The sequence below is a fragment of the Scatophagus argus genome, chromosome 19 (genome assembly GCF_020382885.2).
Source record: "Scatophagus argus isolate fScaArg1 chromosome 19, fScaArg1.pri, whole genome shotgun sequence".
NCBI lineage: Eukaryota > Metazoa > Chordata > Actinopteri > Scatophagidae > Scatophagus > Scatophagus argus.
The window spans coordinates 16637572-16925929 of record NC_058511.1 but is presented as its reverse complement, the minus strand read 5'-3'; the positions used below and the strand labels follow the sequence as shown (position 1 = coordinate 16925929).

General features: G+C 40.2%; 11 protein-coding genes, 1 long non-coding RNA gene and 1 other non-coding gene across 29 annotated transcripts; 4 read left to right on the top strand and 9 right to left on the bottom strand.

The window, feature by feature from the left end:
* Window positions 1-179830: 179830 nt before the first annotated feature.
* Window positions 179831-182599, bottom strand: LOC124050554. Of its 2 annotated transcripts, none has more exons than XR_006841651.1 (3): window positions 182348-182599; window positions 181700-181821; window positions 179831-181527 (listed from the first exon to the last, which is right to left on the bottom strand). It is a non-coding gene; the product is annotated as an uncharacterized LOC124050554 (long non-coding RNA). The 2 variants fall into 2 exon arrangements; XR_006841652.1 differs by having other exon boundaries at window positions 182435-182599.
* A 3054-nt stretch (window positions 182600-185653) lies between these two features.
* On the bottom strand, window positions 185654-188482 carry LOC124050962 (alpha-1-antitrypsin homolog). Its single transcript, XM_046373960.1, has 5 exons — window positions 188334-188482; window positions 187408-188038; window positions 186853-187123; window positions 186487-186634; window positions 185654-186277 (listed from the first exon to the last, which is right to left on the bottom strand). The coding sequence occupies exons 2-5, from the start codon at window positions 188027-188029 to the stop codon at window positions 186092-186094; spliced, it is 1227 nt and encodes a 408-aa protein (XP_046229916.1). The 5' UTR covers window positions 188030-188038; window positions 188334-188482; the 3' UTR covers window positions 185654-186091.
* Window positions 188483-191384: 2902 nt separating this feature from the next.
* Window positions 191385-195813, bottom strand: LOC124050966 (alpha-1-antiproteinase F-like). Its single transcript, XM_046373967.1, has 5 exons — window positions 195711-195813; window positions 194879-195613; window positions 193375-193642; window positions 192142-192289; window positions 191385-191889 (listed from the first exon to the last, which is right to left on the bottom strand). The coding sequence occupies exons 1-5, from the start codon at window positions 195811-195813 to the stop codon at window positions 191701-191703; spliced, it is 1443 nt and encodes a 480-aa protein (XP_046229923.1). The 3' UTR covers window positions 191385-191700.
* Window positions 195814-196101: 288 nt separating this feature from the next.
* Window positions 196102-202559, bottom strand: clmnb (calmin b). Its single transcript, XM_046373544.1, has 10 exons — window positions 202038-202559; window positions 201468-201529; window positions 201274-201369; window positions 200764-200847; window positions 200575-200667; window positions 200237-200463; window positions 199912-200105; window positions 199656-199741; window positions 197875-199427; window positions 196102-196909 (listed from the first exon to the last, which is right to left on the bottom strand). Exons 1-10 carry the CDS (start codon window positions 202120-202122, stop codon window positions 196783-196785), a joined length of 2607 nt encoding a protein of 868 aa, XP_046229500.1. The 5' UTR covers window positions 202123-202559; the 3' UTR covers window positions 196102-196782.
* A 1672-nt stretch (window positions 202560-204231) lies between these two features.
* Window positions 204232-205883, bottom strand: prkrip1 (PRKR interacting protein 1). Its single transcript, XM_046373780.1, has one exon. The coding sequence runs from the start codon at window positions 205844-205846 to the stop codon at window positions 205283-205285; it is 564 nt and encodes a 187-aa protein (XP_046229736.1). The 5' UTR covers window positions 205847-205883; the 3' UTR covers window positions 204232-205282.
* Window positions 204484-204760, bottom strand: LOC124051115. The gene has a single exon (XR_006841762.1). It is a non-coding gene; the product is annotated as a small Cajal body-specific RNA 13 (non-coding RNA).
* Window positions 205884-206123: 240 nt separating the features above from the next.
* Window positions 206124-209495, top strand: glrx5 (glutaredoxin 5 homolog (S. cerevisiae)). The gene is made up of 2 exons (XM_046373781.1): window positions 206124-206558; window positions 207511-209495. The coding sequence occupies exons 1-2, from the start codon at window positions 206261-206263 to the stop codon at window positions 207681-207683; spliced, it is 471 nt and encodes a 156-aa protein (XP_046229737.1). The 5' UTR covers window positions 206124-206260; the 3' UTR covers window positions 207684-209495.
* An 851-nt stretch (window positions 209496-210346) lies between these two features.
* Window positions 210347-218336, bottom strand: ints9 (integrator complex subunit 9). The gene is made up of 17 exons (XM_046373771.1): window positions 218126-218336; window positions 217524-217651; window positions 217357-217417; window positions 217106-217168; window positions 216784-216923; window positions 216469-216555; window positions 216036-216156; window positions 215710-215844; window positions 215169-215280; window positions 214783-214963; window positions 214150-214210; window positions 213331-213502; window positions 213081-213205; window positions 211583-211750; window positions 211181-211279; window positions 210947-211084; window positions 210347-210681 (listed from the first exon to the last, which is right to left on the bottom strand). Exons 1-17 carry the CDS (start codon window positions 218132-218134, stop codon window positions 210505-210507), a joined length of 1977 nt encoding a protein of 658 aa, XP_046229727.1. The 5' UTR covers window positions 218135-218336; the 3' UTR covers window positions 210347-210504.
* Window positions 218337-218490: 154 nt separating this feature from the next.
* Window positions 218491-224943, top strand: pla2g7 (phospholipase A2, group VII (platelet-activating factor acetylhydrolase, plasma)). Of its 7 annotated transcripts, XM_046373773.1 has the most exons (12): window positions 218491-218835; window positions 218949-219068; window positions 219633-219760; window positions 219985-220135; window positions 220626-220719; window positions 220835-220903; window positions 221847-222018; window positions 222410-222523; window positions 223214-223305; window positions 223567-223737; window positions 223834-223982; window positions 224072-224943. In XM_046373773.1, exons 2-12 carry the CDS (start codon window positions 219005-219007, stop codon window positions 224170-224172), a joined length of 1305 nt encoding a protein of 434 aa, XP_046229729.1. In that variant the 5' UTR covers window positions 218491-218835; window positions 218949-219004; the 3' UTR covers window positions 224173-224943. The 7 variants fall into 7 exon arrangements, with proteins under 7 accessions (XP_046229729.1, XP_046229734.1, XP_046229735.1 ...); XM_046373778.1 differs by lacking the exon at window positions 218949-219068 and having other exon boundaries at window positions 218491-218827; XM_046373779.1 differs by lacking the exon at window positions 218949-219068.
* Window positions 224944-225536: 593 nt separating this feature from the next.
* tdrd6 (tudor domain containing 6) lies at window positions 225537-238127 on the bottom strand. 9 transcript variants are annotated; one of them, XM_046373765.1, is made up of 13 exons: window positions 238109-238127; window positions 235843-235916; window positions 229402-234870; window positions 229047-229126; window positions 228883-228939; window positions 228736-228790; window positions 228426-228493; window positions 228226-228337; window positions 228033-228112; window positions 227567-227621; window positions 227157-227281; window positions 226374-226431; window positions 225537-226121 (listed from the first exon to the last, which is right to left on the bottom strand). In XM_046373765.1, exons 3-13 carry the CDS (start codon window positions 234791-234793, stop codon window positions 226033-226035), a joined length of 6171 nt encoding a protein of 2056 aa, XP_046229721.1. In that variant the 5' UTR covers window positions 234794-234870; window positions 235843-235916; window positions 238109-238127; the 3' UTR covers window positions 225537-226032. The 9 variants fall into 9 exon arrangements, with proteins under 9 accessions (XP_046229721.1, XP_046229722.1, XP_046229724.1 ...); XM_046373766.1 differs by lacking the exon at window positions 238109-238127 and adding an exon at window positions 236931-236961; XM_046373768.1 differs by lacking the exon at window positions 238109-238127 and adding an exon at window positions 236497-236769 and having other exon boundaries at window positions 227157-227209.
* Window positions 238128-238695: 568 nt separating this feature from the next.
* Window positions 238696-241318, top strand: sf3b6 (splicing factor 3b, subunit 6). The gene is made up of 4 exons (XM_046373782.1): window positions 238696-239063; window positions 239733-239851; window positions 240373-240511; window positions 240711-241318. Exons 1-4 carry the CDS (start codon window positions 239034-239036, stop codon window positions 240798-240800), a joined length of 378 nt encoding a protein of 125 aa, XP_046229738.1. The 5' UTR covers window positions 238696-239033; the 3' UTR covers window positions 240801-241318.
* Window positions 241319-243482: 2164 nt separating this feature from the next.
* vsnl1a (visinin-like 1a) lies at window positions 243483-275477 on the bottom strand. The gene is made up of 4 exons (XM_046373553.1): window positions 275259-275477; window positions 267091-267257; window positions 246684-246899; window positions 243483-245420 (listed from the first exon to the last, which is right to left on the bottom strand). Exons 2-4 carry the CDS (start codon window positions 267250-267252, stop codon window positions 245223-245225), a joined length of 576 nt encoding a protein of 191 aa, XP_046229509.1. The 5' UTR covers window positions 267253-267257; window positions 275259-275477; the 3' UTR covers window positions 243483-245222.
* A 447-nt stretch (window positions 275478-275924) lies between these two features.
* On the top strand, window positions 275925-283292 carry LOC124050745. Of its 2 annotated transcripts, none has more exons than XM_046373551.1 (6): window positions 275925-275987; window positions 277204-277254; window positions 277404-280531; window positions 281396-281530; window positions 282034-282114; window positions 282632-283292. In XM_046373551.1, exons 3-6 carry the CDS (start codon window positions 277423-277425, stop codon window positions 282748-282750), a joined length of 3444 nt encoding a protein of 1147 aa, XP_046229507.1. In that variant the 5' UTR covers window positions 275925-275987; window positions 277204-277254; window positions 277404-277422; the 3' UTR covers window positions 282751-283292. The 2 variants fall into 2 exon arrangements, with proteins under 2 accessions (XP_046229507.1, XP_046229508.1); XM_046373552.1 differs by lacking the exon at window positions 275925-275987 and adding an exon at window positions 275998-276138.
* The last annotated feature ends 5066 nt before the right edge of the window (window positions 283293-288358 follow it).

The window sequence follows — 288358 nt, the reverse complement described above, 5'->3', positions numbered from 1 at the left end:
ACAACAAAAGATACAAACCAACTACAAATAGATGAAGATGACGACAAAGAGATTATACTAAGAGAATTCTCTACCTAATAAAGGATGCAATTGATGAGAAAATTTAATCAGGGATTCACTAGAAAAGAAGTAGGATCAAGCATCACTCATAATCACAGTGATCGTTAATTAAAGCTTCAAAGGCGAAAAAAAGTTTTAATATCCAACTGCAATGTAGTAGGAAAAAAGATCTTCATATTCACATCCTTCATATTGTTATACACTTCAACGCACTGCTGTTGTCCAGCAATGTTACTGCTCTCTCCAATGCACATGGCGCAAATAATACATGTCTGAATAAAACTGTATGTAAAAGTGTAAAAAAATCCCCCGTGTCTGCAGGACAAAATGCCTCCTCTTTAACAGCCTGATGAAACCTGCAATTTCATGTATTTCATGTCTACAAAGAGCTTTTAACACAGTACTCTCAGCCCTTCACAGCAGAACAATTAAATACCACCCATGCAGACATGTTCACTCATCAAAAACCTGTGCATGTAGGAGAAGTATTCCGAGAAAATTAAATTGGTGAAAAAAAAAAAAAGAGTGACATGCTTCTTACAGTGCTCAAACAGATTTTAAAAAATGCAAATTTTTTTTTTTGCAACTGGAGCAGAGAGTCAGTCCCAAAAGCATGGCGGAGGCAGCTAACAGAGTGGCTGGATTGTAATTGCAGCTCTACACTGCAGCTGTGCAGTCAGGAGCAGAGTCTTAATTCCACAAAGCACTGGCCTTGCAGCAGTTTCCTCCCTGATTGATACTGCTATTGGACCGGTCTGGTTAGCCAGTGGAAACCACCATAAATTCCAGGCCCACTTTATCGTTAAGCTTAGTAGCCCGGGAAATAAAATTAGCTGTGTCCAATTTTGGAAGGGGCTGCACAACGCCATAAATAACAATTTACAGTAGGTGATAAACTAACAAAAATTGAATTTAAAAAAAAGAAATACAACTTACTCTGTTTAGTTTATGCGTGTTTTTTGTATATTTATTGAACAGCTTTTACTTATACAATACAATAATAATTAAACTGTTACTGCCTGTGCATTATTCAGGCAATTTGCTTTTGTGTCAGCACATAAAGCCAGCATGTAAGCAGCGTCTTAACTCTGTTACACATGCCATCACAGGGAAATGACTGATGACCAGGCCTTTTTTGCAGTGTTTCTCCTCCTTGCATATATAGCACAGGCCCCGCGGTTCATTGAGGACGGCTGTAGCTGCGGCTACTCTGAGGGAGAAACAGCTACTATTCTTAATGTCAAATGAACATGCATCCGTACTTTATCATTTTTGACTGCTCCTTATTGCTAAATCCTGAGCAGGCCGGCTATGCTCCCCTTTCTCCTTTCACATTGTGTTCAGTTTGAACTGAAATCCTGCTGAGGAGGGAGCAGGACTGAGGCAAAATAAATGACATGTCCTACATCTTCCTCTTTAGGTATGTTTTCACAAAGCCCTTTGTGTGTTTCTGAGTATGTGTGTCAAGCTATGTTTGTCTCTCGGTATCCTCCCTCAACAGACAGGGCCCTCTCACTCACCAACATGTGTTACTGATTACAATCCTGCATTCCTCTCTCTCCCCAACTGGCTGCTAGAGTGTCACGTCTCTCTGTAACTGTTGGCAGTGGTGTGGTATCCCATGAAGCCACAATGCACAGTGTATGATGATGCTTCCCACGCCCATCCAGCCGTATGTCTATTTGTCTGTCAGGGGAAGCTACATTGCTAAAATATGGTAATGTAATAAGCTGACCTTTTGACCCTGAGGTAGCTGCCATGCAACCTCCTTTTCAAGCTGAATGATATGTTAAGTGTGTCCCGGACAGCTTGTCAACAAACACGTAAGGCAAGCCAATAAACGGCGTGCGCTGTGGTTGTCTTAACCCAGGCAGGGCAAAGCACATTAATCACAGTTAAGCCAGCGACGATGATGAGGTGTTTGGTGGTTGGCTCCAAATAGCTGGTAATGGAGCTGCTGTGTGTGGAGTTGTCTTGCTGTTGGTTCCATCTTGAACGCAAATAGTTGGCTGGCAGATGCAGTAAGGCCAAATAGCAACCAGGCTTCGAGTCTACTGCCATGCTAGCAGCTCTGTGAGAATGCATTAAACCTCAGAGATGCTTTGAGTTGTCAGCATGACAACATGCTCACAATGACAATGCCGATATGATGATATTAAAGGGGCACTCCAGCATTTTTGTTTTTACATCAAGCTAAATTTACTTGTGACAAGGAGTTTTATCCAGCCTGTGAAACCAGTAGAATCATGTCTACTGTGGCTCTGGAGGAGCTTTAGTATAAAAATGTATTTAAAAACCATGGCTATTATGCCTGCATAACAAACTGGGAATGTAGAGTTTGAGAAAAGTGGCCATTTAAGACAGTGGTTCCCAACCCTTTTTTTGTACCCCCCATAGCCCAGTCCAATGAACTCATCAACACTCTTCATCAACACCACCACATGCTTCAAATGAGGTCTTCTGACTTTATTTCAAACTAGGTGTTTTTTAACTAGGTCAGTCAATCATATAATCAATCCAACTGAACTGTCAATGTTCAGCTTGGTTTGGTTTTTCATTCATGCTGCAACCACATGGATTTGGCAAAAATTTGGCATTCCAACCATTTCTGCGCTACTTACAAACTCATGTAGCCCCTCAGAGCTTGCAAATTTACAATTTGCACAACACAATTCTGTGCTGCTTCATGGAAGAACAGTGTCCATAAACAATATGTCCCGCAATGTCTTCTGATTTTGTTGTTTGCACACCGAAGGCAGCTATCTGCTAAAGGCAGTATACCTCAGATAACTTCTCAATAACATATAGAAGTTGCCAGAAGTGCCTTCTAGCTGAGTGGTTGTAGCTAATAACATTAACTAGCAACATGTCCAAGAAAAGAAATGTTGATGCAGTGGGAAGGCAAATAATGAGATATTGGAAAGCAAATACATATTTGTCCTGAAAGGAGACAAGCCCCTATTTCATTACTAACAAGGTAGTGCCAGTGCCAAAGGAATAAAATTTACAGTCACACTTTAACATCAAAAACAGCGCTGAGTATGATTTAGGCACCGAGAAAAGTAATAAAAATTCAAGAATTCAAAGGCAGTCCGTGTCCTCAGCTGAATATCTTTGCGAAAGTTACGGCAAAAAATTATGCAGCAGTGAAAGAAAATTAGGTTATCACTAAAACTAATGATCAGCAGTTATGTAATATGATAACAAGTGGATACATTTATATAGTTTTACATTTTAAACTGGCCCTTTGAGGGCAGCCATAACGCTGCTGTGGCTGGGGATGAAACTAAGTCTAATGTAAAGTCTTTAATGTAAAACACAGTCTTTTCCTAACCCTAACTTCATTGCCAAGCAAGAGACCGCAGTTTGGGACCACTTTAACAGACAAAACCTGGTAATTTAGGAAAAGTTTGAATAAATGCATAATTGAAGGTAAAACATTATCTTTTTCTAACCATACCGTGAACAAAACATCGCATAAAAGTATGTCAAGGTGTAACATAAACAAATGTGTGTACATTTTTTTCTGCAGCCAACCAAAATGGTCATTCATTTGCAAGCAGTAATTTCTTGTGTACACAGAAAAGAAACAGTGCTGTATTCATTGGTCTGAGAGAATCCTTGGAGTGTTATTCACCCAATACATCACTCGCACTGTGTAACACCATGGTGGTGCATATTTTCACACAGCAGAATTTAATATACGATTATTTATATTGAATTGAGGAATAGGTTACCTAGTTCATTCAATTCTGATACTACAACTGCAGTGACATTTAGAAGAGCAATTATTTTCAGATCTGCAGTTACCGACTGCAGCTGAGATGCAAATAAGCTGATCGAAATCCCAGCACTCTCCAATATTTAATATTTAAGTCATGCCAAAAAGATGAACCTTGGCACAGAGTTCAGTGGCAGGGGCACTTGGGGGAAACACACAGACACATACATGTAGATTATATTTTGCTTTTCTCCTAAACGACACCTCCCAGGGTCACACGTTGCCTGCAGCGTTTGGCATTCCAGGCAAGGCCACACTGCGTTACCAGGCAGAGCAGGTCCGCTGCAAGGTCGGGACACGTGGGCGATCAGTTTCACTGTGAATACCAAATGTAAAAGTGCATCCTGACTCTGAGAGAAGAGAAAGGACATTAAAGCTACATTCCCTGGAGGATGGAGGAGGATGAGGATAACAGTGAGGGAAGAGCAACAGGGAAAAAAAAATAAAAAAAAACAGGTGGCAGCACTTCAAAGCAGTTGGAGAGTTTTATGAATTATGGGAGATAATGTGACAGCTGACTTCTGCAGGGGGTCCCAGTGGTGCTGGGTATCATTCTTTATGAACAGTATAACACACCTTTTTTTCTTTTCTTCTTCTCCTTCTTTTTTAACACAGCAATAAATAATATTTCCATGCTTTCTGAAGAGTAAAAATAACAGTGCTGTCTTCCTGGAATTATTCCTGCAATGATCTCAGTTAATGTGCCATCATTTTAGATAATGAAATCATTTCCTCTTTCTGCATACTGAATTAAGTGACCAGCAGCCAAATAGAATTAAGTGACTCATCTCTCTCAAAAGAAATATAATGCTGTTCTTATCCATGCAAGTCAATAAAATCTATCTATTAATGTTACAATAGAATTAGGTTAGGATAGGGTCTAATAATAATAATAATATTATTATTAGACCCTATCCTAGTTTATTTAAGGCTATTTTAGCTAATAAAAGGCTAGTATCATATTTGAAAGGTTGAAATAGAAGATAGAATTCATAATGTGCTCAAACATAATGACTGTGTGTGTGTGTGTGTGTGTGTATGTGGATGCATATTCCTGCAGTTGTGGGGGCAAAAATCTGTTTACAGAGTCACAGTGTGGCTTACTTACTGATGGGGACTAAATGCAAGTCCCCACAATGTAAATCGTTAAATATTAGGGTGAATACTCGCTTTAAGGTTAGATTGAGGTTAGAGTAAGGTAAGGGTTAGGATTAGGCAAGTAACATTTAGATGATGATAGTTAAGCCACCAGGAAATATGAATCTAAGTCTATATAATGTCCCCAAAAGTGTTGGAAGCACGACTCTGTGTGTGTGTGTGTGTGTGTGTGTGTGTTAAAAACTTCCAAAGTGAAGAGGACTTTTGATGTGAATATACCAAGTGGAAGTCACAGTATATATAGGTGCTGTGCAATTCCATGTGACTCCACTTTCATGTTTACACCATATAAAGCTGACACAGTCTCTGGGTTGGCAATGACTGCTCACTGTAAGCACTGCAACGGCTCCAACAGAAGCTGTTTCATCACTGAATAAAGTATATGTATTTTGAACACCACAGGGAGTAGGAAAACTGAATAATGATAAATAATCAGTTCAGCATATAGGTTTGTTATGAGAAATAATTTTTATGACATTTTGATAAGATCAGTACAGAGGTACAACACATAGCTACCATATATATGTTTATTCCACAGGAGGACAAAGAGTGTGCAGCCACACTAGTAGCTCTGAGAGGCTGGACTGTGGCACAGAAGTGCTTTGAGCTAAATGCTTTTGTCAGCATGCTAACATGCTCAGAATGACAATACTGACATCCTATTGTTTAGCAACTCTTGTGCTTTTACGTTCATTGGACATTAGATATCTTGACACCACTGCAAAGAGTAAGTTATACTGATATTTACAGTGTGGTTTCTTATTTCAGTTTTACTGATGTACGACCTCCAAAAGAAATGGTCTGTTGTTTTTATGTGACAGAATTATAAAAAAAACTAATTGAATTCTGATCTGGTTTGTTCTGAGCACATTATACATTTGTGCCTGAATAATAGATTAATGTATTTATATCCCCTATGTTTAATCAAGTTACCAATTATAATGCTTAAATGCTAAGGGAATTATTAATACATCTCTGAACTGCACTCCTGTTTTGTAATACATTGATTTGTTGGTGTGTTTGTTTAATGTGTCTTGTGCAGTTGTCAATGATTGCTTGACCTCTGCGCTACAGTGGAAACTATCTTTTATGTACCAACATCCATTATGCTTTTCTAAACCAGCTTTGAGCTTGAACTATGAAGAATATTTCTAATCTCCTGTGAAAGTGCTGTAAATGTATTCATAAATCATCTGCTCATATTTGAAACCTTACTCAAATGTTGCAACAAATAACAGTCTTTAAATATTTATTGAGGTTAGTAAACCATTTGTTGCAATTAGTATGAAGAGGAGATATATGTGAGGACCCATTGGGTGCAATTGGTTTTATTATCCCTTCTTGGATAGTAGGCCGTAATTTGTATTTCTTCCTCTGCTCATCTTTTTACAATACCAAGGAGAATCAAATGAAGAAAATAGATAATTAATTAAAACAATAGATATATACAACATGTGCAGTGGTGCAGTGGTTAGCGCTGTCGCCTCGTAGCAAGAGGGTTCCAGGTTCGAATCCCGGTCTGGGCCCTTCTATGTGGAGTTTGCATGTTCTCCCTGTGCCTGCGTGGGTTTTCTCCAGGTACTCCGGCTTCCTCCCACAATACCAAAAACATGCACATTAGGTTAATTGGCTCTACATTGCCCCTCGGTGTGAATGTGAGAGTGTGTGGTTGTCTGTCTTTGTGTGTTGGCCCTGCGATTGACTGGCGACCAGTCCAGGGTGTACCCCGCCTCTCGCCCGTAGTCAGCTGGGATAGGCTCCAGCTCCCCCGTGACCCTGATGGATAAGCGCTATAGAAAATGGATGGATGATTTTTCCACACTGGTCAGCTGAGTTTGTTTCTTTTCTTCTTTTTTTTCTTGAACAGTATTGGATTTAAAATAAACATGGCCATCATTTAGTGAAACAGATAGCTGCAGGTGCAACATCTTCCCTTCTTTCTAATGACAGTATAGGGGTTGACACATGGTGAATTAATATGTTTGCTTACAGATGGCTACTGAATTTGTCATATAAATGCATATATGTGTATCTGTGTGAGTGCATGTATTTGTACATTAATGGTCGTGCACGCACAATATAGTGCCGACATCTTCGTTTTCAGTCTGATTGGATCTTAGATCGGATAGAAGACATGGAGCTTATCCCATGTTGTTTTGCTTCTGGTTCTACAGATGGATTAACGTTCAACCTCCTGGACTTTGTGTGCACTTTGTGGTAGTGGAGTCTTAATTCAGAAAGGACTAAACTGTAGAGAGCGTTCCAACAAGAAAATGACAACCTTATGATAAATGATCCAAAGTCAGTAAGCTTTAATCTCTGAGGTCTATGAAAATCATACAAAATTTCACATAATTCTATCCAATATTCGCATGTGGTGGGCCGACCAACCGACAGACCAACTGGAACAAAGACATTTACTTTACGTGAGCGTTGAGTTCTAATTAAATGCTCGGCACAAGGACCATCAGCGTTTTGGATTTCTCTTGATTCACAGTAGGAAATCTGAGCTCAATCTCATTGTCAAGTCATTATATTTTATTATATATATGTATATATGCTTTATTAATCCCAAACAGGGAAATTCTTTTTCTGCATTTAACCGATCACTGATTGAAACACACAACATGCAACATGTAAACACACAGGAGGGTGCAAATTGGAGGTTAAGTGGCACATCAGCCAAATAATGGGGTGCGGGGGAGGGTGTATTATTAATCATTCCACCACACCCAAATTTTTCCTGCCAATCCGGGGTGGAATCGAACCAGCAACCCTCCTGTCACAAGCTGCTTCTCTAGGCCACAGCTGCCCCATGTAGATATGTAGAATGTGAATTTTGAATTTTAATTCAGTCCTTTACTGGGTTGCTACAGGACTTTGCCATCCCTGTCCCAGTTTGGCTGTCAGAACATTATGGGCACTCTTCAAGCGAAGTTCTCTGCACAAATGAGTTCATTTGGTTCCATTCGTTGTTCCCTCCATCCTTACAAGTCTCCCAGTCCCTTCTGCTCAAAAGCCCCTCCGCAGCATGATGCTGTCACCACCATGCTTCGCAGTGGGAGTGCTATTAGACGGGTAATGAGCTGTGCCGAGTTTCCGCCTGACAAAGAGCTTTGTTTTATGGCTGAGAGTTCAGTTTCCATTTCATCCGAACAGACTCTTCTGCTTCTTGCTGCCCTCAAGAGTCTCTCAAGTGCCTTTTGCCATGTCCAGGCTGCAGCCCTTGCATCTGCACCTGGAAGAGTTTCCTCCTGGCTTCTCTGCAGAGCAACCCAGATTCATAGATTCATAAAGTGTTGTGGTCACTGTGGTTCTTCCAGCAACATCTCCCATGGCAGTCATGCAGATTTGCAGTTCTGTCAGACAGCTCCTTGGGTTAGCTCCATGTCTGAGGTCTTTCTTGGCTGGATGTCCAGGTTGGATGGACAACCAGGAGAAGTCTGAGTATTTCCTTGTTTGTCTTTTCCATTTCCAACTGTCTAATGCTGTTCTTCTGAAATACTGACACAGAAACTGATGGAGGGCTTTCCCTATGTGTTCATACCTCTCACCCTGGTCAAGGTGGTTGCTGAACATTTTCCTGGCAAGGATTAGATCCTCTACACCTTGAAGGGGAAGGTCAGCACAAGCTCTATTCTGAGTCATCAAATGAATCCAATGCCTTCATTTACAGAGCAGGAGTAGCCACTGAGGAATTTTGTTGGCACAGACCATAGTAACCACAGCTTTTCAAGTAGAGAAATGGCCATGGTAGCAAATGGTGACTTAGCACCCAATTAACACACCTCATAACTGTGTTTCATTTACATTTTAAACCCAGTCTCAACACAATCAAGGTCCTTTTAAACCTTAGAATGCAGATATCCTTTGGTCACTAATTGCAGCATAATAACTGAACTCTTTGAACATGCTACCATGGCCACTAGAGTTGGTAAATTGGTTGGGCTGATTTTGATGGTAATGACACGTATTGTGTGAATGTTACAGCAAAAAGCTACAGTATGTTAACAGTTGTTAAAACATGAAAAAGGCTTAACAATTCAAATTGTCTCCAGTAACAAATGATGTAAATCTCCATTATAATTGTTTTAACTGTAGCTTACAAGTGTTGTGTTACTAAGAGGTATTGTTAATGAATATGTTTGCAGTGATTAAATATTTTAGATATATGTGTGTATGTTCATGTTAATCATGTTAATGGTTTTGTAATACAGAGAGCAGATGAGGTTGTGTAAGAGGCCCATGCTGCACTTTTCTCACACTTGTTTCCTTTCCTATTTTATCTGTCCTTAGAGACCTCAAACATCCTCTTCCTTTCTCCCGTGCAAGCGATGAGAATTCAAATTAATTACAAAAGCTAGAACACCATGAAGACCAAGACCACCAGTAGACAGGTGTGCATATGGTGTCTAATGCGTGTAGTGAATGCAAGATGTAAGGTCAGCAAGTGCGGTGAAAGTGTACTTTGACTACCCAAGTGTACTTTTCAGTTCTCTAAAAAAAAGAATGCGTGTGACCAGTTAGCAGTCTTCACCAGGTGTGATTTCATACTTGCAGCGGTCATGGATCTGTGAGATCACTTTAGACACAGCTTCTTCCAAAGTGTGTTGATGTCAGTGTACAGTATATCATCTTTGTGTCTATGTGTCATTGTCACCTTGTTACTGTGTTATTTAGGTTTGTATTTCATCCTGTGGGCAGTCGTTTGTGTGTGCTCAAACGTAGACAAAGACTCATGTTTGCAGCTGCCTGTATCAGTTGTACAAGGACAAAAGTGTGTGTCTGTCCATTAGTGGTGGGGGGAACCAGAGGGAGGCCCTGTGGCTTTTTATGAGGTCAGCTTCCTGCAGAGTGGAACGGTTAGAGGGAGATAATAATAGCCAGGTCAAGATTCAATTATTTGCCTGGGGATTAACCTTATGGGGTCTTTCAGGAAGGCCAGTGGGTGGTGAGGGGTTTTAGGCCTCTGAAACAGAAGTCACTTACAAAGTGCTGTTATTATTGTTAAGTTCTCTCATCACAAAAATACAGAAGTTGTCACTGCAGGACAGAGCCCATGGTAAGCCAGATTGGTCATATGTTTGAATTAAAAATGGTAATTGTGGAGCAGCCCCCATTCCAAACAGAGTGAAAGTAAAATCAAGTTCTGTTTTAATGTGAGGTTCCAAGGCCAATGAGATATCATATCTATATTGTCATGTAGGAACACCAGGCCTGTGAGTCATTTGTATTGATGGTTCATTATTAAAAACATGGCACCCTGTAGCATAAGCTGTCAACAGAAGACAAATTTAACCTTACACTGACATTCAGATAAGCTGAGCAAATGAATAAGTTGGAAATGCTGCATGTTTGCTATTGATATTTAGTAGCGTTAGGCAATATAACAATGTACAAAGGTACATTTTCCCTGCTGTGCTATTGTATTGATTATGTTATTGCTAGTATGTTGGAAATTATTGTAATGGACTGAATAAACTGTTCAGAGTTACTGTTGTGCAATGCGAGTCACTGTACACAGATTTCAAGTGACGGAGCTAAGGATAAAGAACTGTCAGTCATGCACCCTCTTGTTACAGTGATATGTGCGAGATAGCATTCCTGTGATTGGTAAAGAGGAAATGGGCTTTGTAGTTCCTGCTTGTTTTTTAAGTGGGAATTAAGCTGTGTTCAGACTGACTTTTGCACTGTGTGAAGAAATGTGACCCCTTTATTCATCTGAATAAGTCTGGTCCATTATATGACAAGGTTCCAAACACAAGGGCCTCCAGGAAAAGATCATAAGATCTAAGCAGCACAATATTGCTACTATTTAAGCTGCGATTGTCATGACAAAGACAAAATGTTTGTTGCGATTAGAACTTGCCAAATTGATAAAATCTCCCCTAGTTATAGCATCTGATAAACTTTCAAACCCATGGATTTATTAATGAAACACAAATTCCTGTATTTCATTGTCACCTTGCATGGTTTCATGAAAAGGCTGGTTTTGGTCTGAATGCCCACTTCAATTATTTGCAGAAGCTCCTATTTCAGTGCCAACAGCAAAATTAACTATTTTCTTGTTTGCTGTAGGCTACATCCCACACTAGCCAGTGTACTGTTTGCTAATAAAACAGCAGAGACACCAGGTAATGGCTTATGTCTTCCTCCTTAAGAACGCTACATTAGGGTGGCACAGTGGTGCAGCGATTAGCACCCGGAACGCTGTTGCTTCACAGCAGGTTTGGGGGTTCAAGTCCTGGTCTGGGGCCCTCTGTGCTGAGTTTACATGGTCTCCCTGTGCCTGCATGGGTTTTCTCCAGGTACTCCAGCTTGCACATTAGGTTAATTGGCTACTCTACATTGGCCGTAGGTGTAAGCGTGAGCATGTGAGATTGTCTGTCTGTGTGTCATGCAACTGACCGGCAACCAGTCCAGGGTGTACCCTGCCTCTCGCCCGTCAGCTGGGATAGGATCCAGACCCTGCATGGATAAGCAGCATAGAAAATGGATGGTTGGATGGATGGTTTAATTAATGTTTGGATTAATGACAATTGATCTTAGATTTGATTTCCAGAAAATTGCCTAATCCATGTTGCCTATACATGTTTGTAATATTAAGTCCATCTTCCATAACAGAAAATGTGGAAGTTCTGTAAAACCAAAAGTGTGCATAAGTAACCTTAGATAACACCTAACAATCTGTTTTTTCAATAAAATGTGGGTGTGCACAGCAGGTCAAAGTTTAGCCAGGAAGTCAGATGGTAAATTTCTTTTCTTTACTAGCTGGCCAGCTGACCTTGGGGCTGGAATAAAAGTTCATCTGAATCATCTGAATTCTTGTGTTTCTCCCCCATTTAGGCTTTTTAGTTGCCACATTGCTACATCTCAAACATTGGTAATTATGTTATTATCATGCTGGGGGTAATACATATATTCACATACACCTTGTATCCATCACAGTACAGTGTTGTGAGATGTAAGCTGAGACTGTGTACTTCAAGAGAAGAACATTCATTCCATCAGAGCCAGCCAATTGATGTGTGTGAATTAATCATCTGCAGCTCACTATCCAAAATACCTCTGTATGAGCTAATGGAAGAACTCTTCCAGCATGAGGAGAGAAATTAATGTGTTGATGAGTAATGTTCCAGTTATTTACAGGCCAAATCCAGGACTGCAGACTGTTCCACTACCTGCCTGCCTGTCAGCCAGCCCATCATCTGGTCTGTTTTTCTGTCTATTTCTGTCTTCCTCTGTCTGTCTCGCTCTCTTTCTTGCTCGCTCAATGGAGTCTTGGCTGAGAGTATGAGAGATGAAAAGAAAACAAAATGCCTTTTGATCCAGCAGCCTTGTGTTACAGCTCTGTCAAAGAGTATTACCCTGATAACCCGACCAAAAAATCAGCCATGGGGTATTAAAGCAAAATATCCAGACCTTTAATGTACAGACTATTAATGGACAGACACAAAGTAAGGACAAGCTGACTGAACCGGAAAGCAGCAGAATACACAGCACCCCTGCCAAGTGCATTTTTCATTTTGTTTTCTGTCTCTTGGTCATTTTGCTTTCTTCATGTTTCCTATAGCAGGCAGTACAAAGTCCTCTGAATTCATCCAACAGCATTTTCAGTCAAGATTGCTCTGATCAAATAACTGTGAACTGCACGCAATGTTGCATTGTTGGCAGTTATACTGTTTCATGTTTGACATACTGACTGCAAGGGGAGAGAGATATTACCCTCCTGTTATGCGGAGAACAGAAGAAAATAAGGTAAAGACCTGTGAAACTGCCAGGAAGGTGAATTTACTTAACTCCAGTAAGAAACGCACCTTCTGTGTAACTTTTTATCAAACCCCGGGATATTTAAATTTCTTCTCTGAGCTATCCTGCTGATCTTTTTTGACTTTGGGCAAAAAAAGGTGAGTTCACCTCAGATTTAAGTTAGAAACAACCAACTAACAGTAGCAGACTGTGTGTGATGCTAACACTGGAGGGTGAAGTGTTCAGGTATGCTTGTTTTATGCAGAGTGTGTTCAGACTATTTGTATAAAAAGTCCTTCACAGGGCCAAATGATTTTGAAAACAGCAACTATTCAGTGATGTCTATCCTTCACAGGGATTTGGACCATTTTGTTTTGGTGCTTCAAAAACTAGAGATGAATGCATGGTGCAAATATAAATGGACATCGTTTATTTTCAAATACACTTTATGAGTCTACACTTTAGCCATACCTGAATGAATGAACTGCTAGGGATTTTTGCAGAGAAGGAAATAATGAGAGAGAGGAGTCAAGCAGCCGGGGGTGGAACGAGGTGGTGGAGAGGCACAGGCTAGAGCTACTGAGCAAACTGAGCATTAAGTTTGAGTAGAAAATAACACTGTGTACTGTTTTTTAAATCCATTGCTGACATTTTTGTGCCTGGGCAATTCTTTGCTTTTCAAGTCTATAAAGGCACAATGGAAAATGTGATATTTCCAGCTCGTTTTTGCTCACAGCGCGTCAGGTGCCATAGCCTGGTCAATGGATATACACTGCATAGGATCCAGGAGACAAGGTTTGAGTTTAGTGTCTGACCAATTGTTGACTTCTTTTTAACTTGCATTACATAAATGAAGTGACAAAGCACAATCCTAAACCTAACCGAGTGGGTTTTGTGCTTCAACCTAACCAAATTGTGAGCATTTCATAACATTAACAACACTCCAAAACTCATATGTCATAATATATGAAATGGCTGTCAGCAAACTTTATTTTGAAACTCTACCCATATGTTGCATGTTTATTATTACTTGAATTAACTTGAAGGGAGGGATAAGTATAGCAGCATAGTTTGAAGCTTTTCTACGGCCACTGACCAAGCTGCTGTATTTGACGAGTCAGGAATGAGAACATATTTGGATATTTCACATTTTTACATAATTTTAAAAGACTACAAACCATACACCTTTATTAGATAATTGACTAGAAATTAGTAGAGTGAAGGAAGTGGAAGAGTGGAACAAAGTTCCATGGCCAGAAATTAAACACGGTTTTGTTTTGGTATGTTTTCGTCCATATTTAGTCTGTTTCTATGGGATGTATTTTCTCTAAGCCCTACCAGCTGTTATCACGAACAAAAAATGAACAGCCCTTTCATGTTGCCACATGACTTTAAGGTCACTTTCATACCATTTTGTTTTGCCCTATGATTTGGCCGTGATCAAGGTCGCTAAATAACTTAAAGAAATTATTGCCTTTTACTTCTGATCTGTCCTGTAACCAAGAGGAATATAAATTATGCCATATGGAGTGACAGGTTAATTTGACAGTTTTGGTGATATCATACTGCATCATCAGTGCAACATTACCCCATGTGGGTAGGGGGGCTGGAGCCCATACCACACACACACTTAGGGGCAATATAGAGTAACCACTTAAGCTAATGTGCATGTTTTTAGGACTGTGGGAAGAAGCCAGAGTACCTGGAGAAAACTCATTCTGGCACAGGAAGAACACTCAAACTCAGCAGAGAAGGGCTCAGGTTCAGGTTATTTAGTCTGCCATTGAAGTTTAAATGACAGCTTTTATATTAGCACTAACAAACCAGGCAAACACACAGTAAACCATACAAAACAGGCTAGGTGTGAACGCATCTGGATTATTATGAATTTTGTTAAGAATAATTATTTCTCTCTCTGACTAATAGTAACAATAACCTAATGAATCTTAACAAACAAACCTAGTCGAGTCTGCTTTCTCAGCTGCTTACTACTGATCTGGCTCCGCTATGTAAAAGCAGACCTACGAAAATGTAATTTATGTGGTCATATATAATCATATATTATTCTAAAGCTGCTGTGGGTTATTTAGTGACTGTCCAGTGATTCCTCCCAACTCCCATATGCTCAAGGGACTTGTTTTCCTGCTTGTCACTTGACCTGACAACATCGTGTAATAATTCTTTACTATCCCACAGCAACCGTGCAGAAGTCATACCTTCTTCCCGCTCAAGAATGTAAAATAGTGTTCAGGGACTGCAACATTAAACTTGAGAGCACAATGTAATTTAAATGACCACAGACAGTATTAGTTATTGGTGAAATAAATACACAATTTCCCACATCAAGATGTCGGACAAATCAATGATGTTTGTCAAACATGGCCAATTAAAGATATAATTTAAAGAATCACTTATATGAATGTTAATGGTTTTGTTTGAGCACTGTGGCCACTGGGAGGAATGTTTGCATTTTACAAGCTACTAGTTTATTTCCCACACTGATGTCCAAAGCAATTAGGTATCATTGTTATCAGGCTTCAGGCAGGTTTTCATCAATACTTACTTTAAGTTTGGACTCTATTACTCTCAGTGATGTGAGGCAAGTTCAAACACATCTTTGTAGTGTATGAAAAAATTAACCCTCTAACGCCATTACATCATCTGCCCTAATCCATCACTTTATGGGTAGCCATGCTGCTGCTGCTGCTCCTGAAGCAGCAGGCCATTAGAAGTGAATTACTTTTTTTTATTGCACCAATTCCACAACAAAAAACTCACAAATGAAAAAGTCACTGTGTACAGGTTTTGAAAATATTTTATTTTAATAGTATAAAAAATGAATACAAAATGAAAATATTTTCATTTAGTTTTGATCAGTGAAAACAGAGCAGCTGTATTCTTTCATTTGTTTGCTAGCTTGAGATGAGTAGTTGAAATATTGATTAGTAATGATGATATGTCTTTAGGAAACACGGAGGTGAAAATTTAGATAGTTGACTTCTCACATTAATTCTGCACTTATTCCCACAGCTAACCGATAAACACAAAATATCGCTGCACTGAAGGAAATGTTAATCTTACATTCGAAGACTGTTACATTAAGGTTTGCAGACATTGTATAAACGTTATCTGGCTGAATAGTTTGTTCCAGCTGTTTTGTTACCACATTACCACATTTCCTTGCAAGAACATAAGCTAACATTAGACTTAACATTACTGACATGCAAGATGCTCCTTAAGCCCAACAGATAAAGAAGATAAAATCAAAATCAAGTAGGATGTGGGGGTTGTTGGATCATTTGCCATTTTTTTCTTTTTCCTTTCCTTTCATTTTCTCTTCCTTTTTTTGAAAAAAATTGTGTGGGCCCAATACATTTCGCCAAAGTTCTTGATTTCAAGGCTACTTTCTAATATAGTTTTAATCTGCTTTCCTCCTTTTTTTCATTTAAAACATTTGTCAATAGTTACTTTTTGCCTTTTCACTGTTGATGAACCTGTTATGTTATATACAGTAGACACAGTACATAGAATCACATAAAAACTCAAAGTAAACATATAGGGTTAGCAGTGGTTCCCTTATGTACACAGAACCCATTATGACCCATGATCATGTTCTCGTCTTCTGAATCTTTCGTCTTACTAAATATACAGCTGGCAAGGTTGTCACATTCAATAAATGTCAATCAGACCTCAATAGAATCCCTTACTGCGTCTTTTATTGGCAGTGTATAATTCAATCTTTAAACATTTTTTCCAAAATCAGCCAGAGTTTTCTCATTGACTCTGGGGTCATGCTATGGGAAGCGTTGGAATAGTGTTGTGAGCTGAGATGTCATTACAGACTCTTTGCTGCTGTTCCCATTATAAAAGATCAAGTGAAATAGCAGCTGCTTTGCTGCCTCTGGAAAGCTGTGATAATAATTGTGTGTGGTTTGAATTTGTGTGTGTGTGTGTGGTTGGTATAACACTGCATGAGTCTGAGGAAGAGAAGAAAGAACCATAAAAACAAAGTTTTACTGCTTATGTCAGTAGTACAGTTTCATTTCACCTAAATGCTTTACTCCTTAAAAGGAAAGAAATGTTTTCCAATATAAGCAAAAGCAGTAAAAGTTCAGACACACTATCCCATCCACTGACAGATGCATACCTATGAACATATAACAGATCATCTCAAGGTTAAAGGGATTTTTCAGAGTAAGGCAATACACTCCTCCAAGCTGTTTAATATGGCGGTCATATCATGCTGAGTTAGCCTTTAAAGCCAACCGCCATTACTTTCTCAGAGTGAGTGATGAGAGACCACAGTCAAAAGAATATGTAACGGCAGAGTCAGCTGAAGTCAGTCTTTCCTGTTATTGCTTCATACACTATATAATATAAATCTCACATAAACAATAATTATCTATGCCCAGTTAGATTTCCCTGGTAACACGTGAGCCCTAAAAGATCAAATCTCACCGCTGCTTTCTCTCCATTTTGTACTTCACACTGTTCTTTAGTTTATTGGACACCTCCTCCACCCCCCCAAAAAAACACAACTGTGAATCTGCATCTGTTAAATCTATTTTTGAACTGCATCAAAACCAATATATTATTGTGTTAACTCGCAGTTTCCGAAGAAAACCACATATTTTTCAAATACAAAAAAGTGATAGCTCTATGAATCAATATTCAGTCAGTACAAAAATGCAGAAAGAATTGTTCCCCTTTGGAGGAGTTTAACATGTGGGAAATACGGAGTCGCTTTCTACATAGAGTCAGATAAGAAGATTAATACATTAATACCACCCTCAGATCTTAATGTTAAGTAAGAAGCTGGAGCCATCAGCAGGTCATCGTAGCTTTGGATGGAGACTAGAAATGAGAGATAACGTCTGTATCCTGGGTCTTTTCCTTTTCTGAAGAAGACAAAATTAGACTTTATGCACCTAAAGGTTAAGATAGGTTTGTGCTTGATGCAGCGTCATCTGCACCAAGATGCACGCCCCAAAAGTGACATCAGATCTCTTGAATTAATAACGGATGCTTGGCTAGTTGCTGCGGCGTTTAGCTGTGCACTTCCTTTTTTAATGAACAACTATTACGCTTTTCATTTTAAGATGGAAGTATTGAATCAAATGTTTTCTCTTTTAGCCCTTTGTTATTTCAGAGAATTACTGCAGCATTGCACACATCAAGCATGAACACCACTGTGCACGCTTACAGCTTGTGCACCATCTGTGGAGGCCAGCACCACAGTGTTTGCATGGGTATGAAGAAAGATTAAGTGAGGGTTATATGTGGGACTGTTTCTGTTGGCCAAGTATAGTGACTAAGGACTCAAGAAAGGCACTGCACCTGGGCAAGAAGTAGTCCTGCACAAAAGTCTCTGCAAAACAACAAACTGTTGTTTTTAGACTTTGTTTTTGATCCAGTTAATTTAGTGGGATGTAGTGTATTTATCCTGATTTAACTCTTTTCAGCTGGAGTTCAGTCTTTGAATGGGACACCTCAAAAGTACATTTAGTAATCTTATTAATTGAAGGCAACAGGGAGAGGCAAGTTGGAGAGTTTTGACATGAGTTTGGCGCTATACACCAGCACACTGGATCTGAAATGCAGTTACTGTGACTGTGAGATTTATGTGCCAGAATTTAGCTTTAATTTAAGGGTGTGCCTCCCTCAAGGTTATGATCTAGTTAACCTGCGTTATAGATTACTGACTTGGTGAATTCAAAATATGACCCTTAAAACCTTTAAATTGACCTTCCTATGTTCAGCTGAACATTCCATCCAATAATGATGTACACATCATCAGCACATGCTTAGATTCAAGGGGAAAAAATTATGATTTAAGGTTAAAATATGTTGGATATGAACAATCTCCTGAGTGAAAGCGCTGTGCTTGACCCAGACATCCACCAGCCCTTCTCCTTACGCAGATTGTGTCGTTCTTTATACAACATCACTTGACTTCCTGCAGGCTCCCTGACAGCAAGAAGGTGTTGAATAAAAAGGCCTGAAGGCAAACTTCTCCCATCTACCAGACACCCTGAAAGTCAGTAAGTAATTTAGTCAGCTTTTGAACATTCTTTAATTTTTTTCAATTTAAAGTCAGCGTGTGGGAGTAGATTAAAACCATAGTCTCTGAAATAACCGTTAGTTTTAATAACATTTTTGCAATTTTATTTAGTTTTAGTGAACAACACCCCATAGGATCTAGCCCAGAAGATCCCCTTGCTAAAACACACTAAGTCTTGGGTAGGAGTGATATAGTGACCAGTAACTTTTTGTCTCTCTGATGGGCGGAGAACATCTGCATGGCAAATACCCAGTGCTTAAATCTCCTCATCATCAGCAAGGCACCACTGGAATAATGGAGCCATGGACTGCAGTTCCCATGATACATTGTGCTGTCTGCCTCTGTTTGTGATATGACTGTGTCCTCTATCTATGGGTGGACATTTTTGAGAGACCCAAAAACATATGTCTGGGTGAGAGGCAATTTCCTTGCTTGCTTTTTTACTTGCCTCCCTTGACTTGCGGAATTCTGACTGTAAGAATTGTGTAAAACAGCCCTTTTGAGCCCAACCTCCTCTCACCCAATTTCCTTGTCAGAGAAGCCTCCACAAGCAATGATAAATAGCTCAATGTCAGACAAATATCCATTAGCCCAGCTAAAAGGCAGGGAGGGCAGATAGTTAGCAACACGCGCAACTCAGAAACAAAATTCATAGCGATGTCCTGGGTGGAGTGGTAGCTCTGTTATATTGTAAGAAAGCTGCTGTCAGGTTAAACAAGGCATGATGCAAACAGATTGAGAATAGACAGTACAGAGTCTTTTGTTTGTGTGTTGGGGGCGTATCTTGAAAGGTGTTCTGAAAGACCTTGTTAAGGTTGGTTTCCCAAGGACACAGTCCCTGTACTGATGTGTTGTACGAGTGTACATACCAAGAGAAAACCATTAATTGTCATGCCTGGTGTTTTTTGGTTATGCTTTGTCTTTTGATTTCTGTCCATGTGCCATGTTTCATGTTTGTCTTGTGCTTCCATGTATTATGTTCAAGGTTTTTGTCATGTCCTGTTTTATTTTGAAAGCGTCACTTCCCCTGTGTGTCCCGTTTTCATGTAGCTTTGCTTTGGTTTTCCTGATTGCTTTCTCCCTCCTGATGTGTGTCACCTGTGTCTCGTTGTCTTGTCTATTTAGTCCTTGTCTTCCCAGTCACCATTGTCAGAGCGTCTGTGTTTTTTCCCCCACGTCATGTCAGGATCTTTTTGCCTTGCCATGCCATGCCATGCCATGCCTTGCCATGTTTTTTGTAGATCTTCTGCCACAGTAAGAGTGAGCCTTTTGTTGGTTTTTGTTCTAATTAATTAAAAGACATTTGTTTTTGGGATCTGCCTGCCTGCCTGCCTGCTTTTTTTGACTCTGCATCGGGGTTCAGCTAATTTCTGCGTCAGCGACGCCGCCAATCCTGACAGAACGCTCTGACCACGATGAACCCCGTAGAGTCTCCTTATTGGGGCACCAGACTGGCAATCAGGCCCCCTCCCAGTCTGGGCCACCTCTGGACAAAGCATATGTTCCGCTTGAGGTCCAGGGGAGGCCTGCACCCAGCGACAGGCTCCCCACAGCCGGTGCAGACTCTGCGGACCAGGCCGCCTGCCGCCGCGGAGGTCAAAGTTCCTGTTCCTGCTCCGCGGACCAAGCCGCCTGTCGCCGCGGAGGTCACAGTTCCTGTCCCTGCTCCGCGGACCAGGCCGCCTGCCGCCGCGGAGGTCTCCGTTCCTGTTCCTGCTCCGCGGACTAAGCCGCCGGCCGCCGCGGAGGTCAAAGTCCCTGTCCCTGCTCCACGGACCAAGCCGCCTGTCGCCGCGGAGGTCACAGTTCCTGTCCCTGCTCCGCGGACCAGGCCGCCTGCCGCCGCGGAGGTCTCCGTTCCTGTACCTGCTCCGCGGACCAGGCCGCCTGCCGCCGCAGAGGTCACAGTTCCTGTCCCTGCTCCGCGGACCAGGCCGCCTGCCGCCGCGGAGGTCTCCGTTCCTGTACCTGCTCCGCGGACCAGGCCGCCTGCCGCCGCGGAGGTCTCCGTTCCTGTACCTGCTCCGCGGACCAGGCCGCCTGCCGCCGCGGAGATCTTCGTTCCTGTCCCTGTTCCTGCTCCGCGGACCAGGCCGCCTGCCGCCGCGGAGGTCACAGTTCCTGTCCCTGCTCCGCGGACCAGGCCGCCTGCCGCCGCGGAGGTCTTCGTTCCTGTCCCGGCCCCACGGACCAAGACACCCGCCGTCTCAGGACGCCATGTTTCAGCTGGTGGACCGCAGCCCACTGTTCCAGGTCTGGGTCCACCGGCACCCCAAGCTACGTCAGGACTCCATGCTTCAGCTGATGGACCGCAGCCCACTGTTCCAGGTCTGGGTCCATCGGCACTCCAAGCTATGCCAGGGCCCCATGCTTCAGCTGATGGACCGCAGCCCACTGTTCCAGGTCTGGGTCCACCGGCACTCCAAGCTACGCCAGGGCCCCATGCTTCAGCTGATGGAGCGCAGCCCACTGTTCCAGGTCTGGGTCTGTCTGCTTTCACGCCTCGTCTCGCCAAGTCTCCACGTCTCGTCAGGTCACCACGTCTTGCCGCCAAGTCTCCATGTCTCGCCAAGTCTCCACGTCTCGTCAGGTCTCCACGTCAGGTCACCAAGTCTCCACGTCTCGTCAGGTCACCACGTCTTGCCGCCAAGTCTCCACGTCTCGTCAGGTCACCACGTCTTGCCGCCAAGTCTCCATGTCTCGCCAAGTCTCCACGTCTCGTCAGGTCTCCACGTCAGGTCACCAAGTCTCCACGTCTCGTCAGGTCACCACGTCTTGCCGCCAAGTCTCCACGTCTCGTCAGGTCACCACGTCTTGCCGCCAAGTCTCCACGTCTCGTCAGGTCTCCACGTCAGGTCACCGGATCTCCTCGTCTCGTCAGGTCTCCATGCCTCGTCGGGCCGCCACAGAGGCGGTTCTTTGTTCGGCCGTTGGCCCTGACCCAGCATTCAGGCAGACCGCCTGAGGCCTCGTGTTATGTCCTGGCCCAGCATTTGGGCAGGCCCCCTGACTCATCAAGCCCCACCTGGGTGTTGAACTGGGGCCGCCCGCCCGAGATTGCAGGTTGGGCCACTGCCCTACACCAGGGCTGAATCCCTGACTTTGTTTTTTACTTGTTTCATGCCTCTTTGGTTTTCCCCCCCTCCAGCCACCCAGCCTGTGTTAGACCTGTGTTTCTTTTTTGAAGGGACATCTGGGATCTGTCCCTTAAGGGGGGGGTTCTGTCATGCCTGGTGTTTTTTGGTTATGCTTTGTCTTTTGATTTCTGTCCATGTGCCATGTTTCATGTTTGTCTTGTGCTTCCATGTATTATGTTCAAGGTTTTTGTCATGTCCTGTTTTATTTTGAAAGCGTCACTTCCCCTGTGTGTCCCGTTTTCATGTAGCTTTGCTTTGGTTTTCCTGATTGCTTTCTCCCTCCTGATGTGTGTCACCTGTGTCTCGTTGTCTTGTCTATTTAGTCCTTGTCTTCCCAGTCACCATTGTCAGAGCGTCTGTGTTTTTTCCCCCACGTCATGTCAGGATCTTTTTGCCTTGCCATGCCATGCCATGCCATGCCTTGCCATGTTTTTTGTAGATCTTCTGCCACAGTAAGAGTGAGCCTTTTGTTGGTTTTTGTTCTAATTAATTAAAAGACATTTGTTTTTGGGATCTGCCTGCCTGCCTGCCTGCTTTTTTTGACTCTGCATCGGGGTTCAGCTAATTTCTGCGTCAGCGACGCCGCCAATCCTGACATTAATACTGCTTTGAAATTAAAAAAATAAAGAAATATAAATAACCACTATCTTTTAACCCTAACATATTATTAACAGCAAAAACCTTGTTGAACAAAGTTTGAGCCTGGTATGGGTTTAAAGGGATACAAGATTTAAGATTTGAACAGGTATAAGGAGCTAATTCAGGCATTCTGGTTTGTGCCTATAGGTGACCCCAGCTTGCTAATTAATCTAAACAAACCTGTTTGTTGGTGCTGTGTTTCAAGGAAGTTAACAAGATTAAGCAATCTGTTACTTCTCTCTTCACTCATAAACAACAGCCAGGATGTTTTTTATTTACTTGCCTGAGTTGGAAGATGAATAATCCCATTAATACTCTGGAAGTTGATGTGTTTAGCTTGCAAGTGCAGACTTTTCTCTGCTTGGGTCAATTCCAAGCGAAGGGACTGAACAGATGGCGAAGTGTCATTAACCTTTAGATGTAATGTCTTACGGAGTGAGGAATATTTCTGCAATTTCTTCTGGAACTTTAAAGATCACATTGTGCAATAAACAATAGACAACAGATTCCTAAAAATAGAAAAAAAAAAACAATCCACCCTCGCTCTGTTATAATGCATGTGATTTTATCATCATTGATGTTAAAGTGATATATTTTCACTGTGTCCCTCAATCTGTCTGACATACTTCATCTAATAACTTTCAGCCGAGGAGGTGTAAGCTTTTGTAGCTGAAAAGAGCAGCTCAGCAGAGCAAAATCACTTCAGTGAGAGGAAATGTTTTCACTGTTTACTCAAAATGCAAAGGAGGTAATGTAAGTGAATGTGTCATGGAAAAAGTTGTGAAGCCGCAGTGAAGTAAATAATATTAAGTTGTTTCAGCATGTTACTGACCAAGATTGCTTTACAGTTTTGAGTTAACTGGGCTGTGGGGTTGTGGTGAGAAGTTTGTTCTTTGGCAATTAGTTGTTAAATCCAAAGCATTTCAAAATCATAACATTCTGTTTCATTATTTTCATTATTACATTCATTATTTGTTTTTCAAAACATGAAGATGTAAAACTAAGTTTGACATAATTTCAGAAAATAATAATGCTGTGCAGAAGAATTGGGGTGTTATTATTTTCTTATTTTCTGTAAATTATATGACCTCTCAGAAATATCTTGCGATCCCTTTAGGGATCCAACCCCCCAGGTTGAAAACCACAGATACAGACGCCCTATAGTGTTCATTTGGAACATTCAGCAATACTGGGCAGATCAGTAAGAATATAAAAACATCATATTCCTTGCATTTGAAACCACATATTCTTACTAGCAAAATATAAAATTCAGAAAATGTCTTTCCCAAACCAAAATCATAAATATATAGAATATAAGAATGATGTGGATAAAAACTGACATAACTTAGATTTCTTAGATAGATACTGTCTTGTTAAAATGTATATTTATTATCTTCTATGTGCAGATCATGTCTTGATGTGTTGGGAGCACAAGGATGTCACATACCTCTCTGTCTCTGTCTGGTTCAGTGGGGCCAGATCTGTAAGTTGGACTTGAGAAGCCTACACCGATGAAGGGCCTTGCACAGAATGATGCAGAAATAAATAGGCGAGACCAATGTAGGGCTGTCTGCCGATTGATTTTCAGAGGCGATCCTTGTATCATCCTTGGCTCTGATATCCTATCTGTCTCTGTGTCGGCCCCCAGATACCCATCTGAGATGAAAAACCCAGACACAGTGCCATGTAATAGTGCTTTGAACCTGGGGCACTGGGGCTTTTCAATCATACCCCAGATGGAATGAATGCCCTTGCGAACAGCAAAGAAGCGTCACCATTATTTATCCTCTCACCAATGTTTCATGCCTTTAGAATTCAAAAATAAAATGGGCACGTTTTTGTAATAATTCTTTAATAAGAACATCACATCAGCGCAGGATGTGTCAAGATGGGAGCTTTTGAAGAGGCAAGTTGAATGCTGTTGTTTTTTTTTGTTTGTTTTTTTAAAAAAAACCCTCAGAAGTTCACCTTCATGGCTGTCTTTGTAGTTTCGTACGAGATTTTCAGTCATTGTTCACTGTTATTATCACATTCAGCTCAGCTCTGAAAACATATCATTCACTGCAGCACTATTTGTGACAACTGCAAATAGGCCAATGTTCCCTAAATGTCTCTAAAGAGCCAGCCGTGTATGGGCAAACCTTATTTCTTCCTGCTCAAAATGCACCCAAGACACAATGTAACCGCTTACATTAAAGTGGATAACAGCTTAAATCAAAGTTTGAGGGAGCGCCAACAAATCAAATGAACTTACATTAGGTGTGCATTCATAGCCAAGAAAATTACTTCTGGGTTATTCAGCAGAGGCCACTATAGAAATATTGAATCATGGAAAGAGCAAATCATTAAAAGTCCTTCCTTTCAGTGAATCCGTGTATGAGTCTCTTTATTGGCCTAGATTGCAGTGTAGTCAGGGCGTGACGGTTAGGGCTTGCCTCACTCCCCACTGCAACTTTGAAGTCGGGTCAGGCATACTTGCCCTCGTGTTTGGCTGGATAGCAACAAAATATTGCTTTACCTCCCAGTGTCTTAACTTTCAGAGACATTTGGAATCGAAGAGTGCTCTGCCCCCTGCCACCAGTCTAATGCGGGGCCATGTGGACTGATTTTGTGGGAAATCTTTGAAATGGTAATAAGGTCGAGGGAAGCATCATCTTTCTCTTCAAGAGAGCAACGGAAGGAGGAAGGAGGGTGGAAAAGGGGGGTTTCGGAAGCGGCGCTCTAGGTCACTGAGATGTAATGATGGGCTGGGATGAGCTGGGGTTTGCCGGAGGATTACCGTCTGTCTTGGTAGCTAGCACAGCTCTCCAAGGCCAATGTTTCAATCCCCACTGAGCAGATTTGCTCCCACTGTCAATATGAAAATAGAGGGGCAGCGTGTGTGCTAAAAAAAAAATAAGCACTCGCTGAGATGGGCTGTATGTGTGCACCAAAATCCACTGACTGCAAGAAAAGCAAAAAAATGCACTATTTTTATTTTACCTGTGCAGTGCTACAAAAGCTATTGTACAAACAGTGATTCCCTTCATGTTGAAATAAATGTGATATTAACATTTGACACATTTTGATAAAGGCTCTATGATTTAATCAAATTCAAATCATATTCATATGCTAGGAGTTGCTATTTTCTGTCTATTTTTCTGTTTGTATTACAACTGAAAACTTTAGTGTAGTATGAACAAATAGAAATTACTGGAATTAATGGTCTGACTTTTTCATTGTTCCCCTTTCACCAATTTGGAGTTTAAATATAATGCCAAAATCAGTGAAAAGACAAAATAAACACCATAAAAATTAATTCCATCAAATGTAATGCAAAATTAGTATTCCATCCATCCATTTTCTATACTGCTTATCTGTCAGGGTCCTGAGGGGGGGCTGGAGCCTATTCCAGCTGACTACAGGTGGGATACATCGTTCACTGGTCGCCAGTGAATTGCAGGGCTGACACACTCACACTTGGGGCAATGTAGAGTAGCCAATTAACCTAGTGTGCATGTACTTGGGATTGTGGGAGGAAGCCGGGGTATCCGGAGAAAACCCACGGATGCACAGAAAAAACATGCAAACGCTGCATGGAAGGGCTCAGACCGGGATCCACATGTGGAACCCTCTTGGTGTGAGGCGAAAGTGCTAATCACTGCACCACCGTGCTGCCCCACAAAATTTATACATAATAACATCAGTACACATACAAATGTATCATTCATCTACTCATGGTAAGTAGTATTCTCCAGGTTGAAACAAGTGATTTACAAGAAGTTTGTGTTGTTAAAAGATTCTGATTGATTCAACATGACACACGAGCAAAGCTCATGGAATATAAATATTAAAAGCCTTAGTATAAGAATACAAAAATGTTCTTTGATGAGGCACATTGTCATGAAGGCAAGTTGATATTTAGTCTATTATATGTTGTTTTTCAATGTTTCCAGCACCACAAACTGAATCCCATTTGCATCTCATTGTTGAGCTAGAAACCCTGCAGCCAAGCTTGAAGCGTGAATAACGTCCAACCTGTCTTGGATGGCCAGAGACAATTGGGAAAGAAACTGAACTGACTCGTTAAGCTAAGATGAACATGGACTGAGCTGAAACCTGAAATCAACAGCTCTGCCCTACAGCAACAGACTCCCTGTTTATTACTATGTGTGGAGAGTCTCAGAGGTAGCTGAACCCTTGACCACCACATGGCCTGTGCCGGATAACAAAGACAAGATGAAGAGGTTCTCAGTGAACTTAAAGAAACTATATTCTTCTTCACCTTTTCCCCCACGCTCTGCTTAAAAATCTGGAAGCCATCAGCGCTCCTTCGTATCTCCCTCTGGCTAGATATGAAGTGAGCTCACATTATAAATACCTCCATTCTGTTTGATTGCCCTCCAAATAAGTCACACTGTTCAAACAAGCAGAGAACGCTGCTCCACTGCCTCCCATTGTCTGGCTTTGAGCTATTGACGCTGCAGTTGGCGATTTATTATAGGCACCTTTCCCAAGTGACCGATAAGCATTGTGATGGATGCATGATTTGACTGTGCCAAAATGGCTTTATCTCTCCCCTCCAAGCTACTATCGCAAGCCAGCTGATGAGCTGTGCTTATTCTTTCTCCTCTGACTTTCTTCCTCTCCCTTTTTTTTTCATCCCTAAGATGGCAACCACTGTGAGTCTTACCCTGCAAAGAGCCCATTTCTCCAGAAGCAAAAGTATTCTATTATTTACTGATTTAGTTATCTATGCACTTTGTGGCTTTTCACATTCTTCAGAGCTTATTTACTAGTGTTTACGTGTTTTTGTCTGCATTCGCACATACGTATGTGTGGATGACTTTACGAGCCTATGCATTTGTGCATGTGTCCGTACAGCGTTCATTGCATCTGAGCAGGGCAGAAAACCGATTGCAATTTCTGCCTGATGCTGTTTCACATTGTTATTCTACACTCTAGATGCAATATCCTGCTATTTAGAAACTCAACTATCAATCATCTCAATTGTTGCTGGCAAACCTCAAAGCGCTTTAGACTTGCTGCTCATTTTCTTTCTATTAGTAACACTCAAGTGGCTAGAAATACAAAGGAGCCAAAATTACAGAATGACATGTTTGTGTGTGTGTGTGTGTGTGTGTGTGAGTGAGTGAGTGAGTGAGTGTATGTGTAGATGTTTTTTGCAGTGTGATTGTGGAGATGAAAATTAGCAGGAAAGTGACAAGGAACATCTTCACTTTAAGCTAAGAGGTAAAACGTGGCATCATTACCGCTCCACGTGATGTTTATTTAATTCTGTATAGTTCTGCATTTAAGAGTTGATATATTTCTGTTTAGATACAAATTGGTGGGTTTATCGTCCATCAGACAGATGTCGCCGTCCATGAAGCTGCAGCATGGATAATAAGCCAGACTAAGTGTGGTCTAATGCAAAATTGGTAGACAGGTGCACAGCGAAATGAGGTCAGAGGTCAGGTCATTCCTGCATACTGTCAGCACATCCCTGCAATGTTGCATTTTCTGTTTGCATGTGTGAACCCTTCACTCTGTGGAGCCTTTGCTCAGTAGGCCCTACCTATCAATGTGTATAGTACGTGTGTCTGTGTGTTTGTGTGTTTACGACATGTGCACAATGCATTCAGCTTTGTGTTTATTGTATTTGGCAGAGATGCCTCCCAGCAAGAAGCCATAAACAGTTCAGATATGCAGCATCACTCACCTCGTCTTCTGTCCTCTTCTGTCCTCTCCTTCCTCTCTGTGGTATTAAGTATCACTCACCGTTACTCCAACACTGTCAAACTCAATTTCAAAGTTTTTCATCTGCCAAATCCAGCTGCATTTTCCGGCTCAGATTCATGATCATGCTGCGGTCTGGAAACAGAGCCAGGAAGAAGTCAGTGTGATTGGCGAATCTCAGCAAGCCAGTGTAGCATTTCAAAGTCTGCTGTCATTCCCGAAAATGCCAGCTTTGGCCGCTGCTGTGCATAGAGACGTCACTAAGTTTCTTAATTAAAGGAGTGCATCTCAAATACACATAACGATCTTAGCTAGTGACGTATTTACTGAGATTAAAGTTGTGGATTTGAGTTTGTTTTCATGCGTTCTAATTTCCTGTCATCATGTATTAGTCACAAAGGGAAATATAGCTTAACAAAGTGTTTTCCTAACACACTGGGAGTGAGATCGTGTCAGTGCTCTAACTGGTCTTCCATTTTGCCACTGGTGGAAAATATGACATAATTGCCAAGGCCACTAATCAAAACAAGCTGAGTGAAGTATATGTGTGTAATTTACGGCATGTTAAATTTGTCTGGTTTACTTCCCCTAACTGCATTTCTCTGCATCTCCACCCTGAAATAAATTTCATTTAAGCAGAACAACACAGCCTGGGCCACGGATTTCTAACCATGGGAAACATCGTTATTGTAATGATAAGAATGCTTAAGGCAAGTTAGTCCATACATTTTCCCTGATTTTTTCCACTGGGTGTTTGTTTACCTTGGACATGAATGCAGCGAATCTCCTGCCGGCCCAGAGCTGAGCTGTCCCCTCCTTATTTGAGGTTGCAGAGGAGATGTACTTTGAACATATAGGGGGAGAGAGCCAGACAGAGTCAGTCCACCTTTAATAAATCTGTTGCATTGTGGGTACCCACGCTTCCATTACACAACAGTTCTCCCATATTCAGTGAGCCTTTGGCTTGTTAGTTCATACTTTTGAATCTTTCTTTGCCAACGATAATTAAAGTAATATGTGCTCAAATGGATGCGCATGCCTCATTGAAACCATCGAAATCAATATTTTAAATATGCTGTTTTTCCATTTGATGAAACATCTCATTAAATTATAAAGCACTGCAATTACACTGCACTCAATGGCACTTAAACAGAGAGTCTTACATTTTACTTTGCTTAACTAAATAAGAAGAATTCCAGTGAAATGCATAATTGCATTTGTTTTCATCAATCTGCCAATTTTCAATGTTTCCACATATCTTGTTATCAACAGTCTTCAAGCGGAATATTTTTGGTAAAAAAATAGTTCCAACAAAAACCATTCACAGTGAGGTCTGTGGATTATCTTGAGTTTCAATATGTTACCACTGTGTGTGTGTGCGCACACATACGTGTTGGACCTTATGCATGTGCATGATACAAACAAAACTGGGACCCACTCACTGTTCTACAGCACCACTAGTGGTTCAAAACTCAACAAGGCCCCTTAAAGTAAAAGCAGGCACATAACAATGGGGGAAAAAAAACAATTACAAGCAAATCTCTTTAAAATCTTCTACTGAAGTATTACCAGAAAATGTGTTTAAAGTAAAGTAAAAGTACAGATAATGCAAAATGGTTCCTGTCAGTTAGTTGTTATGTTATTATGAAAATGTAAGAAGCATTCTGTCATCACATTTGCTGCACAAAAAAATTAATCTCTAAAACATATGTAGGGCTACTAGGAGTGTCACCACAGACAGATTTTGATGATAACCTTCCACCTGAGTGCCACCTGCCATAAAATAGAAACAACAACAAGAAGATGCTCTAACCAGCAAGCCAGCTACTACCATGGTGTGTAGCTGTTATTGCCATGCAAAATCATGTTAGAGGAGATGACAGACATGAGCAAAATACTTACAGAAATAGGTTAACTTGCCAATGTGGAAGTTTTCTGGATTCTCAGTCTACAGGAGACAATTTATTTTTAATTTTATTTTTTATTGTGATGACTGTCATTATAGTGAACTGTTTTGGCCACAATAATCACATAGTGAAAATCTGCTCTGATACACCCATGTTTGAGAGACTTCATTTTATGTGTATACCCTTTAAAGTGTGTCTGCACCATACAGTATTCATGTGCAACTCGTGTGTTAAAGTGCGGGTGTGATTGCTGTTCGAACTGTGTGAGATAAACAGGACATGCTCCAAGGAGTGGGCCAATGGCCAGTGGACACAGCTGAGGAGGCAGCTGTGAGGAGGAGGAGAGGTGGAAGGAAGAGGGAGGGGAGAAAGAAGAGAGAGGAGGGAGGGATGGGAGGAGAGCAGCACACTGTGGAGGGCAAAGTGCCCTGACAGCCACAGGAGTCGCAGAGTGGGACCTCTCCAGGCTTGACAGATGGACAGACAGGGCTACGCCCCGCTGGCAGACTTTGGCTCTGGATGCCAGCGTGAGTGCACAGACACATAAATGTACACTTTCTAACACACACATAGGCAGGCATTGGGAAACTGACACATACTGATGCACAAAAAAAAACCCGGCTGACAAACAGAGATACAAGGATACAAGTTCAGGGCAAAGACTAATCCTTACTGTTTCAGAAAACGCATAAACCTTGCAAGCATACACCTTTCTCCTTTGTTTTACTTTAGTGCTGAGTTGTGCCAAAGAAAGAACGAAGGCTGTCTGAGGCCATTTGTCAGGGGGAACAAGGTGAATCAAGCCCAGAGATTTTATTTCTTCAATTCAGGACAGTGCCCAAAACCGCAGGGAGTTGTTGGGCATTGACTTGTGTGTAGATCAGCTATCCTTTGCTTTTCCACCCACGTGGGGCACAAAGGACAGTATTGGCCAAGAAGTGAGATCTGCAGTGAAGCCTGTAGGGGCAGGAGAGAGATAGGGGGAGAATTCAATCAGAGTTGACCATCTGCCAGATCACTTGTAAAGCCAAAGGTGTTATTCCTATGCGCAATATCTCGAGGCTGGGAGAGTGTGGCACGCATGGCAAGACTCTGCCAAAGTTCATCTCTCGTGCCATGACATGCAGTTTCAGCAATTATAGAATTCATTGTTTACAAAAGTTGTAGTATACTGTGCCGGTACTTCTGTGTCCCAGGTGTAATTTTTTGACTTCATTGTTGTGTCTGAACCTTTGTGGGTGGTTCTAATAGTTCTCGGGATATATTTTGTTAAATACAGAGTCATATCTGTACAACAAGAGAAGAGAAGAAGACTGCAGCCACACCAGCAGCTCTGTCAGAGAGCTCATTAGACATTAAATGACACAGTAATTAGCTTTGTAGCATACGAACAAGTTAGCATATGAGCCAAACAGGTAGTTAAACTAAAGTCTGACAGGTCAACATTTGACATGTTTGCTTAATGCAATCTAATATTATTACCATGTCAGTATCTGAGTTAATTCTGAAGCTGTACTTTGAGACAAACAGGGAAATGTTTGACAGTTACCTTCAGTCTCTAAGTTCAACTGAAGTTTACAAGAATTCGGTCAGTTGTTTAGAAGTATGGCAAATTAATGATGAAAGGTGGTCAAAGACCAGTGGTCCCCAAGACAGTAATTCAGAGAGAGTGCAAGCCACAATTATCAATTGGGGATCAGTTATACTTCTTATACAGTAGCCCTGTGGGTAACATTAAGTTGCAATACAAATGGTGGGTGATGTGACTGCAGCCATCGCAGTTCATTGGACTTGGTGATGAAGCTATCAAGTCAGAGCAGGGATGTCCTGATATTTCATTTTCACTGTTTACACTAAGTTAACTGTAAATATCAGGTGATAAAAACAAACATAAAAGATTTATCCCACTCATTAAATGAAACTTCAGTTTGGCATCAGTATACACCACTGCTTGAAATATCACTATTTACCTCAATATTCTACTGCCTAGCACAAAAAGGGCAGAAAATCTGCGAAGCCAGAGAGCGAGAAACGCCAACAACATACTTTACCAGTGTGTGTTGCTATCCCTGATGTCTCTTAAAAATGTAACTGATGCAGAAAAAGAACACTTAGACGTGTAAAGAGAAGTGAATTCACCATTCAAAGTACTCCTTGCTGCCATGGAGTGTTCTCTCCTTCTCCTGCAGTGCTTTACAAAACAGTGGAACAAGTGAAGGAGAGAGGGAAAGGAAGAGAAAGGCTGTAAGGCTGAAAGAGTGGAAGATGAAAAAAGGAGGTGGAGTAGGAGGAGAAGTAGAAGAAGGAGGAGCGGAGTGATACCGTTTAAATTGATTCCACGACCTGCGGGCCTGCATCCTGTCACGCTCTCTTGCAGCTCTGGTTCTCTGCCATTCCCATACAGGGTGCACATCTGAGGAGATCAATTTTTTTCCCCCTCCCATTTTCTCTGCAAGGGTAGGTGTTTTCATCCCAGGGTATTTCACAGATCTTCCGTGGCCATCCCGTCCTCATTCTCTTATCTTCCACACTGTCACCATTCAGCTGCTGTAGACTCCAGCAAGCACCCTGAACTGTTTTTGTAAAAAGAAAAACTGGGATTCTTCCCTCCTTTCCCTCCAGTTGTTCCTGTTTCTTGCCTTTTCCTAGACCCATATCTGGACAAGCATCCCCCTTCACATGTGCCATTTCTACTTTGACTTTTTCCTCTCTTTCACTTTCTGTTAATTACTTCTTTTCCCCATCTCGCATATCCTCGTCTCTTCAGCCTCTTTTCTCCGTTCTTCACTATCTTTGTTCTTCCTCCTCGCCATATGTTCTCTTTCTCTCTCTGCCTCTGACTTGAGTGCCATTTGATGAGACCTGGATTGAGAGCAGTGGAGTATCAGCGCTGTGCAGCAGTGTACCCAGGAGAGGATGTCATGGAAGGAGACAGACCCTCTTCACATTAAATATCATCTGACACCTAATCTGCTGCACCTTCTGCCGCTGTGATGAGAGGAGGACGGAGCTGCTCCTCATACTCCAAGAAAGAGCCGCCATCTTTCCCCCTTTGGTTCGCGTTGGGTGAGGAGGAAGAGCCACATAATTAATACAGCAAGACAAAGGCTGTCCTGAGCCTGTCTTTCCTTGAGACCAAGAAAGGGGAGGGGGAAATAGGGACAGACTTTTAAACAGCATCCATATTCACCAAGGAATGAAATCAACAAATTATGTCAGAAGCAACAATTGAGGGCCCCCCACCTCCCCTCTGTCTTTTCGGACAACCTGCTATCTATTGCTAAGTTGTCACAATTCTGCATTGTATCAATATATCACATGGTTTATTTGGCAGTCAGATCATAGGTTTGCAGTTGGCATGCAGGGCAGTGGCCAAGAAAACAGCCTTTTTATGATTCAACAAAGGCTGTGGGCCTGCGCCGATGCAGTTGCAAATTGAAAAATGAATGAGAACTGACAAGTCTCCCAGGGAAATCAATCTGATAGAATAGGTTTCCAATATGGAAATGCTGGAGAGATGATCACCTGGAAATACTTGCATTGCATTTCTGATTTTTCATTTTTTGGGATAATGAATTGGTTTGTCCTATGGGGTTAACAACCTGCACCATTTGGGAAGGGAAATTCAACTAAAAGCAAAATTAAATTCAAATTCCATTGATTTTTATTAATGTGGTTGTTAAAGGCCCTGAAAAAGTATTCTCCTCCAAGATTTTCTTGCAACAGTCAAAATTTGAACAGTTTGAGTTATTTTATTTAGAAATATTTTTATTTTCTCTGAGCTCTTCTCACTGGTTTGAAATGTTGCTGTGCCTCTGATCAAACTACATCCAAACCGTCCTGATTTTGTTTTTTTAAAAATATTTTTTAATGAATAAAGTTTTAATAATTATGTATTTTTTTCATTTAATGTTACAGAGAAATACTAAAGCTTCAGTCTCTGAAATGTAAGGGCTTATACTATTTATTCAACTATAGCCATAGTATTCATTATTTATCCCTATATATATATATATATATATGCCAGTGGGGGAGTCGACCACAGTCCTTCAGGTGTCACGTAAGTCACATCATGCCAGAGGAAACATGTTTGCGTTGATTAGGCAGTTTATTATAATGCAACATCGTCTTGCATTTCTGACATAGGTCTTTTGGTCAGAATGCATGGGGCAGGGATGCAGCATGATGCACTGACCTCATTCTCATAGCAGAGTGACATCGTTACAATCAACCAAAGATACTGATCAGGGAAGCTGATATATAATGATATAATGATAAAAGCTATTTTGTAGGATATTCAGGGACCTGTATTATTAACTCACTTTGTGTCTTTACCACGAATAGCCACATATGTCACCAAACCAGGACTGAAAGCTTTGGGACTGAACATTCAGAGGAAGAATGAATAAATCTACCATGAGCCCAAACAACCAAAAATTTCACATTGCAGGTTGATGATTAAAATTTTACTTTGAGGATTAATTTTAGCTTTTACACTAGACAGAGTTTGTTCCTATAGTAACAGTCCTGAACTCGAGAGAGATCTCCTATTCAACCAGTAACCACCCATGGGTGCTGTCACTGTGGCCACAAAATCAGTCTCACTTAATTTTCAAACAAGCATTGTCATTTAATGCCGTAGAGACTACATTTTGCTTGTCTTGTTTCTAGTTTTGTGGGAAGCTTGCTCTTGTGTTTAAAAGCGGCTCAGCTTCCAAAGATCATTGCACAAAAACATGTGGACAATATTTTAATTTAAGATTTTAAGAAAGACTTTAAGAAAATGAAAATAATAAAACATTTCCCCACAGCCACTGCCAGGAAATGGTTCTGATTATGAAGTCATTCCTTGTATTTAATATGGGCTGAGTCTGGACTTCTTCTTCTTGTCTGGGAGGGTTTGATCCGTCTCGAGTTGTAAGCATCAGCCAGCGCTCAGTGAGGTTGCCAACCAGACACCTAACCAGTCAGCCAGGTCTCCCAAAACCCCCAGAGAGGCCAGACGACCTGAAAGGCATCAGTGTCTGGGAGTTCATAGCAATGCGACCCAATCTCTATCTCACCCATTTGTTTCTGCCACTTTGGCACTAAGAGAATTGCTTTCAATCTCTTGAAGGGAGTCTGGCATTCCTGCACCCCATCCATCACGACTCCTCTCTCCAGCGGATGGACCACTTCCACGCCTGTTCCCTCGCCTCCCTGTTCGCTTGTCTGCTGCTTTCATCGGCTGGATGCTGCCTCTGTGCACCACAGTTGTCTCCCCGAGCCTGTTGCAATTACCCTCTGAACAGGCATATATCACCCTGGACACTGGTGGACAGTTTTTTCCCTTTGTTTTGGCACATCAGGAATAGATTGTGATAGCCAGTGGGCAGTAAATGCTCCCTTCATACATTGTTCCTCCAAAAAGCACCATGTTTGACCTCCTGAGAATGAAGTGTAAAGTGAGCTAAGACTTGTTGAGCAAACTCCAGAAAATCATTTGACTTTGAAGGAGATCTAGTTTTGAGGAAAATATTTTAGTTCAATTCAAACAGCTTAACTGACTAGAAATGTTTAAAGCCCCAGATGCAAAGCTTGAGAATAGAAAAAAAATGATTCTTCCTCCAAGTGCCTAGATTTCCTGTTTTAGCTTCAATTTATCAAGGAGAGACTCGCAGGCATTCTAAGATGTAAATAACAGCAATTGCAAATGTAGTGTATGACAAATGGCAGAGTATAACATTTCAAATGGCACATGAATTCATCTGAAAAGGAAATATCACACTGCTTGGATTCTTAATGACGAAGCAAGCTGTTTGTATAGATGTCATGCACATATGGTTGTGTGGGATATTGATTGCTTGCATGGGTGGAATGAGCTCTATTTTGGAGGTAATGACATGCTGGAGCAGTGGTGGCCTCACATAAGCTTTACGGTAAGTAGGAAGACGGTGCTTTCATTGGTAATCCAAGGAGTGACAATAATGTCCAACAACCGTAATCAGCCTTGGCAGCCACCTCTGGCCTCCCTGTGAAGCAAAGAAAGAACTTCTCCTAGGAGAAAAGAAAATCATCTGTTCTCTCTTCACAGACACATCCAGCTAAAGGTTAACCTTCCGCCTACAGTCACTCATTATATTTCATGAGTGGATTGACCAATACATATGTGTATGTGGGTGTGAGACCGAGTGTAGGGGGAGGGGCTGGTTCTTGGCCCGTGTCAGAAATGGTTAAATCATCACATAAAGGCCCAATGTGGCACTTATAGCACTTAAACATCAACTGGGATGAGTTGGTCCTTAGTAGCCAGTGTAATATGCATGCCAGTACATACATATATGTGTTTGTGTGTGCGTGTGTAAAACAGAAAGAAAGACAGTTCATTCAAGCATCTGCTTAAATCAACTTTGTGAAAATATCCAAGAAAGTCTTTGCTCAGAATTGCTTTGTTTTTTTTTCCTCACACTCCCTACAATAACAAAGCAGGTGTCTTTCAAGCCACTGAAATGACAGAAATTATAATCTTTCATTGCAGCTCGAGTAAATTTATTTATTTAATTTTTTTAACCACCCCAACAAGCCTCATTTTGCAGCAGAATGAAGCTTTTCAGCAAGCATTTGGATCAACAAGGGCAGTTGCTCATGCTGCACAAGCAGGTGATGATTAAAGGCTGACCTTACGCTTAATTAGTGGCAATGGGGAGATTTCAGCACTTGGCTATGAATCATGGGAGGAAAAAGCAGCCACCAGGGAAATGTTACCTAAGTGATTAGGTGAGGGGTGTAAATCAATAGTGCAGTTGACCTGCGAATGGAGTGGCAGAGGGAAGAGAGGTGCAAAATGAAGATGGAAAAAAAGAATTAAAGGACATGATTAACATGAGTGACCTGCCCCTGTCTCATGCACATAAACAGCAAATGTACTCTTACTCAGGGTGAGTTAAGAATCCAGAGGCATTAATTTTCCTTATTTTTTAATTTAATATGAAAAGAGCTGAGATTCATAAATATTCTTTTATGAGTATGTCTCCTGCCAGGTAATTTCATAAAGTAGAAAAATCCAAGTAAATGGGAATTTGAAACTGTTTCTAACCATGTAACGTAAAAGTACAGGAGACCATAATAATGATACAACTTAGCTAGAGTCACAATGAGTGACACATATGTATGTTGATATTGCAATCAAAGATTTCTCACTGTCAAGGTGATCATCTTTAGTAACCAGATTTATTAAAAATAAATAAATAAAAGAATTACTCCCCCCTGCTGCAGAGTAAGAAAGAAGACAGTTGTAGCCATCTCGGACACCCTGGCTGCAATAAAGCAATTAATCTTCCACTGAACACTCACACAGAAAGCTAAGGAAGGGGCTAAATGGCTCATTGAAATCTGGAGCTTTAATCGCTTCTGTGAGGCAGTTTGTGCCAAATCAGTTGTTGATGCTTCATTCCCCTTCTCCACTCTAAATGGGTGAAACTCCTCTTAATATGTAGCCAAGGTTAGGAGACACATTAGTTATTGAAGAGTGGAAATCAATAGCCAAAGCAGTCCTTGACAACGAACGGCCTGAGAATGGCTAACTGCAACTTATCTGTGTGCTGGTGAGGGTGTGTGTGTGTTTGTGTGTGTGAGACTGCATGTTGAAATCAGTAATCACTACAGTATGTCTCTTACTGGGGAAAGAAGAACAAAAAAAAAAAGAAAATTGAATTTTTGCAAGACAACATAAAATATTCTTAGAACAATCAATACTCTGAACACGTAAAGTTCAATTAGAGCTAAACTGCTTGAGCTGCTATGTTTTCTTAAAATAACCACTCACGAACACCAAGGAATGACTTTAAGCTATAGTCATCTTCAGGTAAAGCCTTTGGATAGTTTATCATGGTGATTGTTTTGCCCCAGTTCAGTTTTGACATTTTTACTGACCACAACCTTTTCCAGATTTTAAAGCAGCACTGATTTTACATGTAAAAATAAATATGCAAACGTGAACATGGTCATCGGCAGTGCCAGCTCTATGAAGTATTTTAGCATCTTTCAATTTATTTTATTGATTTTAGTCCACAAGTTATTGTTAAAGCTAGCTGCCAGCTAAACTGGCAGCCGTTTGCGTACAGTTCCACAGTGATTAACCGTGTTCCTAGCAACAGCAAGCGTTTTTCTGATGAAGCCACTGTATGTTACCTGTTCTGCACAAAAAAGGCAGTTAGTTAACAAGTAGCTAATGAACACAGTGAAACTTTCAGCAGTTCATGAGCCTCTGGCGTTGGTTTGGACCAAAATAAAAGGAGAGAGGACTTAAATTTGTCTGGTGGAAAGAAACACAACTTTATATGATTCATTCTGTGCCTGCTGGGGGTGTAAAAGGCCGCTGACAAGTTCTTCATATTAACCTTTTAATGTGATACTTATTCAAGGTTGTTTTTAGTTGTGCTACCCCCAAAAGGCCAAAAATGATTATTAATGCAGTTTTATACCAACTGGGTCTTATTTTTTTTTTTAATCACTTAAGATAACTTATTCTCACCAAAGTAAGATTTGGTGATTTGTTACAGTGGAAACTGGAACTCCACCAGTTCAAGACATGTAGCTGGTCACAGTTTAGCTTTATTAGGAGATAAAAGTGTGTATACCTGAAAGGTCAGTTGTAATTCCTTGTTGCACAAGAATGTGCACTCAGTGTACAGTAAGTGTGGTTGGTCAAGGATGCAGGAAGTTGGTCTGTAAACAGTACTGGATGTTTGGGACAATCTGTAATCTTATCTTTCACTTGAGCGTTCTCTTCCAAATAGATTTGACTAACCAAGCTATACAAATAAGACAAGATTTAAAATAACCAAACAAATCTTTTATCAAGTGTGTCCTTATAGTGACCCTAAGTCAAAAGTCTACTAAACTGTTAAAGCAAAGGACAGGGTTGTTTAGTATAACATAAACGTAAAAGCAAAATGAATTACAGCTGGATGATTTTAAAAGCAGAATGCAGGTTTGAAAAGCTCTTTTATGCTCATCTCTTGTACTAAATGCCACATTTGCAGGTCAGTTTAAAATCCAAATCAATTTACTGGATCTGCTTGCAATTAAGTACCAGTTCCTAATGCCCCATGAAAATATAGCACGGGTACTGGCTGTGTGATTCTGTCAGTTCAGGTGGAGATGAGTCCCACATGGCTCATTTCACTTTTACACACACACACACACACACCCCTCCACGTCCAGTTATAATTGACTCTATTGAGCAGGAACAGCATGCTTTCTCATTGCTCCAGCGCTAATTGGGTTCTGCGCCCTTACTTTTTACATGAAACACATTTTATGGAGTAATTTAAAACACGTAGCACTGCATAATTAGAAAGAGATGAGGGAATGAGTGGGATCCGTGCCAAGATGAAATGTCTTTTATACACCTTGCGTGCACGCTACTGCAGAAAATCATTTGTTTGAAAAGAGAGACAAGGTGGGGTCGGACAAAATTGTCAGATCACCTGCCATTACAAGGTGAATATCAGGCGACTGCAATGAGCCCAGCTGCAAAATCTGTTTGAAGAGGAGGATACAAATGGGGTCATCCATAAGTGATTTCTGGGGAAGATAGAGGAAGGAAAAACATTAAGATAAATAATGATTATCTCTCGAGAACATATGCTGTTACTTTCCTAAACTCCTAATGACTTATTTGGCAGTTGTTGTTTTGACCTGTGTGTACCGTGTAAATGTTCGAACATTGAGGTGAGGCCAGATGTTCGGCAGACACACATGCACATTAATAAAAAACACGCACACGCATGTTTGTGCACGCAAATAGAGATGCTTGCACAAACCAGCGCACCCACAATAACATTGACACTGACACACACACACACACGCATAGGCTCTCACTCAACATCCTCAGGGAGTTGGTGAGGCGCTGCCAGTTTTTCCCCCTTCCCTGCTTGTTGATATTTGTCCTGTCAGCTTTCTAAACCAACTGCTGGCTCCTGTACAGGCCTGACCAAAGTACTTCAAACATTATTGAAAATATTTAACATTTTGAAATGGGATTTACTTCCCGCTTATCATAGACACAAAACCAGTGTGACGAAATACATCAATCAGAGATAAATAGCTGTAGTTCTTTCTTGTTATTTCGCTCACATGATCAATTTCCTTCTATTTTCTCCTGTCTGGTGGTTATACTATAATACAGCTTGGTCTCACCAAATGAAGAAAATGTCAGTGTCTTAAGTCATTTAATGTGCTATCAGAAAACCTGTTTTGCTTATCGTGTGTCATTTAACGCCATCTGCATTAAGTTTTTCTAGTTATTTTAGGCATGAATGTCATAGAGAACAAAATGTCAGGTGAGGTAGAACAAAGAGGAGGCTGGGAGTGGTGGATGGGTCAAATGAACACAGGAGTTTCACCCAGATACTGGTGTTTGAATCCCATGTCAAGTAGTTGACCTACTTTAACTTGTGTCCAAAAATTACCTTACAGAATGTTAAATGACACACAAAAAGCTTAGAATGTGAGAAATAGCATGTAAGATGTCCTCAGAAGTGGCATGCTATTTATATGCCATCCCACATCCCATGAGATTGCATTGTGTTTCCCAGTCATACTCGTAATATTGTTGGGGCTTGTTTTCCCATAATACTAATTAACAGCTTTAGCTTGGGGATTTTTTGCTTTGTGAGCAGCTAATCAGCAAGAGACATACAGTACCTTAAGTTTCACTCGCCAAAGAAGCACATATAGGGAGGCTATTTGCGCCGAAGGGCCAGTGTGTGCATGGTGTGGATTAGCCACCTTAACAGTGGCTAGAAGAAATACCTGTATGTGAGGACTTGTCTCCTCCTTAGGCCTGTTGTGTTAGCACTGTCAGTATTTAGGTTGTGACTGAGCTACTAACTCCACTGTGTGTTCTCTGCCCTGGTAGTCCCTTGCTTAATGTCCACCATGGGCAATAGAAAATACTCTAAGGCACAGTTGTGCTCATCCCACAGACAACACTATACGTGGTCCATCAGCCATCTGCAGTTGGACTGCTTCTTTCTCTGTACAGTCAACTTGAGGTGTTTGCCGAGATTTAAAAAAACAAAAAAACATCAACACGTCTGAGTCTCTGTAACCAAGGCAATGACGTTGAGTGACGGACAACTTGCCTGCCATTCAAGTCAGATTTAATGCTCCTTGGTCACTTGAAACTGCTTTGGTTTCATTACTTCTCATGTCATTCCGAGCATGAGAAATTATAATATCTATCCATTTCAATCAGGAGAGACTTCACTCTGAGTCAGCTTTTTTCTGAGTCTTTGGCAATTAGGCCCATGGTGATGTCACCCTATTTTAAGTGGGTGGTGAAGTAGTACAGGAAACCCTAGATGCAGTCTAGACACTTGAGGTGGTAGTGATGGGATAAAGAGAACGACTGAAAATCTGGATGTGATGAGTGGACTCTGACAAGCTCCACCTGGCGACTGGATATGATAAACTGGAGGTGATTGGGGTGGAGGAGGGTCGATTTCACACTGATGGCTGGCATTTAGAGAGGGGAGAACTTGTTTAAATTTGATAACAACAACATGATTGGCTAATTGAAAATATGGCAAAATAGTTTCAATGCGTAAAACCCCATAGCAAAGAGACACAGAAAGTGAATTACAAATGAATAACCATTAAGATTGGCTGAACTTCGTTAGATTATGCATGAAATTATGGGGGCAAATGACATCCAGTATTGATTGACAAGTGGCAAACCTGCTAGGTGCATTAGTTACAGTAATTCTATCCTATTCATTTCACAGAGACGTGTTAAACACTTTGTTGTTATCAGATTAAAAATTTGTCTAAATTTAAGTAGCAAATATGCCTGCTTGGTTAGATCGGCAACATCTCTTCATAAGGATCGCTATGTGTGATAGTCGTAAAGGATTGTGTCTGTATTTATTCTGAAAGATGCTGTTCTGCGTTCTGTGTCTATGTTTTGATGATGATACTTATACTGTACTTTTACTGAAGTCAAATTAAAGATCGGGATACTTCTTCAACTCTGATTTGTCTACCTGAAAAAGCTTAAAAAAAAAATAACATTCATTTTCTTGTAGAAACCTTGCAATTGAACAGCGAGAGAAAGGAAGAAGGAAAGGAGCCTCATACCCATCAAAGATATATTTCAAATTAATACTCATCTACAACATCAAACATTACTAAAATATTCCTTGCCACACTGTCTGAAGTGTATGTTCTGTCTGTTCTGCGTTGTATAAACCATGGCTACCCAAGCCATGTCCATTAGCACTGATAACCTTGAACATATTGTGTTTATATAAATAACATGTCAGTGTTACAGCCCTCATGAAGCACTTTCATATAGAGAGTACTGATGATTATGGCAGTTATTGAAGCCGTATGGAGAGAAAACTGGGCCCACTAATACTCCCAGTTATTCATAACTGCTGTGGTTGCATCTGGTTTCTTTCAGGGTTAAATCAGTCCATGTCATGATTCACCCTAAGAAGCAGTGGAGGCTCAGAGGTCCTAAAAGGGCTTGTGTATCAGAATCTCGCCCTCTGCTCAGCCAGAAGATCACACGAACAGTGTTGCTAAAGCTTGTGAGCTCGGAAAGTTTTGTTTAATTGTATCCAGAATGATCCTCTTGATGAGAAGATATTTTACATCAGACATTCACTTACAGTGCAACAGCAGAGTGGGAGATGTCAGAGAAGGAAGTTGGCTTTGTTTAATGATGGCAGGAGCAGAGTGATAAACCCAAAATAACAGGGATTCTTGTCAAGCCATTAAAAATGTCAGTGAAGAAAACACTATAAGAAACCAGATGATGCTCATTTATGTTTTTTAAACCATCTTTTAACCATTTACTACAATTGGCCAAAGAAATGCAAATCTACATTTGAAATATGTGCATTTTAAACTGTCCTTATCAACAGCAAATGAATTGCTGTGCATTTATTGCTGCTTGGATACTTATTATTAACATGCTGAACACAATTAGTAATCAGTTTTATTGCAATGTACAAATGAAATACTAATTTATAAGCATGTTTCATCAATTCACATTCCACCAGCAATTTCTACAATGTGTTAAGTCATGTAGTATTCACTTTGTTAACTACTGTTTGCAGTGAAGTTAGATGCATGAACAGTAATGAATAAAGTTGGTATTTGTTAGTCCCATTAAAACCATGGCCTGATACATGGGCACTATAGTTCATTTTCCACATACACTGCTGCTGTAAAATGTTACAAACTACCTAATGCACAAATGTGTATTAATTCACAACTGAAAATAGTCCTAAACAAATGCAGCACGTACACTCGTGTGAGCAACCCAGCTCTTATAGGAAATTACTGAACCTTTTTTTAAAATTATTTTAATTAAAATTATACTTTTTTTGACCAATTTTATGTCTTAATTAGTAACAAATTGTTGTTATTTTGCTGCCAGAAGAACAATTAGCTAGCTTGTTTAGGTGCTAACAGACAGTCATTAGTATTTCAATATTGGTTTCAGCTTTTTCCACAATAGCAGAGTTCAGAGCACACAGCTATATTGTGGATATAAAACAAAGAAACTTCAGTCATTCTCTTGAAGCTGTGAATATGGATACAATATTAGCCTTGAAATTTGTTTTGAATGCCTGTCTGGCACTTACAGTGAGAGAAAGAACATGCACGGCTCTGAGAGGCAATAACAGGTCAGATTTCCCCAAAGGTTCTGACACTGGCACCAAAATTAATTGCACTGTTCTGAAGATGAATAAAGGCATTTGTGCTGTGATTAAGGAAGCCCAAGCGCTACCTCCCTGCAGGCCTGAACCAACATTCAATAAGCCCACAGCAGTGCCTGCCTGCCTGCCTGATGGACTTTGCTTCCATGGAGCCGCAGAGCCTGACAGGAAGCAGAATGCCATACACACACATTTGTATTCCTTGTACTGCAGAGAAACTCTCCCCCCTCCCCTCATCATAACACTTTGTGGGAATGCCAGTGTACATATACATAGATTATAGTGCATTAAAGAAACAAATGCAGACCAGTCATTTGTTAAAAAAGGGAGCAGCAACAGAATACATGTTATGTATGAAAATGTGCCCGTGCAACAGTGATCTATCTGCAATAGTGAAAGAGGCTGCCAATGACAAGTCCTGATAAGAACTAATGTTGATGATAGTGTGAGAGAGATCTGACTGTCTGTCACAGCGCATGGAGCCATCGTGTGATTGTAATCATCACCTTGGGTGGCAACAGGGCTGCAGAGTTTTATAGCATCTGGGAGTAATAAACTGTAGAAAAAATAGCAGAGCAATGATCGAAGTTGTGGGAAGTGTTGGAAGATATAGGGGTCGTCAGGCTTTTATGAACATGGGCTTCAAATTTATGATGGAAGTATGTTAGGAAATAACATTTACAATAGATTTTTAGATTTTTTTTTTTTACTGTCAGTAAAAAAGAATACTTCAGGAGCTCCCATGGCTGTTTGAAAATAGAAAATAAAAGCATGTAATTTGAAAAAAGAGCTGATAAATAACCCAGTGAAGTGAGTCATCTCTTCCATGAGCTGTCAGGAAGTTTGAGATTTAACAGTGGTTTTCTTCTCATGTTTTAAGGCTGTTTGGATTGCTGTGTTTTGAAAGTTTGGCATCTTCTTACCTGGATCAGTGTCAAATCCTATGAGTCTGAGAGATTTACTTTCTCTGGCCAGCCTTCTCCATTGAATGCAATGCATTTGATCGGTCTGGTCAACTTTATTTTTCAGCTGGCAGCCACATGACTTGCGAACAGCCGCCTACTGTCACAGTTTTCTCTGTTTATGTTAAACTAATCTCTCTGACAAACACTGTTCCACTTTTCCACTTCTCTCACGGTGTGTTCCTAACATTTTTCACTGCTTTAGAAGTCTTAAACAACTGTATCAAAATCAGTTAGGAACTACACAATCATCAAACAGGAAAGTTTTTTAAAGCTTTTCTAATATTATATCATTTCTACCATAATAGAAAACAGTTAAGAGATGTGTAATATTAAAGCATGCAAAAAAGGAGTTTATGTCCCCTCTTTGTCTTGGCTGAAGGAAAGTCGAAAAGCATAGCCTTCAGCTTGAACTGCACTCAAACAACAGACATTTTCTGACATTCGATATAATGTCATCTATTTCCTGCTTTGAATCGTTCTCTCATTTTTCTACTCTCTAATTTCTAAAATAAAAAGAAAAGAAATGCCCTTGAATTATCCAATTGATATCCTCCCTTGGGTCCCTCTATATATTTGGCTTTAATAGATGCACTGTGATCATCTAAAACAGTGTTTTATTTTCAGAGGCTGTGCTGGGACACAGTTGTAGTGCCAGGGACAAAATAGATTCCCAAATTATTCTTGGGAGATTGGTCTCTTAACCTATTAAAATTCAAAAACTTTCCTGACATTAAAAGCAGTCCAATTCATTACCACTATGAATATTATTAAATTTTATATATACTATACTTAAATTTGCTTGCGCTGTGCAATCTGATTGCGCTGTTGTTGATTGTACTGTTGCATATTTAGCCATGGCAGTGTCAACCTGTCCGTCGATGAGAAATATCAAACAACCAGTTAATGCATCGTCACTGAATTTGTTAAAGACATTCATTCTCCCCAGAGGATGTAGCCTATTGAGTTTGGAGAACCCACGACTTGACTTTTGCTCTTACATCACAATGAAGTTCTCATTAAATCCCAAAACTACTGATATGGCCAAGAACAAGGAACTAAGGTGTTAACGTAGTAAACATTTTGCTAAACAACAACCTGGAACCTGCCCATCATTAGCATTTTACTTCATGCTAATTATATTACTATAGTATACTTTATATACTGTATACAGAAACATGAACATATTGTATTATTTTATACTAACAGGAAATGATACAACAGTCTACTGTGACTTTAAACTGTCACTGCAAATCAAACCTCACAAATAGACAGTAAAAAGATTTTCTGAGGATTTAATGCAGATTTACCAGACTTTTATGCATGTGGATGTATTTATGCATATCGGACCACTGAGAAGAAAGGGACTTGCTTACATGAGAACAGTTTCTGAATGTTTACATTTACTGCACATTTTTTACACATATGTGACTGGTAAATTTAATAAATACCATCATTGCACTGCATACGTACCACAAAGAAGACAGGAGTCTATTTATCTGTGCGTCCATCCCTCAACAGTTGCTATCTCTTATAGTATCTCTAAGTATAACATCTATCTATCTATCATTGTGTCTGGTGTGTTCTCTTGGCTCCGAGTCCGCATTTCAGGAGGAGGTACACTTCAGCTCAGCCATGACTACAGCCTCAGAGAAGGCTTACAGGCATTTCTCATCTGTTCCTGATGTCATTCTTTGACATGAGGAGAAAAAAAAATGAAAGAAAAATAAATAGTCAGTGCCATTTCTGTGTAACCAGACACTCAAGCAGTGTTGAGAAAACAACGGAGAAGGGAAAAAGAGAAGTGATAACATGTACATAAAGTCCTGGAAACCAAACTAGGCTATTTGAAATGATCTGCTCCAGCACAACAACTCCCCCCCCACCACCCCCACCAAACCTCCTACTCAGTGACACATGGTGACATTTCACAGGGCCAGATCAGTAAGTTATGATGTGTAGCTTTCTCTTTCAAGCTGTGATGAAACATAGCGCTAACCACTGACATTATTCTGAAGTTGACTGCATTATGATTGGAACCATAAAGGTGGTCTTCACAAGCTGTGGTATCTGAGAATATGAAGGCAGAGGTGAGGCAGGAGTGGAGACACTTCATCCGTCTGCAACCTGTCGGTCTGTCAGGGTGATTCATGGCAGCCATTTTGTGTCAAAATCTCACCACAAATCAGTTTGCCATGAAAAGAAGACTGACACTCACTCTGTCTAGAGACAGTCAACACAGACATCCTCAGATGTGTGTCGGAGATATGGAGAAGGCCAAGGGAAAGTGAGTTCAAAAGCTGTCTCACAAAACTCACATTGAATGCTTTTCATTTGCTTGATTTGCCAGCTGCTGTTTCCCTGCCGTTCTTTAATAATTCAGAGTTAGAAGACAGGAGGTAACAATATTTATCTCTGTGTTTGTTACCTTAGCACCTTGCAGTATAATTGTCATACACATAGCTGACACCTTTAAACACAATTTATTCGATCTCTATCAACAGAAAGGAAAAAAATCAAACTCACTTTGGTTCTGAGTCATAATGCCTCCCCTGTGCCATGACCAAACTAGTACAAGAATTATTTCCATTGGAAGTTTTTCCTCCCTGTTTCCCATTTGTTTTTATCACTTCTCAAGTTTTTAAGTGTGCGCCATCACCACAGTTTCCACCATCCTCTCCCCTCTCGTTTGAAATGTAACATTGGCAGAATAATGGAGAATTACCCTGTCTATAAAAAGCCCCTGAAGTCAGGAGGTGCATGGCTGCCAAACGACACTGAAAGCAATTACCGTATGTTTCAACACCCTTTTCATAGGAAGGGATCTGTCTCGAGGGCCACTCACCATGCGTATGAGACTCATTTGGTTCACATTACCATATCCTGCTGCAGCACAGTCAAGCCCCGGCTGTCACTGCCTCATCTATTCAATGTCTTCTTTGTGTGATGGCCATGCCCTTATATCAACAGAGGATAAAGGAACAGAAAAAATCTCACATGCATACATGTTTTTGTTTTCATTTCCCTGGCATCGAGTGAGGAGTGATTCCCGGCTACTCTGGTGACCATACGTGAGTGAAAAATGTGATTAAATGAAAGAAAGGGGATCCTTTTTCTTGCCATCTCGGTACCGTCAGGGAATTGAGCAGATAAAGGTGAGCGTTGCCGCCTTCCCCTTCTCAGAGAACAAAGCTTTTGTTGAATGTCACAAAAGGGGCAAGAAAATTCTCAATACAACATAGGAAAGATGGCGCGATTTGTTTCTCTCCTGCTGTTTCATCTCCCCTCACACACGCATGCACACACTCCATCCCCCTTCTCTGTCCCTTTCTAGCATTTGAACTTTGTGTGGGTTTGCTGTTAATTGGATTCAGATTGCAGAGATAATACAGCCTTATGTGGAGCAGTATTTGGCTGGGTTGCGTCGGGTTTTCCCAAGCCGGGCCTCGAGTTAGTGCTGTTGATAAAGTAAGTACAGTAGTCACACAGAGGAGGCCGTGTGAGGAAACAGTCTGCTATGCATCTGCGCTGCAGGCGGCATAGCCAGCGGGAGGAGGTCACCCAATCATTAGAGCCTTGGGGATGATGTCATCCTGCTGCGCGCTGCATGCCAGTCAGCTTCCAGCACACATGTGCCCCTAACTCTGAAAACGCATCATTGCTGTCCTGCAGAGTCAGCTGGATGTAGATTCTGAATGTGCACGTGTGTGCGTACTTGTGTGTTTGCATAAGGAACAGTAACAATGTGTTAACAATGTCTGTACTGACATAGAGGCAAAAACATGCACAAATTGGAAAGAGCACTGGAGGAAGCATTTGAGGCTCTTTTTCTGCCACTTGAGCTCCTTTCGTCAATTGGCTATCACCTTCAATAAAACTCAAACTACCTGCCTAGACTGCCACCGTGACAGCTCAAGAATGTTAACAGTAAAATGATGGAGTAATTCCACCCCTCACGCACTTCATTCTCAAGCCCAGATAACAAGGAGAAAGACTTTGTTTCCAGGGTTATTCTGTTTGTTTGCACAGTCCCCCTGACTTTTACCGAGATGAGAGAAAGTCTTTGTGTTCTTATTTATGGGAAGTTGTGTATTGTTTTCGAGTTGCCTTGTTGCTTCTGATGGAATGAGGAAGGCAAGTTTCCATTTTCAAGAGCAGCCAGGGAAAATTTCAAGCAAAAAACAGCAAGACGAGCTGAGAAAAGCAGAATGAGAGAAAGATCCGTGAGGGATGGCGCAGCAAAACTGCACATTTGTTTTCACTTTCCTGCAACGATCCCTGAAACCAAATCAGAGCAATCGCACTGAAGGACAAAATTGGCACGCAACTCGCACTTCACCTCCTACATCACCCTGTTCTGCTGTTCCTTGGAATAATATTTTCTTTCACAGGCAAAGAACATGTTTGATCACCCCTTTTATTAGAGACGAGGCTCGCCTCAAAAGTGCCTTCCTCCCGCCCTTTCTCACCGCTGTCACTGTCTGTGTGTTTCTGCAGCCCCACGTTCTGTGGCATGGCACAGGGAAAGCAAAAAAGGGGGGAAAGGGCCTTTACTAGAGGGCTCAGATGTGGGACACGGTGCCAAAACGGGCCTTCCATCAGAGGGTTTTATTATTATGCTCAGAGATTGGCTTTCCGCAGCTAGGCTACTCTCCTCCTTGATCAATAAGACAGGTCACTCATTTGCATTAATACCACAAGCTGCCCGCATGTAGCGATGTGCAGCACGGGGAAAATCTTACAAGAGGTAATTTCATGTCGGCAGTGAAGAGGCTTTGAAAAAAATTCCATAACTTCTATTGTTTTTATGTTTCTCCTTTCATGGGTGCAGGGCCTTGGCAAGAAAATTTGGCTTTCCTACCCCAACTGCAAAGAAGAAAATACCACTTAAGGTCTCCCCCTCTTTGTTCTCCACATCAAGTCAGAGCCTCAGATGATTTACACCAGGGGTTAGGTCAGAGGTATTGTTTGAGCACAAGCTCAGAATTCCAACAGCATTGTGTGTTTCCTCTATTTTTGAGCATGACATGCACATCTTGACCATGAAGTGTAGAAAGTACTTGTGCCACCATGTCCCTGATGAACTCCTCAGGGACAAGTGGACAAGAGTCTGCTTCCTGGCTGCATTGTCCGAGGAGAGTATCCTGTTTATTACAGCTGGATGAGCTGCAGAAGAATGGCTATCAACGCCCACACTGATGGCACTGGCCAATGCATTGAATTTGGGACTTCTAAAGTAGATAAGGGGAAGTTCTAAAATAATAAATAGATGTCCAACTAAAACAATTCTTCTCCTTTTAACAAGCAGACCATTTTTTCTTTTTTGTTTGTTTGTTGTCTTCACAGATTTGCTGCCATTCCTGTGTTTTTGCTGGATGTTTGTTGAATTCTGAATATATGTCTTAATCTTATTTGTGTATATAAATACCAATCCTGTGTATTCACTTACAGGCTCTTGAGGATTATCATAGAGCTCTCTATTTTGCATTGATGGATTACCTTGTTGAATTTACAGGAGAACGTATTATAAATCACTGCTGTGCTGACCTTTCCAAATAAAATGGGAATCAAAAGCAAAAAGCTGATTTGCACAGGAGGCCAGGTATAAATGATAAAACCGCTTTGGCCATGAAAGACTATCAAGGAACTTGTCAGACAAGGGTATTACAGTAGAGTACTGATATAAAGCAGCGGACAATAAAGAAAGTTGTGAGTTATTGCCATGGACATAACATATCCTGTTCCCTTCCATATACAGGATTACTGTTATTGACAAGCACCACAGAATGTGCTCTCACAATGCTTTATGTGGTTTAGTTCTGACCAAATCAATGGTGCGACTAAGTGCATCTCAAAATCAACCCATCACTGGACGTTAAAGAGCAAAATATTTTTATTATTTTTTATTTCTTTGCCTTTACACATAATAACAAAGATTGTGATTTCTAACAATATGAAGGATAAGTAAAAGGAAAGATAAGACATTTTGAGGCTTATTTGCTTTCTTGCTCAAAAAACTGATACCACTCTTATGTCTGTGCAGTGAACATGAGACTAAAGTCAGCAACCAGTTAGCTTAACTTAGCACAAAGACTTGAAGGAGAGGGGAAACAGGTAAATTGCCTGTGTTCAAAAGGAACAATACCCATACCAGCACTTCTGAAGATCAGTAATTATCATATTACACTTTGTTTGTTTAACTGGAGAAAAACAGTCATGTTTTTTCTGGTCTTTATTCTAAGCTAAGTTAAGATAACCAAGGTTATGTTTCCACTTAAACATTCAGTGTACATTAGAATGGTATCAAACCTCTAACATAACTCTGCGAGAAAGCAAATAAATGTTTTTCCCAAATACTCAAACATTTCCTTGCCTTCAGTTGACCAAATTCCTTCTCAACCACAATGACAAAGCCAACACTATGAAGAAATTGTGGTTGCAGTTGCTGCAGCAAAGACAATAAGTGGGACACCTGCTGACTCATTCATCTAGGTCAGCAGTGAATATACTGAAAGTTGTCACAGTAGCTATAATATCAAATCATTCTTGGCAATGAAATTACAAAATGGCCCTAAATCACTACTGACTCTATGATCACCTAAGATAAGAAGAACCAACTAGCTAATATTTTGTACCCTTTCTTAACACCTCTTGTATTGTCTTGGACCTCTGTACAATTGGCACCTATGAGGCCAGTTGCAGCCTTTGATTCAGAATGTACAGACCCTGCCAGAGGTTCAAACAGGCAAGGCTGAGGACTTTGATCTTATTATGATTGGGCTCCAGTAGAAATAGGCCTTTTACCTTGCACCATCCTTCTGTGGTGAGAGTGCCCTAAGAGTCGGCATCCATCCTAGTTCAAAGTAGTTGACACAAAAATAACCATTGTATCAGTCTATCACTGTCTCTCGTCCCCCTTTAACAGCCCCAAGCCAGTATTGTCATATATTACATTACATTTTTGGGCTTCCTACATTACACTCTTTAAAAGTCCTGAGAGCAGACAGGCAGAAATTGAGGTTATACATTCTATGCTATAGTTCCAACCATGGGGATATTATGCTAATACTGCAGTTTATAATGAAAATGAAAACAACAAAATTGATATTTTGGTCTTTACAGCTCAATAAAACCTTTTATCCTTAGGTAAGTACATTGTTGAGCACTGTGCTCCAAACGAGGTAAACTATTTGACAGGGATTATCTTTGGGAGAGGCTGCCAAGTTAGAGTATTAACAAAGGGCAACTTTCCCGCCATGCATTTTTCACGCCAGCAGCACAAAGTAAAATTGCTTGCTGAGGTCCTAATGCACTGGTCTCTCCTGTCAATGGGTGATTAGCTGAAAGGGCTTTCATATTATGGCCAAAGTTGCAAGGCTCTTTTCAGATGAGAGTCTCGTAAAAGTTCGGGAGGTTCACTTTTCTCATTAGGTTGGAGTCAGCTTCGATTTCCTGTGCAAGTGTAGAGTGGCAGGCCTTGGGTGACTGTTCTAAATGTAAATCATGGCTGAATGGAATTACACCGACAGTCAGACATCTGTATTTTAATTGGCCCCCAGCCACCGTCCCCCTTTCTTTCCCTCCCTACTCCAGCCCCTAGCAACAGGCTCCCACAAAAACATTAATTTATAGCCCTGGCGCAAAGAATACACCCCATTTGTGTGTGCAGGACAAGAGGAAAAAGAGCCTGTAGCCTAAATGGCAAAAACAATATTTAGCAGATGAGATCACGGCTACCATCTCCATTGTAGCATCAGCATGACAAGGCGGCCCAAAAATATTTCACTTGGCGGTTTGCTGAGGGCTTCTGAACCCTTCGCCTGCATGTGTTTGTTTTGTCTTGAGGCCGCTTATTTTCACTATAGGCTATCTGGCTGCACACTGCTAATTGCGAAGCGATCTTGACAGAATGGTGTGTTTTGAGGAAAGGGATTACTTCACTCTGAGAATTCTTCCAGAGAAAAGTATGGCGTGGGCCCACTATTTGACCAGGGTGGCCACTGGGCGGTGAGAAGCAAAGAAGAAACAGAGGAGGAAATTAGAATAATAGACTAATTGATTCATATGCAGATGTAAGAACTGTGGGCAGATAGAGGCATGACGAGACAATATGAGTGCAGTCATTAGGATGTGTGGTTATCCAGATGCAAACCACGATGTGTTGTTTGTTAATGGTGACAGAAAACCACAAGAAAGTACAGATTGCCTGTGCTGTGTCGAAGGCAAGACTTGTTAGGGATAGAGCTGAGACCACTGATGGATTTATGGATAATGGGTTTATTGTACAGGCTAATTGTTAGAGGATCTAGACTGCCTGGTGCGTTGGGAGAAAAGGGATTAGTCCGATCAGTGTATCCCACTGGTGGAATGCATGGCGGGAGTCCAGTGTTCAGTCTGGGTGTATGGAGGACACTGTCTGGACAGTGGGACAAACAAGAGGTGGTGGGTGTGGGAGACTGAAACAAATGTGAAGGCAGAGAAAGAACAGTGAATGTAAACCTAGTGGTCTTGCTGCTGCAGTACCATCAGACGACCCCAAAAGCCAGAGAGAACAGTGGACGTCTCAGATTTAAGCAGAAGGCTGATGAAAGGGGCTCAAGCTGAGACCTCAGTTGAATTTACTGTGTGGGAATAATTGGACTATGGATTTTCTTTTGTTCTTGTACTTTGTTTTTTTGCTTTTATTTATTTCCCATAAGTTTTTTTTCTCCTCTAATCTGCCATTTGCCACAGGATTTACATCCCAGTATTGAGTACACCCAGAGAACCACTCAGCGGAATAAGTCCATTACTCACTCAATTACTGGAACAGCATGGCCTGCTGGGTCGGGTTTTGGGGAGAAAGCAGGAAGGAAGGTCTTGTGGCTACTGGAGGTTTTTAGTGTGTCAACGCTCCTGGCTAAATTCAGCTTCGTGTCTTTCTACGGCTCTCCACTCCTAACTTGGAAGTGGTACACACCATGTATTTAGCCTGCTTTGATTGTAGGCTCATATAGGTTATTTGTCATTTAATTTTGTGCTATGTAGCTATGTGGTGATGAATATTAACATAATATGCCCTTCCCTAGGCGTTCTGTTGTTTTTAGCTATATGTACTTAGATACTTTAATTACAGAATAGAAAATGTGATTTATTATAGAGTGCTGTGCTCGCTCTTTTCCCCAGGGCAATGGTGAACAGCTTGGCATTGTTGCAGTCTGTGTATGCTGAGCGGCTAACACACTGAGGTCCCTTCTGTACAGTATGTAACCATATAAGGAACCCTCACTGGTGAAATTATTTTCTTTGTGTGGGAATCCTCTGAGAAAAGACACACACACTTTTATAGTTCAGCTGCTTGTCCTATTGTTTATTTCAGCAGCACAGCACGAAGGCTATCGAACGCCATCTGAGCTTTCATCTTCGTATCATGTAGCCAGGACTTCCTCTCGTTTAGTTTGTATAGACATCTGGTATTGTGGACTTTAGGTCAAGGGCTTCACTCAGAAGAAAAGATGAGATATTAGCATGTGGAGAAAGACAGAGCGAGAGGTACAGACAGACAGGAAGGAAAGGCAAGAAGAGAAAGTGTGTGAGAGAGAATGAGGGACGAGCACATGTGCATTCGCACACATGCGGCATAAATCATCACTGACCCAAAGATAATAGAAAATGGCAGTCCCCACAGTCTGCTAAATCAAACCACTGCTTCCTCAGTCTATTCAGTAATTGCAGAGAGTGCTGATCATGTTGTTTTGTGGCAGCTACACAGAGATAAACGAAAACAGGCAGGATCGAACAGACAAAGCCTCGTGTTGTCTGTGGCTGAACTTCAAAAGAAAAGTCAGAGATTCAGTGGCAGCTGTGGTCGTCAGAGGGTGGAGCAGGCTGGGGGAGATTGCTTTGGGATGGGTTTGGAGCTGATGGGGATGGTGTTTGATGGGTGCTAGAAGCAGACATTTGTAGAATCAGCAGAGGTGTCAAGATCAGGTCAGACACTGGCCTGCTCGCCATCAGATTCAGGAAATAGAAGCTGTCTTCTAAACTTTGAAATGTCTATAATCATTAGTGTCCATTCAATATTAGGAGGGCTGTGAAGGGCTATTCATACCATCACATGCGTACATCACTCCACGGCCTTCCTAATTAGGTAATATTAGCATGACTAATATAAACTTATATGGTGAACATGCAAATTACCTGCATGTAGCAGCAAACATTGTCATTATGAACATGTTCGCATGTTGGCAATAACATTTAGCTCAGATTGTAGCCTTGGAATTCAAGTGTTCAGAAAACAGAAAACATTGCTTTTTGAACAGTTACGACAAAAACAATATCTATTTGTAGTTGTAGTTTATTGGGGTAAATGGTATATGCTTTCTAGCACCATGATTTAAATTTTTGATATTTTGTGATGTGAGAGAATTTAAAAAAATGTCAACATTGAATTTCTTATATAAATGTAAACTTTGCCACTCATCTTGGGTTGTCCAGTTGTATTTTTATCATTTACGAATAATAATAAGACTTGTCATTTGCTGTTATGTTGTAATAGTTTGTTAAGGTTGCACATAGTAATCCGTTTAATTTTTTTATTATTTTTTAGCGTGGGTGACTTTGTTTCCTCTTACATCCAGAGGCAAAGAACAAGGGAGCACATCACCACTAGAATAGCTTTTTTCAGTGATCTGGTATCATTATATACAGCATGCACTATCCTGTGTACTGAAGAAAATTATATTTTTAAAAATAAGGAGCAAACAAACTGTTTCAAACCTGTTTCAATTTTGTTTTGGGGATTTTTTTTTTCTTTTTCAAATATTGTTTATTTGGGAGGTTTTAGCTACAAGTATGAAGTTGACAACATTTACATTGCTTGGCTGTTTTTCCTCTAGGATTCAATACTGAAGCAGGCAGCACATTTTACACGTCCATAAATTCTTAACATTAGAGAGCAAACAATGCAATTTGAGTCTAGAAAAAAAACGGTCCAACATTTTCAGAGTTTGAATGTAGACTGATTGTTGCTAATTTTTACAAGGACTTTCTTGATAGACGTGAGGGACATCCCTCTTTCTCAGATTTTTCCCATGATACCAGAAAGCAGCATGAGATAAAGAGTCTTGTGAGAGACAATGCATTAGATTGTTGCAGAAAAGAATATAATGGATGTAATACAACTGCTAGATCATTTTGGGATAGAAACATGTTATTTTGTGATTACAAAAAACTATTTTATTTGATTCTAATTATTAATATGAGTATTATTCATAATAATCGGGAGACTGTTTTGGCTATGCTGCACATGAAGTAGTGGGACTTTAGATTACACGTTGACAGAATGAGAAACAACATGCTGGCACTCAGTAGTCTGTTTCATCTGTTAAGCCACCAGGGCTTCAATCACCCTCTCTTAAGCCCAAAGATTGAGGCTGCTTAGAACATTATTCCTTCATCCGATTGAAAGTTGGGACAAATAGAGCAATGGGTTGGAGAGGGGTTTGCTCCCATTTCCCTTAAGAGCCTGGATGCAAAGACAATTACAGAGTTGTGGGCACCATGATGGGGAAGAAAACCACTCTAAGTCCATGTGGGATGTTCTGTCTTTTACTAATCCTCCCTTCCTCAAGTAGGCCAGAGTCTTTCTGGAGAAAGTCAGAAGAATTGCAAAGAACTTTGCCATTTGCTCAACTCCATGGGAATCTTTCTTTTTTTGTGTGGCCTGTTTTCCACCAACAGTCACAAAAACTGAGGGGGGCATAAGGCCATTGTAATCAGGGGATTGAATACAGCTATTGTGCATTTGCGCCCATATACTGTATGACATATCTATCCTCTCTTGATTATACTAAAGGATTTCACAAACAGAACATGAGCCTTTAAAAACAAATCATCTGTGCTTATTTGCGTATACATTTGGCCTGCTTATCGGAGAAATTCATTCATACAACATTCATCTATTTAATCACAAACTGATTCAAAAAAGGGCTTCCAAAGCCATGCGGATAAAGAGCATTAATTTCTATGTCAGTGGATCTTTCATCTTTTGTTTATTATAAAGTACATGTTGATTAATGTGAAATGACAAGCGAAGAGGCACTAAACGTGGGCTTCGATTCGAGCAATAATCAAGTGGGTTGAGAATGACCTGATGTCCCTGGCACCGAGGCAGACATGCTTACAACTGCCAATGAAGTATGTCTTTTTTCCATTTTTAATTACAGACTTGCCTTAATTAAAAGTTTCTGTCATTTCTTAGTGATGGGTGATCACATCAATTAAAACATGATTCCTGAGCCACAATCCAAAGTTAAGATTACTTTTCTTACAGTTATTGGAGAGAAAATATGTCAGTTCCATTTATTAACACGACATTATTTTTACAACCATGTAAGGTAATTTGCCACACATATGCAGTTTGTGGAGAGAAAAGAAATCTGCTGGGATTGTTTGTTCAGAGACAGAGTTCAGCTTTCATGGCTTTAATGAAAATTTGATAGTGATGAGCTACTTTTAGTTTCATATTAATCACGGTTTTATTTTCACTTCATAAAAAGTATTTTAACATTTTACGGTATCTTTAGTGGGCTTTCACATACTTAAGGGAGGAAAGGAAAGTCACAGCCTCCATTACTGAGTCATTTTAAGATCTCAACTTCAAATACCTCATACTGAGATCCACAAAATGGGCCTCTTCTTATTCTCACACTCCTTATTCTGAATCCTGGAATAAATTTCTCATCTTAAGAAGTCAGAGCTATTGGGACAAGGCACTCAGTGTATCACGTATCCGAAATGTGAGCCATCAAGTCCCGCATGGCTTTTTCTGATTTTAGACCTATGGGAGGCCTTTTAAATGTAGTCAGCCTGAACATGTGCTTGTTAATGTCTGTCCATCACCACCATCAATGTCCAGCAGAAGTTTTGAAATTGATTTCTAATTTAGTTAGTTTATTGATATTCCATATATGTAAAAAATTAAAATCTCATAATATCCTTTTCTCTGCTTTTTCCATGTCCAAGGACACATAGGGACAGCCTTTTAGAGCTTCTAGCTCAAAAACATGAAAATAAGTACAGAGCTGGTGCTTTCAAGGGTTTCTTTTTCCTTCTGTGCTGCTTGGCTGAGTTTAATTTCAGTTTAGCGAATTTATTAGACATTTGGTGCAGTAAGTGGTAGGCTTATCATTAACAGTCTACAACCATGCTAGCAGCTCTGTGAGTCTCCACTTGAGCAAAACAGGGCTTTGAGTTATCAGTGATAATTATAATTGTGTATGTGTCAGTGTGTGTATCTATACACAGCTAATGTCACATACTACTGGAGCTGTCAGTCTGTTGCAGTGATTGCCATTGACATGACTCACTCCTCTAAACCTGCCAGCTGAGGCCACAAGTGATCAGTAACTGCTTCAGTTTGGATTCTTATTTCTGATAGGAATAATGTGGTCACATTGCGTTGATTATTTACTTATTTCACTTTAATATTTACATTTTACATCACTGTTATGTTTGAACCTGCATACTGTGTCTAGTTCTCTTTTACTACTGTCATGCATACACTGTGGACACACAGCCTGCCCTGCACCACCCACAAGCCTCTACACACACACATGGCAGAGATCTGCTCTCTCATAGCTGATAATGTTGACATGCTGATCTTTCACAAAATGCTGTCATGTTTGTTCCTTATGTTAGCATGTTAACATTTGCTAATTATTACCAAAAACACAAAAGTGTATATGACAAATGAAAATATTGAGATGAGGTTGGCACTAAAAAGTAAGGGGTGCAATAATTGTAAAGATATTTTTGCTCAAAACTAAAACATGATCAAAGTCAGTAGGATTCATCTTCTGGGAATCATGAATATCTACACAAAATTTGGAGCCAGTCCATCTCTATAGAGCTAGTGGATATTTTACTGGATAAATAAAAACTTTGACCTGCTGGAGCACTAGGTAAAAGGTAATAAGTTCACCACAGTCATTAGCATACATTGTCTCTGAGCTATGGCTGTATAAAATTCCTAGATAATCCTAAAACATGAATGCGTAGAAGTCAAATCTTGAGTAGCAAACCAGGTGGTCGCACAGAGGAGGTCAGTCCAGCAGAAGCAAACAAATCCAGGCAGAGACTAGGCAAAAACCAAGTAACAAAGCTAAGAGACTAACCCTAGGAAAAAATCTTGAAAGGACGAAGCACAAAAGATGAACAAACACAATACAGTGGGGAAACAGTAAATAGAGAGTAAACAAATGGAGGTGGGCTGATAGCAAGACCAGGAGCAAGTGAATAATTGATAGCAGGTATGATTGACCAAGTGGGCGAGAGCCTGGAACAGAAACAACAGGAGATGTTAGTCTTTCAGAACATAATTTTTTTAAATGCAAAAAATACTTTACACACAGAATTATGTAGTGCTACTTCCTCTTTTGCACTGGTAGTTTAGCTGGAGTTTAATTTCAGCAACATCACTGAATTAACTGACATGCGCTGCAGTATGTGGAATCAAAATTACAACTCTTGTGGGTTCAACCAGTTTTTTCTACAAATCACATAAGACTATGACACCGGTATCTCTAAATGACATTTAGAGAGTGATCGACAGAGAAAAGGAGATTTATTTTCAATGCATTATTTTATTTAACATGCATTTTTACAGGCAATATATAGTATCACAGCACTCTGGCTATTGTAATATTGGTTACACAGTTCACAGTATCTAATTAGCAGTAAAACGTTACTGGCTAAAAAGAATTCATGGATGAAAGCGAGTGTGTCCTCAGAAGTGTGTAAAGGACTCTAGGGAAAGAAGAAGCGCAAGGCTTGTGATAAGTTTGGCCAATTGTATAAACAATTTCAAACCTCAAGGACAGCAGCCTTTCGTAATGGATGCTTAACCCAAACTGAAGTAATGTACTCCCCGCCCAGAAACACTAGAACGAGCTGAATTAGCACCAGGACCTCTGACACACTAATGTAAATAAGAGAGGAACAGAATTTACAGAGCACATGTTTTTTTTTTTGCAACCCCTGAAACCACTCAGAGATCAAGAGAGGAAATTTATGTCCTTTCCCCTGCATGGGGCGGGGAGGAAGAGAAATGATGCAGAAAGTAAGTGAGTGTGCATTATGAGCAGGACACCTTCAAATACAACAAAGAGGAAGGAAGAATGGCTTTTATATGATCTGAGTCACCGACAGTAATGAAGCAAACCAGAAGCTTCAAAAGGGAAGAATAAGGAGCTCTGATGTTGAATAATACATGCTGTGTAGAACATATCCTACTTCTCATATAATATTTAGGATTCCACTCATTTTACACATGAAGACCAGTTTTCTTGATGTGAGAAGCAGTACACAGCCTGTGTTTTCTTCTGTGGCACTGAATGATGAACATTTCAGTTGTTTTTTTTTTTTTTGTTTGTTTGGTTGTTCGGTTTGTTTGTTTTCTGAAGTAAGTAAGTAAGGCGCTTCAGTGGGGCCAAAGATCTTTACCAAAATGACCTTTAAAGACGTAGCATTAATAGGCATTTCAGGCTCAGCTGGTTTTTTCTCAAACATAGATAACAAACGAGCTACCAAGGTAGCTGGCATTTGCTCATGATACATGTCAGCGACTTTTAAAGTCTCATAAATAACTTAATAACTTTCTGTACAATATGCAGTTTTCCTTTGACATGCACAAAAAATTCTGATCTATTTTTCCAGCGCTGATGTATATGATTGACATTAAACCACTCAAAACTACAATAACATATTACAAATATACTGAACCTGACAACTAAATAGGCTCTTTTTCTATTTAAGCCTACATTACACAGCTTAAGCTTTCCGCAAGCTTGGTGGAAAAGAGGTGAGTCTGTGAGGGGAGAGCTTTCTCTTGAGCCCTAGCATGAAGGCCTTAATTATTTTGACCACTAGATGTTTTCTGTCAAGGTCCTATAGGCTCTGATAAAGTCTGAGAGAGGAGTGAAGATAAGAGGAATCAAAAGGAACCACGAGGACCAACAAATGGGCTCCTGTCTATAGCAAAAAAACCAAAACAAAACAGATGCAACAGGTGCAGTTGCAGCCCACTCTGCTGCCCAGCCAGGGTTGCAAACTGTAAATAGGCATCAACTTTGTATTTACAAGTGTGCAATATATTATTGTATATATGTTATTGCAATATATCAAATTCAACAAATTCATAACAGTAAAGCACTGTGAACAGTTTCTCACCTCTAAAATGTTATTCCCTGTTGGCAAGTTTTGCCATTTCTTTTGTTAGAACATCCAAAAGCACCACAGACCACCTGTAAAACACCTGTAAAAGACAGCAAGCAAAGATGCATCACAAAAGCCCAAAGGCGGCTCATACTGTGTGTATCTATGCTCTGCCTGTAGGTAACCCTGTGCTTCTTAATCTAGTGGAATTCAATCCAGACTACAATTGACTACACTGACTTTTATATAAAAGTGACTTATTCAGATATGTTAAACTGTCATTGGACAATGTGTGAAACGGGCTTGATAAAATAACCTTAGTGATGCCATCAGGGTTACCTCGGGTTGAGGCTTCAAATGCTCAGCCTTTGTCACAGGTGGCGTTTAATTCGAAATACATGAGCAAGAAATCAAGCGTGAAGGGTAATAAATATCATATCAGGAGTGTATAATTAAATAACTGCTGCATTCATCTTGGCCATAATTTTCTCTGCCTCTGATATGTTGCTCAGCTTTGTGGAATGGAAATGCTCAAAGACAGCAGGGTTTAATCAATAATCTAAGGGGAATCTGGCTTCCCTTCCTGTCAGCTCATGTTGACAACAGATCAGCTGAAGAGAAGAGGCAGAAATACACAGGTTTTCAGGACGAGTTGAACATATCCGGAGCAAAGACAGTAGTGAATGATTAGTGTGTGTGGATCTGGTACAGTATGTATGGGTCTGTGCAAATGTGTGTGTGTGGGTGCGTGTGCATGTGGCAGAGTGAATTTAGGAAGCTGCACAGGCAGAATGAGAGAAGAAATAAATCAGAGTGCCATACAGTAATGGTGCGTGGGCTTCAGCGAGCATGTTAAAGTCAAGAGGAGTGTATGTGTGTTTCTTTTATCACTTGCTCTTGGCTCCCTGTATTTTAAGCTATGATGACAGGTAGGGAGGATAGGAACAGAGGTGGTGACTCACAGTAAAGATGGAAAAGATGTGAGAGGGTGGCTGGTGCTCAGGTGTCTCATTCATTACTCAAGGATGTGACGGGAGCACATGTACATTCAGTTCAAATGAAAATGTGCTGCACATGCGTGGAAGTTGAAAGTTGGTATTCCCAAATAGACTGAAGAATTAAAGAGGAAATTAATGGAACATGGTGGACAGCTCCAGCTTTCAGGAAAATTACTTTAATTTCGTCCGTTTAGTGCCTGAATATACAATATTACTCTTTAGCAAAAACTTAAACTAGTTTGGTTTGCATAAACCAAACCACCATTGTTCCACTTTGCCAGATATTAAATAATTCTGGTTCATTATGATTTTATCTTAGTTTTTTGGCCATTAATATCGTCAGTTATGACAACACTTTCTTCAGCCAATTAATTGCTGAGATCTGGTAAGCTGTGACATCACTGCTGGAACATCAAGTTGGACCAGAATCATGAGCAGTCAGATGATTAGGCAGGCTGTAAACATACTGAGTTGAATCAGATTTGAACTTACAAAAGAGAATTGAGAATGTATCTAAATTGTTGGTAGTAAACCTTGATTGAACAAGAAAAACTTTACAGATACACTCAGTGAAGGGTGATCAAAAGAAGTTGGTCTGGCAGTCTGACAGTTTGGTTATTTTACCATTTTTTCACCACTTTACCACCGTCATCGTTTCTCATATATACTTTACCAACATGAAGACATGGTTAACTCAAATTACCATTTAATCATAAGCTAATCCTTTTGGGTATCAATAAAGGTTAAACCTGTATCAATGTAGTGAGATGGTTCTACAGTAGCCAAGTCATCTCAAGTAGACTTTAATTTTGCAATTTGTGCTGTTGCAGCTTAAAGAAATAAGCCTATTCCTCACTGCTTCACCAACATTTTCAGCCGTGCCAGTTGTCTAATGCTGGTGTATCGTTTGGTTGGTCCATACTGATACATGTGGCACATTTAGTAGAGTATGTACATGCCAGGGAGTTATGCAGACACGATGAGGCAAGTCAAGCAATATTGTGAAACAGAGAAGAAAAAAATTAGCAATGTGCTTCATAGACATATGGTCATAACAATATGGTCATACCCACCTTTGAGATACTGTTGGATAATCTAATATCAGTACACAATGGAAAGTCCATAAAATATAATATTTCAGCTCTTGTACTTGTTTACCACAATGCACCTGTGGCATTGACAAAAAAAAAGCTTTGACTAGAACTGAAGCTGATACTCGCCTTTGAAATGAAAATGCTGCGTATTCCTTCACAGATATGACCTGTGGCACACAGAATATAAATGCACTGAAGAGGTGTTTTTGATGTTGAAAATATCAGACGCACTCTTCAGTTCGATGGCAGCAGATGTCTACTCAACCATCTGCTTGAGACAGATATTTCAACAGTGTCCGGTTCTTAACATGAAAAAGATTCCTGAGTATCTCGCACTTGCCTACTGAATACTCTCAAACAGTTTTACTTACCAAGAATATCTTATTTGATTTGTTTTCTAATCCATGCAGTGCAGTAAATGGGATATTGATTTAGTCTTGATGCAGCTACAGTGTCAATAAGGGCCAATACTAATATGGCTCAGAAAACAGACAGCCCGGATGAAGCTGCAGAGTTATTAATATCATTGCTATTGAGTTCTCCAGGTTCTCAGATATGCTTGTTAGCATTTTGACTGGTAATAACCCTGACAACTGCTGCTGTCTCGACACCAGCGGGAGTTCTGACACAGGGCCTGCTGCCATAGCCATCTAACCCAATCAACATCACTTCATATTCCCTAAAACACTGCTTCACAGAGATGGTGTTATTGTGTATGAACCGGTTGTGTGAACCAAGAAACCAGTGGAAAAAGAAACACTAAGAAGAAGACAGTCTATTAAAAAGTGTAATGCAATCAGCAAGGGAGGAAAACAGACTGTGTAGGGATAAAGTGAGGGGAGAGTTTGCTCTGATAGCAATGACACCTAGCCGTCCTTTTCTGAGTTATGGCTGGATAAGAGCAGCTCTTTGGGTTGCAACACGATTCCCAGGCCCCAGTCCTCCTCCCCACAGGATGCAAGGGTTAACAACGAGTTCACAACATGACCTTTGGAACGGCTTAGTCAGCACACACTCCCCCACTCTGACCTCTGCTTCCCTCCCGTCTCCTTCCCTCTTTTCTTTTGCTCAGACGGGAGGTTTTCAGGGGCCATCTCTGATCCAACATGAAACAATGTTACCACATCCTCAGCCACCACTTCCTCTCTGTACTCTTCTTGAAACTTTGACCATCCTGGCCTGCTTGACAAATCTCTCCCTGCTCTACTGAGGAGCAGGGAGCAGGGATAAAGAATTTCCTTCACCTTCACCTCTTTTTCTTCTTCAAAACCTTAAAAACCAACAGCACCCTGAACTGACTTTTTCTCTGTCTCTGTCATACACTGTGGCTGTCTCTGTAAAACTTGTACTCTTCAGTGACCTGTGGCCACGTGGACCAGCCCTGCCAGGTCCAGCTGGGCCAGCAGAGCTTCCTGTGGAGTACATAAAAGAAACACAGAGGTCAGCTTTCTTGAACTCTGACCGTAGTGAACCACAATATCTGTTTCTAGTTACTTTGAACTTGCACATATGAAAGTATCATCGCTGATTATTTTCATTTTCTTGTGAGATTATGAGTTTTGAACCTGCTGTTTGCTTTGATTTCAGACCACGGGGTTGAAACATATATGTTCTGGTTGCTCATGACTACTGAACAATGTCCTTTCATGTGTCATTTAGTAGTTTCTACCAACACACTTTGTTCTTTCATGTTCTGTTGATATTAACACAATACCAGCAACATCACTTTTTTAAAAAAGAAGATTAACATTGACTGCAGCTCATCACATCTGGCCCCAAGCTGGCCCCGTGAGAGTCGTCAGGGGTTATCGCCCCTGAAAAGCTACCCACCACATGTGCGCGTATGATGGCCACACTGTAAAGATCTCTCTATTTCCAAGTCTATAGAGGAAAGAGACAGCATTGTTCCAGCCTTCGCCTCAGGGGAGGCAGGGGGATCTTTTACACGGTTGTGGTTTTACTGTAAAACATCTCTCTTTCTGCTCCGACTGTGTGTCAGACAGCAGGAAAAGCTTGTCTGGGATTTATTGGCATTTGTGGATCTGCAAATGATGGACAAATGCCTCTCAGAAGCAAGGGTCTTGTAAAAGACAAAGGGTTGAGTGCCTTGTTAAAATGGTGTTTATTTCTTTTGTATGTCTTGCAGCATCTCACTCTTTTTCTTTCTCTATTCACTTTGTCTTTTTCCACTTCTGTCAAGGCCTTTGTGCTCTTTAGTTGCTTTCAGTCTCTTTCAACCCCTTTCCTTTGCCTTTTCTGCAGCAAGGGGATATAAACAAGCACTGCAGGATCCTCGAACTTGGTTAAACATGTATGTATACCTTCAGCTGTAGTGCATACTGGCGTACTGAATGTGTGTCTTGTGAAAATAATAATGACTCTCTTTGTCAAAGCCTCATCTTACACTACTACAACAAGTTTTTTTTCTGAAGGAAATGTCCTTTGCAGAGAATCTACAAGTTTCTGAAATCAATTTTTTCCAAAAAATAGTCCCTCATTCTGTGTTTTGATTAAGGTGTTCGGGGGACTGTCACTCCAAAAATGTGTTTGTTGTAGTATTATTTAATAAGACTGATGCATTTATGTGTAAGCAGCATTTTTCCTAGATTGACCTAACCTAAACAATGTGTCATATAACTAACTAACTACTGTCCTAAATTTCTTGGGGTAAAAGAAAGAATGTTTGATTTCTGACATGTGGTGTGGGAGAAGAACTAAGTGCTGTAAAATAGTAAGAACCTAAGACCTTTTCTTATGTACACTTCTTTAATACACTGACCTCTTTACATTCCTCTTTTACTAGGAGCAGTTATCTCTCCCAGTGAGGGAAGACAAGAGCGGAACAAAACAAGAACATTGAAAGACTATAGGAAAGAAAAGGGGCAAGGCAGGAAGGAAAGACACAGAAACAAAGGGCAATAAAGAATTACAACAGCACTGTGGCATATGTTAAAATAGCTAAGAATGTGTACAAAAGTGTATTTGAATTAGTAGTTGTACTGTGTGCATGATTTATTCAGACACACAGATGGCATATCTATAGGCCACACCTCAACGGAAACCTGCTTTAATGAAGCACATGAGGCGGCAGGTATGATCTCTGTCATCTGATGGTTAACCTGAACCACCAGATAACATGTTGCTATAACTGTTCCTGTTGAGTCTGAGTTGAAATAACTTGTGTCTTCATCAGCATCAAAACGGACAAAGACATGAAGCAAATACATATGTAGCCAACCTAGAACAGATGCACAACTGTCACTGGATAACTGATTGAACAGGATTTTTATTGGATCATAAATCCAAGGAAGGGATTTGCTGCAGTCATTGTCAAAGTGCCAGGCCCCAAGCACTATCATCATATCAGAAACAAAGGAACACGGATTTATCTTAAGTTTACAAAGAACAAATAAAGAGAGTAGTGTACCTCTCAGGTGTATTAAATTTGAGAAAACATGACAACTTTAGTTTCTGAGAAGCACCTGATTTAGCTGCATATTGTTGGAACGTGCAGAGAGCTCTGTTTCAACTACAAATATGTAAATGTGCATGAGATAGGGCAATAAGTTGAACAGGCATCCGGGCTTATGAACCCTGCTTTCAAAAGAAAAAAATAATAATTACATTTTCATATGTCAGTCTCTCAGATTTCTACCTCTACCCAATACAGTGGAACAGTGTGGAAAGGAATTTCATTTGTGGTCTCCACAGGCATAAGAAAAAACTTCTCTTAATGTGATGCAAACAGTGTTCACTTTGAAGCAGGAAAAGTTAAACAGCACTCTATCGCCCTTTCACGCCTCGCTGTTTCTTTCTAATCATTGTTGACTGATGCTATTAATAACTTAAGTTGGGAATATTATCTGTTTTTGGTATATTTGTGTTTAAAAGGTGATGACAGACTTAAACTTTGATCATCTGAAGTTTATTTCACTGAATGTAAGAGAGCTGTGAGGCAGAACAAAAAGTCAGTCCCTTTTTTTATTTAGCAGACACACTAATGCATAATTTTCTCTCCCTCGAGAAACACTCCTGCAACAATGACACAAATCTGTAGAACTCTCAGTGGGGTCACTCAGCAGTTTTCAGCCGTGGGACTAATCACTCAGCAGGGGTGACAATTCTGCTAAATAAATTCAAAGCTGACACACTTGAACTTTTTGAAGATGGATTATGACTGTAGGTGAAATGCAACAATGCCACATTCATGACTTATTTCATTTTTAAAATCATGATCATGGTTTGACTTTGTTTCAGAGGATTGTCTAATTCTCTTAAGCTCTCCAAACTGAAGGAAAATATGGATACTACAAACTGAAAAGGAAATTCTGAATAAGTGCTTAGTGAGCTAAAATAGATAAATACCTACATTCTTTTTCAGTCTCTGAAATTTATGATGCAAGAAAATAAACATTAGTGTTCTACATTATTCTCGTGTCTATAGCCTTGAAGCTCAGGAAGGCTAATGGTGTCAATGACAAACACTATAAATTCTCTAATAGTTATCCTCTGTTTATTGAATTAAACTATACAGTGTCCTTGGATGACAAAAAATACTATATGTAAGATGATTATGGACATCCTTAGTTCTTCATTCAATGTTCAAATGAAGGAAAAGATGTACAGTGCAGTACAAGTGTGCTTTTTCCACTGTAGGGAATTTGCAGCTAATTCTGTACCAATTCCACAGTGAACTGACAGATGAGAGAAGCACATTTCCCCTTTGTCAAACAAGGCACAGACACTGGCAACAGGTATAACTAGTGATAGAATGTAGCTAACCTGTGAACAGTTTAGTCACAGAGCCCTAAATCTCGACACAGTGCTGCAGTGAAAAGACAGAGCAGACAGATGTTTGCTGTGTTTGTTCTGTGACTGTTTTAACTGGAAAACTGTGCATGTCTGTCATCATAGAAGTTGAATATGAAATTGTGATGTTTATGGGAACTTAGGAAATACCTGCTGCCTCACACTGACACGCAGCTCCACTCTTGTCTTTCTTTGCCTGTCAAGCACATTCACCTTCAATGTAGATAGGCTGTTACTTGTGACGTGTAACCAATCAGATTGACACTGAGACACTGGGACATTGAATGAGACTACAGAGTGATGACCAAAAATGTCTTGTCAGACCTTCTAATACAATACTTACATAATAAAATATATACATAAAAATGAATTGGACCTTGAAAGTCAGTGGAAAAACACTGGCTGCATTTCAAAGGGCTTTGGTTCTATAAATATCACATTTAATATTTGTTTTTAACATTTGAAGCAGTGGAGCATAGCAAGACAATGTCAGTGCAACTTTAAAGAAAACGATGGTGTTTTGATTCTGATCAGACAGCACTACATCATGTTTACTTCTGTTTCAAAGAGACGAAACATTTTTTTAGTGTAGTTTTGATTGATCGGAACAGTTTACTGAAATTTTGCCTCGTCTACTTTTGAATGTTATAACTCTGAATAATTAAAATTACAGTTAATCATTTTAGGGTTTCAGCACAGATGGTTCATTTTCAATATTAAAAAAAATTCAATATATTTCAATATAATCAAATAAAGATTAAAAGTTCATTCTGGGCCTTGAAAACAGGTGCTGCTACAACAATCTCTCCACATTTAAAATGAAACAAATTTACATTTTCCAGAGCATTTCAATCATATCTAATGTAATTTAAATTACTGCAATAACCCTAATATTTACTTAAGGTTTTGTGGTAGCTTTGACTGTCACCTGCCTCTTTAGTACAAATTAATGTGTTCAATGTATTGTTATGTCTATAGAGAGGAATGAAACATAATAATGTCTAAAGAATTCTGACACTCTAAAAATCAGAAATGAATTCAGAGAAGGTTATTGCTGTTCACCATCAAGATGTCAAACATTTTGTGAAATTGAGTATGATTTACTGGATGTTTTTCTTCAGGCAGATTCCATTCTGTTAGTTGGTTCATTTGATGCCGTGACTAAAGTGTTTTCTCACATGTAATTTTAGCCGATGGTGTCACAGGAATTAGCTGTAACAAAGCCTCTGATACACAATATCATTTATCTTGCATTGTGTCTTTGACCCAGAACACCTTTAACAGCAGAAAGATTGTGTTACTGCCTCAGTGGCAATAATGTGCTGGCCTCCTCTGACGGGGATTATGCTTACAGTCCCATCTATAACCCCACTGTCGATGGATTGAAACCATCCTCCATGGAAGAATGCACCCTCCCCAGCGTCACGGTTCTTTCATGTCCACCACTCAGACATCCCTGCCTTCATTCTACAGTAATCCCATGAGTTATCACCCTTGTCAGAGGTGAGCTTTTCTCACCTTGGTGCTGCAGCGGGCAGCATGTTTCCTAATCCATCAAGAAGGTTCCCCTGGCTGACCAAGACAGGACTCTTACTGTGATTCAAAGTTACATGCCAGAAAAGAGTGAAAACCAGAAGGTGAAAAGGTCGGTTGTTTCTGAATTGCAGTCTCGTGGTACAATCTACTATTCAGTTGTCTGAAACCATAAAAATAATTTACCTAACTAACCTTATCTAATTTACCTGAATGTAAGACAACGCTGATTATCAGGCAACCTAATATGTATTGTTTTAAACTTTTCTCTTACAAAAGTGAATCATGAAATTGTTTCCTTATAAGCAGAATGCATATCCTACATTTGTGTAGGTTGTCCAAGTATGTTTTTAAGTATAGTTGATGTCAACTCGTCTTGTTCATCAGTCATGCAGCCCACTCATACTTTCCTGTCAGACTGGAAGTGGCCAGAGTGATTTTCTGTGGCAGACGGTCTTTTTGAGCTCATTATGAAATTGTGTGACAGAGGCAATTTTTGGCTGCTGAACACCAGTCTACTTCTGCAGTAGACATCAGGAGGCGGATTTCAGCTCATTTTTTACTTGTCAGGGATTTATTTCCTTCATGGCTGTAAAAACACATATTAGGCTTCATAAATACTTAGGGCTGACTTATTCCAAAAGACACACTATGAGCAGACTTGAAGAAACTTGCTAGCCTAGCATCATGGAGGGGTTAACCTTAAAACTGGGGCTGGTAATATTAGACAAACGTGCAAGAATAGCTTGATTTTGAAAATATCCAGAAAAAAATCCCTTGGCCCCTCTGACTGAGCCCACTTCCTCAAAAGCCAATCCCAAACACATGAACTGACTGCGTTATAGTTCCAGTGTGAGCAAGTGAGTTCAAGACATTCAACAAGTTCTCTTAGCTTTTAGAGGCTAATAAATACAAAAATAAATAACTCTGTTAAATTCTACAAGCATATAAATACAAGCAAAGCAGCCATCATCAATGTACCTTGTTCCGAAAAGTCCACGTGGCCCAGCAATTACTGTTCACCGCTGTGGGTGTGTGCTTGGTGCCCACTGGATTAGCTGTTGAATATGTTGTCAGTGCTGAAGGAAAACTCGTTCTTCAGCTCAGAGTTGAAATTAGTCTTATGTCAGATAGGTTGGATACTTGACATACAGTGGATGTCTTGAATGATGACCTGACAAGAAAGATTTCTGTGTTTTTTCTACCCTAACAACCCTTGTACAACCCATCTCTGTTTCCTAAAGGCAAGGCAGACATCAGATCAGAACAGCTAGCTCTATCTGTATCTGTTTCCATGGTATCACAGTGTCCTTAGTTCAGTATTTGCCAAGATCTCATCAAGGCACTTGTGACCCTGAAAAAAAATTAAAAAGGTAGAGAAAATTAATGAATAATTTGGCAAGCCTGTAAGGTCATTGCTACTGGGGGCATGCATATAACAAGACAAAGGTTTGCTGCTGCTCACTGCCAAGCTGTGAAAAAATGTATATTTCACCACTTTCTCTGTGTTTCACAGCATAACCTCACAAATTCAGATAGACATTCGGTCATTATCCATTAAATTCGGAGAATAAGCAGCATGTGGTGTGGTCTAACTGAAGGGAATGTGGAGTTCGGACTGTTTTGTTAATTGACCGCCTTATCCTCAGAGTGGAGACTTCTGTGCCTTGCCCTCACTGTGGAAGCTGGAAAGCTTTGGCAGGGAGGTAGGTCTGAGCCTTTCTATGTTAATGGGCTACCTTTAATCCTAGTCCAAGTCTCATATACTGTACGTCATGACTGGGCAAGTGCCAGTACTGACTTCAGAATACACTCCAGTTTAATCCTATTTCATTAAGTATATTTTTCCATTTAAGTAAACAGCTTCTTCCTGCAGACGGTGAGTCAAAATGTAGTGACTTTGGATAGAAAGAATGCAGATGAGTTTGAAAGGTCCAGTCAGTGATCAACTCATGATTAGACTGAACAAAACCTGTGACCAAAGTGTCTCTGTGCATATTATGATTACTGGTGTCAGACAGGACAGCACATTCAGCATCTCAGTCCCATTGATAAAAAATGGCTCCTTGATAAGAGAGGTCAGAGAGGAGCAGCATACAATAGAACATAATGGATAAATAGGGCCATTCAATAGTTTCATACCAAACTTGTCTAATTATCCTCACAACGCCTCCTCCTCCTCCTCGCTGACAAACAGAGTCATCGTGACTCAAATGTTTGTCAGAGGTGTGCAATATTTATTTATTTTTTTGTTGTTTTTTTTGTTTCAGGTTATCTCATTTCTTTCCTTCTATTTGTGATGAATAATTTAATGTGTAATCGCGGTGCTTCGTTTCCTAATGTCAACACCCACACAAACTGTCATAACAGTTGCTTGGCCGAGACAATACCATGACTCAGTGACACAGCTGAGAGAGACACGGTTTCCCAGTAGTTTCAACAGTTTCACTTCTGCAGAACACATTTATATGTCACGTACAGAAAACCATTAACGTGTGTTTTTCTTTGTTACGTTTTGAGAAATTACAAGCCCACAAGCCTGGAAATATGTGTGTGTGTGTGTTTGTCTGTGTGTGTTTAAAGGGACAAAACTGCATCCCAAACAAGAACTGGACTTTGACTGTGTGATGAATCAACTCACTTTTAAATTCTGCGTCAGTTTTGGATGAATTCAGCAGCAGTGGTGAAGTGAACCACTCGTTCACAAGTACAACCATGAAGAGTTTTGAATTCACTACAGCTCAACACACAGCATACACAACCCTGAAGAAGTTTAGATGTGTTGTAAAAGATAGGAAAATTTTGTAAATATTTGATTATTCTGAATTTGGTGCAAGAAACACATTAGAAATAGGTTGGGACAAGAGCAACAAAAACCTGTAACACTCCACAGGTGAACAGGTTCATCGGTAACAGGTAAGAGTATCACGATCGTGTATGAAAGATGCATCCTCAGAAGGCTCAGTTGTTTACAGAAAAGGATGAGGAGAGGTTTCGCCACTTTGTCAAATACGTGATTGCATAAAAGATATGCAATCTGGAACACTCGTGTAGGTAAACACATTTTGTTTAAAAATTATTGGTATTTGTTTTTATTTACATTTTACACAGCATCCCACCTTTTTTTTATTATATGCTGTTCTGAGCAAAAATCTGTTTGAAATGAATTGTAATTTCAGACCCACCAGTGAAGTTGATGACAAAACTTTTTTATAAGTCTTTATGTTATGTCGATGCAAACCTCACAGCTAATTTTAGTTAGAATACAAGGAGTTTCCAACATATGCTGTTAATAGACTATTATTTTTTGCACATCTGCAGAAGCAGTTCAGCTGGTCATAAGCTTGCACAGGCTAAAAATTGTGGTTTAGACAAATGAGCTTTTGCTGTATTCCCCAAAATCTGGATTTGTGTTCTTTACCTAATTGATACTGAAATATGTGGAGCCTGAACACATGGCTGTCTGCTGTTGACCAGCACTGGGGAGAGGTAACAACTCAGACCTCTACTTAGCTTTCACCTTGTGTATGTGTGTGTGTGTGTGAAAGTGTGTAAGAAACTCAGTACCAGTCTGACGCCAGCACCACAGGGTGTCTGGTCTCTGCTCAAACCCCAATCCCCACCCTCTGTACTCCCTTCCACCTACAACACAAGCAACACACACACACTCTCACGCACATGTTTCTGCTGCGATGTTAATCCCATTGCTATGTAAGAGGCAGTACCACGGGGACTCTCATCAACCTACCTGTCAGCCCCCTCCAGATCAACTCTCAAGCGGCTAAATGCAAACACGTAGGAGGCCCAGCGGGGAGCCAATACATCCAAAGGGCCGACGACTCAGGCCCCGTCTCTGCTCTGTGGCGTCATTTTGTATCCAAAACAACTGTCGACATTCCACACATATGTAAGTTTAGAGCATTGGGTTCACATGCTTTAGATACATTCCACTGGAGATAAGTTTAAAAGCCACTGACATGCATCATTTCTGTGTTTGTTCAACATCTCATACATTATGTGAGCAATAAGAAATGTCTCCCTAATCTAGAGGGGCAAAAATGTAATCAATTGTGTTATCAGGAAGGGGAGAAACAATCTGTAGTCACTCAATTTATAATGAATTGGAATCCGACTCTGGCAAGTCAATTCTGATACAGTAGATTGTTTTAAATAAAATTTATATACAACAGCAGGGTATTAGAAAGTGTTCCCATATCCCGGTGAAAGAAAGCAAATACAAGATCTGTCATTCAATATCAGTGAGACTGCCACAGGATTTTGTTTATCTTGTCCAAGCTTCCATTCCAATGAAGAAAAGTGAAGGCAGCCAATGCATGAGCGCAAAACAAATACAGTGTTTTCCCTCCCATTGCAACTAGCAAATGGGAGAACAAATGGCAGGGATTTCTAAATGCTCCCTCTCTCTGTCTCTCTCTCTCTCCCTCTGTCTTCCACTCTCCGACCTCCTTCCTCGTTCACTTTTTTCCCCCCTTTCCCCACACGCCTGCAGATGGTGAATGCCATATTCGATGTTTTCTTTTTGCACATCAAACCAGAGGTCACAGCTGCACTGTTCCTAAACCAGCCGCAGATGTGTCGGCACAGTTACCTGACAACCAGTGCAGATGGAACATTTTCTGAGGCTGGAAGTGAAAAGCACAAAAAACAAGTGTTGTTTAGCCAGAAACTACTCTGACTCCCTTGGGAGAGCCACTGAGATCAGAGAAGCAGAATACCGACACATTTGCTAAGTTTTTGAACAGAAATTTGCCACCGATAGCAGCTGAAGCACCGACAGAATTGAAATGAGACAGAAAAGGGGAGGGGGTATAACGCAGATTTGTAGCTGTTTAGACAATGTTGTGTAAAACAGACAAGGTCTGGCTTGAATATTAATGAATTAAATGGTTTATTTATGTTCAGTCTTTGACAGAGCAAAGCGCACATGCTATCAGGCTTGGCCCTACGGTGCACCGAGGGGAGAAGGCCTTGTCAGCATTACGTTTGGTCTGTCAGATGGATTAACATGTTAAAATATGTACATACTAAAAACACTCAGCGATTTACATGATCAGGCTGTCCCAGGGTGCTGCTGCGAGCATGATTTCTGCAGCAGGAAAGGAAGACTGATACGAATAGTCTTGGAATACACAATAATTAGATTTAGATCCCAATTTTAGCAACTACCTATTATAATCTCTGCGATGTGACTGAGACTCCATAATGAACACATTTGAATATGGACTGGACTTTTAATCAAATATGTGTGTTCCCACTTACTTCTCACTTTGCGAATGGCATTTTTTGCTTGTTTTTTATGTGATTTCTTGAAGAGAATTCCAATGCAGTCTGCCTTTAATCACTGAAATATTTACATATCATAGTCAATTTCTGAATGTGTGATGACACATGCGATCTTGTGGGATTTACAGTGACATTAGTATTCCTGGTTGAGCCATTAAAAATGCATAGATATGCAGTGTGTTAGTCATGATGGAAAACAGTCATTTTTACGGGGCTCTTCTCAAGGCTCCATCAGCTCACTTTGGAGCAGTAAATCAGCAACATCACCGGAACGTCAGTAAATCTTTACGCACTGGATTCATTAGATATAGCTGTGCATTTCAACAGGATTGAAAAAATGAGCATCATACAACAGCTTCATAGTTCATTGACAATTCAATAATCAGCTAACATTCTGCTAAAAAAAATAAGAAGGCAAATGCAACATGCCTGAAGAAGTTGGAGAAAGATTAAAATAATAAAAAATGATTTCTTAACATATAATGAACCCTTCTCCCACATATGCTGCTCATAAAGTATCATATGTGTGCCATAAGAAAGCCGTGACTACTCCACCAGTTATTACCGTCCTGCCACTGTTACATGTCATGCTGTTTATGATGAATTCTAATGAGTACTGCCCTGCCATGAGATTGTCCAGCTGTCATGTGTCCATTATGCAGTGAGTATTTAAGGACTTCTTCATCCAAAGATGATACTGAATGTTCATTTCTGACCATTGAAACTGTAACAGTCTCACTGCAAGGTAAATTTATCAGTTTCTCTTTAGATGTCAGCTGTATCACACAAGCAGATGTTTTGGTTCGTGCTTTATTTTTTGAAGTCATAAATCATTTTGCTATTGCAGTTAAAAGCTATGAGACAGTCACTGTTGTGGTTAGGTTGGGTTGATGTGTAGTTGCTGATACGCAGAGAAATTTCCTTGAAATAATTTCTCCATTTTAATTGCTGTAGCTAAGTTTGTTTTGAACCCAATAACTAATTTATTGTTGTAAACATAATTTTTAATGTAGGTTGGATGATGTAGAGTTGGAGAGTTTTGCTCATTTAATAGACCCACTGTGCACTGACTAAAAGACTCAGTTAAATGTATGTAATTAAAAGTAATGAAAATACCAAAGTGATAATGTCTCTACATTAGTCTGAAAACACATGATTATTTCCAGAAATTCCTTATGAATTGGAAAAAATGGGGCACAACAGGACCTGCAAAATGAATAAATATGTCTAATAGCACGTACAACCTGCTAGTCTAGGCTGAAAACAAGATTAATATTTATCTATAAAAAGAAAAAAATAAGCAAATGTGTAATGTGTCTTTCAGTTTACACAATACAGTAGGTTGACTTACATAGAGATGCACTATACAGAATCACTTATCTATTGTACTTCACAATGTCAGAGGAAAAGCACCTAAATGATTTGGACATCAGCATGGTTTCAGCAGTTTAGTGTCCGCAGCCCTCCAGTGGGCACAGGCATATATGGCTAAAGACCAGCAAAAAATTATGAATCTGTGTATGAAATGAATGTACAGTTAAAAAGTACATTAATGTTCACACAGTGGAGCCGAGAGTGACTTGATTCAAATGAACTGTACACAACTGTACATGTTCGTTTTTAACATGTAGAAGAAGAGAAAGACAGGTGGCAGGTTCCCTACAGTCAGTGAATGAGTGGATGCCTTTTCATTCCAGTCTATCAAACGCGAGAGGTTGAGGTAAAAAAAAAAAAGAGAGAAAGAAAAAAACTTTGACAGATGTGTGAAGAGAGAGAAGTGCATCTATAAATGTGACAATCAATTGACACCTTATCAAAGGTACGGTGGACTTTTTTCTTTTCTTCCTATTTTACTTTGTGTGTGTGTTTGTGTTTCTGGACAATTTACTTAAATGAGTCATATAGAAATATCAAAGCAAGCACGTTGATTTCACTAATGTATTGGTTTGTGACTCTGTGGCAGCAGAGTTAATGATTTCACAGTTGAAATTGTAAGGTATTCTACGCTACCTCAACACATTGTATTAAGAGATGTTCCTATGGTGACAATAAATAAGTAAAAGGTGTTTTGATGCCTTGTTATGCACTTCAAGTAATTTCTCTTCAAAAGGTGACACAGAAAAATAAAAAGGAGCTCAGACACACCATGCAGACAATGTGCATTCATCGATGTCCAATGGAGCCAGACTGGATGTAGTCCTTGACCCCAACAATCCCTGTGGGGGTGAAGGTTGGAGCCTGGGCTCTTGGTGTTTCCTCCCTGCCATTCAACACTGCCTCAGCTGCCCGGAATACAGCTCGGACTTCAACTCTGACCCCTGATGCAGCTCTGCGGCCAGCCAACTGGTCGGTCAGAGCAGCCTGGGGCCAGGCCTCCAGAGGATCAAGGTCTGTGTGGTCTGGGTGGAGGCATTTGTAGAAGAGAGGCTCTTTGATTTGTGTGCGTGTGTGAGAATAATAAAACAAGCATGCATGTATTTGTGTCTTTATGTGCGTATGCAGTCACATGCAAACTGCAGCCAGGATCAGATCTTTTTTTCTTCTCCAGTCCATGCTCTGTTCTCTTTATCCTCAGGCAGACATCTTAATTATAAACAGTTTGGTTAAATGGAAATGTGAACCCAGGAAGCAAGACATTGCCAAGAAGGTTTGTCCTTTGATCGACTCATTGGCTGAGTGGCTGGTGGTCTGCAGCATAGCAGGTTTGGGGGCCACAGTACCCTTGACTGTGATGGTTTTAGCCCAGAAATTAGTTCAGTAAGGAGATAATAAGTGGAAATGAATTACACTGGCAGTAAGACTCCATCAAGATATAGCATGTTCATTCAATATAAGTCCATGAAGGGCAGGGTCAGCCCATAGTCTAGACAGTGGTGAAACAATCATGGTGGTGATGAAGAGGAGGTAGTTTGATCACATTTAAAGAACGACATTTAACAACTGACTCGTTCAAGAAACACAGACAGAATTCTTAGTTGGCCATATAGGATGAGGTAAAAATTTGTGAACAAGAGGAACACTAACTCTGTGGGAAAGCAGAAGTGATGGAAAAGATTAGAGTGGGAGGCAAAAGCAGAAATTCAACAAGAGGAACAAGGCAACATGTGAGAAAATCAATTTTCCTTGGATGTTCCTGTGACTGACCAGCACCTGATCACATATACTAGCTGTCCAAGAGAGTTCTGTTTGCAATCAGTTGTCCTTATTTAACTTCTGCCTAAGTTACTGTAAACTACAATTGCAGATACAAGTGGATGCTTTTGAGCTTGTTATGTGTCTGTAGCCAACATGTTATAGGAACAGTAGTTATCTATCTTTGCACTGCATGCTTACATTGTGATAGAAAAAGGTAGGCTAGGTTTATAGGTTTGTCTGTTTTCTTATGTCCCATGTTATCCCATGTTACCTGATAACATGGGATTAAAATGATACTGTACTATTTTGAAAAAAGAAAAACATATTCTTCATGTTACAAATCAAAACAAAGCCCAAAATAATCTTTCACTTCTCTTTCACACATCAGTTTTGCTAATGCAGCCTTATATGGTCTGATATGAACAACAGCTTGTGGTGGTTAAGTAGACTCAGTATTATCTATTACTCTTCTCTTAATTGCACTATTGTTACACTACTTTGTTAGTATTTAGGATTATCCTGTTATTACCACTTGTGGCCACACTGTTTAGCAAAAGTCACCAGTCTTTGATATAAAACTGGATATAGTAAGGACCTAAAGCACTTATTGAAATAACATGTATAAGTTTTCCTGATCTTCAGCAGAATTAAACTGACTTCATATTTGATGTAAACATCTACAGAAAGATTCTGAAATTACAAAGCTCTCACTCCCACCTTCACATATTCTACGAATGGCAGACAGGGCTGAACCGAGGTCTCGGGTCTAATCATCAAGCAGCCAGCTTAAAGTGTGGTGCCTTCAGGATGCACATATATTCATCCATGAACGTACATCCATTCAGTCATTTGTTTATAGACACATATTCTCGTTTTATAAACGTCTGTGCATATATGAATTATACAATTGTGTGTTTATATAGATATAAGCATGTATATGGTCATAAGCATGAGAGCATGCGTGCACTGTATGTGCAAGTGAAACATTCAGTTTTGGCCTTCTCCTAATTGTGTATCGTTTTACTCACTGCAATAATGTTTTTAATTTGCTACATCTTTTGAGTTCACACTGATGTAGAACGAAACTCACGGAAAACATCATCCTTTAGAAAGAAAGTTGAAATAGATGTGACATAACCTTCAGATGTGAATTTGGAGGAGTTTCCAGAACCAGAAACCCCTCCAAATTCACAGCATCTACAGTGACAAGGAGATGTAATCCCACTTGTTTAGTCATGGCTTGGTTTTTATGCATATGTATCACCTTTTCCACAGAATACAGCCTACAAGATATCTGTTGTAAAAAGGTGATAATACCCAATATAGTGCTCCTTACTGTGATGCAAGCAGTTCAGTGCTGCTAATGGCAGCTATTGCCTCACTGGTTTATTCATAAAAAAAAGGTAATGACAGAGTGTATTAGCATTAAAAATGTCACTGTATTCATCAGATCCAGCATGTGAAGCGAGAGAGATTCATATCTCCTCAAAGTGACAGTGATGTAAGGTCTCTACAAATTTACCATCTGTATTAGTCAAAACTGAATGGTGTTAGTGCTCAGTCTACACCACATGTGTAATGATGGCTGCTGGAAACCTTTCAGGCTGCTGAGAGTAGAGCAAATGTCTCCATCCAGCTAACTTCCAACTGACAAGCCTTCCTACAACCCCCTCCTCCTTCCACCAATTAGCTCCAATATTAGCATATGCACTCTATTTGCATGAGCAACGACTAATTCCTGATGTCACCGCACAGCTGTCGAAGTAGATTAGCCAGGCTAGCAGTCTGAGAGATCCCTGTCTTATCTTCTGTCTCAATGTTCAATCAGGCTTCATCAGAGAATAAGATGAAATACATGTACATCATCAACGTCTTGTTGTAATCATCTACAAGGAGCTTACCTGAAACTCAATCTGATTTCGAGCTTCTGTAGATGGCAGGATTAAGCTCTGTCAAGTATCTGGACTTGAGTGTGGATCACTGCAAAATGAAAAAGAATGTGCTGATGTTGAGATAAAGTTTGAGCATGCCAGAGGTATTTCCTGTTTGTGTGATGAATTACACTGTCCTGGACCTTTGCCAGGGTAAATATGAATGATAAAATATTTGTGATAATGTTTCAAGTTTGTGCAGGGAGGATGCACAAGCATGCTTGTTTGGGTCTACTGACTAAGAAGGTTGATAATTTCAGAGTGTGTTGTGACATCTTGTGGCTTCTTTACCTGAAAATGATGAAGATCTTTGTGAGATGAATTTTCTCTAAATGTCATTCCAACACACGCGTAATGTGAAATTCCTTCCTACTTATCAGTCATATCACCTCTGGAGGCAGCCTACATCATCAACCACCCCATACAGATTATGTGGATTTAATATTGTGACTGACTTGTTTCATTGTACTGTTAGCATAGATATTTTGGTATTAATTTTGTAGTTAGTTATGTGTTTATAGTTTTCTGCAGGTTAGTTAGCAATTTTTGGAAGCTGTTATAGCTGCAAAGTTGTCTATGAATTTAGAATGCAATGTCATTAAAGTTGCCGTTGTCGTAATATCAGGTCTCCCAATACCTTTGTTAATTTAGTGTAGCTCTATATTGAGCTTTGCAGCTACTAGGTCTTTTTCCCATGCCACTTTGCCAGAAATTATTCATTTCTTCTTTTTATATGATTAAAATGCCAAAAACTCAGATTCCAGTCTATTCAGTTTCAAGTAAATATGGAGTATAGTAACTGTAACTAATTGGTGCACACATATCCCTGAAAAGCCTCAGAACCATGACTTGTCTACAGCAGAAACAAAGGTTGAAATAGTTGTGCCAAAGCTTGGTGAACGTTTTGGCAGATGTCGGTAATATTACAGGAATAAGTCATCTCTCATTACTGTTACTAGAGAAGGAATGACACAATGCTCAGTGCTTGTTGGTTTTATTTTAACTTGGATCTCAGTGTCAGCACCATGAAGGATTATTACAAGGCACAGTGGTGTCTCTGCCTGTCTCTCTGGTTGCCATCACACTGTAATGTCTGACAATTAAGATCTAATCTTCTCAACTGGCTCTCACAGCTCACATGCCAGCCTACCGCTGATCAAGATAAGCAACAATCCCTTTGATTCCTGAATTAGAGCATAGACACTGCCATCCCCCTTCTACTCACATTACCACGTGCACTGCAACAATCTTTTATCTAACTAATATTATACTTGGCACGAGTTTCAGGTTGACGTGCAAAATAACGACGAAAAGAAGAAAGAGGTCCTTCTCTTTGCTTTTGGAATATTTCAGTGATTTTTACCCCAACTTCGGCTTTTGTTCTGGCCTTGGCTCTTTCAATAATAAATAATGCATCTGTTTCATTAGTTTGTTCATTCTGAGGTGGACAGGGGAATTCTGTTTCACCTCAAGGTCATAAATCAAGCAGAAAAAGCTGTCAGGAATGGGAACTCATAGTCACAACATGCCTTCACTGGCTCGGGATTGCCAAATGTCAAATCCTATAGCATTTTTGGTCCCCGCGTGTCCTCAAAGGCACGCCGCTTTCCTCTAATGATCAAACCCGTGACAAATGTGTGTGTGAGATATTTGGCAGAAGGACTTGTGTTTGATTTAGTTGGCTTTGAAAGCTATATTTCAACCTCCAAAACGCTGGCTAGGAAAAGTAAAAGTTTTCCATGAAGTGTTCACTAATGATGACGGGAAACAAGCGGCAGCTGGAGACGATAGTTCCTCCTTTTATTAGCTGTTTATTCCACTAATTATTAAAGGCACATTGCACTCTATGTTGTACAATCCCAAATGTAGGATTTGGAGACACATGCCTCCTTTGGGTAAGCAGATTTGCCCAGTGTCATTTTGGAATATTTTGTGTTTTTGTCTCCATCCTTCCATCTGGTCTCTGCAGCCACTCAGCCACATCGCTGTGCTGTCTCTACTTTATATTAGGGTAAATGAGATGATGCCACTTTTTCCATGGACAAACCAAAGCTGTGCTCTCTTTCTCTCTGCTGTAGGCCAGCTTTCTCAGTGTATAGAGTCAGAGTGTATATGGCACGCCTCTGTTTGTGTGTATGTGAAGTTTTAATTTGGAAAGTTAGCTTTTTCATAATCATTCTGTCAAAGGTATTTTAATTTAAGATATCTAATTTTTTTTATTTGACTAACTTGCCCAATGCATGCGCAATGCAGGGCAGACATCCAGCATCCAATGTATTATACAGCATGCATTCCATTTAATAAAGTCTTGTATGTACTCCATTCATTCAAAGAGAGTGACTCTGGGTCCAAGTTGGTTCAGCGTGTGCACGGGGTGATGATCAACTGATGCAGTCTGGTCACATTGCTCTCTATGATTGGATCTTACCATTATGAATCACCTCTGAGAAAACCAGAACAGCAAAAGCCACACGATTGTCAGGACAAACTAAATATATGTGTGTGCAGTCCTGTGTGTGAGCTGCCTGCTGCTTTTCTGGGTCCGTTGGGGTGGCTGCAGCCCCGGGAGTTTTGCTCTCATTAGGAGCACCACGGGCCAGCTCTGCATTACTCCATCCGTGACAAAAAATTCTTCATGAGAAATGGCGAGTGTGCTCGAGAGAAAGAGCCAACTGGTGGGAACTGCACATTCCTTGCACAACAGTGTAGGGTTAAAAGCATGAAATAAGAGCTTCGTGCTTGACCAAGACAGTATTTCCCAAACTACTTTTCACAATTTACCATGAAGTATTATCCTTGTACATAGCTCCTGTATTCCTGTAACAGAAGGAGAATTAGTTTTACTAGTCAGGTGAATTATAAAAATTAAATACAGTGTATGATAAATGTCTTTCCATTGTCATATTGTTATTGACTTTACTTGCACAGCTAGAGGCAGTCAGAAGGTTTTGGAATGCTTGAAAACAGTATGTACATACACTTTGTTGACTAAAGGCAAAACACCTGCTTCCAAATTGTCCCATTCGAAGGCTGGGCAGCAAGGTTGCCATCACAGTTTCCTCCTGGCTGCATTATGCTGCCTCCCTGATCTCTCACCATGAACTCTTTGTGTATTCCATGTCTTTGTAGTCTCCATGCAATGAATCTTGCATAGGGATAAGCCTATAAAGCATATGGGCGCACATTTTCATGGTGCTGTACACACAGAAAGTGATGGACAGAAAAAAATACAGCTTGAGAGAGACGTAAGACCTGAGGGTAAAGCTATAGGTTCCAATTCAGAAGTTAGAAAGGGGTGGGAAGAAAGGGTTTCAGAAACAAGCCTTGTAGCTTCTAACAGAAAACAATGTTGCATAGCATTATGGGAAGAGCAGAATTCAGTGCTTTTGGATCTTGAGCAATTCTAAGATCGAAAAATCAGGATGTCCTCTGCTATACAGATTATAACCATTCTCATCTTTTCTGTCATTTATAAGACCTTAAAACCTCATGGAAGTGCAATACTGAACTGCTGGAAGACCCTTTAATAGGATACCAATACATGTAGGTAGTTAATTTATGGCATAATTTTGGAGAATAAAAAAACAAATTCAACCAACTCTGTTGTTAGGCAGAATCAGAGGGTGGGGGAAAGGCACAAAGACAGACACAGAGTTATTGTGGGATTAGTGCGGGACTCTTCAGAGCCAAAGAGTAGCTGGTAAACATTTTGTACAAAGTTGATCAATGGAACTATGAATAATTCTTTCCCCTCGCATGGCCTGTTTAGAAAATACATTAATAATTTGTGTTAACATTGTCAGGGGCATTTGCTCTTCATAATCTCACAAACACACCAGAGCATGTCTGGATGGGAAAAAAAGGAGTGGAGGTCAAGACACCTGTTGTAGACCGGTTTGATGCTCAGTACCTGAGTTACCTGAAAAAAGACCCAGTGTGTCTGACATGAAGAGCTTGAGAGAATTTGATCTGAGCCAATGCCATCTGTTAGATCCATGAATTATGGAGCAAACAAGTGGAGAAGGAGATGTGAGCAATGGCTAATCAGCCTGCTGATTTGATAAAGTGATGAGAGTGTGTACAGTATGCACATGTGACTTGTGAGTTTGTATGCATGTACACGCCAGTCGCTGTACAAATGTCTGGAAACACTACGACTACTGTGCAAACACACGTGCGCTGGCAGGGAGCGTCGTACGAGTGGCTCGCCTGTGCAGCTGCCTCCCATCGCCGCCGTGACCTCTTGCGCCTGTCGACAGCAGGGAAAACAGAATTTGTCAAATCAGAGCCGCTGCTGATGAAGAAAAACACAGACCCATATCCCACACATAAAGCCAGCCAATCAGAAAACAGACCTGCCCTGGGAACAAAGATGGCAACAGAGCAGCAAGGCAGCGCTGAACACGCGTGTGCACACACAAGCTGCAGAGAACAGAGCAGTCTAGGGGTGAACTCACACCCACGCTCACTCAGGCGGGGTGTTGGGTTGCGTCTGGCTGGCGTGTGTGCACATATGCGTGCGTGTGTGCTTTCCTCTCAGCTTTCAGCCTGCTTGGCCTGCTCGCCATGTGTGCATTTGTGCATGTGTGTGTGTGAGCCCCGCCAGGTCAGGTTCCCTTCTCACCATAAGACACAGAATGCAACGACAAATAAGAGTCTGATTAGTTCCTTCCTTCCTCAACAGCACAAAGCCCGGCTTAATCTCTGAGCAAACATACCGTCTGCGGGGAGAGGGAGGAGGAGATGGAGGGTGGAGAGGGTCCAACCTGTGGAGTGTTTGTCTTTAGGAGAGAGGGAAGAAGAAGAAGAAGAAGAGTTAGGGGTGAATGGACTGATGGAGCAAGAGGGAGGGACACTGGGAGAGGATTGAGAGGAATTGATCGATGGAGTGAAGAGGCAGGAAGGAGGAGGAGGTTTGTAGAGAGGTGGGAGGGATAGACAAACAATGGAAGAAAGAGTAGAGAGACAGAGGTGTGAAAGAAGAGATAGAGGGATGGAAACCGGGGGATTAAACTTGCAGGAGCTCAGGTGAAATGGTATCACTACTCCTGACCTATGCTGGGGCTCAAAATTTGACAGAAAAATGAAACAGGAGTGTAGCTTGATGAATGCACACTTCTGTTTGCCAAAGCTAATACTCTCTGTTCAAACACCCAGGGCTATGCGGGGTGTGTGTTTTTATGTGTGTGTAAGTGCTTAAGGTGTCCATGCATGTCTGTAGGCAAACAAAAAAAAGGAAAAAACTGGCCTTGTGACATCTGTTTCCGACCCCCAAAATCCATCTCTGTCTTACAGAAGTCTATCCCAATAATCTGGGTGTTGTATTATGAATGAATCCGCAGTCCATATGTTCTGTATGTATTCACAGCAGTGAACATGCACTGATATCGGATTTGTCAGCGTTGAGTTAAGTGACTGCAAAGGTCAACAGATGGTTTGAAAATGGATCTTTGAAATCTTAAGCACTCTTAAGCCAGTGGACATGAAAGTCCCTGGAAATTAAAGAAAAAAAAAAGCAGTTAAAGCAGTCAATATCAAAGTTGGACATTCTCAAATACTACATAAAATACTACATATACCTTTCTGGTTTCTACCTTTCCATGTATACATGCAGTGTAGTTTATTTTGACTTGGTCTAAAATAGATCTGCTTGTTCCTGTAAATCTTACCAGACCACCAAATGTGTATCAGCTGACATATTCATGACCATTTTTTAAAAATATATTCTCATCTTCAGTGGTAACCAATGAACTTTCACAGGCAGGGAAGGGAAGCGTTTATTGAAAGTCAAATTAATGTACTGTTGATTTTGGCCTTTATAGAGCATTTTCTAACAGGAACAAAAATATAAAGGTATTTAATGATGAGATTAAGTGCATAATAATAATAATAATAACAATAAAGACTGAGACCTATTCACCATTTACATATTCCGAAAGACCAAGTATCCATTACCAAATGACTTGTTTTGTCAGACAAGCAGTTCACCCTGTTTTTACCAGCAACGTAAAATAGAGTAGAACAGAAAATGCTAAGGTTTGAGTTTGAATCTTTTAATTTTAATTAATTTGAATAATTGATATTTTTACTTTTTAAAGACTTGACTCAATTTTCAAAAGACTAAATGTGAACTGATTGTCATCAACTCATTGATTAATCAAGCAAATGTTTCAGCAGTAACTGGAAATGCAGGATCCAGTGTTTTGGGACTTGCACAGATTTTGACCATTATACAGTTACATACATATATATACATACAATTAATTTTGTTTTTTGGCACACTTTCACTATCCAGTAACACAGAACTTTATTTTGCAATTAAATAAAAAACTTTATGTTTATTTTAAAAATTGAAAATTAATTGAGAATATTTTCATTCTCTCTATGAAAACCATGTCATTAATTTAAGATGTTAAGTTTACGACATGGTGGGGCCCCCAGGCGGCTGTTATGTTCTTAATTGAGCCCTCTCTCTGTCTCTTTCTTCCTTTGCTCACCAATAAAAAAAGAATTATTATCTCTAACAGCGTCACACTGTGCTTGAATGTGTCCTCAGAGTTTTGGCATGCTTGTATGTGTCTGCTAGCTCATGCTATGTAAGTGTGTCTGTATTTATGTGCTCATATGAGTGTGTGTGTGTGTGTGTGTGTGTGTGTGTGTGTGGCGGACAGCAGTCGTTAGCAGAGAAAATGAATAGTTGCCACCATCGTTAATAGTTCCCTAATGAGGTGGCTGGGCCCTTTCTACCCCTCATGTCTCCATGTTTTATACATTCTGTGTGGCCAGGTCTCCTTCTCATCTCATGTCTTCAGAGCACCCAGGAGCCTCATTACCCTACCGCCATTGTTTATTTGAAGGGAAGAAGAAAAGAGGAGGGGAAACATGAAAGAAAGGTTTGTGATCGACTGTTTCCTGTGCCACAACATTTTACAAGGCCTGGTTTGCTTTTGGGGTCTGCATTTAGAAACATACCTCAAGGTTCTGAGTGGTGTGTGTGTGTGTGTGTGAGGTGATCATTGCAAACTTTCACTTCACTTGATCAATGCCATATTGCTTCCTGTCATCTAATCCTTTCTGAGGGTTATTGTTTTGCTATTTTGGGGAGACTTGGCTCCCCTCTGTGAAATCTTCAGAACACACTTTGAAGAAAACTTATGCTCAAACCAGAACCCTCATAAGTTGTAATTAAAAATGAACTGCCTCTGATCACATTACAGGATTATACAGGTTACACAGGAACACAGCTAAAAACATGACAGAGAAGATGAAACGCAGGAAGAAGGAAGCAAAGAGGAGGAATTAGATGCCTGGGCAAGTCAGATTTTTTTTCAATAAAATTTTAAAAGTAAAAACTGTGTTGTTTCCAGTTAAGACAATGTATGGAAACTTTGTCAGTGTCTAACAGCAGGAGGTTTTTAAATTACCAAAAATATTGGTGGTGAAACAACTGACTGGGAAGCCCTGAGACTCTGTAAGCATTCTGTTTTTTTATAGGCTAGACAATATCACTAAAACTCAACAATTACACAGAAAGTAAAGCATTTTAGAAGAGATATACAATGAATTTCTCCTATGACATAAGCTTAAAAAGAATATAAATCAACACAACATTCATTTTCCAACAAGGTCTGAGCCGAGGCCATGGTTCTCACATGGAAAAAGGTGGTTTGCTCCCTCCAGGTTGGAGGAGAGCTCCTGCCTCATGTGGAGAAGTTCAAGTATCTCGGTGTCTTGTTCACAAGTGAGGGAAGATGGGAGCGTGAGATTGACAGACGGATTGGCGCAGCAACAGCAGTAATGCGGTTGATGTGTCGGTTCATCATAGTGAAGAAAGAGCTGAGCCGAAAGGCGAGGATCTCGATTTACTGCTCAATCTACATTCCTACCCTCATCTATGGTTATGAACTTTGGGTTATGACCGAAAGAACAAGATTCCGGATACAAGAAGCTGAAAGGAACTTCCTCTGCAGGGTGGCGAGGCGATCCCGAGGTGTTTCGGACAGGTTGCACCCGGAGGAGGTCCCGAGAAAGACCCAGGACACACTGGAGGAACTATGTCACTTGGCTGGCCTGGGAACGCCTTGGGGTTCACCCAGAAGAGCTGTACAAAGTGTCCAGGGAGAGGGAAGTCTGGGTATCCCTGCTCAAGCTACTGCAGATAAAATGGAAGAAAATGGATGGATGGATGGATGGATGGTCTGATCTTGTTTCTACCAAACTGAAGAGGGAAATAGTTGGGCCTTTAGCTTGTTCACCTATTAGAAGCTAATTTTGTTGTCTGCTCAATATGCTCAAAACGACAAAGAGATCTGACAGTAAATACGCACGTGTCCAAGGCTGTGAGTCATTCAGTTGATGTAGGATGAACACTAATACACACTCCTCTTTTAAGCTTCTTTTAGTGATAAGAGCTGATTACCGCAGATTCAGTGACTAGCATCATTTTCAGTTTAGGACAAACAAGTGTTCATTAAAAATCTGTACAGCAACAGCATACAGTAGCAGCCAATGAGGCATCTATGTTTCTTCATGTGTCAGTAGCTAGCACTCTCTTTCTCTCCTAGCAGTCCATAGAACAAGGAAATGCAGCATCCAAACAAACATTTGTTTGCAGTGCATTAACTATACACATGACCTAAATCATATTGCATTTGAGTATGTTGAAAATGTTGCTCAAATGCTTTACAGGACATGTTTGTTCTCACAGACCTCAGGGTACAGCAGTTGGGGAAAGACTGGTCATTGTATAGGCTGTAATCATGGCAGGTCTGCTCTTTCACAGTATCATACAAATTGAACAGCCTCCATTGGTTTATACATGCACAGCCGAATAATTGATGTGGCTTTTCATTTTACCATAGCCTCCAGTCACTTGCTTGTAGAACCAGGTGCTTTCAATGGGATTTAAGGTATCTGCAGATCCATTAAAGGGCCATTCTAGAGTGTCACCAATGATGTATTGTCATCACAGCATTAAGCACTACGCTAGTCTGGGTATAATATAAATGAGGTGAAGGTAAGGCATTATGGGTTGATAATTTTATTATAGATTGTTTTAAAATATTTCTGAAAGTGTTTCTGAATATGATGTAATATATTAATTTACTGTTTTGATATTAAAAGATTTGTCGAGATATGTACCTTTTGTTTTGAATGTGTTTTTCCTTCTCGTTTTCTTTCCTTTTAAGGCATTTGACAAGGTGAAATATTAGTAATAATAGCTCAATCATCTGGGAGTTCTCCCCTCTTGTCTGCTTATAGAATAACACGGTTGCGGTGTTATTCCACCGATTATTTGTTTGCATGTGTATAAGATTCTTAACTTGGTGTATTTTGCCCTATGGGAGCTTATTTGCTTGCTTCACCATGTGTCTTGGGTCCTATATATCAGTGGCTGAATTTATCCCTATGCATCTGTGCTATTTATACCAAGCAATTGTTTGTGTAGCTTATTGCTCACTTTTAAAATGTCCACTTTGTAATTTTAGTCAGTTGTTTGTTCGATCCACCAGCCTGTTGTCGTGTACCTGCATAGGTGATGAATCAGATTTAACAGAATTAATAGTTACATCAGCTCTTTACACAGTTTCCATAATCACAAACATATTGTTATTCATGGCTCTGCTGACAAGTCGTGACAAAGGTTGAAAAGGTGTTGTCAGATGAGAAGGGGGTGTGATGTAAATTAACAGCATTGTCAGATGACACCGATACATATTGTCCACCGTCAGTGTTCAGGGGTCACCTTGGAAAAACAGCGGGACTGATTATAATGATCACCTTGAGCAAGCCACTGAAAAGACTGACAGAATAGCTTGTAATGTGTTGTTGTGTTTGCACAGAGACAAGAAATCAACTAAACTTATTCAGTGAGTTGTGCTGTGGTGTGATCTATTGTGTCAAGTTTATTAAATGCACAAACCTGCAGGACACTCATTATGGGGAATGTTCACAAGTTAGAATTGACAAGACCGACCAAAGCAACATTATCAGAGAGTCAGATATTGATTTTCATGAATCTTTTCTCTCTTTCTTCTCAGATAAAAGCCTCACATGTCTCTAGGAATGCAGTAACCTACTCTAAGAGTCAACTGGATTTAATAGGAGGATTAGCATTTCAATAGCTATTCAGCACACAAACACAAACACATCTTAAACATTTCAATGAATAATGAACCATTTCCGTAATTAGGACTGTGGTGATTGAAAATATCGCACTGCCTCAATCACTTCAGGTATTAATTTGGTCGATTTCAGGAGCTGAAAGTGTTTTTGAAACACTAAACTGTTTGTGTTTGCTATGACACTGTAAGAATATTGAAAATGCTTGTCAAAACAATAATCAAAAAACTAATTCAAAATGTGTGGTTACTTTGTACTGCTGATTGGCATTTTTTGGATGACTTTATAATCATATGACAACATAACAGTCTTCGTATATCAGAGGCACTGAGCTGCAATGCACTGTGGGTTGTGTATCTATGATGAGCTCAGTCACAGTTGTCAGAATACTGTAATGAAAAAAAATATATAATTAATTATCAAGAAGAACAGTCTTAGCATGATTTGATATGGATTATGTTGGCATTAAAACAATGGGAGCAGACAGAGTTCTTAAAAAAAAAGAATAGTTCAATAAATGTATTCCATTGTATAAAAACACAGTAAAGCACATAAAAAATATGTCCTTTTCAGTATATGTGAGCAGTATATGCAGCATAGGCTGAGTTTCAGTTGTGCAGAAAAAATCAGAGGAATAGCAAGCAGCATTCAAGACAATAAGCATGTGATTGCTGTTGTACGGCAATCACAGCCCTGCCTCCCGAGGTCAGAGGTCACCAGCAGGGAACAGTTTTACAGAGTGAACAGCAAACTTTAAACATTTGTGTGTGTGTTATCATGTTATCAAGGGAAAGCCTGAGGGGGAAAAAAAGACTCATGGAATCAGGTGTCCACTTTACAACGATCCTTCCATGCCCTCCTGGCCTTTTATCAAAACATGTGAAGCAGAGAGAAGCATGTTGTGTGTTGTTACCACCATCTACTCCTTCCTCCTCCGCACTCTCTTTGTCCACTCCCCTGCCTGATATTCTGTGTATGCTTCCCCCGTTTTGCTGTGTTCGATAGGGGAGCCTTGTGGAGCTCTGTGTGCGTGTGTGTGTGTGTGTTTAGGTATCGTGGAAATGCTTCTGCTCCCACGCCTGTATAATGACAGCGAGTGCTGGGCAGTAAAACAGTCATCTGTAAATCAAGTGGAGTGCCAGGTGACTGTTGGTGCCACACTCCTGATTTAAAGCTGCTGCATGATTCAAACGACGTGTTGTTTGGAACATTGCGCAGTGTTAGGAAGCTGCTTTCCAGCGGTCAGACTGGAGGTGGTGTGTCTGAGCAGTTTTGTAAAATTCCAAAATCAACTATCTGAGCGTGTACACCGACCAGGGGGCATGGTTTCAGCTTGTCTGCAAAGTATGTTTAAATGTTTATGGCGTTCAGTACTGTGCTCACCAGGAAAGGATTTCAGGAGAGTGTTTGCATTCGTCAACATTTGATATCTCCTCCAGAGCACAAGGACTCACTGTCATTTGCAGTTTTGTTCCACTGCTACATGCCTCATCATTCTACTGTTTAGAAGGTTTCCAGCCCAGTCCTCCTGCTCCATATTGTGCTTAAGCCACGAACGCACCCTCATGACTTCATGCAGCTGCCTCATAGTAAAAGCAATTTTCAAAATTCAGTGTCAAATGTAAAACCATTCAAGTAAAAATACTACTTGAGTAAAGGAATTGTACGATAAATATACTTAATTAGTTGCTTAATTTGTTATATTAATTTGTAATATAATCATTATTATTTATAATGAAACATATATGTAGAATTTTAATGTGGCAGAGCAAGTTAGATATATATTTAACTTCTTCAAACTGTGCAGTGTGTTAATGTTATAAATTTATCAAAAATTTTACATACAACCTTAATCTGAAAATTACCGTAACTAAGTAAGTGAGAAGTAACTTGTAAGTAAGAAGCTCCTATGAAAAGTAGTGTATTTGAATTATGACATTATATAAAGCAACAACACTCAAGTACACATACTTCTGAATCCTCTATCTGTTAGGTGAGCAGTAAAACTCCATTATTACACACTGTGTGTGACTCCAGTTTATACCAGTACCATCTCTGTAATAGACAGCCTCTATCCCTCATTTTGTTTGGAAAAGCCATGGAGGGATTGGCTTTCTGCTGCAGTTGGACAAAGTGACTTGTGAACATGTTCTCACCTCAATTCCTGTCCCAGTCAGGCTCGACAAGACACATGAACACACATATTTCCTTGCTTTTTTCAGACAAATTAAAGCCCTGTCATTGGCCTGGAAATTCATCCTCAGTGAGACCAACACATATCTGTTCAAATCCTCTCTACACCTGATACCTGCAGGTCCTGCACCAAACCCAGGCAAGAAAAGTGGGAAGTTTATCCCAGCCGGACTCTGCTCATCAGTTGCCATCACGTGCTGTCAGATTTGGGAGTAAATGTCAGACTCCAGTGGATGGCCGCTGCTGAATATTTTTCAGAGTGTTTCTGGAGGGATTCAGAGAAGTGTGCTGTCCTGCTGGAAGGGCTGAGTATGGAAGCATGTTCTCTTTCTCTCTCTGTGCTACTTCGTATTGGAAGGAGGATGGAGGCAATTACCAGCACCAGCAGCTGAGAGAGCGCCAAGTCTCTGCACATCAATCAGCATTACTCCACCACCGCTGTGTATGTGTGCATGAGGAAGAGTATGTGAAAGAGCACCTCTCAGTGGTGACTTTCGTCACAACATCCAGCCGAACTGACTACCATCACAACCGCAATCTGCTCAAGGGTCTTAAATCTGAATGGAGGCCCTTTTTCCACTCTAAATTAATTTTCACCACCTAATTGCTGCGTTCATTACCAGGGTACAATAATGTCAAAAAAACCACTGTCCTGATTTAATTTCCATGGCTGAATGTGAAATGAGTCGGAAAAAGAGGCAAAGCGCTGCGTGTGCTGCTTGTCATTTGGTTCATGTTGAACTGCAAAGCAGAGGCAATTTAGGTTAATGTGGAATGAGGAGGAAGGGAGAGGTTGCAAAAAAAAAAAAAAGCAGGGGTAATTTGGTGTGGCAAATTGATGAGTCATCTCTTGTTCGGAGTCCTTGATTGACAAAAGAGACTGCAAGCTTTTGAGTTCGAGGAGCCGGAAACAGACCAGACATAAATTTGTCATTCTGTCACTCTTTCATTTCACATCTCAACACACTTCTTCTCTCTGAAGCTTTGCGTCTGTCCTCTGTTGGGTAGTCCTGCCGTGTTTAGGCTAATTACAGTTCTACTAAGCCCTAGTGTGTCAACTGTGACATTTCCACTGTTGGCGTAGCAACATTAACGCTGCTCTCCCATTATGTCCTCATTAGGGACATCACACATTAGCCAAACTCTCCTCTGGCTGCACTTAACAAAAAGGAAAGGGGGGTTTGGGTGCAAAATAAAATTGCCAAACGCTTTCAAAATTTCATATTATCTTCTCTGAATTCTGCATTGGCACTTCATTTAATATCCCTAAAATTGCACTGCCGAAAGGTGAGTGGGAACAATCATCCCCTCCTGATTTGTTCTCTGCTCTTGGAGCGTGGTTACCCGAGCTCCATCACCTCATGCATACTAAACCGCTGAAAAGCACAACAGCCAAATGTTTATGCTTTGTGTCTCTAAGGTAGAATGAGTTAAAATAAAAGCCTGTTTGTTGTGCGTTCTGTCTACAGAGGATTGGAGTGGGGCGAGGGTGTGTGTGCATCATATTCAGGTTGTACTTCAAGGCCAAACTGGAGCGAGATGAAAGGGAGAGACGGGGCACTCTGTCCTGTGACGAATGATTGTTAGATATAACTCAGCCCTGGAGGTAAACAAACGAGGCTGATTTTCCATGGGGTAAAAGGATTTGAGGGTCTGGATGTGTTATCCATGATGAGAGACAGCAAAGTGTCGCAACATCAAGGCCAGTGCTCCCAGAACTGTGTGGGAACATGGACATTTACGTAATGCCTGATGGAGCATTGATTGTACTTTATTATACTATTAACTGATGCTGAAAGCTGATATGACGCTGCAAAATTACACCTTTCAACTGTGCACCTCCTGGACGGGGACATCCATTTCTCCTTGCTGTGGCACAGTCAGGCTCCTCATCCATAACACAACTGTCAGTGCCTTGTAGAGAGTACACACTGCTTTATAAAGGAATAAGATGTCCTGATGTGATTGGCCATGTCTCGCAGCAGCCCACACCACACCAACTGAAAATGAATCCCCTTTATTCAACCTATATTACAGCTGCATGTGCGCAACATCATGACTGGTGTGACGCAAAGAATCAAACATTCAACAAAAAATATAGAACATCCTGTATGTGGCTGCAGCATGTATAAGGACACACACTATTTATGGGTTAGGGTTAGAGTTACGTTTCACACCGTCTTTCATCACATCTGGAAAGCTAAATAAGCTCAAAAAAGCTTAGAATTCAGTAGTTACTACCAATTAATCGTACATATTTAGTGAGATTACAAAGATAGATTTAGTGCCAAGTGTTCAGTTTTTTGGCAGACTGTGCTTTATGTGAAATGTACAATGAGAGTGTGACTAATTCATTTGTGAGTAGCGTTTTGGGAATAGTGTAATTCTTTGACATGATACTATCTCTGTTCTCTGAGAAATCATATTCCATGGAGGCAACACCTTTCCCCATGACCCTGCCGCTGCCTTTCAAATCCTGTCCCTCTCATTTCACACCTCCTGTCGACTGCTGTTAGTCACAGTGGCATTGACTTTTTCAACTTACGCCAAATGTAATACATTATACGACATTATACAACCCTCTTGCTATGAGGCAACAGTGCTAACCAGTGCACCACCATGCCGCCTGCCAAAAGTTTAACTGTTTTGTTTTTTTTTTTAACTAGCATCCTGTTGCCTTACTTTCTACTTTTAATGGCTGCCTCACATTGTTGACATTTTAACTGCCCCCTTCTGCCTTTGTCTCATCTCTCACTTTTATTCAGTTGCTTTTATCAATTCATTCATATCTCTGTCTATTTTAGAATGATCTTGAAAAATATGTCAAATTGGAAAGGCGGGATGCTGGCAGGATTATGTTTCATTATGAATGTAAGGTTAATGCAGCTAATAAAACTAGTCTTGGTGATCCTCTGATCTGTTTCTTTTCACCGTCTCAACAAATCTCATTTTTTATTCTCAACTACTAACAATTTATTTCCAGCAACAGCAACTTCTACAAAAAAACACCTGCATACCACCTTTGGTGAATAATGCTTACTAAATATTTCCTGGCCACCTTGTCTGATCACAGATCTATTTTGCTGCTTCTTTAAAGGCAAATTCTAAAGTAAAGAGACTTTGAGAAGGAGGAAAAATGTGGGAGAGAAAGGAACATATCGCTGACTCAGAGACTGGGAAATGACCCATGTCAGCTTGGCAAGTTGTTCTCACTTAGCATACACGCATCTGACATTGGACGGCGCTCTGGGAAATGTCCCTGGTCAGTCTCTTTCTCACAGACACCCAGAGGAGGAGACTATAAATGTGCAACAGCTTCAAAGAGATGTTTATTCCCCAGTGACACAGTTGATGCAGAACCAGAGATGTCATCTATTTTTATTCAACATATTCCCCTTTCGTCTCAAAAACTTGCACTAAGATTACCCACAATGCAACTTGACCCCTGACACCATTAGGTGTTTCTGGTGTGTTTTTTTGAGCAGCTTCTGCTAACCTTGCAGCTTTATTCCACATATGTATTATTACTTCCTAACACCTATAAACACACTTTGATAGGCCTAAGAAAAATCAGTGCAGTTTGATTAACGTTAGCAATGACAAGTTTTGTACCTCCCACCACTATGTAAATATGAGTAAAAATCAGCACTGACACCCAACTGAATGCAATATATTTTAATATGAAGGCAAACTGCTGACTTCTGAAGCTAACATTACCAAAGCTTGAGTTTTAGAACACATATGGGCAAACTACAGCTCATGGTAAACCAGGAACTCGCCCATGGACAATCTCAATCTGACCCACGGGATCCTTGGAGAAAAATAAAATAATGCACCAAAACCAGGCACGAAAAGTGGAGAATGAATACAATGAGTCATTTGCTATTTATCTTGATTCCAAGAGAGAGCAATTTCTATGTAGAGACTAAAAGTGGTCATCTCAAGTAAAGTTAGCAGTTTGTTTTGAGGACAAAAACATGACTCAGAGAAGCGAAAAGAGAAAAGTCATTTCGTTTTTAACCAGTAGTGGACATCTAAATACTTTGTGAAGTGTCGGTTCAAAGGCAGTATGCTTGACACGTCAAGAGAGTATCATGATGTTCAAGGAATACACCATCAAGAGATGTTTTTTGACCATGTATGTTAAGCTACAAACATGACATTGGGGAGAGAAAGTCGTGTAACTGTGTTGCTATAAATTTCCAGCCAGAATATTTTTACAAAGCAGTCAACCTAAGAATCGGCAACAAAAGTTAGCAACATGCAGCCATACAAGCTGACAAAAAAGAGCAAACCTTTCTCTGATGGTGGATTATTAGAAGACTGTATGGTACATGCAGTTAGCATACTGAAGAAACATGTAATTACACTAAAGGAAGTCTTTTCCATCCATGCACTGACAGACAATGAGTGGTGCCAGATGTGTTCTAGGACTTAGGTCAGGTTGTAGGCATCATAGAGTTAAAACAACAATGTCTGTATGTGCACAACACCAAATGTTGTATCAGCCAAGCTGAATGTGAATTAAGTCTGACTGTCATTGTGAGATTTATGCATTGGAAAGATGCACATTCATAAACCATCTAAACAAACGGCATAAATAAAAATGTCACAAGCCCAGAACACATATTAGGGCATCTTCACTTATCGTAAAGAACTGATCTGAGGTTACAGCCTCATGTTAGCTTACACATATATTAGGTTTGACACAAAGGTTTATAGATTTTACATTTTGAAATAAAAAAGGACTCGGGTACCTTTGTGCGGGTGTCAGCATGGGGAAAAAAATGGAAACCTGAATGATTAAAATATTACTTTAAAAGGAACAAATATTCTGTCTTTTTAATGTGAACTCCTGCTGAGTTTACAATGTTAACATGACCTTTATGATAAGCAGCGATGCCTTTATAATCTCCATAAACTGAGGCAATGTGGTCAACAGGGACCAGCTTATGATGCTTGTTAGCCCGAAAGAGCCCAACAAATAACTGGGATAACCCATGTACATACATTGTGGTCCACTTATCAGTGTGCAAACGAAGCAACGTCCTCCTCAAGATACGGCATGTACACATAATGCATTTTTGATACTCTAAGCACATTTTAAATCCTGATATATATGTACAAGTTAGAGAAAGTCAAAGAGGTTAATGTGTTGGATGGATGAGTTTGAATGAGGACAGGAGATAAGAGGCCATTCAAACGAGCATGTCCTTGTGTGGGTTTGCCTCCGCACACACATGCACACAGCCATCATTTCCAACCTGATTAGCTCTACAAGCAGCAATATCCTGAGGAGAAGACAGAGTGTTTTGTTCCACCCATTTGCGACTTCAGAGACAAGAAGCAAAGCAGGAGATTAAGAGCAACGTCTGTCTGACTCTGAGAGAATCTTTGATGAGGACCCTTTTTATATGCTCGCTATTTTGAAGCTATAGTGGATATAATGGATATCAAATGGAATATTTTTTATAATGTAAATAATCTAACATGAGAATATGCCCAAGCTTATCATCAATCTAGATCGGAGACTTAGACAAGATAAGAAACTTGTGTGTTAAAATGTGTTTAAAAAGAAACACAGAAACAGACTTCATTTGCGATAGTGTCTCTGCAGAAATGGGAGTCCAAACCAGTGAAAGCAGACTGTGAAATGTCAGAAAATGCATATGTATTAGTGATGAAGTCAATACATTCTTCTCTGGCCAAACATTGACTTCGGGGAATACAAGGTACAGGACACTGAGGATATCCATGGGTTTAAAGCAACTGCAGGAATATAAATCAGTGAAGTGTGTATCACTGCTATACATCTCATGAAGTAGAGATCATTTAAATTCATTAGATCTAACAAAAGGCCAAAAGTTGACAAGAAATAATCAAGTTATAGAGTCTGTAGAAACTGATGAGATGTACAATATTTGCATATTTGGCTTCAGCTGTCACTGACTAACAAATTTAATAAAGACGGCAGGAATTTGTCTTGCACATATATGCAGACAGTGTCATTATTTTCATGCCATCCATGTGGAAACAGAAGGACCTTCTTGGCAAAATTGTTATTCGCTAATTTAAAGGCCAAATCAATAATTTCTGTCCAGACCATATGCTTGTCACCACAAATTTGCATAACCACTCTCCATGCCACCGCTTGCAAGACAAAACTCTAAGTCACTACAGATTTGCTTAAAAAATATGACCACCAAAACTCCCTTTATACCACAGATTTGCATAAATATTTCTACTGACCACAAAACTCCCTCTCATCTGAAAAATTCCCTTCTTTCAGCACAACTTTGCTTAAAACTCCCTAAATTCAATTCCATGCATCACCAAAAGTTTTTTTTTTTTTCCTTATGTTATTACAACTGCCAGTTGTTGGACATTTTGGGTGCTTCTCTGCACTCTTGAAGTCAAAAATGTGTCCCCTTCACATTACATGAATACTACAAAGAAAAAACAGCTGCACCTGAAGATTTGTTTTTCATAGTGCAAAATCCCTTTTACTACTTTTTAACAGTTTCGTGGTAACCAAAAGTGCATACAGCAAATACAGTAAATAGCTCATTGCCAGCCCTCCTCGGCTGTCTCTGTTAGCAGCAGTGCTAACACCTTCACATTGTGGCACAGCAGGGAAAAACACCCTGTGATATCTCATCCACCTGCAATAAGTACTTTAATGCCAGTATACTCCATGCACTGCTGGCAAGTGTGAACTTTGATGAGAAGTCATGTTTTAGAAGCTCTATAAAACTTCTTCACAACCCCCTTATTATGACTACCTACAGCGGCCAGGTAAAAATGGGTCAGTCAGTAAATAGTAAAATATTTTTTTCTTTCTAGAAGTACTTTCATTTTTTGGTGACAGACAGGGAAGACATCTTGTGTCCCTGGGAATTCCACACTTTTCTGCCACTCAAGATTTATGTCCAGTGTCCATGTTCACTTCCAGTACTGGAAGTAGTGTGTCCTAGAGTAGCAAGGGTGAAAGTAAGGGTGTGCACATTAACCATGCCTTCACCATATTTTATTTGACATTAGCACCATCCTTCACAAGCTTGAACTATGCTGTATTTATCATACACAGTTTAAAATTGCAGAAAAGGAGAATTTTAACACACCTCCATGAAGGTGCACAGTTGGGCTTTGGTCAAATACTAATTCAATTTCAATTCAATTCCCTGATTAGTGACTGCGTTATTCTTGTTGTATTCTTACGAATGAATGACATCAAAACTGAACTTGATCAAGTTGCGACTTTATACCTCGCTCTCTTTCTTTCAATGAACTGTCACTTGAAAAAAAAACTGCTAGCTCATACAGCCCGCTAATAACAGAAGCAGTGCTATAGTGGGTTTATTTCTAGATTTGATCAAAATATGAGAGAAACTCAGAAATGAGACCACAGGCGGATGCTTTGAAAGGGGCAGAACAATCACAAGTCTCTCAGGAGAATCTGCCGGGTTGGAGAGTACGAAGCCAATTCCAGCCTTGTTTTTCCACTTCTCTTTGTATTCTCTCAGATCTGTGCGGCCTCAATCCCTCTGTCTCTCATTTTCTGCTTTCCCCCTCTGTTCCGATAATTAATAGGTTGTTAATATTTCACTAAAGTACAGAAGAACACACACTCCCACTAAAAGAAAAGGAGTCACATTAAATTTGACTTCAGTTACTGTTTCTTTGTGAGTTCAGTGAAGGCACAATTTTGGAAATTGCTTTTGATATCTCTACTGAACTTTAACAAGTCAGACTGGTTATTGAATGTGACTGTATAGGGGCAGGAAGCAGAACTGATCATTAAAGATACAGAGGAAACAGAAAGATATCAAAATTCTGCCTTGTGATGGCATTACATTCTATTAGCTGTTGCATAGTATGCAGTAAAGCATCCATCATCTAGAATCTATGGATCTGGATGAAAGGCAATCGCTGAGCCCTTGACTGAGAACATGTCTTCTGTATAACACACGCGTATGAACCTGAGCATACTGTAAGGACGACCTCGTCTCAAGTGGGAGTTGAGCTTCTCTCAGGAGACTTAATTAGAGGGAAAATTTTTGATGATGAGAAACACTTCTAGGCGGATTTTCAGTGCAGTGTATATGGGATTAACTGTACATTACATGGGCTTCTAATCCATAGGCACACTAAGCCAGGAATTAGCATGCATGATTAGCGTTTTAAGCCAGCTATTAGATGAGAATAATACTGTAATTCACCTAAAATGGCTTGCAGTGTTTTGACTGCTCTATAGTCTGCATGAACTATTCCAATAATCTGAAACGGGATAAACATAAACAGACTCTTGCATAAAATCTAGTGGAGTCATACAAGAAATAATACAGCATTTTAAAATGTTTATTTACTCAGGGAAGATTTTCCACCAAGACCGGTAACCGGATTCTCACTTGCACAGTTATACTTGAGAAATTTTTGGAGCTGCTCAGTACAACCAGGCTTCTACTTTTGGCCTACGAACAGTTCCTAGGGAGTAAATGTGGCTTATTAATGTCAGCTGTAAAGAGAGGAAAGAGTGCTTCTCATTCAGTTTTTCTTTTCAGGCACCCAGATGGTTTAGATCTAAGCTGGCTTCTTTCTGGCCACAAGTCCTCCCCTACTATCCTTCAGGCTAAGGCTACCTCCACACAGGATTTGAGAATGACTTTATAAGACCAGCTGATGGAAAAGTCAAACTTCATATTTAATATTAAACACATATTTCAAGGATAATAACAACTAGGCTTTTATCATTCTATCATACTACATACATTATGCTGACGAGCCTGTTATGCTTACTCTGAATCCTTTGAAACATATGCAGCATGTTTAAAAAGACATATTTTTTAATGGACCAATGCTTTGTGTGTCATAGACCACAGAACATCTTGGTTCTCTCATGTTATTAGTTTTTCATTTCTAGACATAAGAATCTACGAGGCCGTACTTTTGCCGTAGTGCTTCAGCATACTAACTTGAACATCTGAGTTCCTTTTTTTTTTTTTTTATTTCCAAGGAGTTAGGATGGTGTGCTTTTATTTAGTATAGCTAAATACAAAAATGTGTGTGACAAAACATTTTAGGTGAGTAATAGGTAATGCAGTAACAGAAGCTTGGTTCATATTTGATCATGATTGCCTTGTTTGTCAGTGTGACCTTAAGCCTGGACAGACCTGCAGACCAAACAGAACTGGATATAGTAGACCTACAAGCAGTCAAAGCAGCAAAACGTGTGACCTTTCAAATCTGGACCACTGATGCTCCTCTGTTAGTCATTGTATCCACCCCACCTTATATTAGATAAATGGTTGTGACTGGCTCATCACAAACTATGTAGGAAAATCTGTCTGAACAGGATGGTGGCGAGGTGTATCTGCCTGACTATATGAAACATGAGCTAGCAGATTTGTCTGGTTCCCAGGTTATAATAGGAACGTATGAAAATTCAGGAGATTAGCAAAATCAATAAAATGTATCATCTGGACCAACTTTTATTTCAATTTATCCAATAATTGTAACAACTGTATTTCACTGGATAACTGAAAACTTTGACTTGCTGGTGCCATAGGTGGAAAGACAGGGAGTCATCAAAGTCATTATGATTGATCTTCTCGGCACCATGATTGTCTGTCTTAAATTTCGTGAGAAACCATAATATAGTTGTTGAGATTTTTCAACCATCCAAGGGACCAAGTGGTGGGCTAACCAACAGAGCTTCACTGCCATCACTCGAGCCACACCACTAGCATGGAGTTAAGTATCTATAGAAATTTTCCTTGTGTGACAATGAAAATATATTTCAGTGTCGCACGATTTGCTTTGACCTTGAAAGTTCTCAGCTCCAAACCTTTCTTCGAGTTACAACTGATTTCTGTTGAGAAAACTGAACTTTCTCAAACAGCAACAACCTTTCATTCTCAATTCATTTCCCCTTTGACCTCTTCTGGTGCAGCCCACCACAAACTCATAGCACCCTCCCGTATTCTATTCCTCTGATTCCTTCGAGAACATTGCTAGTGGCAAGTTCTGCATACTGTATCTTTAAGAATTCATTCTTTGTGTTCGTGTTCCTTCAGCCTCTCTGAGCTTGTCTTGTAAATGCCTTGCTCCTGCATCAGTATTCCACAGATGGAGCTTGTTCTCCCTCTCCCTGTATGATTGTGTTCCTGTGCAGGGAATAAGATTTGATGTGGCTGTCTACAGGTAGACCAGCAGCTCCCTAGGGTCCAGCTGCTGGAGCAAAGCTTAGCCTCTGATTCCTAACATTGGATGGACAGGAAGATGAGTGTGTGTGTGTGTGTGTGTGTGTGGATCTGAACTGTATTACTGAGAAACAGTAAAATAGACTGATAGACTAAGACAGACAGAGATACATATAATGTCACAAATGTTTAACATTTGGTTTGAGTCATCTATGAACACACGCTATACCGCCATAAAATCATCACATTACACACAATGTCATCATGACTTAATTTTCATAATGCTATGAGACACAGTCAATGTGCGCACTCATCACTGGCAGCAGTGTGGAAGTAAGTGGAAGGCAGCCTGGCCTTGGTTAAAACGACTACTTAACTTTATGCTTTTATTTTTGTTAGCTTGGTTGACCGATTCAACCACTGCGACACGTTATAATAATGTAGCCTGACTTTCTCCTTTGCTCCTGTCTGTCATAGGTGCTAGAACCACGAGATGGAAGTCAAAAATAAGCACAGGTTGTCCCGGCGCACCAGCTGAAACCACTGATAGTGTTGTTTTTCTTGAGTGAACGCTCTCAACAGATGTGGTGTTGTGCTCATATACAAGTTGTTTTGATTTGATTTACAGAAATCTGCCAGCGAGGGTTATCATCTAGGCTGGCAAAATCAGTGGCAGTCAGTTAGGAATTGTCTTCCACGGTGTGAAGTCGTGAACAATTTGTTTCAAAAATGGCAAATTTATTTTAAATGTAAACCTGTCATCCTTGTCATTGTTAGCTGCGCTGTGTGCTGTGGGAGAACAGAGAGGTATAGCAACAGAAATTAGGACCAGTGGAACTCGGTGCTCCAACAGTCGGTAGCATTGTCATACAGTAACTTAATTCCTACTGATACTGAGCTTAGTTTAAGTCTTCCATTTGTCAGGTGTTTAATTCACTGGATAAGCTGAAAACAAACAGCCTCTTTATTTTATCTAAAACGAACTCCTCAATGAAACAAAGAGAAGATATACAATACAACAATATATATCACTATAACTATACTAACTATAACTAAACTATTTATACCACGACAGAAGATTTTATCTGTATTGCTCCAAGTGTGAAATACATGAGAGTAAAAGCGGTTGGGCAGACAATTGCACTCCATACCTCATGAACAATAACAGCAAATAAAGGCATAGTGAAAGGCATTATTGACTTATTTTCTGCTCAGTAATGATTCCGTCACACTTAAGCAAGCAGCTAATAATATACCCCCATCGCCCCTTCAACAAAAGTCACAAAGGCAGAGGCTATCTGAAGCGTACTTGCAGGCTGTGCAGTGTTAATAACATGCAAAAATGCTGTGAAATTAACTTTCATTCCACTGTTAATTCCAGGTGGACCAAGGCCACTGGCACAAAGAGTGCAATTGGGCAGAAGTGTACTTTACATATTGTGTGTGAGGAAGAGGAAGAAAAGAAATATGTGTTCTGTAGCAGACTGTGTTTAGTTACATCTTTAAGAACAAAATATGAAGGCATCAATTATGGCCACTCACCTACCAAATGTTCTGCATTAGGTAAACAGGAGTCTACTGTTTACTCTTGACAAATGTGCTCCAGAGAGCATGAATAACTGTGAAGGGCACAACCTCTGTCTTCCACAGATTAATATTTATGAAGGCAATTTTGTCTTTTAATTTTCTCTGGGAGCTCAGCAATAGCTAGACTTTGTATGTGTTGATTGGAGGGAATCAGACCCCTGTGGAAGGATATGATGGTTTACTCAAAAATGTTCTGGTTTTCAGGCTTTATTTTCCTACTTAAAGCAGGCCTGTGCCTGGCTGGCTGAACTTGGGGATCGATCTGAGCTCACATCACATTTTATTTTCTGACATGGGAGACTCACTGCCTCTCTCTCACACTCACAGACACACACAGTGCTTCTTATATTTTACCTTTATTCAACCTCATCTCAATAGCACATCTCTCCCTTTGTCTGAACTTTCATATAGAAGTGAAAAACTTCTACCCATACTTCTTAGGAAACTCATGCACTATGTATGGCATCGATCAGTGAACAAACACAGCACTTCCTTGGCTCCTCTGCTCCTCTCACTTACCCCTGGAGACATTGTTTATCTTGTTTATATGTTGGGCCGCTTGCCTGGTCTTGGTGAAACTGTTTGTTGTTTGTTGCTTCCCCTGGCAGAAGTCGTGGACAGTGAAGCATCGAATGTCTACCCGGTCAGATCTCATTTCTTCTTACTGTTGTATTTCACTCCATCAAACTGCCAATCAACAGTCAACCTGACATATAAAAGAGAAAGGGGTGAGGAAAAGGAAGGAAATGCCCGTCAGTGTACGTGCAGTGAGGTGAGATCGAGATTGAAAGACAGTACGACTTTTTTCTTTTCCACCATGCTGCCAGGTGAAACAGGTTGTTATTTCCAGAGAGATCACATCATCCCTCATGTCAGTGGTAAAATTAAACCCTCACACACAAATATCAGCTGAGGCAATATAGTCACTTCTCTCAGGCTCTCTCTGAAGTGAATGGCTCAGATTTCATAGCCATATAATTCCCAAAGGGACCAAATGAAACCAGATCCTGGCAGCTACTGTTAGTTATTGCTGCAGTTGTGGCTTCACAAATAATTTCATAGACTCATTAGGGACACTTCTACATGCCATCTATTATTACCTATAAACAAATTAAACCTCACATTCTCAACAGACTGCAGCTTTAACAGCATCACATCCCTCAGTGCTGTTGTGGTCAGTTCATTTCACAAAGGGAGAGAAATATGCAATTCAACACAAACATAAATTTGACTGATCTCCTGGACTCTCCACTTTTATGGTGGCAGTGAAAACCTCTATTTCACACATCATCTCAAAATCTCCCATAAATGCTCAATTGAGAACATATCCAGCTTTTTAGAAGACCTGCACTGAATGTACAAACTGCAGTGAAGACAGACAGGTCGCCAGGGTGTCACATGCCACCATGAAAAACTTATCGGCCACCGCAAATTAAAACTGTAGTGAAGTGAAGTAAAATGAGAATAAGGCACACTGAGAAAAATCGAGGACCATATAGCCTTGCTCCAGCTCTGAACTGTGAAAGTGACATTAAAAAAGGCATTAAGGTTTCAAGACAGCACAATGAAGCAGAAGCAGTCTGAATCTGTCGCTGTCACAAAATATGACCACATATACGGGACGGGGCAAGAACACTGACTTTTGCCATTAAAAATTAAATTTGGCATTGAAAACAAACCAGAAAACAGGAAACATGTTTTGTGTCGACACTGAAACAAATATATGGCATGAAAAAAATTTCACTGAAAACAAAGCACACATTAAAAACTAATTTTATTTATTTATGTAGGCTTGTTTACATTTATTGAGAGTTAGATTTTTTAAATGATCTGTCACTATTTTCTGTGAAAAACACAGCAGAGAGAAACAGACTTAACACCCTTGTGATTTTGTAGCTCCAGGTCAACTCTTCAAAGCTGAATATTGCTGAATACAAAAACCTGTATTCTCAGAGTGCGGTAATGTTTGGCTTACTTCAATCACGCCATCTGGCATTTGGATTCTGATGCATCTCTATTCATGCAGCTAGGGTACAGCTGCTTTGAGTATCCAGAAAGGATGGAGGCATTTTTTATAACATCATATTACACATTATACAGTGTTATTAAATAAACCGAGCTGAATATATGATGTGACTCTGTTAGACCTGTGATGATAAAACTGTTTCCAGATTAGGTTTACTGAAAAATGCATGAATCATGAATTTCTGCTCAATAGGTTGATAGGACTATGTGAGAAGTATTTTCAGTCTACATTACTGTAATGTTACAGGAAAAGTCATCTCTGAGAACACCGGAACATATTGACAGTTTCCTCATATTTGAACTTTATGAAAACCTTATGAGAGCGGCAAGGTGGTTAACGCTGTCGCTTTGCAGCAAAAGGGTTCCAGATTTGAGTCCCGGTCTGGGCTCTTCTGTACAGAGTTTGCATGTTCTCCCTGTGCCTGTGTGGGTTTTCTCCAGGTACTCTGACTTCCTCCCACAGTCCCAAAGACATGCACGCTAGGTTAACTGGCTACTTTACATTGTCCCTAGGTGTGAGTGTGTGCATGTGTGGTTGTCTGTCTTTGTGTGATTGATTGGCGACCAGTCCAGGGTGTACCCCGCCTCTCGCCGGTCAGCTGGGATAGGCTCCAGCCCCTCCCACAACCCTGCATGGATAAAGCAGTATAGAAAATGGATGGATGTGATATGGCAAAACATTGATTTTCAAAAAAAAAAAAACCTTAGCTATGACAGCTAATATTGGCTAACCTTAAAGTCTGTTCCAGTGGACTTCTGCTAGACATAATGTCTGTTGCAGCTTGTTTCAGGTGATATCATGATATGCTAGGCTTGAGTGCATGTTGGAGCTGTGTCTGTGGCTCGAGTGCAGACGTGTGGTCCAGAGGAGTGGCATTTGAGTGACATATCTCATTATTTTTAGTATTTTTTTTTGATAGATAGGTTATACACATTTTTGTTTAGGCTCAAAACTGTGCACAAAGTATTGAAGATATTTTCCTATTATTGAGTCAAAGCCCACTTTTGCACACCCCTAAGCTCGAAAATCCCCTTGCTGCTCTTCATTTCCGTCTCTTTCTCAGTGATTGGCATGGATTTAATAAGGCAAATCATGAGGGATAATGGCTTTTACCTGGATTCACCTCATCAGTGTATTCCAACGGAAAAGCATATTTAATGCTCAGTAAGTGGGCTGTTTGGCACACGGCTAATACCACGGCTGTGTTTGCCCGCTGATTCTTCCTCATCAATGGAGAGTTGTGTTTCTGGAATGATGAGTCTGTAAGGAGAGAAATTTGTGAGGAAATGAAAGTGATCATCTGGAAAAGTTATGCAGACACTTATTAGAATTCATTTTGCCTTCTTCAGGATAATTACGCTGATTACATGTCAATAAACGTTCCCTTCATTAATTCCAGAACGCATACATCTCAGACTGCCTTTGATTGTACTCCCTTTAATGTTCATGAGTGTTTCTCTGGAGTACTGGAAAAGCCTCTGAAGCAGCATTCAGACAACAGGGTACTAAAACTGCTTCAAATGGAAAGGTACTAAAATTTTATCATCCATGTTAATACTGAGTAGAGTAGGACTTCATTTGGCATGCAGTCATTTTACTGACTGATTTACTGTAGTATCGGGTTGATATGATCAAAATTATTATCACAATATTAATATGAATGTTTTTTTTCTTCTGTCATATTATCATGCAGTGTTATTGACCTGAGGGAAACAGCAGCTGACAACAAGCCTCACTTACTCACCATGCGGTCTTCATCGTAATGAGCCAGCCTTTTGTGGATTTTGTCAACTTCCAAGGTCAAAGATTAACTGCAAAGCTCACCTTTAAAGCTAATATGGCTGAGCCCTCAGTGCTCAGAATAATGACAATGAGCCTCTGTGTGGTGGTTGAAAACTCCAGAACAAGTAAAGGGACCTCAAATTGAGACATTTTAGCGGTGGTGTGCGGATCAATACGGAAATAGTGATACTCTCAAGAGTTTCTGCTCTGGGATTGATTCTCATGTTAAAAAATCCATATCTAAAATTAATAATTTGAGATAAATGTGAATTTTATCATCAACAGTTGCAACAATGCTACCACCAGGATCTAGTCTGAATAATACACTGTCGAAAGGGTCTATTTCTCCTTCCACCTGCCCTAATTACATGCAAACTACAGCTGTGTAAATGTATGTGCACCACTGACAACGCTGACACCGATGATGGCTGACCTTAAATGCAGTCATGTGTGGAGCCTTTCCAGCTCTTAGAACTGCAAAGACTCAGTATGTGACATTTGTGGGAGGACTTTGGGGTACTGTGGCAACAACACAAACCTTGTTAAGCATCTCAGATTTAATCACAATACAGAATATGGTGTAGCACAGTCTGAAGAAGAGGAGAAAGGTGCTTCTAGGGTGAAACACACTTCAATTAGTCCTTTGGCACTGGCAGACAATAGAAAGTGTAGCTATTGGTGATTTAACTGCCACTGACCATGGGAAAGTGATTCACATCTGTCAAGGCTTCAGTTTGTGTAATGTTGATTGGATTCCTTATACTCTCAAATTTATTATTATTTTATTTATTGTATCTACATTTTAGCCGTATCAGTCATATCAGCCCAGGTTTTACTTGGCTTCAAGTAAACTTTACTTGGCTTTTTCAAAAATACATATTTAAACAAAGGTTATGTAAATAAAAATTGTGTTCTGCTGTTGTAGCTACATAAGAGAGAAATCTTTTCATGTTCAACTTTTTTTGTAAATCAAAAACATCTAAAGTAATTAGTTAGAAATGCATAGATAGATATAGAGTCTGTATCATTAACATAATTGGATGACAAGAAGATGGAGAGATGCATTTTTAAGTTCAGCAAATAACAAAAGGACATGAAGTTCCTCTTGTTGTGCTCGATGTTCAAAACATGAACACTTGTTTTGCTGTGATTTATTCATCCTCCAATTATATAACATCTTCGCAGATCTGGTGCTTGCTGCCACTTACATAGAAAAGTCTAAATACCAGATACCAAATTGGCATCCCTTTTCCATTACATGACCAACAACATGCCTCAAATATTACCCAATTTTAGAAACTAAATGATGTGTGTCAGGGAATGATATTAAATTAATTAATAATGTAGTTTGTTTCTTAAAAGAAAACAACAACAACCCACACTCCACTTAAATACAGACGTTAGCCCTTTATGTCAGCTGGAATCAGTCTTAAGGGTAGACTATATAACAAGCATTGCTAAAGAGTGTGTGGGCCGTGTTAAATGCTTACTCATATAGAGCCCCTCTCGCCTTCCTGTCTTAAACTTCTTAAATCACAGGCGTCGCAGCAGCAGCTGGAAGTCGCTTCTATTCAAATGCAGCAGTTCCCCTGAGCACACATGGCAGATTGTTAATTACAACAAGTCTGGGGGAAAATTACTTTATCGATTTGCATCAAGCCAACTACTCTGACAGGGAATACAGAGCGGCTGAGGCCGAATTTGACTGAGTCTGATCTTTACATAAAACAACCTCTTCCGTCCAAGCTGTCTCAGCCAGTGTTTTATGCCGCTTGCGACAAATTTACCTTCGCCCCATAACGTCTTAATCAGTTATGCATCGTTGGTACTTTGCTGATGAGGTGAAGTCGCCCAGCTTTGGCGCTCAGCATTCCTCCGTATGTCTGACAGTTTCTGATACAGGACTGCTGTCTGTTCGGCTGCAGCACCACCGGGAGTGCTGAAGACATTCAAGTTCAAGCTCAGACAGGCAAAAGAAGGTTCTGCAAGAGGGGCTGAGGGGCAGAATAGAGAGGGATGAAAGAGGAAAAGATTGAATAGAGGGACAGAGGGAGGTTGAGAGAAGCTGAAGAGAAATAAAGAGAGGTCAGGCATCCAGGAGGGACGTAGGGGGACAGAGAGAGAAAGAGAGAAAATCTAATGTGCCAAGGCCAGAGCCAGATAGCCAGAGCCACTCTGGGCAATAGAGACATCAGAACTGACAGGACTGGCCTGAGTCCAGGTAAAGGGGAAAAAAAGACAGGCTGTACGGGAATTAACTGAATGGCCAGGGGCATGGCTTCAACAGCTACGTCTGGAGAACTGACAACTGTAGATGAGCCAAGAGACACTGAGGAAATATGTCAGGCAATCAGCTAAAGCTGACAAGCGTAGCCGTGGTTTCTAAAAATCTATTGACTTGACAGGAGCTGACTGCTTGATATGTTTCTCCAGGAATCCAGGTGAGGAGGGGGTAATGCGCTAAGTCCAGTATTATTTTTGCTTGTGCTGAGCGAGGAATCTAAATCAACGGGCATAGCAGCATAAAAGGTGAACTTATCAACCACCCTGTCTTCACAGTTATGCTCTAATTGCTGTGGTTTCCAAACACTGATATGTATATCTACACCTGCCAACATGCTGCAGCAAGGCCACAAAAATTAACACATGCACAAACACATATTTTTTTATATGCAACTTTTTAACATAAAAATCAATCACATCGTTACATGAGAGAACTGAAGTCAGAGAAAACAGGCAAACAAACCAAAGTCTTTAATCTATAATTGATCTGATACATGCTTAGCTGTATAGCCCTTGGCTAATGACAACCACCACTCCTAATGTCAGCCAATCCATTTGCCAAGACCAAAAGGATCTTTATTTATTCCCTTTGATGAACATACAAAATAGCTGGTCTGGATAACAGCACATGCCTCATTTAGATATTCAAAGGAACACGTGGTGAGCACATCTGAGAAATTAGATTGCTAGTGTCAGCAATTAAATTACTAATATGATTTTGTGGGTGGACACATTGATCTTTCTAAGAAACACATTTCATATCCTGAAGTGCTTTTCAGGATATACAATAGAGAATATTTTTTTCAGTGGAGGGCAAAGGCAGATCACAAATATTTAATGAGCATAAAGCATCGTGCAGTCAAAGTGAAGAATCTTTTCAAGTCAAATCTGTATTAATCAAGGAAAAATATCACTCTTGACTGATTCTCATGAATCATTTATCATTTTTTGCCATTCTTTATCTAAAATGTTCTTGATTTTAGCCCAGTTACTGTTATATTTTGAGGATTTTATCAGCATAACATAGAAGGTACATCATATTCTCAAAGATAAAAGCACTAATGACTTTAAAAATGCAAGAATGGTGTTTAGAAGTTTAGAATATATTTTCAGAGTAGCAGCAGCGATAGTGAATTTTACACCTTCCTTGTTCGGCTGTTAAAGGGGGTTGACGTTTGTTCAGAATGTCTGGATAAAAAAGGTTTTGTGCTCATTATTCATGACATGCCTTTACCATCTTGGGGAAAAAAAAATTACAGTTGAGACATATTTTTGTACCCTTGTTTAAATTCCAAAGGACGACCCCTTTGCACTGTGAATGTTGATGAATGATGATTAAACACGCTCTATGCAAAAACACCTGTGACAGCCCGGGAATATTTACTGGATGTTTTTTTATTTTTTTGTTGTTGTTTTTTTTTTTTTTTTACTTCAAAGCAATCTTATTATCTCATTATCTCATTATCTTTGCATTCTGGTGAGCCTTCCTGTGCTGCATTGTGCTAAATGAGTCTTATTAACACCTGCTTCTGCCCTTGAGAAAAGAGTGAAGGAAAGGACAGGTTGATGGGAGGATAATCTCCACTATAGCTTGTCTTTAAGTGGTGATTTGTTCAAATTTACTGGGGCTGTTATTCACAGGGAGTTGGGGGGCTTATTCATATCAAGTACATTATGTGTAGAGGTCAGTATATAAAATCAGAGTGTGACAGATTCCCAAGGTTGAAAACTTGTTGAGGCAACCGTGGAGTAAATTGAAGTCTCATGGCACATTATTTATATGCAGAGGACGCATCCATGTTTCAAAGCGTTTTTAATTTACAGACAGACAAGCAAAGAGCAAAAGACTAAGAGTCCACAGCCCACGGCTCTGTGAGGCTGTACTTGAAGTAATCATCTCCAAGATTTTCATTTAAATGAATGTCCAGTGAGTCACTATCTATCGGAAAATGAGGTAACACAATGGTGACTGAGCGTGTCCCCCACTGATAAAAGCCCTTGCATTTACATTATTATGAACTGTGCGTCTGTTGCCGCATTTCGAGAAAATCACAAGTGACAACAAGCAGTGACTGCTCCACCAGAGAGGGTACACCGAGCTAACGCAACAGACTCTTCAACCCAAGTGTGTGAAGTGGTGTACTGCTTTTTCTGCTCTCTGTCAGTGTTGTGAGTCAATGGTTACCATGGCCAAACAAACAAAGGCAAGATTAATGAGTACTGATGATAACAAAGTGAAGTGAGATAAGAAAAACACGCCGCAATTACCTAACCACCACAGGAAAGGAGATCTTCAGCATTGTTACAGTTGTGCTTTGCGGTAAATTCTAACATGCTCATAATCACAACGTTAACACACTGATACATAGCAGGTATAAAGTTTATCCTGATCTTCAAATAAAATTTTTTGCTTGTTTCAAAATCATCTCACCTAATGGGATGCACTAAATCACTAAGTCATTCAAGTCATTTCATGTGATCTCACAAGGCACTTTTGCTTTTAGCAAGTCATTTAACTCGGACCTAATTGTGGTGCTAGCTATTGGAATTCCACCTCTGGGACTGATGGCAATCCCATCAGTTGTCCTAACTTCATGTTGGCAAAGTCTACTGGCAACGTGAGGTTGGGGGATCACCAAAGTCAGTAGGTTTCATCTTCTGGGGGCTCTGCATGTTTGTACAACACTTGTGACATCAGACTAATAACTGTTGAGATGCTGTATGTCAGTCTGAACCAAAGTGGTGGACCTACAAAAGATCAGACTGACATTGTCTTGCTGCTAGTGTGACCAAAAGCAAATCTTAAAGCAGAGTCTGTCTGTCACTAGAAAGAATTGGACATGTATACAGATAACACACATTATGGATTCATGAGACCTCTCCATTTACTTAAAGTATACTCTAATGGAACATTGTTCTCCAGTGTTTCTCACCCTTGGGTCAGTAAGGTAAGGCATCAATACTTTTTATCAATTACAAGTCCCTAAAAGCAACGTTCAGGCTGTACAAAAACAGAAGCACACATTTTGAACCAGGGTTATTAATGTCTTGTCGTCTTTTTGCCAGGCACATTATAGCACTAGGGTTAGCAAACACAGTTAAATCAGTAGTGGTCTGGCTAACAAACTACACATCTGCTGTCCCTCTCCCTATTCTCTGCCTCTAATGTCGTTAAGCATGATCCCAGACACTTTGTTACCATCGACTGAGAAGTAATGATGCATGGTTACTGATCACTTCAATAGCTTCTGTCTTTATAAGCCTGCTGGGTGGTTCTCACCTCTCAAACAAGCCATTTTTTTCTCACCAATAATCCACCAAATGAGGAAAAGCTGGTGTAATTAAGTATTGATCACGTAGAGCAAGTATTCAATAATTAAGTGTGGCTCTCAGGCCAGACATTTGTCATACGGTAAGACTAATAAACTTCCATCTTTTTCACAAAGGTCAGTGATGAAATATGAGAATTGCAGGACCAGGTTAAAGTTGTGATGAATTATAAGTGTAAAGAATGACTCATTCTGTATATCCAAGGCTAACATAAATTCATCAGAATGAATCATTTTCATTTTTCGCAAACTCAATTCCATTCCCTAAGAACTGTATGAACCTCCTTGGCCCCTGCACTCCAAATAAAAGCCTGTCTTGTGTTATACATTGTGCAATAATACAGTTTGATGAGTGACGATGGTGGAGAGAGTTATGAAAGGCAGCCAAAAAAACTCAAGTGTATGTATTTCTGTGTGCATTTGTGTGTGTTATTATTGAACCATCTTCTCTGCCCTTCTGTTTCTATGAAGACTGTATTTTCTTGTGTGTGTGGAGTGTGGTCTGCACAACATGTTCACGGTTGAGAGTGTTTTACTGCTGATTGGATCACACTGTGATTGTGTTTCGTCCCTTTCTACCTTTACACCTCTCTAATTTGGTTTACACACACTGATACCACAGACTCACTTACAACCCAACTGAATTACACCTCACGTAAACATTTTCATGGGACAAATTATAAGGAAGATTTTTTGATGCTTCAGAAAATAAAAAAAAAATAAGGTTCAATTCTAGCACTCTGTGTGCTCTCTTTTTTAGACCTAGACTAGTATCCTGATCTGATTATGTTTCGTGATCCATGTACCTCACCTCTGCACTAAGGAGACTTTGTTGCTCTACAATAATGTCACCTGACTTTCTCCTTTGTTCTTGTCATACTAATGCCACACTATGTAAGGGGCAACAAGTCTTAGCTAATATTCACTAAGACTATACATTTAGATTTGGGCAAACACAGCAGCAAATAAATGAAAGCAATGCATTTGGGAGGACATCACATTACATCCCGTACTTCATGGCATGTTAATGTATGCACTGGATGGGGGGGGTCTACCTCGTGTTTGCTGTGCACTTCCATTACTGTGCAGGAGTGTATATGTGTGAATGTGTGTGTGTGTGTGTGTGTGTGTATGCAGATAAAGTATGAGAAGACAGACTGTTCCCCTGCTGTTCTCCACAGAGAGTGTGATTAGCTCGTCTCTCCAGGACAGAGACCTCAGCCAGCATCTGTGTTGCTGCTCAGCGACCTTGTTGATGAGCCGCCATGAGCTATAACAAGCAGGCCTTGTGTCGCTGCACACCTCCTGTAGGAAAATCGTGGGCAAGACAAGAAACACACAAGGAAGCCTGGGCTCTTTCAGCAGCCAGACTTTATTGCTTGGACACCATAGCATGTAAATTTAGAATACACTATAGGGGCAAAACATGCTTATAATCTGGTTATAATGGTTGCTATACAGTTGTGTCCTTCACCCTCCACCTACTGTCTGGATACATGTAATATATGCAGTGACTGATAGAGAGCTTTATCACATGATGCAATGACAATCAGCTAAAGCTCAGTGTCATCAAAGCCCATGAGTATGTGGGCGAGTACTACAAATTCTAATACGTGGATTCTTCACAGGTGTTTAACCCGTGGCACAGATGATCTACATAATCAGCACAGTTTCAGTTCAGCATCTGACCAAATAGGAAATATGGTCACAATCTGCCTTTCTGTTTCAGAGTTATGGTACTGAATAATGGACAGAAAACATTATGATGTCACAATGAAGTGAACATTTGACCATTTGGTTATAAAATGCCATTTCTTCAGCAATTTAGCTTATTATACATTTGTGTAAAATAATTATTACAAAGAAACAAAAGAAAAATGTCTGTTTGAGGAAATGCCTTCTAGGCATTCCTGAGATGACATGAAAACATTGCTTCCAACCACAGCTATCGCTGGCACAGAGGCACAACAAAAGAAAAGTAAAGCAACAAGAATACAGTGTATAATGGCTAAATCGTTACACTCAGTTATCCAGCTCTATGGACTACTACAAAAACAGGCACTCATCCTGAGCTATTCTTTCTGACATTGCGAGGACTCCCTCTGGAGCTGAGTTGGCCAAGGGATTTAGGCCAAGGAAATTATTTAATTTATGAAGTTTTATTCAGTTCTGTACATTGTCAACATTATTTATAGTGTTGTGGTTTCCCACAGTTCTGATCAAGAGCACTATTCCCTTTGTTTTCTATGTAAAGTGTCTCTTGGTTATATTGAGGAAGGTGTGTGATTCTGGAACTGACAGAGCAGCCACCATTTAGGTGTGTGTTTGGGGAGTCAGATTGTTCTCAGATTTTTATTGCCAGTTATAAAGGCTGAACCTGAACTTGAGGGAGAGCACAGGTTAAAAGACAAAACAAACAAGCGCTTGTTTCAAATAATACCACAATACTACACCGAAGTTCTCAACTACACAAAAAAATAGAAGAAAACACATATATCTGCACTCTCCTGCTGAACTCTGTGAAACCAGAAGCAAAGGTAGGAGTGAAGATAAAAAAAAAACACTAACTTCAACAAATAATCATCTGATTAACTGAAACCCTCCAACAGAACCATTACCTCACTAACTTTACAGAAGCTATGGTACATTATCACGTCACCAATAGCTTATGATACAAATCCCCTTTATAACACACTGCTTATGAGCCCCAGATGGTCTGTGATTGGTCCACAGTTTCACCAACATGAAAGTGGGCCTATAGAGCTGAGACCCACACAGCCCAAGGAGCAAAGCAGATCCTCTATCAGCACATTTTAACAAATACACATCCACCTATGGAGGGTGCAACAGAAGGGAGAAGAGAAAGAGAGTTTGAGAAATTGCTTCGGTATTTCAGTATTGTATCCACTTGCTTGCGTTCTATAGTACAGTACAGTTATTTGTGCCGTTGTGCTGATTGTGGTCTTTTAACCAAAATGTTCACATTTTTCATCAGCTCAAAAAGGAATTTCTTCCCATCCTTCCCTATTTTTTTTGTTAGTGGGTGGGCATGTTTTTTTTCTCAAAAAGCCTGGACTCAAAAGCACAACACCAAACTAAAAAAAAATAATCATAATGGATATATGGAGTGTTTTGTAGGCGGTTGGTATACACTTCATATTGCCTCTTGTATTTCAAAATTCCAGATAGAAAAGGCTTTGTCATGGTTCAGAATCCGAAGTATGTGCCCATTTCAACCACTATTCTGGGACAAACCCATGTTTCAAGTCATTTCTAATGCCACAACACGTGCTTTAGGGGAGTGGGTATTCCATACCCACTACATTGCTGCTTTATGTGTGAGTGACATTTAGAAGTGAGTGCACAAGTTGATGGAAAGGAATCCATTGCTATTTATACCAAAAAAAAAAAATAATAATAATAATCTCAGTTTCTAACAAACAAGCTTCCAAGGTCTGTATGTAGTTTGTATAATGCATATTCTAGGCCTCAGTAGGATGTAAGTGCTTTATAACTGGTGAGGTTATTCTAAAGTGGCCCATACTTTTTTTTTTCTTTTGCAGCAACCACTTCGATTCACGCTATTCTCTTTATCTGTTGGTGCTGCATATCTTCTCCCACAGAACAGCCCTCCTCTGTACACTTGTGAGTATCTTATCTGGGCAGCACTGTCTTCACACAGGCACAGATGTTGATATCAGGCTATTGCATCACTCCTTTCTCCTGGAGACAGGTAAGAGAAAAGAAAGAACTACAAAGGGAGCAGGAATAAATCATCTCGCTTTTGTTATTATAATCAGAAGAGTACAGACGGAGGGCTTGGCTGCTAAAAATATAGAGCACATTAGAAAAACAGTTAGATTTTTTTTTTTTTTTTTTTTTAAAGTCTAAGCATTGAAGTCAAAAGTTGAGAAAACAAGTTTCAAAATGCTTCTTGTGCTGGGAATCAATCTGACGGATGATCTGACGGAATTAATCTACAAATTAATAATCATGTATATCAAATTTATCGGTGGACTTTTGGTTACATCCAAATACCAGCTATATTATGATATCTAGAAACTAATAAATAGTACATTTACTCCTTATGTACAGACAAGAGAAGAACAGACAGGACTGACTACCTGACATGTAGACAGTTTCAGAATAGGGCTGCTTTTTAAAGATATTTGTCTAATATGAAGCAAAACATGGCCAAAGCTAAACACCTTGAAGCTCAAAGCAAAATGTCAATTATGACATTATGCTATTATGAATATTTCTATAACAATCTATCAAATGACAACGTGACAATAATGTGACAGAGTGAAAAGGGTGAAATGACTGAGAATTATCACGCAAATCTGCAGCTCTCCATGGCTTTACAGCGTCCCACCGTGACCCAAAATTTAACCGTTCTCATTCACTCTCACTGCTCATATCATGTCGTTGTCATCCACTGGAGGCAGATATTTTCAGGAAACCTTTAGCTTTAAAAAGAAGCTTTAAAACTCAATTGTACGCTATCTGCTAATCACCAAACAGCAGACACACACGGTCTGAGACTAGCTGGTGACCATGGTGGAGCATTTATCAGTTAAAAAGCCAGAAATTTAATTTATGATTTGATGGAGTAATATTATTGATGCTCTGGAAATTTTGGGTGAAGAAATAAATAGTGTAAAAAAAAATAAAGTGTGTAAACTGTTTACCGACAAGTATCCAACCATAATATTGGTCTTTGGGCCTGTACTTAGACACAGTGATGCTTTGAGCTAAGTGCTAATATTAGTATTCTAACATTTGCTAAAAAAGACAAAAAAAAACACAAATTTCCTTAGTTTTTCAAGTATGTGGTCATAAATCAAGTGTACCATATGTCGGCCTTACAATGACACAAGATAAAAAGTCAGGCAATTACAAGAACTGAAGCATGAATGAGTAGCTCAAACATGACTGTGTACAAAATTTCACCATAAACCATCTTGTTGAGATACTTCATGCAGGACCAACACAGTGAACCACCTGACAGATTAACGTTGCCACTGAACATCTTGCTGTATTTTAGGTGCTATTCCTCCATATCATTTACGGCAGCATATCCTCCAGAGCACGCTCAAGAAATCGCTAAAGTGCGCGTTAAGTGCAACCTGTTTGTAGTGAATAAAAATGACCCGTACCCTGCCACCTCAACCCGCCAGGACAGACAAATATACGGTTTGAGAGTATATGTCAGAGGGAGAGTCCAAACAAGCCATTACAAAGGGAGTGGGACTGTCATGCAAAACAAGGTGGATGAAAGGGAACACCAACCCTGTCATTAACGCAAATAAGGAGTCAGGTACACACCGCCTTATTTTTAGGAAAATTTAAGGGAAAGCCACCAATTTACCTTCCTACCCTCGTCTTTGTTCAAGCCCAACACACCAACCGCTGCCTTCCTGAGGTGGTTTCATGAACACATTCATCAAAGTGCAAATAAAAATAGTGTCACTGAAGCTGTGTGGATTTATGCAGTTATTTAACTAGTTCACATTTAAACTATTGACCATATTGCAAAAGAGCACTGTTGTTTGTCAAATGATGGTCGCTAATAACTTTTTCTGCTGTATATAAATTCCTCAATTCAGTATAAGGTGCAGACATTTTTCAACTGAATGCTTTGTACCATAGCTGGCAATGGATGTCGGAACAAAAATAAATAAGCACCCCATTAAACGCACCTCTAACTGTACTCACCACATTCATCATCATCATGTACTTTACCTTGAAGCGAGTATTTTCTACAAGATACAGCATGTGAGACGCACAAGCCCCAGACATGAGGCCCACTGTGTATAAACAAAGCCACAACGCTGATGTTTGTTTTGCCTGCAGAGAATACAGTAGACCACAGTGACACTAAACCTGGTCGACTTTTAGAACAAATGGCAGGAGTAGAGCGCATACACACGGCCAAGGTCCTTTCTGCCCCTGTGGCTGCTCGCTGATCGAGGATGATAAATGACTGAACATGTCCGAACCCTCATTTGGCTCTCACAGTATCAGGTGATAAAAGCAAAGCTCTTGTCAGGGATGGAGTGTGCTCTGCTCTGCAAGGACAAGGCCTCACACCTACAGAGAGAATACGGGAGAATGGACTTAATATTCACAGCAGGCAGGCAGACAGTGTGTTGGGAGCAAGCCGCGGAAAAGCAGGAGATGTTTTAAGATGAAGCTCTTACAACTAGATCGAGCAGAAGGTATTTGTTGTAGCCACACATGCAGACGTAACTACAGGACCTTTTTATGGCGTAGCTCATCATGAACATGTCAGAGAAAAATTAACCTGGATGAGTTCATGTCACGTCTGCTCATCAGGAATTCACATTAGCCTGAAATGATGATGACTGAACGCAGGGGAGTGAAAACAAGCCATTTTGCAGGTTAACACGGACATTATTCTTAAGCAGTTATGGATTTCGCATGGACACTGCTGAGTTATTTACGGCAAAGTCACTGAGGCATTATGGGGACGGGGGGTCACTTGGCAACCGCAGCACACTTTTGGACGATTGGACGGTTAATTATCTTAGTGGGCCTTACCAGGCTAATCACTTATCAAACATCCCTGCATAATGTGAATCTACTCTGACGAAGTGAAAAGAAAATTCTTTTAATTAAAGGAAGCAAGCAAACAAAGTAAAAGTCATGGCTAATTATATTCAATCAGTTTGCAATCATAATGTTGCATGTCTCAATTACAGGATTTCAATGCCCCCATCACTGTAATCGCACACAGTGTGTTTGGTTTTGAGCAGTCAGCCGACTCTGTTTAAAAATGCCCACCCAGCTTCCTATCACAGCATTCTGCCTTTGGGATAATTGATTTGGTTTAATATAAAAGAAGACAGTGAGCAGGAAAGTCTCAAAGGAAATAGGAATGTCATCTGCCTTCCATTCTATTATAACACACTGGGCCCTCACTACAATCTCATGATCTCCAAAACTAATGAAGTTGTATTTGCATACACACTGACAGCACCCACATTCTACACGCATGCAGATGTTCAGAATCATTATTTTGTCTTCAGGAACATTTCTATTTTTGTGCATGTCAAGTTGAAAAAAAAAAACATTTTCCTTTCTCTGACAAAACAGCACTGATATAAAAACATTTTTTTTATATCTTTTATATGCTGAGAAATTGTTGATTGTCGGAAATAAATGTGTCTAAGATTTCTGAAGAAAAAAACCCACAGAGGCGGTGTCAGATGATGTTCAGTTACTCTCTGCAACTGTATGTTTATTTTACAAAAATACAAAATGGATTCTGATTTATACCTGAGCTTGTGGACTGTTTTCTAATGCCATTTATACTCCTCATTCATGCATTTATCATTGTAGCTTCTCACAAATAAAACATAATATTTTCACCATGTTACTAAATGAATCAAATAATAAAATATTGTTTGTATTTGAATAAGTAGTTACTCTTTACCAGTAGAGTAAGAAAGTAGAATAAAGCAGTTTACATTGAAATATTACCACTAGAATATTTATGAGAAAATTAGAACATTTAATTTACAAATTGCTCAAAGGTCAGGATATGAAATTGTAGCATCTACTTTCTCTACCTACCAGTAGGTTATAGAGTTTTAAATTTATGGGCAGATGATTTTGTATTCATGATTGCACCGCAGCCTGAAAGCATTCTCCTTTGATATCCATTTGATACGTATATTTCATATGCATTATCCACAGACAAACTCAGTGTGTAAAGATGATGAGTGATTTTCAGCTGAACTGCTGTCCTCATAAATGAAAGCATAATACTTAGTGTGCCTGGGAATGAATGGCACTTTAATGAACATAATACAATAATGGGATTTATTTTTCTAAAATTGGTGTTGATCATGGAATATCAGCCTCAGAAAAAGGATTGGGCATGTTTGACATATGTCATCTATGATCCAATTATTCTGATTATCCTTTAAAGCCATAGGTTTTTTTGCAATTATGCCTGCCAATATTAATGTCATTATGTCAGTGCTCCAATTTACCTCCTGTCACTCCGTTGCTGCACACCAAATATTAGCCATCTGCTATGACAGTGTGAGGGGGTACAAATCTATCCTATCTGTATATTAAGGGGGTGATTATGAATGATGGTTAATAGGCAGTCTGCTGAAGCTTTCATGGGCTGGAATTTCCATAACTCATTATCCTGCAGGTTTAATAACTATAATCATATTAATCCATGGAGTACAGACGCATAAATCAAAGGTACTCATATTTAAAGGATGTACGCTTTCTGTTAACAGTTGTTTGCAATTTTCTGATGGATTTGTTTGGATCAGGTCATCATTTGTCTTCTGTCAGTTATAGTAAATCGGGGAGGGAGAGAACTGAGTCAGTGGAGTAAATACAAACAAAATGCATTCACAAATTATTTACAAATGAACTGTGCTCACCAACAAGAATTTTAGAAAGTTTTCCAGAGTCCATGTAACAATATCCTTTATGCCAGTCATTCTCAACCAGTGGGAGTGCCATCTAGCAAGCCATGGAGGCAGGGGCTGAAATACATACTTTGTGTGTTACCACCACAATAAAGACACATTAGTCAAAGACAAAGTGTTTTTCCACTGTTATCCAGCTATGTACCCTCAAATGCAATGACACAGAATGGATCAGTTTTTGAGATGAAGAAGTGGTGTAGGAGACATCCCAGCACCGCTAAAAGTGTGTGGGGAGGAAATATGACCCTGAATACATTAAATTTGGATTCATAATGGCAAGCAGTGATGCTGAGCACAGTGTGTTTAACATAGTGAAATCCTGTTTGTTTCTTTTTTTTTTCCCTCATTTATTTTTAAAGTTGGTCCTTGAACATTTTTTTAAAATTCAGAAGTGGGCCTTAAGTTAAAAAATGTTCACATGCTGTATGTGTGTGAACTACGCCCCATCCTTGTGCTTGAAGCACTGAGCCTTTCAAGGATTCCCATTTCATACCCAATCATGAAACTATCACCTGTCACCAATGAACTTGTTTTTCTGCTAAGTGTTCCAGACAGGTGTTTTTTGAGCAGTACACACCTTTCACAGTCTTACGTTGCTCCTGTCCCCACTTGATTGAAACACGCTGCAGGCATCAAATAAGAACAATATCAAGAATAAGTAGATATTTATGAAACTTATCAAAGTTCATGAGGTAAAACATTAAATATATATATATGTTTGTCTGGTTTTCAAATGAGTAAAAAAAAAAAGTATTAGTCCATTATCACATTTTGTTTGATATATGTTTCACACGAGCCTTTGGAATACGGATTGTGCATATCATTGACTTTGTTACCCTTTGCAATGACTGACTGCAATTTTAACAAGAGTTGTTGTGAAATTTCAGACCAAGCAGTGCTGTCCTTTTCACCCTCAGTATGTATTTATCTCTTGAAGCTAACTTGCTGTTAGTTGCTAACTGATGATACTCATTAACTGGCACAGGGATGACTGTATGCCTTTCTTTAGGAGAAAGTATAGTTTAGACATTTATTAACTATCTGGCTGACAGACTTTTGGACACCTCATTAAAATGTGTACAGTTTATCCTTCAGGACATTAATTAACATCTGTGTAAATTTGATTTGCACACGCAAGCTAAAAGTGTCTCCACTGATTCAGTTTCTCACCATTCCTTCCATTAGCATTGCACACGTTTGAAATGTTACTCCAGTGTGTAGCATTATGCAAAAAATCACTTTTAATCCAAATTTAATGTTCGCAGTTCCTTTTTTTTTTCTTAAATTTGGCCTACCAAATAAATCAAGCACAATCGAAGCCAACTAAATATGTGAATAAAATTTTAGGCTCAGTTTAATTTCTCCCCTTGCTTACAAATGAGCTCCAGCCCAGGAGGAAGAAGCAAGAAGCTGCTTATTTTTATATCTCCTCATCTGAGAAAGAAATAGTGGTATTTTCATATCTTCATCTGGTGCAGGACAAGCTTTAATTACAGAGCCATGGCCCCAGGGAGTATCTGAAGAGTAATATGTAGGTATTAACCTCGGCCATGCTGCCTCTCAGGCCACACTGACAGACTGGGAGATAGGGTGATGAGATAGAAAGAGAGGCAAGAGGAAGAACTATAATGAGAAGTGGCAGAAGAGCCTGTTGTCCAGTCACAAGGTCAGGCACAGATTTTCAACCAAATGGGCATGTGGCTTTTGTCATCAGCATATTTATTATGTTAATCCTGTTTATTCTCTGGGGAGGTGTTTGACATGGAGAGTGCAGCATTAGTGTGTACTGTTCTCTGTAACTCTTAAAAGCTACACCAAGATGAATTGTAACACATTACAGCCACAAACTAAGTGTTTCCCCAGCATATGGCCTAATCACAACGGATTTGTTACATGCGTCATGAATAAATATGTTATCTCCTCGGACTTGAAGAGAGGAGCCATGGCTGACCTCTTCAGAGTTGAAGGTCTGTGAGTTTCCTACTGCTGCACTTGAGGTGGCCTTTGCATTCTCTGTGGCTCCATCCTACAAATATGTATAGAGGCAAAATTTAAAGAGAGAATAGTTACCATTGTAGTAATAGCAGCTAGAGTTTTGACAGGAATCAACAAAGGGGATCATATCTCGCCCGTCTTAGCTTCATACCTGAAGGATCTAATAGTCCCGTATATTTCCAATAGAACACTCATAGAGTGCAGGTTTACTTGCAGTTCCCAGAATTCACAAAAGTAGAATGGGAGCATGAGCCTTTAGCTATCAGACACCCCTGCTGTGGAACCAGTTGCCAATCTGGGTTCAACAGGCGGACACCACCTCCACTTTTAAGACCAGACGTGAAACCTTTCTGTTTAGTAAAGCGTATAGTTAGCCTCAAACAAAGTGTGTAGGGCTGGTAGGTATAGTTGCTGTCACTTCTTCAGAATCAGAATCAGAATTCCTTTATTTATCCCCGAATGGAAATTCTTTTTTGTCCAGACATTGCACTTGCAGTATTCCCGACCAAGAAAGAAAAGTGAAGAGTATAAAAATAGGATAAACAAAACAAGATAAGTATAAAATCTAAAAGTATAAATCTAAAATCTAAAATCTAAAAGTACAGGTATTTACTATGTGTTCAAATATTTTAAAAAAAAAAAAATTAAAAATACAGGTATGTACATGTGTAAAAACAATTATACATTGTATATAGTTGATATACAGCCACAGGTCTGACTAACTGTTAATCTTTAATCTCTATCATAGCTACGCTGCTATAGGCCTATGCTGCCAGGGGACACAAACATGATCCACCGAGCAGTTCCCCCACCTCCTCAACACCACCATCTCTACTCCCCTTCCTCCTCTCCTCTTCTTCCTCTCCCCTCCTCTCCTCTCATCACGTCAACATATGATTCATTATTTTATGTCACTGTGTGTCCAGTTCTCCTCATAGTTTTGTGTCTCTCCCTCCCTTTCTTTCTCTCTCAGTATCTTTCTGCAGGTCTCTCTCCATTCAGATGTACATGTTGAACTGCATCGACCCTGTGACAAACCCACTGTCAACATCTGCCCATGTTGTTCTTCTATGTAGTGCTGTTAGAACTAACTTGAACAACATATCAGCTAAAGACAAATACATACAATACATAGTCTTTCAGAATTCCAATTATAACAACCTGTCATGTTTGTCCTTTGTATGTATGATGTTTATTGCATGTATGTTTCTCTCTCTCTCTCTCTCTCTTTCTTCCTCTCAGTCCTGTCTACCTCTTCTCCTCCCCCTTCACCCAGCCGACTATCAGCAGGATGGTTCTCCCTTGTGAGTCGGGTCCTGCTCAAGGTTTCTTCCTGTTAAAAGGGAGTTTTTCCTTGCCACTGTCTGTTTGCTTAAGGGTTCAGGCTCTGGGTCTCTGTAAAGCATCTAGAGACAATTTTGATTGTATAAGATGCTATATAAATAAAATTGAATTGAATTGAATTCCATATATACTTTGAAGCCAAATAGTCATGTAAAAAGATGACAACCTTGAAATAAATTAAATGAAATCTACATATCATCTAAGGTGAGGGTCATCAGATACATTTGTCCAAGGGCCAGAATTTTTTTAAGCAGAGAGAGTGGGTGGCAGGACCTTCAATTAAAAAAATATTCAGGCCTTTTTAGTTTATTATTGTTTCATATTTTCACTTAACATTGAATTGCTGTAACTTTTATTAGCTTTTATCAGTATGAAGAGACTGAATAACATTGTAAATCCATAAAGATAACCAGATAATGGAAAAAATGCTGTCAGACCTCCACCAAGGAGGCAGTCACAGTCCAATACAAAATCAGCTGTTCAACTAAGGAAAGAGGTCTTATCTCATTTAGGAAAATAAATAAATAAATAAAACACAAAACTCCTCTGCAGAATCTCAGAAAGCAAACATAAATACTCCCTTTAACTCAATGCAGCAGCTGGCCAACAAAAATAAGCCCAAATGATGCCTGTTGTGTCTATATGACAAGCTTAGTGATGGTGAGATAGGGAGCCATACGGTTTGATGGCGTATCTGCAAAGTATTGAGGATGGAGTGGGTCTCCAATGGTGAATAATGTTAGATATGTGCATCTTCTAAATTCATTAATGATCTCCAGGACAAATGTGGCTGCCAGCTGATGATCACTGCTCAAAGCTGAGGCGGTCACAGATGTCCTATCTACATGAAGGAGGGTCCTAAACCTCGAATCAAGCACTGGCCAATTATTTTGGGAGTCTTGAAGTTCATAATCAGAGTATCTGTTTCACTGGTTCGTTGTAACAGCATCCGTGTTTCTCTAATGGTTGGACTGTCTATATTGTTTGTTTCTATGGATTTCAGGATCATTGATTCTACCTCTCATAACCATGAAACTGAAACTGAAAGTGTAGTTTCACAGCTCATTATTGTTGTGAGAGCTTTCCGGGGTTTAAGGACCTTGATCACATCCTCTGCCTCCCTCAAGTCTTGGTCATACAAATTAGCAATTTTTTTTCTTTTCAGTTCTTTTTCTGCCAGTGCTCAGTAAACAACAAGTTGTTGTTCTAATGCTTAATGATTTGTTAACTGGAGTCCCAATAGAAGGGAACATCATGAAAGAAGGTTTAGATACATTCAGCATCACCTATTTGTTCTCCCAAGCGTTGTGCTGCAGTGGCAAAAAAGATAACATTTCTGATTCTTGTGATGAACCATTGGTTCCTGTGAAGCTAAATTAATAAACCATTCTATCTGCGGATGCAGTACAGCTTCTCAGGAAGCACTGACAGCATTTTTTTGTACTGCTGATTGTGAGTGCAATGCCTGTCTCATCTCTCCAATATCCACTTTGATGCTACCACTGGATATACTGCAGAATGTCCCATTTCCATCTGAGACATTGTCGACCATCGTTGTTAAGTAGCTCTCTGTAGCTCTGGGTGTCCATCAATCAGCGAGTCCATCAATGTGTCCAACCGCTGCTTGTTCACACAAGGCAGACACAATGGACTGACTAAAGTGATTTCAACGTGATGGTTGACGTTACATTTGCATCGAAACCTGGCAATTAACTACTTGTAAGAGATGTTCACTTCAAGTATTTGAACAAATGGCCAATCTTTTAGTTTTTTTCTGATGAGGATTAACTCATTTTTATGTTCATGTTAGTAGTAGTAGATCTTCTGTCTTTATACCAGTAAGCTTGTGAAGTCTATCTACTTTTCCAGTGGTTAATTAAAAACAACCCTGTAGGGCCAGTTTAACATCAGCACACCCTACAGACGTGCAAGGGCCTTAATTGATATGTCTTCTAAGTACTTAAAAAGCTGTAATTTCTTTAACACTATACAACTGTAACGTAATAGTTTGTAAATGATTGGTTAGAGGCTAAATTTAACCTCAGATGTTGGTCAACATATGCTGTTTGGGAGCTTTTGCACTGTATTTATTGACTGTTGCTTGGGTGAGAATGTGGGCTTTAGGCTGTTTACTAAATGACATTCATAAAGTATACATTAACAGAGAAAAGATATGAAGTAAACACATTAGTGAAGTCACTGAAGAAAAGCATGCTCCTTAAACCTATTTCACAAATAGTTTCAAATTACAGAAATGTATTCATGGCTTTAAGGCAGAGTGATAACATCAAGTTAATGAAAACATTTTAGGATTCATTTGTCCTTTTATTTTACTTTTCTCATATTCTTTAATGTATCTATTTAATAAAAACGCATGGATACATGCTTTATTCTGAGTAAAGATTGAAATGAAGAGACGGCCTACGTTGCACAAAAGTGAGATGTCAAAACATCTAGCCCTTTTTGGAGGTAGTGTTCATCTGTACTGTAAACGCTTTGACAACAAAGGCTTTTGCCTCAAACAAACATGAAAACATCACAGTTTTTGGGGTTATCATTGAAATATTCATTTCCCATTCTATTTTTCTAATTTGTGACATAAACTGCTTGGATGGAAGCCATCTATTGTCTACAGCGATGAGAGTGTGTCTCAGAGAGTGCTTGAATATAAATAATGCATTGTGTTTATGCTGACATTGTTCTCCACTGGGTATGTGAGCTAGGTCCTACAGCGTAAACGCTCTGTAGCAGCATGAAACAGACGTGATGGGCCACATCGCTTCTGTCTGGTGCTCAGCCATTTTGTAAAACATTGTAATCATCACGGGGTGCTACGCAGGACAAAGAAGCCGTCCCAATTGTTTCTGCCCGTTCTCACTCCCGCTGCTATCTAGCCGTGCTGCTGCCTCTGCTATGACAGTTAGTGTGTTTCAGACCTGTCTATCACAATGGATTGGCAGGTGAGGAGGTGTCTGAGTGTGTGTGTGTGTTTGTGTGTGTGCACACAGATATATTACCTGTGAGCAGGTTGATTGGCAGGCTAGTGTCTCAAAGGAGTGCCTCAAAATTTTCACTCCAGTTGATGTGCTGGCTTGTGTTGATCGCTGTCAAGTTGATTGGATGTCGACTAACTGCTTACTCCTGTTATACAGTGTAACAATTAGACATTGGCTTTGAATAAATTATTGTAGTTTTACAATATCACTCTTTAGGTGAAGTATGCCAATGTGGAATCCCTTCAAAGCAACTCTCATGGCCGGCTGAAAGTAAACAAGTACATTCACTGAGGTGCTGAAGTACAGTTTTGAGCAGTAGGTGACTATTGTTGTTATTATTATTTCTCTCTTATTTCTCTGACTGACTGTTGTCACCCTTCTATTTCTCCCTGTGCATGCTCTATCTAACTCAAGTTGCAGAATGCACAGATTTCACTGGCTGAGTAGCTTTATATGATATGATTAACAGTGTTCATGCTGCACTGGTCAAAATAAAAACACTCAAAAGTCAAAGTTTAATAACTCATCATGACTTATCAGTTATAGGGCTGAATTCAGACCCTGACCAATGGGGATGGCAGGTTAATAATAGGTATGTATATGGTCATTTAGCTAACAAGAGAGATGGTGTCCCTCTGGTTCCTCCACTCCACTTCACATGCAAATGATCTTAAAAATAACACAACATATGATTACCACTATGATTTACATACATGTGTAGTTCAAAGTAATTCCAACTTCTCTTCTTCAAATGCCAGTTATATGTGCCTGGTCTATAAATAGGAATCCACTTATAACCAAGCAACAAAGACACAACAAACAGTATGAAATAGCTTTGGTAAATAGGGTAAATAAAAGGAATATGAGCACAAGCAAAGTTTGCAGTTGTACACAACAATGTACTGAATCTCAAGCAGTCCCAGGGTCAGTATACTGTGCCTGCTTAAGGTCGAGATATAATCGCTATATCAGGGCTTGTGCTCCAGACAACATTTTCTTTTTCCCTCTGAGTTGGTCCACAAAACTGACGGCACTGCGTGTAGGCTAGTGGCCTGAAGGCAAGCCACGAAAGTGTCGTTCCAGTGGGTGCTGAGGCTTGTCTCAGTTAGTCACTCCGAACAGCAGGCCGAGCCTACATGGTGTTAGATATGAACAGGCCAAGTGTTTCAAAGTCCGCCTCCTCAACCTATTGAAATTTATGAGCTTGCCTGCAAATGGCTCAAGTCAAAAAATTAAGTGGGTTAAGGTACAGTATGCCCACTGCAATTTGAAAAAAAAAATTAAACAAAGAGTAAAATTGATATTATGGATGTGGTTCATCAAGTCATTTGTGGTGGCATTCTGCACTGTTAAAATTCAACACCGTAGAAATGAATTGACTGAAAGTTACAATCCTTCAAACTTCCGTGGTTACTCTCCTGCGAATATAGTGCATTACCTGTGACTGCTTCAAAATAAAAGCCACTCTCATTAGTTGCCATTTCAATGCTTTCGGCGTCAACTAGCAGCAGTAACAAATATAATTTAAAGGCCATGGAAACCTATTTTCTCAATCAGGCACACATCCACACACTAATGATAAGCTGACTGCTTAAATTAGCTTTCTTAAATAAATGTTTTTTTCACTTTAAAGTGTCATGTGTGGTCTGCTTTGAACCAGGTTGTGGTCTCATCACTCGTTGCTTATGTTGCAAGGAAATATTTATGATTTGAAATAAGGGGATTAAATCCAGCTCTGATGTAGCTGCAGTCAACAAATAAACAATGAGACTGGTGTCAGTTAAAAAAATAACACACAGTAATGTTAGATTACCTCAAGGTAGGTCTTGTAGACAGTAAATTTGAATACTACATGAGAGTGGCAGACTGCACCTCTAACAATAAAGTCTGCCACATAGAGAGGTGACTACAGAATGTAGATGTAATGGCTTTTGCTGAAAAAGAAGAAGTAATCATAAATTCTATCAAAAACGACTTTGAATTTCATGAAAATCTCATGAAAAATGCTCCACCAAGTGAAAGACATCAGATTATCATTCTGATCGTGTACAGTAGTAATCCAATGGTCCAACCAGGTAATCTTTAAATCATTACAGTTTTTAATCTGAAAATAATCCCCACAACCAGAGCTTTCAGAGTGACAGTTCAGAGTACCTTCTCTCCGTTATCTGTCACTCTCTGTTGATTGGCAGGTTGCATTCTGGAGGTGAGCCATGAAACTGTTACCTCAGCAGCCCCTGGGGGCCTGGCTGTGCTGATATGACTTATGCAGGCACTGATTGTGTCAGTTGCTCTGCAAAATGATTGTGTCATTCATTCCTGTAAACCAGCGGGGGGAAAAAAACCCAAAACTGAAGCAGGAGCCCTTTACAGAGGAAGCTGGGGCGAAAGGTTTTCTGCAAAACTAGTGAGTTTTTAAAGAAATGTCAGACACTCTGATAGCACTTCTAGGTGCAAATGTGACTTTGAGGATGTAGGTCAGCAAATCCTTGAACATGGAGATGTGTCTGTGAGTGTTCAAAGGAAGAGAAAGAGGTAGAGCTCTGTTACCAAACACACAGCTCAGTGTCACTCCAAGTCACTCTGCTTGTGCGTCAGACTGCTGCAATCAAGAAGAGAGAATTTAGATGAGTGCTCCTCTGGCCCTCATTTGGTTTTATAATTCACCCAGAGGACATGTGCATGCATTAAAAAAAAGGAACGGTGTAAAAAGCATGAGTACAGGTTGATGAGGCTGAGAACTGCTGCAGATAAGAAACACAAATTGGGTTAAATGAAGTGGAGTGCTTCTGGTTAGATTTTTTGCTTAAATGTGGTTTACCTGGATTTTAGATTTACATTCAGGATAAATGCTCCAGCACATGTGTGGACTGGGTGCTTTCTTTTATTGACTGGTAAAAAAAAAACAAAACATGTGACTGAAGAAATATTCTAAAAATTTGAATGTATGCCTTATTTGGGACTAGTGGTGTAGCAAGTCAGTTATGTTTTTACCTTTAAGGAAAATTTGATGTCAATCCATGCAGCTGTTTGAAAAACAGTTCTGATTTGATTGCAAAAAAAAAGGAAGTCTAACCTGCACTTACAACAACAAAAACAGTGACTTGGCAGCTTTGTGTTAGGTTTCAGGTACAGACTTTCATCTTTGTATCAATTTTGCAACAGACAGAACGAGTTACAACCAATATTAGCCACTACACAGCCTGTAAATCACTACACTACATCGACCGAGCTTCAAGCACTGTCTATTTAGGGCAAACCTATCCTCAAACAAGAACATCAGTATTAGATGACTCTGAAAAGATTTGGAATAGATCCAGTACCAGTGTTTATGAAGGTCTTGCTTTCTACAGTATGTGCACATGGCAAGGAATGGGTAAAGTTGGACAAAAATGGTTCCAGTCAAGAAAAAGACATAAAAAGAAAGCCTTACTCTCTGCCTCCCACCATAAAGGGCACACTTCCTGTTGAACTGGAACTGAATGTTGGCTCACTTTTGTCTAATGGTCCGGTACGGGTTCATTAGGGACACTGAGCTGATTGTGGGAGGACATATACTTAAATTTAAGTCATTTTTCTGTGTGACCATCATGACAACTACTTCCAACTACTGACACAGCATTAATAGCATGCTCACTACTGTACAGGTATCTCAGCATCAGACTTACTGCCATGTAAACAAGCCTTAAAAAGTCTAAGAAATAGAAAGTCTGGCCTCCCCTCAGCAACACTTGCAGCTTCATCACATCTATTTTTGGTTGGCATTTGAGACCAGACTGGACAAGTCCAGATGCATTCAGAGTTAATTTGTTGGGTAACAGTGAGAATGAATGTATAATGAATAACAAATGAAGTGTGTGTAGGCATTAATTAAGACTTACTCTGGGCATATGATTGAGCAACTGAAAATGTAATAAGTTGAGGATTTGTTTCCAAAACAGACTAGTAGCCAGGAAAGTTATTGAGCGAGCTCTCTGTGCACAGCCATGTCTTTTGAGGCCAGCCAGAGCAGGAATAATACAAGGCTAAGAATTCAGGTATTACAGTGCTTACAATGAGCATTTTCAAATTTTAATTACTTTGACTAGCTGCACTGGTGAACATTTTTATACACCTTTCATTGCAAAAATAAATGAAAAATAACAGGTGAAGTGAATAACATTGATTATCTGATGGCAATGGCACCTGGCAGTGGGTAGGATATATAAAGCAGCAAGTGAACATTTTGCAGTCTGCAGTGGTCAGGACCTACCAAAAGTGGGCCAAGGAAGGAAAACTGGTCAACCAGCGACAGGTTCATTCGTGCATGTGGAGAGCAAAAGCTGGCCCATATTATCCGATCTAATAGAAAAGCTACTGTCATTTAAATTGCTGATAAAGTTCATGCTGGTTCCCACAGAAAGGTGTCAGAACACACAATGCATCTCAGTTTGTTGTGTATGAGGCTGCGTGGACACAGTCTAGTCAGGTTGCCCAAGCTGCTTTCAGCAGGATAATGTGCCCTGCCACACTGCAGAAATGGTTCAAGAATGGTTTGAAGAAAAGAATTCAATGTGTTGACTTGGCCTCCAAATTCTCAATTTCAATCCAAACTAGCATCGGTGAGATGTGATGAAAAAACAGTTGCGTTCCAACTTACAGGACTGAAAGGATCTACTAGGATACAAGATACAAGATAGGTTTATTTGTCACATACACAATCATACACGGTACAATGTGCAGTGAAATTCTTTGTGTCCCTGCTACCAAAAAAAAATAGGCAAATAAAAAAATAAAATAAAATAAAATATAAAATAAGTAATAAAATTAAAATTAAATTTTTTAAAAAAAAAGTGAAAATGTGCATTATTTACATCAGTGGTATTTACAACTAGCAGATAGATACCACAGCAGACCTTCAGAAGTCTAGTGGAATCCTTGCCTTGAGAGATCAATTGTGGCGACAAAAGGAGGACTTAGTCAATATTAGGTGGGTCCTCATATGTTATGGCTGATGAGCGTATATTTAATGTCTTACCTCACGAACACTGATAAATAAATATCTGCTTATTCTGAATGTGGCAGACAGGGACAACAAAAGAGTCAAACACTCTTATCTGTGTGCTGTAAACTCTGAACACTGCTGGTTTTACAGGGTTACGTTGTTCCTGAGCCAACCAAATCAGCATCAGTGGTGTCGACACATCGGACAATAAGAGTGTAAGAAAACACTGATACACTATTGATGTCAAAAAATCATCATGTCTAAATTAATCATTTTAGTAATAGTTTAATGGTAAACAGATTTAAAAAAAAATTGCCCAATTACCACAGGTTTGCATGCAAAGACGACTGTCATTAACTAGACTACAGATGTTACTGGTCCTGCAGACTAAGAGGAGGAAATACTGGTCTGCTGAGGGTGAGAGGCTAAAAAAATAACAGACAAACTTAAGCATGTTTTGTTTGCTCTTTATGAAGGATAATGTCTACAACATGTTTAGAATACACCTTTTGTTACAGATAATATAAAGCATTTCATTTGGGCTGAAGAGGAAGGTCAAGACTCTCAGAGTCCACGTTCTGCCACTGATGTCATGAGGCTCAAAAGAAGAAATGAATACAACAAACAGTCTGTGCCTATGCATCACAACAATTCCTCAACTCTGATATTTGAATTCAGCTGGATTCAAAATAAGTATGCTTTACCATCTGTATGTTCATGTCCCTGAGCAGGCACACTTGTTGGGGATAATGTGCCTCTGGGGGCATCTGGGGACTGTGGGAGGCACAAGAGGGTTGATGGAGAAGGTGGAGCATCCCCAAGGGCCACTGCTCTTCAGCAGCTGGAGTGGCAGCATGCTAGCAGGCATGACAGAGGAAGCGACGGCACTTCTGCACTTCTTTAAGTGACCTAAGTGTTCTCAGTGCTTTCGCTTAAAGTTTCTTTTGCATGGTAATTGTAAATCTTCTTACAATTGTAAATGCATCAGACCGGTTGAAGTCAACTCAGGACACAAATCCACAGAGCAGCCAGTCATTTTGACCAAAGAACAGAGATAAAAGGCAACTGATCATCAAAGGGGCAGAAACATGACTCCAGATAAATTCTAAAGTTGCTCAGTATTTGCTTCATATGCAAATATGCAACTGTTTCACTAACTTGTTTGTCTTAACAACTTTATGGGGTGATATTTAGCCTGTGCTGTCTTTATAGTTAGTTATGTTGCCCCTAAGTAGCTAAAAAAATTCCCCTTTTAGTCTATAATTACATAGATGACAATTCAGTAAACCTGAAAAAGCCACAAACCTTTCATGTTTTATCTACTCACTAAACAAGACACATTCCTGCAAGTCCTGCTGTGCTTATTTTGTGCTAAGAGATAGTGATCATCTATGTGCTGGTCCTTATTGTATTGTCCACAGAAGTGCCAGTTTGTTCAGGGTTAATTTCATTAGTATAACATCAGTAAAACCAATAGATGGACCTAAAATCTTTTCGTTTGAAATGCAGATGAGATGTCATTTGAAGGGTCTAAGCATGTGGAAGCAAATCCTGCCTGCTGCTGCATCCACTGCATATTAAATTAGCTGTAAATATGGTCTGCAGTCTAGTGCTAATCACAAATACAATCTGTGGGATTTTTTTTATGGCTCTGCCAACAGCCAGTGTGTCAGTGTAAATAGTAAATATCACAGTATGTTCACTGATGCCTACATTACATGGTATTAAAATTTAAAAAAAAGACTTGTTAGTGCAGAACTGTTGTGCGAAATGTTGTGATAGTTTGTTATTACAGTAGTTCAGCAATTACAGTACAGAGATGATTGAGCTTTTTTGGGTCACTTTCATGCTTGTCTTCTTCCCTGCTGTCTGTCTTATGCCAACTTGCAATCAGGGTAATTTAAAAAATTAGAGGTTTGATGTTTCACTGCGAGTGGGTTGATTGCATTTCCATCTCCCAGGAATATGAATAAATCTCTCAGATAATGTCAACAAAAACTCCAAAAAGAACAGTTTATTAGGGATAAAGCATTTGCTGAATTTGTTGCTGGTGTGGCTGTGGGTTGTGTACAGGCACTAACCCACAAACTCAAACGCACACTCAAGTGTCCTGCAGAACAAATAATACTTCTGCATGTGACATCTCACTCATAGTCATCATCAGGTCCAGAGCAGATTTTGTCACTCACATTTTGTGTCTCCACGTCTGCGCGTCCCACACTGCAGACAGCATATCACGACCTGATCGTCCACCCACACGCTGTCACACACTGCAATTGTCTGAGGCTGAGGCCTGCTGTAGATGACTGTGTTGATTTGCCCTATCATTTGTACGACAACTCCTTTAGGGATTTGTGGGTTATGGCTTCGCACTGTTTGCATGAAACAGCTGAAGAATTTATAAAAGCAAGAAGTTATAAATATTACAAATTCCCACAGGCTGCTATTTCAAATGTACTCATGTAATATGGAAGTAATATGCTGGTGCTAAAGAAGATTAATGCCTCCAGCTGGCACAGCATTGCCGCCTAGCTGAATTGATTTTAGGAGTTTTAAAACTGAAAAACATTGCCTGCATCACTCACTGTGTACGCATTGCTCAAAGGTATTAAAAGTACAGAGGGGAACTGGAATGATCTGCCTCTGTCCAACTGTCTAATTCTCCATCTTGCACTTCTGGATTTTCCCTCTTGCCATCTCCCTATAATCCCTTCCTTCTTTACAAAGTTGGCGAAACTGTAAAGCTCTTAAAAATATAGAAATTGTGAGAGGGTGGAACTTGGCTAAAATATCATAGGAGTGAAAAGTTTAACTTGAAAACGTGAAGCACCGGGACCTAAATTCATTTGGCCTATCAGCCAACATCAAAGAGATAGAACCAAAAGAACACAATCACAAACATGGATTCATTTCAAGCTGTAAAATCATCCCTTTATTTCTACAAAACTTGACCAAGCTGTGAAAAAGTTACAGTTGTGCCAACACAAGGGCAGGAGATAAAATGTCATATAGGTCTATGCAGACTGTTTCTGGAGCCACAAACGGCCTCAGTCCCCAGCAGGCACCTTCCATAATTCACCAAAACAGAAACATCTGTGATGTGTGCACACACACACGTTCGTCACATGTCTAAGCTAGTGAGAAACTCGACGGTCAGACCTCAGATCTCATCAGAGGCAGCGTTGCCTGGTTACGTGCAGTAGGTTGTTCATGGAGCAGCAATGTTAAGCACGGATGGAAAGGTCAGGCACAGGCTTCTGCCAAGTATTTTATCAAATAACACAGCTGTGTGGCTGATGAGGATTGGAAGGAGTGTGTCAGTGTGTGCTTTGCAGTGTGTCTGTGTATGTGTGTGTTTGTGTGTTGAGTGTGAGTGTTTGGAATCAGCTCTGACTACCCATGCATTTGATGTTGTCTTTAAACTTGAGACCTACAGGGATGTTTCGTGCAAATCCTGTTCACTAAAAAATATACTTCGTCCATGACTGAACATATTTTGGAATTAGCCGATGTTACGGGGAGACAGCAGCAGCAGAAAAGGGGGAAAATAAGAGAGTTATTAAAGCAGCAGCTCCGTGCAGCGTGATTGTGTTGAGAGTGTAAATCCCATCAGGTTCGGGGCTTTAGAATCCAGCGCTCCTTCGGTCTCTGATTGGAACAACCGAGTCCTCTGAGGTTTTCGAAGAGAGACAGTGAAACAGTGAGAGGCAAAGTGAAAGAGCAGGCAGTGAGTCTGCTGGAGACTGCAGCTGATGTGCAGACACAAACAGAGAAAAGCCTTTCAACACATAAATATCAAAAGTGGGCTACATTCAAATGATTTCCGTCGAGTGTGACATAATGATACATCATGAGGTGTTGTCGGCTGTAATTTTAGGTCTCAACATCGCACAGCCCATGTAACATGGCTCCCAACAGCACAGGCTATTTATATTCTCAATAAACTGACAAATCTGAATCCTCTTATAATTTCTAAATAATCTGGCAGTTTTTAGGTCTCCAACTCAGGAGCCCATCACGGCAGCAGGGGTCCTGCCACAGAGTAGAGTCACTTGAGAAGCTGTGATCAGCAGGACATCCAGTGAATGGGTTTGTGCCATTCAATCAAACTATTACAGAGCTGCATATCAGAAACAATACAAGAAGGCTTTATTTTTTTTGAGCAACATTTAGACAAAAACTAAACCAGTTGTAGCTCCCCTACGTCTCTTTGTACATGTCTGAAAACAAGAATGAAATTACTATCAATGCATCCCAGTGGCACTGCAGCTGCATCTGGCACCATGATGTATGGTATGAAGCTCTGCCACAGGAATTCTTAAGACTAAATTGTCTGTTTTCACACCTTAATAGTGACACATGTGCATAATAAAGCTTTGGTGTTCTCTGATCCAGTCTGGTAAGCGTTTATTTATATTCACATTCATTGCTACATACAGTATGTTACCTGTGGTTGGCTAAGATGTCTTTTATTTAAGTTTATATTCACAGCCTTACACTAGATGCCAATGTAAATGAGCAGATGTGCGACTGAATCACCACTTTGTGCTCATTTGATAGACCTAACGCTGGCTTTAGAATGCGAGCAACGTATGAAAGCATGAAGTGTGACATTGAAAATGCATCTGAGAGATGATGTGACTTAGCAGGCAGCCTGGTGGTTGGTGGTGGTGTTCAGGAGGTGTATTACTCTACTCTTTTTTTTATTATTATTATTCTATTTCTGTATTACCCCCTGCCTTTGTTTGGCCCTGCCGGGTGCAGCTCACCCGTCTGCCTGACAGTTTTTGCAATGAATACGTTCAGAGAATCCCCTCTTTGTGGAGCATGATGGATGAGGACAGCGGAAAATGCTTTACATTCACCGCTAATGCTTTCCCCTTGACCCACTCTCACGACATAGAATACTGTATGTCTATATTTTGCATTTTAATAGGTTTTGAAAGTTCTCCTTTTAGCAGATGACAAGTAAATGCACATTCTAACAAAGGAGAAGCTCTCTGTATATTTCCATAAACACCATCTTTCTCCCGGGAGAGAAGCCAGTCTCGTGTGGAGTGCGATAGATCGACAAGCAATCAGCCGACTCTAAGAAGTGCTTACTTAGCCCATCACTGTTACTGAACTGTGCTGCTGTTAATACAGCTGGAAGGCATTTGAAGAAAGAGTGCCTGTGGAAGTGCTTCAGTGTAGTCCTTGCCTCATTCTCCTCCCGTGACGTTTAGTCAGTCAAGGGAGACATTAATGGAAGGAAATATATATTACAAACTTCCAGCAGTCTTCAGAGGGTCATGAGTGTAATGTTGCTTCAGAAGAACACATCAATCTGCCCGACCACGAGCTATAAAGTTTGTTGAGCCAGTGTCTAGTGATTCCTGTGATGTTCTTCCTGCTTACAGAAAAATGGATCCAGTGTGGGTCTGTGATCCAAAATGAACATCAGACTGCCTTTCCAGCAGAGCATGGAGGCTCCAGCAGCTGGGACACAGACTGAGTGGAGATATTAACAATTCACTGCAGACCCCTGAGTCATGTATCAGTTGCAAGAAATTGCCTCAAACTTTTCTGTCAAAATAGTTGTTCTTTTCTAGGTGACAAATCCTTTTTTTCACAGCTCACAGCAGATACAAAAGCGTTTAGACTCACTACTGAGCATTTTTCCTGTCTTTTGAATCAAAACACCAAGCGATCTAGTCCAATGTGTACAACATTTTAGAGGAAGCAGGTGGCAATGTGCCACAAGCTACTTGAAATCAGGTTACAGTTATCTGGTGTGTACGGGAAGCGCTGGTTTTATGAAGCCCGTGCGTTGTTTTGTGTGTCATAACGGTGAGATGAAAGTGTGTTTTGCTGCAGCTTCCAGCCTCTTCGGAGAGCAGGCACAGAGAGGGTGATTGCAATTTGCTTGCTCCTCAGTTGCTGAAATGGATGGATGGCATGTTTGGATCTATTAAATTTTTACTGTGCAGAGAGGAAGGAAAGCAACCTGGCTGCCGTGTGCATTTCTCACCGCTGACTTTACTGGTCCGCCGGGAAGATGTGGTGAGGAGGTTTTCAGCAAGGGCTGCAGCAATGACAAAGAGCTCCAGAATTCATTAGAGATCTGAAGAAAAGAGAGGTGTTGTAAAGAAACAAGCTGCTACTGTCCTTGAGGCTCCGGGGGATGACTGCAACGGATCAATCAGTTATTAACACAGTCATTTTAGTTCAAGGATCATCATTTTGTCTGGTCTTCGAGGTCAAATTAAGCGACAAACTAATGAACACATCAGTAACACTTGGCTTGAGGTGATAAGGGATTATAACACATCATAAGCAGACGATAAGAACATAATGAGGGCATTAGCATCATTATTATTAGGACATTATATAATTTGCAAAATACGCCAAATCCCAAAGGATTTAGTGCTTTCTAGGGCAAAGGCATGACTAATAACATTTTCATATGAGAGGCATTCCAGATTTTAAATGTTGTTTTTATAATAATTGTCACAACTTGTGATGTATGAAATTTTCGGTGATAAAGCTTATATAAATATATACGCTTATATTGCATTTATCTATTGCATACTGCACATTTGCAACTATAATTTAAAACAACTCAAGGATAACTTTACTGATGCTCCTTAGTATTTGACATGATTTTATTCTCCCCCAAAACAAATCTGATAAACTCACAATTGCATATCTTGTTTCAAACAAAATTGCATTGTTTGTTCAGAGTCACCGAAAAGACAGACTGGAAGCAGCGTGAATGTGCACAGTCAAATAACAAATTTTGATAGCCTCATCTAAATCAAGAAAACATCTGCATTCACTCTGTACAAAATGAAGAGCAATGAAAGGTTTACAGCCTGTTCCTGTAGGTCTGCTAAAACTGGGGATGCCACAGAAAATAATGTGGGGCGAATAAAGGTTTATCTTATCTTATCTTAATTAAGCTCGAGGTATGGAAGCTTTTCCCCACACGCACTCGTAAAACCGGTTCTGTCTTCGCAGATGGTGCTGGAGTTAATTCACAAGGCGTTCTATGTGCATAATTGGGTCATCTAAGCAGTCGAACAGTGTCTTGATGTGGGCTTTAGCGGACAAGCGGTCTCAGGGAGCCCAAAGTGCACAAACATTTTATTTGGCCATTAACAGGGAGAATGTTCAGACAAAACTTTTACAAAACAACACTCTCCCTCTTGTAGCACAAGAGGGAGAGTGAGGAGGGAAGATGAGAGAGGCAGTGAGGTGGGGTTGGGGGGGACGGGTTGGTAATTCTGGAAGGCTTGTAAACAAGACATGCATCCGTCAGTGTTTCCTTAATGTTGCAGCTGCTGCTACCGGTTCTCCACAAGATCCTGCTTTTTGCTTGGCCCAGATCAACCGGGGGAGGATTAAATGAATGTGCTGATGAGCCAGCATGAGTCTGAAATATTTTATCACCGCAATCACAGCCATCATCATTATCGTCATCATCACCTCTCTCATCATCTATATGAACACAGTAATTGTAAGAATTATAACAAATGATGAGGCTATGATTTCGTGTGTGGTTTGTGATTTTGTTCCACTCTCACAAACTGAAATTATTAACTACATTTTCCTTATCAGACAAATGTAATCCTATTTGCATGCCTGTACAGCTACAATAACAAGATTTCTGCCACTGAACTGAGGAGGATGGCTTTTGTGTATTTTCTGTTTTTTATTTAACCTTCATGTAATACCCCGCAGAAGCTCGGCTCACCAGTGCACATTACAATCTGTGTGAACAGAGTTTCTTTTTCCTCACAGCGGGTGCCGCAACAAGCTAATCTGCTTCCAGCTACGTTGTCCTAGCAGCCCATTACAGTCAGCACACAGCGAGCCGTGCCACTGGGCCCGATGACAACGGGGCCTGATAAGCGATGAACATTCCTCTGATTTTGGCAGCCTGATTGGTCCGGCTGGCCTATCAGACCCCTTCAGTGGATCAGTGCTGGTTGAGCACCCACAAGAAAACCTCTCCCGTTCTCTGCCGAGTTTCAGACTCACTTATATTTTTACTCACATGTGGGTTATGTGTGACCAAAATGTGTCTTTCTTCAAAGTGGCCAATATATGGCTGCAGATTGAAAGAGAGATTGCCAGGCTTAGCATCTGCGACCCACCTCCTCCTCCTCCTCCTCCTCCTCCTCCTCCCTCTGTGACTCCTCTTGTCTGTCTTTGCAACGATCCAATAGTTTTGGCTCTGGGTATTTATCTGCGGGTCCAAATATGCAGCACGTGTCGCACAGGGCAGCAGCCATTTCAGCGACATCACAAAGATGGATTAAGTCATGCGTTAAATTGCCTCTTTGAAGGAAATGAATAAATAAATTTGAGGGACTAATTCCTTGACTGTGCACCATCTCTTGTGTGAGTGTGATTGCATAACGCTGGCTTAAATGTTCCCTCTGCTCTGCTCTGTTCTCTGTTGTGTTCCATTGGTGTGTTCATTCTCTAAAATTGCATTTCTTATGACCTGGCAATGTCAAAAGCTATAATTGCATTTGCGTACTAAATGTATTAGCACATACAGCATAAAATCAGTTCTTTTTATTTTCATTTATAATTTTTTAAAAATGTATACAAGCAGTGTGAGTCACTACAACCTCCCTGAGATCCATTTGTCCTCCAAAAAAGGACAAGATCAATCAGGTTTCTAATTTTTCTACTTCAGAAACTATAACATTTATATTCCTATTAGCTCAACTACAACATGGAACTCTTTTGACTGATTTATTCTGAATTCATTCTTTGCTCCTTTTTTCCTCAGGGTGGGGTGGGGGGGTGTCAGAATTCACTGGGTCTAGTCTCTACAAAATATGAATATTTAGGCTCATTCTGATGAGACAAAGGTAAGACTACAGTGAATTAAAGCCATTTTTTTTTTCAAAACTGAATTTATTAATATCATACCACATCAATGCTTTAAGCAATTTACTTTAACCTATCAGCAAGTTGTCCTGTAAGCCTGCAAATTATAATGTTAGCTCATGCTAGCTCATCAGGACCACTTCCGATGATCTGATCTCTTCTGCTTTACTTGTCATACAAGACTTGTCATTGGAGACATTATCATAATAACAGGTAACTACATACAGTATAATTTCCATTTTTATCATAATAATTCCAATAATAAAAATGTCTATTTTTTTAATATCTTATCACAGTAGTGTAGCTAAAGCTAAATCAGTCTCTCTACTAATTAAAGAATTTCGAAGTACAGTCATATGGTATGTACATTTATAGATTCACAATTGTTGTAAGTCACATTATCAGTGAACAATAACTGAACACGTGTGACAGGGAAATAAGAAAGGCAGGGACCTTCAGAGATCCAGTCAGTGCCGAGGGAGACGAGCTCTGGAGGTTTATCAAGATTCCAACTTCTGTACAGACTCGCTTCACTGTGCTGTCACTTGGCACTAGCACATTCTTAATTGATGCTGAACACCCCCCCCCCCCATACGTTATGACTCACTCTACACATTATTAACAGAATAATTCTCTTTGTTCCTTTGGTAATTCCTCCCCAAAATACCCTGAAGGTCTTCTGTAACGTTGATTTAAATGTCATATCTAATATATCCAGTTCTTTCCCAGATTTATCTTGACTTGAAGCACTGCAGTGGTACATGTTTGAGTAATTCATCAGTCTAAGAGAGACTTTGAAATTGCTGTAATCAGAGAGTCACAAAAATTAGAACTGAAACGCCCCAGGAAGAAACCTCATGTGATTCCAATCCTCCTAAAACTCTGATCTGTGAATTCATTACTTCAGTGCCTGCACAACACAGCGGTGGCAACCGTCGTGTGATGGAATGACTAACAACTCCGTGTTATGTTACACAGTGTAAGACACCGTTTTCAGGGAAAGGTTGTGTTGGAGATTGGGGGTTAGAAAAGGGAAAGTCGTTGTTGTTGTAAAACAACCACAAAAGTGTCAAAAATGTTTACAGAACAAAATTCTAAAATCGGTTTCTACACTTCACTTTGATCAATCAGTACATGTACAGCATATAGTCCAGTTTGTCAGACATTTGGCATGGAAATGCTTATTGTGTAAGGTCTGGCAGGTGAAATTGGCTTCAGTGAAGTCAATCAATCCGGCTGAAGCACTATTGTGATGTAACTGCAAAACTAAATAGTCACAACTGTGAATGAAATCAATTTGCCCTTTCACAGACAAAAAAATGCATTGTAAAAAGTTGGCAACAAACTTAAACCAGCTTCAATGTGTTGCTTAAGGCATCACCTACCATGGAAGGCTGAGCGTGCAATGACAGAAACAGATATTGAGGGGTTTTTGGCACATTATTACCACTGGGAACCCCTCCACTTCTGTTTCCCTCCGAAGCCCCCTTTCTTTTCCATTTTCTTACTTGCAGTCTTCATCCCCAACAGAAGGTGACTCGAGTAACTAATAAGATGAAGACCTGCAAACAGACTTTGAAGTGGGACATTCTGCCACCACCTTAAATGGTGGTAGAATGTCCTATTATGGCTGTGTGTGAACTTTCTGTGCAACTGTACAGTATAATTTATCATGCCTTGTTTGCCTGGATTCAGCTACAGCTGAAAGGTTAAGACAGTGAACGTTTGCAGTGTTCCTTTAGTAAAGGATTTATCTATATATAGTATGTGAATATGCTGCTGTTCAAAAGTTCTGTATGTCTTTTGAAAAATTTGTGTCATGACTAAAATTTGCATTCAGGCCAAACTTGTAATTTGTTTAATATGGGTTCTGCCACGAAAAAAAGTTGATTTTCTTGTAAACTGACTGACAGCAGTACTTCAGACATTCAAGACTGGACTCATGCACTGATGAAATTAGGTAAAAATTGAAAAAGTAGTCATCACACTGTATATAACCAGCACATACAACACCAAAAAGTGTTGTATTTGAATTAAACATGTAGTTATACCAATGCGATCTATCCAACTCGGTACAGTAAGGTAGTAAGGTCATGACCTGCAAAGACTAAGCCCTCTATTAATTTCTTTTCCTAAATTAATGAGATATTTATTTCCTTTATTATTTTTTTCAGTGCTGAGGGTTTGTCATTGTGTTTTGTTTTTTCTCTCTTTCTTTGGCTGGTGTTGTTTAGTGACTTTTGTTATTGCTGTGGTTGTTTGTATCCAAACTATTGTCATACTGTCTTATTTCCATTTGTTAATAAATTTGAAAAATAAATTTGGAATGACCTATCAGATCAGTTTTTCCAACTTAAACATCTAAAACAATAAGCTGAGAGATGCAGAGCTGAACAGAACTGCAGAGTCGAGCGATAATTCTTTGTGAGGTTCTCAATATGAGTGCAGTCTTTTACATTACACACAGTCATCTCACCCATCATTCATAAATTATTAAAGGTTATTGCAGTTTTGCCTAGTGCTGTATGATTCAGATGACAAACAAGACAGGTAGGCCTACATGCAGTGATGATTTTCGCTAACCTTTCTACGTCCTCTGTGAAAGAAAGTGATATGGCTCCTTTTCTACCACGGTGTTGAATAAAGGAACAAAGTGAATTGGGGATCAGCTTCTCACTAAAATACAATGAGACAGTTCCATCGGGCGCCTCAGACAAGCAAAGTATAAATAAAGGCACGTCTCTAACAAAAGCCTCCTTCAAATAAAGGCCGGCTTCTTTCATCAGCTTAAAGAAAATAAGGATTAAATTCATGGCCTCAGAGTGTTACTTTGATTTTTTGTGGAGTTTCAGTAAAAGAAAGGACTAGGTTAGTTCAGATAATTGTCTGTTCTGTTTCCTCTGAAGTACATACTTATACAGGACGTGCAAACACAGTATGACCAGAGGATGTTGTGGCTTGCTTTAACTTGGATTTGACTGATTGTGTCGATGGCAAAACTCAACTGCAGCGCTCTGGCAGCAGATACATCAAGAGGAATGATAGACAGGCCAAATGAAAAACATCTGGATGGGTGTTGGAGATAGTATTTCTACCTTCAGCAGACACGATAGAGGGCAGAGCGATATCAACAGCTTGGCCTATTATCTGGTCTAATGGAGGCCCTTCTGTTAGAAACAAAAGCCCTCGGTTGTTTTGCATCAGCTCTTCTGATGATTGGCCGACGTTCGTCCCACGTTGATGGAGTCAATTAAAAGCTCCATCCGTCAAGCGGCTCTGACTGCCTGACACTGAGCCGCAATGGGAAATACACACACAGTAGCTCACTCACCGATATACTGTCATGGGTGTGTTGTCTGCATTCATTTTCTTTCTTCCTGTCTTTCTTCCCATCTGTCTTTCTTTCTTTCTGTCTATCTCTCTGTCTATCTTCTCCTTTTTTCTCTGTCTAAATCTCCATGCAAGGCGTCTAAAAGCAATTTCATCCTTCCAGTACCATCACACTCTGTGTACACAGTTTCTTATTGTTTGGTTTCAAGTATAATTTCAACTTTTCAGTATATACTGAATTTTTATGGAAATATACAGTGTATGGAATATTTAATATATGAACCTCATAAAAATTGTCTTTAAACTAAATATGACATTACAGCAGCTATGGTGCTTTGTATATTAAGGAGGTATTTAATGAAAATAGGAGCTATAACAATGAACTGATAAAAATTCACATCCACATATTTGTCTTTGTCCATAATAGGATTAGGAGGATTGTTCCTGCCAGCCCTTGCCAGTCCTCATCCTGGAGTTGGCACAGCACACTATACAAAATAGTATGTACCGACACACACAATGATCGCTCACACAAAACACACACACATGCACGCACACACACGCACGCACGCACACACACGCAGACACTTAACAGCTTCAACTATGAATCTGAATAATAAACTAAATTATTTTTCAAATTAAATGGATTTCATTTCACAGAGGAGCGTTATGTTTAATATACCACCTGCTGTACTATAATGAAGGTTATATAAAGCTTAAACTAAGTTTTACAGTCCATAAAAATCATGTTTATGTCCAACTTTAACAAGAGATACACAGAGCAAAATAGTTACAGGACATTAAGTATGAAATGTTTGCTTGATTTTGTAGGGCTGAATGGCTGCTACTTAAAACCAGCTTTCCCTTTCTTCATTTCTTTCTCTCTTCCTGTTCTTAGATTGCAGTTTAAGTCTGAACAACGTGCAGCACACTGATATTTCATTTGCAAAGCAACCACAATCAACAGCTACCTTGTTAAGAAGTTTAGCTGTTCACTTAGATATCTTTTGGCACAGGATATAACTCCCACATGAATATAATGACTCAAGATCTGCCCAAATATCAATTCATGCATAGCCATATAACCTTGGCTTTACACTAATATACAAACCAGTCATCTCTGCTGAATAATTCACCTTTATAATGATACATAAAGTAAAGTGTAGAGGGAATAAATGGAGCTCCACAATATCACTGAAAAAAATTGAGCTTGTCAGTGTCATGAGAAAAAGATATTTCACAGTGTAAATAGTCTGCTTTAGACCATTTATTTTGGCTGCATGATCTGCAGCCACATCCAGTTTTGGCTTTACAGACATTTGTGAGCACATTTCCCCCGGTAATCTTTAAAGCTACTAGAATTTAAGTTTTTTATGTTAACAACGGGTATAATGACGATGTGTGGCTAGTGTGATAGGGATCGCCTGTAGTGATGAACCCAAAGAGAATTACTGTATCATCAACTCTTCAGCTCCAGGGAGAGTTTTTGCTTCTTTCAGCTCACTGCTTTGCTTCATTCATATTGATCTCGTCGTTCCTCTTTTTCACATACATGGGGCAAAAAAGGTGGCAAGAAAGAGTGTTGTATGCTGCCTGCCTGGCACCAAGTAACACAAGGTTAACAAGAAGCTCATCAAGACATTATTCGGCTGCCAAAGAACAGGAAAGAACCAACAAACCAAAAACAGAGCTGAAAGGATTGGACTCAGTGATTTCTGACTTATTATTAGTAGTATTTGCTTGTTACCACTTTGTCATAGTATGTCAGCATTGTGTTTACAGTTTGTTTTTGTTGCCTCCAAGTGGCCAAAATTTTAGAAACTTTATTGTCACCATAGTTACACACATACACACTACACACTGTACCGCGAAATTTGGTTGGCTGTCCCTAGTGTGCTCACCACACTTACAAGGACACCATTCATCACAACATTCAACATTCGCATCGCAACATTTGTCTTCACACATGAGGCTGTCTGATTAGTTGATGGCCTTTATTTCTGTGAGAGATTAGATATATATTTTTAGGTAACTTCATCATCTAAGAACAAATTAGACAATGGTTAATTAACATATTGATGTATGTATCCTTATTGAGAGTTATTTAGAAACTATTCAATAATTAGGAGTTAGTGATTTCTTTCCCTACTTGTTTCCTGGTACTTACTAAGGATTACTTGTTACCGTTATCAATATTTCAAAAACATATGGATAACCAGGCATTTGGAGAGAGGCGCACAGTCTTTTCTCAGTGATGCTTGATTTTTATGAGACAAAAACAAAAGTATGTTGCAACAATGAACATTACCTCTTAACCCAAAAGGACCCAAGGTCATCTGACAAAAGCAAACCTGTGAACCTTTGCCCTGCATATAAAAGTCATCCTTCTTGCTTTATTACTTAAAAGTGAGCAGATATTTGATTTTGTCTCTAGTGAGTGTTAAGTGATTCTTTAGTGAGAAGACTGTCACCCAGTAAGCCAGGAGACCTCAGTCTTAGACTCTAATGTCTCGCTGAGCAATAGATCAAGGGGCAGTTAGCAAGTGGAAAGACATAAAACCAACATCTGGGCATTTCTCTGGTTGTTGCTTAAAACAAACAGCGAAACAGTCGTAAAGCAAAAGAACCTCATCATTATCTGAAAAGAAACAGTCCAAAGAAAAACAAATAATCTTAAATGAAGTGCAAATGAGAGAGATGCATCCAAATAGAAGATTTAATGTGCCACAAGATCTAAAAACTGAAAACTGATTACTTATTTATGTTAAATGATTCGGAAACACCTAATGAACAAGTTGGATTTGCGAAGACAGCACTCTGAAATAATTCTCACCCTGCTTAACACTTACGACTCGCTGATGGGGTCTAAATTGAGTGTGTCAGGCCTATTCATCTTGACCGCCCCCCATCATTTCCTGAAAGCTACGAGCCACATTGATTAAGTTCAACAATAGCCTTGTTCACACAGCGCCTGAGAAATGAAGGGACTGCCTCAGAGCCAAAGTAATTGCATTAAAAGTAAAGACGATTTTGAGCAAGACATTTGTCTCTGAATTAATAAAACGTCACACCCAATGATTACTTTGATGATAATGAAAATATGATTAGTTTGACTTTAATGACAGTGTACAAAGTCAGTGATAGTAAAAATGGCATGAAATGAGAGGAGGGAGGTGCTGTGGACATTACATTATTATTGTACAGTATCAGTGTTAGAAGTGGTAGAGACTGGCATATTTGACTCTATGGATGAAATTTCATAGTTACACAGTCAGTTGGTGTGTTTGTTCAATCAGTTCTCATTCCCAGATCCTCAGATACCAACAGCATTTTGTCATGCTCCTCAGCGTCTCACACAGAGGTACAAAGTACCCTTTATCATTGGTATGAGACTGTCACCAGGACGCCTGTCTAACAAGTGGTTAACTTGAAACACTCTCACTTTGGTTAGGTTTTGGTAACAAATGTGTTTAGTCAGGTTTAGGAAAAGATCAGATGGGACATGAACAGCAGTTTCCTCTGCGGAAATCCTGTTTGTTTGACCCTCAACCTCAGCATCCACCATATATGAACTTTTCTACTCTTTATAGCACGCCACCCGACTTACTCTGAGCAGCTTATATTTCCAAGGATGGGTTTACATTGGAGTTCGTTGAAAGCTCAGTGCATCTAATGCAGATGCTGAGGGTTCCTTGTGCAATTAATATTTGCATTTTAATATTTGATGACCGAGGAATGAGAACTTTGGTGAATACTTTCGTGTAGACTGAAATCTCTCAGCATCTATTTAAGGGATTAGTTATACCATTAAATTCAGTAAAGGTATTCAGGTTAACCAGAGGATGAATCCAAAGTTCCCAGTTTCCACTATTTTGTTTTCTAGTTCTTAATTAGAATTAAGACCTGACACACCCATATTTAAATCAGGAAACATTTTGTGTATCCACCAAATGAGGCAGTCACTGAGAATTTTTTTGTGCAGAATGAAATTGTTTGACTTTTGAATTTGCACCATATATTGATAGTATTAAGTCAGTCTTCCTCACAATACTGGCTGTTGGGGAATGGAGAGCCAGGGAGTCTGAAAGAGTGGAAACTATCACAGCTTATTGCACCATTCACTTTTATTTAACCTCTCCTGTCAGTGTAAAAACTGATCCACAAATGAGCGATGGCTTGCAGACAGTTTTGAGACAGGAGTCAACAGTACAAATACGTCTTTTGAATAAACTGTGTGAACTTATCGTCCCATTAGGGACCGAGTTGAGCTAACAAGCTAACAGATTTGTTTAATAAGCTGGTTAGCACAGAGTGCTTCATTTTCCCTCTTCAGTGACCTTCTGTCATGAATATTGTATTGTAGTTGAGCTAGACCTAATAGAAATAGAGTTTCTCTATGCAGTCAACCACAATTCACCAACATTGTTGCTTCACCAACATTGTTAGTGCTTTAAAAGTCTATTAAAAACACATTTTCATACATACCATGTAGGACTGATGTGGTAATAGAAACATTTTGGCTGCCCTCTACCTGTTATTACTGTCTGCAGCATGCTAACTTCATTTCTTATCTACATTTCCTGGATAGTGTAAACTAGCCCAAGGGAAATTAGCATTTCCTCTCCCTCTTCACAGACTTTCAAAAAAAAAACAAACAAGAAAAAAACGACTTGCTGTTTCTACAGAAAAACAAAGCCAATTAAAAGAGAAACGCATCATTAGACATTAATTTCATGTCAATTGTCAGTAAATTCAAGGCATTTACATAAATTCACATGTGAATTTCACACTTTAGAGACACGAGCTGTTCCTGCCTAGACAGACCCAGTAGTCTCGTCACAAGTGAGATGCCCCATTTACTCATCTGATGGACAACAGCACATTGGCTACAGTGAAAGCAAACTGTCTACAGCAGCCACAGTGGACGCAGAACAGTATCCGTCCTCTCACCCACATTAAGAAAAAGACTTTATACACTTATTAACCACCTACAGTGGATTTACACAGGGATTGAATAACAAATGGACATTCCACAGGTGAATGCCACAATAATCAAGTGGTGTCTTTGGTGTTATGCCATTGATGTAAAAAAATGTCTCACCAACAGACTTCAAATCATGTTGTTGGATTGTCACTCAAATTATATATTGATGACTAAAAATGGGAAATGAGATGAGGTTTACATTTGCCTTCTTTTTTTAATTTATGGTTTGCTTCAAGTACAATAGTCACCTCTCATTTTCATCTATCAGATACATGGGTAACTACGGCAACATCACATCAATGCCTGAGACATCAAAAGAAGGGAAATAGGTACCCTGTAATAGCTTCTTGGTCAATAAAATTAGCTTTAGCTACATCATCCATTTATTACACAGAAGTATACAGTTTTTGTTCATTTCCATCAGTCTCCAGTGAGCTAAATGATCATCCTCTGTGCGTTCATATTCACTGGCCATGCTCTATGAGCGACAGTCACATCCATTACAAAATATCTCAGGCTGTAATCACAAGCCATTTAGTTTGACGATTAACCAGTCCTATTGACCTGTCCTTTCTATTATGGAGCACTGCCCTGCATTAGCCTCTCTGCATCTGTAAACATTAACCTTTGCTGGTATTATTACACATGCTAATCCAGTTAGCTGGCTGCCATCGACATCCGCCCTCTAATTTTGCTTTCTGATTTACTCTCTCTCTCTCTGTCTCTCTCTCTGTCTCTCTCTCTCTCTCTCCCTCTGTCCGTCTCTTTGTATCTCCGTCTGTCTGTCTGTCTGTCTGTCTGTCTCTCTCTCTCTCTCTCTCTCTCTCTCTCTCTCTCTGTCTCTCTCTCTCTCTCTCTCTCTCTCCCTCTCCCTCTGTCCGTCTCTTTGTATCTCCGTCTGTCTGTCTGTCTGTCTGTCTCTCTCTCTCTCCCTCTCCATCAGCACACATGCTGTTGGTTTGGAGCTCAGAAAGTCATCATTTGATAGCCTCTGGACTGTGCTTATCTACTCTAGAGTCATCAGACAGTATTTCTTTCAGTTATCTGCACTCCCTCCATCAAACCATCCACCTTAGGCAGCTCACTCACAAACTTACTCTGGAAGGCACAGTAAAAAAGGAATCTGTCAGGGGCAAAAGTACCTCTTTTGGGGCAAAACACCAGTGTGTAAAATGATTTAAAATCAGATACCTAAGCTCCAGCATAGGTGAGTATCTGTCCTGCTGAGCTGTCCTTATGCAGGACACTGAATCCTTTTCAGCCCAGGATAGAACAGAATAAAAGATGAAAGGCTCTTCAGGTGCACAAAAAATAAAAAATAACTTTTTACAGGTATCATTTCAAAAGATAACTGAGAATAATTGTATTTATTTTAGACTCTTCCAGACTGAAATATCTGAACAACTACTGGATTGATTCCAGAGACTCTTCACTTGATATTCATGATCCCCAGTGGATAAATCCTACAGACATTGGTGATTCCCTGATTTCTTCTCCAGCATCACAATGAGGGTTTTGTCTTTAGTTAAAAATGTCGACTTCTGTAGGATGACATGCCATTATATTTGTGTGGATGTCCATGACTTTTTATGTAGTAGAAACTCTTGGGTGGGTTTCCATTAAATTTGGACACTGATCTCCCTCTCTGTATAAGGCAAGATGATAAGATGCTTTGGAAGAAGCAGTTTAAATTGGGTGTTAACTTGCTAACATGCTGGTGAACCTTACAATACTCATACCATATCAGCTTATTAACATGTTAGCATGATGATGTGAGAGTTTATTGTAAAGCATCACTCTGCCTAAATACAGCCTTGTAATTCATTTAAAAGGTGTACTGACACCTGGCTCATTTAGAGTACTTATTTTAAAACCAGGTCAGTTTCTTTTTGGTGTCAAACAAACCAAGCACTGGATTTCATTCATCATAGCAAATATGTGATTTTAGCATCTAAAGCTTAACTTCTAATAAACCCGTCTGCTAAAGGTGAAATCTGTTTAGGAAGTGATCTTATAACTGACCAGTTTAAGCCAGGTGTATTTATGGAAATCATGTAGTGATCATGGTCACATGTATGCACGTCAGTGGGGGAATTTTCCCTGGATTGAAAGCTGTTAAAGCTGCTGTGCTTGCATCCCTCGCCGTGTAACTTGTCAACCACATGTGACTGTGAATTTGACATGGGGAAACACTTAACTAAGAAAAAAAAAACGTAAATATTTGCAGGAAAAAGTGCTGCCATTATCATTATACATTAGATGAGGATCATTAAATGGTTCCTAAATGCAGTGTTATGGTGGTATATGATTCTGCAAAAGCAAGCGGCTTACTCACTCACTTTGACAAGCCTGACCTTATTTCCCGTTCACTGTCCCTTTGCTGTTGAAGTTGAACCCTCCCTCTGCTGAGTGGATTCGGTCCTCTCACTCACACTGAGATAAAAATCAATGCTCTCCCACAGAGCCGTAATCAATAGCTTGGCTTCCACTAGGCAGCCAGAAAGAGGTACAGGGAGCCCTCTCATTATCTGTGTTTGTGACAGTTCTTTTTCTGTGATGGTTGTACATCTTGATTGACCAAAAGCTATTACTGTAATTTTCAGCTCAACCAGGGTGCTAAATAAATGGACAAGTGGTTTTTTTTGTTTGTTTGTTTTGTGCTGGTTCTCTGTTTTAAAATCAATACTCAAAATTTAGGAAATATAATAAATAATAATTAATAACTGGAAGTAAAGTAGCTCTAACATTCTGATTTCACTGTAGTTTTCCACAAGGCAAGAAGTGTTTGTTCTGTATTTGTTATGACACTCCAGAGAGTCAGACAATACCAGCCCTCACAAAATACTAGCCATGTGAAGAATTTACAAGAGTCTGAGGAGCTCTGAGAGGCAGCACCATGTAGCTTTGAACTAAAGGCTAGCATCAGCATTCTAATCTGTTCATGCTGACGCTTAGTAGGTATAGTAGTAGGTAGTAGTAGGTATGTCTACCATGTTCACCATCTTAGTTTAGCATTTCTTAATTTTCACGAAATATAAAGTAGCTGAGGCTGAGGCCACTGCACATCAAAAACTGTCAAGATATTTCAGTGCTGAGCAAAGCAGTGGATAAACTTACAGACCAGCCACACAGACGTTACATTTACTAGTAATAGCCAGATGCTTGCCTATTCATTATAATGTAACTGCTGGTAAGTCAGCAGTTAACAACAGCACAAATTTTGGCAAAAGACGTATCTGTGCGAGATGAAAATCCTTCAACTTCTACGGAAAATTTGTGCGCATCCCACTGCTGTTGTTGTATGAGTGCAACGAAAGGGGGAAAAGGAGAGAGAGACTGAAGAGAGTAAACAAAAACAAAAAGAGGCTCTGGTAACTTAGTTAAACGCACATGTGGTTGGTTTGCTGACGTACAGTAGGCACAATGGCCAACAAACATAAATGATCCAACATTCAAATATTGACATGAGGTAAAGATAAAGATTATTTCTCTTTCTGTGTGAACACACCTTAGAACTACCAGCATTTTAGAGCCCATGTTCCTCACTTTCACAATTAGTCAACATAATGCCAAAGTGAAGCAGAAATAATAAGTGGATATAGTACTCAAACTTATTCTACCATATGCTGTTCCTGTTCATATATATGAAGCTATGTAAGGCACTGCGTGTGTGTTTAAGAGGTTACATATCACTAACAAATGGACCCCTGAGGCAGCTCACAATGTGTCTAACTGGAGAAACTAATTAAAGATAAATTTCTTTCAATGTAGTTGTTTCTGCAGCACAATATTTTTCAGATTATTTTTTGACTTGTTGTCCTTATTTGGCAGTCAATGTATACAGAAAACATGGGGAGAGTGTAGTTCTGTGATATACACCTTAAAGGGCATCTCCACAGATTTGATACATCAAAGTGTGTTTACAGGTCTTGTAGAGTTCTACACAGTTCTGCACAGAGTTAAATAAATTCCCCAAAGTGATGCCAACCAAAGCATCATTGGCTGGAGGTGAAGACTACAAGTTTGAAACAAAAAAAATCTGGGGCTGTGGCTTTAGAAAGAAGTGAGCACATCAGAACTCATCTCTGCTCGAGGTTAGCAGCTTGAAACCACATTAGCCTCTGCTAGCATAACACAGTCCATTGCTCTTTTAACCATTAAACTACTGCAGTGTGACCTGCTGCACAACATCACAACATACAACAACATACATCATCAAATTGTTTTACCCATAAGCAAGAGTGTGAGCCAATGAAAGACATTTTCATGATCCCTTAACAAACTTCCTGGTTATGTAACGTAACCCTGTGCAATTTGTTCATTGGAGCCTCTCCCAGCTGACTGCGGGTGAGAGGCAGGGTACACCCTGGACTGATCGCCAGTCAATCGCTGACACATAAAGACAGACAACCACACACTCACACACTCACACCTTGGGACAGAATAGTCAGTTAACCTAATGTGCGTGTTTTTGGGACTGTGAGAGGAAGCTGGAGTACCTGGAGAAAACTCATGCAGGCACAGGGAGAACATGCAAACTCTGTACAGAAGGGCCAAAACCTGTGAGGCAACAATGTTCACCAATGCACCGTGCCTCGCTCTGTTCAGAAGTCATATGTCTCAATGTCAGAAAATCAAACAGAATGCAACTGTCGCCCTGAACATTTTGAGTGTAGCTGCAGACATAATGTAACCCAGTCTTACTAATCTAATAGATTATCAAAACAAACGCAGGTTTCTCTGTGTGTGTATACGTGTGTGTGTGTGTGTGTGTGTGTGTGTGTGTGAGAGAGAGAGAGAGAGAGAGAGAGAGAGCACTGGGGGTCAACATATTCTGATATATATCCTGCAGAGAGAAACCCCCTGCATCCAACTACACAGTCTTCAAACTCTAGAAACATCCCTGAATGAAACTTGAATCATCAGTAATGAAATTGATTGGAAATACAGAAATTGTTAATGAGGCCTTCAAAAAAGCAAAAGCAGAAGAAAAACTGTCTTTCAAAATGAACAGTAATATTCTAATTATCTCTCCCTCTGGCTGTGAACAAAGTCTTACCAGTCTATAAAAGGCCTGGGAATGTTATCTAAGTGAAACACACTTTGCACAATGATGCAACTGAGAACAAGACGCAGTCTTTTTCATCTAGTGAAGGAACTGACAATCCTACCTGTTCCCCAGATATTTCAAATATCACATTCTTTATATATTCCTAGATGTTTCACATAATAGAGCATATGTGGGTGGTTTAATGAAATATCAGTGGGGAGAAGGAGGGCCACAAAGAACAAAGAAAAGAGCTGCTGTCAAACTTAACTTAACTTCGCCTGTACACTGAGGCAGTTAATTAGGGACCTTAGCGGCAACACGTGGCTTTGAATTAATCTGTCCTCATTACTGGTGAAAAACTTGTTAGTTTATTTCCATCTTTTCTCTTTCAGTCTATTTCTCTACATTTTTTTCACCAGCGCACAACTCACTCATTCACTGTATTTGTGTTTTTTTTCTGCCACATGCACGGATTCACTGCTTATCCACCCAATTTAAATTGATTTCTCTCCCAGTCTGCTGTCACCTCGAGTTTCACATGATGGCTTAATGTGAGTTAGCCTACAAGTTAGTGTCAGAGAATTGTAACTGCAGCCTCCTTTGGCTTCTCTGAAGGCATAAAAGGGATCTGACTTAGGATTCTTTACAAGATTATTCTTAGAAAAGGTAAATGGTGAACAGTTTGCAGAGTTTAATTCAAAATCACTTGCTCAAAGTGATTAATGTTGTCTTATTTGTCTCACAACACTAAGAGTCACTATCAGTAATAGATCTTACACACTTGAATGTGTTCAGCTGAACCGAACTTTCACACTCACTAAAAAGCACTGGATTTAAAACTGTCCCATTGTGGAGTCAATAAAGCACTGACACTGTCTTAATTTGTTGGAGTATCAGTTGGTTTAGTGTGGGTCTTATTTCTACGATATTTTATGTTACTTGATCAAAACAACCCCTCTGTTGAGTTTTTTCCAACCTGTTGTTGCTGGCTAAAATCCAATTGACTTGCCCTATTGACTTGACCTACACAGTATTGTGTCGGCGTTATACTGACCTCACACTAGCTCCATTATCCACTATCCTCAATGTAACTTAATTTGGCTTTCCCATTCAGTCTAATATCGCTACAATTTTATGTCATGACCAGCATTTTTAATTACTCCAGTTTTTGTCTCTCTGAAATCAGGTGAGAAGAAGCCAAACACAAATCTCGGGTGTAGCAAATTCAGAATGTTTTGGCATTAAATAAAGTTGCCGAATTCATCCAACATTAAATCCAAAGTCAATAGATTTAAGATGCAGGAGTTTTTAGTTTTCCTATCTGCAAGCTCTAGGTTCCACTAATTATTATCAGTGCCCATCTGAGAATTTTAAGCTGTGCAATTAGATCTTCCCTGGTGAAATTCACCTTGAGAGTCTGCATAACTTCTCCCCCAAAGTGTTTATATATGTAGTCTTGTACAATCTTACGGCCAGTCTACGAGCACCATGACAATTCACACAGCTGCATAGTCTCTATGCACACCTTCTCCGTTTCAGTGGATACTTGGGCCACACACTATTAGAAAGCTAAGATTCTTGTGATTCTATTCATGCAAACATTCAAGATACAAGCATAACATTGGATACAAATAACAAACACCACAAACAACACACAAAACTATGACAAAAACAGTTTTGTTATTTGTTAACAGGTCCAGCAGATCCAACAGAGTAAAACATTTAGTCCAAAAGGCAGTTTTGTATGTGTAAATAGCCACAAAATGTCCCTGTGTGTTCCAAAGTAGTCATCAGATATCAGCATCATCCATGTGTTTTCAGTCTTAAGCTCTCTTTGAATTTCAGCACAATCTTGATATCAAAGTAAAAGCTTGAGTTTTCCATCGACACCTCACTCAGCCTGTTATGAGTCTCCTTGTCCTCAGTAAACTAGGTTAGAAAGCAAACACTCAAGCAAGCAAAGTCACTCACTTAAAATGTCTAGCACTAATTCACAGATGGATAAAACAAAAATGGTCTTGTTACATTCACAAAGGTCATGTCATTCAATCTAGTAAAATGTTTAGTCCAAAGCACAGCAGCATATCCATAAACAGCCACAAACTGGCACAGTCTCCTTTCAAATTTAGTGTTTTCTTCACAGACCTGCTGTTAATTGACACCTGATTTGACCAAAAATCAGCTTCAATGTTCTGCCTACAGCCTACAACAGCCAACCAGCGAGCAAGTTGAAAGAAGGACCCAGATCCTCTTCTCACCTCTAAAGACTGAGCCAATTGCAACAGAGAATCAGATATATGACGCTTCAAACATCCAATGAAATTCCTAATCCAACAATATGAACTTTTTATTTTATAAGGCTTAAACATAGAAATCATCAAAGTTTGCCTTATTTTCTGTTTTTCTTTTTTCAAAAGCTGTTTTTCTGCAAAAGTTTTTTGGCTGTTTTCTATGATATTTTTATCAGATTTGACCTTAGAGTAGGTAAGTTTATGTGCTGCAGCCCTGCTGTGTTTAGAAGCTAATTTGGCCCAGTTATAGGTCATCTGCAGGCCTATTTTTGTATTAGATAAATATAGGCAAAAATTAAAAATCTTTTCTTTCAGTGGGTTTAAATTTGTATAGTTCAATGCCAGTAGCACTTCGACTGATCCTTAATGTTGGTGAAAAAATTAAGGTGGTTAGCTTTCAAAAGAGTCCAAAATTACATCTGTACTTTATGTTGGGAATAGCTTTGCTAGGCATTTTTAGATGATTTTGGATACATTTTCAGGATTGGTAAGAGTTTAACCTTGACCAGTGACACCTGAAATAGCTAATGTTTTGCAACTCTATGACAATGCTAACATACTGATTTTTGCAGGAAATGTTTTCCATGTTCACAATCTTAGTTTGGCAGGTTAGCATACTAATGTTTGAAGAACTAAACACAAAGTAAACCTACAGCTAAGCCTGAGTCTTGAAATGTCATTAGTTTTGCAGGCATCTGATCATAAAGTACTTTAAAAATAGAAAAATTGAACCCGATGGGGATCACCAAAGTTATTACAGTCCATCCTGAGGGGTACATGCACATCTGTACCAAATTCCCTGGTAAGCCATCCAATAGTTGGTGAGATATTTCAGTAGGGACCCAGGTGGTGAACAGATGGCCATCTAAAAGTGAGAGTATTATGACAGAAAAATCCCTCTAGTGAGTTCATGTGCCTAACATCATAACACAAAATATATGAAAACAAAATGTTGCTAGAAAGAAAAGGATGTATTCAGTGCTAATCAGCAAACAGAGATTTTCCTAACCTCTCCCTTTCCTCTCCTTTGCTTTCCCCTCAAGCATCACTTTCACCAACACCTTTACCAGCACAGTCCTCCGGCAAGAAGAACGTCCACTCTGCACTTATGTGGGCTGGTATGGCCGTGCAACAATTTTTATTGGTCCAATAACATTGTGGCTTAATAAGTGTAATCTGTCCGCTAGCCAAAAGGTTAAAGCCTGGCAATATATCAGTGTCCCACCGCTATATTGCCGATCTGTAATTGCCTTGCTGGTGGCTTAATTGTTGAGGTGTACGTGGAGATCATTTGGAAATGATCCATCACTTAGTACTGTAATAATGAGTTTCCAATGGTTGGCTGGACTGAAGCAGCCTCCCTCACTCCCCATAGAGGGAGTTGTTGAACCAGAGCGCTGCACTGTGTGGTGAGACGCAGCAGAGTGTAATCGTAAGAGTGAGACTATGTGTGTGAAGGGGATTGTAGGCTGGGTTTGTTTATGCGTATATGTGTGTGTGAGAGCATTACTCACTGCACCAGTCTTAATCAAACTAGCTCTATCCCCCTTGGTCCTCCAATTTGTAAGTACAAACCTGCATTGCATAGAAATCAGGATATAGCCTGTACTTAATCCATGAGGCTGCATCACTTTATACTATTATGAGAGGAGGTTGAACTCTCTACTTTCTCACCCCTCTTCCGCCTCTCTTTGCTGTGAACTGTCAAATAAAGTGCTCTTGTCTAAGAAAAAAAAAAGGAACAACCACTTTAAGCATTTTGCCTCCCAAATACAGTTTGTGATCCTTCTTCAGCAGATGCTGGCCCCATCCACTGCCACCAAACACCACTTCCACCATTCACCCAGTGGACACACGTGACACATCCAAATTGCAATTTTCATGTTTAAAATGTCAGCCTGCAGTTGATTATGCAGTCTGGTTTTCCATTAAAGCAGCATCTCTAAAGAATTTAATGCACTTGGAGTACAAAGGTTACAAGGTGCTGTGTTTGAAAGGCACCCATTACCATAATAAAGAGCACACAATTTCTGTAATCAAACAAGGCTGCTGTCACCACACAGCCTTGCACAGCGGGTAATTTGCACACTTTGAGCTGAACTTGAAAATTCTCTAATGTCTATTGATGAGCGGTAAAGAGGAACACTTTCCTTCTGCTAGAACTTCAGAACATGACAGTCAATGATGGATGGGATGTCATGAAAAAAAATGACATGAAAAGCTTAGGGGCGGTTGTTAGTAGTTGCTGCTGTCTTTGTGAAATATCACTGTGTGACTGCAAATCTGCGAAAGCCTCTGTATATGTCGATTTACAGTGTGAAGTGAGAAAGTTGTCTGCTGTCTATGCTGACTGAAACAATTTACATTTGCTGGATGCTCCCTTCAGCAGAGAGCCGGGCTGTGCTGAGAGCTGTGCTATAATAAGTTTTGTTTTGTCTGTGGTGATATATGATGAGCACACCATGTTTTTGTTGTTTTGTGGAGTCACGAATGTTTTGGTAATGTTTTCTTTCTCTAGCTCAGCTGCAAAAATGCATAATGATTCACTTGTTTTATTCAACCAAGCAATGCGGCATCTTCCGCCTTCACTGTGCACAACATGCCAAAAGGCATTTCCTGATTGAACAACGATCTGGAATAACACTGTGCTCCCCATATTACAGAAAATGCATATATTTAATATAAATATATAACTATGATCCTTCTATGGCCCTTCTATGTGGAGTTTGCATGTTCTCCCTGTGCCTGCGTGGGTTTTCTCCGGGTACTCCGGCTTCCTCCCACAATACCAAAAACATTCACATTAGGTTAATTGACTACTCTAAATTGCCCCTAGGTGTGAGTGTGAGAGTGTGTGGTTGTTTGTCTTTGTATGTCAGCCCTGCAATTGACTGGCGACCAGTCCAGAGTGTACCCTGCCTTTCGCCCGTAGTTAGCTGGGATAGGCTCCAGCTCCCCCGCGACCCTGACGGATAAGCGGTATAGATGGTCATTTTTTTTTGCATGAAATGTATGTTCATTTAATATGTTTGAGTACATTCATATGTGTGTCTGCTTGCATTTGGGTGTGCGTCTTTTCATCTATGTTGATTAAATACCATTCCATGACATAATAATGAAATTTATAATACACAATAATAGACTGCAATTCAAAGCCGATTCAATATGATTTGATTCAAAGAATTCAATGTTTATAAAACTTTTTGTGCCTGAAATAACTCACTTTTTTCCGCAATTTTTATTTCAAATGGAACTCGGGTAGTTGTGTCCTCACTCCCACGCAAACAATAAACACTTGACACTGATACACGGCACAGTTCCAAAAGCATTTAGCATTCACAGATTCACACAGAAAATTTGGTATTTGGCCACCCAACCATTACACCAACAGAGACTTTAATGACATTGTATTCTAAATACACAGACAGCTTTGCTGCTATAACAGCTTCCACTATTCTGGGAAGACTTTCCACAAGATTTTAGAGTGTTTCTGTGAAAAGTTTTACCAGTTCATGTAGTAGAGCATTTGTGAGGTCAGGCAAGTTCTTCCACACCAAACTCATCCAACCATGTCTTTATGGATGTTGCTTTGTGCACTGAGGCACAGTCATGCTGGAATAGAAAAGGGCCTTCACCAAGCTGTTGCCACAAAGTTAAAAGCACAGCATTGTCCAAAATGTCTTGGTATGCTGAAGCATTAAGATTTACCTTCACTGGAAGCAAGGAGCCAAACCCAACCCCCTGAAATAAGGACCCATCCCAATACTTTTGTCTATATAGTGTGACTATAAATAATAGATATTTTTTACATATACATATATTATATACACGTATTCAATTCTGTGTGATGTGTGAGCCTCAAGGCAAACTTAGGAATAATACCAGTCATTGTAGCAATAAAACTATAATTGTATAGCATATTTTATGCAAGTATATTTTAATTCAAACTACATTTATGTACATCACATATATTTTTATTGGAATATATTTATACACACGTATGCAATGTATTCCAACTTGCAGATATAAATATTTTGTGCTTTATATAAATAATATCAGTTTATGTTCTATTAGTTTTTTATGTACTGTTTTTGTGTCACTTTATGATGTGTCAGTTGGTGGACATAAAAATAATACTGTACAGGTTGTAAAAGCCCCCCAACCCACCAATCACATAATATCTATGTTTTGGAGTGTTCATCCTTTACAATGTAATATTTTTTTTCTTTTTTTTTTATTTGGCCACTGTTTAATTTCTGCACCACAGCTAAGTTCTGGTCAAGCTCCTCATCTCTCTGTACAATTTAACTGTCTCATTTCACCACCAAAAAACTGTAGCCATCACACGGGTGATTTATATCTTCCTCGTGTGTGTTTTTCCCTCTCCTTCCTCCGACTTTCCTGGCAGGCTGAAATTGCTTTATTATTCCCCCAGAGTCTGTCAAATCCCCCAGCAGCTACAAACTCATCACCCATCACTGGCTCTTTGTCTGAGAGGAAATAAAGTGTCGGGATTTCCTGGGTGACAGATTTGTGTAATCGTCCTTCATCCAGGCTGAGGGAACAACTCGGTGGACACAGGAGGAGAGCAGAGGAGAAAAGAAACGAGAGAGAGGGTGGCAGATCAGTCTGCCTTTTAAAGTGAAAATTGAGTTTCTTTGAAGGGGAGAATTTCAGGTAGTGAGGGTCCAAGACCTTTCATTTTGAATCCTGAAAAGGAGAAAGTCACCCTTCCGGTTTATGCCTCAGTCCAATGCGTTATCAGAGACTGGATGACAAAAAGGACAGCAGCATTCACACTGAAGGTTCCCTCTGCTAGTCTGAGTGATTTCCACCAGTGTGGATCAACTATATGTTGCTTTAGATCCATGTTAGGTCCAAGAAAAAACATGTTTTGTCTTTTCTACTAGGCTATCTTATCCTGTGTAGAACAGAGAGGGAGATATTTCTCAATTTTTGATAAATTATTTCAACCATTAGTTTTAACCATTTATCCTTTTCTTACCTTTCTTTTTTACCTTTAACTGTTTTGTTTTGGTTTTTTTTTACCTTTATCATTTTTACATCTTTAAATTAATAGCTCCTGTTTTCTTGAGAGTTAAAAAAAAGGAAGATTGAAATCAGACTCAAACCCAGTCTGTTATCTACGAGGCAGGAGCCAGAAGATGCTTAACTCAGCTCTGTGAGTGAGACTGTGAGTGGGGGTAAATGCCTGGTTCTGCCCTCTGTTCAAAGGATACTGCCTAGAAGAATTTGCTTCCTTAAAACCACAACCTTGCAACTAAGCTAGCTGTTTCAGGCTATTTCAGGCTGTTTTTGCCTGTTTTTATTCATTATGTCAAGATAAGACCAGTCCAGGGTGTATCCCACCTCTCGCCCGTAGTCAGCTGGGATAGACTCCAGTCCCCCCTGCGACCCTGACAGATAAGCGGTACAGAAAATAAAAGATGAATGTCAAGATAAGCAAATGGCCTGCTGCCATGTTGGTTTGGATGTGTGCTAGGTTGACGTGATGCCACTTTAGTCTATTTCTTTTACTTCAACTAATTTTGTGAGCGTAGAGCAGAGAGGGAGACAAACAATTTGGAAATTTAAAATTATGTGATGAAACCACCAGCCAGATTGTCATGCTAAGCTAAGCTAAGCATCTCCTGTCTCTAGCTTCATATGTAATGTACATAGAGAGGATTGTTAGCGATCTTCTCATCTAACTCAAGAAAGTATATTTCCCAGAAGGTCAACCTACTATCTTACAGCATGAGTGTACTGTTGTTCAACAAATGCAAGATGATAGCACTAAAATCACTTTTTTTGTTCCATTTGTGTTGCAGGGATTTTAGCTTTAACCATGAATACCAAGCAAGCATCAGTTACAGTTTGAACCACTCACTGAGCATTAATAGAAATGTCTCAAATTGCAGCAGAGCTCCCCATTGACCCCACTGATGAATAGAGTTCTTCTCTTTCATTTCTATAAGCAGAGGTTAAAACTTGCAGGGTTTTTTTTTGTTTGTTTTGAACGATTTGAACTGTTGTAATCAAACTGTCATTTATTTGACACCCACCAGGCAAAATTATTGTCCAAAAATCACATCTCGAGGGAAACATAAAAGTACTGGTACATAAATTATCTGACTGTTGATAGATGAAAAGCATGAAAATTTTAGCCGACGCCAACTTTTTCTGAAGCCTGTTGATCGTTCACATATCAGCCAATTCTCAGTGGACAATCAGTCTGTAGGAAATAAATAATCTGGTCCAAGAAGACATTAGAGAAACTGAAGGGCCAATGCATGCTTTCTCATAACAGGGAAAATCTGCAGCCTTTAGCCAACTAAAAAAAAAAATCTAAATGTCAAGGATCTCCTTTAAAATCACATCCTGAGGCACATAAGGCATCCAGTGGAAACAAATGCTTGTAAGCAAATCAGGGAATTGCTATTGATTCCCTCCCAAAGCATATCAGAGATATTATCCTCGCTAAAAAACATAAGTGTTTCTCATCCTCTGACTCATTGTTTTGACTCAGATTCCACCAACAGCCACCATGTTGAACTCCTGACTGGAAGTTAGGCCTCTCACTCTGCAGCAGAGAGAGACATGTTCCTTTTGCAAACATTTCAGGGTATCTACAGACAGAAAAGGAGCCCTGTAACAAACATAAACACATTTTCAATAAAGTTTCCAGAAGTGTTCTCTAGAGTAATGTGTTGCATCTGCGCTGCCTTCAACAATCAAAACTTATGATTTCACAAAATTAACTCACTTATTTCCCAGTGGAGCAAATAAAGTAAACTTTGAGAGTTTATTAGAATTTCAAAATTCATGCTTTGCGATGATTGTCCTTTTCATGTATTTAAAAATGGATTTATTGGCTTTGTTTACCCAAACAATCACTCCTCTGGCGTATGTTGTCTTCATTTCTATTTCTTTTCTTGTTTATTTATTTTTATTTTTTTTTTATATTTTATACATTCATTTATCCACCACCCATTTTAATGGCCAGTAATTGGATATTGTTTCACTTTGTCACTCATCACTTTGTGTAGGCTGATAATGTCCTTGTGGTTAATCCAAATAATTACATAAGCGCTGTAATTAAATGTATTATTTTAAGTCATGTACAGCCTTATCACTTTTTCCTTTTCCTGAGGGGTGCCTGAAAGGTATCAGTCTAAACATAAACTGTGCAATGACATCATATTATCATATAGAACAAAAACCTCATTACCAACTAAGAATGTAAGCAAATTACCACCCACCAAGTTAAATTAATTACGACGTAAATCATCAGTGGATTGCACACAGTATCACACGTAGTGTTCAGTTATGCAACTTTGCCTCTATTGGAAAGCTGTTGCACAAGCTTGTTCATGTACATGATTGTAGGCAAACTGGGTGGACAGTCAACAAAGCGAAGAAGGTGTAGTACAGTATAGAAATGACCACTGTTTAGTGCACTTTCATGCTGTGTCCATTCATCCTTTTATCTTCAGTGGACTCAACAGCACGACCTCTGTTGAGTGCTCACAGTCATGGACTGCTCACACTCCTGCTGCACTCCTTGGACTCATTGCACAAGTATTTTGCATGAAGCTAAATTGTCTTGAGTGTGCTGATCTTTAAGAGAGCAACTATTGCAAATTATTAGCTGTGATGCACAATTCACTCCTTCTGTCAGAGTATAAACTGCTCCATGGAAGAGCAATGGTTTGTGGACAGTGATGAGACAGGATGTTCTAAATATATCTTCTGAATAGACAGTGCATCTTATGTCTGACTTTTAAAATGATTGTCTAAAATTATTACTGACCAGCCCTGCAAATAGGCATTACATCACCAGATATCTAGAACTGGTGTATCCAGGACTTTAGCCAGGCTCCTGAGTGCCTGTAGAATCAGCGCTTATGAGCCAGGTTACATTTATGAGCTTGATTTGTATTTCTGAGCAGATGTAAAACAGAGAGAGGACAGCTCTGGGAGATGGCAATAAACAAGACCACTGCAATCCAATCATCGTGTACACAATTTCCATATTGTCAGATGAGTAGCCTCATAACACACTGATAAATCTTATAAAATCTTGGAAGATGAGCTTGTCCCAATATTTGGAAATCAAATTCAGCCAGTGCAGCCACATGAAACTGTGCTACTTGTCTTTTTCTGTTCGGAAGGTTCGGAAGGACTGCCTGTTCCACCGACTTGGTTTAATTACACTGATGTGAGAAGTCAGTGAGAGCTTGTTAAGCCTCTTTGATTGTTCTCCTCTGGAGCCCTTCACCTATCTCTCCCCCGACGATGACACTGCCCAGCATCACACCAGCTCAATTATCCATGAAATATTCTCCCACACGCGTCCTCTGATGGTGCATTATGTTGAGAATGACTCTCTGGTTGTGCTTTTCAGCAACACATAAAGTTCTGGGATGTTGGGGTGGAAAAAAACAACGGCAAGGCTGTGCATAAGGCCTCTTTTCATTTTTGCCTTGTTTGTCATTTCTGGCTTTAATTAGGCAGCCAGTGGTTGTTCTTGGCTGTTATTGGTCTGTTTCCTTCTCCTTCCACAGAGCAGACTGGTGTGCTTCTGGTCACAGTTACCATGACAACAGCAGGGACAGCAGTGACTGGTGGTAAGTTTGCTTTACATGGTATAGATTGGCCCCATCATTCTGTTTACCCTGGTTTATGGATTTTTAAGGGTTTGGGGTACTCAGCAATATAAACAAGGGACAAAATATGTTTTCTAAAATGCAGCGGAATGCGATGTGAATGGCATGTGTAGAAATCTGAAGTGATCCAGCTTTTTGTTATTCAGTGCCAGCACGGCACTGTGATAGAAAAACTCCAGCCTCATCTTTAATTCATGATTCACCACTTCACAAAAAAAATCAGCTTTTCCAAAATAATCCAGTTCTTCAAACGCCATGGATGTGTGTTCCAACTAAATCTGCTTCCCTGTTTGAATCAAGATATTTCTTAAAAGAAAGAAAAAAAGGAGTGAAGTAGCAAACTGCTGTCAGGTGACAACGGTTTTGTATTAGAGGGAACACAATAATGCCGGTGGCAGTCACGTAAGGAGCCCCCCTGGAGAACGCTGGTAGTTGTCTGTGCTGACACAAGAACTTCACACCCCATTCATCCCGCAGTTTTCAGCTGCTCGTCCAACGCTGCACAACAGGACCACTGGGTAGGGCCGCCTTATCGCTGAAACACACTAAGACAACAACACAGGGACACCTCGCGGGGCCAAAACAACAGCTACATGCGGGTCTGCTTCATCTGAGGGGTAAACACATCATCTTGGAAATAAACACAAACACACTGCTGTTCAACATACAGTAACAAACACATGCAGTGTAACTGAACACAGTCGGATCATCACCGGGGTCTGTCTGGGTTTCACTGTTTTAATAACTAAACATAGACTAAGGCTTGCTTGATTCTTCAAGTAAGATCCTCCCCACACACACATAAGGCTTGTTTAGAAATCCTAGATAGTCACGGCACGTTCTACTTCTGCATGTTCAGTTTGTTTGGCCTGATGTATATGAGCTGTACGATGACCACTCAGGTGGACCAGGCTTTTTCCTTGCTAGTGTCCAGCATGCTTTAAAGGCCTTGTTCACCACTCTGGTTAAGTGATCACTTTTACTTTGAGCTAATGTTTGCAACATACACTATATAGACAAAAATATTAGGCCACACCTCTTTATTATTGAATTCAGGTGTGATATGGGGCTGTTTTTCAGGTGTTGGCTTAGGCCCCTGACTTCCAGTGAAGGCAAATCTTAATGCTTCAACATACCAAGACATTTTGGACAATGCTATGTTTCCAACTTTGTGGCAACAGTTTGGGGAAGGTCCTTTTCTATTCCAGCATGACTGAGCCCCAGTGTACAAAACAAGTTCAATTTCATTCAATTCAGTTTTGTTTATATAGCACCTTATACAGTCAAAATTGAGAGAGAATGCATGCAATAAACATCATAAATTACAAAGGATAAACATGATAGGTTGTTATAATTGGAATTCTGAAAGACTATGTATTGTATGTATTTGTTTTTTAGCTGATATGTTGTTCAAGTTAGTTATAATAGCACTACATAGGAGAATAACTTGGGCAGATGTTGACAGCAGACGTGGGTTTGTCAGATTGCCGGATGCAGTTCAACATGTAGAAGTAGATCTGGAAGTCCATAAAGACATGGTTGGATGAGTCTGGTGTGGAAGAACTTGACTGGCCCACACAGCGTCCTGACCTCAACCCCATCCAACATCTATGGAATAAACTGGAAGAGAGACTGGAACATCAATGACCTCACAAATGCTCTACTACATGAATGGGCAAAAATTCCCACAGAAACACTCCAAAATTGTGGAAAAGCCTTCCCAGAAGAGTGGAAGCTGTTGTATCTGCAAAGCTATCTGTGTATTTAGAATGCAATGTCACTGAAGTCCCTGCTGGTGTAATGGTCCCAATACTTTTGTCTATATAGTGTAACTGCTCTGTGCTTCACCTTCTGCTTTAGGTTCTCCTCTGCAGTGACATTTGTTTCCACGTGTTGAGGTTTTGCTTCTTAAGATCACATTTTTACTAATCACAAAGAAAGTTTACACACTTAGCAATGAATGTGAGAACAGCCCTGCAGTGTCTGACCATGCACATACATCATTCTACACAATGAACAAGAAGAAAAACACATTTTTGACTGAAGGGGGACTTTAATGAAAAGCAGATGAAAACAATTTGTGAGGCTGGTTAAAAGAATTATTTGTCTGTTTCGATCTTCCTAAACACACACACACACGCACACACACACATACATACATATATATATTTCCAGACACCATCTGAGAAAACATATTGTTTGGCAAACTTTAATGATTACTTTTTTTAACACTTTTTGGAAGTATTTCAGATGTAAAGGGTGAAACTCAAGGCGTTACTGTCTCATCTCCATCTAAGTTGATAAGCAGTCGAACAGATAGGAATGCATATTTGGGGATGCAGTCACTGTGGGAGATTTTTGGATCTCAACGCTAGACTGAGAGGAGAAAATCACATCTGAAATAACTTTGAGTGAAAGACTGGGCAGGTTCATCCAAGTGGCAACCACCATGGTTGAATGCTGAAGCCAAATGTGAAAGTAACTTTAAGCTACAGTGATCAAAAGTTTTTTATATTAACAATGGATCAAATGACTGTAAAAGATGATACTTACACTGAGAAAGTCCACAAAGAAATTTTAGCCGACTTTACAGTTCACCATAATTATACAGATCTGTTTTGAGCTCCTTCTAACTAATTGTTTTGGCCCACAAAACCAGCTCTAAGTAACCTAATTTCCAGTTACAACAAGCAGATGTTAGATAGTGAAAAAGTTCAGATGAATTCCCCTTTCACCCAAGACAGACATACGTTAAAAATTAGCAACAAGCTGGTGAACATATCAGAGTATTTAGAAGCTAAGGGGCCAGATATTTCCCACAGGAGTTGGTGCTAAAGCAGAGCTTAAAGAGAGTTAATATTGGACTTAAATCTGTTAGGTGGCAAGAAACGGGACCCCAAATAAATTCTAAAGAGGCTTTTGGTTGTAAAAATCAGCTCTTTGCATTTATATAATGTAAATAAAAACGATCAGTGATGTAGCTTTTGTTGTTAAGTGCAGTTTTTCTGCTTCCAAGTGGGCAGAAAAACAATTAAAACCTCTTTAAAGTTCAATTCCTTTAATGGCCAAGGGATTGTTCAACAAGCAGATATTAAAGACCTAAATCTACATTGGTGGATTTTTTTGACAACTTGGGGGTCATCGCGCACACATGTAAACACATCGCTGACATACTGTATTTATCACCTTATAAAGATGCTACGGCAAACGTTCTCTGCTAGCTGCTAAATACATCACTATGTTCACCAGCTGTAGTTGGGAAGGTGTTGGAGGTGAAAAAATCATAACAATAAGCTAAAACATGCCACAAACAGCTGAGGGGAACTTCAGAGTCAGGTGATAATACTATACACACTGGTCACTACACATTCCCATCACGTACTTGACAGTCATTTGATCCATTGTTAAAATGAAACCATTGATTAGTGAAGTATTTGGGCTGTGCTTCAGTTGAAAGGCATCTCTGCTGTGGTGGTTTCTCATCTTACCTCATCATTACCAGGTCTCTGTTCTGTTGCTCAAATATGAATTTTGGATGGGTGATACAAACAGCAAGATGTGGGAGAGAGGGGAGCAGTACAGATCAATCAGAGCTGTGTGACTTGCAGCCAAAATGAGTGCAAGTCCTGTCGGTCAAGCCAGGTTTGGTGAAAGTAAAAAGCAGGGCAACCCAGAAGGTTGTGTCTTTGCTGAAACTGCTGAAATGACATCTATTACCATGGATCTGGAACACATTACCTGTTTTGCTCCAGGAAATCAACTTGTTTTAGCCACAGATAGGTTTCCGCTGTGTTTCCCAGCTATCATGTCCATCTGATACACACTTTTTAGTGACCCTCAGTTCATGAAAGACCTTATCATTAACACAAGGTTCTCATTAATGTGGAGTGTAGGTTTTTTTTTTTTCTTTTCTTTATCCAGTGTAAGTGGAGAAGAACTGCGTTTATATGTGCAGTGATGCAATGAAATCCATCGGTTTGGCTCAAACCGCTAACCTTTGTCAAGGGAGCGGAGGGTGAGTGTGCGCTGCGTTGTTTGCTTTGATGATCACATTTCTCTAAGATATAAATATGAATCTGTCTCCAAAAGTTTAATTGAAAGTGAGCATGAGCGTTTGAACCGTACCACCAGACTCACTCTGCCACACTAATAAGCTACAATTCTAACTTTGATGTGGAAGTGTGTCACCTCCTGAGGAGAGGAGCAGAGGGAGGGACTCTCCCACTATCTCTCTCTCTCCGTTTTAGTTTTTTCTCCTTCACAGACAGATATTATCAGTGTATGTGAGATGTCATCTGAAGTGAGATAGACACAGGCACGCTGTTCTGTAGATCAAATTATTAATCACCATAACAAAAAATCATCAGCAGCGCCCACAAACTGGCACAAAGGAAGGTGGCAGCTCTGACTGTGGCTAAAGGAGAGATATCCATAATTAATTGATTGCAGATATGCCACGTAGGACAAGCAGCCTTCATGACAAATTGCCAAGCATAAAGTGGAGAACAAAAAGATGGAGGAATAAAAGTCATCCCGGGAAATTCGTTTTTCATTCCGTCTCAACGTTCCTCTCATCTGACATCTCCCTCTGTCTGTCCGTCAGTCTTTCCACCCCCTCCCTCCTCGCCATCCCCCTTCATTAACACACCTTTCAACTGCGACATACAGATGACATTTAAATATAAATCACAGGCATTAACATTTATAAACATGAGGGTTTTATGATGGCTCGGTAATGAGGTGTTATAAATCCCAGGGCCAGGGTTCACAGTGCCAGCGGATACATAAACCGCTGAGAGTAGTTTAACAAGGACACTCTGCTGCGCTCTGCTGTCCCACAGAGACATCATCTGAGATCCGTTGAAGCCACCAGACGACTGATTTATGGGCTCATGCTGCAGGTATCAGACATATGCATTTATATACTGTACAGCATCAACATATAAATCGAAATCAAGAGTATACAGAAATGATAGATTGGTGTGATTCTTTATTATCATCATCAGATCCATAGATATTTGCTCATACAAAAGCTGCTCCTCTGAAAAGGCTTTCCACATGATGTTGGTAACTGGCTGCAGGGTTTTAGCATTAATGAGGTCAAACACCAATGTTGGGCAACAAGGCTTGGCTTGTAGTCGATGTTCTAATTCATCCCCAAGGTGTTACATGGAGTTTGAGGTCAAAGCTCTGTGCAGGTCTGTCAAGTTTCTACACACACGCACACAAACACCTCAGGAACTCATTTCTTTATGGGCTTTAGTGCAAGGTAGCATTGTCATGATAAAATAGGAAAGGGCCTTTCTGACACTGTTTCCAGAAACTTGGAAGCACTGACCAAACTATCTCTGTATTCTCTGGTAATACACTTTTCATTGACTGAAACTATGGCAAACCATGTTTCCTAAGAATTATATTTGCATATATTTTTAAAAACATATCTGCAAAGTGACAAAAACTCAGCTAATCTAAGCTAATCATTAGGACTGTGGGGTTGTGGTTTGATCAGAGCTGGCAGTATAAACAAACCACCCAGACATATCATTTCATGTACATGAATGAAATATAACACATATAAATCTAATAATTCTGACTGGTAACATATGAAATCATCTTTTTCCAGAAGAGAAATATTTAAACTTAAAAAGTTTAAATTTTAACTGATCTAACCTCAGCACTTGTTCACTTAGGATCTCTAAAATACTGACCAGAACTGCTTTACTATTTTAATCACTGAAGCCTAAACAATTTTTTTTCTTTTTTAAGTACCTTTTGTAACATGAGGCCTACTTCTGACTGTTAAGATCATTCCAAGGACCGAATTCCCCCCAAAAAAGAGAAAAAATACGATCAAAAAAGAAAAAATAAGCTGTGACAGGACTTGACATCATTCAACATACTGTGCATCTGGCTCAGCATCACAGCCGGCCAGGGTCATATTTCCTCACCACATGCTTTGGAGCACTGACTGGCACAGGTTGTCTCCCACATCTCTTTTTCATCTCAAAAACATTTTGTGTCACCACTGCCTTGGCTTCCCACTAGTTTGTGCTCTGAGACTACCAGTTACCCGCAACCCGCTGGTTGAGAATGGCTGGCATAAACCTAATCACTCACAAGGCCTGAACTCCGGGGCGGAATCCAAATGTCCAGACTTCACCGCCCTCGCAGACTTGTTGACTTTGTAGGCGCATTCCCCAGAAATCTGCAAGTGCTCAGGGCTGTCCAAACCTGCATTTCATTCAGTCCACAAGGGTCCTGATGCAGACTTCACTGATATAATTACCCAGAATTCATTGCAATACAGATGTGACATTGTAGTTTTTCCAAAGGATAGATAGATAGATAGATGGATAGATAGATAGATAGGTAGATAGATAGATAGATAGATAGATAGATAGATAGATAGATAGATAGATAGATAGATAGATAGATAGCAATTTCCTTCTGTAATGGCTAAGTGGTGTAAGAAAGAATCGAAGAGTAGAAAAACAACAGCAATAAAGTGCACTTTGAATGATGCTTGTGTAAGAAAAGCCATTAAGCAGTGGATCAATAGTGGAGGACAAGGAGCCTGAGTATTAAACTGATCATGACATCAAGCTAAAGGCAGAGAAGGCCTCTGAAGACTTCCTCTTGGCAGCACTTTACTCATCTGCAGCAGAGCCTTTTCATTAAGCACTGGACATAATAGATGATCCATTGATTCTCTCTCTTTCCCCTCCTCTATGTCACTCTGTCTACCAGACTTTGCCCGCTGTCAAAACAATCAGCTACATCTCAGAGTTTTTGACAGTCACGAGCAATCAAAAACAAACATTCATCTTGATTATAGTCCACTCAAAGTCACGGGAGCAAGATCGTTTTTTTGTCTATTTATCATGTCACCGCCTCCTTCACCAGAAACTGGACTCAACTGCAGCTATACACGAGGCGGCAGCTTTCCGCACTTTTCAAAACTCACAGTTCAGATTATGTTTCCCAATTGCACAGATTCAGAAGAGAATAACACTGGCTTCAGGTGAGGGCAGGCAGGTGAGAGTTGAAGGAAAAGAGGTGATGAAGTTATGCCCTGAGGCAGTTTGTCAGTGATGATACCATCATGTTTCACACTGTCTGTATTTTACCTCAGGTTGTTTCTCATCGTGTTGTGGATACACTGCAGGGTTAAAGCTGCGCTCACTTACATTCAGAGTGTTGAGGGTCAAATCAGCAGCTGGTTGCAGTGTGTTGCAGCTCTGCATCTTGGTGTATTGTGCCGCAGTGTTCCTAGAACACATCACTGCACTTGTAATGTAACATTTTACTCCAGGTGCAGAGTGAAGTGGTCTTTAACGATTATTTTAGCTGCAGACACCATGTTACAGCCACTAGGCGGCAGACTATTGATAGTGGAGACATTAAATATGGATGTGACCTCACCTCACCTGCAGGTTTATTAGGGGATGCACTGAAGCCTGAGTTTGGGTTTAGCACAAAGATTTAAGCTGAGGGACAACGAGGCAACATCGACCATGGCTAAAGGTAGTCGGCTGAGACTGTGAATATAGGATATAGCTGAAATAGCTAGTCTGGCTGGGTCCAATTTTTTTTTTTTTTTTCAAAAAAAAGAGCCTACCAGCACATTTAAAGCTCACTATAAGGGAGCCCTATGTGGAAAACAACACTCAACCACTGACCCAAAACAAATCAAAGAAAACACATCTTTAAAACAACCGAATCCATAAAGTGAGGACAGACAAACAAGTAAGAAAAGCCTACAAAAAGACACAGAATCAAAAGACAACAGTTAGACAAAATCCCAGGATGAGCGATAGTAAGACCCACAGTCCCCACACCAGAAACCTGTCTTTTGATGCTGGCACACAAGCTTTTAAACATTTCACTGCCAGGCCAGGTGCTCATCACTGAGCAGTCACATGTAGCACACCTGAGCAAAGTCAGATAGAACAGCAGAGAATAAAGGGACAGACAACACGAGGAACACATACAGCTGCAGCACTCACTGGTTATCATGTTATACTGCATTACTGCATTCTTAAATTCATATGAAACAAAGATGTAAAATGGAAATTTCAGGATTCACAGGTTGTTATGCACCAAACTATTTGTAACCAGGTGCAGTGAATTCCTGGCCCATGAAACTACAAATTGTAATTTTGGTTTGGTGCAGATTAAATAAATACTGTAGGTGAAGTGCAGGTGAGTATTTCAGTCTTTATGCTAAGCCAAGATAATCATAAGCTAATCGTAGCGTCATAACTAACAGACAGGCGTGGAAGTGGTATCAATCTAATTCTAGGCAAGTAAGAGAATAATCACGTGTCAAAATGCCATACAGGAATTAGTTTTAAAAGTAACTTGTGACTAGTTGGGAACACGTTTTTTGTCATTGCCAATATATATATATATATACATATGTGTGTGTGTGTGTGTGTGTAAATATCTTATATTTTATATTTTTTCTATTTCTATCTCAAAAATGCTTTTTGTTTCATTTTGTTGGTTGGGAAATTTGCACTGTCTGTAAGAAAGAAGAAGTTCCCCTCTGGGATAAATAAAGGAATTGTGATCTGATCTGATTCTGATCTGATCTGATCAGTACTCAACACTCCTATAATGTGCTGCTGTTTCCAATACTACTTGATGATATTTTTAAAGGGAACTCTTACCATATGATTCAACAGGAAAGCCTCAGCCCTGCACTCACACTCCAGGGAGGGAAAGTTTTTTGAGCTGCTTATGTCAACACCTGCAGAGTATCAGTTATGATCCTTTAAATCTTTACTGATTGCCTTGATGAGACAGGTCCTAGGCGGTGGTGTGTGTGTGTGTGTGTGCATGCATGAATATCCCTAACAGGCCAGCAGCAATTTCACCATGCATCAGATGTGATGTATCAGACACACACTGCCACACACCTTAGAGCTGTAGGTGTAAAGAAAAAAAAACAGTCAACACATGTATGAAGAACCCAGACAGACCTGTGTGATTCAGTACGGTTGATGCGACATGACAGGGGAATAATAATGAAACGATGAAACGCACCTGCTGTCTTACCACTGACCTGGATTGATATAGCACTACTGAGATACAGTGGCAGTCAATCCTCCAACACAGTGGGTTCTCAGTTGAAATGCATTACGTCTAATCTCATTTGTCAACAGCAAAGACACGCTTGGATTTTAGGGTTGTGGCTTCGAACAGCACGTTCAAACACATCAAGACGGCAGCCATCGCCACTCAGGATGGCTTTTGTGGGTAGGCTACATGCGTGTCTGTGTGTGGGCACAGACGCATAGGTCAGCACAGTTAGTGAGTGATGCGCTTTGGACTGTCAGCGTGAGTTACTGTAATAAAACATCACAAGCCAGCGTGCTGCGCATACAAACATTTTCAGTTCACTTTCTTGTGAGTTTATCTCCTCTCTGCCACAGAGGCCTCAACATAAAAGGTGTTGGATTTCTCACTGTACATCTCTGCTTTCTGTGGCAAGGCAGGCATAAATAATAAACATTATCAGTTTCCCTATTGTTTGCTTTGATGCAGGAGCAGCCTCCTTCTGTCAACCTCACTCCTGCCTCTTCTTCTTTGTTGGCTTTCATGCACATTTAACGAGGTTATACCCAGACATTCAGCACGTTAGGTCTGTCTCACTCGTGTACTTGTTGGGTTTTATCGTTGACACTTGTGTAATGAGGAACCACACTGGTACTGTTCATGATTACAATGATTACAGTGCCAAAGCCTGTGTGAAGAAGCATTTTATGCTGCCTCTTAATGAGAAATACATCTCAAAACAGAATTTTAAAATATCCGTGTTATGATCTTGGATCTTAACTTTAGAGCTTTGGAGATAAACAAGCCAATCTGACTGTTACTGCATAAATAAATTAGGTGCTAATCTGTGATAGGAGCCCACGTTTTTCCTCCGTGGAGTGAAGATTTGGCTCTTTTTTCCTTCCTGTTTACACTGTCCAAGCTGATTGAAAAAACAAAAAGCTGCTCCCTCGTTAGGTATATCCTCGCTCCAATGTGTTTTGTGCTGGCTGAGATGTGGCACAAAAATGATAACAGATGGAGACAGAGCCTTTCTATGACCTTCCATGCATTCAACTCATTTGACTTTGATGTGTAAAGTGGAACAATGAATGGAGGAGAGGCTGTGTTTTAATTTTGGTCTCAATTACGAACTCAAATGAGAAGAGCACAAAGTGAACAAGGTGCAAGGACCTCCTGTTCTGTTCCAGTGACACAACAGTGCCACCTGCTGGTGCGTGTGTGTGTGTGTGTGTGTGTGTGCGTGCATGCATGTGCGTGTGTGTGTACAATAGAAAAGAATCTTTCCTCTTCAGCTTGAAGTATAAAGCAGATATTCTGCACACATTTCCAGATCACATTTTCACAAGTTGTGTTCGTGAAAGAACGGTTATGTCTGTCAAAACGAGTACTAGTAATTCCACACCATATGGAGTAAAAAGTTTGCTGGAGTGTATGTCCAGAGCAACACTCCTAGCACAGACGGCATCCCAAAAAATTCTGTCTACACATGTGGACTAAATGCTAGATTTCAGGGGCAAAGAATCAAGAGACATCAAAGAGGCTGCCTTTCAGTATCAGTGGGGTAAGTCTGATAGGGCAGAGACTGCAAAAATTAATTTATGAAACCATCAGTAATCAATCATTAATCACCATTGTTAATTATCACTAATCATTCATCCTCTAGTGTTACCACTTCAAGGCATAGACACATTGATGTCTGGTAAGACGACTGACCGCAGTTCACCATTTCAAGAACTTATAAAACCAATAAAAGCAAAAACATGCTCAAAAATGAAACTTTGTCAGAGGCTCTAAAATAATGCACCGGCATAAAACTTAAAACTTTAATCTTTGGATATTCAAAATGGAGTTTGCATGTTCTTCCCATATGTGTGCGTGTTCCCTCCGGGGGCTCCGGCTTCCTCCCACAGTCCAAAGACATGCAGATTGGGTTAACTGGAGACTCTAAATTGCCCATAGCTGTGAATGTGGACTTGAATGGTTGGTTGTCTCTGTATGTTGGCCCTGTGATGAACTGGCAACCTGTCCAGGGGGAACCCCACCTCTCGCCGAGTTTCAGCTGGGATCGGCTCCAGTGCAAGTGCAAATTGTCCAACAAAATTCATTTAGTTAAAAAGAAAACGAACAAATCAGCACTGAGTAAAGTAAGAGAAGCCTCCTCAGTTCCTCAGCAGCAAATCTTGACAAATCTTGACACATTGTCACATCGCACCACTGACTTTGATCTTGATCCGAACTGAAAACAGCACACGACCGTCACATACGTACAGAAGAGCGTGGAGGTGGGTTAACATTCTGAATTTCACACGCAGCTCTTCTGTGTGATTAACATAGTTTTGAAAATCTGCAGAGATGTTGAAGGAATTCTACAGGCTGATTCCATGTGGGTCTCTTCAACAATGAGACTGATGTTATGTAAATAAAATACTTTAAATGAATAATGCGTTTATTGTTCTATTTCATCCTTCCTGTAGATATGCCTCAACATAATTTGAATTGTGAACAAATAACACAATCATCAAACAGCAACAGTGTACTTAAGATGAACCAACAAAGGTATTTTATTCTGAAATGGCATGAGTTCTAAAATACAGTACTGTTGTATCACCCTTCTTTTCTCTGGTATTTCTTGTTGCTGTAATGCACAATTCAGTTGTAAAGGGATTATCTTAATCTAAAATGAGTTGCACTTTTTTTCTGTGAAAATCTGTCCTATTTCTAAATGTGTTTATTTGAGATTTACAAGGATTATCAGATCATTTGGCGATCATGCTAACAGACATGCACATCAGAGAGGGTATTTTCCCAGATTAATGTGTCAAAAATTGTTAAAACTACTGTGTTTGTATCCTATCTGCTGTACTTTTTCAGTTCATGTCGAGGCATCATTCACAAGCAAGGATGGCGTCAGGTTCACCACGTTGCAAATGCATGATTATCGCTTGTATACAATTTATATAACACGAGAACACGCGACACTAGTGTTGGTCAACAGTTTGTTTGCAAATTACAGCATTCAACGACCATTTTCGGTGACTTAGGGACAGCTTTTTTAGCTTCAGGCTGTAAAACCAAAACAATTAGCTAAAAGAAAAATGCTTCATAAAGCTGTGAGAAACTTCAGAGTGGGGTGGCAATTATCTGTTCATCATCATGAGCAACCATTCTCGCATAAACAATGTCATTTGGACTCATTGTTATCCTATCAGTTCAATTTTCATGTCATTTTTCGTGCTGCTTCTCCACCATGTGAGAATGGCAGACTAAAACAACTGGCGTCAGGCACACCCTCCTCTTGATGGCATATGCATTATAGATGCCCACTTCACAGTGTGCCACATCATGCCTTGATTTGCATGCGTACCACCCATTTGATCTTCTTCAGGCAGGAGTAATAACCAAAAGCAGAGAGATCTGAGAGATTTTTACAAGTAGAAGAGGGAGAGTGGTGGGGCTTGACACTAATGAACACATTTTTGTGCGGAGGCTAAGAAATGATGTTAAGTTTGTAATGTTTTCCAAGGGGGATGGGAGAACTTACTACAGTGCAGACTTAACTATGCCTATAAAACTGAGCTCCAACGAATACCTCGCCATAAAATTGTACTTTTACAAGTTGCATTTACAGTATTTCAAATGTAGCTGCAAAATAGAGAAAATGTGTGTGCAAAGAGCAATAGTTAAAACAGTACTGTTGTCTCTGAATATCTCGACCTCTAAACTGATACAAGCTCTCTGTATACTACATAGCAATACTATCTGCCACTTTATATTGCAGCATCCTAGGAGGTTGTTGTGTAGGAAAACCTCCCAGTATGCTCCAGGGTTGTTGTGTTATATGTTGTGTTATTCTAGGTCCCTGCTGTTTGCACACTATCTGCTTTAATACAGTTAGCTATTATGTCTAACTGGGCTAAAAATTAGTGATGCTGTGTGCATGATTGGCACAGATGTCATTTGATTTTCCCTGATCAAAAATAAATATTGAACTGATAAATATTGTGTCACAGTATTGTTTCACAAAAAGCCACACAAGAAGCTCTAGAGTTGTGGTTTCATTTTTAATGCAAGCTTTAAGACCTTCATAAGGTAAATATTATAAGACTGAATATGAAAAATTGTCCATGTAGGTCAACGTATCATCAAAACCTTTACAATGAGACATGATCCAATTAAAAAAGTCTGGTGCTTTATGGTAAGGAAAGTAGGTGCTTGTGTTGAGTAAAAAACAAAACAATTACACAGAGAATAAATAAAACTATGTATATATAAGGTATTTAAGAGGTTTATAAGATTTTTGAGGACATTAAGTTCTTTCGTAGACTCAGTTGTCTCTGTTTATAGCATAACAAGACATCCATCTCGTTGATCAGTGCCTTTGTGATTTGAAGTTCATTTACTACAAATCACATACAGTATACTTAGCAGTACAACTAAATGTCTTGCAAGCAATGTTGTTCTTTAGACATATGAGAAAAAGTTTGTTTTGTTTTTGACATCCCACTGATTTCTGTACAATAGGGCAACCTGTTAGCAAACTCTCTTTTTTTTATAATTATTACCTCATTGTTTTTAGTGAAAGCAGTGCATGCTTTTCAATTTACTGTGACTTATTTTTAGTTGTGAAACTAAAACTTACTAGTTTATGGCTCTCTTCAACTTCATGTGGGCCATATGTAACAGCGATCGGCTCAGAAGTGACCATGCAAATGAATGCAGCTTCTGATTCAGTGCTGCTGAGTCCTCAGCAGTCCCTGCTTATGCAGTGCAGACCAGACAGATTGGATCCATTTCAACACCTCGAAAGCGCTGCCCACTCAGCTTTCTGATTCAGACGTCTCTTACTCATGTCCTTCGCAGAAGTCACCGTGTGTGGGTGCTGACAGGGGAGACAAAGTGTACTGATTGTGTAACCGGTCCTGCAGCAACTCTTTTGTTGACAGGTCAAAGGACGAGGAGTGGTGTAAGGCTGATGGCCATCAGGTTACACAGCTTCTCCCTGCCGTTATCATCAGCCAAATTTAACTATTCAGCAGCCACTAGATGATACTGAGTGTGTTCCTCCAGCTGACGCATGGCTGGAGTTTTAATGAAACATCACAGCTAATTTAGAATTTATGACCAAATATGGGAATGGCATCAGTTAGCTAATGCTGATAGGGAAAGATAAGATTTGAGACAATAACATCTCACCAAGAACAACTTGTGAAATTAAATAAAATAGTTGAATCGAATTTAAATACTTTTTATTTTGTGTATTTGAGTAAATAGAACAATGAAATCAGTGTCTCTATTTTCAAGGTACCTCTGTGTTAACATGCAGAGCCCTTCAACCTGCTTCTGATTCGGGATGCACTATAGCAATTATTTTCATTATATACTAGTCTGTTGGTAATTTTTTATACTAATTGGTATATGAAATATCAGAAAACAGTGAAACTGTTCAATTTTTGGTATTAGTTTAGTTATAAAATGGAAAATGCTGTTTTGTGTGACCACCAGTCCAAAACCTAGATATTCAATTTACTTTAGTGTGGGACAAGTATCCAACCATACCAGCTGACCACGGGCGAGATTTTGTTTTTGCCATTTTCTGCTTGTAAAAGGACTGAAACTATTATTTAATCACAAATAGCTGCTGGTCAAGTTTCTGACCATCAACTGATCAATGGATTAACTCATCATTAGAGGTTTCATTTACATCAACAGGGTGTTCTTTCATAGTATTACTTCCATTCCCTTGCAAAGACAGATGTGCCTGTTCGAGCACATTTCTTGCTACATTATCAGTATGCTGTAAGTAATCAGTGGGTTAGATTATGATGGGATCCTCATGATGATACTTTTGATCATGATGCTTATTTTCCAAGCATGTGCCTTTACATGGCTGCAGGGTTGTTGATCTTGAAGAGGATGTAGTCGAGTTCTTCAGGTGAGGACCAAGAGGAGTCTGTCTGTTTTGACAGACTCATGACAAATTGAGGAACACTACCTGCCTGGCGCTGGTGGTTGCTGCCTCTGTTCCCATCTCAGTGACACTCAGCACAGCCTTGTGGGACGCATGAGGAGAGAAAAGGAAGAGGCAGTCACGGTCTAGTTTGAAAAATATATCATCCTCTAGAGGTATAAGGCGCTATTCTGCAGTTATTCCTGAGTTACTGCTCCTGAAGTGGCACATTGTTCTCGTAGCAAACCTGAGAAGAAATGTTTGCCTCTCTTACCTTTGAGAATTTCAACAGTGCTGTTCTCAAAAGAGATGGTCATGCTCATTTCTTTCAGTATGTTACTCCAGGAAGCGTCAGCAGGGATGATGGAAAATTTTCACAGGAACAGTTCAACATAACTGAGAAACAAAACATCACCAGTGTCAGAATCAGTGGAATATACAGATGAGTCACAGCTTGTCTAATTAAGTTAAACCTTGCTAATGACAAACACACTACTTGCTGTGTGAAGTAAATGAAAATGGAGTCAACATTTTGTTAAATCCTAGTTAATCCATGTCATATTATATATGCTGAACGTATGTATATTTTGTTGAAATATTAGTCTTCAAGCTCATTGTTCAGTCTATTATCTACAGCCATATAGGAGGATCCAAGAATGTAGTCTAGTTGATGCAGCCCTCCACCTCCAACATCATGGAGGTGTCAAAGGTGTAAAGATGCTTATGCACTTCACTGGCTTAATGGAGACGCTCTCTGCAGCACCACTCTTGCCATATCATATTAAAAGACTGAAAGCCAAATAATTCTAGAAATAAATAATTATGTATAACATAATGAATGAAAATAGTGACATCAAAAGTAGCTTAAAGTTTACAATTCATTATTCATTTTTAAACTTCACTAATTCCAAATGTCACTTACTCCTTAAATTTATATTGAAGTCCTCAAAATATCAATAGAGGTCCATGCTTATCATTATTGTCCTCTCTGCTGCAGTTTGGCACAAACCTTATATTCAGTAGATAGATAGAAGAGAGTCAGCTGACAAGTCTATTAAAAATTCATGAGGTGCAGCCGTTTCTGTCCTTTGCTGAGACATTTCTGCCAAAGCTTTCCACAATCCACTGCATCATAAATCACTCAACACAACTTCAGTAAAACAAGACTGGTGAGTTCTGGTCTGAAGGTTGTATACACACGAGCTTACAGGAATCATCACACATTTACAAAAACAAAGCAAACAAGGAAATCAGAATCCTGTGCCAGAAATGTCCAGCAGCTCTCTCCAAACCGTCATTTCAAATCATTCCCATTTTAAATCCCTTCTGGAATAAATGGTAACTCCTTTTCAATAAACAGCATTATAGGGTTTTGTAAATCATATAGCTATCAGTCAGTAAGATTGATAATAATAATGATTCAAAATTCCATGGGTAAAAAATCACACTGTTAACTGTTTTCTCTTGGTATCACCAAACAAAAGTGTGCAACTACTCATGGACAAGAGGCTAGCTAACTAAGCTGACTCAGGGAACTAACATTACAGCTCAGCCAAGGAAGCCACCCTGCCCTGTCACTATCATGAGCCACTTGTCCATGAACAGATGCACATTTCGCTCTGAACCGTGATACAGTGTGATTCTGTAGAAAATAGTTCCTACATGAAACTGCTCACAACGAGGTCTGCAGATTATCTTGAGTAACCAGGTCATAATTTCAGGAAAGAGACATTGCTGTTGAGCTATTTATTTGTTTATTCATTCATTTATTCATTCATTCATTCATTCATATTTGGCGCTTTGAATATCACAAGCAAAGTGCATCTACCTCCATTATATTCAGAAGACAAACATTTTTACAGATGATGCCTCTAAAACTTTGCAGCTCACATAAAACAATGTTGCACTGCAGCTAATAGGGCAAATACGTATTTTTGATTTTGAGATGGACTGTACCTTTAACAGGCAACTTCATCCATGTTATTTTCTGAAATGTAAACCCAGCCTATATTGAAAAGCTCTGGAGTAGGTTACAGAGCTGAAGCCCTTTCCCTCACACACAGATGTTCATCGACAGTGCATGAAGAGTGACTGCAGTGTTAGCTTGGAAGGCTTGAGCCTGAAGTGGAAAATTTCCTTATTAAACTTTCATTTCAGGATTTGTTGGTCGCACTAGTCAAAGTTACTCTCAGCTCAAAGAATGAGGCAGGGAGAGAGACAGACAGCAGCAGTGGCTGAGCGAGCTGCAGAGTGAATGGAGAATGGAGTGTTTCAGTAGCAGTGAAACAGAGAAGTAAAACCTTACTTTCTGATTGTTTCTTGGTGGTCTTGGTTTTAGAACAAGAGTTTAGTTTGTACCAGAGTCATCATCATCATCATGTCACATGGGAAAGGTTTGGGGAAAATAGAATTTTGACAGTGAAACATTTACCTGAAATAATATTTGAATGTTTGCACTTGAATACATAGAGAACGCTCCTGGGAAGATACAGAATTATACATAACAAAAAAAAAAACAAAAAAACAATGGAGTTGACCCATAACAGTTTTAAAATATGTTGAAACAATTGCTCAATAACATCAATGTTGGTTAAGTGTGTCAGTAGAGCAGTACATTATGAACTGAAAGATATGTATTATTATATAAAAAAAATCTGCTCATTATGGCAAATATCTATCTATTGATCTATCTATCTATTTATCTATCTAGATAGATATATATATATATAGATATATTGGGACACCTGACCATTGCATCTATAGGGACTTTAATGATATCACATTCTAATAGACAGCTTTGCATCTACATCAGCTTCCACTCTTCTGGGAAAGGTTTTCATAAGATTCTGAAGTGTTTGTGGGAATTTTTGTCCATTCATGCAGTAGAGCATTTGTGAGGTCAGGCACCGATTTTGGACCAAAAGGCCTCACTCACAATCTCTGTTCCAGTTCTTCCCAAAGGTGTTGGATGGGGTTGAGGTCAGGGTTCTGTGTGGGCCAGTCAAGTTCTTCTACACCACAATCATCCAATCATGTCTGTATGTACTTTGCTTTGTGCACTGGGATACAGTCATGTTGGAATATTGTTGCCATGAACTGTTGCCACAGAGTTGGAATCACAGCACTGTCCAAAATGTCTTGGCATGCTGAAGCATTAAGATTTACCTTCACTGGAAGTGAGGGACAGCCCCACAAAGAGGTGCATAGGTGTATGTATCTGACTGATGACTGATGATAAGAAACTTGTCATGCTAAAAGACTGCAAACAGATTAACAGACTAACATTTCTCTTATTTTTGATAGATTTCAGAGCAAACTGTCCTCTATTTATCATGTACTCACTTGGCTTAATATCGCAGTGACATCTCTACAGGGCTGTATGAGCTCATATGAGCACCCTTACTGCTGTGTCAAATGTAACACATGTAACAGAAGATTGCACAAGTAGTCGCGGTTAAACTACTGATTATCTCAAATTTCAAATTCAAATTTTGGCACATACTCAGTCATACAGTGTACACACAATGTGCAGCGAAATGATTTGCTACCGTCTTCAGTATAGAAGCAAATACAAAACGTACAATAAGTAACAATATGCATGATGGTAAAAGTCAAGTCAAAAGGTTAATATACTTTTAGATATTGAGAACTTTAGAAACTAATTTTAATATGAAAACATACAGTTTTGAAAGTGAGATATATGTTAGATATAAAATTTATACAATAAGAAGCTGTCCTGGAGGGTTACAGTACTAATTTTAAAGGAACAGTTCACCCAAAAACAAAAATTCAGTCATTATCAACTTTCTCCCATGAAGATGGAAAGTTTCTTAGTCCCAAAAACATTTCTGGAGCCTCACAGCAAAAGTACAGAGCCCACCCCTTGGTAGAGTCCTTTGAGTCAAGATGCTCCCTGTGGTGGTCATGAATATATTTAGCATATTTCAATTTACCTGATCATACATCTGATCAAAGAGAGTTAGTGGACACAAGGACTGGTCCCTTTTTCTGTCTTGTGCCAAGAGCTTTTGGGCAAAGGTATCTCTATTGATGCAATACAGCTCACTCAACACAACAAAAGAGCCACTGGTGAGTTTTGGTCTAAAGTTATATAAATACAAGCAATGTTTTAGCATTAATTGGTATTGTAAATCATATAGTCCCTAGTCAAATAAATTGGATCAGTTTATAAAAAGATTAGATAGAAAGATCAAAATAACATAACGTGCCAGTTGTTCATGACAAATCTTTATTTCACTTCATACTAAAACAATGCTGGGACAGCAATAGCACAATAACAAGTTAGCTCAGTGTGTTAGCAGATGAAGTGATATAGCTCATAATGTATGTATCATATACAACAGTCAGCTGGATATGACACATGATGTATTTTGACATTTATTCACCTATCCAGGTTCAGATGACAAATGGTAATAAATGTGTCATGCTAAGGGATTGCAAGCAGATTAATAGACTAGCATTTCTGTTATGTGATGATAGATCTGCTGTTCTGCTATTCATTAAATTATACTCTATTCATCTTTCCTGCAATGCTCTTGGCCACTGGAACATGTCAAATGCTTAGGTAAAACTGAACTAATGTCCTGAAGCTACTGAAACTTGCTTACAGTGTGAAACTCTAATGTAACATTCATGTTCCTAGTCTTTACACGGGGTTGTTGATCTTGCCCATGAAGAGGATGCTCCTAGTGGAGTCCTCCAGGATGAAAGCCAAGAAGGGTCTGTTGAGTTTCATGGTTTCAGGCATACTCATGGGCATAACCTCGATGGTGGTTGTGGCTGCTGCTCGTGTTCCTGTTTCAGACACGCTCAGCGCAGCCCTGTGGGACACCTGTGGAGGAAGCAGGAGGAAACAATCAGTGTCTGCTCAAAATTAGAGCACAAGCCTTAACAAATTGTAGATGCTACTAGCTAGAAAAGGGCCTTTGCAACATGTATTCTATTCTATGTGTTTGTGACCATGTAAATATATTACTCCTGTATAATGGTCATTAAATGGGCCTTTATTATTTTTTTTTTTTTTCAATTTACATAACCTACCTTTGAGAGTTTGAGCTTGACCTCCTCTGATATGCCAGAGAAATCAGCATTGTCTCCAAAAGCATCGGTTATGCCCATTTCTTTCAGCGAGCTGTCTAGTGGGGCATCAGCATTGATGTAAAATTTTGGCAGGAACAGATCCACAGAGCTGAGAAACAGAGTGTTGCCAGGATCAGAATCAAATGCATACACAGCTGATTTACAGCTTGTTTATGTGGTTTTAGCTGGATTAAATACTTTGATCAAATAAAATGCGCCCGATCCAGGCGAAGACTTGAACCAGCAATTTTTTCAGTTAATGGTTTACGTCACACTTGTATAACCATGAGGATGAGAATTCAAAAGTAAACCAAAGACGTCTCTTACGTCCTGTAGAGTGAGTCATGCCAGTGTCTGAGGTAGTCCTTGTTGATGTAGGCCTCCACCTCCTTCATCTTGCCTTCATCAGGCAGAACAATCATCATGGAGGTGTTGCCCTTGTAGGGCAGCATGATGACAGTAGTGTGGTTTTCAGCATCCTGATAGAAGTCGTAGCGACCTGTCCTCTTCATCATGTCCACCTCAACCTTAGTGGTTCCATCCACGTGGAAGTCACCCTTCTCTGTCAGGTTACCATCAAAGTGTTTCTCCCACTCTCCTGTATGATGATGATTGGGGAGGAGGAGACGGAAGCAATACAGTTAATGTACGGGTTACTTGTATTATAATCTTACAGTATAACAATTTTATTTTATTTTTTCTTTTTTTGCATGATATCTTTCAGTCTATTTTATATATTTGTGGAATTCCCCAATCCTTCAGTGCCTTCAACAACTCAACAAAGTTGAACTCGCATAGGTGTTTATCTCAGTGTGTCCAGCAACCTGCTCTCTGCTTGCTTGATCTCCTTTCCTTGAGAATTAGACTGTATACATGTCCTACCTGCAAAGTAGACATAGTTGATCAGCACCATGGCCATTTGAGAGTCTAGGTCCTTCACTTGGTCTTTGATCATGTCTTGTGTTTTGCCAGCAATGTATCTGTTGATCTCAGCTGCAGCCTCAGCAGGTTTGGCAAAGTCGACATTGAAGATTTTACCAAAGTAGTCGTTTTCAACATCCTCAGCAAAATTTCTCAGAGGATTGAAGCCAGAGCGCACTGCAGCGGCATTGCCGAGAAACAACTCCTGATTCTTCTCGCTGGGTTGAAGGCTGTAGAACAGATGCCTATATGCGTTATTGATCTGTGTCTGGTTGAAAGCCCCATAGCCCAAAGTGGAGATCAGCTGACTGTGGGTTTCACCACTGGCCCCTGCAGTCAACATGGATAGGGCAGTGGAGATGCCCAGCGGCGAGAAGAAAATGTTCTTTCCAGCAGCAGCCTTGGTATTCAGATTTTTGTAGAGGGCAAAGGCGAAGTCAGCATTGTGATGGGACAGGATGTGGCACTTCATTTCGTGGCCATGGCTCTGTCTAGGCCCAGCGTGGTGGTGGGGGTGGTGGTGTGCCCTGGCTACAGCCAGCAGCAGTGTTGCAAGTGCACAACTAGCAATGATACCACGCATCTTTACAGCCTGGTCAGGGAAACCAGAGAAGTTTAGTAGGTCATAGTAGTATTAGATGATATTTTTGAATTAATGTTTTAAACTGAATGACAAGCGGACAGAACCTGATGGCTCAATACATTTTAATTAACCACAACATACTGATATGGTTTGGCTTCTAAGCAGCTCCACACTTCCAAATTATTATATGTCACCATGTATTTAACGTTTCACTCTCTAACCTGATTTTTTTTTTTTTATGATAAATGTCATAAATAATATAATATGAAAATATTGGCATATTTCAGTAAAATGCAGTGCTTACCTTTGATGTCCTCTTTGCTGCAGACAGTTTGACAGAAATTTCCTCATTATATACAGGGGCTCTGACAGTCAGCTGACAGTTCAGTCAAAAATTAACTAAAACCAGCCTCTACTCTCTGTCCTGAGATATCTGGCATTGCTATCTTTACTGATAAAACACAATGCAGTCAGCATGGCCTGAGTAAAATAAAAAACAGTGCTGAGATGTTATTAGATATATATTTGTTTGTGATCACATACCTTCACGCCTACATTAATCACCAGATACTTAGAAAGCATATGATTCACCAAAAGTCGTCGGCTTCAAAACTCTTGAAATCCTGAAATACTCCTGACATAAATAGTCGCTTTCCTTTTCGCTTTCATAATCACATAACCATTCATCACTAATATTGGGAATATTGAGTTATGGAAAAAGAAATAATGATTAAAATTTGAGTGATAGCATGAGTATATAGCATATGAGACTTCAGCTGAATACAAGCTGGATACAATATCAGGTATAATGAATATTTAGATTACAGCCTGATCAATATTTTTTTGGCATCAGTCCAAGTCCTTAAATAATTTCTGTTGATAAAAGTCTGATCTGACATGAATGTTTACTTAAATGCAGTGTTTAAAAACTTTGAAAAAAGATATAATATATTACTTTGCCAAAAGTGGAAATCAACTATATGAGTAGTGGCTGTGTAAAAATCTTGAATTATCTGAGTACAAGGAAAAGTATAGTACAGTATACTGCATACCAGGGCCAACTGATCAGCCAGGCCCATTACTGGATCCAATATTCAGCATTTTCCTGATTATTGGAATGTTACTTTGGCTCTGATGCACCATGTAATCTGCAAAATAACTACTAACTAAAGATGAGATGAGATAAACGTAGTTCAGTACAAAGTACATTATTTGCAAAATGTAGCGGAGTCTCTACTCCACTCCACTACATACCAAAGAACAAATAACTGAAAATTGCACATAAGCATAATACTTGAGTAAATGAGCCAATCACTGTCTAAATGGAGATATGACACACTGAAATAACTGCTGTTGCCTGATAAATGACACACCTTAATTTTTTATCCAAATACGCAAATCAAAAGGCTACAAACGGAGACATTTGTAAAAAAGCAGCACCTTTATGTCTGTCCTCTAGTGTGTTTTGTCCTCCTCAGCCTGCCAGTGATGGTGCACAGCACTTCTCAATGACACGCTGAGAGCATGACTCTCCACATGAGGGTGAAAATTATGGTGTGTGAATAGGAAAACATTACTTGGTCATACACTGACTTGACTCTGTTCTGGCTCCTCCCTGGGTTGGCAACTTTTTTTCTGATCCGAGACCCTGGACTCTTTGGTCTCATGGTCTGATTAATTTCACTTCTTCCTCCTTAACGTGTATGAACCTCTAAAGAAGCACATTTGATAGATTAGCAAGAAAAACTGTTGCCGTTTGTCTACTTTTCAGAGTAGAACTGTGCTCAGTGATGGATGAGTAATGTGATGTAAAATGAGGCTCCTGGTCAATGTTTTTATGAACATATCCAGTGGAATTCACAGGCAATTGACAAGGGGGATATTCTATGGGTGATAGAAGCTGAACCGTTAGGATCACCCCCTTTGACAGTGACAGTGTGTGTAAGGGAAGTGACAACAAGGAAGAATAAGGTAGAAAAATATTCATTACCAATTACCCAATTCATTACCCTGGAATGCTGCATATTGCAGTCAAGTGTTGGGTGGAAGTTAGCTGAAGAAGAAAAAGTGCTGTCCTGCAAATTATAATATTATATGTATGCTAAAATGACTTCTTGTTGAAGGAGCTGATGTATCACTTGAAGATGAACTTGAAAGAAATTAACTGGAAACTAACACTCCTGGGGCCCAAAACAGAAAACTGTTTAGATTAATGACTAAATATCTGCGTATGCACAAAGACAGAAATATGCACACAACATATGCACAACTCCCATAGTTAGCCATGAATGAATGCAGAAACAACCGTGAACATCTGTATAATGATATTTCTGCCTGCTCCACCACTTATTAGAACTGTCATTCAGAGTAGCAGAAAAAAGAAGAACCAAATGAGTTGCATCGGTGAACATCTCCAGCAGTACCACAGCAGCTGTCATTACACACAACAGTTACGGACAGCTGTGGCTCTTTCAAGCAGCCACACCATTAAACCTGTAAATCCCCATCAGCAGTGACATAGCAGTTGTCATTATTAAACGTCAGTTTGAAACGATGATCAATTATAATATAGTGCTCATATTTAAAAAGAGGTTCACAGCTGAGGATCAGGTTAAAAGCTCATTTCACAAGATTCAAATATAAATGATAAAATAAATCAATCAACAACTAAGCTGCATTACATTTAAAATTTAGCTTATATATTTGCTTTTGAATAGACAACACAATCAGGAAATATCAAGATACTTTAAGCATTCATTTCCTATAATATCTCTCAGCTTATATTTAATCACCTCATTATCATAACTGACTCCAGAAATCCTTCTGCATACGCACTGCTCATACAGCTGATCCCAGGTCAGGGACTGCTTGAAGTTGCTGTGCTGGTCATACTGTCTGTCACAAGTTCCTGGGGGCTAAGAGGGCGATAGTGAAAAAGAGTGATGCACCTAACCTCTAGTGGCCCTAACCCCTTCCTATTCCCTCACAAACCTGGGGTTCCCAAAGAACCAGTCAGACCCATCATGATTAATAGGCTGACATTTCTGTTACTTGTGATAGATCTGTTGTTCTATTCATCAAACTATCCTCTATTCATCATCTGCTCAATGAGCTAAATATCATAGTGACATATCTTCAATGCTGTCTGATGCTGAGGTAAAAATAAGCTAATATCCAGGAGCTGTGAAACTCCACTGCTGTGTTAAAATGTAGCACTGCTTTATGAGAGTTTTCTTTGTCATATTGGTGAATAAGTCTAGATGTTTTTGCAAAACCATTTTGTATTAGATGAGAAAGAGATGTTACAAGAGAAAATGGGTTGCAGAGTGAAAAAAAATAAGAGAAAATACCTTTGTAATGGAAGAAAAGTGTTTTATGTTTCGGAAGAATAGCAGAGATTCAGTCATAGGGATAAAATACAGCCATTTAAATGTCTTTTCATCATTTTAAAATCATCCTGCAATGTTTGAAAAATTGTAGGTAAAATAAAATACACTCTGCAAGTTCAGCGAGACACATTTTTATACATATATATATATATACCCATAATTATATGCCATACTGTTGGAAAACAACAAACCAAAGCTATGATATAATGTATGTGAATACACTATTGTATCAATAGAAAAAGAAAAAAGAGGCAAAAAGCAGAGTGTCACTTTCACTCTAGTCTAGACATCTGTAGGATCAGTAATTCTCCCTATGAGTAGGACGAGCCCTGTGAGATTGTCATAGATGATGAGCATGAATGGTCTGTTAAAGGTTATTCTTGGAGGGACAGAGAAGTCCAGCATGATGTCAGGTCTCCCCCCACCTTGTGACATGGTCTCTTCCATCTCCAGCATAACCTCATGAGGAGCCTGAGTGTAACCACATGGAAACAGGAGTAGTGAGAGAGCAGAGCAAAAAATAACAACAATAGCAAAAAATAAATATGCATATTAAAAAAAAACAGACAGAGAAAACAGAGTTCAGCATGTCCATTACATAAAGTCGGTGAGGGTGCATTTCTAATGCGTAATACATTGTTCAAAGATCATAACCACATGCTTTTGCCTCACAGTTAAAAATCATTCCATTCTGACAAAGGAAAATTTAGGTTTTTTCTTAACCTTGACAAGTTTCAGCATCTTCTTCTGCGATATCCCTGAGAAGTCTGCAGAGTCAGAGAAAATGGATGATACCCCAGAGTTCCTCAGGAGGCTCTCTAAACTGTAAGATTTCCTTAGTTGGAACTTAGGGAAAAGGATTTCTGCCCGCCTGTGAAAACAACAATCAATGTGTGAATGGATTTACTCTAAGTTGTCTTGTTACAACTTGTGGGACCTGTACTGTATGCTTTCACTCACTGGTGTACAGAGAGCAGTAATTACTGCTGACTTAGAATCTACTCAGTACCATTCATGATGATACTGAACAACAGAAAGCAAGGGACTGAGCGGAGGGGCTGCTGCTCTGTGCCATGACAAGAATCAATATCAATATACTGTGTATTTGTATATGCACATTCAAACCACAACATGCGCTTCACTATTAACCTCAATAAGCATACAAAAATTCAAAGCAGCATTGCAATAAATACCTATTTGTTATTAAAGGTTCAGTTCAAAATTTACACACAAAAATCAAAAATATTTTCTCATTTACCTTTGTCCTTGCTACCCAAGCTTTATTTGCTCAGAATTTGAGATATTTATCTCTGAAATGAAAACTTCCATTCATTACAAGGTGAAAATGTGGAAAATGTGGACTATTATCGACAACATTCTACCCAAATTTCCGAAAGTTGACAAAAAAATGAATGACAAAAGAGTGCAATGAGATGTCATAATATAAAGTGCTCTGGAAAATCTTAAATGAACAAAAACAAAGTATACAGCCTTTAAATTTGCTTCATGTGTTTGAAGTCACACCTACTCCTCATTAGAATGTATAGAATATAGAAAACATATAGAAAATGTATAGAAAACACACTTCTTTGAATCTGAAAATGATGCAATGTTTAATTCTGTGAGCAGCACAAATGAAATTCGATCCTCCTCTATCAACACAGTAATTATAATAGATTTTGGAGGGGACAAGCCCCCCCCCCACCACCACCGAGATTAAATAATGCTTTAAACTCCCACCTCCGCATTGCACTACTAAATTTTAATTTTAAATTTCAAAAATCACAGGCAACCACACAACACCATCCGAATCAATCATTAACAAATGTAATCCTTATCAAATGTATTAAAAAGCATTAACATCCATGCAAGTTGTCCAGAACACATGCCAGTGAGAGCGTAGCTTGGCATGAATTGCTTCTGGTTTGTGTTCAACCATTTGGACTGCCCACCTACCCCAGTTTCAGGTTGCTGAGCCAAAAGCTCATGCGGCTGTCAGAGAGGCAGTCTTCAAGGGGCTGCAGCTCGGCTTTAGGAAGCAGGAACAGTGAGGCCAGGCGTTCTGACTGGGCCAGCCGCACTACTGTGGCTGAGCAGTTGGTGTCATACAGCATCATCACCTCGGAAGAGTCGCCCCTGAACATCATGGCAACCTCCACGCTTGTTGTAGCGTTTAGCTGGAAACTCCGTGGCACTGTGTGGCGCCGCTCAAATGGCTGACGACCTGGTTTATGTGTCAATAATAAAAGGGAACAGGTTACAGATGAAAAATAGAGATAAATAGGCAAAGACAGAGGTTGCGCACAAAAAGCAGCTGCTGCGTGAATTAACTACCTCCAACTGCCTCAAGTGAACATCTGATGATCATAAAAAGAACAATGACTGATGAAGAAGCAGGTGCTCAATATTATATTCCACAAGTTAATTTTACCTACACAAACGGATCTCAAATTTTGACTTTTTTTTTCGTTTTGAATTCTCATAGTCCTTGCTTCTCCCTTTCCAAGATAATCCAGCCGTATGACAGGCGTGACACCGTTATCTCACACAACACGTCGCCACAGACTTGACATGTTTTTGAGGGAGTGTGCAGTTGGCATGCTGGCTGGAGGAATGTTCACCAGAGTTGTTGTCCCTGAACTGAATGATCATTTCACCGTCATTTCACCATCCCCAATGTTGCTCAAAACTGCCTCCACATCTTCTTTTGCACCTTGTCCAGGGAGCATGTCTGGGATTCTCTGGATCAACGTCCACGACAGTGCTCCAGTTCCTGCCAATCCATCCAGAAATTTCACACAGCCATTGAAGAGGACTGGACAAATATCGCACAGGCCAAATCAACAACCTGATCAACTCCGTGTGAAGGACATGTTATAGTGCATAAAGCAAATTCTAACCAGATACTGACAACTCCACATGCCCCCAAATTCTCTGAAGCAACACTGAAAACAGCTCACAGTATTGAAACAAGCATTCTGTGGCACTGTGTGGTGTGATAAAACTGCACATGTTAGAGTGACCTTTTATATTGACCTTACCAAAGCACACCTGTGCCGCAATCAGGTCGTTTAATCAGCATCTTGATATGCAACACCTGTCAGGTGGATGGATTATCTTGGCAAAACAGAAGTGCCAACTAACACAAATTTCAACCAATTTTGACCAACTAAGCGTTTTGTGTGCACAGAAAGCCTTAAATCTACTTACTTCCAATTATGAAAAATGGGAGGAACATGTTGCATTTACATTTTTGTTCTGTGTAGCTGCAATTAATTTTCATTTAAGCTTTCACTTGAACATGTTTTTGAAGGTGTACGTTTCCCATTTGCAAATGAAAGTGATACATCTAATTGTTCATACCCTTAATGTACAGGAAAGCCTCCCAACCTTGTGTTGAGAATATGAATATGCATGTACAAAAACCGCACCTTTCATCACCCACACAACAAGAAGCTACCTTTGAAATACACATAATTGGTAAGTTCTAGTTTCTCAGAGGATTGCAAGTCTTTCATCAGTGTCTCAGAGCTGATGTTGAATGCGAAGGGTCCAGTGTGCCGAGTCCTGGACAAAAAACTATCATAGTCTAGTAAGGGTTTTCCATCAATATGTAGGCTGCTCCACACTCTTAACTGATCGCCAGCATGAACTCCATCCTCCGTGCCACTCCTATCTTCTGCTCCATCATCTACATCAGCTCTGTTTCCAGCATTTGCCCCTCCAGTTTCCACCCCTGCTGCGGCCTCATTCCCAGCCTTTGTTTCAGTTCCAGCCTCAGACTGTGCCCTTTGAACCCCAACTCCGCCCCCTCCCTCCTGCAGATTGAGGTTGTCATACAGATTGGTGAGAGCAGATATGGTGGCCTCCACGCTCTGCTCTGTGGAGTTGGCTGCCAGCCCCAGCGCCTCCAGGGCCTGGCTCCGGCTCTCGGACCCGGATGCTCTGGACAGCAGTGCCAGAGCTGATGCAAGGCCCAAGGGTGAGAACAAGATGTTGTGCTGTTGCTGCAGCTGGATCCCAGGCTCAGTAATGGTTCTGGTGGCCAGGTCACGGTAAGGTTCAAAGGCCAAGGCTGTATTTAGGGCTGATATGTTGAGCCGCTGCTGCTGACTGACCTCTTGTCTCTTGAAGCGTTTCTCAGGCTTTGGTAGAACCGACCGATCTGCTGTGTAACCCGTTAGCAGTGCCAGCACTGTTAGACATGCAAAGGAGTAAATAACAGACATCATCTTTCCTTCTCTCACCATCCTGGATTGGCCTGATTCAGAGGTGCCGCAGGTTGAGCTCACATAAGACCGGCCAAACTCCAGCTTTGGGAAAGTGTTGTTCTTGTGCGGGGGTGGCGGTAGTGTTGAAAGTATATCGATCTCCAGGGCTGAGCCTTTGACCCATGGGTTGAGCTCCAAGCAAACAATGGCGGCATGTTTAGTTTCTTAGAATTTCAGCAGCAATGAATGTGTGTGTATGTGGTGGACAGTGAGGACAATGGCCCTTTAATACATGTTCTGGTAAACATGGATTTTGAACACTTATGCAACTAATGCATACTTAGATCTTGCTTGAGTTTCACTGTACACACATTGCTGTTCCATCACAGACACCATACAGTACGTGTGCCTAAAATGTGTATGGCAATAATTACATGACTGATTATCTAGTGTAAAAAAAACTGAAGAAATATATCACACAACAAGACTGTGGTTTATTATTTTTATCTCAAAGCCACAAAATGTCAGGAAAAAAGCCTGCATTGTTTATGAGCTTCAACTATCATACAGTATCTGAGATGAAAACAATAACACTGTATACATTCTAGACCACAAGTGGCACAGCGAGAGTCTACGAAATGTCAAAGTGCTCGTGAAATATTATCAGCTTAATCTCCCCATGTCAATATAGCTTGTAATTAAACAGCAGGTCATATGGGATTCTCAGCAAGCAATGCAAACGCAGGAGGCTGCTGTATGAGACAGTTGCTGTTGTGATGCTGCAGTGCCCCCATGTGGTTGATGACATCCACTGATCGTAAAAGGCTTTTTGTAAGAAATCTAAATCAAATAAACAGAGCATTTTGGAAATGCATTCAGCAAAAACACAAAATAAATTATGTCTCATATCATGTTTATTGTTGAGCAAGTAGCTGAAAAATGTGTAATGATGAGAGTAGAAGCAATTTGTGTTCATCTGATCGTCCAAATGACATTTGGAATTTCTGCTGGCAGCAAAAAGCAAACATAATCATTAAATTCTGCCTTAAGGGAAATTTAGTGACACAAATAAAGAGTCAACCCAGCCATAACTGTCCATGTTTGGCTCATTCATGGAAACTGGGCTAATAAGCATATCTTACTGCTGGGGGACTCAGAGGATTATCTGAGGTAAGATGAAGTAGCAATAGAGGAGAATCCACAGGGCCAAGAGCATTTCCAGCTCTAATGGGGTTACATTGCAAGGGACTGCTAAAGACTGAAGAATGAATCCTCCCTGTCTGTTGAAAAGCAGATAAAACACAAGCATGTTAGATTCAGACTAGAAGGAGGGCACTTTACATTCATATTTCTTATGAAGAAACAAAAGTCAGATTAAAGCAATGAAACCAAATAATATCTGTATGTAGTCTGTAAATAAATTGACCATCGATTGACCAGCAATAGTTTTAAGGGTGGTGCCTTTCTTATCCTTTACAAAGCCAAAATCACAAGTGTAAGAAGAAAACAGTGTTACCCACAAAAGGTAGCACAGCCTGCTAACTAGTGTACTAGCTACAGTTATACCTAATGTTGTTTCAGGGCAACGGGCATGTAATTAATTGGTTAATTACATTACTTTGTGCGGTTACATGTTATATTACAAACAACAGCTGTTAGCATCCACCCTATGCAACCGAGATGCCATGTAAACCCATCAGAACTCTGTCTGGTCTTTGTTTGGTTAGGGGAAATTTAGACTCCAGCAAATCCAGCCAAGACTACATAGGTTACGCATGCCAAATAAAGATTTATGTTAGAATAGATATAATATAGTAGGTATAATACTGCACAGTAATACAAGGGTTCATTTATTCTGCATGACAATACAAAAAAGTTATTTATTTATCTTGTCTTCTCTGGATTCACAGCTGGTGAGGCCTGCCTGGGACGTGTAGTTTTAGCCTTTTAGAATTATCACGTAGCCATGCCGCACATATTTACGCTAGTTAGCCACAGCTGATAAAATCTGCTAGCATCAGTTGTAATTTCAGCCAACAAAATCTACCACTGTCATCGAGAATTGAGAAGCTTCTGTTTTCTTCAATGTGGAATTGAAGAACCTCTGCTTAAAAAAAGTGGAGTAGTCAAACTGCCACCATTCGTTGTGAAGGCTTGGCACAGTTAGTATAATTCCGGTGAAGTTATTGGCCAACAGTCAATTGTATTTGTGCTATTTATTTAAATTACAAATGTCATGACCTACCTGAATGACTGAGAAGTTGCATTATGGGCAGGAGTCAACCTGGTATGAGCACTATGGATGTTAAGTCCTCCACAAGTGTCATTTCTGGGAGCAGTCTTGCCAGTAGGGTCTATTGTTGTTGCCTTCTTGTCAGTCACTTCACATCTCTTAATCTTACTCTCTCTGTTCTTCTCCTCTACTGTTACAAGCGCCTCAAAATCCTTCGCAATTTTGACTTCCTCTGTGCATTTTTCCTTGTCTTCATCTTTACAAGTCACATCTTCCGTTTTAGGGGTGCTGACAGTCCTGTCATTTTCTTCTTCAGGGTTAATTCTAGTTGCACCAGCTCCTCTGAGTTCACATACATCCTGCCCAATACTTTGCTGATTTTCGCTGTCTTCCTCCTTCATACTATCCTCTTCCTCCTTTATTTCCTTTAACTGTCTGTCCTGCCCCCCCTCAAATGCCATCAAATTGTCTTCCTCTTCTTTGTGTGCACATTTTTCAAAAAGCCCTCTCTCAGTTTTTTCCTCAAGTTCTTTCTTCCAACTATCCACTTCAAAAAGTGCTGTTCTCTTGGTTTCATCTACCAGAGCCTCTGTTTTATCGTATCCATGAATAACCACTCTCCCATTTTCTGTCTTTTCCTTCTTTCTCTCTTCCTCACAGTAATCACCATCATCATGACTCTGTCCTCTGACAGCTCTTTCCTCCTCACGTCCCTGTCTGCTTTTGCTTTCTTCTTCTGGCTCCATGTCAAACACTGCTGCATTGTTTACCATCTCACTGAAACTACTTTCATTCTCATTCCAATCAGACATCCCATGAACCTCAGACTGAGCCCTGACTTCTGATTCAACATTTTGTGCAAGTGAGCCTTCTTTCCGTTTACATCCAGTGCCATTTAACATCTGACATAATTCTTGATGTTTTGACTCTTCAGTCTGCCATCCATTCAGGAATATTTCTTCTGCTTCTTCCTCTCCAACCATTGGCACTTGTCTCTTGAGCTGAATATATGGTTGAAAAACCTCTTTATTCAGATCCAGGATGTAGCTGTAGGCCTCCTCCTCATCTGAATCCAGTGCTGACAAACTGTAGATTCCTTCCTCAGAGCTCAAAGAAAAGTGACTTTCACCCCTTCTCGGCTCGCTGTAGTCCTGATCTACAGATGGTGTCTCCATCCATGACCTGATCTCCTGGCTAACAATGTCCACATCCAGTGGACTGGGTGGCTTTAAAATGCCTAAAGATCTGCTTTTCTTTTTGCTGAATGGTGATATGGCAGCACTGCCCACAGGTTGTTCAGTGATGCTTTGGCTGCGACAGGATGAAAAGATGTCACCGCTGCTGGAGGAGAGGCCAGAAGCTCCACTTGTGTGAAGTGAGGTGACACGGGGTCTCCCTGAGGGTCTTCTGGCCCACTTTTTCCACAGTAACTGCTCACTGCTCTTCTCCAGGCTGCTGAACAAAGCTTGTGTTTCTGGGTCATCAGCAAGGGTCTCCCCAAAGCCAACTGAATCAAATGATTCAAAATTTGGGATCTCAGGAACTTCAATACGACTTGTACGATCCTGTAAAATGTGATTTATGAGTGTTAGTTGCCTGATATCTCTGCAAATACATGACCAGAAAGAAGTATCTTTGAGTCAGCGTTTGTGAATGCATCTGTATGACATTATTTCATTAAGAGGGGCCTAATTGAAGCCTCAGCACACTGATATGAAAGCGCTATAATTATTTCCATCTAACTATCAAGAAATCAAAAAAGTAACAATGTCAAATTACTAAGCCATACTAACCTCATCCACGCCTGTGTCATGGTGTCCCAGGAACATAGACACATAGGTTATGATAGACTGCTCGTCAGGTGAAGTACATGTCACATCTGCAGAAAGATTTTTCACACATTAGCAGGGTAAAGTTACCGAGGAAAACATCTTGATGTTAGAGAGCCAGTTAAAGCTATGAAGATACAATAAAATGGGCACAACAGCAACAACTTTGCTGTTCATTTATAGGTAAGAAGTGGATGAAAATGAAGAAATTTGTTTTTACCTTCAGGCTCCAGCAGAGGAGGTATATCCAAACTGTGATGGGCTATCTTGAAAGCCACCTGGATGTTTTCCCTTGGCTCTCTAGAAAGGCTCTCCCTCAGGTCAACTAAGGCTGGGTTTATGGCCTTAATCAAAGCTAGGAATGCCAGCCCACACCTCCAGCTCTTCCCAAAGTCATGCACCTCCACCCCAAACCTGCAAATTTAAAAATACATAATAGAAAAACATGACCTCAACACAACCAGCTCATACATTTAGCCTAGCTCATTGTGGTTTTATGTTGACAAAAGCTATTTTGTAAGCTTTTGGATCCTTTTCAGACTCACTTTGATGTGCATTTTTGGACCCACTGCAGCAGAGTCTTGATTGCTTTCCCATGGTACTTTGGCTCCCTGGCAGCCTTTCTGCCTTTGCTTGGCAGGGTGTTGCAGGAATAGCTGCCAATGTCATTTGACTGTGGTGAGAGGTCACTGGTGGAGGAGAAACTGTTCATTGATAAGGAGGAGAGGCTAGCAGACAAATGCCTCTGAAGGCCTCCTGTCACTTGCTTTACCTATATTGGAGTAAAAGAGCAGTGTATGTAATGTCAGAAACAAAGAACAAAAAACAGGAAGAAAATATAGTAAGACAGCGAAGTGATGGATGATGGGGGGGGGAGACGTGCCTGGAAATACAGGATGATGTTCCAGACAAGATTTAGAACAACAGAAGGGATGCCATCAGCAATACTAGAGGCATCGATGCCTAGCAGCTTCACCTGAAGGACAGCAGGGCAATCAAGTTTTTCCTGATGTAAACGTACTACATGACAAAACAATATTGCTAAATTCCTTTAACAAGTAAATACACCCACATGTCTATCATCAAGGAAAGCCAGGGCCTTAGAAATGTTGTTCAGTCTGAAAATCCGGTGCGGAGACGACCTGTACCTGTAAAGCTAACACAAGACATTTGTGTTAAAGCGAAAAGTTCAGTTCTTATTTGCTTTCTTGCTGAGAGTCAGGCAAGAAGACTGGTGCCACTCGCATTTACAGCAACCAGGCTATGAAGCTATACAGCCAGCAGTCAGTTAGCTTTGTCTAGCATAAATACAAGAAACAGGGAAACATCCACTCTGGCTCTGCTGAATTTAACATTTCTTGCTATTTCTTGAGCATGATTTAAAGGTGCTCGTCAGTGGATTTTATTGGCTTTGAACAGAGCCAGACTGGCTGTTATTCCTTGTCCACAGTCTTTGCACTAAGCTAAGCTAACTAGCTTCGTGAAATGAGTCTGAACCACATTAAATAACTCAGCAGTATTGTATAATAGCCTATTTTCATTTTGGTGACATCAGATTGTTCCGGTGTATAGCTTGACTCACTAGTTTGCACCCAGACAGCTGCTCCAGCAAAGCCATCAGTATTCTGCCATCCTGAATGTCTGTGAACAGGTCTCGCACTGCAACTGGAGGATCACTCTGAAAATAACAAATCGCAAACTTTATATGTGATTGTATTCATGAGCTAAAGCATAAAAGAAACGTGTTACTGACAACCGTATTGATTTGTGCCTTACTCTCTGCAGAAACACATTCATCCACCTGGTGAACGTTCTCGTCTGCACTGCTTTCCTCTCGCCTGGGGAAGAGAAAGCAGGGACTTGGCACTGAAAATACTGCAGTCTTTCAGTTGAACACTGTTTTCAAACAGCCTGCTTTAACTGAATAGCACATGGGAGGTTTTGTGTTGGATATGATAAGCAGGAAGCGTCTGATAGAATTTTGAAAAATGGCACATATACAGTATGTTGATCCCCAAAAGACTAAAGAATATAAAGGAGTGAGATGAGCTAACCTGCATTTTTAATCTTCTTTGCATTCCTTTGTCTTACATTCAAAACATGATACTAGTGAGAATTTTAGAAGCAAATCATCAAGTGAATAAGTGATTGGGCAATCAAAGTACACCCACATGGAAAATGGTAGAAGGTAGAAAAAGAAAAAGAAATGATTTTGTCTTGCAAAGTGTTTTTCCTCTTTTCAAAAGTATAGCAAAGTTTTTGTTGTATATACGGTGATTTAACACATTACCTCTCAGTTGATCTGTATTAGCTATGAGCAGAAGACAGTATTTGTTGTCACAGTACCTTGAGACTGCAGATGATGTTGATCACTGATCTCTCCCACTGATCTCTTTTCTGAATCTGCGTTGGCCTTGTCCTGCATTCTCATTTAACTTCAGTTAAACTTCTATTAATGAGCCATTGTGGAGATAAGACGAGAGTACACTTCAAAATGTCAGGCACTTGTGGCAATTAGAGGTGTTCTGAGATTTCTTTCCAGAATACGGATGAAGAAAATGCAAAGTGAGGCAATGTGTCTTGCCTGAACACGCTGAAACCTCCCTCTGAGGTGTTGATCAGCTCAGGCTTCCACTCCCAGAGACAGCGCAGCCTGAATCCTATTGGCAGGCTGTGGTTTATAAAATTCAGTCTGTGGAGGCATTCACGTAAAGTCTCTGACAGCTAAAATTAAGGAATCAGCTGGGATAACTGTGTTGAGTTACAGGCTGGATATTTTCCTGCAGAGGTCTGTAATAAATCTTTCTGACACGCATAACAGAGGAATTCACTGGCAGAAGCATGTTTGGCTAAAATTTCAAGGATTTTACTGAGGTTATTTTAGTATTTGAAAAAAAAAAATATGGAGTTTAACTTGAATCAAAGGGTCATTGGCCAGATGTGAACCAGTTAAACTGCAGTCAGTTGCTTAACTGTATGACCTAAGTCAGCCATGATTTACACCAGCTATTCTGGTGGGGCCATGTTGTTTAAGGTGCTGTTGTTTAGATTTTGAATTGATCTGATATCATTATTATTATTATTACTGATATTAATCAGAACCTGGAAAGTAACTAGTAATTTATCAAATAATTGATAAAAAGTACAATATTTTCTACTTAATTGTAAAAACATAAGGCAGCAGAAAGTGGAAATACTCAAGTAAAGCATTAGTAACATGACATAATAATTAAGTATGGTTGTGGAGTGAATGTATTTAGTTACTTTCCACCTCTGCAGGTGGTGGAGATTAAGTCAAAAATACAAAAGATTTTACAACACAAATAATTACTGTTTTGTTTGTCTTGACAAAGTGATCCACAAGGATGACATCACATTGTGACAAAAGTTTAGCTTCGTTTAGGTTCAACTTTTTCTCCAGAGTGCTCTGCGCTGGCACCTACACTGTACCAATGAACTGGCTCCACTCAAATGAAAGAGAGGGCTGCAGGGCTAAAGAGGATCTGAATGCACCCCAAGCTATACGCCAACAAGGTGCCATATTAACGCTAATTTACAACATTTTTAACAAACTGAAAAATTTCTTCCCCTTCCAATTTGGTAACTCATGGCACATAAAATTTGTCTATTATCCTTTTAATCCTTTAATCCTGCATTGGCTGCTGGAGACGCACATGCCAGAGTATCTTTACTCTGAGGGCAGGTTTTATAAAATGCTGCACTACACAAATGAATAGATGTGTATATGAATATTTTTCAACAGGCAAACTTTGTTTGCTTGTTTTTCGTTGGAGCACTTGGTGAACATTAATATATCTCTGCTGAACTGGTCAAACATGATTTTATTTTCTCCTGCAGCTTTAAAACCTGCTAACACTGCCCCCTAATTGTAACCTGTATTTCATTTGCTGCTGAACTCCAGCCATGCCCTGTAGTCCCCCCCCCATTACAAACACTTTAACCTACAAGTGCAATATTCACAAGTGCAATACTAAGGACTCACAAGTGCAACATTAAGGACTACTTTCTGGACTACCTCATACTGTACACACTTGCACATGCATACTTAGGCTGCTATATGTTAAAACCGGCTTCTTATTTAAGGTTTAGCTTATTTAAATGTTTAGTTTTATATTCTTTTATATTCTATTTTCCGTTTAGCTTATATGCTATTCGTACTTAATATTTTTATAGTCACTTACTGCTCCTGGGACCTGAGTCCTAATTTCGTACCATAAACATGTGAATGTGAGCTGGTATGACAATAAAGTTCCTTGAATCCTTGAATTTGGAAAAATGTATGGTATGTAATGGGCTTTATAAACTACCTTTAAAATTTTTACCACTTTATGAAGACCATGCACAGTTAAGTCTTCAGTTGCTTTACAATATCTGTGGGAACCCATACGCTCATTGTGGGTCTTAATATGCATGAAAATTTGCATGCATATTAAAACATTTTATTACAGTTCTGAAGCTTTCCTTGTTCAGCATCAGCAGTGAACTTCAATGAGAGAAATCACTTACAAGAAATGGGCAGTTTGCTTTATATGTCATTTATAAATAAGAGCAGTTGAATTCACTGAAACACAACAGATCGATGAAGATGCACATTGAAGAGTCAATGTGGGATATCAGAACATAAAAGACTAAACCAGACCAGAGATCTCATTATGTGGCTATATTATTACAATAAAAATACATATTGTTTTGAAAATGTTCATTTATGACAGAAACTGATCAAAGCTGTTGAAGCATTGTGTGCATTGCATATTATAATAAAATCAGAGGTGATTGTAACAGCCGACAGTGTCTGACAGGAAGAGCTTTCCCTGATTCAAACAATATCTGGCTGTCAGGTTTTTCTCTACCTGCCTCAAGAAAGGTGATTTCTACAGAGCAAGACCATCACCACCGTGGAAAGCAGGAGCCTGTCCAAGGAACATCGCACGTGAAACTCCAGAGCCTCTGGAAGTCACGCCTTTTCATTCCTTGATCTGCTTTCTGCAACCTTGTTGTGCCCACAAGCAATAGTCCTTGCAAGGAGCAGCTTCACAAGGCTGCACAGACTGATTTGTGATGCACACATACATTTGCTTGCATTAATGCAATATTACCACAGGTGTAACACAAACCTCATCACATACAACAAAGAAGTTAAGATTCTTAATGTGAACAAACTGCATGTACACTATGTAACTCCATGTATATTCTTATTTTTATTAAAACGTTTAAAATATCGAATCAGAATGTACTGGATTCTGAAGCTGAAACATGAGAGCTACAAATGCGTCACAGACATTATGGGCAGCTTAATGAAAAATCAGAAGCGTCCGCGTGTCTCTTTTCCAGCGGGGGGAGGCCATGACGAGCGTAGTTTGCTTACACCATGCCTATGAACCCAGGCAGTCCATCCACATTTTTCTAGTATTCGGAAATAAAAAGGGGACAGTTTCGCAAATGTCTTTTGCTTCTTTCGGGGGTTGTTAAGAGACTCTAAACAACCTCTGTGTCCATGTCCCCCAAGGTCTCATGAACCAGTACCCAGTCCTGGATGTCTCTGTCCATAACCCAGCAAGAGACGGTGTGGGTCATTTCTTGCCCATAATGAAGCTAGGAGTCTCGGCATCATCTTCTCTTTCTTCCTCTTCCTCTTCTTTTTCACTGCTGTCTGAACTCTTGTCGGAGACGTCTTCTTTTTTGTCTTTGGCCTCTAGCTTTGCTTTCTTTGCCATCAGCTTTTTCTGCTTCAGTTTTTCCCGCTTCTTCCTGCGCTTTGCAGTTCTCTCGTCAGCTGCCTCTTTGTTTTGCGCCACCTTATCCAGATATTTCAGGTCCTCGTCTTGCTTCTCTGCTATTTTGTCCAGAAAGTCCTGCCTCTGGTACTCTCTGCGTCGGAGGTGCCGGTAAACATGGAACTCCCCGCTGCCAGCACCTGCGCTAGAGCCCATCACATCTCGGACAAACTCCGGCGGAGCCCGTGGATTCCATTCTTTTGGCCGGTCTGGGATGGGAGCCATTTTATCTGGGTTCCGCATCAACCTCTCCAACTTCAGACGCTGTTCCTCCGCTGGAGTTTTAGCGATTACGAGAGGCTGAGCCTCCTTTCCCCCAGTCTTCCCAGACTTGTTAGTTTTCTGCGTGTGCGCCGCCATCTTTCGAACTGTCGAATGTTTGATACAATCTGCTCGCGATGCCCCGGAAGTTCTTGAAGGTTTCCGCAACCTAGAAAGAATTATTTTTACAATTTTTAAAATCAGCTTTCTCAAAAGAAAATAAAAAAGTCATTGAGTATACGTCTGTGGTTGTGGTAATATTAATTTATTCTTATTAAATGTCACTAAGAAAGCACTTTTTGTATAACTGATGTAATTGACGCTCGGCGTCGACCAATGTAAAATGACATTACTGTTTGTTTGAGCGCTGCTGTCCAATCAACGTTCAGGTTACGCCCGTCCTGACCAGCGTTGAGGCTGTTAAGCGACTGCTTACGCTACGCCTTGTACAGAAAAATTCTGGGCAATTTCCCCGACAGTTCTCGTGATATTAAGATAGAACTCAACAAAGACATGAACAACTTAATTAGATCCACTGCGAGGTGTCTGCGGTCAGGGGCTGCGGTCTATTTACCGAGACAGGCAGACGGTCGCGTGTGGTCGGCCTCGGCCCGGTTCCTGTGCGCCTCGGCGGACCTCCAGAAAGACCTTGGCGAAATGGTGAAGAAGGACAAAGTAGTTGTGTTTATGAAGGGGACGCCGGCACAGCCCATGTGTGGCTTTAGTAATGCCGTAGTTCAGATCTTGCGGATGCATGGGGTGGACGACTACGCAGCGTACAACGTGTTGGATGACCAGGAGCTCAGACAAGGTGCAGTAAACTGTCCTGTTCATGACATGACAGCGACAAGTTGTCATCTCTCACTTTGACTCAGCTAAACCTTTTCAAAACAGATAGCGGACATGCTAACGAGATTGTTCGTAAGTGACTTAACCAGTGTAGTGTGCATTTAGTAGCCTATTTTAACAACAGGCCTTAACACGTTTTTTTATTAGCATATTCAAACCTATCAGCCTCTGACCAACGACCCCCTCTTGCTAGTTTTGAGATTTGAGAGTTAGGTTTTTATCAGCGTTCTGCAGCAGGACCAAAGGGTGGAGTCCTTAAACTCAGACGTTTCACCATCAATATGGACTGTCTTTTGCATATAAGCCAGCTATGGAAAACCGAAGCTTTTTGTCTTTTTGAACGATGACGACGCACACATAAGCATCAGGAAATGCTTATTGTAGTTACATCAGCCCTGCCCTTTAACGACATTTTATCAATTGAGACCAATGTTGCAACACCAGTGTAAAGCCAAGTGACATGTGTCCCTCTGCTGATTTTAATTTATTAATTGAATATCATTGCAGTTCTTTTTTTTTCAGGACCTGGGTTTATGAGGTCAGGATTTGTTTAATGTAAGAGTACTAAAAGCTAAGAATTTGCTCACATTGAATGTAAGATCACTTTTGGGATCACTTGATTATTAAACAGAGTTTGTGTTGGTGTGAGGTTTCTTTGGAGTTTGAATTTCTGTCATGGTCCCATGCTAACTGCTCAGTTCTGCTGTTTTTAATATATGAACTACTGATTCAGAGGGGATGTAGCCAGAACGCATCGTCTAGAAGTGTGAATGGTTTTAAACTTTGAACTGAAGTTGATTTACATTAAATTATCATAAGTTAATACGTGTCACGCGATTTTCTTAACCACCTGACATATTATTTGCTCTAGTTTATTTTTGACTGTGACACCAACACTGTCTGTCTTCCAACAGGAGTCAAGGACTTTTCCAACTGGCCCACAATCCCTCAGGTGTACTTCAATGGCGAATTTGTGGGAGGTTGTGACATCCTGCTCCAGATGCACCAGAATGGAGACTTGGTGGAGGAATTGAAGAAGCTGGGCATCACCTCTGCACTGCTGAATGCTGAGAAGGAATCCAAGTAGAGGAAGACAAGAAACTTCAATTAGCTGGCAAGTCAGAGGACACTTTAATCAGGTTGAACCCCCCCCCCCCCCAGATGATTGCAAATAAATCAATTCTTTGAGCGGCCATGGGTAACATTGGCTCACCCTTCTGGCCAATAAGGCAGAGCATGAGTATAGATGAACGTGACAAGTGTAAGCAGTTGGTGGCAGCACTGTATCCCGTGTCATGGACATTTCTGATCCATATCTGTATACAGCGTGGGGTGTGATACAGAGCTCCTGCTGCTCTGCATACACCGGCAGGTCCTCTGAGTTTCCACAGATTATATACATGACAGGAGAGGAGTGGTCAGAGATTCAAAACCATTTTTACCCAAACCTCTGTTTGCAGTTTTCATTTTCTTTTTTGAAGCTGCGATAATAATTTTTGGCCCCTAGGGGTTGGCGGGAACAAGTAGCTGATGTGGTGAATCAGTCATTAGTCATATTTCTGGCTGCCTAATGAATGTAGTACAGTATTCAACCCTATTTTAGCTCTCTTTTGGTCTCCATTAGCTCTTGAGAAAATTTTGTCTCATTAGGTGCTAGCTCCACTATGTTCTCCAGCTAGCAACTAGCTTTATCCGTCTGCCGTTTGGCAATAGGCAGGTAGCACACAGTGTTTATCAGAGCTTTTTTACTGACAACAACTGCCTCCTGTAGCCAAAACCGAGTAGACTAGAACAGTTGCGATCCAGAAAATGAAGAAAAAGGATGAGCTGAAAAGATTGTTTAAAGCTGTATTTTTTGGGAATTCTCTGTGGATTTGTCACTAGGACCGAATTCTTTCACTTTACACAGTCACTTGATCAGTTAATAAGAGTGGCTTTAATATTTTCCTGTTATGTAACAGTTGGAGGAAAAACTTTGATCGTTACATTTTGGGGTACTTTTTTTTTTTTAAATCACATCATGATTTGAAAATACTATCCTTAGTCATGAACATCTAACTAAAACGCCACTGTCCAAGAAATCTTTTCTCATCGAGGTTGGTTCCAACCTTTGTGTTTCAATTTAAACAATTTACACAAGGTGACCTCCATCATCTCATCTGCCCTCTAAAAGCTCTGCTACCTCTACTCTCCACCTTTATTCCTAAACCACAACCTGTTTAAGACCAAATGAGCCTCAAGGAAAAGATGTCATCACACTAGAAACCTTCCAAATGCACTGCCTCTACATTATTCTAGCAGGAAGAACAAAGAGTGGGACAGTACTAAAGTTTCCAGATGAGGTGTTAGTAAAGCTGAGGTGTGTTCAAAATAATATCAAGGTGTATGAATTTGTTTCTGCAGTGGACCACACCTCAGTGACCTTGTTACACACATGCGCTGTCAGTATGACTTGGAAAAAACTAACACCATCACCGCCAATTTGTTCTTCCTGCAAGAAACCACATTTTGTACATGTCCCTCTGTTTTTTTTTTGTGCCCGCTGAAGCGCAACAAAACACCATGATACCTTTTCTATTTCTCCTGAAGATGACCGATTTCCAACACCTGGACAAACAAATGCAGTTATATTTAAAAATTTGTTGTGTCTGTCAAGTCTGTGGTATTTATTAATTTGTCGCTAAAGGAAGTGTTTTATTTTCTTGAGTGAATGGTGAGTGTCTTTGTTATCTCACTGAGCCCCTGACATTTATCAGTCCCAACTGCTGCACACAGCTATATTATCAAAGCAATGGTCAAGTATCGCACTGTAAGATATTGTACATTGAAAGCATATTATTAAATGTATTTTAGCTGCGTGTAAACCCTGCACCAATTAAATATTTTGTGACACAAATAACAAGTGGCCTGGAAATTCTTTTGTATGACCATCAACATGCAGGAACACGGTCACTATTTCAGAGTACCCAGGGTGCCATCTTCAAACGTCTTATTTTAAATGGCAAATAAGTCGAACGAAAAGAAATTCGCTTAACCTTGAATTTTGCATTTAACAGAGTATTTCTGCGTCTTAAGTTGTTTCAATTTTCTTTCAGGCGGGCGTTTTCCACAGCAGACATTTTGATTTAACAGAAGGAAAAGCGCAGGTTTTATGAATAACATCAACAATGGCTCCATTCTATTCAAGCGTTTGACTAAGCCAGCACCAACAATACCAGGACCCTGAAACTGAGGCAGCTTTATAGAATTCGGCCATCATTCATTTTCTGCTTTACACCAGCGCTTTTCTTACTCTCACATGTCAGAGGGTCTGCTCTAAAGAAAAGGCCCATTGTGGCTTTCTCAACAGAGTTTGACAGGATTCAGATATAGCTAAACATTTTGTGCCCAGTGTGTTCACACCTGAATGCCTGTAACGACTTCAGCAGATGAGTTGCTCAAGGACTGACCTGAGATCTGGATTAACTTGATGTCAGGATTGTAAATCCCATTTTAGACACTTAAGTAAATATGGATGATATAAAATAACATTCAGCAGAGATAATCTACAGGTATTTACAATATATGGTTTTGACATTTTCTATTGAATTTCTTTTCTCACTTCCTCCTTTGGAAAACCCAAACTCATGGCTGATTTCTGCATTTTGCTGTGTTAGTGTCTTTAATGAAGAGGTTGTAGTAGTGAAAGACTCAATGAGTTGACCTTTAACATGTCTGAAAATTCTTTTAATACAAAATACTATATTACAAAATGCAGCTGGATTTTAGTTAAATATGACTGAGGCGGAGGCAGTCAGCTTCACAGTGTGCCCCCCCTTGCCCCATCACCTCTGCTGCCATCCACAGTCCAGTAAAGCAGAAATGCTGTTAAAACCCCTAACAATAAGGAGGCATGAAGAGGATTTGGTTCAAAGCTTCTGCAAGAAGCGGAGCACCAGGTCTCTCAGTGTGGTACGCAGCGGCTCGTTGTTGTCACAGACGATATGCGTCCCATCCTCCTCCAGCTGAATCAGTGTGTCCTCCGCCTGCAGGTGTAGGATGTGTCCGTCTGCTGTCTCTTCCACCTTCACCTCTGTAATGCCATGCTGCGGGGGGGGATGCAGAGTCAAGTTTTAGAGTTGTGCTTTTCTGCACGTCACTCAGCAGTGGATACAAAACTTGCAATTTGTGAATAATGTTGTGACGAGATTGCAATGTCTGACGAGATTCAAGAGATTCATCTCCTTTGGGAATACAGGAGTTGATGGCACAGCCTGGGAGAGGACTACGACAAGTACAAACATTCATTTTAACTGCTGGCTGTTATGAAAACAATATAAATGTTCCCACAGATGTGTGCAGAATTCACACCTTCTGCAATGTGGCCAGGAAAGCTTCCAGGGGCACTGCTCCACTCAGCAGGGGTTTCGGGGCCAACACCACTGGAGGCTCCTCTATGACTCGCTTCCTCTTCTTGCTGGGTGGCACTGGAGCGGGTTTGGGCACCAACTGGCAACACAGGACAGGAAAGACACCAAGTTAGCCTAACACAATCATATAGCCATTTTCGTAATACAAATTCACAAGCCAAGCACACATATTCACCTGCAGTGTGTGTCTGTTGTCCTTGGAGTGCAGCACTGCAGACACTGTTGCGAGGGAGATGCCAGGTTTAACCTCAGAGGGCACCAGGGAGTTGGCCAGCTAGGAAAAGAAGAATCTGGCTTTTAGACTTGAAAATTGGCCACCTGTTCCCTGACAGGAGCTGGAATATTTCCATAATACATTTCTTTCTTTAATTCTGACAGCTTTTTATACACCATATGTCACTGTCTCCTACCCACACACGAGAGAGTTTTAAGTATGCACTCACCATCTGTTTCCAGAGACACTGATTTTATATTTTATGCAGCACTGTCAACTGAACTTGTTTGGTTCCTTTTAACCGGACAAGATGAAGAGGGATATATTCAAACCCACTGGAATTCCTGTTCTGAAGTGACTCACCTCAGGCAGTATGTAGACGCGTTCGTAGCGGCGTCTGAAGGGCAAGTTGAGCACAGAGCAGCGCCTGTAAGGCATGGGAGGGGGCTGCAGCTCCAGCATCAGATCAGAGCGGTGGGAGTGGGTCAGCGGAGGCTGGGTGTACTGCTCTGGGCACACAACATGAAGGGGCTGTAGGAGGGCGAGAAAACAAACAGTGGTCAACTGAAACCATCCTTTGGAGGTAACTAAAAGTAGGTTTTAGACACATTCACTCAACCATGTTCTAGACTGTGCTTGCTTTTATTTCAGACAGTACTAAAAGAGGGTTTAAAATAAGGTTACACACAGTTTAACCTCTCTTAAGTGTTGTTGGTCAGCAATTAGAAGAGCAAGGGACTGGGTAACTGGATGATGTTTGTGGTTACTTGGTTTTATCTAATTCACTCGCACTGGGAAAACACAAAATAAATACATATATATCAGGGCCATTATAGCGGGGTTTGTCTTATCAGGTCTTAATTATCCAAACAGAGTGCATAGTCCAGTCTGGTCATAAGTCATAAGGCCTCTGGGTAACAAAAACTGTCATGCTGATGCAGCTTGTGAAACCACAGGCAGAGTGTCCTGTGACACGATCATTCTTGTGAAAATATAACTGAGAGCTAAGAACAATGTTAGCATGCTGATATATACTGGGTAATGTTTACAGTATTCAGCATCATAGCTCTAAAGAGCATGCTATCTGGGAATTTGCACCAAATCAGGGAATCACAAATGTCAGCAGGATATGTCCTCTGAGGGCCATGCATTTAATAGTAATTTCTCCAATAGCTGCAAGGAGATTTCAGTCTGGACCAATGTGTGGTGGACTGACTGACAGACAGACTGACTTAGCTATCCACAGAGACAAGGTACTGGAATAGCTATTTAAAAAAATGAAAAAAATACAAATTCCACTTAAACAGAGGTTTAAGTTCATCAAGGGCAGCACAACTCTGCTTAAAGGAATACATTTGATCATTACTATAACTTTAACATCATGATATTACAGTGTGAACTGCATTAAAGCATCAGTTTTCCTCTGCAGCATTTCAGTACTTGTGGTGTATTCCCTCATGCTCTGCACAGAATGCTGATCTAACATTGCTCTTTTGTCTTGTTTGTGCCTTGGCCTTTTAGCTTGTAAAATTGTTCCCATTCTCCCTGGCTTTTCCCACAAGACTGCTACTGACTCAGTGATTATTGGCTTGTTGTACAATTATTCTCTTACCAGCGCTGCGTGGAAACAAAAAAAAAAAAACCCATGAGGCAGCTGTTTCTAAGCGAGACAAATTGATAGTTTTCCAGTCATTATCTTTCCCCATTTGCCAAGTGTCAAATTCATATTAAAAAAGAAGACTCTCTATAAAGTCAAGGATATAAAAATCAATTCATGTAGGTGTAACCCATTTACTGCTCACAATCTCGTGCTAACAGTAAGTTTACTACATTTATGAAAGGTGAAAAGAGTTGGCTGTACCTGGACTTCTTTAAGCAGCTTTGATACTTGGTGGAAGTTGAGCCGTGTGTCAATGGGACAGTAAACACATTTCATAGCCAGTGGCTGGTAGGGAGCCAAAGCATCTATGTAGGAAAAGTCTGGCTCTAGTGGTAAGAAAGAGAAGTCACAGAGGCTTTTAGAAAGATTGTGCTTCATAATTACGGAATGGCATCTTTTCATCTGTGTGTAGCACTCGACGTGGGAGTGCTTCTAATACAGGCGGAGTTACCAGTGAAGATGATGGTGTTGAGGCTGGATTTGCCCCACAGCTCCATGAAGTGAACCACGTCCCCGAAACGCAGCGACGGGTGACCGGTGAAGACCACGCACGGCTGACGGAACTCACTGCTGAAGTCTCCGTGGATGCTGGGGTAGTGCTTCAGCTTGTTGGTCTGGATGAGCTGAAACAAGGACAACACAGGAATAAGAGAGAACTCGACATCATCGCTTCCTGTTTGTTCACACAACAGTTCAAAATATCATTCAAACACTAGAGGCTGGTCTGGCTCATGATGTTAAGACTCTTTACCACCACTTTGTATGAGAACATGGTGGTTTGTGCTGCAAAAAGTATACATACACAGCTTATTATACAATGATTTACTATGGATGTTTATCTTGCACTAAATAAAAGACTCTGTGTCTGATGGGATACACCAAATCGCTGTCCTCTGTTGCTGCACATGACGTCTTGTTTACTGTTACTTTTGTCCACAAAAATTATGGAAAGTTTGATTGAGAACAAAAGTGATTCCTGATTAGACTTTTTTTCTGTTTTACACATGTATTTGACAGAGTCAAGGAGTTTCCCTGATGTAAAATATTGTCTCCATAAACATGAATGAAAATACACATTCCAAATGCAGTTGTTAACACACTGGTAACTCAACAGATTGTGACATGTTAGGCTGAAGTAATGAAAAATTTCCATCTCTTTGTAGCCTTTTGCAAGCTCTTCACAGGCTTGCAGGGTCACTTCATGCCAATCCATTTTGCCTAAAATGCAGTGTTGTTCTTCACTGGCAGGAGACACAGCAGCAGGACTCACCTCTGCATGAGGGAATGGAGGCTCCGGGAGGTACACTTTTGATTGCTTGTTGTGGCAAAGCCTAAAATGAGAAATCAAAATATGCCAAAATTGTCCTGGAGACTATTCAAAAACGTGGCTGAGAATAAGAAGAGTATCACTGCTATAAATAAACATTAATTTAAAACATTGAAACAATTTAAAATATTACAAAACACTCATTTCGAATAACAATTTGTTTTTGACTTATTTACACACCTTCAATGAAACAGAAAGTTATAATCAGTAGACACTGGAGCAGCATTAAATGTTTGTGTATGTATAATGAATCATAGGCATAAGATTAAGTTCTCTTAAGCAAAACTGTGTAAACTGAACCAAACAAAATGTATCAAGTGACATATAATAATAGATTTGTATGCAGATGTTGGTTTTTGTTCCCTAAAACGTATACAATGTGATATGAAATATTGCTTAAGGAGTAAGCATCTGCTCTGAATGACTTTTTAAAGCAAAAAGGGTCTGAAATCCCAGTACTCCATCAAAAAGCAACATAAATACGGACACATTTTCGCACATATTTTCTTAATCCATGGCCACACTCCACAATGACAGATATGAAAAATAAGTTAATTTGGATGAATAACCCCTCACCACTCAGCAAAGATCTGGGAGAACTCCAGTGAGCTGTTGGCGACAGGTGAGATGAAGTAGAAGGGCGTGGTCCCGAGGTTGGCACTCTCGATGAACTGATACAGACACTCCAGAAGGTCATATATCACTCCTGAGGAGTAGCATGGCACTAGCACATTCCCTCCTGCTCGAATGGTCATGGCTACGGTCACAATGAATAATAAATACCAACATTAAGACACTCAGGCACCAGAGACAATTCAGCTCCTCAATCACTTAAAGAAAACCCAAGAGAAATATTTAATATGTCTTCACTTACATATCCATGCCTACATATTACTATATAACAGGAAAATATTTCAACATATTAAATAGTTTTCATCATTATCCAGTACATTTGAACCTACCAAGGTTGCTACAGAATTCTCCCAACATGCCGTCTGGGTTGGCGGTGGGCATCTGGGTGAGGCCCGTCAGAATCAGAACATCGCTGTTCTTAAGAGAACTTTGGTCCATCGGCTGAGAAGAGGAGAGGAGATACTTTAAACTCATCATCAACTTTATGAAAAAATTCAAGTAAGTTTATCTGATCTGTACACAAAGCAAGTATTGCATGACTGTCCACCTGGGAGAGGGGGACCCCTGTTAATCCTCACTTTTCTTCCATTTATTAAAGTGAATCTTGGAAATTGTGGAATAAAGTGAAGAGCTTATTTTCTCATTTTTAACATTGTCATAACTGATAAAAAAAAACTGTATATTGAAAATTGAGAATTTGGGTTTGATCATCTTTTCAGTCTGAAGAGCACTTCATGTCTGGCTTATTAATTTTTATAAATACACATCGACTAATGTTTCACTTTACTTTGGGCATCACATTATTTGTCAGTGCATGTTTTTCTTAGGCCCCGGGTATACTTTCTCCTTCCTTTAGGTCTGCTGACCTACCTGTGGATGTGTGGTGAGCAGGGATGAACCTGATACATAGGAGACTTTCTCATGATGAGACTGGATGATCCAGTTGGAGCTGCCTAATGAGTAACCAGAGCTTAAGGGGGAGATCTGTACAGCTCCAAACAACTCCTGGAGAAAGAAAGAAGTTTTCACTGTGAGAACACACCAGTAGAGAAAAACAGAGAGAGGACAGATACAGCTATTTTAGTAGAAAGTACAAGCATGTCTGACCTGATGGGCTGTATCAAATGACATCTGTTGTAGAGTCAGTGTTACTGTATTCATGCGCAGACAGTGTAGGGAAAAAAAAAGGTTCTTACCACTTTCTGTGAGTAACCCACAAGCTGCACTTTGCTGAGGGCAGAGTTGACCTCCTGCATGCTGTAACATCGCTTCCACGTCCACACATCTACTGTATCCTTCAGCGGCCCGGGGAGCATCCTAATATGATAAAATTGTGGATTCATTCATGTAACTTTGTATTATGTGCAATTCTGTTGAGAAGTAACTTAAAATAAAATGAAACTGCAGGACAAAATGGTGGAAACCAAAATGAGAGATATAAACAGAAAGAAAAACAGAGAAAATTACAAGGAAAATGCTGGTATGCTATTGTGTTTTGTGTGTCAAATCTTTGATCTAAAAATAAAAATACTGTTTCCAGTGTTGACTTTCATATTTTTAAATAAATATTTCCCACCACTCCCAAAAGATGCTCTTGTTTTTGTCTCTTTTTCTCAATAATTAATCTACCTTTGTATTTCCTTATTTTTCCAGCAGGTGGCAGACTGGGCTTTGGGAACTCTCTCCATGAAGTTCACCAGTTCCTCCATCAACAGTCTGAAGAAAATAACAGCAAGAATCAGCATTTCTTGCAATACAAAATCAAGCAAGAGTTTATTTTCCAGACAAGACATATTCTCCACACTCAAAAACCCAACATTTCATTAAAAACATGGCTGGTTTGGACTTTAACAAAAATCAAAAAAGCAGCTTTAAAATAACATGCATCATCTAAATGAATATAAAAACATCATGATGACGTTTATAGCCCTTGAGTCTCCTTACCTGCCAATCTGTAGGGTGGGTTCTGTCGCGTACACGGTCCCAGTGAAGCCTGTGTGTTCAGTGATGTAGGGCAGGGCCATCATACAGTGGTAGTTGGAGATCAGGATGACATCAATGGTTGATAGATCCAGCAGCTCTCTCTGTGGCAAATACATATAAGAAAGATAGTTTATTTAGACAAAACATGTATTATTATAAGCACAGCACTTACTATAACTAGCATTATATTGCATTCAGCAAAGCCACTCATTTGAAGCATTTCACTGATGTCTTAAGACAAATGAAATGCGCTTTAGCTATATTCTGTGTGTGGCTGGTTTACCTCAGGGAGACAGAACTCCGGCTGGGAGTCCACAAACACTCTCCCGGCACATTCCTTCAGCTCCTGCAAAGATGGAAAGAAACTGTTTACTTTTGTAGCTCTCATCAAAGATAAATTAATATTACGTTTAAACTTTAACATAGAAACAGAAGCAGCTTCAGGTGATCTCACAAAGCAACAATGAAACACAACTTCACATCAAATGCAGCTTAAAGGCTACGTAAATTAAGTGTAAAAAACATTTCTCCTACCTTTTCCAAGTTTAATGATGCATCCTTAGAGATCCAACCAGGGAGCTTGGAGAGTCTTGGGCTGAAAAAGAACAAAAAAGTTCATCGTGATTTAGAACAATGGTAATTCTTCCATCTATGTCTGAATAAATAAATAAAACATAAAATAAATTATGCCGGTGACTCACCTGTGCACCAGAGGAAGGGGCAGGAAGTTGAGGACAGAGGTGGTGTCCAGCCCACAGTCCAGCATGATAGTGGTGGATTTGAACTTGAGAACATTACAAGGCAATGTTGGATGACCAGACAGACAATACTGAAAGACATGGAAGGAAAATCACAAGAGACACGTGGGGGGAAAAAAACATACAGTTATGCCAACACAACAAACTGCATGAGAATAGAAAAGAAACGGGATAAACATGACAACACTCAGCCTCCTGGCAAGTGAGGGTGTCAGTCTGTAGGTCTGTGTAAAAACAGACATATACATGTAATGCGAGTCACACTACAAGTAACAGTGTGCTCCATTTACCGACATCAAACTAACCAGCTGACCCGGTATTTTCGTTCACTACGTACTGCCAACATCAAACAGTTTCCACAACCTAGCTGTTAGTTACCTTGTTAGCCACAGTGAATGAGAAGGGAACTAACAGGGCTATTAGCTGCTAAGCTAATAGAGCAGCTATAACTAAACACACTCTGAATAAGTTTTGGGACGCACAGCTATAGTTAGCTGACGGCTGACTTGGCTACATCGTTTATTTCTAATAATCAGTTTACTCACCAATTTCATTTTCAACTCTAGCAACGTTTGATAAATTAATTTTAGGTAGTAGGATTCGCTAACACTGCATCCTTCTACACTATTATTCGGGACTCCATTCGCATTGTATCCGTCGCTTTTTCACCTCTACTGCCCTCTATAGACTTGGAGTGTTTTCTTCAGTCACCGTAAATAGCTTGTAACACCAGGTGAGATACGCCGAACACTGAACAAAACAACACGAATATGTATGTTTGTGACCACAAAAAAACAACACTGTGTCTCACAAAATACGACTAAAAATATCAATCAAAGCGTCGATAATTTCTGTCAACAAATACACGTGCCTGTAAACTGCATGGCTGTCAATCAGAATCACTAGGTCTAGCCAGAGCCATACATAGATCAGAGTTTCCTAAATTCCACTACGGATTTAATAGGACAGGAGAAGAGATAACGATACAGCAATTGTGCTGCTAATATGAGCTTTATGGCTAACACTTAATCCACTTGATGCTTATGTTATATGATCTTGTGCTGAGTTTAAATTGGGGAGAGTTTTAGGAAGCCAGACGAGAGGCGACTGCTGCAGGACGGCGAAGTAACTCTTTCCATTCACTGCTCTGGTTTAGCCCCCTCCCACGCTGGTAGTGGCTAGCTAACAGCAACATTAGCGACCTGTGAAACCACTCCTAAGGGGCTCGCAGTGGAAGAGCGTAATAAGTTACGTGGTAATGTTGCGAAATTGATGTAGTAACATTGGCTCACATCCACTCACTTCTATATCTCCGGTAGGCCTTATTTTTGTGTTTAATAGCTGTATTTGGGATTTTGTGGCTAACAGTTTACCCGAAGATACCGAGGTGAACTGTTAGCTCCTTTCTGAAACTACTGAGGTGGATGTTTTCTCATAGAGGATTTGTACAGTTGGTAGTGAAGAGGATTTACGAGTGGGCACGGACAGGTAGGCGCTGAAACGCGTAAACACACGGATATTCTACTCAGCTAAAACTTGGCGTCAATACCTGTAAAGTTACTCATGCTCGACCTCGGCACGTACTCATCATCTGGTAAAGTAGGCTAAGGGTTAACTATTGTAAAAACTGAGCCACAAAAACGTCTTGGGCCAGAAAACTTCTTGGAGTTTTCGTCCTCTAGTTTATTAAGGATGTTGTGTTCTTCGTTCTTACTACCGTTCAAAACAGGACTCAAAACATAAAAACAACAGCATTTATAAGTCTCTAATAAATTAAGTCATGTCTCACATATTAATGAAGATAGAATATCACTCATATTGTAAAGAAAACGTATCAGTTTTATTGTTAAATAAGCATGTTGAAGTTGTATTTATGAATCTGCTGACGTGTAAAAAATAAAAAAAAATAAAAGGTTGGGCTGTGCGGAAATGGTCTGATTTACCGGCTTTGATTTGTCAACCCAGATTAGCCCCCATCGTGACTGTTACCTTCACTGCTTTCTGCGAGGTTGACTGAGTATTTTATCATCTAAGTGTCTCTGTATCTGGCAGACCAGAGGAGGTACACGCTCAGTTTCTTCGTCATGGGGAACACCTGCAGCAATCATCTTGGAATCCCTCCAGCCAAAGGCCCCAATGCTGTGGGATGCACTGACTTCATGATGGACCACACTGCCCGGGTAAAAGCAGAAAAACCTAAGTGTTGATGTTGTATGTGTAAATATGTTATATATAAATAAATATATTTAGACAGACATATTTTCCTCATGCATTATGTATCAGTGTTTTTCCTTTCTTTTATCTTCTACAAAATAAGTGATACAAAGTCAAGGAGAAGGAGACGATACTGTCGAAGTATTTGTGTGCAAAAGTGTGTGAGCTTCTGTGTCCGTGTCGTTTGCAGGGCAGCTTCTTCCGCCTTTACTATCCTTGTCAACAAACTGAAAAAGCAGAAAAACCAGACTGGGTCCCGTGCAGGGAGTATTTTAATGGTCTTGCGGACTTCATGAAAATCAACAGGACTCTCAGTGAAAGGATTTTCAACTACCTCTTTGGTAATTTTCGCTTTAGTTAATATATGCAGAGCATTTCACAAGTGTTTTGTACTAAATGTTTGCCGTTTTATATTATATATTAAATATAGTTTGTGTTACTCTTCAGAATGTTTCCAGGTTTACTAGTGTTTTAGATTTTGGAATCTTTTAACTAAATTAGTTACGTAAGTACATAAGTTTTATTTTAGTCAGAGTTGTGTCATTGTTGCATTATAATCCAAAGGAGACTTAAATCAGTCAGCCCAGTGAGAATAACAGCCACAGCACTGGAAGCAGAAATGATGTCCACTATGATTACAAATTAACTGTAGAAATGTATGACAAAGCAGTTGATTGAAAGGTGGGAAAAGCTACAGCTTGGCAGGTTTGTGACATCAGTCATCAGCAATGTAAAGTGTCCATAATCTCTAGTAAATTGGCTGATGTGGATGTACTCACATTCTGGTTTTATGCCTTAAAAGCTTCTGCTTGTATCATCTGTGTATTTCAGGGTCCTTTAAGATCCCAGCCTACCTGGATGCTCCATTTAAATCAAATGGAAAATGTCCTGTAGTTATCTTCTCCCACGGCCTTGGAGCCTTTAGGTACACACAGTCAATCTGAGCACTGCTACAGTATTTATCCATTATGAAGCAGACGTTCTGTTCACTTATCAGCCCCTTTAAATGGTGTAATTGACATCTCCTTGGTGTTTCCTAGGACTCTGTACTCAGCTATATGTGCAGAATTGGCCTCTCAGGGCTTCATTGTAGCATCCGTGGAACACAGGTATGTGTTCAAGATATTTTATTTAAAATTTCAGCTGATATGTCATCTCCATGTTGATGCCAGGATTTTATCAAATCACAACACACAAATCATGAGTGTGCATTCAAGTAGACCAAAGGTTCTTGTTTAGGCGTCAGAACCATATTCAAACTGCAGGCCGATGATATGTGCATTGAACTAAGGCTGCGTGTTAGTTGGAGGAAATACTGGTCGGATGTTAGCCAAGCAAACAATAACAGAGGGCAGTTTTCTGCAAGCGGCTGTCTGTTTATCTGTGGAGTAGGAGTGGAAAGGGTGTGCAGACAATGGTACGAACCAGGTCATCACATTTCTTTTTAGTATAGGGACAAGAGGACCATATGGAGATGAACATAATGGCCACAGTTAGTCTGTCACCTGTGTGGATTGAAGTGGTATTCCACTGAGTTTTAGCAGCTGGTTAAAGGCTAAAGCCACAGGGGAAAAAAAAAGCACGTGCTGGTGTTATGACATAGGTACTGTACTTTACAGTCGTGACATGAGGCAGACTTTGTTTCACATTTCTGCATTGATGGTCAGCTTTTTTCACGCTGCCAAATTAATTTGCTTAGCCTAGAAGTCAATTTTTGACTCTGTGTTTATAAATGAGCTGCAGCTAAAGTCTGTTCACCCTGGTAGTTCATTATCACACTCAGTTTATCAGATTATTGATATGTAAGCTCAAAACGTTTTGTTTTTTTCTTATTTGCTTCAGACAGGATGTCCCGTAAGTTCATGCTAAAACCCAACATCTCCTTGTAACAGAAACAGTTATATTTATCTTTTGTTTTCAGTTTAACTTTTCAATTTTGTTCTAAAACTTTAAACAAGTCCAAAGTGTCAATTAAAGAAAAAAAAAAAGAAATCTAAATTTAGCAATGTTGACTGATAACGACTCACTCTAACTTCCAATTTTGTTTTGCAGAGACCAGTCAGCCTCAGCTACATATTACTTTCGTGAGAAGGCTGAGTCAGAGAGGACGAATGAAAATGTGCGTAAAACAAATGCCTCAGAGCCAAACAACCTGGTCAAAGAATGGATGTACTACAGATCTCTGCAGCACGGGGAAAGCGAATTCCCCCTCAGAAGTAAACAGGTATTATGTGCTGTACTGTGAGAGGTAAAATGCATGCGCCATGCTTCTGTGAGTGAGACTCTTGCACACCGTGTGGGTTTGGAATAGACAGCCGGATTGCACAACACCTGAATGTCATACACACTAACCAATGTGCTGCATGACTCTGACGCTGTTCAAATCAAACCACATCCTCATTTCTTTCCTGATCTTTAATCCAACATGCCTCACACTCTAACTTTTCACCCCTTTATCTTGGTACTTCATCTATGTCGTCTTTGCTGTTTATGGCACAATTTTTTATTTTGAGTGTGCATTCCGAAGGTGTGGCTTCATGTAAAATTGTGGCAGTGTTTGTTGAATTCTCTTTCTTTGTCTTCAATCCTACGTGTACCTTTGCTTTCACCCACAGGTGAAGCAGAGAGCAGATGAATGCATTCTGGCTCTGGATAAGCTCACTCAGATCAACTCAGGGATGCCGGTGCAGAATGTTCTGCTCACGCAGTTTGACTGGACGACACTGGAGGTAAAATTTGTGGTGTAGTTTTAGAGGGATCTTGACTTTATTTTGAAATGAAAGGCAGCCAATAAGCCAGCAGCACTTTAGTAAGCAAACAATGAAAATACAGAATTTACAGTTAGACAGGAAGCATGTTCCTTGTGATAATAGACACTGGGGCATGTCAGCAAATATTACAAGGGTTACTTTTGTGTTCTGGATTACAGTAGATAAGCCACCATGTCAAAGTTCTTTCATTTCTATTTTGTTGACTTTCCCTCAAAATATTTCTAAGCTTCAGTTACTACACCAACAACTTCTGGTTTATTTTACAGCTTCATTTCCTTGTATTGCTACCTCTGACAATGCTTTGATAAATATACAACATGGTCCCCACTTTGGATAGTGAAATAAATAAAATATTCATGTTGAAATGTTAAACCTTGGGAGGCCACATTGGTCTTTTCTCACATTGACCTTATGTAAGTATACAAGTTAACAATTCTTCAAAACTTCTCAAGAGAACCTTTGGTTATGTTTCATTTTTGTTTGTTTTCTGGTGACACCAAGCTTAGATAATAGTACTTCCCACTTCCTTCAGTCATACTCTGAAGTCTGTCATGGTGCTGGTCCATGGGACAGTTCAGTGCACTGAGACCTCAGTCATTCCCATGGTTGTTACTTTTTTTCTGAACTGTCCTGTCTCCTGGCGGACAGAACTCCATGGATCTGTGCAGGATAGCAGCCATGGGGCATTCCTTTGGGGGAGCAACAGTGATTGAAGCTCTGTGCAAAGAAGTTAAATTCAAGTATGTGGATTTAAAATGTACATTCATCCATCATCAGGTGTCCTTGTTTTGGAGAAGTAGGAATATGATGTAATATATGAATTATGTTTTCATAAACTACAAATCACAGTGAACACTTTCAGTCTGTCAGTTATCAAGAAAGGACAACTGAAGTTAAATGTAAAAATCAAGAATAGTATTTTGGTATCGCTTCAAAATTTGGTATAATGTCATGGATCGATATTGAAGTAATGTTTCTCCTCTTTGTATTCCTTCAATCAGGTGTGGCATAGCGCTGGATGCTTGGATGTTCCCTTTAGATGACGAGATCTTTCCTCGGGTGAAGCAGCCAATCTTCTTCATAAACTCGGAGAAGTTCCAGTGGGCGGGGAACATCAGCCGCATGAGGAAGCTGGACTCTGCTGTCATACAGAGGAAAATGATCACTATCAGGTATAAACGACAGAACCGACATAGGGTTTCAATTTAGTCTGGGTGACAATCTGTTGTTTCCTCCAACTGTGTGATGTTTGCCTCCAACTGCATCAGAGGGACAGTCCACCAGAGTTTCCCAGACTTCACCTTCCTGACTGGAAACTGGATCGGGAAGCTGATGAAGCTAAAGGGAGAGATCGACCCCGAACTCGCCATAGACCTCTCCAACAAAGCAACACTAGCCTTTCTGCAGCGCCATCTTGGTAAGACCATCCCTGCCTGCCAGTTATTCCTTTAAATTCTGTTCTGCTGCAGTCATGAATGAAACTAAACGTCCTCTTTGATTTTGCAGGTTTAGAGAAGAATTTTGATCAGTGGGACCCCTTGATTGATGGGCAAGATGACAACCTCATTGAAGGAACTAATGTGACTGTGCTTCAGTCTGCCATATGAACTGCCTCATACACTGCAGAAAATAATGGTGATTGTCTGGCCGCCAGCTGAATGATTCCACCTGGCGGGTGGAGCTCAGTGGAATAGACACAAATTGCCAAGGCAGGCCTGCTGGGCTTGTCAAGATAACATTTTGCAGTGGTAATGGACAGGAAAGATAATCTCTACCTCACCAGCAGGAAAGATTTGTTTTTCCTCAAGTTAGAACACTCATTCAGTGGACCAGCGCTCTGTTTTGTGAGGCCTCAATGTTGCGTACAAGCAGCTGAACACTTCTTTTCACTGTTAGTGATATCTTAACTATTACCAACAGTTTCTCTGAGAAATTCTTTTAATCATTTTCATCTTTGCGTGTACATAAAGCCAAAATGTTATTTCACGCACATACTGTACGTCTGTTTGGATAGGACTTTCCAACAGAGGAAAGCTACATTATGATTGCAGTGTTATGTGATGAGGCCTATAATGAGAATTATATCCAAACAAAGGGATAGCTATTGTAAAGACGATTGAAGACTCATGTGATTATTAGTTCATTATTAGCCAAGATTGCACACTGAATGCATCCATCCTGATTCAAGAAGATGAGTCACATACACAAATCAGCATCAGTAAAAAAATTCAAACACTAAAAGACTGCATTAAGGTACCATGTGCCGTGACTCACAGTACTGTTCAATAATATGTGACAGCCTTCTACTTTTATATACGTCTGAATATCTGCCATTTATACACAATCAAAGACCAATAAACATGGTTTGTATCCAGATACATCCTGTGCCAATTTATTTAAGTGGCTTGTTCTTCCTGGTTTGCTTACTCATTATTTAAAGCCTTTAATTCGAGGAGCTTAAAAAAAGCTTCAAAGGCTAAAACTAAAGCTACTGAATATGCTTGTGTAAACTCCACAGGTCCACTACCGCCAGCCATTTGTCTCCTTCATTTGGAAAAACTTCAGTCTCTTTTCTTTTGATACTTACTCAAGAAAAACTGGTAAGACTTTCATACTCTTACGAAGTGCTTATATGAAACTGAAAATGTCTGAGAATCTTGGAATAAAGTCTCTAAAAGTGAATCACATTGAAATAACTTCTTTAAAACAACCATACAAACCACAAACCATATACTGCCTAAATAAATTAGCATTCTGTTCATGCATTTCAACAGTTCACTGTCACATGGGTAGTGGGAATTAAATCCATACCAAATTTCTTTCAGTTCTGTTCAAGAGACTTTTTCCCCCCAACTATATCAAAGTGAAAGTACTGTTATTGCCTTAATGGACAGATCTCATCCAGTCAAAGCAGGTTTAGGTACATATCGTGTAGAAACTGGTTTAAAGTGGAAGAGAACCATGACTCATCTTCATAGCTCTCTAAAGATATTTATTTTGCTAACACAAATGTAGCCTCAAGGCATGCATGTGCAAACACAAAATACAGAAAAGCTTTTTGAAATCAGCTACATGTCACCTGACAACCATTCAAATAAGTCTTATATTCCACAAAAGATTCAACACTTTCCAAAGAATTATTAGGCTTTTTATCAGAACAGATCATCAGTAACACAGCAATGTTCTAAATAACACTAGGCATGCACATGGATACACGCTATAAGGTATCGACTATTAACTATTACTAAACCAAAACACATTTAACTTTTGAGGTTATTATCAATAGGGACAATAAAATTAACCAAAAAAGAAAAATGATCTCATAGATCAAACTAATAAATCAAGACTTCCACCGAGGACTTAGAGAACAAACATGACAAAGAACAAAAAATAGAACTTGAACCAGTTTGTGTAATAAGTTACGTAACTTAAAGCATATGCAGCTGGCACACTGAAACACAAGGGTGTTACTCCTCTGGCTGCTGCTCAACAGGCACAACATCAGCTGAACCATCACTGATCACAGAGAGAGGAGTTATCTTTGTCAGCTGAGCCTCTAAAAAGGAAGGAAAAAATATACTCGTTTGATTATTTGATACTGCACAGACCATAGATAAAATCCTACAACAGATACCTGGAATATGGACCATACAGATGTGCTTCAGACTCACGAGAAAGTTCTTTACATTTATGACATTTTCTTTGATATATTCCACTACTAATCCATGTTTAGTGTGTTCCAAGTTTGCAATGTTGGATTCAATCACAAACTGACTTTTTAAGATAAATGATTAATATCATCACTTACCAAAACTGTCATCAGCACAGGATGACATTTCCTCCTTGGCCACACCATTTCTAAAATTCTGGAAAGCATCATAAAAGTCTTAACTTACACACCAAGTGCTTCTACATGCACAATAGTATCCCGGCTTTGATCCGAATGGAGACGTGATATTTACATGTAACACAAACAAACACGGTTACTCATGTCACATATTATCCAGGATTGCAGCCACAATGTTTCCAAACTGAGGGGTGTGGGGGGGCGGCAAGGCAAATGAATGAACAACAAATGACAGTTTGAACAAGCTGAGACGAGAGCAAGTTTCTAAAACCAGGATATGGTGTTTACATACATAAAACATACACATCAATACTCCAAACACAGGAGCATAACCAGGATACTAGTGGACATGTAAAGGGACTCAGTGATGGTGATTTCAATTCTCATACTTTTCATTCTTGAAGCTAAACATTTGGTTCAGAATTCACTGAAATGTTAATGTAATGTGCATTTGACTTCCATTGTTTTAATACAATCACTTGCATTCTGACTACTCATTTGGTGCAGTGAAATGTAGCGTGGGGGTTGGGCATCACTGGAGTGAGCTGGCCATGCAAGCACATGCAGGGTACTCAAGGGTCCCACACAGCTGTTGTTTCTAGTACATCCTAATTAACATTACAGAATGTCAATGAGTCTGCAGCTAAACATGTCTCTTAACCACTGCTGTCCTTTGAACACAAAGCATCAAAAACAACTATACACATGTGTACACAGCTGGAGACATCATGATCACACAGTTACCTCTGTTTGTTTGGAGGAGGAGTACACAAGCTGCTCACTGTCCTCCATGTCAGCTTCGGAGTCGGGGGGGGCATACAAGGAGGAATCATGATCAAGTTTACAAACCAGAAGATTATAGTCTGCTCCTGCAGTCAGATAATGGAGTTATGTTCAATGTCAAACATATATATACTTGTGAAAATCAAGACTTTTTTGTTATTATAGGAGATAGGACATATTTGGCCATTAAAACAATATTTAATTGGAAATTCATTAAAGCCATAAATTGCAAAGCATGGTTGGCACATTATGTTGTTTATCAAGCCAGACTTGCTGTCATATTTTAGCATTAAACCTGCAACGCAAGCCTACAGCATTGATGAATGGTCATCTTACGGTGTGTCATGTGTGTTGTGTTAGAAATGACGCACCAATTAATTGTCCATGAGGAGGTATCCTACAAGAAAGCAGTGGCTCCTTTTGGACCTAAAATTTAAAAAACAGTACCATTTTAATATAAAGAAAAAAACTAAAAGTAAGTTTCAGACACAATCAAAATAACAGTACTACGTGTGTAGCACTAAACATACAGCAGCAGCAAGCTGGCAGCGAAAAACCAGGTCCTTGTTTAGAAAAAGCTCGTATTCCCAGTTCTTTCTTTTTGGTTAATGCAAACTGAACTTTCTCCTTGTTTTCCTGTTGTCTTGACAAATTCAACACTGTGGTACATGCCACGTCACCAACAACAGAGCCGTGGCATACTTGTTTTTTGTTCACTAAAACCAAAATCCTGTTTTCATTCACTAAATAATTCTAGAGGGATGTTAAGAGACCCAGTATAAAAACACTCCAGATGCATCTACTTTAAATGGAGAAACTCAGTGTGTTGTAATTTACCATTTCCGCTGCTGTCCTAATGCTGAGACAGTTAGCTCCTGCACTGGTGACTTCACTGTCATCACCTGGCTCATTCAGATCTACAGCGCAAAGGAAAAAAAAAAGGCTAATTGATAACAGCAAGACTAAAAATACTGCATCCACTGCAGGGCTTTGATAAAATTGATTAAATAATAACCACACTGCATCACACCTGGAACATTGTTGTGCTGTTTATTCAGTAGCCACTGAGGTGTCATACCTGTGTAGACATCTGCCAAACAGGCCTCTTCAACAGAACAGCTCAAATCTTCAACCTCACCACCCTGAGCAGCAACACAAGGCAACATTCAAATGTTAAACACGTCAAGTTCTGCAGTCTGAGTTTAGATTATGTGGATTCAAAGGCATTACCAAGTCCTGAGAGGGGGCTATGCAGGTGTGTGGCTCACTGGCTGCTGTGCCAGAATCAGCAAGCAAGGCTGCACATAAATAGAGAGTTGATTTAGAGACACAACACACACGGTTTCAAATGGCAGCCTACTACTGTGCTTTACACAACCTGCTGTTTGTTCCATATTGGGCTTAGGTTTTTATTTCTCAATTTTTACTGCACCTACGGCATGTACACATAGATAGAAATTGAAAAAATAAAAATAAAAAGCCAGAACCAACAAATAAACCAACAGCAACAATTAAGTAAACATATATGATGCCATCAAACCTGAATCTGTAACCTCATGTTGAGCCATGGTCTCCTCTTCAGCCATCAAGTCACTCTGAAACAAAACAGATCATCCATCATCACCCATCATCCACAAGATCATCCACCCATGCTGTGGGTTTCAGCAATACAGACAACGTCATGTACCTGCTTTAAGTCTTCAGAAATCTTAGCAATTGTGGGACGAAAAGCTCCACGAGGAACCTTTAAAAGGACAAAAAAAACAAAAAAAAAACATCAGGACTATCTACTAGATCTAATATTAAACATAAGACTCGGTGATAGCATATGTTTTTTGGTCACATATTTACCATTTTCACTGTTGTCATATTGCGAGGAGCATTATCCTCCAAAAAGGCAAACTTGCTGTCATCTCTCTGCTCTTTTGGATCTGCATATGCAAATAAGGAAAGAAAAGACAACAAATACAAAATTATTAGCTTAACACAATCACTGACCACAACTTGACAACAGCTGACCATCAGATGTGAGTTTACCAAACTTAAAAGCAAATAAAATCAAAGCAAAGCACAATGCTGTAACTTTTCTTATTAACATGATTTCCATATATATTTACTTTTAGATGCTTGATTAAAAGGAAATGCATCATATTGTTAACTCAACAAAAAAACAAAGAAAGAAAGGAGAAATCAATGTGTTGCTTACCAGAAAAATTCATGCAGGTATTCTCCTCTCCGGGCGGAGACTCTGACTCAGTCACTGATATCTTGGACTCATTTATGTCCTTGTTAGGGTTCTCATCCAACGGAGAATTTAAGGGATCTGGGCCAAAAATGCTCACCCCTTCATCGGAAACAGATTCCCTCAGGCTCTCTGTCATTCTCAGCATTTGAGGTGCAGTGGTCATATCACATTCTGATAAAACCTGGTCCCTCTCTGCTTCTGGGGACTCCACAGAGGACTGAAGATAATCTTCAGAGTTGTTACTGTGCGTTGAACAACTTGTTAGTCCTGAAATTTCATCTCCTGTTTGAGGGTCTACAAGCTCACCAGCATCCTTCCCTTCACTGCAAATGCAAGCAACAGCATTATCCATTTCTTCACTGTCAGGATACTCAAGTTGATCCAGACGAGGTGCACTCTCTTTCACAGCTGGGTCACATAGCAGTGGTGGTTTGTAAGAAGTGGTTTGTCCAACTGCATCAGGTTTGTTTTCTGGCGTGGAGTTCTTCCACCAGGTTTTCAGTGCCTCATTTATCAACCTGCCCTCAACTTTCATCTGCACAAAGCATTTGATTTTTCCTTCTTCTTTTGTTAGTCTAGTGACAGTCAGCTGTAACACTTTGTCTGCCGTAAGCACTGACAACTCATCTACTACACCGCTGTCCCAGGATCCCCGTGAAGCATCACAGCCTTCAAGTTCGCACAAAAACGCCTGTGGAGGGATTTCCATCAGGTCAGCGGGCATTTCCCTCACATCGGTAACACTGACTTGGGATATGTTTCCGTAGTCTACAAATAAAACAGAAACCTTGTTTTCATCTTTGCTGATGACCTCTGCGCGGTACCAAAGATGATTGTCTGAAAAAAGAGCGACACATGGGCTGCCAGGGGAGAGCAAGCCTGGGTCAAGTGGTTTTTGATCGGCTGCATCCCCAACTTCTGAGAGACTTGATATGATTTTCACAAGCTCTTCTGAGAATGCAGGCTGACACCAAAACGTCTGAGTATCATTTACAGTTGTAACATAGACCTCAAACTTTTGTCCCTCTAAAAACTCTTGTTGCTTGTACAGCAGAGAACGGGAGTTCGGTACAGATTTCTCTGGGACTTGCCTAATGTCAGAGGACCAGGCAGTTCGTTCATTTTTTTCAGAGCAATCAGCTGAACATCCAGAAGGTACTTTACACGTGACATTCACTCCATTGTCTTCAAGACTGACTTCCCACATGGATCCCGACTGCCTGATAAAGTGGCACTTGAGCACCTTTTCTCCATTAGCACCGACGTCTTCTTTAAAAGCTGATGTCACTTTTGGATCAAGCACTTCCTCCTTTCCAAGAGCTGCAGCATCACTCAGCATACAGCATGTGCTGTACATAGGAAATTGCAAGGAATCTTTATCAAGTCTGCCTATCTTGGAAAATGGTATCACCGCTGTATTTCCAAAATCAACAAACTCAACAAGAGCCATTGTGTTACTGTCGATTTCTCTTACAACTGCTCTGTACCATGAGTAATCACACATCCACTCTGCTTGAACAAGGTCACCTGGATGCACCTGTTTGATGTCATCGGTGTGGGGGTTGGATTGTGGGTCATTGAGCTTTTCAACAAGGGAGAATAGTTCATCTTCTTCTCTGACAAGTTGGACGTAGAAACTCAAGGGGTTTTTGCAGTGAGAGACATAAACATCTGCTTTCATACCAGATGTGATAGATCTTGAGGGCAGGTCTGCAAGTTTAGGGAGTTTTTCAACATGAACATAATCACCTTCTGCCTTATTTGCCATAGCATCTGGTGTCCTTCCAAAAGACTGTCTTTGGGGTGGGGGTTCGTACAGCTTTAACGGAGGAGCTTTGACCTTCTTGTGCAAAGGCTTCAGTGCAGACTGCAGATTCATGTCGGCATCTTTCATGTGATGTGCTGATTTTGGGGCGGAGACACCGTTCTGAATGGTTTGAGTGTGATCTTTCATTTCTCTAGCTTGTTTTGGGACAGCTTTTCGAGGTTTTTGTGTAAGATTTGCTGAAGTCTCAAGTGCTCTCGGAACTTGGCACACAACCTTGCTGTACATCTCATCTGCGTACATTTGAATCTGAAACTTCTTCGCAAGCTTCGAATTAATCTGAGTTTTACCATGATACAGCTCAACCTGCATTTTCCCATTAGGTTCTCGAGCCACTACAAGTGCTTGAAATTTACACTGTGTCACACTTGTCGCAAACCACCTGTTCACCTCACTGGGAACATCGGCAGGGACACCAGAGAGGCTACACATAATTGCTTGTATAGGCACAGAAATTATGTCAGCAGCCTCTCTGGGAACTGGAAGCAAGTTAGACTTTTCCACCTCAACAGTGTCACCATAATCCACAAAGTGAACCAGAATGGCTGGCTTCATGGCCTTGATCTCTCCCCTGTACCACTGCCCATCTGTGTACTTCGCAAAACACAAAGTTCCAAAGACTGCCGGGACCTTTATATTCTCCAACTGTTGGCAGAGACTGTTCACTTTGATCTTGAGATCTTTTATCATATCAGCATTCCTTTGGAACTGGCAGTAGAACTGACTGACACTGTTCACACTTGTTACTGTGACCTGTTCCTCTGTTCCAAGTTTGATCTTGTGTGCCGAGTAATAGTATGTGTTCAGATGGAAAAATGGCCCATTGTCTTTCTTAGGAGGTTTGAACAGACTGACCATACTGGTGGAGATGCTCTCAAAGGGAGTTTCTAGATCCACAATGTTGAAAACAGTCATTTGCTCACTGCACATTACAGCATATATGGTGCACTTCAAAATCCCAAAGTTGAATGCAGCAGTTTCCACAAGGCTGTGGAACCTTCCTATTGCTTCTGCATTCCACTCATTTGTGACAGATGTGGGGTCAACATGGTTTAACAGACTGCACCGAATAGCTTGTCCCTGCAGAGTGAGGTATTCAGGGCTGATCCTCCGCAGGTCATAGAGGGAGACTGTCTCCTTCTGGCCGTAGTCAACAAACAACACATCAACATGAGGCGCTTCATGTTTGTGAATTACAAGGGCCCTGTACCATATTCCATTATCAGGATGGCGAGCTACACAAGCTCCTTCTTCAAGAGGCTGAAACTCACTGCTTGCATAATGTGTCTGTATGTTATGCATGAGAAACTTCAAGTTTTCTGCATTTTGTACTAGTTGGCACCAGAAGTCATTTGGGCTTTCAATGTGGGACACAATGACTTCAAAGACACTTCCGATGGGAAACATGAGCTCCTTAAATGTAGGAATCCTTCTTCGATTACTGGCAGGGCCAACTGTATTTGGGGTCTGGAAAGACATTTCATTGTTCATGTAGACACCCGAGAGTCTGGCATGTGGAGGTTGCGTGGGGAGAATAGTAGGTTGCATGGTCATTTTGGCTTTGGGTTGTCTCTTTGTCTCAGTCCTTTCAGCAAGGCCAGAAAACCACATCAGTGTACTAAGATCTTTTTCTCCCTTTACTTTAGGATCTGTTAGCTGGACAACATAGCTCTCATCGTATTTTGCTATCACACGTACATTTAGTGTTTTATCTGTGACTGCTTTGATGAAAAACTCACAAGCATTTTGACTCCACCTCCCATCTTTTGGCCTGATACCAGCCAGGGTGCATTTCACTGCAAGACATGGAAGCTTTCTGAAATCATCAGGAAGGTTCTTGATGTTGCTCCTGTCAACCACTTCAGTGTTCCCATAATCAACAAAGAACACCTTGATTTGTGTCTCACCAACCTCAACCACAGTTGCTCTGTAGAAAACACCATCTTCTGCCTTGGCAAGACAGTAGAGGCCAACAGGTGGATTTCTGACCACATCTTTATTCACTGAATCTTTGCAGAGATGGTAGATACGATCCAGTTTATCTAACTCATTTGCATAGTTCTGTGTTCGGACCCAAAACTCTGATGGGTCACGTATATACTGAACTACTGCCGTGTGAGATGATCTGAGAGAGAGGTCTTCAACTGGCAACTTCTCCACTCTTCCTTTGTCTTCTTTTCCCTCAACATAAGGAGTCCTTGCTTGTGCTGGATGCTGGGGGAGGTTTGCAGTGCTCTGGATGGCAAAATCTCCAAGTGTTTTTTTCCACTCCAGCAAGCAGCTCTCCTTGGAGACAAACAAACTGTTTATGTTTGTGTTTTCATCTCCATAGAGCGTGACATAGTGAACACCCTCAGAGGTGCTCTGGTACTCAAATTTGGCAATCACTGTCTTGTACAAAACAAGGGTCCTGAGATAGTCAATCTGGCTGCTTGTCCATTCAGCTCTCTTGTCAGTGATACCATAAAGGGAGCAGGCGTAAGTTACAACAGGCACCCTGAAGAACTCTGCAGCAAGTGGTCTTACATTTTTCACTTGAACAAACTCTTTGGTTCCATAGTCAACTTTCAACACTTCCACCACTTTGCTGATTGGGAATACCTGTTGCAGAACAGAGCGGTACCATCTGCCATCACTTCCTCTTGCAGCACACGGAAACCCAATCATTTTGGGACCTACAATGCAGTTGGTCATACTGTTCTCACAGCACTGTCTGATTTGCTCTGAGAGTTTCTCCAAGTCTTTTGAAAACACCTTCAATTGGCAAAATATACACTGTGGATCATTCACATTCATGACTATGACAGTCTCCACAATTCCCGCTGGCAGTTCTGGGTACATGAAGAACTCTTGATTGTTCAACTGCTCATCTGCTCCTATGGAGATCTGCCGCGACTCTGGAGACACTTCAATATGAGATTGCAGTAACATAAGATATAAGTCCTGAAACACATTGGGAGAGAGCCACTTGGCAAATCCAACCTCGAACATTCGTTTGGATATACAAGGGATGTGCAGGAGAAATGTTCTGTGCGCTATCAGTACATCTTGCACATGTGCCTTTACAGACTTTCCAGAAAGAGATCTCAGAAATTCAAGAGCCATTGGAGACCATCTGTTCTCAGGTGAGAGTGGTAACACATTAGCTAGCACGCAATATTCCACTTCGGGTGGCAGGTGGAAATACTTCTTCTTACCCTGTGCTAGATTACTTGCGCTGGTGCTATGTGTCACTGTTTTGTCAATGAGGAACACAGTGTATTTTGGACCATTTCTTGAGACAATGCGAGACCTGTTCCAAGTACCATCTATCTGAACCAAGCACAGGTCACCAGGATTTCCTTCAAATTCTTGAAATGTGTTTCCAGGAGACTGAATGTCATTGGCCAGGCGCTCATAATCTGCCGTCCTCTCCTGGCTAAATTTTCCCCAGAACTCCACAAGTGAACAAAGGGGATGCAAGTGGACTTTGGTTATGAGAATTGTGACATCTGTTCCTCGTGCAGGAAGTCCCAGCACTGAAGACATTTTGGCAGTTTCAAGAATTTCAGCTATCCAGGACTTATCATTTCTCTCAACATAGCTGTGTGAGCACTGGATGTTAACTGGACACAAGCACACAACATACACATACAGAGAAGCAATTATTTAAACATTTCTTATCATGGACTGTAAAGAACATTTGTCATTACCAATTAATCTGCATATTACCCCCCAAGTAACAATGACAACTTCTTTAGACAAATGACATCATATTGCTTATTTTGTCTAATCTAAAGCTATGTAGTTTACTTTAAGACAAGACAAAAAGACAAAAATGCAGCAAATTATCACTGACAAAAAATTATTATTTTCAGTCAATCTTTTTACTGTTCAGTTCTTGCCACATTAACAGTAAGACTGCAACTAATGATTTTGTCATTATTAATCTGCTGATTATTTCCACGGTTAATTACTGAGTATAGAAAGGGTTGATGCTTACCATAATTTCACAGAGCCTAAAGTGTTTTCAAATTGCCTCTTTTACCACTATCCTTAATTATAAAGAAAAAAGCAAATGCTTCCATTTAAGGAACTAACAAAAGTTTTATTTTTGCTTTGGGTTTATAACTGTCTGTCAATTCACTGATTGTTACACATCTGAATAATAGTATGTTTTCATAGACATATTTAACTAATAAAGACATTCATGCATTTGAATCTGTTAGCAATCAAAAACAGTTCTGATCCCTAACTTTATTTGCCATACACAGAATAACCAGTAATGTGTACAATCCTAATATTCCGATAAGCAGACTTAATTTCCATTTCCATTTAACTCATTTGTATTCTAATTATTATTTAAGTATGATAATAGCTTGTTATAATAATTTGACTAGTTAAACTATTACAAGCTACAGCCTCAGAAATTACTGAGCAAATCAAAGATGTGAGTAGTGGTCCACAGATCATAAATTGTGGTAGAGTCCTATAATAAACAGAGAAATACCAACAAACAACAAGGTGTACACATCTTGAAACCACCACATTCTGAAAACTGGTTAATGCACGTAAGAAAATTCTGCCAAAATACTCACTGTGTTTGTTTTGATGTTCACAGGAGACAAAGGAGCTTCTAAAAATCCTGCCGAGGGCAGATGCAGTGGGAAATCTAAAAAAGTTGAGGCCCAAAGCACACATATAAGTTAATTAAGTGAATGACATGAACTAGACTGTGCCATATGGTTTCAACTCCAAACAGAAGTACCGTTATAGAATTAAGGATGAACAGCTGAGACCAGTCATGAAGTAACTAAAGCTAGCAAATAACACATTTTGTTTTGAGCGGTTTTAGCGGTTATTTAACGTTAGGCTAAACAACTTTTTTTTAATTTATTTTTACAATCATAAATAGGAATGATTCATTCCACAGATTTCCCAGCAAAATAATGGCAAACCTCCACCTTTAAATTAAACTTTTTCACAACAAAGGCGTGAATTTTGTTTAATGATGGCTAGGGCTAAATTCAGATGTAGCTAGCACATATTTGCTAATATTAACTATCTAAATTAGCAACTGCCGTTCACGTTAACACACTCCGGCTATGCAGACATTTGAATCCGAAAGTTAATTGGTAGTTTAAAATTACAGATGCTAAATTACATACGGTCAAACTATCATGATGGCTGCCCTGTCACTTAGACTTAAACAAACGCAACACCCCAAAAACAGTTAGCACATATTAACTCACACGTTTTAATCCGGGAGACCGAATCTTCTCAAATAAAAGATGGCGGTGTTAGCGCAGGTTTACCAAAGTAACGTTGACCTAGCAAACACGCATTCAGCGGCGGCGCAAAAGTTGTTCCCACTACCTAAGTTTTTCAGATATAGCTAGCCAGTGTCAGCGCTTTTCTACCGATGCCGACTATTGCAATAGATGATCCGTTCAACTGCTCCCGAAAGTATTTTAGTAGAGATACAAACTCCATAGCAAACAACGTTAGAAAGGAACGGTTAGTTAGTTCAGCAGCCCAAAACGTGCGTGCCAAAAACTCTCAACGTTTTGCCCCTTTTTCCCCATCCCTGACCCGGAACTATCGTCGTTGTGGTCTGTCACACACCTAAACGCTATTATTATTATTATTATTATTTATTTTATTTTTTTTCTTACACGGTACTCACTTCAGTTGGTTCTGCCTTGAAAAAAAGTGATACAAGAGTCAAGTCATTTTCATAGAAACAGGTTGTTACAAAAGAAAGAAATGACCGTACAGTTTGATTCATTACAATATATTATCTCTCTGTGAGCTGGTATGACAATAAAGTTCCTTGAATCCTATGTTGAGATATATGTATATATATATTTATATATAGAGAGAGAGGGGTTAGTTTTATTTATGTAATTTTCTTTTCATGCATAAATTTGGAAATGGGTGAGGACGTGAGGATTTGCTTCGAAACAAATGAATGTTTACTGAACTGATATGTTGTGGTTCAGAAGCATTTGTGAAGGAGCAATGAAGAAAGTGTTGCATCAGGAATTATTTCACCAGAACCTTCCTTTGCACACACAGGATGAAAGCAAAGGAGCTGATCCCTGAGCGCAGATAAATATAGACCTAGAAGAAACAGCACTAGAAGTGTGTTTAAACATCTTGTGAATTAAACACTGTTTGTGGAAAAGAGCAGTAACATGATTTAGTGTCAGTAACGTTTTGTTTGGCTTAACCATTACATAACTATCCTTTTGTATTGCACAACTAATACACCAACTAAAATAAAGCAAGCAAAGCAAGCCCCCCCAGCAGTAAAAATCAGGTTCTTTTTATAATTTTTCAGTTCAAAGTATTACCCCTACCTTGATGTTCCCTGATGTTTTGCTTTATGTGGATCTCCACTTAACACATGACCTGTCATTAATTTATTTCTACCTAATCACCTTGAGCAAATCTAATTTGCCCTGACTCTGCAAGTATCAAATATACATATGGAGTAGACTATTTATGTTTTTTTTCTATTGAAACTCAGTACCTGTAGATGGACAATCAACATCAAATTTGCAAACATTTTCAGCTCACTGAAAGTAAAAGAAAGGGAAGAATGGAATCACCACATGACAAAGAAAGTAAAATAGTAGGATGACTACTGGATTTACTAGACTCATACTTATGGAAACTTATTAGTATCAACTGAGTACTGTCCCATTTCCAAATGACAAGATGCCAAGATATGGCTCAAAAACATAGGGTAAATACCATGCAATCCATTCAGCCCTATCCCTTACTAAACTACACCACTAGAGGGAGCCAATGCAACATAATGAAATCAAACATCAAATGTTTATTGTACTCGTGTCATACCTGTTTGTTGACTTTGCTTAGAGTTATTCTTACTCCCTGGGTAAATCACTTTGTAAATATACAGTAAAACAAAGAATATAATAATCAACAATGGATAAAGTAAATTCCTGAAACAGTGAAGCAAGGACTTTTTTCCCCTTTGTGATAGCTGTCCTACCAAAACGCTGTGATCTTTACAAAGTCTGTGGATTCAGTGTGGAGAAAAATTCCTTCTCGTTGGTTGAACTTGGAATCAGCAATAAATATCACACACAATTATTTTCTCCATAGATTTTGATGAAAACTATCACTTAAAGCGACTGACCTATACAAAATGCCTTTGCAGCAACATACAGCTTTGTCATGGTACAAAAAGCACAGATGTCACAGCATACGCATTACTTGAAACCAAAGCAACTAAATGTAATTCAGCCACCATTGAGTTGATTACCTACACCTGTGTTTGTAACACTGTGAAACATCAAAATGACTGTGAAAATGGCCTGCTCACGTGCCATGGGAGGATCCACCGATCAACCACATCGTTAACACCACTGACAGGTGAAGTGAATAATAATTATTAATCTGTTTACAATGCAGGGTCCTTTGGGGAAACCTCGGGTGTTGACAATCATGTGGATGTTCTTTAACGCGCACCATGTGAGCACGTGACCACAAAATGTTCAGACTTGGGGGTTGTTTCCAATTATAAACACTTAAATTATAGAGTTATAGGTGATGTTAGCGCCACTGTTGGCCTGTGATCGTGTCTACAGTCGTTCTGTGTGGGGCAGCACTACGTCATATTTGGGTCCAGGCATTCAGTCGGAAACCGGAAATTCGTCACCTATTAGCGACAGTTGCCATTTTGAAGGGAGGAGTGAAGAGCTGGGGAACTGCGTGCTTGTTTTTCAGCGGTGTTAGTTGCTCATAAAAATATTTCATCATGGCTATGCAAGCAGCGAAGCGTGCTAATGTAAGTTTGAATGCGTCGGTTTGTGTATTTTGTGTTGAACATAACCAATGATATTAGCTTGGTCAGTCTAGTCGGTAGCGTAAGCCAACTTTAGCATACTGTTAGCCGCTTAGCATGCTAAGGAACGGAAAACAGTCGCACTGCTTAATAACTTGTTTACATTTTGAACATTTTTGAAGCAGTACATCACTTCTAGTTATTCAGGAGACTTTTTTTGGGATTTTAGGTCTGAAATTGTGTTTTTACACATGTGGCAACTCGTACACTTTTGTAAACACTAAATCACTGGTCGATAATGCGCTAGCTTGCTATGTGTAGTGTATTGAATCGTCAGTACAGTAGCTAGTAACGTAGCTTAATGTAATCTACGGGTAGGAGATACCCAACGCTTTGTTGCCCAGTAAAACATCAATAGTCATCTAAAATATATTAATCTAATAGCTAATCAAAATGATGGCACTTGAAAGCATCTATGGACATTTAGAAGCATTGAAAGTATACTACATGTGTGACACGAATTTCTCTTAACTAGAATTGCCTAACCACTGGTCGTTATGTCGGATATTAGAGGACTGTATTGCATTCTCATCGACTCCTATGTATTTTATCCAGTCACCCAATATCAACAAGATGTTTAACGCTTGCGTTTTTTCTTGTTGTATGTTACAGATACGATTACCTCCAGAAGTGAACAGAATCCTTTACGTCAGAAACCTTCCTTATAAGATCACAGCTGAGGAAATGTATGATATCTTTGGGAAATATGGACCAATACGTCAAATCAGAACGTAAGTTTTATATATAATAGATATCTGGTTGACATGGGGGGGGGACTGCTTAACAAGAATTGAGATTTAATCATCATAGAAGACACTTGGTAATGAGAAGGATATGCAAGACCAGATACAACACTGACAACCTGTTATGTTATTAAAATGACACACACACAACCCCCTTCAGTTAATGAAGCCTTTTATTGCTATTCTAAAGCTTAAATGGATGCAACCCCCCCCCCCCACGCACACACAAAAATCATAATTTTAGTGAAATGGTATGAAAACATTGGGTGGAGGGGGATGGTCAGAATATATAAGAGCATATGCAACTTTTGATGTTACAAAGATTTCTAGATCAGTAAGAGTCAGATGTACATTTACATATTGTATAATATACTGCACGAAATTTCAAACTGCTTTGATTCCATTAAAATGTCTTTTTATGTTGCGTGTAAACGTTACAAACCCTTAGACTCTGAAGATAATGGTCTTGTGGTCACTTTGTGTGTGTTTTGCGCTTGCTTGCTTCTCAGGGGTAATACACCTGAAACAAGAGGAACAGCTTATGTGGTTTATGAAGACATCTTTGATGCCAAGAATGCCTGCGACCATCTGTCAGGCTTCAATGTCTGCAACCGTTACCTGGTGGTCCTCTACTACAATGCAAACAGAGTATGTATGAGCATTTTAGTGTTTTTTGGGGTCGTTGGGTCAAACAGTAATTGTGGAATAAGCTTCAGTCAGCCGAAAATAATGTTTGTGGAATTTAAACAAAATAAAAGTTTTGAATCACTAGAATATGCAAGCATACATATTCATGCAGCTATTCCAAATTTAACTAGATTTTCTGTTTTATCAACTCTCTTTGCAGGCTTTCCAAAAGATGGATACAAAGAAAAAAGAGGAACAGCTGAAACTTCTAAAAGAGAAATATGGCATCAACACAGACCCTCCAAAATAACATTTGGAAGAACTCATCCCCTACCACGACCCCTTCTACATCCATGTCCAGAATCTTCTCTTTTCTATCTGTACATGCTGGTATTATACAGTTGTGTAAAATGTTCTTTTTTTTTTAAAGATTTTGTTGAAATTAGAAGTTGAGTGGGAGTTTGTTTATTATTTACTTCATCAAATATGTCTGATCACTGCCTAGACCTTGTGAGTCTGAGTCAGGGCAGTGAGCAGTTGTGTGGCATTCAAAATAAACCTTTGAGATGTTGGTTGGCGTTCAGCCGAAGTGATTGACAGGTGAGACAAACCCTTGAGTAAGAAACAAGGTTTAAAAGGATTTAGATAGTGAGTGGTCATCATATTCACCTAGGGAAAGATATCTCTCTTTTAGTTTTCACTTCTACTTTATACAGTTGTTTAATTTGAAGCTAACTACAGCCCTGCAAAGTGTGATATGAATTAGAGCTCATACATGCTGACTGTACAGTAAATGGTTTCTGTACAATAAATGTTCCTTTTCTAAAAGCTCCTGTCGCCTCCCTTTTTAACGTACTGTAGCTATAACGTAACAGAAGTGCTGCCCTTTCTGTGAACCCATTTAAATTAATAAACCATATGTATTTTCCACAGTCGTGCAGAGGTTAGTGGGGTTGCCAGATTCTTGGGTTGCCTGAAGCTTCAAACAGCTTGTGATGATGCAGTCTCTGGAGGTTTAGTTTGAAATTGGCTGTACATCTGTGAGGGCACAAGCCTACATGTGAACTCTTTGTAATGCATGATATCGCACCAGAGAGTCATGGATAAACAGAAGGCATTCATTCCATTTAGTTGTCTACCACTGTTATCTAAAAAGTACATTAACAGAAAGGAAGATAAACATAGATCAGCTACAATTTAAAGTGATTAAGTAAAGTATAAGCAGTCTGATCAACAACATATAATTAACAAAAGTACTAAAAGTAAAGCTAAAACAAAATTTCCTAGTAGTGCCTAGTTCCAGCTTCTTTTCCTGATAGTAAACTGAATGTATTTGAGAGTTGGACTGATAAAATTGGATGGACATTTTTCATGATTTTCCAAAATTTCTTTTACTCATGGCACATGAGTAAAATGGTAGAAATTCTCGTTTAAGCACAATTTTCATGTTGTAAACTGTGGCTAATATTAATTGGTAATTTTGCTGTAATTTGTAATGAGGTATGATACTCTGATCATGTGTTTTACTTGTAAAATCTGAATCTGCAAAGAACAACAGCTATCAGATGCAGTATATAGACAAAAGCATTGGGACACCTGTTCATAACACAGACAGGGACTTCAATGACATCATACTCTAAATACACAGACGTTAATATGGATTTGGTCCTCTCTAGGCAGCTACAATAGCTTTCACTCTTGGTGTTTCTGTGGGGATTTTTGCCCATTCATGCGGTAGAGCATTTGTGAGGTCAGACACTGTTGTTGGACCGAAAGGGCTGACTCATAGTCTCTATTCCAGTTCATCCCAAAGGTGTTCAGTGGGGTTGAGGTCAGGACTCTGTGTGGGCCAGTCAAATTCTTCCACACCAAACTCATCCAACCACGTCTTTATGGACTTTGCTTTGTGCACTGGGACACAGTCATGCTGGAATAGAAAAGGACCTTCACCAAACTGTTGCCACAGAATTGGAAGCATAGCATTGTCCAAAATGTCTTGGTATGCTGAGGCATTAAGATTTGCCTTCACTGGAAGTAAGGGAACAAGCCCAATGCCTGAAAAACATCCCCACACCACATCTGAATTCGTAATAAAGAGGTGGGTCCCAATACTTTTGTCTATATAGTTTAAATCTGGTAAAGTAAAAAAAATATTTCCCTCTGAAATGTTGTGAAGTAGAAGTATAACATAAAATAGAAATGTATTTAAGTACACAGCGTGATTACTACAGGGGCAATGACTGTGTGGAAATAAATTGTTTAACTGGGCCACCTACTTTTATTTATTTTTTATATTTTTTGTCACAAAAGCCAGTGGGAAGGCTGTCTACACTAGGCCGACAGCACAGGATTCACCTACTGACCTGTGTCTGTTGAAACACTTTGCCACAGAAATAATCTAAAATTAATAAGCAAGTGTAAAGAGAAGTGAAAACTAAAATAAGCTATGTAAGTAATGGATAAACAATTTCAATGATTAGTCAAAAGTAAAACTGAAAATTATTAGGTAAAAATAAAAGTAAAAGTCACTAGTCAACCACTAGTCAAGGTGTAGATCTACGATATATAGATGCTGCTTGAAGGGATGAGTCAGCAGACCAGAGCCCATAGAGTTCCTTTTATTAGATTAAATCACAACACAGGGAGTAGTGCAGCCATGTCGTCAGGGACACAATACATGCTACAAAAGAATCCTTGTACACGTTTGCCTTTGCTTACATTTGGTATCTTGATAGCAATAATAATAGTAATAACAGAGTTGGAATTAGGAACATTGTCTGCCCAAGGATGTTTAAGTAAAGAAGTTCAGATTAGAAAGTGACAGGGGACAGGTCACACTGCTGACGGATGACGATGGACTGGTATGCTGGATCTTTATTGCAATACTGTATGTTATGACATGTCACATCTTCTTTAACCTCCTTAAGCTCTTAAAACACTGGGGTATTAATGCAGGTTGGAGTGTCTGCGGTGCTTTCAGACAGGATTAAACTAACCCTAACCCTATTTAACGATACATGTGGGCTTACGGGTTATTTTCAGATCTTTTTAAATTTTTTTTCTTTTTTTTTTTTTTTTTGGAGGTACCACACTGAACTTCTCTACATTTAGTGTTCATCAGTACGCGTACACTGTGTGAGAGAGGGGAGTAAAAAAGTACAAAAAGATTGACTGACTGGGGAGAGAAATATTTCAAGGGTTAGAGAGGGCGAATTGTCCAACCTGGTAAAAACACGCCTTTACAGTAAGAGGCGTCCTGTCCTCCGCTAGTTACAGTGTATATTGAAACACCATTCACTGCTCCTCTCACTGCTTAGCATTCCTTTACTTCCACTGAAAAAAAACACAAACATGAAAGTTAAAATGCATTATTTCTTCTCTCCCTCAGCGCTAAGAGTCTAAAAATTCCTCTTAATTAATCACACTGATATGCAACCTGCAGGCTAATTGGGGGGAAAAGAAAACATGAATGTGATGGTGACACATGGGTTATAACTAAGCTTGATAAGAATGCATTGCAATTATAGATGAATGCTTAGTTCTTCTGTCTAATCTAATTTAGTTCCAGCTAAGGGGAGTGTCATTCATTCTCCAGGGAATCTTCAGGGAAAAGTTTGATCTCACTTGCTTCCAGTCCATTTGTTTCAACAATGAACCGGTTTGTCTCTTTTTATCTCTGGGTGGATTCGTCCGCATTCAACATCTGCTCATTTGTAATGAGATGGTGTGTTTAAATGCAAAGGGGCAGGGATTCAGTTATTAGCAACATATACTACAGCTAATCTACAAGGAAACATGCTCCCACAGTTAAAGCAGTCAAAAGAAAAACGTCTTGACAGATCACGAAAATTTACATCCCATACAAGGATACTTGTAAAAGGACCTACTGCAGTTTTTTTTTTTTCCTCCCTAATCGGTAAAAATCTTTTCTCACGGTTTTGCCCAAGTTCACCACACCGCTTTGATAAGGCTTTCTGTCTGCGATTACAGGATGCAAAATGAGGAGATCTTTAAGGCAGAACCTAAAGGCATGCAAATTAACTACGTTTACATTTTTCTTTACTGACAGTACAAGCATGTTTTGGAAGGAAAAGTTGGACAAACGCTAATCCATCTCTTCGAGGGCTAATATTTCAGACGATGGATAGAGTGTCTTAGTGGAGGCAGATACATTATCATAGGAATTTGGTTCAGTTGACATTACTCAGTATTATGAAACACATACAGCTAGCATCAGTAAACTCGGAACGATAAATAGAGTAGCGGCAAATTCAACGTAGCACATCACTGATGCGCAAGCTCCAGTAGAATGAAAGTGTATGGAAAATACTTTGCACACTTCACATTTTGGCAGTTGATCTTTGAATAATTTAAATATATATTCATATTTATATATCTATATATATTATTTGTGCGACGTGTTCATATGTAGTGAGACATGTGTGTGTGTGTGTGTGTGTGTGTGTGTGTGTTTACTGTGAGTGTATTTATTTGCGGTGTGAGTGTGCACCCGCACTCTTGCACCCGCACACTTTTGTATGCTGTGTGTAGATCTTTTTATAGCAAATAACATTCTCATGCACACGAGTGTTTCAAACACAAGAAGCAGATCCATTGAAAGGTAGTCCAAGCATATTTTTTTTCTGTGGAAATAGCTGCAAACTGAATGGAACATGAAATTCTTTCTGTGCAGTCCGTGGCGGCTGGTAGAGCGCTCCGCTCGCCCTCCGGCCTATTTCTGGAGGTCACACTGCAGCAGTAATACGATGGATGGGTCACTCTTGGCAGCCTCTTTGAACTCTTCCAGTGAGATCTGGTCGTCGTTGTTCTTATCCATCTTGGAGAAGATCTTGTCCACCCTCTGCTCGGGCGTCAGGCCATCCTCGTTCATTTTCATCATGATAACAGTGCCTACCATCTTGTAGATCGCCTGCAAGAGGAGAGAGAAAGCAGTAGATGTTTAGAGGAGAAGGGCATCTCGAGTCTCTTTAAGTTTCCTTCCCTTGTATCTCTTCCTGAGCGAAGCAAGGAAAGGACGCAAAGAGAGCAATCAAGAAACCTCGAAGTTGAACTGAGGTTTCCTCTTCTCAAAGCCAGTGCTTGACAAACTTTTTGTCGCATATCCCAATTCAGAGACTGAAAAAGGTGCACGTCCCCACCCCACAATGTTCAACAATTGTGAGAAATGAAGCAACTAGTTGCAACTAATAAGTAACTTAGTTTCATTCTTTATTTTTCTCCTGTCATCCCCCTGCAGTGACTCTGAGCCTCCCAAGGGTGCCTGCCCCCCAGTTTGGTAACTTCTGCACTACGCCACCATCTGACAGCCGCACAGCTGGAACACAGCCGGATCACCTGTCAGTTGGCTTCAGCTACTCTGTACAGATAACGCAATGAACTTTCCAAAGAGTAATGCGGATGCACAGAGTCTATTAGCATTTACTGATGTCCTCCTCATGACACAAGAGAGGAAAGATTAGTCTCTGCCAACCTCCACACATGCATGAATAATGTTACCGTTTATATGTTCTATGCACACATCGGTGGAATCCATTTGACTTCACTGCTCCAACACTGAATGCACGTGAAGATGGGAATTAGTCCATGTACAATGTTAGATCTCACATAAAGACAGAGTTAGCAGTGACTGAAAAGAAATGAGGACGATAGACATTTAATAGCTGAATAACATAAAAATCTCCTCTGCCTGAATTTATTATTACACATAAGACAGACCAAATTCAAAATTCTACACGAGTCTGAAGTGAACTTGCTCTTTTGCCTTTTGCTTTTTTTTTTAATATTATTCATGTTTTTGAATAATTAGTGTCTTGTCAGGCCCTGCAGGCTTAGCCCTCTGCTGTATAACCTTTAACTAAGTATTAAAAAAAATCAAAAGTTGTGCACCCCTGTGACTCAGCAGATTAAAAAGCACAGAAGCCATGTGGCAATGCATCGCATGCTTGCCAGTTAAAGAAATTGTTTGACATTTTAGGAAATGTGTTTATTCATTTTCTTGCCCAAAGTTTGGTGAGATGATCAATATCTGTCTCACGTATGCATGCTAAATATGCCACTAAGTGGATTTGTTACCTTCAGCCAGCTAGCTGTTTCACCTGTTTTCAGCCGTCATATTCACCACCGAGACATGAGAATAAGAAAATCATTCCAGGGTGATTCCTTGTTGTGATACCTCAATGATCTCCAGCATCTCCACCCGTGTGATCTTGCCATCCCCATCCAGGTCGTACATGTTGAAGGCCCAATTGAGTTTCTGCTCGAAGCTGCCCCGTGATGTTATGGACAACGCGCAGATGAACTCTCTGAAGTCGATGGTGCCATCGCCATTCTTGTCAAAGGTCCTGAAGGCGTGTTGGGCGAACTTGGATGCATCGCCATATGGGAAGAACTGTAAGAAAAAAGGAAAAGAGGAAATGGAGGATATAAAGATAAGTTTTTTTTTCATGATCAAGTCTTCCAAGGCCAGCTTGATTTAATAATCCCATGAACTAAGATGCCTTGCGTATTGATGCCAGTAGTTTTGGGTGCAGGAAACTTAAAAAGCTTGATCTCTCCATGATGCAAACACCACTCAAAAGGAACACTAATAAGCAGCAAGAAATCAGTGTCTAAATACAACAGATTTGCCACTTGGAAGTTGCAATTCCAAAACACGCATGGATCTTCTGATGAACTGTAGCCCAAAAGCAATTCATTGGAGATTAGAGACTGAGGTTGGTGGTGTGGCAAAGTGACCCAGATCATGTTTCATATGTAAATCCTTAATAAAAAGAAGTGAGGCTACTATCACATTTTGCAAGACAATGTTGCAGTGTGCAAAAAAAGAACAGATTAATGATAACAGATGTTATTTGGAAACATAACTATTTGCATTTAGAATCGATGTACATTGATTACCTGCAGTAGAGAATTTTGGTTTCCTATTCTCATCCATCCTTTAAAAATCTACCTTTGCAAATGTTATCCTTGCTTTGTGTATTCATGTATGTTTAACTGGGAAACATGTCATTTCAAAGCATCTACAGCCTCCTGTCTTTCCCAAGAGATTCTAGCTCTAAAAGAGGTGACAACAATTACATTGTAGCCTTTATCGATCTTTGTACTGAAGCTGTATTTCATTTCAGGCCCATACATGGGAAGGTTAGGGTCACCGACACATTTGTCAGTCAGTCCCTCACAGGAATTTTCACACACCGCTGACATCCTGACACGTGCGACACTTCAATATGAGTCGTTACAGAACCTCACTTTGTAGTACTTTGCTGTTGTCTTCATATACAGATCGGAAGTGTTACAAAATTTCTCTAAAAAGCTGTATAAAGTAGTTTTATGAAACTTTTATGAAACGGATACATGGGAGACACCTTGAAGGTGCACAAACCCTCAGCTTTAAAGGGTCCTGTGGGTCTAGCAACCCATGTTCTCACTGTGTTACTGTCAAATTTAAATTTGATGTTGGGAATTACTTTGGCGATGTCTCTACTTTCATCTACCACAATCATTGGGTCCCAACTTTAATGTGTTCAATACTTTGCTGGTTTAAAGCAAAACAAACGGCATTGCCTTCAGCCTCAGCTGTACATTGTGTGTTAAAGCTAATATTCAAATGCTAGCATGCTAATATGCTAAATTGAGATGGTTATATTGCTAAACATCAAAATTTCAGTAATGTCGTTTTGAACGTGTTGGCATGCTGACTTCCACTTTCAGCTCAAAGCACTGCTGAGCCACAGAACAGCTAACAAGGCTATATAACAAATACTCCCGATACAAAAATATTTCTTTTGATGTGAGTCTAATCCTGTGCTTTAACAGGACAACAGCACTGAACAGCAAAGTAACGGCAGCGCAAGCCATCCATGTCATCACTGCATAACTGTGCTACATGTACACAGGGCCAGAGGTCAATGCAGTGACCACAGATCCCCTACTCGGCTCATCGTGTACTGTAGACCGTGAACCCTGTGGATGGCTGCGAGAAGCTAAACGATTCGTCAGATATGACCTTCCACTTGATCTCCCTGGTAAAACCTCTTTGAGCTCTTTGATGGGTAATCTAAGCTGAGGGAGGCTGCTCTATGGAGACTTGTAAGCTGGTGTTGCGGTAACAGCTATCATCAAAGAATTTCAACGAAGCCGAACAAATATTCCACTCTGCTAATTATTGGGGAGAATGTCTTGTAGTTTATTTTGCATGTATGGAAACTAGGAAATCAACTTCACGTAAGAGAGAGACAAAGGAATGAATGAATTTACAAAGTCAAAGTGAATCACCTCAGAAATGAAAAACCTCCATCATTTTAATGTTTAAAATGTCAGGAAATGTCATCAGATCTTTGCACTGACGTTTTAGGGACTAAATGGTGAGATGAAATGTATTTTTTGAGGAGGAAGCTGCTTCTGAATCAAAGTCCAAACTCTCTAAGGTGGTTATAATCTGTGGTTTTAGCAATACGAGCAACCCCTTGCACGTAACACATTTCATCAATATAACAATTTTTGATTATGATTTCAGCTTTAAAATGAAAAAAAGGAGGCAAAACTTTGAAAACACTTGAGAAAATTCTGCTGCAGTCTCAGGCAGGGAGTAAATCCGAAGCACGTGTACTTTGGTTTCAGGCAGTATACTGACTGTTCTACAAAGACTGTGTCCTTGCTTGTGTGCCTTGCAGACAGTCTCGTCACACAGAGGCGAATAGAAAGGCGAGGACGCCGCCCTAGCCTCTCCTCAGAGTAACCACCCCAGCACGAACAAACTGTCTGCAGTCACAACGGGGGGTAAGTTCAGGCTGTGAATCCTAATGGGAGGGGAGAGAGTGCAGCGAACAGGAGATAAAACGAGAGCGAAGGATAAATAAGACAGGGTTAGACAGTGAGAGTCAGTTCGGGTTGCAAAACTGCCCATCTGCAATAAGGTCCCACCCATGTAAATTCTGCTGCAGCAGCAAACTGATCAGACTGCAGTGAGAAGTTAACAGACAGAAGGGGGGGGGGAGCAGAGACAGAAGAATGAAAACAGGAAAGATGGAGGAAGAGACTAAAATGGCTGTTAGAGAGAACGTGTCAGAGGGAGTGTGACAGCGATAGAGGCGAACAAGGTCCTTATCTGCCCCTCTGCTCAGGATCAGCCAAACTAATTTGAGGAAGGAAACCCCCTCGGGACGGAGGCACGAAGCTGCCAGGAATGGGAACGCCGCCTGACACTTTCTGCACAAATGCAACGTGGCTTCCTTCCCACGAGGGCTGCCTCCTGCTCGAGTATGGCCCTGCCTCGGTTCATCTGCCCAAGCCCCGGTGGAACTGGAGGAGGCACGTGGACGGACTAGACGACATGGGAAGGAAGAGTTTCAAGGGGAGGGAGAGGCAGGGGGAAAGGTGCCAGGAAGGTGATGCAGGAGAGAGGCTGATGATGGGAGGGAGGGGGAGAGAAAGCCACTGCGGCTCCTCAACAATGTGGCAAGTTATGAAACACTTTGTTATGTAAAGATGGGAAGAAGAAAGACAGAAAGTGGGGCAGGGTGATAAGACCATGAAATTCCTCCATCTGAGTTTCTTTGGTTCAGCTTTTCGGCCTTAGTCACATACAAAAGATGTCAGAGAAACAGACAGGTCGAAAAACAAAAACCTTCACTAGATGGCACACAGTTACCACTTAACAACTAACCAGGACATGAAGCTACAGTTTACTCGCCTTTACAGCAATGGATATTAGGCTGTTGTATTTCCATTAAGTCTTATTCCTCTCCTGATTTGGCTTCCATTTGCTGTTATGGCTGTTTGATATGGCCATCAAAGGACAGGCTGAATGCCAGGCGGACAGGCACAGCTGGCTAATGCTGCCATGTATGCGTGCGTCAGTGAGTGTGTGACGAGGCCTATTCTGTCAAACAGACACCCTTACCCCAGCACCCAACCTCTCTCCACACACACACGCGCACACACACACACACACACACACAGGACCCACAACAAGCTGCTGTTAAATGGCACATTAAAGCCTTCGTAATCAGCCTGCAAGCTGGCACTGGTGCTGATCCAAAAATCGAGAGAGGGAAAGCCAGAGAGTGGTGCGGGGGGCGGGGGGATCAAGAAGAGAGAACTGGAAGACAGGAACAGGGATGAAGGAGAGAAAGAGTGATCGAGAGAAACACTTCAGTCACGCTTAAATTAAGACCATTTCACACTAACAGAACAGCGACTGACTGCAAGATCATAGAGCAGATGAATAATACAGCTCAAAACACAAATTAGGATTCAGCAGTCTACAAATGAGAGGCTTGTCATTCGCAAGCACCAAATAAATGACTTGTGTTGGGTTTTAAAATAACTTCAGAGTTAGGTAACAACGTTGGATCCAGATTTGTGTTTAGTTGGCCTGCCTGCGCTGCCAGCTCTTCAGATAACAGCTAAGCCGGGCAGACATCTTGTAGCTTAAAAGCATCCAGTGATCAGCTCGCGAGGGTCAGGATTCAAATGCAATAAAGATTTATTTACTATGTGCACATTCTGTTGCAGTTTGTGGAGTTGTTGATTGCATGTAAAAGGATTATGGTTATCTGAGTGCGTACAAATAACTTAAAAATGGTTGAAATACAGTGAGTAGTTTTGGGATCTGACAGATGCAGTTTGAGGGAATGTCCCCACCTACTGAGACATCCTGCTGTCATAAAGCGACATAAATCAGATTAAATGCTCTTTGGACCATTAACCACTGATTTACTTTCATTGTCATTTGATCTTTTGATTATTTTACCAGTTAATTAATTTCTTACTTAGTTATTAAATGTCACAACACAGCCTAGGTTCATAGCCATAAGGTTTGGGATCAGCATCCAAAACCTCTAAAGTCTTACTTCCACTTGCTCCTGAGTTTTCAAGTCCATCTCACAGTTTTCCCAAGACCGAGCTGCCGCCAAAAAAACTGGATGGTTAAAAAATCAAGAAAAAGCCAGAAGTGGACTTTGCATTAGCATTTTTGTCAAACCTCTGTTTTTTAATCGACAGGGAATAGCAGGCTACTGTCTGGTGGCCTGGCCTGGGACAGTATTTACGGTGTTTGTAAATGGAAATGCTGTCTGTTATTGACAAAAAAAATTGTCATGCATAAATAGTTAATAAAAATGGGCAAAACTGATATTAAAATCTTCAGTATTGTATACAACTTTAAAGTTTTGATCCATTGATTCTATATTGGGGTGGCACAGTGGTGGGTTCAAATCCTGGTCTGGGCCCTTCTGTACAGAGTTAGCATGTTCCCCCTGTGCCTGCGTGGGTTTTCTCCGGGTACTCCGGCTTCCTCCAAAAACATGCACATTAGGTTAGCTGGCTACATTGCCCCAAGGTGTGAGTGTGTGTGATTGTCTTGTTTTTGTGTGTCAGCCCTGCGAATGACTGGCGACCAGTTCTGGGTGAACCCCGCCTCTCGCCCGTAGTTAGCTGGGATAGGCTCCAGCTCCCCCGCGACCCTGACGGATAAGCGGTATAGAAAATGGATGGATGATTCTATATTGATCAAATAATGTAATGAATACAGAGTATATTGTTTGCATACTGTAATTAATAACACCATATCTGAGCATCATATCTCCCAGAGGATGACTCAGTGGGTGATCATTCATGCAGTCCTTGTCCCATGATGCCTGCCCTGGACCACTCTGTAGTGCGTAACTCCATTCCTCGCTGAGAGTGACTGATTCCAAATACATCCCCCTTCATAACTATCAGTTTTCTTTTCTGTTTACATTGTCTGCAGACACACACACACACACACACACACTCACATATACACACTTTTGGGAGCCTCTGAGCTCATTTATGCAATATGGATGGTTCAATATTGTTTGTCCCCATGGATAGATTTTATCATTACCTGCAGTACTAGTGCAAAAAAAAAAGGAATCCCTCACTGTACATGTGACTGCTCAGTGACCACCAAAACTGGAACATCAGAGAATAGAATACAATAAAATAGAATATAACAGAATAAGAATTTATGGTCTAAAGCAGATGTGCCCAATATTTCTCTCTTGGAGAGCCAAAAGCAAGCACCTAGTTTTGCATTGTTAGAATCTGAAATGATCCAACAATCCCAAGTTCTCTTAAGTGACTTCCTGCGCAAAGTGTTCTATGTCTGCTGTGCTCAGATGATGAAAAATGATGAATAATTGGGTACGCTACATCTACAAACGTTAATTTTACTTTGCCAAGATAAAACAGCATAAACATTATTATATATTTTTTGATTCTTTTGTATTGCTTTATTGCTAGAAACATCTTGTGGTCTAAAGCCTATTAATACTTCCACTCAGCTTTCAAAAACCCACAAGGTCACCTCTGCTCACTTCAGGGTCCTACAGGCACTGGCTCTAATGTTATCAACAATATGTAGCAGCTTTGCCATTGGCTGTTCATCTCCCCAGCAAACAAGCACAGCTTTAAAGGTCAGTCCGAGACTGTAATTTGCCCTTCAGAGCATTTCAGGTCTGTATTTTCCTGTTAGCGATACACTTAAAAATGAGGCTTCTGTTTTGACTTGTTTCTTACGGTTTCTGTCATTCCACTGTGGCACCAGAGGGCTGTGTAAATAATGCCTTATGTTTCATGCATCCCTTTGCTAACATTGTCAGATGCAGTCAAGCCTATTTGGAGAAACACACTAGCAGGACCTTGGCTTGACAGCAGTAGCTGTCGCTGCATATGGCTGTTTGCATTGCTTCGTCAAAGCATCGCTTAGATGCTTCGTGGGAGGGGGGTACATGCATAATCCATTGCTGGGGTATTTACAGTGTGTGCGTGTTTGCGTGTGTGTGAGTGTGTGTGTGTGCGTGCGTGAGAGAGATAGAGCCTGCATGTGCTCTTACATAAACCCTCAGTGACATGCCAGGCAGCAGCAGAAACTCTGCCAGCATGCTGCTGTAGCTGCTACTGCTTCCAAGCCTCCAGGCTCTGCATGAACAGAAAACACACACACGCAAGCACACACACTCTCAATCCCCTCTGTAAAATTAATTTTTGATTATCCTCTTGTTACTCTCAGACGCATGTCTGCTGTGATATCAGTGTCACCAAAGGTAAACAAGTTAGCAGTCATTTACCCCTAAGAATATTTTTCACAAAAACTGCTAAAATAAGCACTTCACTTTGTTCTAAATCAGACTGTAATAATTTACAGTATATTGGAATTAGACAAATTAATGACTGACTGTCTTTAATAAAACAACATTTGAGTATTACTGTGCAGAAGGAAGCATACATGTACTCATGGATGAGAGTACATGTACCTACTAACAAAGCTAGCTAACATTACAGCTCTGCTAGGAGAACAACATTAATGTTTGCATCCTGCCCTGTCACGAGCATGACCCTCTGTTTCATTCTATGATGTATCTTGCTTGAAAGACGACAGTTCCTGCAGGAAATAGCTCACGACACGGTCTGTGTATTATTGTGAGCGAGTCATAATTTCAGTTTTTCAAATGTATTTTTTGACACTCTGGACACCACAAGAAAAATGCCATCTAGTTCCATTTTGTTGAAAAGAAGGCAGACATCTATGCATCTCCAAAACTCAACAACTCACACCAAAGAAACGTAGATGGATAAAAAGCACTACAGGCAAGAGGAAAAATAAGTTTTGGGGGGTTTTTTTGCTTGTTTTTTTTTTTTTTTTTAGGTTGAACTGTCCCTTTAAAGATCAACTTAACATCAGTCCACCGTTATACTACCCATTGATCAAGTCCCAGTACGGTAACACCTGCAGGCATGTATCTCTGCACATGTGACCTTTGTTTATGGTTAAGGTCTGTAAGACTGCTTTGGTCTTGAGGGATGAGGCTTTCATTCAGTGAGACAGTAGGCTTTTGAGAAGAGCGAACACTTGAATTAAACATAAACCACAGATGATAATGAGTCAATGGTTGTATGTGTGTTGGAGACTGAAGGGTCTTCTTGTCTGACACAACAGAAAAAATACAGAAAATTGATCAAAAGGATATTTAACCTGGTTTGAATGGCTGAGTAGAGAACCATCCAGCTGTTCAGTGAATGACTGTGTGCAGTCTAAGAATCAGCTGATTCCTGAACAATGCAGCTTGAGATTTAAGTGGAGTTTGGACCTCTTTCTGACCCTGGTTTATCTGTGGTTACAAAACACCCATCTGGCAGCACTATCTCTGCATTAACAGTGTGAATGACAGCACAACAGCAGATGGCACTATTGAGTGTGGAGACATATTTCCTGCCTCAGGGGAAGGTGAGAAGAATAGGTACTGGCATTGATAAAAAGAATGACTAGAGGAAAGAAAGAGTGGGGACGCTGCACTGAAAGGTAAACACACCAGACTACATACACAGAAATATCCCCCTATCAATAATGCAGATCAATAATTATCCATTCTGTTGCCAGCATAGGTTAAAAATGAGGTATTTATCAACCAGCACATACATATTTAGCGCATTCCACCATCGCCATTTGTCTGCCTTTCTGATATCAGATGCAGAAAAGCAGCCAAGCAGGGCAGTAGGCAGAGTGTGACTCACTGCTGGCTGCCAAGTTTGGCAGGTAGACCTGAGGGCTACCCTCTGCTCCTTGTGACGCAATTCGAGGCAAGGCAGAATATCAGAGAGAATGGGAAGACTTGCTCGCTTTATCTTCACTTGCCAGCGGTGTGTCCAGAACGGCTAGCCTCTAAAGTGCTTGGCAAGATAAATCCGCAGCAGCTTGTGCATTTTGAAGACACCTTTTAAAAAGCTCATAATCGGCCTGCAGGCTTCTCCAGCTCATTTGGGCCAAAAGACAGCACCAGAGAGGAAGGGAAAAGGAGGAAGAGGGAAAAGGGAAAAGCGAGAAAACACCGTGCAACAAAAACAGAGCACACAGCCTCTTTCCCGTTTTCTCTAGATGTCTACAGTATGGTTCATTATTTATCCTGTGCCTCAATTCTACATGACTCATCAGACATCCTTGGATATTCCTCCTCAAGCATAAACTCACCATTCGTGGCTGCTCAATCATGTGGGAGTCTGTGAGTGTGTGCATGTGTGAAAAAAAAACCCCTCACACTTCTGAATCTGCACGCAAACATTCATGTGTTTGTACTCCCCGCTGTCTCGACATTATTTCCATCTGACTTCGAGCTAAAACTAAAGGTTTTAGATCATCTCTTTCATATTTGAGTTAATTTATTAAAGTCAAGAATCTAAATTAAATGTGCACTCATTCTAACCGTGAAGTGCATGTGAATATAGATCAGGCTTTCTCAGACTTTCTAGTTTTGTCAGCTGACTGCTCTACATAATTAACAGTGCTCCGAGTTTTGAGTTTGTGTACTGGTGTGCACTTCTCAGAGGCATCTGCACCTTGCCCCTCTCTGCTAACTGAGGGTTACCTGAGGGGAAACTGGGTCTGTTTAGTTCAAAATGCACGAGGGCTTGAACTTCAGATGCAGATGCAGTTTTTAACTTGCACTGATCATTTATGACACCAATTTCGATTTTTCACAGAATTGTAGATATATTCACAAATTACGGAGACCTTGATAGTATATGATAAAATGTACATAAAATGTACATTTATCGTAGCATAGAAGGAAGTCCAATGACATTGGTGATCTCCTGACCTTTCCTCCAGCAGCACACGCAGGTCAACATTTCAGTTTGTCCAATACTTTAGAAAACCTACAAAACTATTAGTGTTCCATTTGATTTCAGCTGCACTTTAGCTTTCCAGTATGGCTAACTAAAATGGCTAATATATGAACATTTTTTACCTGCTAAATATCAGCACATCAGCTTTGTTGCTGTGAACGCATTAGCATGCTGATGTTAGCCTTAAGCTCAAGTACATCCTCACAAAATCAATGGTTGGCTCCTGACTGACAGTACAAAAAAGTATAAATGTATCTGCAACCTTCATTTTGTCAGTAAATCAACATATGCATTAGCAAGGTTCTTGTCTTAACATGAAGGAGAAATTGTCCCATTTTGAACAATGAACACTGGACACACTCTATACATCAAACAGTTGTTGGTGATCAGCGAGAAACTAAGCGAGAAACTAAAAGCGCTTAGAAAGTCAGTCTTTTCTATATTCTTCCACACTAAAACAAGGTAAATGTATTTTTTTTGATACATGGAGAATGCGTGGGTTGTCTGTCTGGGTCTTCACAAAGCTCTGTGTGAAGTGTTGAATAGCAAAATGTCTCTATAGGTATTCACACATTTCAAGTGGCCTGAGTTATTGCAGCAGTCAACTTATAGCCTTAGTGTAAAATAAATACTTACTTCTACTACTTTAAATCAATTGTGGCTGAAGTAAAAAAAAAAAAAAAAATTGCAGTACATAATATTAAGAACGGTTTCTGGTTTTTGGAATCAGTATAATTGTGTTCATATAAACCTCCATAATTAAATCATTTTAATCAACTCCCTGTATAAGTTCATTTTGGAATATGGCAGTCATATTACCTCACACAGTGTGCGCATGGGGAGTGTTGCTGATTAGAAGTCACTTCCTACACAACCACAAATGGATTTAAACAAGTTTTCTCGTGTCTTAATCAGACTGCTCCAGTCATATGGATACAATTTAAAACAAAAGCTTTCATATTTTCAGTATCACTTTGTGGCACAGCAAGCCTCATTGTTCTAATGGTTTAACTTTCTTAAACATCCCCTGTCCTTCATTTTGTAGAACAGTTGAACGCTGTCAAACCGTTAAGTCTTTCAAGTTATGATGATTGGACAGCTTGGCCAGTGAGGACGACTGGCAAGACTGCAAAGAACAAAAAATGTCGGAACAAAATGTGAACCAAATCAGCACTTAGTGTGATATTTTGGGAAGTGCTCTATTGGCTGTAGATGTAAATATAGCAGTGTCTGGTTTCCTAAAAACTGGAAGAAATGTGAGGTTTAGCTGAGTTCTTGTTGCAGTTGTCTCTCTGACTGTGACAAAACATAAACAATAATTGGCTTGGTGAAGAGGCCTGACCCTTAAACATTTAAATGCCCCCCCTGTCTCCCAAGTGGTTAAGCAAGAAAGCATAATTACAACAGCAGAACTGAAATTTTACTCACAGTAGTACTTACAAAACAGGATCAGACTGGCAGGAACACCTAAATACAAGAGTCAGAGGGGTAACTACAGAATACTTTTAGCCATTTAAAGGTAATGCAGTGAGGACCAATTAGGGCTGCTGATGAACATTTGTAACCAGGCAGCCAGGGGCTCATTCTTATTCCCTTTAAAGAAATCCACAGTTCAGGAAATACTTTGATACTTAATTGATACTGCTCTCGTGTATGCATGTAGAACCTGAAACTAAGCTAAACCTAGCATTAAGACTTGAAGCAGGAGGAGAACAGCTAACCTGTCTGTCTAAAGTCTCTAATGTCTGCCTAGTGACACCTTAGTCTTGAGTGGACAGGGGGAAACTAGTTGTTTAGTTGTTTCCCCCTGTCCTTATGCAGTTTTTATGCTTCAAGTAAAGATAATTGTTCCCTAGCTTTAGGTATTATATATATTTAGTGTACAGACATGAGATTGGTCCTGATATCCACACCCAACTCTAGGTAAAAAAGGGAATAAGTAAGCAATTATGATGATTTGCCATTGATCAAAAATACAATAGAATAGAGAGACAATGAGTTAAGGGACAAAATAAAAGTTACAACAACAAATAACAGTGATTAGAATTAGCAAAACACAGACAGAAAATCCAAAAGAGCAAAAAGAAATGAGACACACAAAAAGGAGAGCAGGAAAGAAAGAAAGGAAAAACCAGGCTCCTAACCTAATAATGCCCTACTCCAAAGCACTACAAGCTGGGAAGAGGGAGGGGCACTCCATTGATTAACAAGGCCCATTTTATTTACAGAGTACTCTGACAAATGCAAGATGACCTGACTTGCCCTTGACTGCATAGTTAAATCCACACCAATATCTTGGCATAATTGTACTCTAACTGGCCAGAATTTGCCAGAAAATCTAACCCATCAATACTTAATCATATCGTTGTATTTGTGTTGCTAGGGATACATTATTGTCAAAATCTTTTTATTATACATGGTAGAAAAAGAAATGATATATGACTAGTAACCAGATATCCTGCAAGCATTGCTCTGTCTTTGCTTGTCTCCTCCACATGAAGGTCAGAGGTCAGCCTGACAGGATTCAGTGCCTGACGTGGTCCCTTGAACCCTTGGTAACCAGTTGAAGGTCACTCTCTCCACCACCACAATGGTCTGCAGGATTTAAACATGCACAGTGCAATTAACAGCTTTGTGGCCTGTTGACGTCAATATTCGAGCATGACAACTGATTTCTTCCAAGAATAGGCCATTTTATCGACGTTTCGTCTGTGGATCACTTTGTGCATCCAGAGGCATACGCTGACTCCCCTCTTCTGATGCTGTAGCAGCTACAGCAACACTGAGACTTAATAAAAGTTGTGTTGACTTTTCTCCACTCAGATGCTTCTCTAACCTTTAGGCGACCACTGCCACCAATTGCAACTTCACTGTTTGAAGTGAGACACTGCATAGAAGCCAGTGGGTAGGTCAAAAGTGATTTATTATGATGAATTCAACCAGGTGTCCATTTCTTTTCCTCTCTCTGTCTCTATGTATCTATCAGTGCATCTTCCTTTCTGTCTCTCTGAGTGTGTTTATGGCCCCCTTTATGAAGAGATGCTGCACCTGGACTGCATTTATGTGGAGCTTTTCTACTCTTATCAACTACACAAAGCACTTTGCAACACAAGCCAGCCTCCACACGCACATTCATACACTGGTGGCAGGGGGTCGCATGCAAGGTGCCACCCGCTCATCAGGAGCGATAACTATTCACACGAACACTCCCTCACTGATGGAAGAGCCATGGGGAGCAATTTGGGACACTAGTTGCCTCCATTACAGCTCATTTTGGATGCATCTCGTCTGCAAATACTGACACAGACACTCTCAGCAATTAACACCAATTTTCTGTTCTGAAAGAGAAAATTCATGGCGGAAAAACACTGTTTGTCTTCGTGTAAATTACAGTCTGGTAATTCAGTGTCAGCTCCCCCTCCTTCTCTGCTTTCTAAACATTGTAAACGACTCGACTATCATAATGAGTGAGTCATTTTGTCCAGAATTTATCATTACCATTTGAGTGTCTTAAAATTTCTGAGCTCTAAACAAAGAGTCAGGAGTGTTTCTATATTTGAGCACAGTGCAGCTCATAAAAAGAAGTCTTTTCAAATGAACACAAACCGCTTCATGCTGCGAAATCACATAAACAGAATTTCTCTGAGTGTGTGCCTGTGTTGTGACAGCGACGGAGAATGGCATGAGAGCTTCTGAGATGACAAAGGCTATTTTTAGTGTATGGCAGCCACAAGCCCACTTGGACGGACAGGAAGGGAGGTGAGAGAGGAAGTGGGTAAGGAAGGAGTTGGAGGAAAAACAGAGATGAGAAAAGAGGTTGGAAAGTGGAGGAGTAACATATAGTGAGACAAAGAAGAGGGAGAGGAATAACATGTTATGTAATATTACAAGGGCTATGTGCAAGGTGTGTAATGCACCAACAGCTGCCCTGTACTTGTGTAAAAATGTATTTGTTCTGCAACGTTTTGGTGGCTGGTGTGTGTCAAAGAACATCCACAGAACATTGCATTGTAAACAGCTGATTAATGTTATTCACTTAAACTGTCAGTGATGGTAAAGTTGTGCCTGATCAGTCTCTACATTTGTATTAATAATCTGGATCTGCAAAGCAACTAGTAACTGAAGTAATCAAACAGATAATCAGATGTAGTGGAGTAATAAGGAGTAAAATGTTGTAGTGGAGTATAGGACAATATTTGCCTCCAAAATGTAGTGAAGTGGAAGTGTAAAGTAGCAGAAAATGGAAATACTGAAGTAAAGTACAAGTACTTCAAAACTGTACTTAAGTATAGGTATATAGTATATAAGTAAACTGCATTTCATTACTGCCTATTGCATATACTGTGGCTGTATGGGAGTCAGTATGTAACTCATGTGGCAGCCACTGTGGACACCGAGCCACACTATCTGTCTCATCTACACAAATAATTACAAAAGCATTTTCCAAATAACTTCTCTTGAAAAGCGGGTGGGCTTTCAGCGCTGGCTTTCCACGTCAATCTAACACTGCATCTCTATCTTCTCTGCCCGTCTTTTGTCTCCTGTGATCAGGCGACATATGTTTCCTCACAGAAACGGGCTGTCGGCCAGATGATGTCAGTGTCCGTCTGTCGCTCCATTTACCTTTCTATCATTCTGCTGGCGACCAGTCTGTCTGTCTGTGTGTCTGTCTGGGGAGGTGATACAGACTCTCACTGTGAGTGCTGCTAAATGGCTACTGGTACACACACATACACACACACACACACACAGATGCTGACCTGAATGTAGATGTACTGTATGGATGGATTCCGCTCTGTTGCATCTCTCTTGCATAGCCTCAGGCCTTTTTCTGTTAATGTGTGTGTGTGTGTGTGTGTGTGTTTATGTGTGTGCATGGGTGTGTATTTGTGTGTGTGTGTGGGTGTATGTGTGCATTGGCCAGCATTACAACAATGCTTCCCCTCCACAGCCAGGCACTATCCCTTCATACCCTTCATATCACTCAGTCAAAGAATGAAACCTGGTATTTAGTGTTCCCAGCTTTATGTACAATGCTGCTGAAATGAACAACTGAATTCCCAGATACTTGGGGTGTTGTGACCCTCCAAATCTACGATTCAATTTTATTTTAGATTTTTAAACACTTTTTTTCAGCACTGAAAGCAATGCCACCATTCGACCATCACTTCTGGATTTGTAAAGATCAGCACACGATTGGTTTTATGTTCTGAAAACTTTCATTTAAATAAAATTCTTCCCTAAAAAGTTATTGGTAATATTGGCAAAGGTCTGACTTCATTCTGGTGGCAAGTAAAGACTCTTTTAAACAAGTTAATCAAGATCTCTGAAAGAAAAATAGACCCAACATCTCTGACACTGTTGGAGTTACCTCAGGTACGACTGTCGGGAAGTGCAGCTCAGGCTACAGGTACGCTAGCTGCGTGGTTTTTGAAGCTTTGTTTCTCCTTATTTCTTTGAAATTGCACCAGGTGAATAATAGTACGTGCAGGGGAGAGAAAAAAAATACTTGCAGGATGGCCAGTCCCGCTTTTGATTTTAGAAGAAGAAGAAGAAGAAGAATCAGCTTTATTGACAGTATATATATTTTTACATACACACACTGAATTCGTCTTCTGCATTTGACCCATCTTTAGTTGAACACACACATGCAACACCCAGCAAATTACATGCAGTGAAACACACACAGGAGCATCAAGCGCCCGGGGAGCATATTGGGGGGTTAAGTGCCTTGCTCAAGGGCACATCAGCCGGATAATGGAGGGGGGAGCATGTTTTTTCGCATTAATCACTCCACCACACCCAAATTTTTCCTGCCCGTCCGGTGGGGGAATCGAACCGGTGACCCTCCGATCACAAGCCGCTTCTCCAACCTCTATACTTTTGTTAAACATTTTTGGTGCTGAGGTTAGCAGTGTCGCCTCACTGCAAGACGGTTTCAGGTTCAACTCCATGTCCAGGCCCTTCTATGTGGAGTTTGCATGTTCTCCCTGTGCCTGCGTGGGTTTTCTCCAGGAACTCCGACTTCCTCCCACAATCCCAAAAACATGCACATTAGGTTAATTGGCTACTCTAAAATTGCCCCTAGGTGTGAGTGTGTGCGTGTGTGTGTGTGTGTCAACCCTGCGATTGACTGGCCATAAGTCCAGGGTGAACCCCATCTCTCGTCAGCTAGTATAGGCTCCAGTCCCACCCCCGACTCTGACAGATGAGCAGTATAGAAAATGGATGGATGGATGAATGGATTTTTTGAGCCTTTCTGTACCTGCACGTCACAGCAGCCACAAGCACAATATGCAGAGTTGAAACATCAAAGAGGTTTCTGCTTCCCAGTATTTCGCTGCATGAGCTGTTCACTGAAACAGTAACAGTGTAATGTGAGCAGAAGAGACAGAGAGTCGCTGTGTTTAGCAGAAGTCCATTATATTGGTATCTAGTAACTGGCAGGAGACCAATACTGATGTTTATTTCATGTTGCCGTCAGCCAACACACTAACGCAGACAGAGGCACGCAATAGGGCTAAAGGGATTTTAATTAGAACTGTGTTTTCCTGTCTTGAATAAATAATGCAACGGGGATGTGTATGTGTATGGATCACGGTTAAATGAGTGTGTTTGTGAATTTCTCTGTGTGCCAGCTGTCTCTGCATGCATCAAGAGCGAGAAAAAAAAATGGAGTGACAAAATCTATCACCTTAACATCTCAGGGAGTGTTGTTATCCTGTTACAAATGGCTCCCATGGCGGCTGGCGTGTCAGGGATGAGAAATTTCACACACCGTGGCATGCAAGCACTTGAGTGTGAATTGTCACGGAGGCCTCTCTTCCATTTTTATATCGCTGTCTGGCATTGGCGGGGCCGCTAAAAGTGAAAATCCACTGGGAAACAAAAACCTGGGGGAGGTCAGCCTAATGACCCTGACCAGGAGTTACATGTAGTGACACTCTGCTCAGGAAAGCCAAGCGCAAGACAGACAAGGTGTCATGATGCTAAACTTGTAAGTGGATGTTGACAGTGCTGAGCGAATATTTTCTTGTTCTAAACTTGGTGAAACAATGAAATTATGCCCGTATTAAAACTGTAGCGAACGCAGTGAGTCTCAAAACTGAGCTACCTGTTCATCAACAGTTGAGATGCAGTTTCTTCATTGCATTACGAATTGGTGTCGAAACAATAATTATGCTAGTTAGTTAGTCGAGAAAATTAACTATAAATCTATCTGAGTATATAATCCATTTATCCAAAAAAATGTCGGACATCTTTGCTGCTTTGGCAGAGTTTTTCCACTTGGGGGGGAGGGGGCTAGATCCACCTCTTTAGTCTCATCACCACAGTGAGAGATCACTTTAAAATAAGCAATTTAATTGAATGTTGGATTAATAGTGAACATTTAAATTGTGTTATTATCTTCTAAAATCATTTCAACTGATTCTAAACTTGCCATCTTAATAGCTATAGTGCTATTGCCATACTTTTGAATGCAGCAATTAATAATGAATCCTGAATTTCTAAACTACACATATAGTACCTCTGACTGAATGAACTGAGATTGCATTTGATGAGTACTTTTGTAAAAAAAGTAATTCACTCCCCAGTCCTGATAAAATGAACCTGTAGGGACCTGTAAGAAACGCTGCAAAGAAATACTGTAGACTCTACACCACAGCATCAACTGTGAATATCACAGACTGCCCTGAGACACACACACCCATTATTTCCAGCCGACATGCTACACCTGCTTTCTCTCCATTCCCTTGTTTCTTTCTCTCTTCCTGTTCTTTCATGCTTTCCCCTCTCAACTCTCCTTCTCCCTTTTCACAGCCTATGATGATTACCCCCACAAAGGCACTGGGAATTAAAAGCAGTGGGAGACAGAGCATAGAAGAAAAGCCTGTCTATCTCCAACCAAAACAGTATATTAACCCAAGGCAGGCAGCTGAGTGGAGGTAACACTGTATTTAGCACCCTGGTCGGGTGGGGGTGTCTGGGGATTGTTGAGGGGTGGGGCACAGGTGCAGATCTGCGCAAATGTGGTGGATTTGAATGATGTGAGGATGAGTGCAGGAGTGCAGAGGAAGAGAGATCTCAGTGCACAGGTGTAAGTCGAACCCAGCCTCATCTCATGCATGCATGCGCAGGGAGGGCACACACAAATTCTTGTATTCTTGTATTTCATTTCTCATGACTCCATTAGAGCTGATGACTAATAAATAATGTATACACACTTTCTTTCACTTGCTTACTTTTTTCATCTCTGCCTGTCTCTGCTTCTCACTTTCATCCGACGCAAAAAACATGCTGTTCTGTCTCCCTCTCCCTCCCACTAAACATACGACCCCCCCCCCCCACACACACACACACACACCACCACCACACAAACACACACTTACACACACACACACACACACACACGGAGTCACTCTTCACAGGAACAATCTGTCCCGTTAATGTGAGGTCACAGCAGACCGTTTTTCCACTTATCAACCCTCTGGATTTAAATAAAGCCCTATCACCGATACACTGTTGCCTAGAAACACAATAGGATACATCAATAATGGGAATTTACCCAGAAGCCTACAAGACCCCTTCAGATGTGAGGTCCATTGCCCTCTTTGTGCAGCTGCGTGTTTTCCTGCCACTGTTGCTCATGTGCTGTTGTATTGTGCTGCAAAGAGATTTTAAGGGATATTCCATCAGATTCCTTTTTGTGTCTGTATCCCTTCATCAGAGCTGCCAACTTTCTCTTATTTCCCCGGAGTCCAGGTCATTTTGTAGTTTAATTTTAAAAGGATTTTGATGCTTTTCAGCAGCTATTAATGGGACAAATTGGTCCAAATGGAAAAATGTTGTTCCCTGTGGTGACAGATGCGCTTTGTTCAGATTTTTTTCTGGCAGACATACCTCCACGTACATCTGATGTTTTCACAATTGTCTTTTTTTTTTTTTTTGTTTATATTCTCCTCTGGTCTCAGCTGATGCGGGAGTTCCGATGGCATTTAGAGGAAGTGCACCCGTGACCTCAGTGCTCAGGCGTGTCTTATGTAATGACAGCCCCCCTCTGGTTTTGAGGCATTTCCTGGCACCAGTGATAAAAGATTAAGGCCTATTCTTACACTGTTCGTTTTGTTCCAGCAGTGGAAGAATGGAACGGCAGGAACTTAATGCATACAGTACAAGACGACATAAGATGCTCAGATAAGCCTGATGCAACAGCAAAATGGGAACATACAGAGTTGTTATATATACAGTGAGGTATAGTAGTACATGGTTCAATTTTGCTGTTAAGGTTTATCAATCCCACTGTATGATAATATAAAACAATATAATGTTAATCTGTTCTTCTGTGCTTTTTTTTTATATTAAAGGTTCAGTAAGTCTCAGCTGAGATACAACATTTGCCCCATTTTAAGCCAGGAAAACCCTCCTTAACCCTCTTTAAACCAGTGTAAGCAATCCTCACAGTAGTGATTATTTGAGTCTACCATTTATAGCTATTTGTTGTGCTATTTGTGTGCAATTTCTTCTTTATTATGAGATCACCGTTTCTATGAAGGTGTTCCTGCCTGTTTTATGAGCCTAAATTAACAAATTGTGGAATAAATTCACACTCTTCGGTCTGAGGTAATGAGATACGGCAGGCTACATATTAGCATGAGAAGATAATCATCTGAGCGCCTCTGATATCTGCCTCTCTGTTGGTTTTTTGCCCAGATACTGCAGTGGCGAATGGAAACATGGCAGGATGCCTGCTTAAATCTTGCAGGGTATATACTGAGAGTGAAATATCCCTCAGTGGTTTTTGTGGTGATTCACAATGTAATCATGTGACCCAAACCAACCCTGTGAATATCAATTATAGGAAAACACACTTAGAGTAGCATGCATTTTGTTCATCTTGTAAAATTAACTAATAGCTAATAATTGACACTGTTGCCTCTGCTAGTGATGCTATAATACTATTAGGAATGCTACTGTTGCACCTAGATGTGTTACAAGTATTATTATAACTACTCTGGTTACACTTAATGCTACTGCAGCCTGTCCCCATACAAAATTTGTACTAATTTATGCTAAAAGGAAAAGTGAATCGAATAATATGAAATATTGTGTACTCTATGGATCCTTTCGATCACTGCCAGTATCCTACCACAAACGCAACAAATGACACACTAGCCTGAATTCAAAGCTACATTAATCAATATTTTAATATTAACAATAGATCACATGACTATATCTAACTGTAGACTCAAACTTGCTGGTTCACTCCCATCATGCTCACCAAATTTATTTTATTTTCTTTGAGAAAGTTCTAATAAGACTGCACCAAACAGAAGATTGACAAAGTAAGTTAGCAACTAGCTAGTAAACTCTGCTTAGCATTTAACTGCTAAAGAGCTGGATATTTCCCCAGGAGTCAGTGAAGACCAAAACAGAGCTAAAAGGAGAGTGGATACTGGATTTAAATTTGCCAATTGCCCTGAAACTTGTCATAACATGAATGCTAACATTTTTCTGTGTCTGCTGGATGTGTACAGGTAAATAGGACATTTTTTGCTAACACTCAAACCAAAACATGTAGATAACAAATTAATTAATGATGCTTTAAACAAATGTACCTCAATTGCATATTATACTACCTGTATATTTTTGCTTTAATCAATGCACAATTTCACAAACTAGTAATGTCTTGAAAAAGAAACTATTCACTCATCATGAACACAATATGGTATTGTAACTTTTATGGTCACTGGTATAATCAGTTATTTATTCTACACATTTTGTACTATTGTTTCTTCTATAATAACCTATCCATCCCCATTTTAGCTGCTAAACATCTGCTGCTTCACTGAACTCTTGCACACAAAGCACACAAATTAGTGAGTGTTGAAGCATACAGTATGTGTTCAAGTGAAAGTGAGTCAGTGGAGTCCCACCTTGACATAGAGCTGCTGGAACTCCTCCAGGTTGAGTCGCCCGGTGGGACAGTCCTTCAGGAAACCCTTGTACCACTGCTTCAGCTCATGTTCGTTAAACTCTGTGTTCTTCACCAGGTCCTCCATCACTTCAGGGGTCAGCTTGCTGTTCTGTTTCCCCATTTTGCCTTCACATGCAAGCACACACACGAAAGTAATGTTTAAGCATCTTTCATTTAATACTAAGCACAATGGAGTGTTTCTTTATAAAGTCATGTTATGAATCTAAAAGTCTAGAGGGTGCTTGGAAGAATGATTTTTCAAGGCTTTAAACAGCGATTTCTAAACAACTGTGAAAGTTCAAAGCCAAGTTTCATTTAAAAATAAGCTTTAAGACAAATGGAGTGCAATGTAAACTGTTATCTCTTCTTGAAAGGGTCAGTTTGTGAGATATAAAACTTTTCTGTTCTGTCTCCCTTTGAGCAGCTGCTTGTCTTTGTGTTGATGTTTTATTCTTATTGGGAATCTAAACCTTTAATATCCTTCCAGAGTTTAGTCAGCGTTCAAAAATGTGGCAAGAATTTTATGGGAGTAGTCAATGTAGTGTCTATAATGTGAATTCCTGGGTATTAAATGTTAATCTGTAATTCTGTAGTAATCCATCCATCCATTTTCTATACCGCTTATCTGTCAGAGTCACGGGGAGCTGGAGCCTATCCCAGCCGACTACGGGTGAGAGGCGGGGTACACCCTGGATTGGTTGCCAGTCGTGGTCCAAGTAATATTTGTGGTTAAAGTGTACTGAAGCAGCAGACCGCAAGACATTGTTAAGATATGCTTGAAAAAGGTTATAATTGCAGTAGCAAGAAGAATACTTTCCACTCATGCCTTGTGACATTTGAAAGTGAACAGATTTCAATTGTAATTATAACTATTTAAATAATCTGCTAACCCCCTGCCAGAAATCCCAGTCCAACATCAAGCAGGCATTGGCAACAACCTCAAGGTAAAACCTCCCATTAATGGTAAGAAACCTGGAGCAGAACCACGAAGCATTTTTTTGTTTATGTTCTTCCCCTGAGGCCAGGGTATTTGTTGAATTGTTTGCAATGAGAGCACTGAGTATTTACACCATAAGTCATAAGTCCCAGCGACGTGACAGTGGAGGAGAAATTAATAATGCTGGTCTCTGAGTGTCCATGTCTGATGTTTTCTTGCCCTCCACAAAATCTCATAAACCCACACTGACCAATGTCGTCTTTGCCTAAACGCTTCAACCTTCTCTTCATCCAGAGCAAATATTTTACTTTGTGCTGACATTCTCACATTTAGTATTTGTTGATCACACAAACGATCTGCCAAATTAGGTCCTTGAAACAGATTTTAACTGTTACTATATAGTAACGAAAGCACTCCCGGTTGGGTTCCCTGAGAATGTAATAGAAAACTTTTTGTGCCAATTCATTTTAAAAAACTCAGTCAGTCAGTCAGTCACTGATAATCTCAGTTGTGGGACTGACTCCACTGTTGCAGTTCAGCCAAAAATATGGATTGAGGGATTAATGACAACCACTGTACTAGGTTTCCATCCTTCCCGGTTGAATAAAAAAAAGGGAAAAAAAACCTTGCTTTCTGAAAAAAATAACTTTTCTTCCTTTGCCCCAACCTCTTAAATTGTTATTTTTTCAAATGACGAGTATCTCACTTTTGAATTAAACTTTGAATTTTGGAAAAGGTAATGATGACATCTCCTAGCAGTTGGTCTGCTGAGGCTTTTTAGAGAAACTCAAGTGTGTTTTGGTGTGTAATGTCCCTTCATTTCTCCACTGGAGTTGTTTGCACTCAGCTGCCTCTGCGGGTAGCTGATGCATCTGCACAGTGCTGATGCTGCCTCTGTAAGGCTGGTATTAGTTCATTAACCAACCCGAAATTATCATTGCAAAAGATGGTGAGAGTTTCATTTTTGTAGATCTAAAATCTACTATTTTTCTCCTCCCTATCTGTAGCCCTATTCGTGTAAAAAACAAAAAACAAAAAAAATTATATCATTCAGTAATAAATTTCCTTTTTCAAGATTAAACTGCACATTTTTGAGAGGGCTTTTATTGTGGCCTACCTAAAGCACACCTGTATTACAATCATGCTGTTTCTGCAGCATCCTGACACCATGCCCGACAGGTGGATGGGTTGTCTTTTCAAAGGAACATGCTCGCTAAGATGGATTTTAACAAATCAATCAACAAGCAAATGTGCTTTACATCTGATGTAATAAGCCTTTGAACCTTTTTATATCAAGCCATAAAAAAATGGGAGTAAAAACAAAAGTGCTGAATTTATATTTTTATTCAGAGTCCACCGTTTTCAGATTGATTTTGAACCTCGTTGCAACTGGCTTCCATTTATTTCACTATGCCAGGCAAATCAGAGCTGCCTTCAGTGACCTGGAATTATTTTTGACAGATAACATCAACTTGCTGTATTTCTGCTCTTCCAGTCTGAAGCTGACTGCCCAGCTGAAAGAAATAAAGTGAAATATTTTTTCATATTTCAGTTTCAACAGATTCATTTTTTTGAGCACACCAATGAGTTTCCTAAAACGTACCCGCTCGCATCTACATTAATACAGCTCAGTAATGTAACTACGCCATGAAACACGGTCGTAAAGCCATCTGTGACAGATTATGTTAGGAGAGTCACTACAAGTTTATGCTCACCCTGTAGTGAAATAAAGGGAAACCAGTTCTTCAATGGATGGTATAACTGTATCGTATGAAAATAAAATCAAGAATAAAATGTACGGTATGCGTTACACATTGAAAATTAATAATGCAGTCATTTACCATTAAACTAGTGCCAGTTTCTTTTATTGGCAAGAATGTGAACAGGTTTCTGAACAATTTCTTCGGGACGTTATCTGGCTGGAGTTTGAGATGTGTTCCTTCATACAGGACCCACAAGGGTCAAATTATTTCAGAAAGCTGTGAAATGGAGGACTGATGAAGGTGTGTATCTGCGGTGTGCTCCTGTGTGTGTGTGTGTGTGTGTGTGTGTGTGTGTGTGTGTGTGTGGTGGATGCAGCAGTGGGTCAGTTATCTGATCTAATTTGGTTGCTTATATTGCTGATGGTGAGGGAGAAAAGTGGAGACAGAGACACATCAGTCAGAAAAATTATTCTTGATGAACAGAGAAGAGAAAGGTAAAGAAACAATTCCTCATTTCACAGAAACCCCTAGAACCTTCTCAAGCACCTAATACCCTCCCTGCAGTGCAATTTTGGAAATCATTTGTCCGAAATTGAACTTTGAAAAATTGTTTCCAGCCAGACTCGGCATGACCCAAGTTCAGCATGGAACTCAGGATTCATACGGCACTGAAATTCAGATTAATCACGCTTCCACGCTGCCTGTAAATTAAATCGACGATACAACAAATACATTCATTTATTACAAATTAAATCATTGCAGGTAATCACAAAGTATACGCTGTCCGTTTGGTAATAGGACATGTTAAATTAGTTAATTCGATAAAGGTAAACAGAAGATGCAGTTTAATGAGTAGAATCCACAAGCTGATATATGAGATCATCACAGCAGGATGTTTGATGGATGCCCAGTGAAGCGCCTTGACATAGCTGATGTTCACCAAAACACTTCTGGTAGATATTTGATGAAATCATTTAGGTTTAACAGTATTTTGGACTCATGTTTGTCAATAGCTGAATGTCATCTCATTTGTGCAAATCAAGGCCTCGTTCCTTTTGCTCTGTGTCTCCCAAAAACTGGAAAATGACAACATCACGCCCCGTCCCTCTTATGACGGGTCACTCTCAGCACAATCATCTTGACTGACAGCTTAATTCTTATTGCTAACTGCTTGCTATTTCTCCCAGCTGCGTCATCAATCGTTTTTCCTACCTACTTTAGATGAAACCAGAAAAGCAGCAATATGGGGTGCTGACTTTGATGAATTTACTGTTGGTTTACTGTTAGACTAGAAAAATGGTATTCGCGGGGCCTCACTGTTAACTGTACAATACTTTATTCACTGATGTTTGCGAAACTGGATCATGTTTTATGGAAACCATATTTCTCTGGTTTTCCCTCTCATGTCTTCTGGCTGCCAGGCCTGGTGGTTTACAGAAGCTGTCAATCAAGGTTCAAAGAGGGTGTGATCGCAATGCAAGTGACCAATCACAAGAGGGCCAGTGCCTCCCTTGATTTCCACCAATAATCTGACAAAAGTCAGACTGATCCCAGATGCCACCCGACCCTCACCAAACATTAACAACATAAACATCCATCCATCCATCCATTCATTTCCTGTACTCACTTCATCCGTCAGGGTCGCGGGGGAGCTGGAGCCTATCCTAGCTGACTACAGCGAGGTGGGGGGATACCCCCCGGACTGGTCGCCAGTCAGTTACAGAGCTACAGAAACATGTCTTTTAAATATTTAAATATTATATGTTATTATATACTATCAGAGCATTTTTATTACGAAATGGTAGAACTAAGTTCTTTGGGGAGGCGGGGTGGAGGGGTGTGTTCCTGTCTGTGTTTGACTTACAGCAGCTGACAGACAAACAAAGCAGTCATGGAAGGACAGCGTGTTGTTTGAGGTATTGATGAATAAGTGCCACACCAGCATCTAACCGGGCCAAAGTGACATTTGCAGGTATGTTTACATGCTGTTAAATGTGCTGCTGGTGAATGTTGGTTTGGTGGCTCGTTCAACAAGCTGAGGTTCAGGTTAAGGCGTGTTTTCATGCATGTAAGTTAGGTAAGAACGAGGCTTTAACAGGAAATCTAGCGTGGATTGTTCAAAGTCTGTGGCTCTGGTGCTGCAGGCTGCTATCTGGCTGAGTGGTCTGTTCTGCCTATGAGAGACCCCCCACCCCCTTCAAAATAAACAATCTACCACAACAGATTTGATAAGGGATTTGAATGATCTCATGCTTGATTCGGATTCACTGAATGCTACTAGCTGCTCTCTTAAAGGCAAAATAACTCTGTTTTTTTAAGATGACACCTGCAGTTATGAACACGTGGTTATGGTTTAAACAGTGATGTCTGAATTTGACAGCTAAAGGCCAGCCTTTTCTTCTGTGTTTAGTGGTAAGAAACATCCTCAGTTACATGCAAAAAGTATTCCAGCGCTGCAGTCACTGTGAGGATGCAGTGCACACTGACAACAACGCTCTTCTGTTAAAATACACTGTAGACTGTCAAACAGGATGAGCTGAGTCTGAAGACGGCTGCTGTAGCACGAGACAGATGTGTCCCGAGAGAGATGTGAGCACAAGATGCATGACAGTCTTGGCATTATGTCACCATGTAGATGTGTGTGCGGGCCAGTGTGTATATGCATATGGGCACTTGTGTAATAGAAAGTACATACATTTGGATTTATAATGCATGCATGTACAGTATGTGAATGAATGCATGTGTTTACACTTAAAGTGTTTATAATGTATCTCCCACCAACCATAATTGCAAGGGTGTATTTAGGATTGCATGAGTGTTACTTTAACTTAAAGGATGTTTGAGAATCTGTGCACACTTTGCATCCCAGAACTACAGGAGTCATTAAGAATTAAGCTTAAGTGCTGCGTTTCGAGCACATTATGAGCATACTGTCTGAATATGATGCTGCACCGCACACAACATGGAGAACCTCTGAGGAATCGATGTGTTTTTGATGAAGGAGACAACCGTATGGAAGTGGCGCTACATGTTCATTTACTTCTGATACGTTCACAATGTTCTTACAGTAGCTCACATTGCTTTATGGTGAAAGTGTTGCTCATTAGTCTGTCTTCTTTCATTCACACAACAAGCACGAGTGCTGAATCTGCATCTGTACTGTGTCAGTGTGTTGTCAGTGATGCAGCTTTACGCCACAACGTCAGCTGTTTTTCCATATCATACAATGTTAAATCTGGGCCTTATTAAAGATATATTATGTAACATTTCCAAATTAAAACATCTCTCAAATGCTTCAAACAACTTTCAAAGAGAAATACAGATTTTTATTCAAGCTGACGGGGTGTTTCATTTGATCGCCTGTCGCTAAAACTTCCAGAGGAGTGTGAGGAAGTCATGACTATAGGTAACATGAATATATCTTTAAAACATTACCTCGACTGTGAAAGTTTCTGAGTCATGTCAGCAGTGGTGACTTTTTAACGTTAAAAAGAGCAACTCCCATGATCCTGTGCTACATAGCCCTTCAGTTTGTTTTTTATCAACCAACACCTAGCATCAGTGATTACACGCCATGCTTTTGCGAATTACAAAAATAACTTATATAATAAGATGTAATAACTTTTGGTCTTTGTTAAAGAATTCATCGTGAGTGTTTAATTCATGGCGTACACAAAAGCACCACTTAAATAAGTCACACATCCCCCGCAGCTTGCTTTATATAAATCCTGCAACTGCACAACCTTTAAAGTGACGCAAGTGGCAACATGGCGTATTGGAGCAATTTCAAAACATCATCTTCCTCCACATTTTATAAACATGCTTTTCAGATACCTCCACCTTGAACTCTTTTTTTGAGTTATTTTATAACCAGTCGTGCCATTAGATTTTCCATATACCTGGAATTCATGATTTCATGATCGTATTTATTTCCCATACTATTTCTTCTAATGTCAGTGCTTTCCTAGCCATTTTTCAGAACTATGTAAGAGCGTTGTCACTCTCTCGTTTGTCCCTTTAATGCTCACTCTCAATTTTGCACTGCAATAAATGAGGAAAACGAAAAAAAGCACAGGAGAAAAGTGCAGTTAAAGACGAACAAGAAGGAAAGTGTGAGTGTAATGAGGGTGTGATTTGAGATGGATGCAGAGGCATGACACGCTTGTTAGCACGAAACACTGAACCACCCTCCCCCCCTTGTTAGCTCTTAATGTTATGCATGGTAATATTTTTCACCAGTTACTCACATCCACAGAAAAAAAAAAAAAAGCAGTCAGCGTGCCAAATCAGAAAATGTCAGTGCTTAATTCTGGCAGGAAAAATGAGAGGGGCTGAGTCTCGGAGAAGACACTCTGGGTCAGTCTGCAGTGCATTGCAGAGCAGAGCACCATGCTGACTCCAGTCCTGAGTCATAGGCCTTTGTCTTTTAGTGCACTGGGGCCTTATCAGAGCCAAAAAAGAAAAATGAATCAAAGCTGTATTGACACATCACCCAAAAGGTACGGACAGACACAAAGATATATTGTCACATGAGTAATTTCACAGTCTTGTAACAACCAGCAGGCCTGCCCCAGAGCCAGGCTATTACATAACACTGTCCCTTCACCATCATTTGCCAACAGGGGATGACCTTGAGAGCCAGGCAGAGCCCCAGACAAGGGAGACAACAGCAGACAGGAACAATGCAGTTTAAGGGTCTGATTCAGGTAAATGTTGTAGATTTCCTTGTAATCCTGCTGCCCTTATTGTCTACAAATGTGTGTGTGTGTGTGTGTGCACGCGCGGGCGTGTGTATGTCCAAGAAAGGTGGGGGCACAATAAGCACAGAGGCGTAGTTGGATGAGATGTGGTCATCCCTGCGGCTGCACTGATTGCAAAAAGTAGCCTCACTGAGTGTGAAGAATATGTGGGTTAGGGAGACACACCACACCCCCATCTTCCTCCTGAACACGCGCGCACACGCACGCACACACACACACCACATCAGCACCAGTGCTAAACTACAGTAGGATGCATCCTGTCATGCCACAAAGATCCCAAAGTCGTTTAATCAACATTATTCACAGTCTTAGGAAGCCTGCATAAACCGGCCGTGACCGATGTTGATTTGTCTGTCTTTACACTTTTGTTGCTGAGTGGAAAGCCTGGTGTGCGTGCGTTTGTGTGTGTGTGTGTGTGTGTGTAGGTAGTCAGAGTAGACCCAAGGAAGACACATCCATGTTTTTCTAATGCTGACAAGTCGCGTGCAAATGGCATCAGAAATTGATAACACAGCTGTGCAGTCTATAAGGATCAATTATATGTATCCCTATTGTAACTTGGGTGTCATTAATATGGATGCCAATAAAGCCATAAATTAGTCTTGTGAACCAGAAGGATGACGCACCAGGTTGCATCATGCAGGAAAATATACAAAATATATAGAAATTAAGAACGCATAAAAGCGAACCCTTCAATACATCAGGCTGCACGGAGCATCCGTCCTACCTTGTGAGAGTGCGGAGTCAACGGGAGAAGTCCGGTCTGATATCTGGAGTGGTCAGAACAAAAAAACCTGCGGACGGAAAAAAAAAAAAGAAGCGGTTCAAACGTCTCAAGCTGCTCTTCTGTCGAGCCAGTAATAGCTTTAGATGTCTGTCGTGCGTATTGTTTTAGTCTGTGGCGTTTTTATTTTATTTTTTGTTTTTTTGTTGTTTTTTTTTTGCGAGAGAAAAGTCAGCCTCGACTGATAGTACGCGCTGCGGGTCCGTCGGATGATGCTGAGCACACTGCTGCTGATATACTGAGAGGAGGAGACAGATACTGACAGAGGCACACACACACACACACACACACACACGGAGAGAGAGAGAGAGAGAGAGAGAGAGAGAGAGAGAGAGAGAGAGAGAGAGACGAGTGCATCCCGGTCTCTCCTGCTCCTGCTGTATGGTGGGATATTACAAGATGCTGTAAAGAAAAATAAGAAATTAAAGGCAGCTAAGGGTCACAAACATATAAACTGTTTCTTACCTGACCTCCATATGCGTCTTCCAGCGCATGAAACACGACAAACTAAGCAGTTTTAATCTGGTCAATATGGGACACAGATCCACGCAATGAATGGTAGCTAGCTAAAGCAGTAAGATAAACTGAAACCGTCTGCTTCTTTCAGCGGCCCTAAGTTTCGCGCCACAGGATATGACAGGCAACCTGCTTAATGCTAAACACATTAAAAAGGTGAGTGACGGGAGTAACAAAGTGCATTTAAAAAGTACAATGTATGACTAGCTTTAAATGTCAACCAATATCAAAGTCAGTGGGCGAAAGTAAGGCATGATGGGTATAAATACAGTTAAATAAGCCAGCTGCGAACTTCAGCCATTGTAAGGTATGTAATGATAAAATGTCATTTTAACTGACTGTAAATAGCAGGTACTGGTTTGAGTTGTGAAAACGGGGTATACAATAAATTCACGCGTTTCTGAAAGGGTAGTTTGTATTTAGCCATTTGAACTGGCACCCTGGCTAGCTTACTGGCCCAAAGCCATCTTGTTTTATTATGTACCAACAAAGCTAACTTCAACAGTTAGCTTTAAACATTTTTCGTGGAAAGGTTAGTTTAAGGAGGTAGCGACTTGCCACTGCAACGTAGGTGACACAAATCAGTCAAATTTAAGATCAAATATCTATTATTATGCAACTAAGCAATTGCCTTGGTGAACTGTCCAAGCAGAAAATACAGAGCAGTGACTTGTGTCGTTTCAGAAATATCACTACTTCATATGGTGAAGTTCACAAGTATGGTTTCCTACAAAGCATAGATACGACAGTTTTATGTGGTGTCATTTTTTGTCATGTTTTACTGTAGTGTTTGATCTTTCAAATGTAGTTCTGCAAATCTCATGCTATAAGCAAAAAAAAAAAGGAAATATTTTTTTACATTTTTGTGAGTATGGGCTAACACATAGGTTTATTCTTCCTCCTAGCTTCTGGTTATGTTATATGCGAAGCATGAGGGTGACACAGGTCTTTCCCTACAGAAGATATTTTTGCATATCACAGTAGTTAAAGCTCAGGTGTAAATTAAATAAATGATGACTGAATTCCATTTAGCTGCTTTAATTTCAGGTATTATTCATCTTGGCTCACTGTCACACTGCCATGTTTTGCCAGAACATTTGAATAAAACTGAGTTATAACACCTTTTATTTTCCTACTATGACAAGAGACTGCATCTGATGTGAAAAAGGCCTGTTCTGTTTGACGGAAACTGATGCACAGCAGTCCCTCACTGGGGTGTTAAAGGAGGGAAACAACAGTACAGTGACAGTGCTACAGCACCATCTCTTTATTATGTGCAGTGAATCAGCATCATGCTGTGTAACAATCTGTTCTGCTATAGGAAATCCACTCACAGAATATCATGTTGTTGTCTCCTATATTTTCTTCAAAGGTGTGCTGTGGGATTACTTCCGGGATTTTTTAACTGCGGGTTTGGTGTAAGGTGAGTCACTGTAGCCTTTACAGCACTTGGGCAATTACAGCAATACAGATGCAAATGTGGACTGTAGTATAGGCTGAAGTTTACAAGGCTATCTGATCAGTATTGCTTTTTGATTCAGTGTTCACATCAAAGTTGTTTTTATTTTCAAGGTCAAGCAGATAGGAGAAAATGGATAAAAGTCCACAAGAAGATGTCCAAGATATCAGTCCACAAACTGAGAGAGCACTTGCTTTTCCACTCTCCCCCAAACGTCCAAGGATAGACTATACAGTGACAAACAACCACAGTGGGAAAACCAGGGTTTTCTTTCCAGAGCTTTTGACATTTCTGAAAACCATTGACTCCCAAGCATCAATGAGTATGCTGCAAAAGAATTCCAACCTAGTGTGCACAGCAGAATGTGGGTATACTGAAGATGAAAAACCTCATGAGCAACAATATGCTAAATTAATTGACACCTCTGTTACTAAGGTGACCACCTTACATACTGATGTGGCACCTGCAGGATCATCTAAAGTCTTCCCACCTCTGGTGAAAGATGAGCAGCCTCAGTTTACTCAAAGTGACAAGCTCAGCTCATACCCGCCAGATGATGCAGGTGGGGCATTAGCAGAGCCTCACACTTCGCAAGATATCAGCGCTGACATGTCCACTCATCCTGATTGCAAACGACAGCGGGAATCACTTGAAGAGGAGCCCCCTGGTGGTTGCAATCCACCTGCTGGAAATGGCGAAGATGAGAAACAGGTACGAAATCGTGTTAGTCAAATCCAAGCATTCACCCATAGTTCAAGTGATGAAGAGATCAGATGTCAGTCTGGTTGTGCTCATGAAGATATGGTACATAACACAGCTTTCTGTAATACATGGAGACAGTCTGCTGAAGCTGAAGACCGCAATCAGGAGAAGGACAAGCATGAGAATGTACTTTTCAACATGGAAAAAGAAGAGGGTAACAGTCCCATATCTTCCAGTTATTATGCAGGCACAAAGTCATTGTGCTCAAATCCTGAAGAGGATTTGTCTGGCAAGTTGACAGAAGGTGTCAATACTGCTGAAAAAATATTACATTTGCAGGTGTGTGAAAATGAAAATGTTACCGTTTGTGATGAGGACACAAAAGGCCAAGTTAATGAGAATGGCCTGAGCAAAAAGTTCATCCCTTCTGCGACCAAATGTGCTGAGGGATCGGTTGTTTCCTTTCATGTGGTATCAGCCAGAAATACTGCAGCTGAGAATGTGAGTTTTGAAGCTGATGGCTTCTGTGGAGCCAAAGGAGAACATGCTACTGGCAAGATGTTAGCCAAAGCTCGGAGTGAAACGGCTGATCACACAACAGAGACTCCAATGCCGACAAGAATCAGTCAAGAGCCTGCTGAAGGAGATAATGATGTAGGCCCTTTCAGTGTAATTGACCCTGCAATCTGGAGTGAAACTGACAGGGAGGCTGAACAGAAACGCTGTAACTCAGAGAGCACTGCAGGTGCAGAATTATCTCCATCAGTGAAAGTCTATGACATGGAAATGCCTCTTCCACTCTGTTCTGATGTCAGGCCATCACAGGAGGTTTCAGCTCCCGGCCAGACCTGGCAATTTAATCACCAAAGCAGGACACAGCGGTTCAGAGATGAAAAAGAGGACTTATGTCAGTCATACACAGAATCACAGGATTGTTCCATCACCACAAATGAAACACAGAGAGTCAATGAAGGCAGCTGTCTCTGGAAATCCAGTCCCAGCAGCAGCCCAGAGCTTCCTCCTGCTGAGGATGGAACACAAGAAAGCCAAGACACTGTGGGAGATCAGTTAAAGGAGCAGGATCAGCCGGGCTGTTTTCTCGTCAGTCTTGACCACCTGAAGGTGCTGGAGGTTGAATATTTACAGACTAAAATTGCCAAAATGGACGAAGCAGCTGAGATAAGAGGAAGAGAAGAAATGACGAGTTTTAATGGAGAAAATAATAAACACCGGGAGTCAGAAAACTCAGTGGACTTTGCAAAAAGACTTCATCAAAATGAAAACCACAAAGAAGACTCAGTTGAAATATCAAAAGGTGAATGCCTTGATGGCTGGACACTAGGTGAAACAAGTAAATTTGGCAACAAATTAACACATATTGATGAGTTGGGAAAAGACCTTGAATGCCCGTGTGATCACCCATACAATCCTATAATTCCAATAATTGAGGTGACAACGGAGGGCAATGAAAGAACTGTACAGGGTAACTCAGCGATACCAGTGACCTCAGTTGATGGTCATCATCAGCAGCAGCATCCACAGAAGGGAGACATGACTGAAGCGTCACCTGATGACTGTATCAGTGAATGGAAAGAGGGCAGTGTGAGTAAACATGGCAACAAATTAACCCCGGTTAGTCAACACGAACAAGGAAACAAGCTCAACTGCAGAGCTGATTACCAACACAAAGCTGAGACGTTCATAGATGAAAGTAAACATGACGTTTTGGCTTTCACTTTACCTGCAACTAGCGATGGGGTTGTGCCAGGCCCGCATGAATTAATCCCTTCACAAACTGCTGACAACATTCCTACAGCCCTAATCTGTGGTGACAGATTTTCCCCATCTGTTTTCACCTTCTGCAACCATGTGCTGGCGGGGTTTGACACTTTTGCAAAGATTCAATTCTCACTAGTTGATGACGGTGTTGATGCCGGCTTGAGCAACAACCCTCTCCTGACCAGCCTGCCTGGGCAGCTGTTGAAAACACCCCAGAAACAACTTCACCACTCCATACCCGAAGCAGAGAGCAGTACGCATGAGGAGGTACCAGAAGAGGAGGAGGAGGGTGAGGAGGAAGTGGGAAGACTCGAGCGTCGCACTGAGAACATGGCAAATGGATTTTATGGCAGTGATTACAGTTATAATGAGCTCCCATACTTTATCTCAGCAGCAGATGTTACTGCTCCTGGAAGGACAGAGCAACAGCCTAACAGTGAATCAGCCTGTAATTGCTCTGGGGGTGTCCAGGATGTCTTAAACCAACAGTCAAAGTCTTCCATCGCTGCCCCTAAGAGTGACTGTCCAACCTCGGATGTGAACAACAGCCCCAATTTTCTGATGAAAAACCAGTTTGACAGGGTCTTGAAAGAGCTGAACTTGTATTTTCATATCAGTATGAATGAATTTGTGAGCCACAGCAGAGCACCGTCGACTGAGCAGTGTAGTGATGTGACTGCAGTCTTGGAGGATGACACTTCAGACTGCAAAGTGCAGTTCAGCAGACCAGGATTAAGACACCACAGAGGCACTTCTTCAGGTAAATATAAACAAAACAGGAACACTGTGGGTTTTTACTGTGCAGCATACAAGTCATTTGACATTATTGGTTAAAGACTGGTTCCAGTAGTAGTGACAACCCCCATGATGTACATATACAGTGATAAGCATGTTAGAAATGTTCCTATAACAATTCTGTTTAATTGGCTGCACCTTATTCATTAACTAATGTGACTGTAATATTTATTATGTACCTTTCTTCTCTTGCAAGTACACCCTTTAAAAGAAGAGAGAACTTTGAATTATTAAGAATATTCAGACAATGGATATGGATTGTGAAAAAGTATTATCCTAAATAAATGAAATTTTAAAAAATGATATAGATTATAATGTTTCGGAAAACGCTGCTAGTTTTTCTGGCATCTTGTTGGTTTCATGTTGGTGACGTTCCCTGTCAGCAGGAATGATCAGGGTTATGTACAAATGGTATCCATTGGTATCCATTTTCACATCTAACTAGTACTACGAGTATTTTCCCAAATGTAAAGCTATTATTCATACCCACTGAAGTATGGAATCTACTGTGTGTCTATACCATGCTGCTGGGACAAGAAATGCTCTTTAAAATAAGTCAGCATAGGACTTCTCTTCAGTTTTCCCAAGTGAACTACGTCAAAGCATTGGTCAGCTTAAGTCAGAGTCTGAGTCAAAGACAAACACTTTTGTAATATTTAATAACTTCCCATTAACCATGAGGCTCGAGAGCAGGCCGCAAGTTTTTTAATCGCCTTTATTGAAACCATGATTTGATGCCAGAAAAACACAAAGGACCATGGTCCATGTCTTTACGTGTTCCGGCTTCCCTTTGTGTTACATGTCTATTGTTTGGGTGGTGCTTATGAAGACCACAGCCTGGATACGTGTGGAGGTGATCCAGTGGTTTCTTGTACACCTGGCAGCGGTGATGGCGAGCAGGAGGTACCCCTCAGCAGCCGCCTGAGCCAGGAAGAGTCTGTGTACACTGCAGAGAAACACAGAGGTTTGTGGTGTTAGTTCAGAAAATAAAAGACAACAACAATAAAGCAAAGTGGCTCACTAATCAGTGTTGATAAGGGATGAAGCTAAATTTGAAGTAAAATATTGGTTCTCTCAAGCAGAAAACTCCTTACGAAGAATTAAAATGTCTAACGAGCCTGAATAACATTACATGGCAACAGCTTAATTAGAGCCGACTCTTCTTTTATTCCATTGTTTTTGGTGCCGTGTGGTTAACACTGTTTTTCCACAGTGTTGGGTGATAGATTTTTAAAGGTCAGCTAGGTTAATCCAGTGAGGAAATACAATTACTTTTATTGATTTGTCTTTTCAAATTGACAGAGCTTCCTCTCATGAATGTTCAAATATTCATTTCACTTCTCCAATAAGCTGCAGCGGAACGATAACACCACCATGAATGCAAAAACATTGTTTAAGGGTAAACAGAACCGCAAATAAAACAGAATTAGCTGGTCCCTCCCGACTATCTCTCACTGTTTCTTTCAGAGCCCCAAGAGATGGAGCAGAAAAGGAAAATGTGGTCTCCGTCCTTCATGTGCCGACCATTCTTGGAACAACTGAGCCACAGTGAGTTTCATATTGTGATGGCAGAAAAAGACTGAAAATCCCCTGAGCTTTTTATTGATAAGAGACTCTTTTGGTTAAGAGTCATGTTTGTTTCAAAACGAATTTACACCCAGCTGTCCATTGGAATCATTTGAATTTAATGTTGTCATGACTGTCACAATGATGTGGATCAGTCTATTGTTGTATTTTTTAAACTCCTCATTTTGCCGGTTTCCGTTGCACTTTGAACCCCACAGTGTCTGCTGGGAGGCTGGGAAGTGGGCTGGTGGGCTGATGTAGGAAAAAAAAAATCAGTCCAACAGCATGACATCTCTGCACATTAAGAAGCACTATGTCTGACTATCCTGTCAGTTTTAGTAAAGACACTGAAAGCATTAAGAAATTGCAATTTGTCCATTTGTTCTGTTCACTCTTTATTCTTTGCAACCATTAATAGAAAAGAAAGACCAGAATGATCTATGGGGCTTTGGGACATGCAAGTCTGGCGCAAACTGTGTTGTTGTGGTTTTGTGTGCAGGACCACCAGAGCAACCCAGGAGACTGGAGCCTCTGATAACGTGCACACGGCCAATACGGGTCGGGCTTTCAAAGAGAGCCAAGACCAAACACCTGCACCCTCCCCACCCCTACAGATGAACATTAGAGATGCACTCCAGGTGATGCACATAAGTGTAACGATGTTGTTGTTATTTTCTGATTTACAGTTTATGGTGCACGATTTTCTCATGCTTTTGCTCTTTCTCTGTAAGTGCTTCTGGTTCCTGTACGTTTTAACTGCCCCTTTACCCAGGGAAAGGGAATCCACACCCTGTGGCTTCACATTTACACATTAACTTGCCTCCTCTCACAGGAGGTTCATATATAAGCACAGACTGCGGTGACAGTGTTTTCTGATGAAAGAAAACCTGCTTCCTGTCAACATTTCCTGGTGGAAAAAATTTGCTGGTTTTAAAAATATTTTACTCAATATTTATTTATTTATCTGTTTAATTATTTGTTTTTTTCCAGCCATGATTGTTGGTTTAAAAATCTCAAATATAAACTTCTAAATTAATATTTGTATGAATGACTTATAATATATTAATAAACTGCTATTGATAAGTACATAGTAATATAATGACATTTTTGTGCTTTTACTTTTTATTCAGGTTTGTTACATATAACTGGCCCTAATGTGTTTGACTGTAGGTGTATGGACACAGCATTCTGGTATCTTTTCTTACTGCTGTGTTCTGTGTTTTCACCTTTAAACGGGTCCACGTGTACTGGATGCAACAAATCCTTGAGCGGTTCTGTGGGAGGTTAGCTGGATTTGGATTTTAAAATGTTCTCCATTGAATTAAATCACATAATTACATACAGAATGTGTCTGTCATTCCTCTGCCTGTAGGTAAAACATGTTCATTATTGTGATTAACAAGGAGCAGTTACTCACTTTACACAATTTAAGACGTTCTTTTAAACTTACATTACATTCAGGCTTTTTTAACATCTTGGTCAGATAAATATACTATTTGTTTATTGTAAGAAACAGAAGCATTATAATTTTGGTAAAATGCTGCCAGCACTGCAGCACACCATAACAATAAATATTCCTGAGCTGATAGCAAATCCATTCCTCCGTAACTTTACACTGATAAGACTGTGGTTGCCAGTGTCACAGAAATGCAGTTTACCTTATTAAATGCTAAGGGTAGATTTCCAGATGCAACAGGTAGCCAGACACTGAGCTGATTTTAACATGGACTCAGCGCTTGCTGTAGCGGCTGTAGCTGTATACCTGACACCTCATCATCGGTTTATAACAATGCTAGCAAGACTGTTGTTTACCTGCTTTGTTTACCTGCCATCCGCAGCTCACTAACTGTGAACTAAATAGTTTTGTTTTGATTGTTACGTCTGACTGTGTTTTCTAGAACATGGAGTGCATGTTGGAGACACATCGAGTGGGTGGAGGAAAGGAAAATGACAACCTCACTGAACCTGTTTAAATTAATACGGTAGCCATAATGTGAGCGCTTACTTCTGTTCACTTATTGTTATTCCATGCAAATTCCAAATGATTAAAACAGAAATTATTACAGTATTCAAGATGAATTAAATTAGCCTGTAGTTGCCAGTAGCTTGCTCATTAAATCTGCCCTTTTAATAAAACAAGTAGAAATCACATTGCATATTTTGTTTAATAATGTGCAATTAGGATTTTTCTCTAGCACCAATCGTTTCTTTCTTGTTAGCAGGAGTTCCCTCAGTGAATTTAATCAAAGCAGTTTGACCAATTTTGTATTCACTAATGTTTAACAGGACTTTGGAATAACATTTTTTTTTCATATCCTGATCACACCTCTCAATCAAAATGGCAGGATTATTTTTTTCCTCAGTAAATAACTGAGTTTATTTGAGGAGCATTTTGTTTCAAAGAGCAAGGTGCCTCAGCTGGCTGTCAGCCAAGTACATATCAAAAAGAAACAACGGCACGGTATGGCTTTCCAGAAATAATTGGATTCAGACGCTACACATTCAATCTGCCTTTTTAATCAGGCACAGGCTGTGAAGGCTGGGGTAGCTGAATTAGATTTTTTATTTATTTTTTTTTTCTGTTGATAATGATTTTGTCAGCGCAAGTTGTGTCTGATCCGTATTTGCCCAGTTTGTGTGCTGATATGTTGAGGGGCTTAATCCTCTCATAGATATGGATATTTTCTTCCCTTTAGACGAAAACTTCCTCTGCTCAGTCGTGGGTAATGACTTTGTTATTCCTACAAACTGCCAACTTCTTCATACATTATTAATATATCAATTTCTATTATTCTAACAACTTAGCGTTCCATTCACTGTCTTTAATGAGAACGGATTTCCATCTGCAGTTGCTGGAACAGTATTTCTTCCATTGTTATTTCTTACTGATTACACACAGACCAGTAAACTTTACTTGAAGTGCGGTGCGGTGTGATACTTATGCACTATTCTTACATAATTGTAGCATTTCAGAATTAAAGCATGATGAGGCCTCACCACCACGCATTGTAATGAGAGTGGGGAATTAATTCCAAACAGTTTTACAGTTAATGAACCAGACTATTATCATTATTATTATGAGGATCTATTCTAAAAGTGTGTTTGCTCTACATACTGTACCGTAGGTTCCTGTTGACAGTAAACTTTGGAAATACAGAAACTGCAGTGGCTAAAGGAAGAAAATATGAAAGAATTATTTTTTTAAGGAGAACATATACACCGATCAGCCGCAACAAGCTTGATATTTTGCAGGTCTCCCTGCCAAAACTGCTCTGACCTGTCATGGGAAGGGACACGGGACCTCTGGGGTATTCATTAATATCCAAGCATCATAAAGTTGGATCCTTTGGGTCCTGTGCGCTGAGGGTAGGGCCAGCAGGCCAGGTAGGATTTGGCTTGTTCCAGTGCATCCCACAGATTCTCAGTCAGGAGGGATCTGGACAGTCTGAAGAAGAAGAAGAAGAAGAATCAGCTTTATTGACAGTATATATATTTCTACATACACACACTGAATTCGTCTTCTGCATTTAACCCATCCTTAGTTGAACACACACATGCAACACCCAGCAAATTACATGCAGTGAAACACACACAGGAGCATCAAGCGCCCAGGGAGCATATTGGGGCATTAAGTGCCTTGCTCAAGGGAACATCAGCCAGCTAATGGAAGGGGGGAGCATTTCTCGCATTAATCACTCCACCACACCCAAATTTTTCCTGCCCGTCCGGTGGGGGAATCGAACCGGTGACCCTCCGATCACAAGCCGCTTCTCCAACGGCTGCCCCGCGGCTGAAGGCTGTTGCAGTGGTCCTGGGGATGGGCAGAGTCAGTGACAATGCATCCAATAGTTGTTAGATACTGTACAGTCATTAGACCTATGCCATCCATAAAAAAATACAAGGATGTGCATGAATCTTTAAAGACATGTTATTATTAAATATGAAACATTTTTCCATTTGTTGCCTTAAGGAAACAGCGGGCAGATGGTCTGCTTGTTAGGATAAAGCCAGGTTTAATGATGATCTATCATGATGTAAAATGATGCCTCTGGTCCATGTTACAGCTGTCTCCTGATATTCATTGGCAATAATTGAAACTGAGAAATTCAGAATCAGAATCAGAATTCCTTTATTTATCCCCGAAGGGAAATTGTTTACAGAAATTGTGACATTTTATGGTCTAAAGGGGTGATGACCCTAATTTTTTCCAAAAAACAATAACAAAATATCTTTCCTCCGAAAACATAGTTGATGCAGTGGAAGGATTCTGTCCCCTGTTATATTAGATGTGATATTAGGTTTCCTCAAACTTGTATCTGCTGCTTCTCTGTAACATGAAAGAGACATTACTGCCTTAGAAATGGCAAAGAGGCTTCAAAGACTCCAGTTGAGTCAGAAGTTATTTCTTTTTATCTTTTAAATTTTTTGCAAAATTACTCCTCCCCCTTCTGGCAAAAGTTTCTCTGTATAATCACTTACCACAAATGATCTCCTAGCATAACCCGAGGATCCAACATGTAAAACAATACCAGAAATTAAACCTGGCAGTCATTTGCACTCCCTCGTTTTTAATATCCTCCTCACCACTAAAATTAACAGGATTAGTTATGCGCCCATTTATTTATGCACCCAAGACTGGCATTATCTCAGCATGAGAGTCCAAGTAACGTTACTCTGCTTATCGAGGGACCTTGAAAATGCAGAATACACACACTTCCTCCTCCCTGTATGCACTTTGAATCATTTGCATGGTTCCTCTGCGTAGGAAACACCACTGAGGCCTATACTTAGAAAGCTTATTACTGGAAAGGATAATTAATGGGCTAACAAGAGTGCTTATTATATTGCTTTGAATTGTACTTCTTTGGCCTAGGCTTCTTGCAGGTTGTGAATAAAGAGAAAATGTGAGCGAAGCAAAAGATGTCATGAAAACAGTGCCTTGTTTCTACTGCATGTGTGAGGATAACACTACAGCTTTACCTCCGTGCTTCCACTGTTATATTGAAGACACACTGGGGCCTAAAGGTATCTGTCTGTATCAACAACCTGTTTACATTGTGGACATTGTTTCAGTACATTAGCTGCTGCATCTCTGTGTTATTATCAAAGGAGAAGCTGTCTGCTGCAGACTGCAGAATCTTTTCAAAGTTAAGAGTTTGATTTTCACCCACATTTCAGAACGCTATGTATACTGGCTCAAACGCACTCTCTCTCTCTCTCTCTCTCTCTCTCTCACACACACACACACACACACACACACACATTCGCGCACTCACACAAACTTAGCCTGCATGTATTATTTGCTGCCTTTTTCAGATCAATAGCAATCACCGGGCCACAGTAGCAGAATCAGATGATCGACTCGGAGACTAAAAATACCCTGGAATATCTATCGTCTCTGTACACTGCTGAGCTGGACTGTGATGCCATGAAAGTGACCAGCACTAAATACTTTTGATTGCACAAACATCATTTTGTGGATTCTTTTATCATAAGTGCTTGATACACTTCATTTTTAATCTGATGGGATATCAGTGAAAAGCAGCTCTGGCAGAGAGCCTGTAATGGACCAGGACAAAAATAGAGTTCAGTGGGGCTTTCATAAATTTCAAGTTGTTGAATCACACTTGATTTATCCCACCCAACATCTAAATATTTTCAAAAGTGGACCCTTTGTGGACGCTCAAAATATATCCCACTGCTGTTTAGCAGAGGTCGGCCCCTGCAGTAATCTCTGCTTTGGTGCAGGGCAGAATGAAGGGTAGCGGGCCGAGAGACAGGACAATAAGAGGATTTCACAGTCGAGTGTTATGACACAACTTTGCATTATTGTTTTGCCTGCTCTGAAGAGCTCTAATTAAATTGGCGTTGACTGGACAGAGGACCTGTCTGTGCGCCACAAACAGCAGCATCGGTTGAATACACAGGCTCCTCATTGACGCGTGGCACAGCCCAGAGAGTCACTGGTGGAGGTGGTGGTGAGGTGGTGGTGGTTGGCCGGGTGGGACAGCTGTCCTGAGGTTTTTATTAAAGCTGTGCAACAACACTGCTCTACCAATGCTTTTGATGAAGTCAGACCTGACAGTGCTGATGAATTGTTTGTTCACACTTCACACCATATGGTGGCTGAAGATTTAAAAGATTACTGTAACTCTTAGTGAACTATGGCAGCTCAGCATTTCCTATAGACAAGACCCTGAATAGTTCACTGTGCAGTGATACAGAC

Coding starts and splice junctions, on each gene's coding strand:
- glrx5 (XM_046373781.1), top strand. CDS start 206,261: ATGAACAACTTAATTAGATCCACTGCGAGGTGTCTGCGGTCAGGGGCT. Junction 206,559..207,510: donor TGACCAGGAGCTCAGACAAG/GTGCAGTAAACT, acceptor GTCTTCCAACAG/GAGTCAAGGACTTTTCCAAC.
- LOC124050745 (XM_046373551.1), top strand. CDS start 277,423: ATGGATAAAAGTCCACAAGAAGATGTCCAAGATATCAGTCCACAAACT. Junction 280,532..281,395: donor CCACAGAGGCACTTCTTCAG/GTAAATATAAAC, acceptor GTGCTTATGAAG/ACCACAGCCTGGATACGTGT. Junction 282,115..282,631: donor CTTGGAACAACTGAGCCACA/GTGAGTTTCATA, acceptor TTTTGTGTGCAG/GACCACCAGAGCAACCCAGG.
- LOC124050966 (XM_046373967.1), bottom strand. CDS start 195,813: ATGGGTCAAAGGCTCAGCCCTGGAGATCGATATACTTTCAACACTACC. Junction 195,614..195,710: donor TGGAGTTTGGCCGGTCTTAT/GTGAGCTCAACC, acceptor CATGTCTAACAG/TGCTGGCACTGCTAACGGGT. Junction 191,890..192,141: donor AGATGCTGAAACTTGTCAAG/GTTAAGAAAAAA, acceptor GGTTACACTCAG/GCTCCTCATGAGGTTATGCT.
- sf3b6 (XM_046373782.1), top strand. CDS start 239,034: ATGGCTATGCAAGCAGCGAAGCGTGCTAAT. Junction 239,064..239,732: donor AAGCAGCGAAGCGTGCTAAT/GTAAGTTTGAAT, acceptor TGTATGTTACAG/ATACGATTACCTCCAGAAGT. Junction 240,512..240,710: donor TCTACTACAATGCAAACAGA/GTATGTATGAGC, acceptor CTCTCTTTGCAG/GCTTTCCAAAAGATGGATAC.
- pla2g7 (XM_046373773.1), top strand. CDS start 219,005: ATGTTTTCTCATAGAGGATTTGTACAGTTGGTAGTGAAGAGGATTTAC. Junction 220,904..221,846: donor GTAGCATCCGTGGAACACAG/GTATGTGTTCAA, acceptor TTTGTTTTGCAG/AGACCAGTCAGCCTCAGCTA. Junction 222,524..223,213: donor TTGACTGGACGACACTGGAG/GTAAAATTTGTG, acceptor CCTGGCGGACAG/AACTCCATGGATCTGTGCAG.
- prkrip1 (XM_046373780.1), bottom strand. CDS start 205,846: ATGGCGGCGCACACGCAGAAAACTAACAAGTCTGGGAAGACTGGGGGA.
- LOC124050962 (XM_046373960.1), bottom strand. CDS start 188,029: ATGCGTGGTATCATTGCTAGTTGTGCACTTGCAACACTGCTGCTGGCT. Junction 187,124..187,407: donor CAACTATGTCTACTTTGCAG/GTAGGACATGTA, acceptor ATCATCATACAG/GAGAGTGGGAGAAACACTTT. Junction 186,635..186,852: donor CATGACTCACTCTACAGGAC/GTAAGAGACGTC, acceptor TCTGTTTCTCAG/CTCTGTGGATCTGTTCCTGC.
- vsnl1a (XM_046373553.1), bottom strand. CDS start 267,252: ATGGGGAAACAGAACAGCAAGCTGACCCCTGAAGTGATGGAGGACCTG. Junction 246,900..267,090: donor TCCAGCAGCTCTATGTCAAG/GTGGGACTCCAC, acceptor TTTTTCTTACAG/TTCTTCCCATATGGCGATGC. Junction 245,421..246,683: donor AGATGCTGGAGATCATTGAG/GTATCACAACAA, acceptor CTCCTCTTGCAG/GCGATCTACAAGATGGTAGG.
- ints9 (XM_046373771.1), bottom strand. Junction 213,503..214,149: donor CTCCATTCCCTCATGCAGAG/GTGAGTCCTGCT, acceptor TCCTTGTTTCAG/CTCATCCAGACCAACAAGCT. Junction 211,085..211,180: donor ACAACAGACACACACTGCAG/GTGAATATGTGT, acceptor CTGTGTTGCCAG/TTGGTGCCCAAACCCGCTCC.
- tdrd6 (XM_046373765.1), bottom strand. CDS start 234,793: ATGTCTTCAGTGCTGGGACTTCCTGCACGAGGAACAGATGTCACAATT. Junction 228,940..229,046: donor ATATGACAACAGTGAAAATG/GTAAATATGTGA, acceptor GTCCTTTTAAAG/GTTCCTCGTGGAGCTTTTCG. Junction 227,282..227,566: donor TCCTCATGGACAATTAATTG/GTGCGTCATTTC, acceptor ATCTGACTGCAG/GAGCAGACTATAATCTTCTG.
- clmnb (XM_046373544.1), bottom strand. CDS start 202,122: ATGAGAATGCAGGACAAGGCCAACGCAGATTCAGAAAAGAGATCAGTG. Junction 200,848..201,273: donor AGCTGTCTGGGTGCAAACTA/GTGAGTCAAGCT, acceptor GTCTTGTGTTAG/CTTTACAGGTACAGGTCGTC. Junction 200,668..200,763: donor CTTTCCTTGATGATAGACAT/GTGGGTGTATTT, acceptor GCTGTCCTTCAG/GTGAAGCTGCTAGGCATCGA.